This window comes from Scatophagus argus, chromosome 9 (assembly GCF_020382885.2).
Source record: "Scatophagus argus isolate fScaArg1 chromosome 9, fScaArg1.pri, whole genome shotgun sequence".
Lineage (NCBI taxonomy): Eukaryota > Metazoa > Chordata > Actinopteri > Scatophagidae > Scatophagus > Scatophagus argus.
The window spans coordinates 21951834-22235841 of NC_058501.1; the positions used below are offsets into that span (position 1 = coordinate 21951834).

General features: G+C 42.3%; 16 protein-coding genes across 38 annotated transcripts in view; 8 read left to right on the forward strand and 8 right to left on the reverse strand.

Moving 5' to 3' along the window:
• Positions 1 to 388: 388 nt before the first annotated feature.
• paqr6 (progestin and adipoQ receptor family member VI) lies at positions 389 to 23773 on the reverse strand. Of its 2 annotated transcripts, none has more exons than XM_046398314.1 (8): positions 22877 to 23773; positions 12259 to 12530; positions 9421 to 9548; positions 8699 to 8904; positions 7201 to 7327; positions 5729 to 5825; positions 4809 to 4953; positions 389 to 3756 (listed from the first exon to the last, which is right to left on the reverse strand). In XM_046398314.1, the coding sequence occupies exons 1-8, from the start codon at positions 22935 to 22937 to the stop codon at positions 3494 to 3496; spliced, it is 1299 nt and encodes a 432-aa protein (XP_046254270.1). In that variant the 5' UTR covers positions 22938 to 23773; the 3' UTR covers positions 389 to 3493. The 2 variants fall into 2 exon arrangements, with proteins under 2 accessions (XP_046254270.1, XP_046254269.1); XM_046398313.1 differs by lacking the exon at positions 22877 to 23773 and adding an exon at positions 18947 to 19160.
• A 153-nt stretch (positions 23774 to 23926) lies between these two features.
• Positions 23927 to 41297, reverse strand: smg5 (SMG5 nonsense mediated mRNA decay factor). The gene is made up of 22 exons (XM_046398312.1): positions 40847 to 41297; positions 40363 to 40461; positions 38677 to 38800; positions 38184 to 38340; positions 36994 to 37083; positions 36482 to 36571; positions 35599 to 35677; positions 35385 to 35510; positions 34299 to 34367; positions 33641 to 33870; positions 32605 to 32742; positions 31461 to 32375; positions 31111 to 31280; positions 30953 to 31028; positions 29602 to 29777; positions 28248 to 28406; positions 27961 to 28020; positions 27475 to 27634; positions 26737 to 26827; positions 26492 to 26566; positions 26259 to 26397; positions 23927 to 25360 (listed from the first exon to the last, which is right to left on the reverse strand). Exons 1-22 carry the CDS (start codon positions 40909 to 40911, stop codon positions 25277 to 25279), a joined length of 3372 nt encoding a protein of 1123 aa, XP_046254268.1. The 5' UTR covers positions 40912 to 41297; the 3' UTR covers positions 23927 to 25276.
• A 2188-nt stretch (positions 41298 to 43485) lies between these two features.
• On the reverse strand, positions 43486 to 164570 carry syngap1b (synaptic Ras GTPase activating protein 1b). Of its 5 annotated transcripts, XM_046398802.1 has the most exons (25): positions 164181 to 164345; positions 162586 to 162656; positions 140163 to 140378; positions 139642 to 139746; positions 131654 to 132003; positions 117110 to 117215; positions 84663 to 84754; positions 80346 to 80467; positions 76523 to 76676; positions 76149 to 76247; positions 73237 to 73476; positions 71955 to 72290; positions 71697 to 71841; positions 69889 to 70033; positions 69477 to 69713; positions 68646 to 68847; positions 67739 to 67941; positions 67323 to 67524; positions 66359 to 66952; positions 65193 to 65630; positions 64681 to 64854; positions 64082 to 64293; positions 58648 to 58720; positions 54116 to 54177; positions 43486 to 46104 (listed from the first exon to the last, which is right to left on the reverse strand). In XM_046398802.1, the coding sequence occupies exons 4-25, from the start codon at positions 139709 to 139711 to the stop codon at positions 45987 to 45989; spliced, it is 4374 nt and encodes a 1457-aa protein (XP_046254758.1). In that variant the 5' UTR covers positions 139712 to 139746; positions 140163 to 140378; positions 162586 to 162656; positions 164181 to 164345; the 3' UTR covers positions 43486 to 45986. The 5 variants fall into 5 exon arrangements, with proteins under 5 accessions (XP_046254758.1, XP_046254760.1, XP_046254759.1 ...); XM_046398804.1 differs by lacking the exons at positions 139642 to 139746; positions 140163 to 140378 and adding an exon at positions 164557 to 164570 and having other exon boundaries at positions 164181 to 164351; XM_046398803.1 differs by lacking the exons at positions 139642 to 139746; positions 140163 to 140378 and having other exon boundaries at positions 162586 to 162675.
• Positions 164571 to 166287: 1717 nt separating this feature from the next.
• phf1 (PHD finger protein 1) lies at positions 166288 to 184203 on the reverse strand. 4 transcript variants are annotated; one of them, XM_046400156.1, is made up of 16 exons: positions 184001 to 184203; positions 182608 to 182726; positions 181910 to 181988; positions 181699 to 181780; positions 180951 to 181037; positions 179964 to 180058; positions 179295 to 179443; positions 178725 to 178820; positions 177206 to 177274; positions 176741 to 176864; positions 175335 to 175402; positions 174603 to 174740; positions 173036 to 173114; positions 171127 to 171242; positions 170862 to 170948; positions 166288 to 169516 (listed from the first exon to the last, which is right to left on the reverse strand). In XM_046400156.1, the coding sequence occupies exons 3-16, from the start codon at positions 181985 to 181987 to the stop codon at positions 169078 to 169080; spliced, it is 1707 nt and encodes a 568-aa protein (XP_046256112.1). In that variant the 5' UTR covers position 181988; positions 182608 to 182726; positions 184001 to 184203; the 3' UTR covers positions 166288 to 169077. The 4 variants fall into 4 exon arrangements, with proteins under 4 accessions (XP_046256112.1, XP_046256113.1, XP_046256111.1 ...); XM_046400157.1 differs by lacking the exon at positions 182608 to 182726; XM_046400155.1 differs by lacking the exon at positions 184001 to 184203 and having other exon boundaries at positions 182608 to 183807.
• Positions 184204 to 185262: 1059 nt separating this feature from the next.
• On the forward strand, positions 185263 to 211432 carry rgl2 (ral guanine nucleotide dissociation stimulator-like 2). 5 transcript variants are annotated; one of them, XM_046398318.1, is made up of 20 exons: positions 185263 to 185537; positions 187909 to 188075; positions 195458 to 195505; positions 195948 to 196028; positions 196166 to 196311; positions 197628 to 197684; positions 198528 to 198724; positions 199691 to 199815; positions 199939 to 200154; positions 201641 to 201744; positions 202676 to 202760; positions 205192 to 205251; positions 206158 to 206244; positions 206356 to 206388; positions 206822 to 206943; positions 207082 to 207168; positions 207883 to 207976; positions 208173 to 208397; positions 208629 to 208743; positions 209285 to 211432. In XM_046398318.1, exons 2-20 carry the CDS (start codon positions 187917 to 187919, stop codon positions 209464 to 209466), a joined length of 2223 nt encoding a protein of 740 aa, XP_046254274.1. In that variant the 5' UTR covers positions 185263 to 185537; positions 187909 to 187916; the 3' UTR covers positions 209467 to 211432. The 5 variants fall into 5 exon arrangements, with proteins under 5 accessions (XP_046254274.1, XP_046254272.1, XP_046254273.1 ...); XM_046398316.1 differs by having other exon boundaries at positions 185264 to 185537; positions 196145 to 196311; XM_046398317.1 differs by having other exon boundaries at positions 185265 to 185537; positions 196145 to 196311; positions 199706 to 199815.
• Positions 211433 to 211604: 172 nt separating this feature from the next.
• On the reverse strand, positions 211605 to 218953 carry dnase2 (deoxyribonuclease II, lysosomal). The gene is made up of 8 exons (XM_046398323.1): positions 218370 to 218953; positions 218121 to 218274; positions 216792 to 216889; positions 216434 to 216605; positions 215690 to 215792; positions 215067 to 215231; positions 213136 to 213354; positions 211605 to 212954 (listed from the first exon to the last, which is right to left on the reverse strand). Exons 3-8 carry the CDS (start codon positions 216887 to 216889, stop codon positions 212584 to 212586), a joined length of 1128 nt encoding a protein of 375 aa, XP_046254279.1. The 5' UTR covers positions 218121 to 218274; positions 218370 to 218953; the 3' UTR covers positions 211605 to 212583.
• A 972-nt stretch (positions 218954 to 219925) lies between these two features.
• LOC124064156 (G-protein-signaling modulator 2) lies at positions 219926 to 222959 on the reverse strand. Its single transcript, XM_046398324.1, has 5 exons — positions 222745 to 222959; positions 221723 to 222286; positions 221233 to 221398; positions 220732 to 220973; positions 219926 to 220596 (listed from the first exon to the last, which is right to left on the reverse strand). Exons 2-5 carry the CDS (start codon positions 222266 to 222268, stop codon positions 220456 to 220458), a joined length of 1095 nt encoding a protein of 364 aa, XP_046254280.1. The 5' UTR covers positions 222269 to 222286; positions 222745 to 222959; the 3' UTR covers positions 219926 to 220455.
• Positions 222960 to 223742: 783 nt separating this feature from the next.
• Positions 223743 to 230895, forward strand: pbx2 (pre-B-cell leukemia homeobox 2). Its single transcript, XM_046398322.1, has 8 exons — positions 223743 to 224108; positions 224789 to 224862; positions 225998 to 226242; positions 226927 to 227117; positions 227967 to 228102; positions 228528 to 228669; positions 229233 to 229327; positions 230091 to 230895. Exons 1-8 carry the CDS (start codon positions 223867 to 223869, stop codon positions 230169 to 230171), a joined length of 1206 nt encoding a protein of 401 aa, XP_046254278.1. The 5' UTR covers positions 223743 to 223866; the 3' UTR covers positions 230172 to 230895.
• A 2461-nt stretch (positions 230896 to 233356) lies between these two features.
• LOC124065391 (enhancer of split mgamma protein-like) lies at positions 233357 to 235427 on the forward strand. The gene is made up of 4 exons (XM_046400759.1): positions 233357 to 233551; positions 233760 to 233855; positions 234163 to 235050; positions 235188 to 235427. The coding sequence occupies exons 1-3, from the start codon at positions 233507 to 233509 to the stop codon at positions 234706 to 234708; spliced, it is 687 nt and encodes a 228-aa protein (XP_046256715.1). The 5' UTR covers positions 233357 to 233506; the 3' UTR covers positions 234709 to 235050; positions 235188 to 235427.
• Positions 235428 to 240020: 4593 nt separating this feature from the next.
• Positions 240021 to 241344, forward strand: LOC124065417 (transcription factor HES-7.1-like). The gene is made up of 3 exons (XM_046400806.1): positions 240021 to 240172; positions 240336 to 240422; positions 240525 to 241344. Exons 1-3 carry the CDS (start codon positions 240128 to 240130, stop codon positions 241053 to 241055), a joined length of 663 nt encoding a protein of 220 aa, XP_046256762.1. The 5' UTR covers positions 240021 to 240127; the 3' UTR covers positions 241056 to 241344.
• Positions 241345 to 243156: 1812 nt separating this feature from the next.
• notchl (notch receptor, like) lies at positions 243157 to 252567 on the reverse strand. Its single transcript, XM_046400782.1, has 11 exons — positions 252441 to 252567; positions 251474 to 251618; positions 250778 to 251110; positions 249786 to 250003; positions 248285 to 248609; positions 247212 to 247387; positions 246782 to 246843; positions 246168 to 246291; positions 245407 to 245504; positions 244937 to 245268; positions 243157 to 244319 (listed from the first exon to the last, which is right to left on the reverse strand). The coding sequence occupies exons 1-11, from the start codon at positions 252490 to 252492 to the stop codon at positions 243809 to 243811; spliced, it is 2376 nt and encodes a 791-aa protein (XP_046256738.1). The 5' UTR covers positions 252493 to 252567; the 3' UTR covers positions 243157 to 243808.
• Positions 252521 to 257121, reverse strand: LOC124065407. Of its 4 annotated transcripts, XM_046400787.1 has the most exons (6): positions 256813 to 257121; positions 256383 to 256493; positions 255621 to 255746; positions 254807 to 255430; positions 253636 to 254583; positions 252521 to 252652 (listed from the first exon to the last, which is right to left on the reverse strand). In XM_046400787.1, the coding sequence occupies exons 1-5, from the start codon at positions 256856 to 256858 to the stop codon at positions 253664 to 253666; spliced, it is 1827 nt and encodes a 608-aa protein (XP_046256743.1). In that variant the 5' UTR covers positions 256859 to 257121; the 3' UTR covers positions 252521 to 252652; positions 253636 to 253663. The 4 variants fall into 4 exon arrangements, with proteins under 4 accessions (XP_046256743.1, XP_046256745.1, XP_046256744.1 ...); XM_046400788.1 differs by lacking the exons at positions 252521 to 252652; positions 256813 to 257121 and adding an exon at positions 256640 to 256785 and having other exon boundaries at positions 253028 to 254583; XM_046400786.1 differs by lacking the exon at positions 252521 to 252652 and having other exon boundaries at positions 253029 to 254583; positions 256813 to 257119.
• Positions 256468 to 266142, forward strand: tap1 (transporter 1, ATP-binding cassette, sub-family B (MDR/TAP)). 3 transcript variants are annotated; one of them, XM_046400784.1, is made up of 13 exons: positions 256468 to 256705; positions 258951 to 259283; positions 259610 to 259838; positions 260346 to 260460; positions 260769 to 260899; positions 261119 to 261324; positions 261694 to 261891; positions 262299 to 262427; positions 262541 to 262735; positions 262825 to 262998; positions 263581 to 263740; positions 264217 to 264353; positions 264441 to 266142. In XM_046400784.1, the coding sequence occupies exons 2-13, from the start codon at positions 258963 to 258965 to the stop codon at positions 264669 to 264671; spliced, it is 2226 nt and encodes a 741-aa protein (XP_046256740.1). In that variant the 5' UTR covers positions 256468 to 256705; positions 258951 to 258962; the 3' UTR covers positions 264672 to 266142. The 3 variants fall into 3 exon arrangements, with proteins under 3 accessions (XP_046256740.1, XP_046256741.1, XP_046256739.1); XM_046400785.1 differs by having other exon boundaries at positions 256468 to 256672; XM_046400783.1 differs by lacking the exon at positions 256468 to 256705 and adding an exon at positions 258060 to 258440.
• A 551-nt stretch (positions 266143 to 266693) lies between these two features.
• brd2b (bromodomain containing 2b) lies at positions 266694 to 276536 on the forward strand. 4 transcript variants are annotated; one of them, XM_046400778.1, is made up of 12 exons: positions 266694 to 266851; positions 269219 to 269507; positions 269731 to 269868; positions 270808 to 270949; positions 271246 to 271409; positions 271636 to 272142; positions 272421 to 272549; positions 272671 to 272916; positions 273031 to 273284; positions 273442 to 273758; positions 274521 to 274649; positions 274805 to 276536. In XM_046400778.1, exons 1-12 carry the CDS (start codon positions 266820 to 266822, stop codon positions 274933 to 274935), a joined length of 2478 nt encoding a protein of 825 aa, XP_046256734.1. In that variant the 5' UTR covers positions 266694 to 266819; the 3' UTR covers positions 274936 to 276536. The 4 variants fall into 4 exon arrangements, with proteins under 4 accessions (XP_046256734.1, XP_046256735.1, XP_046256736.1 ...); XM_046400779.1 differs by having other exon boundaries at positions 274524 to 274649; XM_046400780.1 differs by having other exon boundaries at positions 272671 to 272904.
• A 340-nt stretch (positions 276537 to 276876) lies between these two features.
• LOC124065409 (H-2 class II histocompatibility antigen, A-U alpha chain-like) lies at positions 276877 to 280280 on the forward strand. The gene is made up of 4 exons (XM_046400794.1): positions 276877 to 277133; positions 277482 to 277745; positions 279105 to 279389; positions 279694 to 280280. Exons 1-4 carry the CDS (start codon positions 277082 to 277084, stop codon positions 279822 to 279824), a joined length of 732 nt encoding a protein of 243 aa, XP_046256750.1. The 5' UTR covers positions 276877 to 277081; the 3' UTR covers positions 279825 to 280280.
• A 677-nt stretch (positions 280281 to 280957) lies between these two features.
• Positions 280958 to 284008, forward strand: part of LOC124065408 (beta-2-microglobulin-like) — a 6752-nt gene continuing 3701 nt past the window's right edge. For 2 of the 3 annotated variants that reach the window (XM_046400791.1, XM_046400793.1), the window contains exons 1-2: positions 280958 to 281173; positions 282832 to 282900. In XM_046400791.1, coding sequence (XP_046256747.1) covers positions 281107 to 281173; positions 282832 to 282900 — 136 coding nt within the window. In that variant the 5' untranslated portion in view covers positions 280958 to 281106. The remainder of the gene's footprint in view (positions 281174 to 282831; positions 282901 to 284008) is intronic. The other variant, XM_046400792.1, reaches the window with a different exon arrangement.

Consider the following 284008-nt stretch of genomic DNA (forward strand, 5'->3'; position numbering starts at 1 on the left):
CACACCGCAGCTGAAAATGAAGGCTCTGCAACTGACTGCCATTTTTGTACGACAGTTTTTGGGAATTCTGCACAGTTGTTGGTGAAAAATATGTGTGTGTTTAATGTCGATGAACAGAAAGTGAGCAAATGCTTTAATAACAGTAACATCAAATAATTATTAAAATAGCTGCTTTAGTCAGAATTTGATGATATTTTTAAAAATGCCATTTGAAAAATGTTACCTTTGGCTGTGAGAATTTAAACAAGAGCTTTGTACTTTTTACAGACAAAATGATCAGCCTATTAATTGAGATAAATAAGCATCCATGTGCTCTGTGTTCACACTCCTTATATACTAATGATTCACACTAGTTTTCAGACACCTGAAATGATTCCAGTGATGATTATTCCATTTATAAAAGGCTTAATTTATTACACAAGTCTAGCAGAACAAAGTAGCAAATTACAAATAATACACAGCAAAGGTCAAAGAAGTGCTTACACATTTTAAGAGTAGCTTGTTGTTGGGACAAATGGAGGTTCAAACGAAAAGAAAAGCTGTATAAAACACTTTTTAAAAAAGGCACCAGAAAACTCACTGAAAAATTCTGGTTATATGAAATCAGCCCACACTCGTTTTCGCTCTCTATTTCACGTTATCAAACATCCTTCAACACGCTGTTTTGTTTTGTTTATTTATTTTTTTCATTTAACAAGAAAATGTTCCCAGTCCTTTGTGATAATTCCAACCTGCATGAGCTTGTTCACTAAGGAGTAAACCAACGCGTAACAGTGATCCGGTCTGAAACTGACAATTTGGCCAAAACAAAAGTAAAAAAAACACAATTCAGAAAGGCGATATCAGCGTCGGCCTATCCGAAGCAAAAGACTTCAAGAAATCTGAGGTTTTTAACTGTGCAACTGCTGAAAACAGTACAGGCACCAAACGGCTGAGAACGAGTGAGATGACAAAACAACAACAACAACAACAACAATAAATGAATTCCAAACCAGTTCAGGTCGATAGCAAAGAACCGCATCAGAAGCCAATAATGATGCAATTCAAAGAATTAACGCGGTCAAACCGAGGAACGTCGTAAGATGATGACTGTAGAGAAAATAAAGAAATCAATCGGCGCTCGGCTCGGACATGAAACAGAGCTGGTGGGAGCCACATTGAGGGCAAACGCCGCTCTGTTTCGTCTGCGACGTTAAGAGCGAGGAGACTTTTATACTCTGCACACTAACCTTGAAAACATCGTAAACAACACGTCTGCTCTAATACCAAAGTGTGTGTTTGTGCGTGTGTGTGTGTGTGTGTGTGTGCACTCTTTGTGATTCTACACATTCTCTCTGCGTCAGACATTTTTCACTCCAGCATCCATCATGGACCTGAAACACACCTCATTCCCATAACATCACATACGTTTTCCCCTCTCATTAAACGCTCTGCCACCACAGCTAAAAGACGCCGGAGCGAGCGGCTTCCAGCTGCTCGTGTCTACCAGCTACTGGTGATACTGGTGGATCTAAGTGTAAATGTGTGCCACACGTGCCGATTAAAACTTGTTTTATACAGAAGAGCCTTCCACGCTTTCGTCAAGTACCCACAGAACGTTAGTGCTACAACAGGGAGGTTTAGTGGCTTCTTTGCCAGCCTCGGAGCTGCAGGCAGTACACAAATGGATACTTTTTAAAGTACTACTATGGCTGCTGTGACAGTATTATTAATAATTAATATTTTCTTAAACCAAGTGAGAAATGGATACATTGAGGGAGGAAAAAAATTTCTCGATTTGTCTAAATTCTCACGTTTTTTTCTGCCAATTTTTTTGTCCTCAATTAATAAACTGGCTAAAAAGTCTCAGTGGGCTGACAACAGCAGCTATGACATTTTTTTGACATTTTATTCAAACAACAGGTCAAAACTGAAGACACTGAAGACAAACTAATGAATAAAAGGCTAACTTAAAGACATTCAGTTTACAATTACATAAAACAGCAAAAATATGCACATTTAAGACGCTGAAACCAGCAAACGAAAAGTGACTCCAATGATTACTTGATTATCAATCAGTTAGAAACCTTTAGAAAAAAAATATGAACATTTTTCACTTGTTTTAAGAAGACAAAGCTCACAGCAGTCTCTTGATAAATGGGCCGTTATTCATCGTCATCTATGGCACTTTAGATCTGCTCCAAAGGAAGAAAAATCTCCATCTTCAGTCCTGTCTATGTGCCTCAAACAAGCAACAAATATAATAAAATTCTGTAAGTGTATGTGAGTTATTATTCCAGCGGTAAATAAACAGTATACGAGAATCTCACGGGACAAACAGATACCTACAGCACATAAAGGGGTGTTACACCAAAACACTGCAACACTACAGGACTCCTAATACAAGCCCAAATTAAGACTAAATAGACTTTTTTCTCTCCATGGCTCCATGTTAATTTGACTAGACTGGAAATATGCAAATACAAAAAAAGTTACATTACAGCAAGTGATTCTCTTTTCTTTTCTTCTCTATTATTGTACATGATAAACGCTGAGAACAGATCCGATGGTACGTGATGGAAGAACAAGAGAAAATGGTGCCATTTGCTCAGAACATTAAAACTGTTCAAGACCTTTAGGGGGCATGAGGCCACTATAGTGTTGCCATGGAAACTTAATGTCATAAAAATGGTACCTGTCTCTTAATCACCCCCGCTGCACCGTGAAACATTTTTTTTTTTTTTTTTGTTCTGTTGAAGCCAGATTGTGGGGTTCATAATAAGGCAGGCAATCAGAAAAAAAAAAAAAAAAACACACCAGCCTGCAAATCAATTCCAGTCTGTGCAGAGTGGAATCAATAGGAGGATATATAAGAGCTGGCAACGCAATCTGCATTATATTATGTAGAGTTAAACGAGGGCTGTCCACGCTGAAGACATGCCCTTATAAACAGAACCACCACACTAGCCGAGTAGTCCAGTTACGAAAAATGTCTTCAGTACCTCCTCAATAAAGTGAAGGAGATTCTGGCCCAGGAAACGTGAACAGAAGCATCACTTATTCAAAATACAATCCCTGCAAACTGCGACATTAAAAGGTTTCCAGTTTGGCAACTAAACTTGTAGTGATGTACTGTAAACACTGTAAATGAAGTGTTGCTCTACAATAAGGCACTTATGTGTGTTGTGTCACAACAGCATGCGTCCTTCAACCCAGAGCCTTTTCTTTTTTCTTTTTTAAATGCATGTCGGGGCACCTTAGAAATAAATTAAACATGCTGAGAAAAGGCTTCAGTAAACGCGACTGGGTCCTCAGCTTCTGTGTAAACACATGAACAAATACTGAACGAGATGTATGAAATCTAAAACTACGGGTGTGAAATAAGCACTACTGCGAACTGTTAATGGTCCTCTCAAACACACGATGCTGAGACAAACAGCCCAAACCTTTCCTTTGGACAGTTAATCAGCTGTTTTGTTGCTGTTTGGAAAAAAAAAACAAAAAAAACACACCCTCACTGCTCCTTGACCTCGCATGTCGGCGCGTTTGGCTGGTTGGAGCTGCAGGGTTTCCACAACAGCGGAGCGCTGAAAATGCCAATGATGCCCAAGTTGAGGAAGAGGCTGAGGACCAGCACCCCGACGGTCCCCAGGAAGGAGGGCATCGCCCCGTGGGCCAGGAGCGCCGCCCTCCGTGACGTCATGTCCGTGATCACGCCCTCCATCTGGAAGTGGGTCCCCACCACGGCGCTGACGTGGAAGAGCTGGTGGCTGTGGCCTGCGTGACAACATTCAAAGTGTGAACCATGAGGATGTGTTGGTTGAGACAAAAAGATATCAGAGGCTGCCTTTTAAATGTTTGGTTTTTTTTTCCCAATCAGTCATTGATTAGCCAATCAACAGGCTATTTTTGTGTTCATTTTTTTGTTTCCATGCAAGAACCCTACCCGTTTTTCAGTTTCTAAAACACGAGGATGCAATGCTTCTTGTAGTCATTAACAAAGTAAACTGAATCTATTTGGGTTTCAGATCGCTGCTGAAATAAAACAAAAGCACCTCGCAAATCACCGTAAACTGTGCAAAGCTCCTCAAGTATGACAAATGATTACGGCTTAAACGACAGCAAAGACAGGGAACAGTGAGATCACCAACGGAAAGAAATTAAATACGCTGGTAGCAGCAACTTTAAGTGAAGGCGAGACGGCTGACTTTTGCATTTTCTTCAGACTAAGTGAATAAAAAATAATGATCAGATTATCAGATTAAGCGCCTCATTTGAGCTAAACATTCCTGTTTTTCAACTAGCGATTTAAAAAAACTGCCGGAGCCGTTTTTAACCTCATTAGGAAACCATCTCCTCTTTCTCCTCTTCTGCACAATCAGCAGCAAACAAAGCAGCTCTTCCTTTGCGCAGTGTGAACCTTTTTTTTCATTTAGACAAAACACACGAGCTGTTTGAAACGTTCCCAGGGTAAACAACCGTCTGCTGAGCGAAGAAACAGACAGCGAAGTCTGTAAAGGTTTACAGGATGTCATATCAAAAGCCTGTTTGATACAGAGCTATTGTTTTGTGTCAATTGTTCAGTAGACGGCAGGAAAAACATTCAAGAACAGGCAAAGATAAAAGACAGCAAATATAAAAGCTAATTTTACTGTTGAAGGATAATTATTAACACCGCGCGGTGCTCAGCATATAACACGGACGCTGTCAGCTTTTTCATTTACATGTATGCTCTCTTTAAAACTGTTCATTCTTCGAGTTACACCCAAACACTTTGATGAGCGTGTGCTGTGCGAAGCCAAACATCCCAGCATCCAAGTAGAACATACCAAAGTAGTCGAAGCGCCCCGGGGCCAGCCTCTCTGGGAGGTGGGCGGTAAACAGGAAACAGGTGAGGAAGGCAAAGAGGAGGTGGTAACAGTGACTGGACAAGGCATCGCTCGAGCTGCAGCTTCCCCCGCAGCAGAGAAGGATCTACACACAGGAAAATCAAACACACGCAGGAAACAGCAGAAGCCAGCAGAGTTATCTCAAGAAAAGATTAGATTCCACTGGAAAAGGTTAGCACGCGCCACCAGACATGAGGACTTCTGTATGTAACGCAGTATCAGGGACTCATTCGAAAACGTCGCTGAGTGTTGGTGGAGCGTTTGGGCTGCAGGAGTTTCCTGCATAACCTCAACACTTGATGTGGATGCAGGAAGCCTGTCTGCAGGAGCTGTTCCTCTCAAAGCCAACAGCTGGTGGTTTGACCAAATAATGAAACTCTCCCACTCGTGTCCTCCCACATGGCTGCACAAACCTGCACTAATCACTGCAACGCCTGATCCCGTCTGAACGAGGCCTTACTGTTATCAACACTGATGGCGACAGCATCGTTAACAGCATTTCTGACCAGGTTAGGTTTAAAACAAACAAACAAAAAACTCTGACAAATGACTTGCGTAATCATCAGTGATTAGGGGAATTAGTTGATGGCAGTGATACATCTGTGTTAGATTAAGAAAGGAAATCAGTTTGTGGGTTAGTGAGCCAAAGTCCAGCTCAGAGCATTAAAGTCTGCCATTAATCAGCTCTGAGCACTTACATAATCACACACTCTGTGGCTTTCGCAAAACACAGCAGTTCACAGTGGAAATTAAGGCTTCAAATTCGGTCACAGAAGAACAGAAGTGTGCATATTAACACATCCAGTTGTGTTTTAGTGTGTGGGTAAAAGGCAGGCCTGAAGCCCAGCACTGACACTCACCCTATAAAACAGAGGAACAGTGTCAAATATAAATGGAAGCACAAACGCTCCTGTCCTCAGAACTTTGCTCCGCTGTGGGAACTGCAGCTCCAGGAACCTGTGAAGACAAGCAGAGGGTAGTAAAAGATGACAGACTCCAGAGAGCACTCAGAGAGTCTTCCGCCATGTGCTAATTTGCAAGCGCAAACTTCACAGTCAGTCTTAAGCGTTTGTTCTCATGAAATTCACGGGTTTACTGCAGAGTATAATCAAGTTGTATGAAGAGAGTGTATTTACGTTTCCAAAGATGTTGCTGTAGTTGTGTGTGTTGTGTGTGTGTGTGTGTGTGTGTGTGTGTGTGTGTGGTTCCATAACGAGCAACTACATGTGTTGGCTCACCCCAGAGGGGAGCTGGTGCCCATGCATGTTTTCTGTTTAGTGACTGCTGATCTTGACTCCCATCTACTGGACTGTGAGGTGTATGGCATCACTCTGCCAAGGCCAAATGCCCTCTCTCACAGCGTTAATGACAGCGACAAATAATCCCAAATCTGAAGGGTTCTTCCTTGGCTTGTGTTTGTCATTAGTTCTTCCACTGCTGCTGACAAGCAAAACAAACAAACAAACAAACCGGCCCTAAAACATAACCTCGCTGGCATACGTAACTACAGCCCAACTTCTTCGGACTCGCGGTTGTAGACCACCAGCCCACAATGGACTCGGCATGAGCACCTTACATCCTCAGTAGCAAAAGCTCCACATTGATAACAGAATAAAATGTGAAGGGAGTTAAAAGCGAGGCTTCCAAGCTATTGGCTGCCTCAAAATGTCTGTATCAGCTGTCCTACACTTCAAGTTAGTTTTCCTGTCTCAGCACATCCCGCAGTAACCACAGCATTAATCAATCATTACATTCATATTGTAAGTGTTTTTACCTTTAAATAAATATTGATTTAACCACAGAACTTTTTTTTCCCTACACATAAATCTGCTATAAAGATGTAGACTGATGCATCAGTTCGCTTCTCATGAGTCGGCTGCATTTAAAGTCAGAAACGCACTCGAGGAAAAGCTGCAGTGGGTCAATGTGTCTTTAAGAGCCGCAGAGCCCGAAGGAATTTCATTATTTGTGTGGGTTTCAGCGGAGAGTTAAAGGTCACATGATGGTGATAATATGGTTTCACAGGAATTTCCATCCTCAAGCCTGAGGAAAACATTCAAACCTTGTGTTTTCCACACATAAAGAAGTCACACTTATGCAAGTCAAGTGCTGTTACAGAGAGATTATCTGCTTTTAAGACAAAAGCAACAAAAGCAGCCGTGACAGATTGTTTACAGTCGTTTAGAGCTACTGGCCTAATGTTTAAATTCCTTCAGAACAGTTTCTTCATTTTACCTTTAAACTCCTGAAAGAAAAATTCCAACAAATCCAACGCTTAAACACCAAAGGTATAGTTTAACATGCAGAGGGGACGAACTCAGCCGGATCTCACCTGGAATAGCAGGACAGACTGGTACAGAACAGTGTGTTTCCGATGGCAATGGGGACAAAATGTTGCTGCAGCCAGCTGTTCACCCAGCTGTCTGGTATGACATAGTATCCATAACTTATAGCACAACCTGAACACAAAGAGGACATTTAGAGAGAGGTTAATATAATACTTGGCGAGTTTTGTCTTTTAGGGGAAAAGCATCATTCTGAATACACACTACATGGAAATTTCTGGGGTGTAAGTAGAGTTTTAGGGGAAAAACACACCTGAAATTTAAACTTGTTCATTTGAGTATTTCAAATTTAAATTTATTTTTCGTTCTGGTTGCAGCGAGACAATCCTCATAAGAAGTTTGCCTGCCTGTCTTTTCTCACACAACCACTGGGGGTCGCCAAACTAGAAACTTTCAACTTCTAAACACTGTGGCCTCTCATTTTCTTTATGTGCAAAATGATGTGAAATTGTTTTTAATTCCAAGCGAGGCCCTGCCCTCTTGAAAGCTTTTCAAAGCGCCGGAACAACCTGAAATCAAAAAGTAGCACAGTGTAAACATCATCTTCCCTCGAGAGCCTCTGCTGAACTTTGTGTTTCAATAGAATCCTGCACCCCCATCAAAGCTCTGACTGAAAAGTTTGTCCTTTATTTTCCCTCCTGCAGCTCTCATCCCTGAAATGAACTTCTGGACATTTTAAACTGTGCAAATCTTGGCGCTAAGAAGCTTTAAGGATCAGCCTGTCGAGAGACCACACCACAGACGATGGGAACTGAAGAGGCCTTGAGTTTATGTTTCTGAATGTCTGACTGATGGTCTGCGGTGGGGATTTTATATACGACACAGGGATCATAAACACACCCACAAAAACAAATACACTATTGTATAACCAAACATATAAACTGAAAACACACACAGTAGGCCCTCCTTAAAATACACCTGTGTGACTGCAAAGTTCAACGGAAGCCTCAATAAAACTGCATGTATGTGCTCGGCAGCAAACAGGCAGACAGTGACACACGACGCTGCAGGTAAACACTTTACAGCTTTGTTATTTGTTCATTCTTTGTAGAAATTCCTGTGCAGACAGACAGCTGAACATAGCAGGTATGGGGTGCAGATAAGACATGAAACAAATTACTTCTCGGGAAGGAGGCAGAGAGGTGAGATATCATTACATGTGGTTAGAGATGATATGGAAATCAGACACGTCCTGATCACATTCACGTGATAAAAGGCAAATTGACGCAACAATGCTTTGACTGTTTGGCTATGTCACTTGCCAGGTAAACATTAAAAACAGATTTGGTCTCTTCAGTTCCCTAAATAAAAAAAAAATGTCCTGTCAGGATTCTTGGACATGTCAAGTCCAAATAACAGGAAGCAAAGAGAAGGATGGGGTGAAAATTATCACCAAAACCAAATAAACACTAATAACTAACTTCAAACACTGTATGAGGAGCCTGATGTGTTTTCAGGACTGATGCACCGTGTGTGAGGTCTTACCCAGGCTGTACAGGCTGAGCGCTCCGTAGTCAAAGAAGTAGCAGATGTGGCGGGACTCTGGAGACATGGTGCTGAAGGTGTGTGCACAGCTGGAGGTGAACGGGTAAATGCAGATGAGCAGCATGTACACCAGCAGGGGCCACGTGTAGCTGTCGGTCAGGAAGTTCTGAGTGGAGCAGAGGACGCAGAATCGCCACAGGAAGTACCTGCAATCCACCGATTATCCTCGTGATCAAACGTGCTTACAACAATCAACTCGGATCAAAACTGTTTCGCTCCGACTTTGCTGTCTCATGCTTTTTGCTGTACTTGGACTTCACTGACATCCTGGACTGGTCTCAGTCTCCTGTTTATTTTGGTTCAGGCTTATTGTATTTTTTGTGGCAACTTTTCCCCTCTTTTCTAAAAATCTTCAAAGCGCATTATATATATGTGTGTTTATGTTTGTTTATTTCTCTAGTATGAAGGAGAATTTTAGACGCTGACAGATCCTCATACTTCTGCTGACCTTTAAAAACTGTCATGTTTGTACAGTTGGAAAGTTAGTTTTGGTCTTGGACTTGGATACAACTAGATTTGTTCTGATCTCAGTCATTACCTCATTTCTGATTTCTAAAATAAACAATACTGTCTCATATTAAATGTTTTGATGCAACACTATAAAAGTGCACCAGGCAGAATAAGACACGTTAAATGACCAATTTCCACCCTGCTGCACACACCACGTTGGCAGGAAGTGGGTCCAGATGTTGATCGTCTCGTTGTTCATCTGGAAGCTGCTGAGGACGCAGTCCAGCGCCGAGCTCCGCGGGTGACGGTATCCAGAGATGATGCCGTCTTCCCTGAACACCTGAGGACCAATAAGACACTCCAGGTGAGCGACTACGCTTTACAAAAGGCTGCAGATCCCCGTGTGGAGAAATGCACTTTTCACCCGCTCCCCTCTGAAGAGGCGGACGGTGTCATGAGAGCATTGAACGTACCTTTAGAGATTCATGACCTCTCTTACTGGATAAGGCAAATTTTCTGTGCTTAAAGTTTGTGCTTTAGCTCTGAAGCAGTCTGAGTCTCTGTGGCGTCTTCAAAAGAAAGAAAAGCAGTGTCTTCTTGGAGCTCCTTGTTACAGGTTGCATATCTGAACTTAAACTTAAACAACTTAAAAGGCCAGAAGTTGCAAAACATCCAAAGAAAAAAAATATCATAGCTTATCTCCTTGGAAGGATCCTGACACTCAGACTAACTGCTTGTGTGGTTTTCAGTCCACATCAGCAGGAGTCAAATGCAGACATTTATTTTCAGGAATTGGAGAAAACCTTGGCCCGAAAACATCTCAGGGCGGATCCAACTGGATTTACTAAGAAGGGGATGATGTGCAGATAAACAAAGACGACAACAATGTAAATATTTTCCCAAGCAGGACGGCTCAGACGTGAACGCGAGGTTTTTCAACACTTTGTGCTTTAAAAGTAACGCGACTTCGACGCACATCAAAATACTAATGAGCCAAATTTCCGCATGTGTGACCCTTTAAGTACCTCTCTAAAATGATTATTCGTATTCCTACTTCATCACCGACTGAGACGTTGAATCTCAAACACCCAAAGTCTACTAAGACAAAGTCAAGGTCACATATTTTAGTACTTGACACTGAAAACTGTCGACTGGAGACTGTTACATAAAACCACTGCAACAATGACCGCTTATCACCCAAGATAAGGTCGCTACAGCAGGAAGGACGCCTGCCAACACAGATGCTTGAACTGCAGGGCTCTGACTCCTGCTGAAGGACCATCAACCCAAACCCAGCCAGCTACCACACGTTCGGACTGGACTGCGACAGGACGCCGTTTGTTTACATCATAGAAATACTGGGAGGTACAGCAGCTGAGGTGTGAGGAAGTTTGTAGAGGTCATAAATATACCACAGGGATGTGCTGCTCGCAAATTTTCTTTCCTTCTTTAATAATTGTGGCAAAAATAATGAAACCTTCCTAAAACACAGCAGTTACAGATCAAAGAGTAAAAGTACTTCAACCCATGTTTGCTTTGGATTTTATCACAGCCAAAAAACTAAACACTAATAAAGGCAGCTTGGTTGTTGAGTTAAAGGAACAGCTCACCCAAAAATGAAGATTCAGACATTATCTACTCACCGATCAATGGATGGATGGATGCTGACGGAAATTCGGGTGAACCATTGTAGGCTCTGGAGACGAGCTGAGTGGTGCCACTTTAGGTATTTTGAGTGTTATGATAGTTTTGGGTGAACTGTTCTTTTAAAGACAGAAGTGCACTGAAAATAACCTTAAATGCATCATAGTGTTTGTGACTCATAGCTGTTACGTTTTACCTTTTCAGTGTGTTTTCACATATGGCTTACTGTTTATAGTTATACTGGGATCTAAGACACCACTAGCAAGGCACGACTTCCACATCATCGCTAACAAATGCCACAAGCACAGCAAATGTTAGTATAGCAAGTCAGGGGTGGAGTAGCTACACCCAAACGGAAAATGGGTGGTCCTGCTTTGGTTGTTATCACTCTATTTATTCTTGTACAATCAAAATAAAGCTGCTAACGAATGCTGTGTTGAGGGTACCTTCTGAGAATAACGATAATTACAGAAACTGTTGAGGCACATCTCCGACACCCACAGTATTTGCCAAAACGGTAGATTTATTAAACAACAACAATGTTACAAGCATGAAAATGTTTTATTACTGGGTTGTACTTTTATAATGTGACTTCACAAGTCTCTTCTAACTAATCGTTTTACCATTTCTTCATCTTTAATTCGCGTTTGATACTGGTTTTGTACCACAAGGCACTAATTTCCCACAATCCTTCAGTCCCCCTGTAGACTCTCTTTAATTTAAGAGTGATCTCGTCATCATGATCATCAAAGGCAGGATAAACGCCTACTGTACGTATAACACAACTCCACACTTTACAGTCTGCGTGTGTTTGCTCTTACTGCATTCATCTTCACAGCAAGCGACTAGCCGCTGAACAGAAACAAGCTTTCGGCAGGTGAAGAGCATCAAATAGTTCTCTGAACTTGGCTGAGACCAAAAATCAAGATTAAAGAACACAACAAATAAACGCTAATGTTGCTCTGGGTCTCCTGGATGTGTTAAATAAGCAAGCAAATTGACCATGGCAACTTTATAAGGAGATTGAAAAGATATAAGATATGAAAGACGTGGTGTTTAAAGCTTGCAATGCTGGCCAAGAGGTGCCAGATAAATCAATAATTTAATAATGCTGGTATAAAAAGTACACAAGGTTATCTAAATATTCCAGCTAGAAGTACCACCAACATCCAGACTAAACTTCAAAAATACAACACATATTAACCTAATAGGGATCTGACAACAAAATAATAAAAAAATAATGACGTCTGTCTTTAACTTTTCACTGCATGAACTCTTTGTCAATGATTCTAATTTTTACCAAATAACTTGATTAATGAAGCTCACAGCAGCAGCATGTGTGACCATCTGTGATTACAGAGGACCTGGTGCAGGACCTTGCAAAGAAGGTCTTCCTCATTCCTTACCTTGGGGACCTGGTGGATGTCAAAGAGCTGCGGAAGCTTGATGCTGAGCATGTCTGTGGGCAGTCTGATGGCACCCCTCCCTCTCTGACAAACCTCAATGAGCCTGGCTCGGCCCCCGCGACAGAGGACTAACCAGACCGGGTAGTCAAATACCGGGATCCGGGCCTTTTGTTCTGGAGTGTCTGCCTCCCATCGCAAGCAGCGTCCCCAGCCCTGGCTCCACCCACCTCCGACGCCACTACGGGACCCGATCCCCCGCCACACTGGAAACACTGCGGAGACACACATCAAACACATGCTTGAGATAAGAAAAGAGCAGCAAAACTTTACTTTATTACACTGAGTCGTCGTCAAATTCAGAATCCGATTCAAGAATCCTACCAAACCCTTTTCATTCAAATGTACTTATATGCTTCCATACATGTGTGTGCGCATCAACGGATTATACACCATCACATTACACTCAGCTGCAGCACAGTGGATTTCTCAACTTTGTGTTTTAGGTTCATCTTTTCACGGGTCCACTGATTTATCAGCATCGAGTGTGACTGCAGCAGACACTGGCAACAATCTCTTATTGTGGCTGCTCTCGAGACAGCCAGACGTGGATTTGAAGAATGCCTGGTATTGTCGCACAGCAGTGGCCTGTGACAGAAAGCATGCATGTAATAAGCCAATGTTTCACAGAACATTCCCTCTCTTTAGACAGAAGCTTGACATCATCTTAACTGTGACTTGTAGACAGAAAAGCTGTACGTCAACAACAATATCAAGCCGCAATAAATAATTATATTTTTTAACTGCTTCAAATACATCTTCAATAAAAAAACAATTTCACGTTTATGCAACTACACCCTCCTTTCCATCGGTTTTAAAGTGCTGGGGCAGCACCTAAGCTGGATAGATGTAAAAAAGTGCTGCTGATTTATTGATTCCTCTAGCTTCTTCAGCTTTTTTGCACACAGATGTGGTGATAATAATCTAAAAGGAGGTGAGACTGCTCAAACCTAGAGAGAAAAAAAAAACTGCTTCCATATTACACAATTGTACACATTCTTCTGCGGACCTGACAGGTTCAAACATTTCCTGGTGCCTCTCTAGCAGTGTGCGAGCAACAAGAGGGGACTGCTGCTGACTGCAACCCAGCTGCAAGCCCCGGCCTGTTCACTGTGACAAAGTGGGCTTTGTGGAGGCTGAAGCCTTGAGAGCAAGGGGCCAAAGGACGACTGTTACACACTGCACTGGATGGAAATGAGGCATCACACACACACACACAGCATTCTGCATTAGAGAACATAGACAAACAGCACTAACATGCATGCACACTGGTACAGATCCTGCATTCATTGTGGCTGGAAAACATTGGAGCAGGACAACAACACACACACATTAACACCACAGGTTGTGTCAATGACAATAGCTACGGAAAGCCACAGGGTTCACTTCAGTGTGAAAACAAAAAAAAGTGCTCATTTGAATTCAGATCATCAGCATCATGTGGATACACTGATGTGAATGGCCAAATTAAGTTTCAATTTTTTCTTCTTCTTCTTCTTCTTCACAAGCTGTGTGAATGATCTTGAATTTCCCTTGAGATCAATAAAGTATCTATCTGTCTATCTATCTAGAATGGCAGCACATCTGCATGAACAATTGATATTAGATTATTAGATTATGACCAGCTCAAAAATGTTTACTATGAAGACTGGGCAGCTGACTCAAGGTCAGTAGATGTCACGGACATCAGGAGAAACTCGAGCACCGGATCTCCTCAGAGCTCGATGACCCATAAAAACAGCAAGTGTAAAAATCATGTGTGTGTGTGTTCAAACACAAAGTACAAGACAGAAACAGCACTAAATCAAGAGTTTCTAGCTCAGGAGCAGAGCCAACACTTCAACACAACTCGCTGGTCCTTCAAAACAAAACAAGAAGAGGCAGAAGAACGGATTAAGGAAAGTGTTGAGCCCTAAATAAAAATCGCACTCTAACACTCAACTCTCTTATCAAATTCAGCTCCCTTGGATTGACGTGAAGCATCAAACGAGCATGTAAGGGCCAAAAGCATACTCCTCTTCCTCAAGCTTTGCGCGGTCATCCTGCTCACTCGATGGAATAACTGCCAGCAAACCCTCTGCTCCACTTTCTCTCCTGAGAGCAGGAGGAAGTTCTCACATGGTTTAAAACGCATGGATTTGTGCTGAGTTAGAAAAGACACACGTTCACGATACAGACCTATGAGATGTGATGTTGAAAATTTGCTTTTGTTTTGCGTCTAAAACTTGGCTTGGACAAAGGCTTTTTGTGTAAGTGGTTTATTAAATTCCACAAGCATCCTCCCCCAAAGAATAACATCCATTATTGGACGTTTACTGTTGTTTCCTGGAGATTTTGAGAAAAAATAAAAAAATATGTGGCTCCTCCGGTCCCAACACTTCTGAGAAAGTTGTGAAACAGGCAGTGCCTTGTCTGAGGTACCGTTGTGTGTGGAGATGATTAAACTGTTTGCTTTAGACGTGTGGATCCCAAGCAACTTGCCACATTGTCCGTCTGCTGAACACGTTCATCCTAACACTTGTTATCACACAGCAAGCTTTGATGCAGTAAAACCGAATCTCGTGCAGTCAGAAAGAAGCACTGAAACCCGTGTGACCTGTTTTTCTTCTTGCTGCCTTCAATTTATTGGGCTTGACAGGAAATAAGGTGAAGCTGCCGACTCTCTGCTTTCATTTCAGGGTGTTTGTGTAGGAACTTGATCTGTTTTGTACCGTCCCACGATTTAAGGGACAGCTGAAGGACAGGAAGATTTCAGACAAGCAGCGTATTTAAAAAAATAAATCAAAAATCAAATCATCACTGCAGATAAAATCTGGTTATCTGATTCTGACGAATTTAAGGAAGTGTCTGAGTAAATGAGAAATATAACAAATACAGATGAGTCCATTCAGGCAGGAGGGGTCACTGAATAGTCCAATGAGTATAAACGGATGTTAATCTTATTCTACGACGCTCTGAACATCTCTACCACCACCAAATGAGGAAATATCTTTTTAGAGACCGGTGCTTGTCCCTTCAGCAGAGTTGAAGAGACTCAAATAGAGTTTTTGTGCAGGTTTGTGGTGGACTAAGATCTTATTAGACAGTTTTTTTTGTCTCATATGCATTAATGCTCCCCAACAACCAATACGTCCTCACCAAAATGTATGAACAAGAGGCCTGCTTACTCCTCTACGTTTGTCCGACGGCTCACTGGATCAACAGTGACCACAAACGACGTCTGCACCTCCCTTTCGCCTCCAGACGGCCGTTATTACCTGCAAGTCCTGTAGCAATTCAGTGCTGACCCAAACACTTCCTTCCTTTTTTTGTTCTTCTCATGACATCCGAACTTCTTTCCCGCACGCTCGTCATGTTGTCACATGACATTTCTCAACAGACGTCCGTCTTGGAAAGAGGCTGACGGTAAGAAGAGCATGCAGAGGGCATGTTGAACTCACCGACGCACCGCATGTGCACTCAGTCTCTACAGAGCACCGCAACAGCAACCGTGTGGCGTGTTGTTCGAGCTCGTCAAAGAGAAACATTCACCAGCTTAATCTGTGATTCACTACAGTATTTTTCCAACATCCACCTGTGCGTCCTCCACACTGAGGAGCAATGCAAAGACAAGAGAGTCATGCAGGTACAAACAGGTATGATCAAAACATTTTATATGTTGGGCAAAGTTTGCGTATAGCTTTGGTCTCCCACTTGAAACTCAGCCAGGTTTTACATTTTGGGTTGTTTAGGCAGACCTTGAAAACCTGACATGTACCCACTATGACGACATTCTACTGTCCAACATCTCAGCCCCAAAAAGGAAGTAAACTGCGCAGTGCTACCTGTGCTCATATCATTTCCCTTAACACACAGAGGAAGTAATACCCCCCCATATTTTCTTGTCTCATTTATAAATAAGAACCCAAAGTGAGTTAAAATAAAAAAATAATTTAATTTTCATGGCATCTGTGCAGCCTTGTTTGTTTATTCACTGTGTCCATGGAAACGATGATGAACGTCACCATAAAAAAATGTCTTCCCTCCACAGAAAGACACCATGGCGTACTTCTTCTCAACATGAAGCCCGCAACGGCCCGCACTCTCTCACATTCACACAAAAACATTCTGTATTTCTTAATGTGCGAGTCGTCTCACTGCACGGCATTAACGTTTTGATTCACCGAGACTGATTTCAGAGGACAAACTGGTATCAGCGCAACAAACTGCTGAACGTCTGTGCTGAGGAGTTAGTGTAGGAAGAAAGGCTCTGATTTCGAGAGACATGAAAACCTGACTTCTGCTGCCACTTCATTAAAATATGTCAATGCACCAGTTATCCAAAACAAAATCACTTATCTACCAACCCTCTGTTCATAAGTTGTACTTTTCCTTTAAATGCATAGAAGTTAAAATGCTCAGTCAATCAAGCATTAATTTTGTTTCCTCAATTCCTGAAAAACAAGTGAAAAATATTATCTGAGATGTTGAAAGCAGAGTTCTTTTGCCATTCTCCCTTAAATAGTATGTTAATAGTTCATTTTGTGTCCACTAGTCATTTCATCTCTACAGAATCTGTTGCTTGACTCTGTTCTAAAAATCCATGAAAACTGAAGACCTTTTAGTTTTGGACAAACAAAATTTTCAAAAGTAAATCAAAAATCACTCATAAGAAGACCAATCTTTGCATCTGCATCTCTCACATCTCATGCGACAGCACGGATGAATGACTTCCCTCCAAACAAGTGCTTCGAGGTTACTGTGGTCTTGGACTCACACAGGAACATACACTATATAGACAAAAATATTGGGATGGGGCTGTTCCTCAGGGTTTGGGCTCAGGCCCCTGAGTTCCAATGAAGGGAAATCTTAATGCTTCAGCACACCAAGACCTTTTGGACAATGCTGTGCTTCCAACTTTGTGGCAACAGTTTGTTGAAGGCCCTTTTCTATTCCAGCATGACTGTGCCCCAGTGCACAAAGCAAAGCTCCATAAAGACATGGTTGGATGAGTTTGGTGTGGAAGAACTTGACTGGCCCACACAGAGCCCTGACCTCAACCCCTTTGGGATGAACTGGAACGGAGATTGTGAGTCAGGCCTTTTGGTCCAACATCAGTGTGTGACCTCACAAATGCTCTGCTGCATGAATGGGCACAAATTCCCACAGAAACACTCCAACATGTTGTGGAAAGCCTTCACAGAAGAGTGGAAGCTGTTAGAGCTGCAAAGCTGTCTGTGTGTGTAGAATGAGACGTCATGAAAGTCCCTGTTGGTGTAATCGTCAGGTGTCCCAATACTTTTGTCTATGCAGTGTATGTCAAACCTGGTCATGAGACATGTTTTACAACTTCCTTGTTTTTGCTTCAGTCTGAAGTCATGCTGGAATGTTTTTTCTAAAGGTGTTCCTCCTTGGTCAACCCCTTCTTGGTCAGCACACATTTCACATTAGAAGAACTGCAGCAGGTTATGTAACACTGCTCCCATGTGTTCCTACAGATCACAACAGACAACTGCAGGAACAACGAGGTAACGGTCACTTCCTGTGCCAGACCAAAACGGTTCATTTGATGAAAATATCTCAATTGTTTTATTGTGGTTTTTTTTTTAACCAAGTACTTTATCTAAAACCTGGATCAGTTTTTTTGAGGCAAAATGCGACACGCCTCAGTGCCAGAATGTCTCTTTGTCTTGCATGTGACTGTTGTTACTCTTAGACAAATAAAAGGAAGACAATGTCAAACAGAAACTCTTTACTAAGCAAGCCTGGTGTGAGGGCGTGCTGTCTCGTGGACTCTTAACCACCTTCCCCACCTCCTCACTTCAGTCCTCTGCTGCAGCACCTACACCTGACGATTAACATACTTTATCCACGCTCGTACACGAGAATTTCCTGTCTTCCCTTTCCCAGTGTAAACGCATGCATGAACAGAATTCAACAGGTTTGGCTTCAAACTGAAACGGGTCTTCAATCCTGAGATGGGATATAATTTTTGTCAACTTGACAGTTCATCTTTAAAATGTCAGAAAATAGAGATAAATATCGACCTTAGTTTACCAAAATCCAAGGTTATATCTTGTATTGTCTTATTTTGTCTGACCAGCATTCCAAAACCCAAGAACATCTGCAGTTAATCCATTATCAAAATGTTTATCAAAAAATGATTCTACTGAGGTGAGAAAACTGTGAGCATTATTCTTGAACAAGAAAATTGGGGATGAGACAAACATAAACATGAGTCAAACAAAGGAAAAGAAAAACAGCAGACTGCAGAAGACCATGTGGCAAACGCTTACAATGTGGAAAAGAAATCTAAAAAGTCCCCAAGTTGGAAAGAAACATCTGAACTCTGAAAGCAGCCGCTTAGGAAAACACGGCCGTCACATGCAGCTAATTCTCAGGGATGGACTCAGTCCTTCAGCCCCATGTGTCTTTTACATTTCCTCTGCGTTTTGCCTCGTACTCATTAAACTCCCAGGAATCCCCTTAAAGATGACTCAAAAACGTCAAGTTTACTGATGCAGCAGCAGCTGAAGGGACAAGAGCTTCTGCTGAAGGGAGTCCAAACTTCACGTCAACAATGCAGCCACGAACCGAGGAGGAAAACATCACTGGCGTTTGTCACAGACATGTTTTCAGCTCGTCGACTTACCGCGACCCTCTGGCATGCGGAGGTTCAGTGTTTCCCTCTCCGTGTGTCTCCGTGGAAGACGCTGCAGCCTTGTGGTGAGACAGCCTGGGCTGGGTCTCGTTTCTATAGTGCCTCGGTTTTGTAATTGTGTCGAGTCTGCTGCTCCTTTTTCTCTTGTCCCGCGCCAGCCAGTAAGAAGCGTCGCTCGGTGCTCACGTGGATCGCCGGAGCAACAACAACACGAGCCATGTGTGTCCAATAGACGGTGACAAGACGAGACGCGTGCGTGGGAAGATGCGATAGCGTTAACGGGACGAAACCGAGGAAAAACACGGCGAATCTGGATTTTGTAGTTTGTAAACATGAGAGTTGGCTTCATACACAAAACTGTCCACAGATATTCATGACAATGTTTGGCTTTTGTACATTTTACGGTATTTTACTGACGTCTTTGCCTGTTCTGATTTGTCCATAGGCTCGTAAAGCTCTCGCTAACATGTTTTAAGAAACATTTACGTGTCTGTGGGGATGTGCAGCAGTGCTGGAATAAGTACCAGATATTTTACTGAAGTTAAAGTAGCAGTAGTACCAGAGTGTAGAAATCACAAACTCAGATCTTTACTTGGATAAAAGAACAAGAGTATTTGAATCAAAATGCCCCTTATGCGCCCAAAGTAAAAGTAAATTATTATTGTTAAGTCAAATTAAATTATGGGTGCATTAATGTCTGTATCACTTTAATATTGCAGGTGGTAAAAGTCTGGCTAATTTGAACTTCTTTAGATGTGGAGTCCTCCAGGTGATTGGTCGTTTTAGATTGCCCACAGGTGTGAACGTCGGCACGAATGGTTGATTGTTTCTATATGTCAGCCCTGAGATGAACTGGCGATCTCTCTGGGGTGGACCCTGCATCTCACCCAATGTCAGCTGGCATAGGCTCTAATCCCCTCCACCACGCGACCCCACAAAGGATCAGCAGTGATAGATTATGGATGGATGGGGACATTTCCTGCGGGATCAATAAAGTTCTTATCTCTTATCTTATGACTGCATGTGCTAAATTTCATGGCTACCAACTGATGAATCGAGCTACCACTATTTCACTGAAAGCCCCAAATGTCAAACCCCGTGGTGGTGCTGGAGGAAAAGAAAGGGGATCACCAAAGTCATAGAAAAATCACGAAAATCCATCAAAAATCAGTTGAGGTATTTCAGTCTGGACCAAAGTGATGGACTGACCAGCATTGCTATTACAGGAGTCACAATGTTAGCCTGACTAACAACATAAGCCTTACTGTAATGACAGTGATGACCTCAGTGACCCAGCCAGTGGGTCATGATGGTTAAATACAGGAAGTAACTCAGTATCACTCAGCAAGCCTCTTGGATGACTAAATGTTGTCAAGGTTACAGGATGTCAAGTCGCCTTTGACTTACTTCTCTGATATCACATGACTTGTTTGAATGAGAGCCTTCATGTGATCCCATGGAGGACACCCTGTTTTAATCTGCACAGGATAAACATCCAGTTTGTGTCAACACAAATTCCTATCCCATCGTATTTCTATTATCTGTCTTGTTTGTTTTCATCCAAATCCATGATATTAAACACAAAAGATAATTTGGTTCTAGAAATTCAGTAAAACCCCTGGCACCTGCACCACCTCACCAAACTGATCTGCTCATCCAGAATTTGTTTGCTTGGTCATCATGAGCTAACTGAGTTAATGTATATCAGAATAAAAGTCATCGATTTTGAAAGACCAGCGTTTGGGACTTTGGGAGGGGTGTTCACAGCACTGCATCATATGCTGCGTCAAAAATGAAATGTGCTTTGCATAAGATGCATTGCACATCGTGAATTCTTACAATAGCAAGCTGTATCCAATAAAAGATCATCCCAGGGGGTTTTGAAGTGATTCATGCCCCCCATTTGGGTGTGGTGGAGTGATTAATGAGAAAAATGCTCCCCCCCTCCATTAGCCGGCTGATGTGCCCTTGAGCAAGGCACTTAACCCCCCCAATATGCTCCCCGGGTGCCTGATGCTGCCCACTGCTCCTGTGTGTGTTTCACTGCATGTAATTTGTCGGGTGTTGCGTGTGTGTGTTCAACTAAGGATGGGTCAAATGCAGAAGACGAATTCAGTGTGTGTATGTAAAAATATATATACTGTCAATAAAGCTGATTCTTCTTCTTCTTCTTAATTTTGTGTGAAGCAAGAAAATCTGTTTCCTGTTCACACGTTGTGAAAACAGTTGGTGTTGTGGTTACAAAGTTACAGTGACAACTTTGGAGCCACGTTTGTCTTCTTATTGTTGTGAGATCAAGATTTCGATTTAACATGTCAGAGAATTTGCTGGTGCAACGCCAAGACTCTTGAATAATTTACCTGAGCAAAACACTGGAGCAAACAAGTTCTTCTTCTTTGAAATCACATTCACTAACCTCACTTTTAAAGCTGCCTGATCAGTTATTTGTTTCACTTTTTTTGCTTTAATTTACTTAGTTTTATCTTATTGTCTTGTAGGCTATATTCGTTTCGCCTGAGGGACTTTATTACTGCGTTTTAAATAAAGATAAATATGAGATGATCTTCTGTTGGGGAAATTTATGGTTAACAGCAGCAGTACAAGAACAGAAGTAATAACGACACAAGCAACTCCTCTCAGGTTCTCATGCTATCCGCTTTGTTAATGGCGACTTGTTTAATGATGATAAATATTTCCTCTAATTTAAACTGAAAATGTGAAATACACAGAGCACACCACTAGTTTGTGCCAGAACCGGTTTGTAAGGATAAATTAGTCCAGCTGTGAATGTTGCAAATACCATGCAAAATGTATTTTAGTAGAAAATGCAGGTTATATTTTGTAATCCAATGGATTACGTCACAACAACAACTTATATTCTGTAACTGGCCACATATCAAAGTAATTATTGATTCTATAACATGCAGGCAGCATTTTAATATGTTAAAGTTAATTAACTCACACACCACTGTGGTAGTTCAATTCATAGCAGCCAGTATGTTTTGTGTTGGATAAGGAGGAATAAAGCAACACAAAATGCTGTGTTGTTAAAAATAAAAGAAGTAGAGAATAAAATATTTAAAATAACTTGACACACACACACATGCAGGCGCAATGAAAGCCCGAGTCTGTTTGCGCCGTTTAAAAACATGCGTGTATGAACTGCGCCATCGCACAGGAAGTCCAGCATCCTATTATGTGTGTTTATTGTTTTTAAATAATAAACCTTCAGTAATGTTTTGGCAGCGAGACGTTCACTTCCTATAAATGGGTGTGACTTACGAGTAAAAACCCGCGGGTCCACTTTAGCAGAGGAGGGGGAGTCATTTTACTGAAACATTAGACGTTTTTCAGCCGGACAGGCGCTCAGCCGACGGCCAGTGCAACTGCGCAGCAATGATGGCAAGACTCCGAGCTCACGGGTTGGAGCAGGACGCACGCAAACTTTTGTCTGACCTTTCAGCTCGATGTGTCCGATGGGATCAGTGTAGGCTTATACGAAAGGATTGCGGATAAGTGAAGAAATCATTTTCTGGGAAAAGGAAAACTCATAATTCCATGATTGTTTCCCAGCCGGGCCGGTTCCTATTGTACCAAACAGCGCAGGCCTGTTCCTCTGCACATTCCTGCACTAAAAACACTGCATCCACTAACGTCGAAATCCCACCCTCCGGGGGCCAGAGGCTTTTTTCCATTGGATGTGGCAAAAGGGGGAAAAAAGACTCGTTTTTCACGATGAGGAGACAATAAAGAGAAGACAAGAGCTCCAGCATCATTAACATAGCAAAACCCGGATGGCATTAATTCGGAACAAAATCCACGGCCATTTCTAAGAGATTTTACTCAAGAAAAAAAGATTAATAAGGTGCGCATGTAAAGAGTAAACATGCCCAAAAAGACAAATAGTGAGAGGTTACTCACACATGAACTCCAGGCAGGCGAGGCATTTCCCCACAGCCAGCACAGACCCCTGCATGGACATTTCTCAGACAGCTCGCAGACACTTTTCATAAAGTTAGAAATCTACCTAATGGAATTTTTGCATGTTTAAAACTCTCATCCTGTCCCAGCAGCCCAGTCCACCCACTCTGAAGCTCCTGCAGCCCCACAGCTTCACGGGCTCACTGAAAGAGGATTGCCTTGGGTCAGTGAGGCTTTCTCCCCCCAACCCCCTTACACAGCAAAAACTGGGCCAGCACCAATGCCAGCCGTCTTCTTTTTGGGTGGCACTGACCCTGCTGCCAGAGGATTGGTTATTCTGTATGCTCGGTCAGGGGTGGGCATGGGGCCCGGGACAGAGGAACACAAGAGATGGAGGGGGAGAAAAAAAGAAAGAATGGTACAGGGAGACCTAGTTTGGAAGAGCAGGCAGAGACAGGGTCCTTGCAAAGACTTCACATGAGGACTTCAGAGGATTCAGGCAATTTCAGTTTCCTGTAAAGATTTGATTTTAGATTCAGACCCAGTATGGAGGTTGCACCTAAATTTCCTGATTAAACGGATATTTTTCACTGGGTTGTTTGCCTGTCAGAAAATAGTTTAAAATGTCCCCTGAGCCTGAGCTAATGTCTCCAAATTGCTTGTTTTGTACATCCAGCACTGTCTTTTATACTGTAATATGTGTATCACTATTTCTATAATGGCCATCCGGGTTGTTGCAAGGTATGTAAGTGGCAGCCATGATTACAGCAGGCCAAACCATCTTAGATGCTAAGAAAAGGCGAGTCCTTCCTCATCTCCTTCAGCATATGGGCCATCCTTGGAGGGTGGAAAGGAGTTAATGGCGTCCCACAATTCCTTGCAGCTTTAGCACAGGTGCAGTGTGATTCTCTTGGTACATGGTTGTCTTTATTGACTAATTCTGGTTCATGTCTTTCACTGACTTTATTCAATCTGCTCTCTGCCAATAAATCACTCAGCGCGAAGGTGGTCATGTGGCGCTGAGGAACGATAAGAAGAAAGAAGTCATCATCTTATACGAGTTTCTTTTATTGTTCAATGCATGGCCACACATATACTGGTTTTCTTTTGCACTGTGCGTGATGGGACAGTCACTATGGAAATGGTGATGTAGACTGGACACATTTTAGGAGTTTACAGGGGTCCAAAAACAACCCACAATCCTCTGGGAAAGTCAGCCGCCCTCCCAGCACCCCCCTCCCCCGAGCCTCCTTGATGACAAGCTACAACATGAGGCTAACCAGCTTCTACCTCCCCCCTCCTTCTAACATGACACACCATTAAATAAATTCTGGATTATAGTTTTTTAAATCTTCACAACTGAAGGACTTGTACAGTGGATCAACGCATGACGACAACCCTTCGCTTTCCCTTAAACATTCTTGCATATTTCATTCAGATTTAGCTTACAAAAAGCAAAATAAACATCATTTGGGTACAAAAATAAAATCCAAATTAAAACTTTTAACAGGGCAACACCTGTCATGTCATTTTTTTTTCCCCTCCTCTCTTGAGAGCACAATACATAAGTCACTGGTCACAAAAGTACACCGCAAATAAAGAAAAACAGAAACCGAATGAGATTTAAAAAAAAACAAAACAAAACAAAAAGCCACAAAGGAAAGAAACTGATCCTTAAGAAGTGTACATTTGTCTTCCTCCTCAACCCTTCCTACATGCCTATGAGCTATGAGACACCTGGTTTTGTTTTGTAAGGCTGGAAGCTTCAGGTGTCAGCTGGACAGAGTGTGTCGCCTCCATCTTAAAGTTGTCGTCGCACACCCTCGACTTTCCAATTCGCAGTCCTACCAGACTCGCACATTCTTAACCCTGTTTCTCAAATACAGGCTCAAGGGAAAAGGACAGGGGGGAACAGAAATCCAAACCACTGCTCTAAATATCTATATGGATTCATCTGAGCATGAGTGTGTTTATGAGTGCGTCTGCGGTTTCTCTCTCAACAGGTATGTACTCGTTTGCTAACATATACAGTGTATTCCTGGTTAGGGTGTGAACCAGGGGCACTTCAAAAGTTGTGTAGCGTTCCCCCACCATTTCCGCACCCCGACCACCAGGGGTCGCTCTTAATGTTTAGGAATGGAAGTGGGAGGTGGGAGATCTGCCGTTTCCTTTAGCGCCGTTTCGCCCGCATTTCTCTTATTTTTTTTTCTCCGCCGTTTTAACTTTTCCACCCCTCTAAGCTTTAACTCTTTCCTTCGATTCGGCTTTCTTTTGAGTTGGTTTTTGCCTTTGGAGACGCAGATACACACAGAGCAAAAGAGTGGGAGAGAGAGAGAGAGGGAGCGAGTGTTGTGATCGATCAGCTGTTCGCAGCGCCGACAGCTGCCCCCGTTTGACCTCTCAGCCAATCTCCTTCCACTGACGGTAGAACTCCACGATGTTCTTCAGCTCCATGCCCGCCGAGGCCGCCGCCTGGATCGCCGCCTGGTCGGGGGGGGGCAGCAAAGGCAGATAAATAAAAAACAAAAAAAATTGACATAAGAAACAAGTCCTCAGTATAAATACACAGTGCTTTCACATAAACCCTTTGGCGATTAGAGCAAATGTTTTTCTGACTTAAAGAAGATGGAAAAATGTCTGTCAAATCGAATGGCCACAATCTGCAATCCAAAAAGGCGTCTGTGAGCTTCAACTGAGGTGCTTGTTTCTGACATCGTAAAGCTTTCTGAGGTCAGAATTGAGGAGGAGGCGCCTGAAAATCTGTATGAATGGAGGTGAGAAAAGCAGCAATTCATGACAGCGATGTGACTGCCTTCAGGGACACATTACCTTCACCTTAGCTTTCCATCACTCTGAGTGTGACCACTCAGAGCAGGTATTCAATTCAATTCAATTCAATTCAGTTTATTTATATAGCGCCAATTCACAACAAAAGTTATCTCATGACACTTTCCAATTTGAGCAGGTCTAGACCAAACTCTTTAATTAAATTGTAAATAGAGAGAGCCCAACATTCCCCCTTGAGCAAGCACTTGGTGACAGTGGCGAGGAAAAACTGCCTTTTAGAAGGCAGAAACCTCGGACCCTGAATGCCTTTAGATGTGTTGAAGACATCAATTAGGTTGTCGAAAGGAAATTAATTGTAAAAAAAATTAATATTTTGTCCAAATGAAATGATTAGAAGACTGTATTAAGGGTGAAATGTAAAGACTAAAAACAGACAGAATTTTAACTTCCTTAATTATGGAGATGTATTTGTAAGAAACAAAGATTTCTTTTAAAGTCCAGCGAGGAGGCACAGCACAGGAGGAAAAAACAGAGCAGAAAATGAAATGAAGCTTTCCTCATCTTGGTGGAAAATGTCACCTTCGGAGCAACTGACCTTCATCGCTGCGGACCGAGTGCAAAGCTCCTCCACTTGATGGCCAATAAGAATGGTCACCATGCCGGCTGTGTCTTCATCTCCGTTGCTCTGGGAGACGGTTAGCTGACGACAGCTGTCCACCATCTTGTATAAATGCCTAGAAATAAAAAAAAAAAAAGGGGAGGAGTCAAAACAGAGCTCACGCTCACCTGAGGAGCATGTTAGAGAACCAGCAGGGGAACGAGGTTTACCAGGCTTCGATGTCCTGACGTTTCAGTTTGTCTCTTTCAAAACTTCGACCCGACTCTTTCTGGCAGCGTATGTACCTACAGAAGGATGCGATGCGGAATATCTCAGAAACTCTCCAAAATGTTTAATTTAGTCTAAGCAAAGTTTGTGTTAACCTAAGAAACAAAACCAAACTTCACATGCCTCTGCGACAAAAACTGCAGCGGGAAGCTCAAACAGTCATCGTAGACGCTTTACGAGCACCCACCTGTTGCCTTTGCGAAATTCGGACTCCAGGAAGCGGATTCCATCCCTCGCACCGGCGTTTTCCTTCTTCAGCCTGTCAAGTCCATCAATCACTACAACACAGAAGTCCAGCAAACAGACGGACACTGATTCGCTGTTTCAATTTGACTCAGAAAGCGACTGTGTAAAAGAAACTAAAACTTTTCTGGTTAAAATATCAAGATTTGATGTCACTGCTTGAGGTCAAACTCACCCATTTAGCCACGTTTACTTTCTGTTCGTGTTAGTTGGTGCTAAGCAGGATGGTACATAATGGCAATCAAGTGTCTTTACACCGGAACAGTCACACCACTGGTGACATGTTTAGTGATTTAAATTATAAATTTAAATTTATATTTTCTATCAATTAATTATTTAGTCATTTAAAAAAATGAAAGTGACAAAATCAGCAAATCGTCACATTTGAGAGGCTGTACTGAACAAATATTTGGCATTTTATTTTGCTTGATTATTCATTTTCAAAAATTAGTCACTGCACTACATAATATGACTTGACATGCAATGTACTTGATGCTAATAAAATCTGAGGCCAAATGTCCTGATTAGTTATCCTTACTTTGCAATAAAATTGTGTATCGTTGTGTTTGTCACAATTTTCAGACAGCATGAAAAGTGTCCCTGTGTGGGGATACGCACAGAGTGCCTGAACGCAACACAACAAGCTGCCCAGGACGGACGGAGGATGAGGCAGTGCACTGACCTGTCCGTGGGATGATGATGATGAAGCAGCCACTGCTGGCCAGCTGTCGGATGAGGCTCAGATGCTGGCAGAGAGCAGCTGCGTCTGGCACCAGGTAGGGAGACATGGATGACTGGGCCTTGGGCTGCTGTAGGCTGCCCTCTAGCTGCGACACCTCCAACTGCAAGGAGCAGACAGAAAGCGAGACCCAACAGCTGATTGTGAGTGACTGACCTATGATGTATGTACTGGTTTTATAGTCACAGAAATATGATGACGTCAGAGTTCCTGGGTTCATCAGACAGTTTTATTGAGTGTTGGTTCAATGGATTCATGTCAATGTAAACTAAACTATATGTCTCCTAACAAACATTATTCTTATGAGAGTAAAAGTTAAACTCAATAAGAAGGTCACGTTATTATTACAGCTGTGCCTATGCTGAATCACTACTGGGGAAACACGGGCAAGGCAAACAGCCAGTGGACAGAATGATAACATTTAAAAACCTGCAGTCGAAGCTGGGCCATATCCCTCATTAAGCGATTTCGACGTGCCTCCTCTTCAGCCTGGAATAAAGATAAAAGAGGAGAGTCAACATCAAAAGGGACAGCTGCTTTAAGAAGCAAAAACCATTCTGACTCCAAGTCATTAATTAAACATTCTTCCTTTGTATTTAGGTCAACAGTTACAAAACTAAACCAGTTTCACTCACTATAAGGCAGACAGAATAATGAGATGTGACTGAATAGCGCCCCCATGTGGCTCTCGTGGCCACCATTCAGATGTCACTCACCATTCGGAACTGGGCCTTGGCCTGCTGCACCAGATTGTCCTGTTCGGACTGACTGATGCTGGTGAAGATGCCGGCCTCCGGGTTGAAGTGCAGTATGTTGCCTTGGAGATGTGTGAGGAAGTGGCCAAAACTGCGAATACAACACACTCGCACCACACACTGGAAAAAAAGACAAAAAAAAAAGGAAAATGTTTTGCATTATTATGCTTGCCTGATTAGAAAATACTGTGTTGGATAAAACAACTTCAACTAAACAACTAAAACATTTTTTGATACATGTGTTAACACCTGTTTAAGAGGAGATGTTAACAGTATATACAATACCGATGGTCACAACTGCTCTATTCAACATTTTTACGAGTCAAATGACTGCAAGTAATGTGAAAAGCATCTTTCAACTCTTGTTTTTACATCTTGCAACTTTACTGTTTTGGTTCAGTCAGTGTGGAGATCAGATGCAGCATTCAGCTGTATTTCTCCCTCTAAAACCCCACTATACACCACCTGCCAGCCCTCAAACAGCAGACAAAGTTAGCAATTAGCGGAATGAAGCCGCTCAAGAGCCAAATATTTCCCTCCAGAGTTTGTCAAGAGTAAAATATTGGAATTACGTTCGTCAGGTGACTCCAAATGAATGAATGCTAATGTTGCTCTGTGTCTCCTGGATGTGTAAACAATCAACTGTTTGCCAACATGTTCGCCACAACAACTTTGTAAGTCAGTGTTGTGATTCAAGTTTGCTGTGTTGTACCTCAGGTGGCCTAAACAAAAATCATAAATGGATTGATGGGCGGTTTCAGAATCATTTTTGTTTTCATTGCAGTCAACAAGAGAACTCCCACACCCCACCCCTTCACACTGGTGGACTGGACGCTGGGAGATGCAGTTTAGTACACATTTTAACACTGCAGATGGTGAAGAACACTGTGCAGGTGCTCGTCAGCAACGGCAGGAACAGACACCATATTTTTTTTTTTCTACTGGCAGAAAAGACTTGATTTGCTTTGGGGTATCAGCGAAGGATTACTTTGTTTATCAGTTTATATGCAGATTTTGTTTGCTCAATTCGTTGGTTGGTCTATGAACCAGATAAAGACCATCTGAATTTCTTAAACCTGAGAGTAATATCAAATTGCTTAAGCGAGTATTGACTGAGTGAAGTAAAATAGGTTTGGGTACAGATTTTCCTGAATTTTCAGTAATTACTGAGACGTTATACAATGAGGATACTGCAACAACAACAACAACAACAAGGATAAGGTGCTAAATCACATGGTGGAGCTGATGCCTTTTGGTGTTTTCCAGTTGTCTAAACCTAAACCCTGCATGCGTGTGTGTGTGTGAGTGTGTATACCTCCTGTAGGGAGTTGAGGGAAGGGCTGCGATGAGTAAAATCAAGGCGGCGGTGAGCTACGCTGAGAGCAGGCAGGTGCCGCAGAGCCAAATCCTCAGGCAGCAGCAGACTCTGGACCAAACCGGGCTGCTCACACTCATTTAACAGCTCTGTCACCTCCGCGTTCAGACCAAGCTCTGCAGTACACACACGGGTAAACAAATAAACGAGCGGCAGACTCAGAGTGCAGTCATTAGTTTGTAAAAAAAAAAAAAAAAAAAAAAAAAAAAAAAAATTCACACAGGATGACAAATATTCAGTGTGAGAGCTGAGTTTTGTCACCGTTTGTTAAGTGAGTGCACACAGCGCAGGGCTGAATTCAGAGCTCCAAGACGAAATTAACTAAACAGATAATAGAAAATTCACATCATTACATTTAAACCACACGGACAAAATTATGTTGCATTAGACAAAACAGTAACCATAACTGGAAACGCATTTGTACTTTTTGGCCAAAACGAAACTCGTCAGTTATATTGTCCTGTGTGACTGTCATGATTAGTACATGAATTCTTAAGTTATGGCCAAATATGCATCTTACGAAGTCACAGCAGCCTGAACCTGAAATTTGAAGAAATTCCCTCAGGTTGTCCTGAGACACTGCTTTCAGATAAAACTGATATCAGATTCTGATAAGGAAACTGGGTGGTTTCTTTGACTGCTCACTGACATAACAGTCACACATTTGGAAGACACAGTCATTGACTTACTTGTAGAGGTTTTGATGAGAAGACTAACACCAGTCATGTGTCTGTGAACTGAATATGAAGCTATAACCAGCACGTGATTATCTTATGTGTCCAGTGTTTGAAGCTATTGACCAGTTGTATGTCTGTAGTTTAATCTGTACAAATCCTGAAATTGATAAAATGATATCTTTTACAGGTTTTTGTGCTGGACCAGTTAACAGCGTGAGCTTGCCAGGAGGTAACTGGCTTAGCCAAGAAACAAGTTTAGTACATAACACAGCATAAAACCACAGATAAGCCACAAATGGTTATTTCTATAGTACTTCCATTGTTGTGTGGATTGAAATAATGGATTGATGTTAATTAATGTCATATAGAGGTGCAATCCAGCTACTTTGCCTGCAATCTCTAGCTTAACATTTTGTCTTTAGAGTGAGGACATGAAAGTGGTATCAATCTTCTCATGTAGTTTGAACAAGCGATTTCTGCTGGGTAATGTCTTAACCCAGCGTCTCAAAGGGCATTTTAGTGTTTTAGTATCCCAGCAGAAACAAAAACCTGATAATGTTGTGCCATTGCTGTGCCTACTGAGCTATACAGGATTATAAATATCAGTAACTCACCAGCCTCGAGCATCTTGCTGCCATCTGGTAGCAGGTTGAGCAGCACAGACAGTCGGTTCCACAGGCTTTGAGAACTCTGCAGAGAGAACCAGTTTGCTGAATGCAGTGCTGAAATGTCACCGTTTCATAGACAAAAGGAGGACAATCTGCTGCCTCACCTGTGCACACATGAGGATAATGTCGGTGTTTGTCCTTAGCCAGTCAATAAAAACCTTCACCACCTGGATCAACCCCTGATTGGCCAGTATCTCCAGCTTCTCCACAAGGGTTTTCTCACTGTGTACTGACTGCGAACTGTGTTGGCTGCCTTCCGAATCAGAATCCAAGTCTAGAAGAGGTGACACAACGACGAACAAAAGGGCAAGTTTGATTTTAACAAAGTCACATCGCGAGTTCTTTGTGAATTGATTAACAAGACATTCCTGTCCTGAACGAGTAACTGTGGGGAAAAAAAAGCACACAAAAAAAGACAAATTAAATCTAGCATCGAGGCAAAAAGCTCATTTACCATTTTCACTGGTTCCGTTGGCGGTACCAGGGTTCACATCGCAGGGAGAATCCCCAGGGGGAGGTGGGGTCTCTTGAGAGGGAGGGGCAGAGGCGTCGGTAGGCGTGGGAATACCCGAGGAAGATGAGGCTTGAGGCCTCAACAACATGTTGCTGAAGGTTGGCGCCAAGCGGAAGCAGCGCTTTGCCTGGAAAAGTTGTGAGGACATGGCCTGGAGGTTACTGCTGATGCTGGAGTCGCTGGGCATGAGAGGCCCGTTAGCGGTTGGAGCCGTGTCTCCGTCCCTGTCACCTCCTTCTTCCTTGGGTTGGTCCTCCTCTTCCTCTTCGTCCTGGTGCTCCCGCGCCTGACCTTCCAAGTTGTCCGAGTTTTCCGTGTCCTCTATGTCTTCCAGGTCTGAACGAGACTCTTGGCTGTTCATGTCCGAGTCGGTCTCTACATCAAACGCCGTTCCTCCTTCCTCCTCCTCTTCCTCCGACCCACTCCCCCAGCTGCCCTCTTCACCCAGCTGGTCTCTTTTCATCTCCTTCCTGACATTTGTAGGATTGGGCAGAGTTCCTGTCGCGGAGCCACCTGTTGTATCAGCGTGACCCCTCCTCTCATCATCGTCATCTTCATCCTCTTCGCTCTCGAAGCCTTCACTCAGGTCGCTTTCATCCTCTCCTCGAGTGTCCTTGCGGGGACAGCGGCGTCGGCGGAATCTAGAGAGACGGGTGTACTTCTTCTTCTGTCTCTGTTTCTCCTCCTCCAATTTGCGCTGCTCTTCAACACTGCCATGCTTGTTGGCACCAGCCCTTTCACAGCCATCTTCATCTTTCTCCTCGTCATCCTCTTGCTCCAGGGAGCCATTCTGCAGAGGCTTCTCGTCAGAGCGATCTGTCGGTGGAGCTGATAAATCCCTCATGTCCAGGTCATCTAAACAGGAGAAGAAAAACTCATTGGCTTTTTGTTGCTCTCATTCGGGTTGGTTTATCCACACTTTAAACTGCTCTCAAACCACGGCACTTTAATTCTAAAGACGTTGCTGATGAGAATACTCGGGGATTTAGGCATTGATTTATGTGGCAGACATCACTAGGTTTGAAGTAACTTGCGCTTGTGTTCCCTTCCTCATCAACATGTGCAGATCGGGATTTCCTCTCACCTGTGGCATCGGCGTGAAGCGGAGGCACCTGGCTCTCAGCTTCCTCCAGTTCAGCCTGCAGCCGGATGTTAACGTGGTTCACCAGATGGGAGAACAGTGCCAGAGTAAAAGCTATAGATGCACTGTACTGCTTTGATCCTAAAGACACAACATATGTCAGCACAAAAAAACGTTAACATTTGAAATATGTACTTCTTGAAGGCAGCTCAAGTGCTCCATCCTGTACACTGGGCTTGTCCTGTGTGTAACTTGGTTTTTACAGCAAAAAACTATTATTGGCTGGGGGCTACACTCCACTGCCAAATGGTTGATGCTCAGAAAATTGCCGAACAAAGCAAAATACTAAGAAAATAAGAGAACAGAGACAGAGAAACAAAAACCACCATACATCTGCAGTGGGTCAAAGGTGATGACTGGAATCACTTCTGTATGAATCAATACTTATTACTTCACTTACCAACTTTAAATTCAGTTTTAAAAAATCCCTGTCAATAATCTTTATGTTATTGGCTCAATTTGTCAGTTAAATTATTGAATCCTCAGATATTAATATTGCTATCAGCTTCAAAATTCCTGTATCTATCAGCTATAACAACAATGGTAACAAGTTTCTGGATGTTATTAAAAACCGCAAACTGTATTCCTTCTAATTTAGAATTGTTATATTTCAAGTTGTTGTCTAAATTTCAGCTTGGGAGTCAATCCATCACAGATCCTCTTATGATGGCTAGAAACTGGAAACTTTAGTGGGTGTGTTGGACAGAGCTATGTGGACATTTTGGCTCCACAAAAATAAAATTAAGCCTGGCTGGTATCTCACTCCTCTTCTACTAATTATTGCAACCCTCATAAGATCTAGATATAGAAGCCGAATGAAGGTGATACTGAAATGGAATTACGGCTTTTAGAAGGACATTTTACAGGAAAAAAGTTACTGTTGGTTCAATGTTACGGTTAGGAAAAATACAGTAAAAATTATTTTGGGACCCCAAAATGGTGAAATACACAAGAGCCTTAACATCACACTGAGACTAACCTCCCCTCTTCAGGCTGTGCACCACCATCAGACAAGTGACCACCATCTTGAAGATGAGGGTGTCAGGCAGCACAGGGCAGGAGGTATCTGCGTGCTGCTGCTGCTCCTCCTCTTCCTCACCGGGGGAGTGGTGAGCGCCGGCGTGCGTCTGTGGCGGCAGGTAAAACAGCACCAGGTTGAAGTCCTCCAGCACCGACTGGCAGAGTGACGTCAGCTCTGTTTCCATTAGACTACATGTAGACAGAGGAGGGGAGGGAACATGGTGATAACTGTGTTAACTGTGAATACTCCTCGGAAACGCTACAGAAGTTCAGTGGGCTAAGCGAGGTCCTTCATAAGCTGGCCGAGTTGCCCTTCCCATTAGTTCATGAACTAAAGTGCATTTTGTTGTCAGTTAAATCAGCTTGTTTGAATATTTTACAGGCAGAGCCTCAAATCACCATGTTGTCTCAGCTGTTAACCTCTGCTCATTCACAAAACCAAATATTTGACTTTGAACTCACTGGTGCAGGTAAGAGGTTAGATGGATACTATAAATAGATTCAAACTGGCAATCTTTAAAGGATACGGTAAAGTAAAAGTATTTCCACTGTGGACTGGCTCAAAAATAGCAGAGAAAGATGTCACACAGCAGATGGGTGATGGTACAACTACTAACCTGTTCTTGGGCTGCAGCAGGCTCTGAAGGTACATGAAGCTCACCAGGAGGCGTTTAATGTCTTTTGATCTGCACAAGGAAGTCAGTGAAAAATTAATTATAGAGAGAGCGTGGCTTATAGATGAAAAGATATGGCACATTTCTCATAAGGAAAAATATTTCCCATGTGTCACTGTTTCTTTGGGTAAACATAGGTACAAAGGTGAATGATACATTGCAAACTGGTGTAAAAGGTTTTCTTATTGAAGAAACCACAAATGAGTTAGGTGTTCATTCATGTAAATGAAACAAAAACAGCATTGTTTTCCATTGAAGTGGCAAAAGAATTTGATAATCTTATTTGCTCCATGCACAATGGTCTCCTAAATAATCCTGATTGCAAATGTACTGTGAGTCTTTATATTGACATTCACATCCACTCTCGTCTGCTTTACCTAAACTCCACGTGTGTTTTTTCTAAATTCTTCATTTGTGTGCATATTTGTATTTTATTCCCACTGATTTCTGTCACTTTTGTTCCTTCAACAATATAATTTCCCCACAGGAATCATCAATTACATAATCCCATCTGCAGAGAGATGCTGCTTTATTCCACCACGGGTTAAGCTGCCTTTGTGAATCAAATGGTGAGCAAGTCAGTTGGCAATTAGGTGATTAAAGATTAGATTAAAAGTACCCTGGGATGTCAGCACAAAGAAGTGAAAATATTCTGTTAATCTCAGAGTGATTTGTACCAGACAAGTCAGAGAAAACCATCAGCACAACAACTTTTGTCCTGAGAGGGCTCGTGATGTAAGGAGATCACAGAGGAATTTGGCTGTGGTTTAAGATTCGCCTGGAAATTAAATCAATATCAGGAAGACTTGTTCTGCACTAGTCTACTGTCAACAAAACACAAGTTATCACTTTTTACATAACAGATAAACTACATGGGGAAAAAACCACGTCAAAGCCGTTTCTCAGCCCCCGTTCAGACAGTGTGTTTCCTCGCACTTCTCGTGCGATTTATTTGTTTTTCCTGCTCTGGACCTTTTATTTGCCAAATGTGTGTAAGGTTTTCAGACCAATCCTGTGACTCCTCCTCACCTTTGACGAGATGGAGACAGCTTCTTCATTTCCTGCTTCTTCACTTGGTGGTACATCTTGGCAGCTTTGTCAAACAGGCGCTTCAGGTTGCCATAGGCGCCCTCAAAAGGGGCGTCTGATTGGATGCTAGCACAGATTAAAAATCTGTTAAGACTCTTGACTTACTGTTTTATGGTTCAGTCGATAAAGTCACGTTAAAGTAAATGCTCCTTACCAGCGTAGGTAGTAGTAGGTTGCTTCAACATTGTAGAACTTGCTCCCTGCCAGTGTGCCCAGCTGGTTAAAAGGCATTCCTGTGGCACACAGGAAAACGTAGACAACTTTACTTTAGCATACATGAGCAGAGTTCAATGTGCTACTTCGATCAAACTAGGAAAGTCAGTTAAGCTTAACTTTAACTTTCTACAACCTGACAACCATTCAGCTGTTAGTGACGGGTTCATTTTAAGAAAATAAGTAAAACAATGTGAAATACTAGAGGTGCTTTCCTTAGACGGAGAAGCTCTGAGTTAGGAGCACATTGGACTGCTTCTCCCAGTCAGCACTGATGAAGCAACGAACTGGGTTCTGGCCTCATCATACTTTCTCCTCCCAGCTAGCAGCAACATGACTTCTGGCTGCAAGCCATCACTGGATACGGCAGCTGGGAGATGGTTTTTAATCTGGTACACCATGGTGGTACTATTACTGCTGCTAAACTTCATAGCAGCCTCACACAATTTCCATTTGACTTTGCTTTTCCATAGGAAACACTCCCACTCTGAGCTTAGTTTAGCACATTTCATTTTATCTCAGGCTGCAAGCTAGCAAAGTTGTTAGCAGAGTGCCCGCGTGTGTGTAAATTAACTTAAGATGCATGACCGATTAAAGACATTCTTAGTGTTTAACCACTGCCATCCCTATACTGAACAGTGGGAGTTATCATATTTGCTATTGTTCTGGCTACTGAGTGTCACATCTGATGAAAACATTTCACCAGGTTTTTAGAAATCAAGTATTCCCCTCAGTCTCCCAGGTGAGACACACTTTTCCAGGCTCTCCCTGATCATGTGAACAACACTTACTGTGTTAAGAAATCTTCTGTTATGGTCACTCACCTACATGCGGCATGACAGACAAGGCCTGATGGTAAAACCTTTCGGCCAGCTGCTCAGCCTCCACGCCAGCAAGTTCATTCTGATAACGGGCTGAAGGGGAAGTAAAAATTTAATTCAACAGGATAAAGGTAACTACAAATGTTGACAAGAAAAAAAAAATGCACCGTGACAAGAATGGTCAATGAGAAAGCACAGAGATAAAACCTTATTTATGTATGACAAGGTTCGGGACATAAACTTTGGCTCAGACGTAAACTGTTCATTTAATGAGTTCAATTTTCCTAAACCTAAAATGGTGATGGTAATTTTCAGTTTAATAAAAAGAAAATTCAATCAAAATGCTGATATCACTGCATCACATTAGTCTAAAGCAACCAAACGGCCTCCTGCCAAGTATACTCTAGAGCAAAGCCAAGATTTCCCACGCTGAATGACACACACATGCTGTCTCACACCTCTACAAGCTGAGCAGAGAAATGAATTCATTGCATATTATATTATCATGTTATTACCTAGATCTCCAAGGTAGACCAGACAGCGATGACAGGCCATCTGTGCCCACTCCATCTCCTTGGGGGTGGCTGACACTGGTTTCTTTCGGCCTGCATGGAACAACAAAAAGGGGCTTTGATTTTATTTTTTTATTATTTTCACATTTCAAGCACTTAGCTGCTGCAATTCTGCCAAAATGACCTTGAGTTACGCATCAAAAGAACAAACTTAAACATAAGAGCGTCTGGGTGTCAAAGAGAGCACCCAGGTATCACTTCCTGGTTTTAGGTGGCCGAAAAGAAACTATGTTACATTGAATTCACAAATAAATTTTCTCTTCTTTCACCACAGCCGAAGGACCGGATTACAGGCTCCTGATGTTTAGGTAGTGTGTTTGCAGTAACGCAAATGTATCGAACCACACAGAAGGAGATAAGCCCATCTGGGGCAAAGGACGACCGCAGGCCGCAAAATACAACAACAGATATATAACCCTGCATCTTCCCGCTTCTCTTTGCTCACAACAGACTAACCTGGCTCGTCTCCAGCTATTTGTCTGCTTTGCACAGTGCAAGGCAACACAGACATTTGATACAAACTGAACTTAGACTCATAAACACTTGGGGTAAATGCAACAGAGCGATCACGTTCATTATCCGAAGAGCAAAAGTGCAATACCTGCTGGAAATGAGGTCAAACTTTCCAATGGACAATTTCAGTTTAAATATTAAATCCACAAGTTTCAAAACACTCATAACATCACATGACCGGGATTTACAATCATTTCACAAGAAAAGCAAAACTGAAAGGTGCAAGGATGGTAAAAGAAAAAGCAATAACGTGTATTTAAACCTAACAACTAACTATGCTGTCATAGTCCTTTACCACATCAAACATTTTAAAGTTGTTATATTCTATTCAATTTCTCATTATCTCTGTACATCTCTCTAATCATGTACAGCACAAGGACACTGGTGAAGCTAAATAGAATTTTACCATCATTAATTTTATCATTCAAATCTGTGCTTTTTCAACGTGTAACTTGGCTTTTACACTTTGAATTGAAACTTCAATAAATGATTTTTAAACATAAACAAGCAACAGCATGTTTATGTGTTATACATCATTCTGATAAACATTTCGTGAGAGATTACACGCTGCTTCAGTGTTGCTCTAAATGTGTGTCTGTGTGTGAATTTGTGTATCTGACCGATCAGCGGGTCTGTGACGTGAGTCCAGTCGATACAGTCCTGTAGCTCCAGCTGGTAATGTGACTGGATGTAGAGCAGCAGGTGCTGGTAGAAACCCACGCCGGCGATCAGGTGTGTACGGTAGGCGCACTCGAGAGCGCTGCGGCTGTGGATGTGCTACGGCAGAGCAAAGAGAAAGAAACATTTGCTGCTTTCAGCTTCTTAAATGCAACGATTTGCTGCTTTTCTGTGTCATTTATAATAACAAATGAAGAGTCAGAGTGCCAAAAGTGACATTTTCAGGGGTTTCATTTCCATTGGCATTACCCATGGATAACAGAGACATTATGAGACACTGGTGCTCCATGAGATACATTACATGCTGGTGACCACAAAGCTGCAGATATCATAGTAGAGTTAACATTTAAATTGCAGCCAGGACATAAAGCCTGCTAAGAATGGAAAAAAACTGGCAGGCAAAGAGGATTTTTGCACAGCTGCAGGACCAGTTACCTTCTTGTTGGTCTTGATAACCTGGATAACCTCATAATAAACCTTCCTCCAGAGCAGCTCCTCAGCCTTACGGCCGTAGTCAACCGGGTGGAGGAACATCAGTTTCACACAAAGCTCCCTCAGCCTGAAAACACAAACACACACAGTAACAGCATGCACAAGTTAAAGCGGCAGGGCGAGTTTCACAGGCAGGCCTATGAGCAACAGAAACACCCAGCAGGTTACAAACTTGAAGGGTGGACATATATGTCTTAATTATCCAGTGTAGACCAGTGTAGATCCAGTTATCTGTAGACCTGCTACATAGACAAAACATCAGTGAAAACTGTTAAGACAAAAAGAAATATTTGTGGCATCACAAATAAGCATGTGTGTATTTGCCTTCTGTGACTCACATGGACTGTGTAAAGTGATTCAGGAGTCAGAAATGTTCAGAATGTTGTAAAACCTCACTCCCCACTTTATGCGTCTGGCCAATGACAAGATTATAGTTGTTACACATGTACGTGAAGTATCATTCACAATTTTCACAAGAGGAGATGCTTAGAGGTTTGTTTCATTCATTCTTCAAGAGGATAATGTAACACTCAACCATAATATGAGCCAGGGGGTTCCTGATAAAGAGAGTTTTCATCTCAATGAAACTCCCCTGAATAAGTAAAGGTGAAAAAATAAAATCACCTCAACATGCGAGCAACGGAGTATAATCACTCAAGCACATTCAGAGGAGGTCAGGGATGCATAGGCCCTACTGTTCTAGAGTAAATGTACACGTAACAAACAATTATTCTCAGTGCTGATTATTCCGATGATCCCTTTTTTGATTAACTGTTTATTATCATTCATTTGGCGTACAAAACACCAGAAAATACTGAAAAATGAACCTTGTAATTTCCTAGAGCCCAAGGCGACATTTTAAAAGTCTTATTTGTCAAAAACAATGCAATGTATCTTCACAAGAACAAGCTACAACTGGCAAAAGTTTGGCACCTTTAACTGAAAAATGACTGACACAATTAGTCAATTAACAAAGCAGATGGCAACTAATTGTTTGATCTGGGGGCTTAATCAGCTAATAGCTCCAGTTTCACAATCAGGTCTTGACTAATAAAAGCCCGTCTAGTCAAACTTTTAGAGCGAATATGGGTTGAGAAAACTCCAAAGGAAGTCACTGAGCTGAATGAGGTACGACCTCTGTCACTACGCCTGTGCAGACACGTGGTCAGGTCTCTTTCTCACATCCTAACTTCCTCTTTTTTGAACTTTTGAACCAGTATAAACTTAACAACAGCAACCCTGTTAATAGCATATAAGACATTGCACAATTTTTCACAGATGTAATCAAATGACTACATATAAACATAAGCAGTCCTCTTAGATATGTTTCTAAAGCTAAGTGTGGACTACATTTGGACAGAATTTGGATACAGAATAGCAGGTCAAAAGAGAATCTTTAAACTCAGTAATGTTATGCTATGTAATCATTCTCAATTCAACACACAGAAATACAGCTATGTAGTCTGCCGAATGAACTGGAGGTGATGAGGTGAAAGTCATGCACAGGAGAATTCATAATTACGGTCACAACAGCTGGCCAGATGATATTCAGAATGCATGTAGCCTATGAGTTTCAAGTTGCACTCCTGCCCCCATTCACGCACACACTGCTGAGACAGCTGGACATACTTGTTGCGAAGGCTGATATTTTCCGGCTTGAAGACCTCTCTGTAGGATGCTTTGCTGCCGATGATAACATCTAGCTTGTGCACAGACTCCACCACAGCCCTGGGTAGCGTTGAGAAATAGAAAGAATTATCAAAAAGACTGGTCGATTAGGGGTGTCAGGAAACAAGTGTCAAGCTACCATGCTAGCCGACCAAAATCCTTACTGATTAATTTTTCAATAACAAGGGCGCTAATGAAAGGTGCAGACAGGCTAACACAAGCCACACTAGCTGAAAGCAGGACTACCCGGTCACATTTAGATGATTTAACACTGACAAGAATGTTTGAATGCTGGGCTACTCATTGTCGTGACAAGTTACAGAATGGAAGAATAAGGTGGACCCTTTCTTTTGGTAGCAAACATTGATTAATTAGCGCCAAGCTAGTCACAACAACGTACAATTAGCACCAAGATTAGCTACGCGAAACGGCCTCGTCAACTTACCTGTAAAGCCGCTTGATGAGAAGGACTTTCGCCTCTGGCTCGCTGTCTTGCCCAGGTCCACTCATATTAGCGAGAAGACAGTTGTTTGATCACACGCTCCAGCGTTTAGTCTCAGTTTCCTTCAACCCTCCCGACGCAGAGTTGTCAGTGCTGCTCGGGTTTGTTCCCCGACTGTGACAACCGTGTTGATAGCCAGCTAGCGCTAGCTATCAAGGTAGTGTTAGCTTTCCTCTCTTTCCCTCCGAGTCTCTTGCGTTTCTTATGTCTTTGGCAAGACCCCCTCTACCCATCCGTTCTGAAAACCGGGTAGGAGGGGGTGCCCAGTAATTTACACTCGTCCCGGTCAGCTAAAACACTCTGCTATGCTTCTTATGTTATTCCCTGTTCCAGCCATTGCTACGAAGGCGGCCATTATTCCTATCAGGCAGTGACCGCCTGAATATCGCGATACTTGAAAACAAACCCACCAGATAAAAGTCACGGGTTGCCAGATAGCGTACAGATCCCTCATTTACGAAAATCTCGATGAAAACATTCCCTGCCCCTGCAAATAAAAACTTAGAAGAAAACAGCCTCGAGAAAACCAACACACACAGAAATAACTTTAATTAAGAACATCTGAGTATTTCAGGTCCCCCTCTTATTTCACTTCATCAAATAACTGTATTTGTAGCATGTTGTTTACCTCTCATCCTTCAACTCGCCATGAATCAGGCCGGGGGGGATTTTACAGGTCACTTTATGACTTTAAAACTTCCACAATCATATCAACATCCATTCACCTATGGACCAACCATGTAAGTGTTGCCTCTGGTTTTGTTCTAATTATATTACGTATTTGTATATGTATACACATATGGACTTATGGTTGCGTCACATATAATTTTTTTCAAGTCACATCCACACCTTCACTGTCTGTTTTTTGCAAAACACATGGTTTTAATGAATACGGCAGAATTTTGTTAAAAAATTCAGTTCACTTAAATCACAATCATTACAAACTCTGATGTTGTAGTTTCTCCTGGTTGCCAACAGAGGTCTATAAAGATCATAGATTATTTTACAGCCATAGAGATGTAGAGTTTAATTTGAGAGATGATTGCTTCTTTTTAATGTATTTTTATGATGTTTTTTCAAGGAATAAAAAAGAATGTGATTTTGATATAAAATGGAAAAAGGGGCCATAGTTTGACATGCAAAATTAATACCTTATTGTTCATTTCATCGTGTTGTGGACAACATTCAGAATTTAACCAGGCAGAATAACTACATGAATGTATTTGTTGCTCACATCTGGAGCAGGTTGAAATAAAACTCTTCAGCTCTCTTTGTCCTGTTTCCACAGCATGAACCATCTATTGCTTCTACATTGTGCTAATTTTTTCCGCTCTGTCCAAACTCAGAAGTTGCCAACCCACTAAGGAACTGCAGGCGATTAAGTGTAGGAGGATGAGGATAATTACAAGCTTGCTATATTCAGTCGAGTCCCCAGTTCCCAGATCCTGCCTGCCATCCACGCTCTCAGCTGAGGAGAGTGTGAGGAAATGATCTGCTCTGCTCACCAAGAGAAGATTCACAGTGCCGAGATGCAGAAAAAATGCAGCTGACCCAGATGAGCAAGCACTTTGATGCTGTCACCAGCTGCAAAAACTTACCTGTGATCTAAACACAGATCCAGACACTAAATAAGAGCGAATGGTCTTTTAAGTTTACAAAATTACTGTCTATTGCAGAATATCATCAAAGCACATCAATAACACGACCTTGTTTTCGGATATAAAGTGTACAAAGTTTGGCAATGTCACTTGGTTGATTAATGGTTTAGTTGATGAACTGAAGGTCAACTGACAATAATTTCTGATTATCAATAAGCTGTCTGAGTAATTATCAAGCAAATGCCAAATATTTGCTGGTGCCCACTTCTGAAAATGTGCTTCTCTCTGGTTTATATTATTATAAATTATTATTATTATTATTTTTGGGGTTAAGGACTATTTATTATATTAAACTAGTTGCTGCCAGTGTTAATGCTCTGGGGACATTTGTGTGACATTTCTTTCTATTTTCTGACATTTTATAAGCTAAACAATTAAACACAATTAATTATAAACAATTAGTCAGTTAATCTAATCATTGGTTGTGGCCCAACAACGAAGTGACCAAACACTTCCCATTACGCTGGCAATATTCTATATTTTGTTGTTGTGAACAAATACTATGAAAGGATCAAAAGAAACAACGTGCTAGTCTGTCTCTCCTTGTCTTCGTCTGTCTGTTGCACTCAGTTCAACGTCCATTTGATCCCACTGAAGACGTAAATCATTAAAAGTGGGTCCCAAATACATTGTAATTCTTTTGTAAATAAAAGACTCACTGATTCCCTGAAACAGCTGGACACATCATTCAAACAGGAGTAAATAGCTACAGACTGTAGTGATGACTTACACTGTGGGACTGAGTCAAAATGAAATACAGTGTTTGTGTTTATGGTGATGAAGGAATAGTTTGGGTGTTCTAAAGATTTGTTGACAATAAGAAAAATATCACCAAACTTAATCTTTATCCCTGAAAGGGATGGATACTTTGGGAAAAGTTAGCACTTTAAGAAACAGAACACACATTTTCACACATGGTTAAGAATTTAATTATTTGTTTATTTATTAATTTATTTACGTATTTCTATCTCCAGATTCACCCACCCGAAAAATATAAATTCCGGTGTATTCCAAAAGAAAAAAAAAAGGAACAATGGCATCTTCATCAACCGCATCAAAGGAATTAATCAACAAAAGTGGCAATAATTATTATCATTATTACAATAATAATTCAATGATCAGAATATCCACATTCATAACAAATCCATATACAACTGCAATACACTCTTCAACACCACTCTTCCATTAATATACACAAAATCCCCAAATGTCTGTCCTGTCAAAACAACAATAGAGGAGTTTTGGGGAGGGGGGCTATGGCTTGTCAAGGGGTATGAAGATGAGTGACCAGCGGAGTTAATGAATCTAAGGTTAGTAAGAGTATAAGGGGGAGGCACACTTATTTAGTAAGGACCTATACAAAAACAAGCAATGTTAAGTGATGACAGTATACTTTTATGGAAGGACTTGCCAGTCTAACTGAATCTTAACAGAAGGTTAGAAGGCTCCATGAGAGGCAGAATTTGGGGAAAAAAATTTCAAGAAATATATAAGGGTTGTCGGAATAAATATATAACTCTGAATGACAACCGTTGCAAACATATACCATAGGAACCTAAAGTGAAAGTCAGATACGCAAGAACTCAAAACAGGTCGAGAACCTTTCAAAGAAATGCAGATGGAGGTTTCTGGAAAAAAAAATTGTCTTAGTCTATATATGTACAAACATTGCTTGGTCACCCAAATCTACTTAGAAAAGCTTTTTAGTTGGTCAGAAAATGAGTGCAAGCTTAAGATTATGTGAGTTACTTCTTGTATGAGAGCTTCAAGAATGCAGCTATAAGTGACAGACCTTGCTGATATTCTAAGTCTGCACAGAAAGTGCCTCCGATAGCTCAGTACATTTTAAAAACCTTTCCATGCCTCAGTATTGGTAACTTGAGAAGACCTAGTCATAGAAAGAGAGAGAAACATTAGAGGAAAAAATAACTGTACACTCTGCATATACAAACAAACTGTATATACACATAGACATACCATATATACACATTTATCCAGTATATACACAAAGATTTAGCCAGTACGCACACTTATATACAAACACATTCACTCGTTTCAGCAGGACCTCTAACATATCTCTCTCTGTTTCAGTCACAAGTGGAAACGGCAGGGATTTCAACTCAGACTGGTGTCAGTGGAGTCCATCCATAGAAACAAATGGGGAGTTTTACCGCAATTTGACTGCAGAAATGTGGCCACACTGAAACCAAGAGTTCATCCTCTGCTCGGTTAAAACTCTACAGACAGATAGTCGAAGTGGAGTACAAAACAAGAGCTGTAAGAATGTCCTCATCCAGAGACTTTCCCATCGTCCCTAAATGGAGAGCTCCATGGCGACCATTGGGCAAGAAACATCCGTCCACTTTTTCCTTTTTTGTTTTGAATGGTTATAACTAAGAGGAAGGAGGGCACAGGTCACAGCAACGTGCAAACTGCTGTAAAGGAGGAGTAGGTATAACACAAGTTTGTCCCTTTCATCACAGTCCTTCAGGGCAACGATCCTCTCCGCAAGATTGTCTTAGTAAGAAAACTTGGTTCATATAAAATGGGTTATTTATGAACTTCCATTAGATAGAGGCATCTATCTATATCAAGAAATAAATATCTGCTCCGGAAGATTTCTGATGAAGAGTTTTTTTTTTTGTTGTTAAATACCATTGTAAGAATAAGCAGTATCATAGAAATATAAATAATAACATTCTGTCCGGTTTTTCAAAGTCTTCAATGAAGCAAGAGTTCTGAAGCGGGTTTCACTTGTTGTATTAGGCTGTGCATATTTAGTTTCCTTTAAAATCAAAGTCTGAAAGTGATTGGAACGGAAAAACTAAAACTATGAACGGTAAGAGAGATTACTTTTGTCTACACTGGAGTAAAAATGAAGTGGTTAAATAATGCTTTCCTAGATAGATAAAGAGTGAGTATATGAATCTAAGGGTAATTTGAAAAGACTACAAGAGAGAGAGATAGAGGGAAATAAATGCTTTGAAAGTAAATCAGCTTTGACTGAAATTTTAAGAGAAGTCAAGCACCTTTGAAATACATCTTACCTACAATACAACTCCCCCCCTCTCTCTCACTTTGAGCATCACACCTTCCTTGGCCTTTGTGTTCCTTCGTTCTGCTGATTGATCAGGCTGCATAGCTGTTCTTTGCATGCTCGGCAGGCTAGCTAACGCCAATATGCGTCCAGCCTAACTTTTAAAAGTAAAATGTAGATCCAAGCAAGAGGCGTCAGACACATTTAAAAAAAAAAAATCCTGTTATCAAATCAGAGAGAGAGGGCCCAGGTCCAGTAAAAAAGAAAAAAGAAAAAAAAGAAAGAAAGAAAAGAAAAAAAACCCAGCATTTCCTTACATGGTCCGCTGGGGCTCTGCACCATCCTTTGAGCAAAGAGAATGGGACCAATGCCCCAAGTTCTCCCTTTGTCAGCCAATCGCGTCACGAGAGAGGGCTCTGGACATTTGGCCATGCCACCCTGCGGCGTGCCGATGGTGCATCAGCCAATTAGGTTCCACATTGTCCTCCATGAAACTTTGAGAGTGGCTAGGGGGAGAAAAAAAGGGAGACACAGAGAGAGAAGAAACGGGGGAGGGTGCTTGATCAGGTGCTATTGAAGCATAGCTAGAAACCGAGTATCTGCATGGTGGCAGTCTTTCCAAAGCTGGACTCATCTCTTTTCTATAGTTTTTGTGTTCAGCTCTGAGGCAACTGCTTGTTTACCTGAGTCACTGAGGTATTTTCACAGCAATGTTAATTTCTCAATCACGTATCATCTCAGATCTCTGAAAAGACACTATTCAAACCTAGGCTGCTTTTAATCCAACATTCTTCACACATATGTAATTTCACAAAAAAAAGTAGCCCTACAAGCTGTCTAAATAGAAGACAATCTCTCCCTGCATAAGACTGCTAGCATTGTTAACATTTGGTGGTTTAAGAGTTAAACATTCACTGAAAATATGAGCTAATCCGCTAGCAATGGCCTCGGAAAGTACTAGCACTGGCCACGCAGACTTTGCAAAGTAAATGATTTGTTCTCTTTGAAGAGAAAAAATGGCTGGCACAAAGCTGAGGTGAAACTCTTCAACTCTTCTTGGTTCAACCCTTAAACAAGCTGAGTTGTTGCAGAGCGACACCAGTGTGTGAGGCTACAAAGACAGAAAACAGATTCACATCCAGACAAACCTTACAACAGAGACTTCATACACAAAATGAAGGAATATGGATACACATTACAAACATTTCAAAGACTTTTACGTGTTTTCAACATTTGATACACGAGAAACCGAAGAGTTCATTTCAAAAGTACATCAAATAGAGTTTCTAAAATTTACCGTGAATTAAACGGCTTACTCTGAACGCCTTTTAATTAGTTTTAATGCTGTTATCAAACAAGATAGATGCCAGTCTTTTCCTACTGAAATCAAACTGTGTATATTCTTATTGTCTTAAGCACAGCTTTATAACTTGCATCTGGTTGATGACTAGCAAGTTTACTGGCCAAAGGATGCTTAATATGTTTATCCCAGGCACTTAATGGCAGACTTAGCAAACTTAAATGATTGAAATGGTCTTTTCACACACATTTGGAAGATGATCTGGAAGATGAAATGTGGTAAAATTGCCTCAGATTGGACAGTTACTAATCTGTGATTAGCATTTGTGTGCACTCATAACATTACTTTGGTGAAAATATTAAGAGAAAAACTGTGAAAATGTTTTTCTAATTATAAAGTACTAATAATGGAACCACTTGTCTTCTGCATATGAACACAATGGACCGACACATTTAATTAAAAAACACAAAACAAAACAAAAGAAACAAAAGACATTTAAAACTGGGAATAAACTCCATTCATCCATTTCATTCAGATTAGTTTCATTCAGTCTTAAAATTTCTAGTGTTTGGTGCAAACTGAAAATAGCACTTTGGGGCTTGGTCTCCACAAATTTTAAATAACCTGTTCAATAGATGAGCCATCAATTCTGAGCTGCTTTTATTAACTGTAAATAAAAGCAGAGATTGGAGGAGGGTGCTTCCAAAACACAGATATGGGAACCTCAACAACCCATAGAGACATAAGAACAACAACAGGATGCACAAAGAACAAAGACAAAGACACATACAAAACATATTGGGGAAGAAAGATCCTGTCAAAGACAAATTGCAGGAGGGAGAGAGAAGAGACAGTGAGTGAATCATGAAAGAGGCAGTGCTATGGCAGACACAGACAAAATGGCACCATTTGTTTCTGTTTAGCACCAGTTTATCACATATCGGTTCTGAGATTGAGAAGAGAAAAATTGCACGAGCTCAGTCCAAAAACAATTAGTCCCTTAGAGTGGAAAAAAAAGAGAAAAGTTCCCAAAGTTTCGTCACTCAAACCTCTACGATGCTTGATCTTGTGTCTTTGAATCTCTCTTCAGCCCACAGATAATTTCTCTGACTAGCAAAGCTAACTTGGATCTCCATCCACCACTTCTGTGTCAGATCTCTATTGGAAAACCCTGTTGAAAAACACTCAAAGGCACTAAGAAAGCCAGACTACATCACCATATCTCTACCTAAACAATTTGCAGCCTGGCGTGTTCAGGATAGGTATATTTAATGCACCACATCCATGGGTGTCAAGGATTACTATAAGCTAACTTACAGCACTTCCTAATGGCTACTATGAAGTCTTTGAGGTGCAAGACATTCTATAGTGCTTGATCCTTACATGTATTTATTTCTCATGAAGCCACAAATAGGCAATGAGTGCACAGAGCAGATGTTCACATATGATTTTGGTGGGTGCGTCAAAAGCTTTGTTTGACTGATTCAGACAGTATGTTATAGGGTATCATTATCTTGTCCTGCAAGACTGATACTAACTGAAGCTCCATGTGAGCATGGAGAGAACAAGTGTCCATTGAAGAGCCCTTTGTGTTGTGTGTTCATGTGTTATGCACTGTACAGTAGCTTTATGACTGCTACTCCTCTCCCGCACACTTTTCTTCTCTCTCTTGCCCGGGGAATAATAATATCTTTTCTTTTCAGAGAATTGTCTTGCTAAAAGGGAAAGACGGGGGGGACAGTGTTTTCACTGGTGGCATCTCTCTCTGATTTGGCTCAGTGTTGTGTTTGACCTACTCCCCCTTCTTCTGGTATGCCTGTAGTTACTGTTGCAGTGGCTCCAGTTGCCTGTGAGGTTGTCATGGGGGAGGATGTTTTCTTGCCACGGAGCTCTCCATTCTGACTAGGATGTTGATGAGGAGTGGGTAGAGAGGGAGGGTCTACAGTTTGGGGGAGGACTCCATTGTGGGGTGAGCTGTCAGAGGAAATGCCCGAGGAAGAGACTCTGAGGCCTTGATCGTTGGTTACCGCTCCTCCTTCTCCTCCTTCTCCTCCTCCTCCTCCTCCTCCGCCTCCGCCTCCACCACCTCCCCCTCCACCTTCAGTATTCACACCGGGGTCTGCAGAACCCAGGGAGGAAAGCTGGTCCTCCTAGCGAGATAGAGAGAGAGGGGAGGGGAAAGAGGAGTGGGAGCGGGGAGACATGGTCGTAGGAGAGAGGCCATTCAATGAACGATGGGAGGGGTGTGAGGAGTTGTAAAGGAGATGTCCAATCAAGGCAGATAAGGTGACATGTAGAAGGATAAATCACATGTTGGAGAGGTGTGGGAGGAAGTAAGAATAGTGAGAGACAGGTGGCAGAAAGAGGACAAGGAGGAAAATCACCAGAGAGCGATGTAATTGAATTGTGTGGAAGTGAAAAACATCAACATTGACAAACAGAAAGAACCAGTTGGAATGAGTACATGTAAAAGTAATGGCAGAAGCAAAGTAAGGAGGAAGCAGAAAATAAAAGACAAGTGAAAAGGGATTGGAAGAACCACACGGAAAGAGAGACAGAGGGAAGAGAGAAAGAGAGCCAAATGAGTCACGAAGTTGATGCATGACGTACGCCAATAGAAATGGCAGCATAGGAAAGGGGAGACAGGGGAAGAGGGGATGAAGGGGAATTAAAATTCTTGAGGTCAAAGGGTCCTGATCCTCTCGGGGTGAGTAGCGAGGGGCGTTTGTCGGGTGACATGTGTCAGGAAAAGTCAGGAAGTCAAATGAGTCATTTTTTGCCAATGAGTACAAATCAATATAGACTACGTTTCTACGCAAATAAAAAAAGACTACAGAAGAACTCTACAATCGTGGCTTCCAGAAATACCTTAACAGCACATAGTGTAGCATCAGCCTGGTACTAAAAACATGCAAAAAACGGTCAAGCCACAAAGAGCTCAGAGCCAAATTTAAAAAGCAAGATAAAGGTGCATCCTATAGCCTGGCAAGAAATCCAAATCTCTGTCAAATTCACCAACCAAAATGCCCCACCCAAACCAACTGATCACACAGCAGTGAGTTCTTGTACATCCTGGGTTGGAGCTTTTGGTTAGCGGTTAAGTCAAAGTTTGGTTTTGCCATCTTTTCTTACTTACATTGGCGCAGAAATAACAGCAATGCAATGCTAGTTTCATAATTAGTATATTTCAAGGTCTGTTTGCAAGCCTTCACTCCCAGTCTTGTTCACTGACATCTGTGTAGGAGCAGTGGGGAGAGAAAACAATGGGGTTATTGTGCCAATAGACAACTATGAGGACTCTATTCATAATGGTGCTTCATGTATCCAAGAGCTACAGCAAGATGATTTGAATATGAAGCATTTTGAAAGCTGAAAATCACAGTTTTACCATCAGACCAGAGTAGAACCTCTTGAAATAATTGCACTTGATTTATCTTGCCTGGCACATTTGCTGTGTGGATGTCTAGACTTAATTACACAGACTCTGTTTCACTGACGAATGAAAAACGAGCGCAGAGCCACCTCAAAGAGCTTGAAAATTCAGGTTTGTTGTTCAAACACTGTAAAATATGTATGACATTAAATATCACTTTAATGCTTAAATACAGGAAGTATGAGATACTGTAATGTGAATGGAATGACGTGCTGTAGAGGGGAAAGACAGGAAAGAGGAGGGACAGTTTGGTTTGCACCCAGTAGAGAAAAGAAATCAAAAGGAGCAAAAGCAAATTATCACTGGATAAGCTGTATCTGATGCGTGTGTCCATTGTGAGTGGAAGGTGTTTCCATTTCACTTAAAAACAAAAAAAAGTGAAAAGAAGAAGAAGAAGAAGAAGAAGAAGAAGAAGAAATTTACCCCAAAATTTGATGTGAATTAGCAGGGCTTTTCTCTTCTCAATCAGAACCAAAATGAAAGAAAACATTTTCAGCTGCTAACTGGTGCTATGAACAGCTACAGTATCTACTGTGGTTACAGACAGGTACAGGATGCCAGTAACATGACTCCACTAACACTTGTGTCATTACTCTCAAACACAACCAACAGTGCAGTTTAATATCCATGTGTAGACCACTACACATGTCTATTAAACTCAGAAATCAGACAGCTGAACAAAGACATGGCAAAATGTTGACTGACATCCTTATTTTTTATTTATTTATTTATTTAACTTACCAAACTTGCTTCACTCTCTGTGGGCTGAAGTGTTTAATTACTGGATGCATTCAATTACAGCTTGATGTGAGAGTGTTTTTTTTTTTTTTATGCTAATGAAAATCGTTGTACTGGAGACAGAAACACAAAACACTTAGCCAAATACTGAACTGTTAGGTGTATGGTAATGGTACAGATAAGAGTATCGTACACACACGTTCTTACCCATCTCCTCCAATCTCCAATCAGTTCGAATCGTGGATGCATAGAGCAAACTGTGAAATCTTTCTCACCTCCAGGTTTGAGATAAAAACCTGCTGTAAGTGCTGGTTTAACCAATTTCTATATGGCAGTTGTTAAATGAAAAGAACCCCCGTATGGCTTGAGAAAGCGTGCCAGGTTAAGAGTACTAATTCTGATGCAAAACAAACAAACAAAAAAGTATGCACGTCACACATCATCAGACACTCCACAACAAGTGGCCCACACGCCACCATTCAACCACATAATGTGCCCAGGCGCCAAACACATACACAAACATGGAAATACCAGAAAAACACAGACTCACTGAAAGACACAGAAAACACACCAAAACAGGAGCACATTAATCAGTGTTCTCCAGGGAAGGACTGGGTCAGATACGGAGATTTCCCATAATTCCCGTTGTTTGTCTGAGGGCATGCTGGGAGGGATGAAAAACTGAATGGAAATGGAAATTCATGTGTGTAGGAAAACACAGCGGTCAAAAATGTGTTTTGTGAGGGGAAAAAAATCTTTAATAAAAGAGAATTAACACAATATTACAGAGACTTTTGGACAGATTTATCAACACGACTGGTTTTCTCTGAATGGGTGTGTTTTCAATGATGTATTTAACCAGTAAACAGGCCCAGTCAAATGCTCATGTCTTCATAAATCCGGACCGAAGTCAGTGGAACCGTAAAACACGTGATTGTGCGTCTTCTCTTTTATTTGATTTTTTTGTGTAGCTGCTTATTTCAACAATGTCCTGTCACTGTGCGCTTGTGCGAAACAGAGGAAATCTGCATCCTGTGTGCAATGAGTGTCACAGTGACACTTTAAATTCTGCATACTAACCCTAACCACAACCCTTTAATGGTCATACCCCTGACTATTGTTTATTAGGATGATACTGAATAATGCATTCACAGTTAATCAAGGGCCAGTCAGATAATGTGGTATTATTATGTATTATGGACTATTATGTTGAGTATTAGCAAATGCCAACATCTGACAATAGCAGAGTTTAAGCATCAGTGACTTTTATTGATTATTTTGTGTTTCTCCGCATTTCAAAGAGTTACAGGAAGGTCTCCGTATATGACATAAAAATCATTTGCGAATATTATTGTTGGCATGTATGTCTGTGGATTGCTGGTTATGACTGAATTGTGAACAAGCAATGACACTTTTGTTTGTAGAGGGCTGCAACAGTCACAAAAAAACATTTGATGTTTAATTTTTTTTTTTTTTTTTGAAACAACCTTATAAAGCCCCAAGCTACTGAAGCACTTCTGTGTATTTTTGCCAAGGCATATAATATACTAGTTGGTCAATCTGAACTGAAAAAGTAGCCTATTTCATGTAAATCTAAATTAAACTGCCTATTCGAAGACTGTCACAGAATATTTTCAGAGTTACCAGCGGACACGAGGAGGCCTGCTACTGTGTTGGGAGGGTGACAACAAAACTGTGTCAGCTTACAGCCTCTTTCTGTCTGGCAAACTAAACAATATGTCGCTTCCTTTGTGTGGTGAAGGAGAAGCTGTGCATAAATTACATTTTCATCATTTTTCAGAGAAAAAGTGACTTTAAACCTGCAATAAGCAAGATGTGCACACGAAATAGCTATAAATACCTTTTTAGCCTAAACCAGGAGCTGAGGCTGTAATAGGCTGTTATAGGGACATCTTAACTTACCATTACATCAGGATTTATTAGCTGTTGTTAGCTAAATAAAATTAGACATATTTCTCATGGCCTCATTCTTTCGTAAGAGATTTTCTAGAGTTCAAGTGATGCTTGCCAACTAACATTAGCTCCATCACAACACATTATTACAAAAAATCTTCAGTTCAGTGCCTGCACTTTGTGAGAAAAACATAAGGAAACATCTAACTTAAGGTGCAGCAGGACTAAACTTAGCTAGTCCGTCAATTTAAACCAAAAGAACATAAGTGGGAGATTACTGTAACCACAAAACCAACAGGCTTTTATTTTCAGGAAAGGCATTTCAAAGTGCCACAGGAAGAAAAACACAGTTGAGAATAATGAAATTAATGATGACTGAACTTCATTTAACCGCTTCAGGTGCAAGGTCCTTGTATCACACTGTCAAGGCTTAGTGGGACACTTGAATGTAACAGAACCACTGTTAATGACATTAGCAACACCTGTGCTTTTCCAGCTATGACAAGTAAAAATATCTGCTGCGGGAGCAAAAGAAACACCTCTGCCACGTTCACCTCATGTTGTAGAGCCAACATTAGCTTGTATTTTGTAAATGAGCAGCCTGAGTTTGTCTTGAGTTAATTAAACAGCCACTCTTATATTTTTTCCAAATGATAATGCCTTTGGTTTTAACAGGGCAGTCCAAACTCCTTTTCACCTACATTAAATCTGCAGCCTCTCTAGTAGGCCTACACCTGGTATCCATGAGTCGCAACTGATCACAGACTGGCCTGGTGCTATGTGTAGTTTACCAGTATTACATTACCTGATTTATGGACACACCAGCTGAGACATATTTCAGATGAATGCTTTTCACCGCCAAATCTAAAATCTTTGACATGTTTAATTGTCACTCTTTCAACAAGGTGTTGTGCCCTTCAGAACCAACAGTAACATCTGTCCCAAATGTTTTGTGACAGGCCTCTTTTTCTGTAAGATAAATGGAAAAGTAGATGGGCCTGTTGTTGTGTTGGCTTGCAGTGAGTTCACAGGGTGCTGCATATGGACAGGGACGCACATAGAGAACAGCAGAAGTGGAAAAGAGGCAGCAGGTTATGGATGGAGAGTGAGAGTTTGCCGGTTCGTTTATTACCTGGGTACTCGGGGTGGGACAGGTGCGAGACGGGGCTGCACTAGGATGGACTGACGCCTCCCCTAAGAGAAATCACCGTATCTCATCAACATAGGAGGAGAGGAGAGGAGAGAAGGGTTGAAAGCAAGAGGCAGGAGGAGGAGGAAGCTGACAGCAAAAGAAGGAGGGAGGGAAGGCTTGTGTGCAGTGGGGAGGATTGACTGAAGGGCAGTGAGGTTGGAGGTAAACAACAGCCACTCAAACGACAAAATGCAGAACAAAAAGTCAACAGAAAACAGCGACACAAACATACATAAAAATGCTGACAAACATTTACATACACATACATAATGGCAACCCAACACACGCAACATTATCAGACAACCCGACAGCCTTAGAGCATTAAAGCAGCGTGCCATGCGATGTAACGTGAGTAGAAAGCATGCTTTGGACAAGAAAGAGTAAGGCGTCAGTCTGAGCACTCCAAACGACATCTGCATCTGAAAGCGGCTGGTTAATCCAGTAGCATTTGGAAAGCTGTTTCTTGGTTCAGAGAGGCAAGAAGAGCATGCTTATCAAACATGCAATCATCAACTCTGAGAAGATAAATACAGACACACTTGGAAAAACCCAGAATTATATTTACACCAATGCATTATATCCATTTCACTGTAACTCACACTGCAACACACACACACACACACACACACACACACACACACTCAAAACTAAGATGTAAGAAGTGTCAACAATTAGTACAGATAAAAGAGTGCAATCAAATCTCATATGAATGAAACACTGATATGATTAACGTAACGTCAAGCTCAGGAGGCAGTTTCTTCATTAAACACGTCTTGCTGATGGCTGCTGAACAAACAAAAAGTTCACCAAGTTTAGCAAAGTCTTAAGGAAGGGCTTACAAATGATCAGTTTAACGTTAAATGGTAAAAAAACAAAAAAAACTGACAACAAGTGTTTCAGTTTCTACAACTGATAATGTGCAGCAACTGCCAGATACTGTAAAAAGTATACTAAAATGTCTTTATAACTCATTGAACTTGTTTAATTTGTATTGATTCCTGAATGAGGGCTGTTCAATGTCACTTCATGATGTATTAACTCAATTCGATAAATTCTTAGTCATTACATTCCACCCCTTTTCAGATGCATAATTTATTACTTTAATTATGAAGTTTAATTTATTGGATTAATATGTAATATTTTGTTGAATATTCTTGCTACATAAATTTACACAGGGTTTCTGCAGTGTTCACCAAATTACTTTTGATGCTTTTAAAGACCTTTTTAATAACACAGAATGCAATTTATTACAGTCATGCCGATGAAGGCTGACAGAGAGGACAATACATTTATTACACTTGTAGCAGTCAGCACTGCACACTTAAGTACACAGTACTGACATGTACTGCACATGAAACTATACTGTATGCTCCACTGCTGAATGACTAATGTAAATGAAAGTCAAGACTTTCTTATAACTCAACTCTTTTGACCTGCAGTTATCCGATTACATTATTTGGCAGTTATTACCTTATCAGTTGCTGAGATGCATTTGTATTTACTTATGCATTAGCTACGAATGCCTTCACGTCCTTCTAGGAGCAGAGAAACCTCAAAAAGTCTGTCAGCTTTTTGCAGTGCGCTTACAGGCATCAGGATGCAGTTGTGGGAAGGATTATGACATGCACCCGTGTTATTACGCAAGCTCTAATTAAGTATGGGGCGTCATTTTGGAAGTTGGTAGCAGTGGCCTGAGGTAACAAAGGCATCATGCCTCTCTCCTCTCACTCACCCACCCGTTTGGCTGCTGAGTGTCATCGTACTGCACTAAACTGTTTATCTCATCTTATCTTATCCTGTAAATAAAAGGAGCATTACAGCACAATGGAATCTTATCTCACCACAATTCTTCCAGCTGGTACTGCTTACACCTGCTTACATGGCAGCCACACAAACACTTGGACCATATAATACAATCCGGTCCAATGACTGTGCCGTACATACTGTGAATGTGACGTGTAAAGTGTTTAATTTTTGTCCAGGCTGAGTTGCAGAGGAGCAGTAGGTTTTTAGCCCCGCGAGGCGTGAAGCAACGTCGGTCAGCTCACGTTGAAATATCTCAACGACTACTGCGACTATGCACTTTCGTGAATGTCTGCACAGACATTCGTGGTTCCCAGATCTTTGCCCAGATGGTTTTGGCTCACATGGCTATTTGTGTTTATTTGCATTCCATTAGACAGGTGTTTACCTTATCACATCCATCTGCTACAAAGAAAAACCTGGAAGATTTGTCAGTCTATCTGTGTTTCAAAATTTGAATGAGGCGTCTCCATTTGAATAAATATAATATACTTATTAAATATTCTTATGAACTAATATGTTAGAGGTGTCTTAAAGGAAGCACATGAGGCATGTGATCTGAGAAAACCTCGAGGTGATTAAGGATGTGACTTCACTTCGCATGGTTTGATCTGTTGGAAAGAAGGACTAGAAACTCCTTCAAACATCACACTGAAAATAACCTGCAGCACAGTTTGAATGTTAAGCAGGTTGCTGCTTGCTGTGTGCTCTTCAGTAATCCAATAAACGCTTTTGTCAAGCCAGTGCTGGAGCTTAAGTTGCCACTGGTAGCTATGAAGCCACATGTTGCCGCTTAACGCTTGCATTAACCCTTTAACGCTTTTCTTGTTGCCTAAATACAAAGCGTTATTTTTTGCAATGCCTGTATGTAATAATTTCATGTAATCTAATGTAATGATTTTTTTCAAGCTGAAGAAAAAGGGGAAAAAGTTAGGAATTTAACTAAAGTAAAGTTGCAGCTAAGTGCGTTTGCATGGAGATGTAATATGATAATAGTTAGTATGAATCTGCTGATTACAAATTCAACCATATGTATTTTTTTTGTGATTAGAGATGTTATTGTCACTTTCATAAAGCAACATGGATGATAAAATCCAAAGGGTCATCACAAAATCGAAATGTATTTTCATAGTGGGATGTTGTGTTGTGTCACAGCCGTGTCACATTACATCTTTTTAAGAAACGGATTAATGATAGTGCTTGAATACACAGAGAACAGGTACAACACCTTTGCTGCTGACAGTGAACTGGACTCAACTGGACTCAACTTGCTGGGTGTCTGAAAGTCCTGAGTCTTTCTTATTTACAGTAAATGAGAGTCTCTTTCAGTTTCCTCTTTTTATTTTTGTTATAATATGCACTAAATCAAAGCCCACACACACTTTTTGTCCTAATTGCCTACACTTTGTGGCTCAGTTCATCATCCTACGCTGTAAACTTTATCCATCTGGCACCCAACGAGGCCTACAGAAAACACGATATTTTCAAATGCCACATAGACCACAGCAGAGCTGAAAGCACAGGTCGATTCACTGATCGGCCAATTGAGAGAAAATCAATGTGCAAGTATTCTGATCATAAATTGTTTTGATCATTTTTTACTGCTACTTAACCACTACAGTTCAATTCAAATGTTGCACTTTTTATTCCACCACATTTATTTGATTTCACTAGTAGTCAAACTATTATGAAGTTAATCAGCAGATTCATACTATCTATTATCATGAATTAACAACTGATCCCTGATTACCAGCAGCAATGCATTGGTGCACCAGTAATTTATATATTATTACCAGATGGGATTTTGCATCATGTTTTGGTGCTAACACTTATAAACTTCTACTAAAAACTAACTAACTAAAAAAACAGAAATTTGAACTCATGGATTTCACCTTCATGGCATTTCTACATGATGGTATTGTTACTTTTATTAAGATCTGAGTATTTCTTCCACCACTGCTGGTGACATCAAGGGTTGTAATTAAAATAAAAGAAACAGATCTGGACAAATATACGAGGTGTTGCTCATCACCTCTTCTACTCTTATAAGTGAGTCAGACATACTGTATATATAAATATGTATGACTCAGAGTCATATGATCAGATATATGCTAATTTGACAGGATAAGAACGGAGGGTGGGTTGAAACCATGAAATGAAAAGCACTAAAGAAGGAAGCCCCTGAAGACACAGCAGCAGCAGCACCACCACCACCACCACCACCACCACCACCACCACGCAGCATCTGTGGCTCAGCTGTTCAATAACCTGTGTGAGTCTGGTTCTACATCAGGTGTGAAAATGAGTTTCAGAAGAGACGTCAGACACAAACAACAGCAGAACTGGCAACATCATCATCGTCATCATCATCATCACAGGCTGAGATAAGCTCACAAACCCAGCTAGAGTCAGACATCTCGGTAGCTTGAGCTGAGAAATGCAAACAGCAACACTTTTTGATCTTCAAAGCTCCCCTGGCAGACAGATGGCAGTCAAACCCAAAGACGGGGACGGGTCAGGGACAGGGCAAGACAATCAGAGGGACCACATACACACAGCATACAAAATAATAACAGCAGCGGGGGGGGGAAAAGAGAGGTAAAGAAGAGGAGAGAAGACAGCACGGGCCATCGTACGGACTCGACGAGAGAACAAGCAGTCTCACAGACCTGATCAGCGAAAATCCTGGCTTTTGGCTCAATCATGGGTCCTCCTCTTAACTCATCCTCCACAGCCATGAGTCTTGGAAGAAGAGAAAAAGAGAAAGAGAGAGAGCGAAAGAGAGAAAGGGGGAAGGGGGAGGTGGGGGGGTTGGCAGAAAGAAAGGGAGTATTATGAATTCAAGATGATACTTGACAAGAAGTTGAGCAGGTACATCTCCAACATCTGCCTCAGCAACACCACAGAGACACCATGTCGGTTACCTGACTCCCAAACCTGACAGGCAGCTCATTCTTTCAAAGCCCATTCAAATGTTGAGCAGCCATAACACAAGCCATGTTTTCTGAGGCACGGCCAAGTTTCATTGGTGGAGCCCTTTTTTCCCTCTTCTCAACCCCATGGGATTCATCAAAGCATTTTTACTCAATTTAAGGTGTTTTCCAAGTGCAATTACAGCCAAACTGAGGACAGTTACTCTTGATTATGTGAAGTGAATGGTTCAGTAACAGATCCCAATCATCCCCAGGGAATTGCCCATCTTACGTAATGCGGATTGACCAAGGCACTGGTGGAAAATCCTTTGACTAATGATTTCAAAGACTCCGCTCACAGATATGAGCGAGCTTACTGCTGCAGTTTTCATGAGCCAACGAACAGCGCAGGGTTCCCAGTTCTCGTGATTATCCAAGTGCCAGGGATTTACTCCAGATGGGGTCATTCAAGGATATTTCTCACACAAGGTTATCTTGCAGTTACGCAGCCAACTGGCTAAACTGTGAATATTGTTATGGTGGTGATAAATGCCAAATAGAAGTTAGTCTGGAATAAAGGGGAAAAAAAGGCCTTTTCACACGTTGGAATTCATTGGATCAATTTTTGAGCCATTTTGCAAGGTTTTACTGCAACAAAATCTTTGCAATTTGTTTAAGTGAAATAAGCTTGCTGGAATTTTATCCCTTCATAGTCGTATATGAAGGAGTAACAAATTTATGTCAATTTGTCCAAGTAGGACGAGCACACAGATTGTGTTATTTGGGCCACTAAAGCCAATCAGATAGCTGACAGGATCTTTTAACTGCCGCCATATTTCAATACAGAACAAATACACCACCAGTCAAGTCATACTGCGTCACTCAAGGCTACTTTCAGCGCATTCATATTGTTTTATTCAGAGCACAGAGAGGCACGTGTTTGACAATAAAGAACGAAAATCCACAGGTGAAGTTTCAAACATAAGTGTTTGGATGTTTTATTCCATAAACAATGTACAAGTGTCGAGAGTTATTTTTTACAAAAGAAGAGAATAGGAAAAGAATCAATCATACTGTAAGCACAGACAGAAATATAAGCACTGTCCCAAAAACAATGGAATGTAACATGGGTATACAGCATTAACATTTTGACATGACTTCAAGAGGCAGACAATGGTTCATGTGGGTGATATGTTACAAAAAAAAAAAAAAGTTAAGCTTTTTTTTATATCCAGTTGTACTTCAAGTAGTGTGCTTTTGAGGTCAAGTCGTACATGTAGTCAAAACAATGTGTTTATCTACCAACATGAGGTCACAATGTCGGAATATTTTGCTACAGAGAAAAAAGGCAAGAGACAAATGTGTCAAATAGGATGTAAAGTTAATGCAAAGTCAACAGAAAGAAAGAAACAACAGACCTGGATCAAACAGCATCTGCAAATACTTCCTCCGGTTTTGTTTTATTTGCCAATGAGTGCAACATGTAGCATGTGTGGTTGACTGAAAACTTACCTCTCAGCCTCTGATTGGTGTTGACACAGCAGACCCACACCCATCTGATTGAAACAAACTAAGAATTATTTGCAACCATTTGACACAGGTCTGTGTGAAAGTGACTATAAACCCTTGGCTGTTGCTACAAGCCATGTCAGTCAGACCAATATTGATCACACACACACACACACACTCACACACATCAAGCCAAAACTCATCACCACTATGAAGTCATTTGCAAGATTTAAACAGAAGTTTTGCCTTAGTACAATCTATACAGCCTATCAATATATTCTTGCTACAAAAGGGAGGCGGATATACTGACACCAGAATATTATCTAGATCTCTGGAGAGGGAAAAAGAAAATAATATGATTGCGCTTTTAATAATAATATTGAAATCATACTGCAGCTGCATAAGTTAAAGGACAGTACTGTCTAGCTTTCTTATAACAACTACTCTGATCACCATGTCACCACCAATGACGGACTGCAAGTCAAAAGTCATACCAAGCATATACAGCAAAATCATACAGATAGAAGAAAAATCTTTTTCGCTCTAATTAATAAATAATATCCAAAGCACTCTTTCATTTAAAATGCAGATAAATTCACAAACACCATACAGGTAAGCCAAAAACAAGTTGAGAACTTAGGAACACACTTTGCAGAACACGCTGTTGTCATGAGAGTCACGTCATTGTTGTCATGTTGTCTCTGTGGCATTTTGCACTTTACAGTATTCCAGGTCTTTATTTTTTTCTGTATGGATACTGTGGATGGCACCTGCTGAAAGATTTTGGCAGAAAGATTCTTTATGTACACAATATGCATACAATATACCTCAGCAGGACCCTGCACGTGCCTTTGCACAGACCGCACACATATTGTATCTATTATTGCGCTTTTCCTGCTAAAAAGTTAGCTATTGCAAGGTTAAAATAATTATAATCTCACTCTCAGTTGAATTCATATATATCTCATATATTACTATTGTTATGGCTCTTGCATCACAGACTTTACTATGCTATGGATTATAATTAAAAATAGATTATTTCTATGACAATCAAGACCATAGATTTTTTTTCCCCTTCTACTGCAAAGCCACTGCATCTCAACATAAATCTGTTGTTCAGATAACAGCAAACAGCTTGGGGAAGATAAATAGTTTATTTATAATCAACAAAATTAATTTAAATATTTTGAGAGAAAAAAATGGAGAGCCTGTAGCCAACTAATGGGACCACTACCCTAAATAAAAATATAGACATAAGTGCTACAGGTAAAGTGGATTCAGTGTTTTCAGTGTATTTAACCTAGCTTGACCTAAAACTCCATATTTGGCTTTGGTTTAAATGAGATTGTTGAGAACAAAAAGTGTACCTGGTCTAATGACAGATATTAGATTCGTTCTGAGCTTAAAGTAAAGTTTATGCACAGAACATTAAGGCTTCCCTGAAAGAAAATCTCTGACACTATAATGCTAACGCTAAGTGCTTAGTTCTGCAGATGAAGAGATTTTTTTCAAGCCTACATGGGAGCCATGAATTCAGGATCACATACGCTCCCTTTTGTAGAACCTGAGCTTGCATTTGCATCGGCATCACGTATCTGAATGTGAAAATTTAACATAAAAGTCAATTTAAGATGAAATATAACGTAAGGCTATGGTCACACTTGTCAGGATTTTAGAGTCCAGTCGATCCAATACGATGGCCTTAGACCGTGTTTCCTGGCATCCACACTTTATGCACTCTTTGCATTGCTCATATAGGCATTAAAATAAAAATGTGTCGAGACGATGCACAAGCCTCGCAGTGCATTCGTTGACATGGTCTGGCTCAGTGAATCGTGAGTAAAACTGACTCGGAAGCATCCAGATCTGCTACTTAATTTATCCTTGTGTGATCAGATGATAAAAGCCACACAAGTTGCAAGTGTAAGCCTCAGAGATATCAGCTTCCTGCACACTTTGCTTCGTGTGTGCAGCAGATTTACTGCATTCGCTTTAAGCTTGTACTCCAGGGGAGAAGTAATCATGTTCGTTCAATCGTGATTTGGCTTCGAGTGCTCTGATAAACTTTTTCTGTTAGGTGGCATATTTCCTTTATGCCTTCATGCTCGAATCTCATCATAGTCTGTGACTCTCTCCCCTCCTCATATCACACCGTATGAACGTAAAAAAGAAAGAGAGGTGTTGGTCCTCATGTTCACTCTGTAGAAAGATAAACCAGCAGTCCTTCAGTGAACACGGTTCACCTCGATTTAAAATGGAAGAGCTAATATTAAGCCATGGTCTTCCATAGTCCTGTGCCTGGAGGTCCAAAACAATGCTTGCTGTAAAAAGTGCAGACATGTTTCTGAAGGTATCAAACTTTCAATCCTCTTGTGCTTTCACAATCTCATAGGAGAGTCAATTGAAAATTAGCCTAAGTGGAATCATCTGAAATGATCCTGGGTTCCAGTTAAAAGTTGTGTTCATATGAAATGGCTGATGTTAAGTGCAACAGCACAAGGACATGGGAGGGCGTTTTAAGGTTGGCTTTATATACAAGGTTAGGACCTTAAAGATGTTTCCCCATAAAAGACGAGCAGGACTGTCTCTGTCTTCATTCCATGTCTTCTTTCCTGGAGTGGATTAGAAGTGGCAATATTCTCTGTCACAGATATCCACCCTTCAGTTGCAGACCACACACTATCTTAAGTTGTAAACAAGAAAATATTGCACTTTTTTCATACAGAGCCTTTTTATCTTGACTCTCTCCACAATAAAAAAAAACCATAGCTAATGTGCAGTCCCATTTAAAATGCTCAAGGAATCCACAGCAAACATTTGGTTTTCGTGCCTGAATACAACGTAATTTGATTGAGATTGCACTCTTTTCCCATCTAATGCTTAATTTTGTGGTCAATCAATGAAAACTAAAGACTGCACTCAAAAACTGCACCGTTACAATTTCACACAAACACCCAGTAAATTAGTACAAAGCTGGAGTTTCTCCACAGTCATCCAAATATGACACCATTAAATAACAAGTAAACTGTGTCATAAGGTTATGATAGCAGTTTTGCTACAACAAGAGCTTAGAGGACAGTCAAAGACTCCTTCGTCCATCGTAACTCAGCTGAAAAGGACCAACCGCCAAGGGAACATGCCCTGCATACTTTAAGAAGATACAGAACTCTCTCTTCCTCATAATAGTCTCACATTTAATTTGTCACTCATTACATGTCTGCAGCTTTGGCTTTCAATATACTGTACAGACCCCTTTCTCCCGGGGCTGTAGCACTTAATGAAACAACCTCCTACCCTCCAATATTCTTTGCAAGATAACAACCCCTGTAAATAGAGTCATATTCCAGTATGCAATATATGTATCTCAGGAAAAACATCAGTGCTTCAAGTTTAAGTCTCTCTCTTGTTAAACAGAATCCAATATGCTAAAGTTGTACTGAGTCAACCAGAGTCTTCTGCTTCCACTTACTCCTCAGAAGTATGATAATGTATTGTAATTAATGCTAGCAAACTTTATCTGAGAGAGCATGTCACTTTTCCCACATATTTTGGAAGAAAATCATATAGTCTATTCACCAAAGGCATCACAATGAACAAAAATGAAGTCAATGGCCTCCCTGTAAAAACCAAATGACGTCTTAGCTGTCTTTTGCCCTCCATCCCAACAACAGCCTCCATTTACCTGCTAATTATTCCTTTAATTTGGGAGTCTTTCTCCATTTGCTGTTGCCGTAGCCTCCTCTCACTGTCATCGAGTCGATTCTGGTACTGTAGGAGTATCTTGTTGGTCTGCTGCTCCTGCGTGAGGAGCCTCCGCTCGTACTCCTCCAGCTTTTTGTGGGACATCAGCAGGCGCTCCTTCAAGGAGTTGATCTCCTCCTCGTACTCACGTACCTGAGGCAGGGACATGAAGGGGATGCTCAATTAGCTTAAACTGGGTTACTGTTCATATGTCTTGATTTCTCAGTGACTGGTGAATTTGAAAGCTCTTTATTCACATTCATGAGTTCTCAAGACATGTTGGAAAGCGGAAAACCACCACGAAATATTCTAAATCAGAGTGTCTGCTGCATGAAGGCTGATGCAGAGCGAATATACCAAGAAGAGTTATGGACACTTGGCTGATGGCGGTTGTTTACCACACTGTTTAAGACCTCTAAGTCCAGATCTGAATGCCATCTGCTCAGCAATGACAGACATGACTCAATGTTCCTCTGCATTTTATGAAGCATGAATCAAAGGCTTTTTATTTAAAGGGCAGTTCTTAAAAGTACTACCTACCCTGTCCATGCGTGACTCATCCATGCTCTTTGAGTACTCCTTCAGTTTGAACTCTTCACGGTCAATCCGCGAACTTTCAATGTCAGCCGACAGATGAGGCATGTTGGAGACCCAAGCCACTGTTCGCTCATTGGCTGGGGTTGGAGGATTGAGGGTAGATGGAGACTGGGAGCCCTAGGAAGAAAAGCCAGCACACTGAATATGAGAACATGAGTTCTTAAGTGGCAGGAAGTCTGTTTCATAAGCATCAGCGATTTTGTGCAGACTTTTATGCAAAGTGCCTCACAGCTGTATAAGTTCAAAGAATTTGAGCATGGCTGGACCCTGGTGGGACTCAAGCCCTTACTCATGTCAATGCTAGTGCAGTGCTATACATAACACAAACACTGCTAAAAGCAATACACACTGACTGACAGGTAACTGATGAACATTGCTGCCATGAGCAAAGGTGCTAAAGGCAAAACTGGGACACTGAAAGAGAATAAAATGAATTCAGAGCTTGCAGATTTTACCTGTTTGGTCATGGTGGGTTTGAGCAGGTGCTGTTGCTGTTGCTTAGACTGTTGCTGTGGTGACTGTTGAGTGCTCGTGGTTCCCTGTGGACTCTGACTTTCCCTGACAGAGCTCTGCTGGTGGGGCAGGCCCGGGGCAGTGTTGTCTTTGACGGAGAGCTGCCGGGACCCGTGCTGCCTGGCGCCATAGCCGGACTCTGGTGACTGGAGGAGATTTCCACTCTGCGGCCGTGTTTTAGCCGGAGCAGCAGGTGCAGCAGCTGCACTGACGGACAGCTGATGGGAGGTCTGGGACTTGACACGGTGAGTGGGAGGCGGCGCAACAGAACTCTGCCGCATGGGTTGGACAGTGGAAGGGGGCGTGGTGGCCAGAGAGGAGTGGGAGGTTCCTGTCTGGGAAGTCAAGCCCATCATTTGTTGTTGCTGTTGGAGGTTATCCTTGGGAGGAAAACAAGTAAATAATGAGTGAGCATTTTTGCTTGTCGGTTCTGCTGTTTTTGAGGCGCTACTTTGAACTTCGTGGGGATTCAGACTGACAAAAAGCCCTATGTTGAAACAATGCAAAAGGCTGCAATGGTTGAGCGTATTGCTTCAGGGACAGGTGAGACAATGAAATATGATCCACGAAGTTCAGTTTGAGTGATGTATCAATGAGTAATTTTCTTCCCATAATTCGTATCACTCTACTGCCAACTAGCTGCCGAATATGGGCTGTAACTGGCCGTTATTTTTCACTATCCATTAATTTCTCAGTTATTTGATGAATCTTTTGGTCCATGAAATGTCAGAGAATGGTGAACTGCCCAAAGCCCAAGTTGACATCTTGCCATTTCTGGTTTTGTCTGACCAACCCAAAGAGATTCAGTTAACTGTCATACAATCACACATAGCTGATTATCAAAATTCAGTTTCTGTTGATCAACTAACTGACTGATTGACTGACTAATGAGTTATATTGCTGCATATTTTGAGCATCTTTGGTTTTGGGCCATTGGTCTGACAATGCAAAGAACTCGAGGATGTCAAGTTGAGAGTCTTGGGAATTTCTGATGGTTACTTCTTACGATGTTTTATGGTAATCTAATTGAAAAAAATCATCAAGCATTACTTAATATGTCATCAGAATAATTCTGGTCATCATGAGAATACGATGAACAGACGTGTACCTGTACTTGCATGGACATCTGCCGACGTCCATATTCCGCCCTGCTGTAGTCGTCACTGTAGCTGTGTGAGTGGATGATGCTGGGTTGGCCCAGGTGACCGTCCCTGGTCCTGAGGGTGGACAGGTCCTCACTGCGAGAGAACCCCCCATGGGCGAACTGTGGGATGTAGGCATGGTGAGAGGGCTCAGGGTCTGGGGCCAGGAGCAGGGGCGCTGGGGGTTGAGCCCGGCTGTACTGGTGATGGAGCTGTTGCTGTTGAGGCCCATCAGCAGTCGCCAGATGAAAGAGAGGATTCTGGAAGGAAAGCGGGTAGCGCATGGCGGCGGCCTGCTGTTGCTGCTGCTGGGATAGCGAGTCGGTGGTGGTGCCCATCTGGCTCAGCTGGCTCAGCCGAAGGCCGCCGGACATGCTGGAGCCGCCAGAGCCAGCTGACAACCTCCCACCGGCCCGCAGCTGGCTGCTCAGGCCCGACCCCAGGCCGCCACCGCCTCCGCTGCTCAGCCCTCCGAAGCTGCCCATGCCGGCGATGGAGGCCTGGGAGGAGTTGAGCATGTCCACCGACTGCAGGTTAGACACGCTGTTCATTCGGGAATCCTGGAGGTCCATCATAGATACGCTTTTATTGACACTGAGCACCTAAGTAATAAGGGATATGAGGGGCTAGTGTGCCCCCTGCAATTATGCATGTTAGGTGGCCACGGATGATATGGGTGAGGGTGGTGCGGGTGTTTTTACCGCGAGGCCTGGGTATCGGAATGCCTCAAAGTATTTCCCAGGAAATACCGCTAGGATGAGTTGCGTGGTGAATCAGTGGAAAAAAAGCAGATGTCATGATATACTACAGCCTCGATCATACGATGGCGGATTCTATTAAGTATGACTAACATGCACGTCATACTAACTTCACTTTGATAAACCTAGTGGATGGGATGATGATTCCCAAAATCAGTGTGATAAAACTCACCTTCGGGTCTGGTTCCGTGATGTCCGAGCTGCTTGTGCAGTAGGCTGGGCTGGACCGGGCCAGGGGAGGGCGTGACACATAAAACATGTCTTTGGAGGACGCTCGATGGGGGTGGTCACGATCCTGGAAACTCATCTGGGAGCGAGATGGCATGACCCCTCCGGTGGAGGTAGGGGAAGGCAAGCGAGTGATATCTATAGAGCTGGAGAGCAGCAGTGACTGAGGTCAACAGCAGCCGAAGATAAAGGCTGAGAAGTAATAGTAAGAGCTGTAATAATTTGTTGATTAATCAATTCAACAATAACCTGTAACAAGTATGATAATTTATCAGTCATTTTTAAATGAAAGTTTGTTGAAGCAAAAAGCAGCAGATGATAAAATCACCAGGTTCATGGAGCTGTTATGACACCTCCTACCTATCAAGATCCCTCATCATGAGGTTTTGGAACTCGGATGAGATTCCCCTGTTGAAGCTCGGCCGTGACAGCAGCCTTTCTGTCTGCCTCTCCTGCACCCTGTCTGTCTGATGGCTGGGCTGCCTCTGGAGGTGTGGGTTACGCAAGGCCATACTGATGTCATTTAGGAGGCGAGGCAAAGGACCCAGTTTGATGATGGCATCCTGTGGTTAAAGGAAAAAGAGTTTTGCTGCACATTTAAAAAGTAATTGTTGAGCTACGTAAAGTAAAGGTTTCGTAAAAATGCCATTTATCCACCTCCACTCGCCTGGTGCTTGTGATTTCATGACAGCCTGATTAATGACTTACAAGCCTCATTTAGCAAAAGGAGAACAGCAGCAAGAGAACAGTGGGATATTATTGGGATCAAATTGTTCAAATTCGGTCCTGAAATGAAATATCTGCTGTGAGTTTAGTTTGGTTTGCATGTATGGTAATAAAACCTGCAGTAATGTACAAGGGATGGATGTAATAACAATCTGTACAGTATAATGCTATTCAATGCAACAACTCTGAAATAAGTATACTTTTTTGCTGTCTACGGAAATTTTGTTTAAGCTATAATTACTTTCTTATTAGTCAGTTTTGTACTGGTCTACATTATGTAATCTTGCCAAACTGGTTCACAAGGTTCAGTGTGGGTGTCCAATTTTGTCTGGCATGATTAAATGGATAATGAAAATTAAATTAAAAAACATATCCTGTGTAAAAGATGTCAAATCCAAAAACAAAATGAAAAGTGTTATAATTTCCCTAATAGCCATTTACATTGCCATTGCCTTGAAATTGTGTGCAAATAACAAGTCTGAATTACAGAGTAAAACTGTGGTCTATAACAGCATGCGTAATGTGACATGTTTGGGTTTACCTTGCTGAGCTGAGCCATGACCTCCCAGAGGAGACTGTGCAGTATGGACAGCTCCCTGCCAAGGTCGATGTATCCCTCAAAGCCACCTGCGTTGCTGACGCTGTCCAGGTTGGAGATCTCATACAGGAACTGCTGCATGGAGCCCCACTCCATCTCTAAAAACTCGTTCATGAAACACATATACTCCTCTTTATTGCCGAACCTTCAGGTGGAAAAAGAAGGGAGGCCAGTGAGGAGATGAGTGGATGGAGGGCATGAAAGAGAAGGGGAAAGTGACAGAGAAAAAGCAGAAAGAACAAGTGAATAACACATGAAGGGGAAATCAAACATCATCTGGAGTGACCACCTATGATATGTTTTAAACTCCTGTTAATGTAAATGAACATAGTAAGTAAGTTTTATTCAGATTGTGAGGAACCGTGTTACTTTTTATAGTTTAAGAATGAGAAGACTAAAATAATGAACGTGTATGGAGGCATACCCCAGGGTTCAGTCCTCGGCCCACTAATATACAGGCATTTTTGTATAATAATTTAATTATAAAATATAGTTTTAAATTCAAGTAAACAGAACTTAAGTCTACAGATTTTATTATAATAAGCATTTTGGGCACTACTGGGGAGGAAAGGTAAAGCGCTAAAGTAAATTTTAGCCTAGAAAAAAAAAAGCCTGTTTTCTTTTAATCCATCAGCAGATTTGTTGTTGTTTTACAATGGGTTTTGACTGAATGCTTGTTGTTTAAACATGTTATACTGTCCAGCATACAGCAGTGTACTGGTTAGTGACTAGATGCAAAGCGAGAAGGCTGCACATAAAAGGAAATGGACTGACTTGGAGAAGTTAGCCAGGTTTTGCACTACTTTCGCGATGAGGGTGAGCGTGCGTGACGTCTGCTCGTCAGGATACTCCTGAGTGAGATTGAAGAGTGACGGGGACATGATGGCAGGACACAGGAAGCGCAGGAAGAGAGAACCACTGATGAGACGGTCGGCGATGTCTTCCCGACCCCTCTCAGCACAGCGCACTCTCCAGGAGGCAAAAACTTCCTTTAGCTCTCGAGGGAAAACACTGTGAAGAGGATGTACTATAGGATCAGTAAACAAACTGTGGAGTTTCTGTGGACGTTTCCTCAATTCCCTGGAGAAGAATCTGAAATCTCATGTATCTTTAAAACAGCGGAAAGAAATGAACACACTCAAAACAGAGGATTTATATCTATTTTTGCTATTTGCTAAGTACTCACCAATGGGAGTTAACGATCTTGCAGAGTGCTAGTTCACAGCACATTCGGAGATTGGCTTGGTGGTCTGGGAGTACAGAGGGTGGTGTTCTCATGGGGTCCACTTCGCAATTTTCCTCTGACTCATACAAGGCCCTTATGAACTCCCCTACAAATGACATTTCATTAGTAACAGCAAAATTGCAGAAACTATTACCAAGATCAGTCCAGTATTGGTAATACATGACACAACAACAAAACAAAAACCAATAGTACAAAAAGAGATCCACTATGGGAGAGTAAGAGAATTTTCCATCAGCAGGTAATTGAACAGATCAAATGCAGTGTTTGTGTAAAAAAGCATGATCACAAAGCCACGATGAAAGCTGGGAAACCTGGCTGGCAGGCTAATAAGCCAGCAAGTGAACTAGAAGTTAGAAGACAAACCTTCAAGCAGCTGTAGGTAACTTTATTCATAAGCCGAAACACTGGCTTGTAAGGAGAAAAATATTTATACTGTGTGTAGAAAGTGTCTTTTCAGTTGAGCAGTGCTGTTAAAGTCAGACCATATCTTGCTTTTCCTGACGCAAACAAATTGATTTGCATGTTGGTCTTTCCTCGTCTGGATTATTGCACTGTTCTTTTAAATGGATTACAGAAGAGTCAGTGAACAGACTTCGGCTTTTCAAAATGCAGCTGCCAGAGATTTAACAAATACAGGTGAAAGAGAGCATATTACACCCATCTTAGCATATCTGCATTGGCTCATCATCACATTTGGAATTGATTTTAAAATTGTGTTATTGTTTACTCTAAACGGTTTAGCACCTCCATATTTTGCCATTTTTCTCTTCTCTAACCACTGCCTATGCTATTGAACAGTACAGCATTAAATGTACCCAGAGTGAAGACAAAGAAGAAGCTGCCTTCTCCTTCTATGGGCCGAAAGTGTGGAACAACCTTTAAATATCTTCAAATACCTGCCATGCAACTTCTGTGAGTTCCCCTGAGAAACATCAACAGAAAGTACTTTGTATCTTTGCTTTTACTGAATCTTTTTTTCCAGTTGTATCCCTATCATTCGACCCTGTTTGATGATTTAATTATATTTTCATAATGTTAATTATATATCATATGTTTGTTTGCCAACTTTTCATTGATGCGTTGAGATGTTTTTAATTCTTTTTAATATATACATTTTGATGTAAGGCAGTTTGACCTGCACTGGCTGAATAAAATGAAAATGTGCTATGAAAATATATTAGCATTCATTTTTTAAAAAAATATTTCATTTATACTTCACAGTGACATTAATTACCTCATCTACTATTAAATGATTAACGCTGCAGCAGTGCCAAACTACCATATAATTGTAAAGATTTTATATGTGCTTTGGAAAACGTTCATTAATGAAGCTACGCGGAGTACGATGTACACTGTATTACAGGGATGTTGTACTTCACTATTTCTGAGAAGAGCAGCTTCCTGATCTCACTGACATCAGGCACTTGAGCTGAACTTGACTTAACACAAAATTCAGTATATCATCAAACTCTGTGCACAGATATAAAAAAAAAAAACACGAGTGTGACTCCGGGTATGGCGGAAAATAATGAAATTCCTTCACAAAACCAAACTATCTCTTCAAGCAAAAACAATTAGGCTGGCTGAGACAAAGTGAGGAAGAGCATCTTGGGGAGGATTTTTCCTTTAATTAAAAGTTTCGTCATTGCGAAACTTCCAAAAGTTCATGTCCTGCATTCAAAATAAATTTCACATTGGAGTGTATGCTGCACACTGACAAGCTCCGTTGCTCCACTGTTCTGGCTCACCTATAGCGTCCTTGAGGTACTTATGTCCGATCAGTTTGAGGTACTCTTCTATGGCTTTGGTGGCCAGAGTGTTCTCTCTGAAGATAAGGTGTTCTCGGTCGATGAATCTGTCTACCTCGCACATCGCCATGTCTGACAGGAAGTCCTGGAGCAAAACAGAAGTAAATTATTTCTTTTTATTACACACACATGTTTACAGCTTAGATTAAAAAAAGGAATGAACATATTTTCACACACTGATAAAAGGGCTGTCCCTACCTTAGCCTTCCCTGTGCTCTGCAGTATATGCACCAACGCACAGGCCACTTCCTCTTTGCTCTTGACACTCAGCACGGGCTCCAGCACGGCACACATGGTGCGGTAGTTATTGGTGACGTACTCTGCAAACTCCTTGTACAGCTCCATGGGCAGGATGTTCATGGTCTGGAAGCGGGATTTGAGGCGTAGGGATGCGTTGATGATCTTTCCCCCTCCGACACCAGCTCCCTTAGTGAGGACGCTGGGCTGGATGACCGGGTACCACTGCTCCACAAACTGACGTCCGGTGATGCTTGAGATGGGGATGCTTACAAGTCCTAAGTATGTGCTCTTTTCCTTAGAGGAAGAAAAAAGCAGATGTCATTTGAGACGAGCACGTGTCAAGGAAGAGTAGCATATAAAAATAATCTCAAAGTCTGAAATGTCAAAGAAAAGAGTTCATTCAAATCTCTAGTGCTGAATAAATAATGAGCAGCAAGACTAACACTGGATCCCTGGAGTATCATTTGAAGCTGGAAATCAGTTATTTTGTTATGTTTTTGTTACTCTTGTGCTAAATTGAGAATAGAAATTAGCGTTATTTGTGACTCACTGTTTAATAAATGTGTCTTCTTATTAAAAGCGACAAAACCTAGAGGCGCAAAATAGCACAAAATGGGTGTAATGTTGTGTATCTGCAGGGGGCTGATAGGGTTTCTGATCCTGGGAAATGACTCATGACTTCATCAGTTATGAGTGTGTCTTTCTTTCGAGCTTGTACTCTGTGCTTTAACTTAACTCACCGCAGTTTGAAGACACTCCCATCTCCCTCCAGCCATAACCCTGACAAGCAGTGTCACCTCAGACAAGAACCCATTTGACTAGTGGCCATTTCATGATAATAACATGTAGGGGTTTCACGTGACATCACCTCACAGCGTGTTATGTCCTCATCTCTCTGGCTTTGTTGAACGGATGCTCCAATAAGGCAAACTGTTCACTTACATTTTTATACAGTTGAAAGGAGAGGAGCAGCTGTGCCAGGATTAATGATGATGTTCGACTAACTTACAACTTCAGATTTCATTTCCAGGAGCATCATCATCTTGTAAATTGATATGGTGAGCTTTTTAACAGTTACTTATTTACTTTTATTTTTGACAGCTAAACAATGAGCTGCAGCTGATGGCAGATTAAGGTGATGATTCTCTGTAGGTCTCCCTTCTTGCATTGTTTTCACATTGTCATTTGAATAATTTTTCATTCTCAGACCTCCACGCTGCCCCTCAGATCTCCTCGTTACCTTGCGTCTCTTCTTGTCTGTCTCCTTATAAAGATGAAGGCGTAGGTTGCGGACAGCTGGCAGGTTGTTGAATTCAAAGTGCTCGCCCCAGAAAACGGTGTCGGTTCGGGGCTTGCTGGTGGTGCGTGCGTACAGCATGTCGTCCAGACAAAGTTCGCAGTAGTAGCGTTTCTTGGCTGGAAGCTCGCGGGCCTCGATGATCCACAGTTTGAGCACATTGTCCACCCTCCGGCTGTTGTCCTATGTGGAGATGAAGTCAGAGGTCAGACACAATAAACCGCTCTGAAGGATAGAGTCACTACAAAGCGTTACAGGAGGATATGACACAATGCAGGGAGAAAACCATGACACACAGCAAAGAAAACAGCGCTCAGAGATGGAAACAGAGGCAGCGTGTGTGAATAAAGTGCGACAGCAGGTCAGCCTGCAGGAGAACAGAGAAATGACAGGAAAGTAATGGCTAGTGACGTGATGTTTGAGCTACTGCGGATCGTAGGCTGTGATAGATAAATTACTCTCAACACTGGACTTGAATACAGAGACAGAAGACAGCATGACACCAACACAGAAAAGAAAGATAACAGAAGACTTGAAGGGTGGGAGGAGGATAACGGTCTGACTGGATGAAAAATCCACAGAAAACATTAAGGACACAAATGACACATGTGCTGCAAAGACGAGGGACAAACAATGGTGGAAATGTTTCTGTAGACAGCTACACTTCCTAATCACGATCACAAAGCCCAAGCTATATTTGACATCCCCCATGGGAGGAGAGAGCGCCGTGTTGATTGCAGAGTGATGTTTCAGCGAACAGGGGCTGAGTCATTTCAATTGGGCTCAAATGCCATTGTTGTTAGCCCCCCGTTTGCTTCAGACCATTAAAGTCCTAAATTAGACAGCTCGATACATGAGCATCAGCTAGATCCACAATGCTTAAGTTCTCCATTTGTATGCTCTTTGATAACCAGCGCCAAACACAAGGCATAATTAATTCCAAACCTCTGAGTTTGAATGTGCTGGGCATCTGGTGGCTCAGTTTGCTAGTGCACATACAGCGCAGCAGCGCCAGCATGGGCTCGACTTCTCCGTCTTGGTGTTGTGTTACATCTTCCCTAGCTTCTGTCATATTTTTACAACCAAAAAACACTAAAGCAACGTGATGTGGCTGGAAAAAGGGAGCAATCAAAGCTCAAAGAGGGAAATAAAAGGCTCCAGAAAGTTAAGAAGCATAATGATAATCTTTGTCTCTGCAGTGAGTCTTATCTCTGTCAACGCATCTGGTCTGAGACGCACGATGCTTGTTGTTTAGGGGTAGGAGGGGGATGATTTTGGATAGAGTCCCTGTGTGGAGTCCTTGGAGCTCCATGACTCAGCCGGGACCCCTGCAGCCAGAGCATCTGGACGAGGCATTCAACTCGGATGATGTTTCATCTCAGTCTGGCTGAATAACTCCTAGTCCCTGGTTGCCTTCAAAGCTGAATATCTCACATGGCTGTTCACTTTCTTTAATAACAGAGATGGCAGATATGGGACAATTTTACAGAAGTACAGAATCTGGGTGAAATTAAGATACTGGTTTTACTCTGAGCCAATAGGAAGGGTTGGGGTTTGTTGATTTTTTTTCCTGACGGGACAGAAATAGAATCACAGCACTGTAAAGCTGCACTGGGAAAGATTTTTGTGTGTGAAAAGACACCATCGTATCTGCTCAAATCACACAGTAGAGTTGCAGAAAAAAAAGGTCCCATCTGCATGAATTAACTATAATCTGGTGTCACATATGGATGCACTGACATTAAGCCTCATGCAAAAACATTTGCATATTCTCATCCTAAAAACATTTCATTTCTATCAGTTCACTTGAGTAGTTGAAATCTGATTTGAACTCTCTTACCTGGAAAAAGCAAAAACACAGAAAAAAAACCAACTGTGCTTCTCTGGTAACAATATGTTACTCTGTACTCTGACACACAAAGACGGGATATTTTAACATGAGGTTAGATGCTAACAATGTCTTATGTCCATGACTGATAGGACAGGTGGTCAAGGGGACGTGACAGTCACGTAGACATTAGAGAGGATATCGTTATAGCCTGCAGCAGGTGATGTTACTCTGTCAGGCGCAGAAGGCGATCACACTGCACAAAAGACCCTGAAAGAATTTTCCAGCTGAAAGGTATAAGCTGCTGTGCCAAACTATAGGCAATAAAAATCCTAAAATATTGAAGTGCTCTCAGTAAATCAGAAAGCCACAACGATGATGATGATGATATGGTGAAAGGAAGATTAAGTTAGCATTAAGTTTGTCCTAGATGCACATTTTATTTTGAGTTAATGTCCGTCTCAGGTTCCAACTCCCGATTCTTTCACATTAAAGCTTTAAGACTTGAATGTCTTTTCTTTTGTAAAGAAATACAGACCAGCTATATGTTGTACGACAGGTCTGGACCACTTGAGATTTTTACATTTAAATTCATACTTGGCACCTAAAAACGAATCAGTTTGTAGAAGCAGTCCTTGCATGAGGCTAACAGTGAGGATCTTTGGTATCGTGTCCCTTCAGTAACCTTTAGCATCAAGTGTCACAGACACGCTGGGCTGGTAAACATGAGCCTGCTGTGTGTAATTTACTGATATCATATCACATGATTTGTGGATATTAGGTGTTTAAATTTAAAAAACAACATTACGTCGTGCCGCTTTAATATTTGCTTGGACTAAATAGCTCAACACAGACACACACAGACACGAGGATGGAGTTCACACAGAGAAATGAAGCGGTGCGCTCTTATTGAAAACAGACAACAACGGGAGACAGGGAGGAGAGAGAGAGACACACAGACAGAGGGATCGTCCTTTTGTTTTTTTGTTTTATTCTTCCTCTACCGCATCCCTTTCTCTCCCCTCACCTTGTTGGGCTTGACAGCTCTCTGCAGGTTCTCGATCCATTTGTCTCTCTCTGCAGCTGAGCGACACGCAAAGCACTTGGTTCCCGACGCCGTAGTCACCTGAGGTTATAGCCAATGGTAAATTCAACAACCACAGCCATTAGTAACTATGGAGACTGCAACTAAGGCGCCAACACAATGTCTTGTATTCACTCTCAACCTCCGTCATGTTCCACTAATGGAAAGACTCCTGAGAAGGGACTAGGGCTCATTTCAGTGTCCTTGTTTCTTTCATTTTTTTTCACATGTAAAAGAAATTAAATTACTGACACTCTGGAACATTACATCTGTGAGCGTGCTGTTGTTTTGTCCACATCGAGCAGCTCAGTTCTCACCTCAAAGCAGTACTCTTGTCCCAGGATGCTCGAGTGGACAGGTTTGATGATGGCGTCCTCGTCCAGGGTGAGGTCCAGCGCCTCTGCAGCGCTGCTGGGAGACAGCAAGGACTCATGGGAGTGGGACTCTTTGAAGCTCTGCATCAAACGGGTCCTGGGAGGAGGGATAGTTGTGGAGAGATGTGGAGAGAGGAGGCTCTTTTTATTAAAGGTGGCATTAAGCTTCAGTTCTGTGTGCAGGAGACTAAAGGAAATTTCTGTTTCTTTTCATTTTTTTTTTCTTTGTGTACTTGCAAACATGTAGAACTGTGCTAATAGATGGCCATTTAACACATTCCCAATATGTACGTTATGGATATCTAGTTCCAGGAAAAAGATGTTGTCAGTACCAGCATATTACACAAATTATTCCATAGACAGCATGGTGAAAACCTCCTTTGTTCATATACCAGTCTGCAAGCGGAAAGGCAGGAATTTTCTCTCCAAATCACACATTTAAGTATCATTTTATACAAATCGAGACACACATTTTACATTTATGTTATTCCTGCTGAGATGTTGCCTCCACTGACCTTATAATATTTCTGAATTTTGAACATTTTAACGGTCTTGGCTGTCGACAGCAAACAATTATCATTTAGTCAAAGTCATTTTTGCTTTCAGTGCTAAGAGGCAAAGCGAGAGGGAAAAAGTTCACCACACTTCAGGCAAAATAATAATAATAATAATAATAGTAATGATAATAATGAAAATCTTCTGAATTATTTAACAGGCGACTATAAAGTGGACCAACTGATGAAGCTTCTATTGCCAGGAGGTTCGTTAGTTTCATTTCCAGGAAAATACAGTAGATGAAATGAACAGCACTCATATAAAGAGTCATTAAAACCTCGTTTAACTTGTTTGTATCAAGTCAGCAATCAAAAAGAAATTCTTTCACAATGTGTCACAGCGTTTTCGTATTTATGTCCTTTCTATCCAGTCTTTTCGCTCTAGGAAAACCATTTTGAACTCCACACGCAATATTTTAAGACGATTCTTAACGACATCAGTCATCCTGACACATGTGCAAAGGGCTCACACTAACAAGTGAACACGGTTTCCGCTAAAGCCCGTCCGTCATGCTCACCTACACACTGACTCCCACACACAGATGTATCCATGTAAAATCACAGACTAGCTCAGCAGACGTATGATGACACAGTGAGTCTGACAGGAAAGCGAAGAGGGACGACCTGTTGTGATGAAGACCCTCAGAGAAGAAAAGGGGCACAGAAAAGAGGAAAAGATAGAAAAGATAGTGGATATCCTCCGTGCTGCGTCCGAACCCTCAGCTGCTCCCCTGCGCTCGCACTGCTTTTGTCTACGTTCAATCATAACGTTCATCAACACAGCACTGATTGCATGTAGGGGACCGTGGGGGAGAAAAACACAGAGAGAGGGGGAGGGTGAGAGAGAGAGAGAGAGAGAGAGAGAGAGCAAAACAGAGAGATAAAAATAGACCCAAAGGAATGAGTCAGATTGTGGGGAATACAGAAGGAGAAGAGAGAAAGAAAGAAAGAAAGAAAGAAAGCGTGGGGGAGGTCATGAGAAGATGTGAGAGAAGGGGAGAGGGGAAGGGGTGAGATCGCGAGAGAAGACGTCTCAGAGGAAATCACGTTGATTATGTAAACACTGGATCCTTTGGAGAGGAAGAAGGCAAGAGCAGGGATTAGAGGGAAGGAGGATGTGAGAGGGTCGGGGGGGGAACGAGGGATCAAGAGCAAAAGTGCTGGAGGTAAAAGAAGGTCTATGGCAGGAAGAGTCAAACATGGAAAGACAAAGTGTGCACACACATACACACACACACACACATACACTTTGCAAATTGTATTGTAACACGTCATGACTAAAGAACCACACATCTGAGGAAAACTACAAACAAGGATTCAGTCAGCAGAACTTTGCGACACTCTGAACACATTTTGTGCCTCGCTGCAGTGCACCAAAACAGAACATTTCTGACAACCGTCACTACGCAAAGACGTTTAACTGGACGATTCAGCTACGAAAGAAGAAAGAGAAAGATAATGCAAGCAATCTATCGCGCATGCAGTTGCTGCCTCTGCTTCCCGCCGCTTTAATCCACTTTGAATTGAACATATTTGATTTTGGGGTTCTTAGTGTTTCAAAGTAAGACATTTGCCTTTCAGAACTTTACACTTCATGGACTAAAAGGTTGGTCTAAAGTAAGCTCTTATAAAGTTTACCTCATGTTACAGTACTCTGAGGTTAACTGAATGCTGAAAAGAATCAAAATAATTGCCAAAAATTTTGATAACTGATGAACATTTACAAGCCTCTTTCACTTCATTTGACAGTGTTTTATAGGCTAAACAATTAATCTGCACTAAAATATACTTTGCGGGTTGGATGCATGGATCTACAGATATAAATGTACAGTACTTAGGAGCTCCATGACAGTTATTGTATGGCAAAGAGACTCTGGGACCCATTAGGCATATGCATGAACAATCAGTTACAAGCGATTATTGGGAAACAAAACTTCTAAAAATATATCTCACTGCAAATTTTAGGGCCTGTTTGGGAGCATGGCAGCACATTTATGGCTGCATGAATCTCAGTGCATGCTGAAAAAAGATCTGTGTGTTCTCAGCAAACCCTTCCTGGATAAATAAAAACAAAAAGAGAGAATAATAATGAACAGAGCTTCAGATGTTCGGCAACACCCCTGACAGAAGACATCCACAGTAAAACAGGAGCTGTGAAAACAACCTAAATTTCACGAGGCTCTTGACTTTTTGTCCGTTCTGCGTCTCCTCCGACCAGCCGGGGATAACAGACATCCACAACCTTCCCAAATGAATAAATCATGTGGAAACGCATCTTGGCAGACACCTGGCTCAGAGGAGGTTTTAGCTCTCTCCTGAGTGTACTTTTGCCCCGTGTTTAGATTATCAGGATGACCTTGTTCACATCTGAAGTTTGAGCCTGTCTTGGCTGTAGCTGCAGAATGGGAGCTTACGGATCAGCTGAAAGAACAAAATTAATTGATTTGTCCATAGAAAATGAACCATTGTGACGATGTGGTTTGAGTCACTTCTCAAAAACTGAATCATTCTTTGGTTGTGATGATTTGTTGTGGTGATGGTTAACTGAACATGTTTGGGTTTTGGACCGTTGGTTGAATAAAACCAGTGCTTTCGCAGGAGCTACGCTGGGAATTCTAGTTGTAAAACTTGTGAATTTTCTGTATTTTATTACATTTTACAGACCCATCAAATGTTTGATTAATTGAGAAAATATTCATCGAGGTGGAGCTGCAGAGAAAGAGAAAATGTTTTGTGCAAGAGGCTTAAACTCAGTGGAAAGAGTTTTTAAAAAAATTAGAAATAATAAGACAAGGCTGATGTCACATGTACAATTTAGTTAATATTACTAATATCACTACTGGGAACTTGAAAGTTTTACTCTCTTTTTCCTCTTATAATGAAAATTCTTCTGTACAAACTTCAGCCAAACCAAAATTCAACACGCTGAGGATAACGTTAGTGGAGCAGCTCCTGTGCTGCTCTGTCTGAAAAATGCCAGTGCTGCTACAATTATGTACATGATACAGAGGAGGTATAATTAAACAAATCTCCCACTGACTCATTATGGTCTGTACAGCTGCCATATGGCTGTCTGTTGGTTGCCATGGAGACAGGATGGAAGCTACTCCATCGGCCCGGCAGAGAGACAGTGATGCTGCTGAGTGTTTTAAATGTAAGTGACACTGTGGTGGGACATGAGGGTGTCAAATAAACAACAATTTGTGACTGACCTGTCTTGGTCGGCACTGCGGAAGCGGGGGAGGATCATGTGGCGGAAACTGCTGGTTCGGTCCAGTTTGGGCTGACTCTTAGCCCTCTTGATCGAGCCCTTCAACCTTCTACTGAGGAAACTCTGGAGCGGGTGATGGAGGAGGAGCGCAACGGGGGAGGGGGGGCAAACAGATGGAGGAGGAGAGGGAGGACGTGCGTGGTGCGAAGTTACAGAGACGGAGAAGAGGAGGTCGATGCGAGGTGGAAAAGATGGTTTGAGTCAGGTGGAGGAGAGTGTGATGGTGGAATGAAGACAGGTGATTCCCATGGAGCGTGGTTTGTGCCAGGTGTATTTCAGTAACACAAAAATTTTGATGGAGACGCACACAAATGAAACATGTGATGCGTGACGGGGGGAGAGCACAAGGTAAATTTATTATCAAGAAGAAATCATACACCCACACGTGTCCACTGGCCTCAGAGGACTGCAGTGTTGTAACAGATCCTGTGGTGGGCAGTGGTGTGCCACACAGTTCAACAACAAGCTGAGCAGTACGAGTCTCACACAGGAGGGCAGTTGGTCCTTACATGATCAAATCACAGTCTGAGACACTGGAACTTATTCACTGATTAGGCAGAACATGACTCATGGTCAGATAAATATTTAACTTAAAATAAACAATGCAACACAATTAAATGTTAAACGTGTTTCTGTCACTTTCTTCAGAATCAACCTGCAGGTCTGACCGCATATGCAGCCGGCTTCTTGTCTTATTCTCATGTATACGAGGAATGAGAGTAATATCAAACACATATGATTTTGGGAACATGCAATAGCATAATGATCGAATGAATGATGAATAATCGTCTTCCACAGGCTGCCTAAATCCTGTTCATTAAGGTGTTAGCCAAGCAGTGTTGTGTTACGGGGACAACCAGCAGCCATGAGATGTCATGTCATTAAACAGTTTTCAGTGTAGTGGTTATGAAATTTATTCATTTTTCTTCTGTTCTGATATGTTTCAAAACGTAACATGAAATGCGCCTAAAGCGTTAGTTTAGGTTTTAGAAGTGGGGCTGTATGAGACACTTATTCATAACTGACGTGGAGGTTCTTCCATAACTGCGACTAATTTTGGACATGAATATTATTGTTCAAGCTTAAAGCGATTGTTTTTGGTCCTAAAATCAACCCATAGGTGCACTGCTGTCAACAGACTGGTGAACTGTGGGACACAGTGACAGACGACAGTGTTAAGTGTTGCGAGAGGCCTTTAGTTTAACCGTGACTGTGACCAGTGTCCTCCATACTGATCCATTCAAAGGACAAATATGTTACAAATATCACAAATTTATATTAAATTCAGTTCTTTGACGGAAAGAACATTGCCTAAAGGAAAGATAATTTCATTTTTTAACTTACTGATATTTTCCTTTGTAATGACCAGTAATTAAAATTTCAAAATAACATCTCCCTTTTTTAAAAATATGTGACATTTCCCACCCAAATCAGCCAGCTAATAGCATATCACTGTTTTACTTGTACAAAATAAATGTCAAATTTCAAAGCTGTTTTCACACTCTAAACCCCGAAGTGTTTGCTGTGAAGTTAACTTAATAAATACATGAAGTAGCATTATTGTCTTTCTTATGTGCTGCCATCCAATAAAAAGGCTTCGCTCATTCAGCTTTCAGGTGCAACCTGAAGTCTGACAGTAATGTCATTTATGAATCTATATATATCTATAGCATAACAGCATTACTCAGTGGGAGAACGACTGGAGGGGAATGACACGTCGTCATCTGGCATGGCTCAAATGGCTTTGAAGCCTGTCTTGAGGATATGACTAAACACTTGGCTCCATCTGCTGGTTCACAGCTAATAGCCTGCATGACTAAATCTGATTTGATTAGCTGCTCTGTCTGACACTTTAAGTCTCAAAAAGTCAAAGTATTCGATAAAAGGAGACAGGGGGAGAGAGATAATAAGATATTCATTTTTAAATCACTTATTATCAAACAATGAATGGGATGAAATGAACTGCTGAGAGGAGAGCTCAGAGTTTACTTTTTTAATTTTTGTTATTAAAAAGTGGATTCGTCTTCAGTCGTTTCTCAACCCGTCTGCAGCAGCGATAAAATTTAGAATATAATATTTAGACCTGCTGACTGGAGGGGAAATGTACTTCACAACTGTACAGAGAGGAGAGGCTACAAAGAAGAGATTTGGGGGGAAATAGCCAGAGTCTCTGGTGAGTTTAGTCAGAGGCTGGACTCAACACAAACACACATTAACACCCTGCTGCTGTGCCTGCCTTTTGCTTCATAGCTTACGGCTGCTCTACAGTAAGGTGTTCTGGCTGTCTGAGGCGAAACACCAACGATCCTGCCGTCAAACTCGTGCAAGTAACGCAAGGAGAAAATTCACTTCGCTTTTTTACACTTTTTAGGGATTACTTTATTATTTCTTAGCCTAGATTTCTGTTTCTTCTTCGAAGTTATTTACAGCAAGCAAAATGTAGGATAATCACAAAGGCTCTCTGGGACTCGGGAAAAGTTTTTTTTAGTTTGGCACTCTCCACGTCCTTCAAGCTTGCTCATCCAATCAGAGAATCTAAAATATTGATATGATAACACTGTGGCTTCACATTTACTTAATGGATTATTTGGCTTCTTTCATTTTCAATTCTGTGGAAGCTGTTTTTCATACTGCAACAGTGAATGGGCAGGACAGCTGCCTGTGAAGAGAGGAAAACAACTCCTGCTATTTCGAGCTGCAGTAACAGTGTGCAAACACCAGCAGAAATAATAGAAAAGAGATGGGCCACATAGACCACTGGGCACAAACTAAATAAGACTCCAGTCTATCCTTTAAGCCCTTTTATGTGCACATTTGATACCTTGTGATTGAGTTTCTGTTGCCATGAATAAAACAATAAACAGATTATTTCTGTCCACAGTCAGAACGTGTTTCGCTGCCAGCTCCTCTCTCCCTCTCTGACTGAAGTTGTGTCTGGTGTAAAAAACAGACACGATGATCCCTGGAGTAACAGTAACAGCATATTTTTTTATATTGCCTCTCTTTTGTTGACATCAAAGAATTGTACCAGGTGTTTTACATGTTTTAATCCATTTACTACAAGCCACACTGGCTTTACATCACAGTTAACCGTTTGATAACCATGCTGCTGTTTCACAAACCTAAACATACTGTATTTTTCCTTCCATTCCAGGCATCCACTGGGTTTCATTTATTTCTGGATGAGATAAAACTGTTAGTAGAAAGTAAAACTTGACTGAACATCATAAACATAAACATAATAAATAATAATTCACTGAATAGCAACTTTTAAAAAGTAGCGCTATTTTGGGTTTGATTATGTTTTGCTTTCTCCCAAATCAACTCCTGCTTGTCTTTGTTTCAACTTGTCCGCTTATACTTGATTGAATTTGAGTTTTTTGTGTTGTACATATTCATGAAGTTCCATTACTTTATGTCATCAGTGATGAGGCTTTAATTCAGCAAGGAAACAAATTAACAGAATCCATCGAGGTATTTCTGAATCAATCTACACTTAAACTGCATTAGCACACAATGATGAAGTAACTTTGATGAACACTGATGCAGATTAGACAACTGAAGCACGTATGAGTCTGCTAATTGATTTTCATACCATCGGGAATAAATTGAGACCGATGGCTGCCTGGAACAAAAAATAAAATACTTTATAGCATGCATGTGAAAACAGCCTGTATTAAAGGAGCTAAAACTTGCAAACACACTGGTATGGTCCTTTAATGTGTGCTGTTGCTACATAATTCTGTGAGACCACAACTGAAAGGACTGAGATGTTTCCATATTTTTCTGCTAAACGTTGCCAACATTTGAACATACATAGAAACATAGCCAGTGTCTCTGCTTCAGCCATGCTTGTGTCACATACCTCAAAAGGGGGCAGTGGTGCAATAAACGTTCCTCCTGCCACTGGACTCGAACCAGCAGCCCTCCAGTCTCCGCCCCAGTTCAAGAAGGGGGAGGAGGAGGAGGAGGCGGCAGGCGAGTGGGGCAGGGTGAAGGACAGGGTTGGGGAGAGGGGCAGCGAGCGGGGCAAGGGGGGCGTGCCGGGCCCTTTCTTGGAGCCCTTATGGTGCTGCTGCTGCTGCTGGTACAAGGCGGGAGAGGGGGAGACAGCCAGGGAGGGGGGGAAAGGGTGAGGCGGGGTACCGCTGGCCCGGCGGCCACAGGTGTGCGGCGGGCCCAGGGCGGGAGGAGGGAGGAGGGACAGCGAGAGGGTCGGAGGCAGCGAGCGAGGCCGGGAACAGGGAGGGTTACTCACGGATTGTCGGAAGGGTTGAAGGGGGGCAGTGGGAGGGACCTCCATGCTGGGCTGCTTCCCAGTGGCTATGCTCTTCCGCCGGGCGCGATGATCTAACGGGCAGAGAACGACAAGAGGTGGACAGGTAAGAGGCCTATACACATCAGCAGAAAGGAAACATCCGAGGTAAAATGAGGACAGGACAAACATTTTGACACGGGTAGAGCGAGAGGATGTGGAGGGAGAAAGACGGGGCGATTGTGGAAATCAGCAGCTACAGGGGAGCTGTTATTGACAGTCTGCCTGAAGGAATGGAAGGAGGGCACGAAAGAATATGAGAGCTAGATAGATGTCAAAGGTGAGAGAAGAAGAAACAAAACCACTCAGGGTCACACCCATCCACCAGCACCGCTGCTGCCTCTACAGCTGCATACACATCAGCTCAAATACACCTTCGTCTGTGGAAGGGAGGAGGTTGATGAAGTGGGCGAGAGACTATTGGAGAGATAGATTATCTGTCTGGACGTCAGATGAGCCTCATGTTAACAGTCTGGATGCTGAGGGGAGGGGAGAGGGGAGGGACCAAGAGCTGCACAGACAGAGAGGAGTGAGCATTAAACAAACAAAGCACTTATTGACTTCCGTCAGCGAGTCGGTGCCGAATTGGTCAGCAAGGGAATAAACTCTTGTCCTGCGCTTGATGGATGAGGAGAGAGTGCAAATGTACAGTTGGAGAACAGAGAAAACAGAACACACGGGGCCTGGTTGACCTGACTGGCCTGTTAATACACAAATTAACACCAGAAACCAGAGTGAATGCATATGTAAATGCCTGCTTTCAGCCTGCACGTCTTCCACTTCCCCATCTCTGATGCGCTTCTACCAAATGCTGGAAAACTCAATGAAACGCTTTATGCCTGTCTGTGTGAGCACCAGTGTCCTCAGGGAAAGTTCCTGTACAGGCACTAGATGATGAAAGATTTAAGTCAGTCACAAACGGTCCTGATGTATCACAGAATTACAGATTTCACCGTGTGTCTACTCTGACCACCTTTAGAGGCTTTCAACCCAAGTTATTCTGCCCTGCCTTGAGAAGCTGGTGTTTTTTTATTATTATTTTGATTTTGTTTTTGTTTTTTACACATTCTAATCAATAACACTGTTATCAAATGAACGATAGTCCATTGCAACACAATGATGATGGACACACAGAAACACAAAACTGCAAAGAAATCTCATTCAACATCGTGTTTAATTTCTCAGCAATTCTTCAACTTAACAGCTGTGCACAGTTGAATGGGAACAGGAAGGGTTTGATAAGGTTTAATGGTTTAATGGTAAATACTGTTTCCCAGGAAAAAAATTTCAGCTGATGGTAACGTCACCAGCTGAGCACTGCTGCTGTGATATTTCACACAATTTTTAAAGCCACAAACCTCCTGGTGGCGCTAGAGGAAAACTGAGTAGGTCAGCATTCATCATCCCGGAACTGTGGCCATCTGTACAAAATTTCATGCCAATCCATCTGGGAGATTTCACTGATTAAGTGAAAAGTTGGACCTGCTGGTTGAGCTAAATGAAAAGCAAAAGAGGAAAACCAAACCCATTACGATTCATCCTCTGGGGACCATGAACGACCACACAAAATTTCATGGCAACCTACGCATGCCTTGAAAAGTACTTCAAGCACAATTGCCCAGCGTAGCTTTTGAGCAGACATCCTCGCTCACAGAGAATATGTAAAGTTATGAGAAGTCAACAACATGTCGCTCATTTCCACCACATGCTGACAACACAAACCCTTGTCTAATAAATTCAGGGTGACCACCTGTGCAGAAACCACAGCAGCATGACATCTAAGCGTCTTCCTCTTCTCGCTGCAGGGCCCCATTAAAGAAAAATCTACAGCATCATAAGCCTCGTGCGAAATATAAATTGGTTCCATTTGTTCTTATCCTCGCAGCATTGCAGCCCACCTCACCCTGACTCCTCATGTTCATCGTGCTGTCTGTCTCTGCTCTTTCCTTTGCCTTCCTCCTCTCTCAGCCTCCTCTGTCACACAGTCACACTAATACTAAGACACACACACACACACACTCACACACCACTTCTCTCCCACGCAGCTATTTTACATAATTCAAATAGTGCATTTATCCGTCTACCTCTCTCCAGCCCCTGATCCCTCTCCTCTTTCGTTTTCTTTCTCCTCCTTGCACCCTCTTCTTGTTTTCCTACCGTCCACGGCTTCCCTCCCCTTCAGATATGTGTGGCATCTAGAACCCTCCATTTTCTCCATATTACCTTTATCTGTATTCCTCTTTCACCCTCATCGCCCCTGTTCTTTCACTTTCATCCAAATGGCAATCTTTTCACAGCAAACCTGCCTCTTTCTGTCTGCAATCCTAACATTTTCTCCAACCCACACAATCAGGGAAAAAGATGGCCACAAAGACCTGTGTTTCTCACCCAGCCATGCTCAAATCCACAGATTCAAAACGACCAAATAAAACTCTGCAGTCTGGGTGACTGACTGGTGGAGGAGTCATTGAGATTAAATCTGAGGGAGCAGGGATGTTACATGAAAAGGTTACTGATAAATCACGAGAGAGACGGAAATCTCAACAACTAGCTCCATTAAAAGGGCTCCATGTTTGGTCGCTGTAAGATTTTCAAGAATTTTCAAGTTATTGTTTGGCTAAATTATTCCAGGTGAACTGATTTTCTTTAATTTTGAGGTATTGTATGAGCTTCTGTTCATGAATTTGTTGTGCTCACAGTTTATTAGGTGTTTGTTAAGCTGCAAGTGTTAATTAACAGCAGTTTCCATGGGTGATGTTCTGTATGACAGGAGTTTATGTCATCATTACGTATGCCATCGCCTCACAACAGTGAACTAATTCGTTTCTCCAGGAGGAGCAGATTGTTCCAAGAGAGAGAACGGTGATACGAGACTCAACAAAAACCAGAGTCTGGGGCGTTTCTTTTGGTTCAGCATCAGACAGTGAGATCAGAAACACACGCAGTCTGAGTTGCTGTACTATATAACCCTTAGGCTGATAAGAAAAAAAAACAATCTTTTTGGTGTCAATCTGGAGTCATAAGACTCAGAGAGAGCACATGTTTTATTAAATCCTCCAGTGAACAATTTCATGAGGGCGGGAGTCTTTAATTTCTGGTGGAAATCAACCAAGTCAAGTCTTTGTCTGCTTTTAGGTAGACACAACTGTTGTTTTCCTTATACAAAGTATGTACTATGAAAATATATACTTTCTTAAATTTGAAACTGAATGTGTTGGAATAAGACCTCAGCTGGTGGGAAGTCATATCAGAGCTTGACTGGCCCACACAGAGTCCTGACCTCAAACCCATCCAACACCTTTGGATTGAACTGGAACGGAGATTGTGAGCCAGGCCTTTTGGTCCAACATCAGTGTGTGACCTCACAAATGCTCTGCTGCATGAATGGGCACAAATTCCCACAGAAACACTCCAACATGTTGTGGAAAGCCTTCACAGAAGAGTGGAAGCTGTTAGAGCTGCTAAGCTGTCTGTGTGTGTAGAGTGAGACATCATTAAAGTCCCTGTTGGTGTGATGGTCAGGTGTCCCAGTACTTTTATCTATACAGTGTATTAGTGCTCTATTAATTCTGACTTGGGTAAAGCTCCACTAACCACAGAATTCTTGTAAGTGAGCAAATTAAAAGATTGTCTAAATGAATCATGGGGCCATACAGAGGATATACAGGTGGTCATGCGGTGACCGCCAAACAGATGGGTAAATTAATATGATGGTTTTATGGAAAAATCACATCATGTTGTTCAATTTTCAAGCAATCTGCAAAGCGCAAAACAAAGTTCTATGGTGTTTAGAGTTCATAAGTACTAAACTGTCTTAATAAGCATCACGTTTAGCCACTCGCAGCAGTTTGTGTTCACTTTATACTTCATCCTGAAAATGCTGAGCAAGGATCCCCTGCGCCATGTAAGCATTTACTTTCTTAATCTCCAGGGAGAGTCTCAAACAGTGTTGGGATTTAAATGCAGGTTGACCTCTAAAAAGGAATTCTAGAACAAAGTGTCTGCTTTTATTCAGATTCCTCTGTGTTTATCCATAGAGATCTGAATCGGGCACAATAATCGTTTACTTTGTAATTTCTACGATAGGCCACAGGGGGCAGATTACTGTTGACTTACAGTATGCAGTATATAAATCATGACTATAATTTAAAAGACACAAAGGTCTGCAGCACAGAGCCTCACTGAGAGCGCAAGATGCTCTTCTGTACTGTGCACAGCTGCAGTGGTAACCAGTGAAAACCACTAAAACAGCTGGTATTTATGTGCAATGCAGTGCAGCAGAAACATACATCAACATACAAACATCACACACAGCAGCACTGATTCCATCTGTAATCGAGCTTCACTGCCTTCAAAGCAATCATTTGCATCGGCCTACATGTGTGGTCCAGGTCATGTCTCTTCCCTTAGTGTTTTTAGAGCCTTTCCTCTTTACTATACTGATAATGGTTTAAATTTGTGATGGTTCCCCCCTGCATTTTGTCCCAAACAAACATCCTGCTTTAAAACATCTAATTGAAGGTAAGATTAAACTAAGATAATACAAAGCTTTAGGGAAGCATAATGCTCACAAAATACTGTTTCATTGCCATATCAAGTTAGCAGTTAGTAGCAACCAGACCCCCCAATCCATCCGCAGCTGGAATCAGAATGCACCTTTACACAATAAATGGAAATTGTCAGCTGCCTTCACAGTGGATCTTATCTCCAATTTATCATTTGCTCCTGCCTTGAAAACATTCACATATTAAATAGACCAAGTGCCGTCTGAGAAAAGGCATTTTATCTGTATCTGTATGTGCTGCGACCATCGACCTTTTTCATGTGGAGTCACCCCTGATGGTTACACCCCGCTGACATTTTCTCTCATTCAACTGCAAGCTACTTCAGAAAGAATATTACTTCAATTACAACGACATCATTAGGGGTTTGGTTACCTGCAGCACAGTCGATGTGTCTGTGATTTAGTTACCTCTTGCTTTAAAGAAACGTGTTTGGGAGTGAACAACACAGTGACTTGCTAAAAGCCCTGAATGCACACAGGTTTGGATCGGCTGCTGTATTTTCAACACGCACCTGGATTTAATCCACATGGTGCATTATCTATTATTTGTAAGAGGAGGTGCAGAGAGCAGATTTCTCATTTTGGAAAATGGTGCTCTTCAACTTGAATACAGACCAAATTTCACTTCTGAAACATAATACACACTACCCGCTCCTTTTCACACTTAACATGCACAGCGTGGAGAAATGTGGGCGGCTTCCATTCAGAATCAGTGTATAAATCATCTGATCCACAGCCTTTATGGAGGGACGTGAGATGGGTGGAGTTAGCGGGGATGTTGAGCAGGGACAAATTAAAACCAAATGAGGTGGCACGATCATTGAATTCTTTTAAAAATGCCTGAATTCCCACTTGAATGGTAATTCACTTTAATAAAGTGTTAACAAAAGAATCGGACTGAAGCGAAAATGAAAAAAAGAAGGACTGGATACATCCATTTAAATCTATTTTCGCTCACTCTTTCCGATCCCAAAGCAGGCTCTGTGTTTCGTTGCCACAGCAACATGTTTTGGTTTTTTTTTTTTTTTTTTTTTATCTGAAGCGCCTTGCATTTTAGTTTCAAACATACTATAGAACAAAGCTCTGAATAGAGAAGGAGCTCAGGTATGTGTGCACACATTGAGCTTTTGTACTGTATGGGCTCTAGCCATGCATCTGTGCACACACACACACACACACACACACACACACACACACACACACATGCACCGAGCAAAGGAATGTGTTGAGCAGCCACAAAGACATGACCGATCACAGTAAACCGTTTAAAAGCTTCATTAGACTCGAGATCACTGCTGAGTGATGACTGACACCATGTGCTAATGGAAAGTGTGAAAACGTTTGTTTTGATTCATTTGCTCTATCTACTTTAAAATGCAATTATGTAACTATTGTTTCGAGATGATGCAAAGGCTGGAAAAGCAGCCGTGAGAAGTGCAGCTTGGCTGAAGCCTCCTCTTGTCACGGGAGGTTGTGATTCAGCCCGGCTGGGGTCATGCAGCACGTAGATGTGCTTGTCTCTTTAATTTAGCTCCTTAATAAATCATCCATGTGCTGAAATAACATCGTTTGAGTTGCTCATTTTTACTGCTAGTCTTGAAATATTACTCTGGCTTTTGGAAAGATGGCCAGGTGCATGTCAATTAAGAATTTAATCCATGTTGAAAAAGAACAAAAAAGCATCACGTGAACCACACTGGACATATCGTTGTCATCACAAGAGAGGATCAATTCCACCTGGTACTGACAGGTGATGTGTCCCATTTTATAGATTCAACGTTACAGATTAGTCAGCGTTTCTTGTCACATTTGTATTTAAGCTTGGTATCATTTTTAAATGGACTATCAGCAGGATGGTTCTCCCCTGCAAGCCCGGTCCTGCTCAAGGTTTCTTCCTGTTAAAAGGGAGTTTTTCCTTGCCACTGTCTGCTTGCTCAGGGCTTCGGGCTCTGGGTCTCTGTAAAGCATCTAGAAACAATTTTGATTGTATAAGGTGCAATATAAATAAATAAATTGAAATTGAATTGAAATTGATTAGGAGATCTTGTCATGTTCATTCTGGAGCTGGTAAACAAACTGTCTGTAGTGTATTGTGGGGCTTGATGCTTGAGATGGCTCAAAGAGGTACAGTCAGGTGACCTTTCAACTTGTTGGGTGGTTTACACTCTCTGAAAGTCTTGTTTCTGTCTTCAGGAGGTTTAACTCGTCAGTGTGCGAAGTGCAGTTAAAGGTGCAGGAAAGCTCCTCTAACCATAGCCAGCTGAAAGGAGTGCAGAACTGCTGAGGAACGGCTTGTGCTCAAAATCATCCACAACATGTGCCTTTGTGTGCTCTAAATGTGTTTACAGGTATTTCTGAACTTCAGTTTCCAGTGTCGTGCTAAGCTAAGCTAATGGTCGCCTCGCTGCAGCTCAGTAATTACTGTGCTGACATGAGAGTGGTGTTCATCTTCTCTTCAAACTCTCTGCAAGAAAGCCAATAATGTACAGTAATGTTCACCAGAATTATTCCATCAATACCAACCAGAGATCCGTATTTTCACTATCAGTTAATCTCTGATAGTAATTTTTTTAAAATTTATGTTATGCAAAATGTTAGAAAATAAATGCAGAATACACTTCTTTTCAGAGTCTAAGGTAACGTCCTTAAGTTGCTTCATTTGTTGAACCAAAATTCCAAAAATATTCCATTTGCAGTCATACAATACACAGAGAAGCAGCTGATCCTCACAACTGAGATGCTGGAACTGGCATATGCTTTTAATTTTTTATTAGACAAATAATTAACTGAGCTTCAAAACTAGCAGTTACTTTTCTGTCTACCAAATACTTGGTTTACTGACTAATAATTCCAGCATTAGATCAGCATGTACAAACAGAAAACCAAAATTTACATCTCACATACAGTACAGTGCAGCACAGTGCAGTACAGTGCAGTACAGTGCAGTACAGTGCAGTACAGTGCAGTACAGTGCAGTACAGGCACATGTGTTCACATGTGCAAACAAGCAGCTCAGCTCATGTGTTCACATATTTGTGTGTGTAGCCATGTGATGGAGCAACATGTGAAATGCTGCGCTTGCTCATTGTGAATGTAAATCTGATGTCAAGCTGAAAGCTGAAGAGGGAATGTGTGGGTGGCAAACGCTTCCAGCTTAGACCCTCTGAGAGAAACCGAGAGAGAGAGAGACAGAGTTAAAAGAGTGGGAGGGAGGGATGTAGACACACATGAGTAAGAGGTTGGTTAAAAAAACAGAAAAGGAACACAGTGTGTGTGTGTGTGTGTGTGTTGGTGGGGAGGTGGGTAAGTGCTCGCGTAGGAGGAGGAGGGACAAGAGCAAGACTATATGGACTGAAGACAGGACGACAGAGACAGAGAGCTACATGGAGGAGGGGGGGGGTGGAGGAAATGCATCTGGGGGAGCAGTAACAAGAGAGGGAGGGAGCACAAGAGCCAGGGATGGAGGCTGGAGGCTGGAGAGGGAGTGGGTGTCTTAATAGCGCTGAAACGCTCAGGGCTTTTTGTATGTTTGCCTTTGTTATGATATAACGTTGGTTAGCTCCCTGTTTGCTTTTGATCCATGGACTGTGTCTGCAACTGTAAGGCAGTCTCTCCCGTGTTCACAGTGTAATGCAGAGGCTACATCAGGGACTCTCATTACATAATTTAATGTATAAATTGTCATCAAGAGCCCAGCGGCTAAAACGCGGCGCAAACGCCGCAGGGGGTTTGAGGTTTCGTTCCTCCAAAGTAGCTACATGCTGACACGATTTCCAGGGGCAAAATGTTTTGGAGACGTTTATCTGGACGAGTCTGTCTCACTCCCTGAACTGATAAAGCTCTGCAGTGGCTGCTCAAAGCACTCAGAGCTGAATGTGTGGGGAAGTCATGAGGTTTCAATCTGTCATACAGCAGCAGCTGCATTTATCTGCACACCCTGACCTCTCTGTCAAAGTCCATTCTGCTTTCTTAACAAATTACTCATGAACAATGTGCAAACAGCTACACCATGTTTCCATGAATGATGCATGATTTGAGTCAACAAGTTAACCGTGTCAGGTTCCATTTGCTGAGCGGCCACATCACTTAATGTGAAAAGACCTGATGGTGATAGCAAACATACATGCTGCTTATCATTTTGTTTAACTTGTGTCTTGTTTTGCTTGTTTTATTTGACCAACACACCAAAACCAATTTACAATCAACACAGAAAGCACAAAATCCTCCCTGATATTTGAGAAGCAGGAAACAACAAATATTTGGTGTTTTCTGCTGTTGTGTGATGTCTCTGTGGCTTCTGATCTTTCTAAAGTTTGAAAAAATAATCTCAGTGTCACCTTGAGACAAGGAGAACCTGAGTTACAAACTGGAAGTGTGGAGATCAGAAGGAGTGACTGTTTGTCAGTCTGTCTAATGAAAGAGAGCATCAAGTTGCATTATGGGAAATGTAGGCGCCAGGGCTTTTTGACTCACGCTGTATCCTACCAGTATGTGTACGAATCCAACATGACTTGGTGTCAGAAGTGGACCTACTTTAGGAGAAGTTTTATCAGTGCAAGAGGCAGGCGTTTGTAAAGCTCCACTAAGACATTACATCATTGCGTTGTGTGACGAGCTAACCTGGAAACTGTACTAGGAGTTTAATGTAAGGATATCTCTACCTCTGCTGTTTTAAATGTTACCGTTCTTAATTAAAATCATTCTTTTCCCAGCTTAATGAGAGTGCAATACTAAATAGGAGTATCCCTTTAAATGAGCAACCAAGTGTTGTTGATAATTGACTATCTGTCGATCAACTGCTCATTTCAACACTGTGTGCAACTACACAAACTGCAAAAAAAGAGTGGCTTAAAATACGAATAAACTCATTGTTACATCAATAACTCAAATCATCTCTACTGTGAAAGTTTTTCACAAAACAGCTGGAAGTACCAAATATACCACAATAATACTCAAGCGTACTAAATGATGTAGCCTTTGTGCATCAGTTAACAGTAAATGAAAAACAAAATCATCATGATACAGTTTGACTGCAGATCACAAGTTTCTCAACTCGACATGACCATTTGGAGCCAAGTGGGCAGAAAAACAAAATTCTGGACAATCCTTTGTATTCTCATAGCAGATTTGACTGGACTGTTTTCTTTTTTCTTCTTATTTCAGAATCCACAAGCTGCAAGGGGGAAACAAGCTATTTTATTCAGCCATTGCCGTTCTTTGCACGATGCTGTCACGGGTAGTATTTTATAAGTTGATATTTTTGTTTGAATCCGGCAAAAGTAATTCTCATGCCGGGTTAAGAGGAATGAGTAAGATAATGTCAGAATCTCAGTCATGTTGACAGTGCCATTTCACTGCTATTTGCTGTCACCGTTAATGTTGTGTCTTGGGCATCCTTGGTAAGCTAAGGAGAGCTTCATTCTGAGCTGTCAATCAACTGTCTGCCGATTGTTTTTGCCTGAGTGGGAAGAGATGGGAGGCGAGACCGAGCGAGTGTCTTTCTGCTCCTCTGCAAACGCACCTACTGCAGCTTTAACGCAAAGAAACGAAAGGTCTAATTTTGGATGGAGCTTCTGTTTCACATTATTATATATTCCAGATTTTTTTTTTTTTTAAAGCAAAGAGAAGAGAGTACACCCTGGTCTGATTTACTGGGCTGATGCTTGTCACAGTACATTATTATATACTGTGCATGAAGTCTTTTAGTCTTTTATTGAGCTTTTAGCTTTGGGAAAGATTGTTCAACACTGAGACTGACTGAACTGTCCAACATTAAATGAGAAACATAAATGCTTCATTACTCAGAGTTTTCGCTTGAATATTCCACTGAGTTTGATTTTAGGAAGCGGCAGATGGGAAGTGGTGGACTGTTTGTCCTCTTGAGCTCGACAACAAACCCACAGAAACACACAGAGAAAAGTGATGTCATTGAGAAACAAATGGGTGCAGATGAGGTGAGGATTTGCAGCATATTTACCACTCACATGTACTTTGACATTGCTTTTTGTGTAGTATTTAAAATAATTTAAAGAATGTATCCCCAAAATTAGACGTCAAATTGGTCAAATCGGTCAAACTGATATGCCCACTCACACAAGGCACAGTCACTGTTAATCATTGTCAGTTTGGTGTTATTATCAATTTTATAATTACAAAACTGCAGTTCTAAAAGTACAATCTGTACAGTGTGCATTTTTTTTGACAGATTCTTTTGTTTTTTTAATAAAATGTGTGCCTGTGGCAGAAGGAGCTGGACTTACATGTAAGTAGATTTTAGGGGAACAAAAGTCAAACAAGAAGACGAACATGTCCTACCTAAATCAGGTGGGGTTTCTTGTGCTTTGTGTCCAGACTTCTCTGGCTCTCCAGTCTATGTGACCCCACAGTAAGCTGATGCCGGCTAAGACTGGAGATGCATTCACTGACTCCAGCCTGTATTCCACTGAGTCTCGTTGTCTGTTTGAAACTGCAGCAGCTCCGCAGTTTGCGTTACATTCCGCCGAGCATCGACGCTTGTTCCGAATCGATACTCCAAAAGCACACAGTGATATTAACGTCTAGAAATAACTGGGCGTGTTGGTGTATCTGCAAACGGCACCTGCCAACAAGTGTCATGACACACATGTGTCTGTCTGACTGTATGATCAGCAGGTGACCATCCTCTGGAGGGTTTATAAGGCCAGGTTCAAGTTCGGGACACAGAAGTATTGCTCAGATAGTCTGCGCTCAAATTAGCCTAGAAAACAAAAGGAATCAAGAGGACTCTAAACTAAAGCAAAGCCAGCAGAGTCGCTTCCATTACAAAAGCCCAATACAGCAAAACACTTCCATGTTGCAAATGGATGAATGCAGGCCCTAAAATCAATCCTTTACCTTTAAATATTTCATAGACAAATAGATATATGAATAAATGATAAATCGCCAGCCTCCACTACCAAGGCACCTGGAAACAGGGCCCCTTCAGGATATCTGGATATATCCTGGAGTAAGTGAATTCTCTAGGTATAATAGAAAAGAACTACAGTGGTCTTATAGCAAATTTAAAATATGGTATACAAATATCACAGAAAACTATAAATTTATACATAATATTCCAAGGAGATATTATAGCCCACTAATATTTAAGACATAAAAAATACCATCAAGTGCAATATGGTGACCATAAACTCACTACCGAGCACCACAGACACACTAAATCCCTACATAAAGATTACAGGAATATTATTAGGATTTTTCACTTGGATAAATCTGACTTATCAACTACAAACACCTTAAGCTATTGAGGAAAAATGTAACCATTCCACAAAGTTAAACTGATGCAAGTGGCCTGTTAAGTGGCAGGATGTCCTTCCAAAGGGTACTGCACAGGCAAATTCGCAACTGCAGGCCTTTACTTCTCCAAAGTGCTGAATTTACCTTTAAGGTGGCCCAAAAGTGCCACGTTGATAAGAGTACAGGGTGACAGTTATTAAGTAGGCCACTGTTCGTTATCTCGCATCTTCAGACTAATTAGTGAGAGGTAAACCGAGAGAAAAACAAACACTCCCAAAGCCAGCTGAGTGTTATAATTTCACACTGAGGCACCGTTCATCCTCCCCCCGCCTCCCCCCGGCAGCAGCAGCCTGCTTCTTGAGCACCGGCAGCAGCGGCTCCTCCGCGGCGGGCAGTCCGGCTGAGAGCTCCTCCTCCCCGGCCTCTCCTTGTCCTCTCTCCCCGGTGCCCTCCGCCCCGACCCTGCACTCGCAATTCCGGTGACCGACGGAAGATCCGCTGAGGCCAATTTCTCTCATCTTTTAGACAGGAATGTTTCTGCGATGGTTTCCTTAGTGCGTGTCCGCCTTGTGCATGTCAAAAACGAACTTGCCAAGGAATGTATGGGTGAAAGGTGAACGCGTCCCGGCTTTGGACTCAGGGGTAAACTGGTGTTTGGTTGCAATCAAAAACTATGTAATGCAGAGGGAAAAGAGCTGCATGTCTGGGTGTGCACGTGCATGCGTGCGTGCGTGCGTATCCGTGCCCATGTGTGCGTGAAGGAGCGGTGCGGTGCGCAATAGGTCCGCCTTCTCTGTATGCGCGCCAATGTGCAGGCCGGGAAGACGCGCTCCGCTCCCCTCCGCTGCTGCGCCTTTTGGTTTTTTTTATCCTGATCGGACCCCTCCGACGGGGCAGCCAGCGAGCAAGCAGTAGCAATTAAAACGGAAGCCTGAATTTCCAATGCGGGCAGAAAAATGTGGACGAGCACCAAAAACCACAGAGCGTTGTGGGAAGGGAGAGAGAGAGAGAGAAAACGACGTGAGCCGGTGGAGTTGCCAAGAAACAAGCAAACGATACTGAATAAAGTAGAGTAAAAACTGCAATGGATACAAAACTGAACGTGTGCCAGTAGCTGACAGGCGGGGGGAAAAATGTCGAGGCGCTAACGGTAACTTAGTCCCTCGTCTTCATTCCCTCCGAACGGCGGTTCATTCTCAGGCAGTCCGGGCAAGCGATGGATGTTGTTAGTTGTCTCCTGTGTCCGCTGCCTGGACGGAGATAATCCTGCACAGGTGGACAGCAGTACATTTTAGGCAGGGAGCAGCAGTACACTGATGCCCTGCGCTTCAGACTCTCTCCTCTCCCTCTCTCTGTCTCTCTCTCTCCATTTCCAGTAGAGAGAGGAAGAAAGAGATGTTTATACGGGGTGGGGCTACAGCTGTATCCCTTCTGGGACCTGGAGTGATGCTAAGCCCTTCATCACTTTTTATCCTCTCTTTCTTCCTCTCCTCCTCCTCCTTCCCCCCCTTTGCCTCTTTCTCCTTCCCCTTCACCTTCTCCTGACACGCACACAAAGCGCAGTGTGAAGTTCAGAGCCAGGGGCAAATGTGTGGGAAGCATGCGAGCATGTTATTACTCACACAACACACACACAGACAGAACTCAGCGTGTACCACCTGCCCGTGCATCCCGTCACACACCCACGAGCAAATCATGACCGATCAAAATTAAAAACTGGTATGCTAATTCCTATACCCCAAGTCTTGCGTGGCACCTGATAATTTCCCACGAGTTGACATACTTCCCCATAGACATGTATAAATACTGCTCAGCAACCAGCCAGCCAATACATCAGAGTATGTAAATGAGGGAGGCGCTCTCAGTATGGGCTGTATCTGACTTAAATGATGCAAGAGACATCAAGCACTTTTTAATTTCAGTCTTTTCAGACATCACCATTGATTGGGCTTTCAGCAGTGATAAGCAATCAGCACTTCCAGAGGGGTAAAGGGTATCTTAGATCTGTTTCCATGACAACCGTGGGTTTGAAGCAACTTTTTTAAACCGTCATTGGATTGTGACACTGGACTGCTGCTGTACTCCCGTACCGCCGGTGAGATATAAAGGTGGACGGGAAACAACGTGAGCGCCTCAGCCTCCGTGTGGTTTCTGAACAGATGCTGAACTCTGTTCCGCGGCGACTCTGTGTAAGACGGTGGGTAAGAACTGACTTCACGTAGGCTTAACTTCCACCACATTTCTGCTCATGTCATCCTCAAATAGTTCCTAATCATCGCGGGCTACAGGAACTCAGTGTAGGCATTCAACAAACATTTCAGCTACTTTACCCCCCATGGCTTTCTTCTCTCTCTTTCTCTCTCTCATCCTCCTCTCTGGTTGTCTTTTCCTCTGCCTCCCTCCTTCTCTCTCACTCCCTCTCTAACACAGCCTGTCTGTCTGCTCTATAATTATTTCCATGGTTACCATTAAGGATGTGAAGCTAAGCCTGATGCACTATGGTAGTAATCTTTTCCTCTCCTCTGCCTGTTCCCTCTGTCCTCTCCTTTCATCTGTCGCTTCTTCATCTTTTTACAATGTGTTGCTATACGCGAGTCTCTGCAGCCTCCTCTCACACACTCCTTTCTAGCACTTTTCTGTTTGCTACACGTGCAGTCTGCTTAAAACCAACATTTAATTTGGAAGCTTACACAGCACCAGTACTTGCACAAATTCGTACACATGTAATCCATATGTAAGCAAGTCAGGCAGTCAGCCTGTCCCAGGGGCATTAAAATGATCGTGTTGTACTGCTGTACTTCTAAGTGTGCACAGTGAGAAACTGCAAGAGGCTTGTAGATCAGCAGCCAAAGGTGTGTGACAAACTCCCACCCTGCAGAAATGTTCTTGTGCGAGACAGAGAGTAGCGAAGTTGAAGAAATTATGACAGGCAACTGGGATCTCTTAATTTTTGCAGACAATGCGAGGTGACTGGCAGAGCACTTCTCAGGCTTAGATGCATGAATCATAGGTATAAATGATGAGCAACTGTGCTAGAAAATATCTGGTTCTTAGATAAAAAGTCAAAGGCACAACACTGTATGCATAAAAACTTTGTGGGAAATGTGGTTATTTGTTTTCTTGAAAAGAGTTAGGTGAGAAAATTGATGTTACGGCACAGTAAATCTGAAGCTACAGCCAGCACCATAAACATAACAGAAACACCCAAGGAAACCGGCAAACAAGCTAACCTGACTATGTCCAAAGGTAACAAAATCTGCTTTCCAGCATCTCCACCTCAGCTCACTTTTCAATACATCACACTGTGTTTGTTTCTAACTGTCCAACACTGTTTCCCAGTCCTTATGTAAAGCTAAGCTCACTGCCCTTTGGCTGCAGCATCATTTAAAAATGGTAGCACTCCTCTTGTCTGACTCTCAGCAAGAACGTGAACAAACATTTTGCCCAAAATGTTCACGGGTTCCTTTAAAGGCAGAAGTCAGCACACTCCCACAGATAGACAGATACTTTCGGTATGAAATATCCGACCGGCTGAGCTCAGAGCTTCGGTGGGTTCCATGTTTTGTTCCCAACTGCAATGATGCAACACAGCCCTTAGCAATGATGGTTGAGGCTGATGAGTATCACAGAGTTTAGCGACTTTTTAAACAAACTCCTTCTTTGAAACTACTTTCTATGGACCTACTCCAGTGGAAACAAAATACTTGTGGAAATGGTGGCTTCCCCTTCTTTGCAACTACACCGAAACCATATGCACTCACAACTAAAATCAGTTAAGTATGGCATTATGATTACTTTCAAAGGTTTAGTATCTCGTTAACACGATCATTTGAGTCCATTCACCCCTTGTAGAATCAGAGCTGTGGTGTGCTTGGTCTTCTCCATGAGAAATTTTACACTATTTAGACCAGTGGAAATCATTTGAATTCCTGCTGTGGAAATTGCTAAACTATTGCTGAGACTGATGTTTTGTATGTCATGCTTACTGACTCCCTAGTGCAGTGTTAATACACGAATCAGTGACTGCCATGATGCCAAAGGCTGATTTCTGTTTTCCCCTGATTTGCTCATTTGGTTACAAGAAATATACACCTACAAATACTTCAGCAAGAAAAACCATTTATCATAATTACATCGTAATTTGTTTCAGACAAATTCACTCAAATCCCATTAGCCCTCTACTAACCATCTAGAGCGCTCAACTCCCAAGAAGCCAGTGCATCCATCACAGGCCATACTGCCATGTCTACAGGACCGCCCACACCGCCAGTCAGTCAATCCAAACTTGACCAAGTCCCATCAGCCTCCAACTTTAGTGGAACCACGGCAGAGCAGACACCATCTTGTGTCTCCATGTTCTGGACGAATAGATAACAGCAGGTTCGGGCTGACAGCAGAGGAAGGAACCAGAAGAGTTGTAACAGGAAACACACTGTGACAGTCAGACCCCCGAAGAGCTGGAGGAGAAAATGGAAAGATGGGAGGAGGCCGGCTGTTGCACTGTAGGGAGTGCCACAGAGAAAGTCTTGTATTTTGTGACGGGATGATGGATGGCTGAACAAGGAGGACAGAACCAGACATGAGCCCACTGCTGCCTGGCTGGGCCTAATGCCAAGGCAGGATGACAATCAGGTGCAGAGGATGCCAGTGTGGGATGGGTATACAGCAAACATGGGAATATAGTTCTTTCTTTCTAACCTTTATCAGGCCAGCAGGGACGCTATGATCCATCAGGCCGAAATCACTGCTGGACCATATTTATTATAAATGTCTTGGTTTTAAAAATGAGCTGATTAAAACAAAATATCACAAAACAGCTTAGGGCAAATAAACAAATGTCATTCAGACAAAGTTTTCACAGTGCAATACATCATGGCTGCACAAACTTCAACACAATGGCGTCAAAGGCACTTCTCGTTGCTTTTCTAGAAGAGTACAAAACGGAGTCGCTGGCTGAGATGTTGTCGTGCAGGTGATATTGACAGGATTCTAAAGTCATAAAAATGTTGGGAAATGTGCAACAGCAGACATCCAAGGATGGAGATGTTGGTCTGTCAGCTGGTTGGTTCACCATTTAGGTGGGGACTGACATAATATCTTGAATGCTATTGCATATGTAGCCATGCAATCTGGTAAAGACATAAACTGCTATTCTTCTAGCACCTTTTATCCTGTGAAATATCTCAACATCTATTGGATGCATTGGCACAAAAGCTGAATTCCTGGACGTTGGATTCTTAGCCTTGTTTTGACATAAAAACAGGCTTTTTACTGACAGAAAGGCCATCTTTTTGTTTCAGCTTCTCTTTTGCAGCCACAAAAACAACAGACTAAGGTGGGATTCAAGCATCCACTGTGTTAGTGTTGTGAGGCAAACACGTCCAGTCGTGTCAACAGCAACCACAATCTCATTTCCTGCTCTTCAGTTAAATGTTAAATATATGTTAAAGAAATGTTTAGAAAGAAAGAAAGGGACGGAAAGGGACAGAAAGGGACAGGGGGACGGAAACTCTTCCAGAATATTGATGAAGCAAATTTCTGACTTTAGAGGGGAAAATGGAATGAACTGCTGTTTCCAGGTAATGGCCTGTTACTTCTGAGATTAGTAATTAGTGTAAAGAAAGTGATTAAGACAAAATGAGGTGAAGTGGTGGCTTTTTTACCTGAGATGATTGTGTAAAAAAAAAAAAAGCGAAAGCAAGAACTCACTGGTGATGAGCATCACATCTGTTGATTTAATGAGAATAAACTAGTGACCTGATTGATCGAGCCTCGTGCAAACACGCTGCTTCAAATGTCAGCTGTTCTGGACCAGTTTTAGCTGTCTTCAGGATCACCTCAATAATAGTCACTGTTTTTCATTATTTAGCCCTGAATTTCATATTTTTCCTCTGCCATTTTGCAGATTCAAATCAGAGCATTTCCAAATAAAAGCCCACAGTTTTAACCTTTAAAATACTGCCACCTGCAAAATGGTGCACCGACCACCCACTCGATCACATCTCTGCAGCTCTTGTTTTCAGCTACTCCGTTATTGCAAAGTCATTTGTGAATCATCAGCGCCTTGCCAACTACTGCTGTGCCGAGGGATGTGGAAGGATTTGAGGAGGTGATTATCAAGTCCAACAATGCCAAGTCGATCGTCAGGTACGTCCTTGTGTGAAGCAATCTTCAGTTGTCATGGAGAGAACAATCTCCTCGAGGAAGGGAGGTTCTTCTACACTCTGACAAGTACGTTTGGGTAAAAATCACCAGTTGAGACACACAGCTGTGCGGTTTGGATGTTATATTTTGCTTTCATAATAAACCTGAAAACAAGTCATTCTTGAGGCATCCTTGGCTTGACTGCTATCCATCTCTCTTTTTCCTGGAATTACACTGCGAAGGCACAAGGATTTTCAGAAAAACCTGGTCCCGAGTGCAGCCAAACTCTTACTTCTGGCCACCGAGCCAAGCTGAGAAGAAGACCACAGACTAATCGTTTCATCAGTCAAACTTCCAAATTTTAAGTCTGCTGTTCTGTAGGCAAACAGATGGCAAAATCAGGACCTGTGCGTCTTAACTGATCACATGACATCAACCACAAAGTCGATTTCAAAGTGTAAGGACATGAAGTTTGTTCTCTCCAAGCTGCAAAGAACGTTTGTCACGAGGTGTGAAGCGCAAACAAAACATTCTTGGATTTGATGCTTTCAGAAGAGACACAAACGCACAACCTCACACACATGCGCGCGCACACACACACATACACACACACACACAGCTTCTGAGCACTGACATATGTTAAACCTACACGACAACATGAACATATTGGTGCTTTGTCACATCCGCCTACATACGTATACGTATTGGAAAAGAACCACTTGTAGGAATAGTGTCCTGCACGCAGCGTTCAAGACTAGACTGAGACGTACTGGGCTTCACTGACGCCGCAGAAAATGAACATGTGAGCGAGTGATCCATGTGGAAATATTTCATATCAGGCAGGTGTACACACACACACACACACACACACACACACACACACCATGTCTTACTTTGGGGTGAAGACGACTGTGTGCATCAGCACAGAACAACACAGAGGATTAAGGTGGCAGCGAGACACAGAGCTGGTGTTGGCTGACAGCACCAGCCTCCTCTCCTCCCTCTCTTACTTTCAGACTCCACTATTGTCACTCTTCTTCTTTCTCTCTCGCTTTTAATTTCTCCTTTTTCTCCTGCCTCTAGCTCCTTCATCCCTCCCTCCCTCCCGCCCGTCTCTCTCTCCTCCCAAGCTGCATTACACTGCTGTGTGCAGATATTCAATTAAAAGGCTGTTGAGTATAATCTGGAAAGCGTAATGGCACCACACATACACACACTTACACACAGATCACCAGGGAAGAGAGTGAAAGAAAGATGCAGACTAATATCACACACCAGTAGGTGCAAAGGAATGGGGAGATTGTGAGATGTTCGTCAAAGAGCTACAATTGCAGATTCTATCAAGCTCATTCCAGATAGTTTTCTTTTTATTTTTTTACTCTTGGTGGCAAACACAAAGACATGCAAAAGGACTCACAGCTGAAATGTATGTGACGTTATATATTTTCAACCGATCAAAGATCGAGCGGCGTTGATGTAGTGCTGAAACTTTGTTATGACGTGATTTGAGGATGAATTCAAGGAACATCCGTCGTTGATAATCCGAATGCAAGCAGGAGCTCAACATTTATCCCTCGTTAATTTATCGTAATCTTACAAAGCCAACTAACATTCACGTCTTTTAGGATGCATGACTTTGTTTTCCCCCCAACAAGTTTAAGAAACTAAGGATTCAAGGATTCAAGGAACTTTATTGTCATACCAGCTTGCATTCACATGTTTGTGGTATGAAATTAGGACTCAGGTCCTGGGAGCAGTAAGCAGACTATAAAAATATAAAAATAGAAAAGTACGAGGTAAAAGTTGAATAAAATAGAAATATAAGCTAAATAGAATATAAAAAGAATATAAAACTAGACATTTAAATAAGCTAAATGTTTAAATAAAGAAGCCGGTTTTAGCATAACCTCTGCATCAATGTGACGAAGACCAAAGAGATGGTGGTGGACTACAGAAAGGACAGGCGCCCCACCCCTCCCCTGCACATCGGAGGAGTAGCTGTGGAAGTGGTCTCCAGCTACAGGTACCTGGGTGTGCACCTAAGCACCTAAGAAGGAGCAGAACATCTCCTGCGGAGCCTGCTCCTCTTAACAAGCTTGCAGAGGCAATCTCAGCATAAACGTCCATAAGCACCTTTAGCACAAACAACCTCCCTTAACTACTGGAGTGGAGATGCATCTCTCTGCTCTGGAATTAGCAGTTGACTCATTTCTCAGGCAGACTGCCCTGATGTTGACCCACAGAAAGTCCATTATGCAGAGTCAGTCAACCTTCTGTAGGATGGCAAAAAGCCAGGTGTTACCTCGCAGCTATTTCCCTTTTTAACTAAATTAATAAATACAACGAATAACCTTTTTGTGAACCCTGAATAATTAACATGCAGGAATTTGATAATCTAACTGATCAATACATTGTGAATTCAATGTGCACACCAGCATAAAAATATATATTTTTTGAAAACTGTTCTCTCTTGTTTGAGTTGTATTTTGTGTATTTTTCAAAAATCTTTCTGGCTACATTGTTCAGTATGGGAGAAAATCAAATGGGAGCAACTGCAACACATTTGTATTACAGTCACCAGAATAACACAAATTCTCTTTATGTATGTGTAGTCACACATGCCTAATTATCGGGAAAAAACTCTTATAAACTTTGTGTTCCTATGTCCAGCTGTTCATCTCCGTCTCTGCAGGCGGCAAACATCTGTTTTGATACAGAATAATTGATTTGAGAAGTGAGATTCGCCTGCGAGCAACATAAAAAATTCTAGCTGAGCTAATACATGATACAGCTTTCTTAATTTCCCTCCTTCGCTTTTTTTTCATTCATAAATTATCACTTCCAAATTTACTACCACCGTAGGGCATGATTTGTGATGTGACTGATTAGTGTCTTATAATATGCGCCAATGTAAAACTGGTATGAAGAATTTAGAGCTGATCAAACAACAAAAGCCAGAGAGAGAAGAAATAAATACTAACACCAATCGTTGTTAGTGAGCAGTGAGTGCAGAATTTGTCTTCCAGTCACTCTGGCAAGTACAGACTCAAACTATCATTTCACTGCAAACAACAAAGATGATTCAGAGTTCATGTGAACCAACTTCACACTGCAAACATCATGCAGGAATTTAGCAGAATCAACTGATACTTTGTCCTTAATGTAAATATGCAAGTCTTATTCATTTTTTAAATAATTTGACATTTGTCTCTCTTTTTTTATTTTTCAGACCACTTCAACACTTAGAAACATGAAATATTCTGATTTAAAGTCTCTTGACTTGAAAGGATGACTCGAATGAATGTGTTGCTGAGAGTCTACTCAGTTTATTAAATTAAGTTTGTCATTTTTCAAGGATTAACAGTCTTTATCGACTCCTCTTTCTGTCATGTTGTCTTTGTAGTGAGGGATGGAAACCACAGCTTTAAGGCCACTGTGTCCAGTGAAGAACTGACACTTAAACTTAGAATTTGTAAACGGAAAACAAATGTAATACACGACAGTTTGGCAGAACAGTTGCTGATAAAGCGTCAGACCTGAAGTTTACTGATCCTGTTCAATAAACTTAACTAAGTTGGTGTCAAAGTTTTAAAACTCATGAGGCAACTTTGAACTAAATAACCCATTTAGGTTCTGCTAACTCCTGTTGTTAAGCCAAAGGGGAAACTTAACTTTTTAAGTTGAACCAGCTTGAAATTAAAATACAGCACATCTGCAGATAGGTTGTGTGTGTGTGAGTATGTGTGAGCGCCTTTACTTTGAATTTCAGTAACCTCCCCCATCATTGTCTGTCTTTCGAACAACAGCTTACTAAATTTAAAACGCTCCCTCATCAGAATCCCTCAGCGAAGCTTTGAGCCATGTAATTATTTCATCTACATCACTTTATTGCATTGTAATTAAAACAACAAAGTTTTCTTTGGTGACGGACTGATGACAATTTTCCATATCAACAAAAAATAAATTCATAAACAAAGTCAGAGCTGCTTTTCAGCATACGGAAATGTTGGAGATTTTGTACTCTATGTATTAGATATGTTGGATTACATACATTAGTATGTATAATCTACTTCTGAGATGTCTGAAATGAACCGTTTAGGTAACTAATAGGAAAAAGACACGACTATTTAGGACAAGACCCGGTCTTAAACCTGACAGACGAGTGTCCCACTTTCACTTTATCCCCAAACATCCGAGTTGCTGGGCTGTAAAAACAGTATCTTTCTGGCACTGGCGTCAACATTCGTGAAGTGGTACTGTAACTGCAGTCGTCATGCCGACCATCTTGTCTTGGACCTTTTTCCGTTGCTTTCTGAAGTCTGTTTTTACTCTTTTGTCAAGGCGGATGCATTGGCAACTTGTCAGCAGCTCGGTCAAGGTTGCTGCGCTGTGGTTTTCTTGTGCATCTCTACATCTACTTCACTGTGCCAGCACAGGGCCAATACTGCTGCTGTTAACAACATATTCATGATTCACACCTGGGTGGCTGATGCATAGCTGAGAGCTGGCAGAAAGCCAGAGGTTAGAAAAGCACTTTAGGCTTCTATATGTTTGACGAATGATTGTCATAACTCATTATATCACTGATCTTTCTGTTAAGTTGATGACAATTGGCTAATACTTAGCTGCCTCTTAATTATTAACATCTTTGAACCTAAATACCTGCTAAATGGAAAATCATGATGACACAAAATGTTTTGTAATTTGTGGCAGGTTTAACAAATATTTGTTTCCTTGGGTAATTTTAGTGCATGATACACTAATTTAAGATCTTATTTTCATTTGGCCCACACATTTTATAATTGTTGTAAACAAACCCATTTATATCATGCTAAAAAAATACGTGACATGTAAGATATTGTTCATTTAGGTGTAGTAGTCACAGTGTATTACTGTACGACTGAGAATGTTGATATGCAGACGTGCCAACGTGACCAACGTGCCTGCATGTGCACATTGCAGACCTATTCACATACTTTTTATGCAGTGCACTTAGATCTCTTCCCAATAATAAACACTTACTCTGTTGCTTTAAATGTGTGGAAAGGCTAGAAACCTTTGAAATGGATGGTGAATGAGACACACTCCCACCTGCAGCTACTGTTGAGATGAGCCTGAATATAACACTTCACCCCAAAACTCTGTCTGAAGAGCTGTGAAGTGCCCAATAGTAAAAGACTGGCTGTTCTGGGACTCTGCCAGGTGTGAATGTGTGTAACTCAGTGCGAGGCATGGCGTCACTGAGCACATGCACTCACATAAAACTGAAAAAAAAAAAAAAAGTAGAAAACTGCAGTGAGAAAATGACTGCCATCTTGTCTGGAAGAGATACAGGTTTGATGCTCCCTAGTTTGAGCTGTGGGGGAGTTTGAAGGTATCAAACAGCTGCATGAAGCCGTTTATTTCCCAGTGGGATAGATGCTGATGTACCAGATCTCCATAATGCCACCTCAGGGGAAATTGTCAGATGAGTTGATGTGGTTTGATGTGGCACACGTGACCGTCTGTCTGTCTCTTTGATTTGATGTACGTCTACATCAATGTGACTGCAAGTGTCATGCAGATGATATTTCACAACTTCCATGCAAATTGGAAAATATCAGCTGACCAAATGCTGAAAATGAAAATGAGAATACAATGTTTGTTTTGTCCACGACATCTGATTTTTAAGGCTAACTCTGTTTATTATGACTTGGATCTTGTTTTATCAGTTTTGGCCATCATTTCTAACAGTTATGACAAAACTGTACAAACTCTCATCAACAACATCTCTGAAATGAAGTGACAACATGATAAGAAACACAAGCATTCAAACCATTAGACAGCTTGTCAACAAACAACTTGCCAGCTGAGTACAACATTATTATTACCAATAGGAATGAAGCAAGAAACAGGCCAATTTCTTGTCAACTTTTAGAGAGGAGCGACAGAAACCGTCCTGATTGAAAAGATTATGAGCTGGCATGGGCCGTGGGCAGCCTGGAACAGGATGGTGATTAAAACCGTCCAGAACATCATTGGTATCCATCTACGGAGCATCAATGATATCAGTAAAGTGCCTGCCCAGAGTCCAAAGGATACTAAAAGACAACACCCACGACAGCCACAGCCTGTTCACCCTGCTGTCATCCGGCAAGCGATACAGAAGTATCTGCTGCCATACTGCCAGACTACAGAGCAACTTCTTCCTTCAGGCTGTGAAGCTCCCCAACTCATCCTCTGCACTCCACCATAATTTTGTAGCATAAAAGGATTACAGCTTGCATTTCGTTGTGCCACCCTGGGCTGCAGAATGACAAATAAACGAACCTTGAAATAAGATAAAAGTTGTAAAAACTGAACTTAAAATCTTGTTTCATTTGGCCTCTAAAGGCTTGTTGCAGTTATTTGTGAGTGTCCTCCAGGGTGTGTCAGTCCACCATGGTGTAATTATGGGAGAGAGCAATGAAACACTGCTTTTCAATCTGGTGTTAAGTTACTCTTGAAAACTTCAACAGTCTTCAAACTGTCTTAGGATATTAATTTTATTTATTAACTGTTTCATAATTTGGCTAATCTGTCTTGTCAGGACTGCATGGTTTGATCAGGTTTGACTGACAGTGTTAAGGTGTTACAGCTGACTTGGGCAGATTGTGGGGTGCATCCTCTGCAGTCAGCCAATCGTGGCTAGTAGTTTATTGACTGTTGAGGTGGAAAATATATTTAAGATCTGCCTAACACCAATTTGTAAACCTATTTGTGTTTTCCTGCTTAACACAATTATGTGGGCAGATACAGGTTTTCTGAGCCACACTCAGTTTTTCCTGGCACTTCTTGGCAACATTACCCCCTGGATTAAAGTACCCCCGGTGGAGAATTGCTGGTGTAGATCATCGCTGCTTCATTGTGATTGTGATTGATTGTGACGATCAATGAGTCTTGCAATGAAAGTGTCTGCATCTCTGAGTGCTAAAGTCATCAAGACACATTCCTGGAGCATTTATAGAAAACGAATGAATGTACCGTATATAATACTACATACTGTACATATATGGTGTGCAGTCTAAACATATCAAACACTTGGGGAAGACAAGTTGTCTGAAATCATCTGCTTCAACACCTTGAAGAGGTGTAGCGTTTGGTGAGTGAACCTTTCGCAGAGGTTTTAAATCCTCTCATCGTTGCATGGCAGATAGAAGCAGTCTCTGTGGACGAGAGAGCAGTGTGTGTGTGTGTGTGTGTGTGTGTGTGTGCAAGCTGACGACTACCACACCTGAAGCTGACTAAGAACCGCAGTGTTGGAGCTCTGAAGACCCTCGTGTGAGCTGAGCTGGTGGCCGGCTGTCACTCAAACTGAGGCCGGGCTTGCTCGCTTTCTCTCGTTATTTTTCCACTTTATGCATGTTGTTAAGGTATGATAATATAGCTGTCCGTTATATCACACCAGCCCACGGGGTATATCACTCAGAAAGACATTTCATGTTATATAATCATCCCATTTACATATCGTTTTGCATAAAAGTCTTCATGCATGGTGTGGTTAAGACTGCCCTGCCATATTATCTCAAAATGCCAGCTGTGAGCAAACACCTTGGAGAACGAAGTGAAGGAGATCTGATTGTCAGCCAGGTGGTGAGACAGTTCAGTCTGAAATATCAGTCTTCTTCTTTAGCTGTTTTCTAATAATGTCAGATAAACTTGATATCGCTCCATCCCACTGTAAACACCCACCCAAACACCAGTGGAGAACTGATATCTCTGGTCCGCCTGACTCTCTCGTTTCAACTCAGAAAGACCTTGAAAGTTTGAATGTAAAGCTCTGCCTCGCAAGCTTGTTTTCGGCTTTGATACTCAGGTGAAGAATACTGTTCAGTAATATTTTCCACAAGTGAGAAATCTATCTACCATAGAGCATTTTTCATCCCCCGCAGGCCTGAAAAATATTATCTATAATGCTAACATTTACTAATGATGGTGAGGAAATTTTGATAAGATAAGATAAGATAAGATGAACTTTATTGATCCCGCAGTGGGGAAATTCACCTGTTGTGGCAGCTCACAAGAACACAATGATGATTGAAGGTGCAACAGGAAAAGACAGAAGATCACCAAAGCTTTTTCTGAGGTTCAGTACGGACATCTGAACCAGGAGCTGTTCAGCAATTTGAACCTCATGGTGGTGCTAGAGGTAAAGTTTGGGGATCATGAAAGTCATTAGGATTCCTCCTCTGTAGATCATAAACATCTGCAGAAAATTTCATGGTAATCCATTCAACTTGTTGGATATTTCAGTCTGGACCAAAGTGGTAGGCAGATCAGCATACAGACCAACACTGTCATCCACCAAAGCAATACATTTTCATACTGATCAGTGTGGTCTCAATAGTTTAATTAGCAAGCTATTGGCATCCCTCAAACGTCGAAGCAAGGCAGCACCACATTTGTGTTAGGGTAAGGTGTCTGGCTAATCGGGTGGTTAACAGAACACTGTACCAAAATAAAACTACATGCAGTTTCTAAATCTTTTGAAATTTTTGCACTCAGTTCTAAATTCCAGGAACTTCTAAAAATGAACTATTCATGATTTCCAGCATGGTAAGAATCATTATTTGCTTACCCTAAAATATGCAACCCAGGGAAATATTCAAAACATATAAAGCAGTTTAGCAAAGCGCAGCATCACTCAGACAGTTCACTGATCCAACCCAGTGGACATGCAGCTTCCTAAAGTGCTGCACTCATTTTCGGAAGGCCTTCGTGTCCATGTCCATCAAAAGCCGAACGCAACGCTTTCGCAAATCATTTGTATTCATTCACAGTTCCAAAAGCAAGACAGCCAGATGATTCAGCAAAACTCTCTCTAAACACAAGCCCGGGCTTCTCAGGGGCAGACTTTCACTTTCCACAGAGACTGAATCACAAGGTTTATGAACTGTCAGCCTGCACAAGTAACGCTGCCACTCCAGCTCACATTGACGCAAAAGGCTTCCATTGTCACAACACTCTAAATGAACTCCGAACACTGCCATTTTTTGGAATTTTCTTCATAATACAGTTTAATAATCAAAAGGCACATTTAAGTGGTACAATATCTTGCAAAATGTCCCTTTGTGACCTTTCCTGGAATCCTGGATTGTTTGAAAAATGAGTTAAAATGTTAGAATGACACTCACACCCTGACAGCTCGCCAGCCTACACTAAGGCCCTTAAAATCCACAGCAGGAGGTTCAGTTCAGATGGAACAAGACAAGAATTGTGCAGGTTGTTGGTTGGGTAATTTAACAGCACAATGGGGTCATTTAACGGTCAGCTGCAGCAAAGAACAGTTATTAGATAGCTAATATACATGTCTGTAAGAGTCACCAAGGTTGTCATTCTGGTTTTCATACCACAAAATAAGCAAAACATATAAAGATGAGGGTCATGTTCCTTCCAAATAAACGCAAGTGCACCAACAAACACATGCATCTCTGTAAATATGCCACCAATCCTCAAAAGTATCAAACATCCACCCTTTGTGGGCTTGTAAGTTTGTAAATTTTGTCGTTTCCTCTTATAATGGATTGCAAGACGGGTGCAAAGAGGAAAATTACACATCAAAACATTCATAGATCCAACTGTGCAAAATTCTCAAAGCAACACAGTCAATTTAGCTGCTGGTCACGCATCCTTGGCTTAAATGCGTTCAACATATGACTAAATAACACTATTTGTGTGTTGTGGCACTTGTGTGTTTCAGGCCAGATGTAGGAAGCAAGTGATGAAGTTTTATCTGCCGTCTCTGCATGCAATATCTTACCAAGTTCAACTGCGAGAAAAGAAAAACTAAAATATGTGTTGTGGATGTTAATGTGCAAAAGAGTAAAGAATAATGAAAGACCTGTGCCACTCACAAGGTTGTCACTGCTGTGCGTATTCAAATCATACAGGTGATCCCATACATCCACTGACCATCACTACCAGATTCTACAGCTATGTAGACCACGGTCATCGAGTCGAACAATCATCCTCTGGACAGGCAGAGCAGGAAAGTTTGCAAACTTATTCATGTGCCCCTGCTGTTTACTGTTTATTGAGATCGGTTGTCTGTCTGTTGACAGATGTTGGTTAGCATTAGCTACCCAGCAGGTGGGGACAGACTGTACAGAGAAGATCTCTCCTTACCAGAGACGACACCTCCTCAACAAGCCAAAGAGCTCATTTTGTCTTTGTAGTCTTTATTCTGTCTGTCTCTTCTGAGAATGGGACAGAGAGGCCTTGTTCAGACCTACAGCCCAAATCCATTTTTTGGCATCCAGATTTATCCAGATTTTAGAAAGTCTGGATAGCAAAAAAGACACATGACATGCAATTATTGCAAATCTGATCCAAGCCACATTTGGAAATGGTTTGAGATGCAATTCCAATTGGATTTCTACTGACTCGTCTCAGTCTGGACATCCTGGCTGCTCAAATTGGTTTTTCAAAGTGTCTTTTGCTTCACTCGTAACACGACACCAACAGCAACATCAAATTGTAATCTATGCTGCTATTAAACGAGCGGCCTAGTGCAACTGAAAATACTATCTGTTTACAAGTACAGTATGGTAACTTTTTACTTGGTGAAGATCTCACAGTGGTTGAATTGCAGATGTTTATTTCAAACATTTGCCATCAAACACGGAAACTAAAATAGTGCAGAGAAATCATCTGTACCCTTTTGTTTTAGTCTTCCTGAGATGACAGATTGGAATGACTCATGATGTTTGTCTCAACAGTCTAACATCTTTTTTTTTCTTATGTGATTTGTCTTTTCTGTCTTTAATTTATTGTCTCAGTGTGTTCTATTTTCCTCTTTTTGAAAGAAAACATGTAGCCTGTGGGTTGAGTGGGTGAGAGGAGTGGGAGGGTGTCAAAGAGGGAACAGGGTAAAGGCCGTGTGATGAGACAGAACAGAAGCTCCAGGATGGGGAGAACAACAGGAGGTTAAATCTAGTACCCATGCTGCTTCTGTATTATTTATATCTAAGCCTATGAAAAAAATGACCAGACATTGTGTGCCCAGAATGCAGCACTGAGGCGGAAATACAGTTAAAATATTGCACGAAGGTCACAAATTGTAAAGGGTACTGCAATAATTTCTCACCCGAGCCTGCTTTATCATTATTGTCTGCTAATTTGAGATGGCCAAAGGAACAAGTGAGATCTACAAGGACAAACAGAGGAGAAGTCACCGTGTGTTGCTGAAAAACCATTCAGCCGAAGCTAACAACCAATCGGCTTTGGAGCGTTACCGTTTTTTGTTTTTTTTTCCTCCCTGCGGCTAAGTCATTCAGATAATAAGGCTACTCTCAATAAGAGAGAAGACTTAGACGAAGTCAATTCACAATTTGAACACAAAACATTAAAAGGCCAAATTCATTAATGAGGATTATCACATCACATTCTGGAGAGGTTAATAAAGAAGAGAGAGAGAGGATGTGATGTTTCTTTTTTGTATACAGCATGTATGAAAGGTATGGAGAACAGTTTATCTCATAATAATAACATGAAAATTAGCTGGAAAGTGTCCTCAACCCATGATCCTTACATTACAATACTGCTGGCCATGTTGTCAATCAAAGGAGAAAGTTTTACTTTCACCTCTTTGAGAAGCAAACCTGAGGGATCTTTGACAAAAGTCTTGTTTGTGTTATCTGTTTATGCTAAAAAGCTGTGCAAGTGTCCTTTGGGCTCTAATGTTAATGATATGAAACTGAAGTGCTCTAAAAGTCTCACAGATCTAATTTTGATTAGTTGTAAGAACAGTGATCCTGTGTAGTAAGTATTAATGCAGTCCTTCAAGAACAGAGCAAGGTGTTTGCAACCGAACATAAAGAATTTTTTTTTGTTTAGTTAGGACGATGTCATTTCCCCACTGTCACAGTCATGAAATGTTAATGAATAAAATGAAATGCATAAAATGCTTATGCTGCACTGTAATTATCCTGCAAAATTAATGTCTTCATTATGAGTTAATTACCTCCTCAACTTTAAAATGTTTTTCTGGAACACTGAAGGTACACACAAGTGGATGAAAAAGGAAAACGATCTGCATCGCTTGATGTGTTGTGACAGTGACAGAGGAGTGAAAAAACCTATTGAGGCATTATGTGTTTGTGACTAATCGCAGATCGACTGTAAAGCCCCAAAATCTTCCATCTGAGTGTGTCGCTACATCAGGCATCCAGCTGGGATTGTTGTCAAATGTCTCCATTCATCAATATCTTGTGAAAAATGCAGGCTTTTACCCCTCTGATGAATAATGAATTAAGGCTGATGTATTAGCGTTGTCACAAACACATGGACGGGTGCTTGGCAGCAGCAGCAGCTGCATCTGCAGTTTAATCTCCTCAGCACACTGAAATATTCTGAACTGTCACGTTTGAATGTGCTGATGATAGTGAGGTCATAGCTTTTAATGTTGTGTACGACGCAACTCAGTCATCTTTCTGAAAAGAAATGTTGAAATGTCATTAATGTTTGCAAAACGTGCTCATTGTAATAATTAACTTGCACAGATATTGATACCTTTGAACTGAGTTGGGACACCTGACCATTATACACCAACAGGGACTTTCATGACATCTCATTCTACACACACAGACAGCTTTGCAGCTCTAACAGCTTCCACTCTTCTGTGAAGGCTTTCCACAACATGTTGGAGTGTTTCTGTGGGACTTTGTGCCCATTCATGCAGTAGAGCATTTGTGAGGTCACACACTGATGTTGGACCAAAAGGTCTGGCTCACAATCTTGTTCCAGTTCATCCCAAAGGTGTTGGATGGGGTTGAGGTCAGGGCTCTGTGTGGGCCAGTCAAGTTCTTCCACACCAAACTCATCCAACCATGTCTTTATGGAGCTTTGCTTTGTGCACTGGGGCACAGTCATGCTGGAATAGAAAAGGGCCTTCAACAAACTGTTGCCACAAAGTTGGAAGCATAGCATTGTCCAAAATGTCTTGGTATGCTGAAGCATTAAGATTTCCCTTCACTAGAAATGAGAGGCTGAATCCAACCCCTGAGAAACAGCCCCGTACCATGCCTGAATTCAATAATGAAGAGGTGTGTCCCAATACTTTTATCCATATAGTGCATTTGCCAAAATGTTGAAAAGTTCCTTTAAATTTATTTTATTTACTTGACAGATTCTAAAATTCAAAACGAGAAGCTGGAATCATTCCAGTTCAAAATAAATAGATGACATGGTATATTTTCATGCAGCGGTTCATTAAACAATCTTGGTGAACACCAAACACCTCATTGAATTAGCCTCATCCCTGAACTTCCATCAGCTCAGTGTTATATGTCAGGGGATTTAGACGGTAGACTTCACTCTCACTGTGGCCTTATGACAACTTCGATTTGCTGTTTTGGTGATGAAGAGATTAATTGCCTGCAGCCCATTAATCTCTGCTGGCTTTGGACGCAGTCTCCACAGATGGTCCATAATGGTGTCAGCGGCATACTAACATATGCAAACATGTTTACTATACCATTACACATGGACAATGTGAAATGGCATTGCTATGTCAGCATATGTCAAAGCGTGGCAGGACCGTGTCAACTGATGTGTCAGTGCTTGACCGCCTCGAGGTCAGAGAGGCACTCGTGAAAACGGAGGGAAATATTTATTCGGATGAATCAGCACAACTGTTGAGCAACGGCAGAATCGCGAACGGAGGACGTCGCGGGGGAGGACCTTAAAATAGCTGAGTGAGACGGAGAGGTGGAGGGTGAAGGAAGAGGAACTGAGCGGGACATTTGTAGAGGACCCAGAGAGACTGAGTCAGGCAGAACAAACAGAGGAAGACAGCTATCAGAGGGCCAGTTTCACTGAAGAAAGTTTACAAGCTTAGAGAAACAAGAAAAAGCAAAGATGACTGCGAAAATAAAACTTCTACATAGACAGAGGAAGACATAAATAGACAGAAGTCCTGAAAGATAAACATGACTGTTAAGGTATCATTAAATGAAATTCATTTCGAAGCGAGATAACCGATGAATCACACGTGACAAAAGAGCAGCCCGGCAAAATCCGGGAGAAAGAAAACGGCTGCCTCAAGCTCTGATCAGATGGGATGCTTTTATCTCAGATGCAGAGTGCTGCTGTGAGAGCTGCTAGTAACAGACAGTAATGGCTCCAAGGGTGCACAGGGCTTGTCACTGATAGTCGGCTATGCTGTTATGATAAGCAAGCTAACCTGAAGCAAAGCAGGATGTTTTTGAAAATCAGACTGGGCAGGGAAGTTGAATAAAGTTGAGACACATGCAAGGCGTCACCCAAAAATCACTCCATGAAATCAGGTACATGCATGGGTGTGTAATTTGTTTTGATACGATTTGATTTCACATTTATGTCTTGTGTCGTGATTAGAATAGCTTAAAAGCTGCTTTAAGGTCTGTGCACTCACCCATTTCGGGATGGTGCCGTCCCTCAACAGGAACGCTGACTGTCCGCCGCAGTAGCTTGTTCCTGTGAGACTCTGAGCGCCTCTCGCGCATCAGCAAAGGATGTACCTGCATGGAGAAAGCACAAGGTCAGTACATACACAAACACAGAGTGAAGCACTGCATCCTGATGTTCTGCACAGAATATGAAGTGCAACTGCACACTCTGTGTTCTTCTCCTTGAACCACTGTGTTCACATTGTGTTTTATAAATAAAGCTGTCACGCTAATAGCAGTAGAAAACAGCTCAGTTTATCTAACTTGTTTTTTCAGAATAGACTGAAAAAAGTGATTAAAATGGCTAAAAACAAACGATGCAAAAGAGATGTGTAACAGCTACCAGCGAGGTTCACGAAATCATGAGTGAACCGAAGGAACAACAACCAAGCGGTTCAAATTCATCCCAGACGTTTATTTAATGTTACTGCGAGGTCAGATGCAACCCACAGTCTACCAGTTACATCATATTCTTTCAAGTCTGAACACACATGATTCAACAAAACTAAAAAGCAAGACTGGCTTATCTGGTAAGAAACAAAGCTGGAATTCCAAAAAATTCACCTCTGTCACAACACATCAAGACACCATCCTCGACAGCACTCCGCGGGATCTCGATAAACACATTTATTTTGGTATCAGAAGTGTCCTGGTTTCCATTTGTAATCTGGTTGTGGGTCAAGTAGTGTTGACCAATCACGTTTGAGCGGGCTTTGGTTGCACGCAGGTCTGTGTTGGTTGTTGGAAATGAAATATTGGAACCTATCAGCTCTGATGATGATCGACCTTTTGTTAGCTTTTTGTTTTTTATTAAATTCACATGCAGATATCTGTTTTAAGAGATTTGTCATCTCTCAACTCCGACTGCAGTCTCACATCTCAAGTTGCTCTAAATGATGACCAGCACATGAAAGTGGAAATCCTGGGCCCGAAACACTGTCCCCAGAGGCTCAGTCATCAAAAGAGCCAAAGGGCTGTGAGATTGTTCCTTGAATGATACATTATGTCTGATGTGGTGGAACTGAAATCTGAAAACAAAAAGAAGAGGAAAAAGATGTATATAGAAAAAAATAAACCACATTTCACTGCTCCGGCACAGTTGGCCCCACAGTCCCTGAATTCATAAAAGTGAGACTTGAGGGAAAATAAATGGCAGAATGTGCCACACTAATCAGAGGCACTGGTCCTTCTGAAACATCACAGCTACGCTCAGAAAATACAGCATATACTGTAAAGTGCAGAACTGTAAATCTCCGCTGAACACCAGAGCTAATACTTTGTTGGCACTGGGCCCCAGAACACTGAGAAACACAAAAAGATATAAAAAGTGACTGTGGAAATTCATGATGAGTTTTACTTTTAAAATAACACACTGTGACGCATTGAGGGGCGAGCGTTGGGCTGCTGTATTACACCGCATTAGTTTTGGCTACTGTACTCGTACCTAATAAACTGGTAGGCAGGTACAGTCAGGTGAGCTAATCGCAGCCACTGTCCTCTACGTATCCTCACCGACACGAAGTCAGGGAGTCTGCGGGAATGACAGCAGCCTTGTCTGTGTTGTGCTATGGGACTGCCTTTGAGTGCGTCCTATTGAGACTAGGGTGTAACAGAAATCGGGACATAAAGAGGAGCTGGTATGTGCACAGAGAGCCGGTGTCAGAAGGCGGGACTATAGCTGCACAGCGGTGCAGCACAGTGCAGCCTGGGGGGCTTTGGGACAAAGCCAACAATGCTGAAGGACACTGGCAGGTCACACTGAGCCATATGTCCCACGAGACAGCCGAGCGCCACTCACTCTGAAGGAGCCCTGTTAAGACGAACTGAAGCCAAAGTGGGTGGGTGTGTTTTGTGTGGGAGTGTTGCCTGCATCTGACTACTATCTTGCATGTACAGATGTGTGTCCATCAAAGCGAAGGGACATCAAACTTTAATGCAGGCACTGGGTCCACTTCAGGCTTCTAATACTCTCCACTAACACGCTATGGCTGAATCACATCAGACACATGAACACACACACACACACACACACACACACATATGCACATGCACGTAAGTGCATATCTCTACTGCAATAATTTAGTTAGACAAGCCAAGCAGAAGACGCTTCACATCACAGCATCAGGATCCTGTTTATTTGAGTCTCTAAATCCAACTTAATCAGGGACAAGCGTCATAAATCAACTGCCGATATGATTTCGCTCTGCGATGCTGCTTGTACAACTTACGAGCACCACACTGCATTGCAATGCAGTGCTTTCTGGGAAAATATTGCTTGTTGTAATGAAGTTAGAGTACAACCTCCTGATGAAAAATATATTCCATTCTTTATGAGTCCAGTGTGAGAATGCACAGAGCCTATGTGTTAATTTACTGAGTTTCCCTTCTGAGGGGCAATTACAAATTATATTTGGTTTTTTTTTAATCACTGCGTCTGTTCGTCCTCTGCTTTGACAATCAAATATCTACTCTTGGATGTATCGCCACATAATTCAATTTTTGCTGATCCTCTAACTTTTGCATTGGGCCAATACTTTTATTCAAATTCAAGTTTTAGATTCTTGTTATTGCCTGTGAAAAATTGCTGCCTTTTTTCCCTCATAAGTGCCATCAATCCTCTATCTATGCACTCTTATATTGCACTAGCAGGTTTTTATCTTGTCATCTGTGTGCACGTTTAAGTGTGCATCTCACTGCATCTAACTCTAATATTTCTGCATATTGTTCTATATATGGTGAGAAACTTGCCTCTGTCTGCAATAATGCTCCACAAATGAACTTCATAAATTATTCCATGTGTTGTGAGACTGTGCGTTTTCGGGAAGTCTATTCAGAATTCGTTTATGGATAAAACAACAGGAATGTCTCTTCCAGAGGCCAAATAAAAAACAATTGTCGCCATGGGACAGTCCAACCAATAGCTGTCAAGGTATTAACTGCATAACAGATTAACATGATCCTGCTTCAGGTTAAATCCAAGTCTTTTAATTCTCTCAACCAGATTAATGTAAGGAACAGCAGTGGAGAGTGGCCGAGCACACTGTCTGACTAATTGAATATGCTTCAGTGCCGATGAGCAACAGTAAACCTGAATTAACCTCACAGCTCTTCACTGATCAGGCTAATAAAGGCACAGTTGCATGTATGTAGCTTTGCTGTCGACTCATGTTTCTTTACAGCGTTTCTAAATATACATAATAAACGAAACGGTTTCATAATGCCTGACTGAGCACTGTGCCAGCTCTGACTCCATGAAGAAGGAGTGTGGAGGAGTAGCAAACCTAGACCCCAGGTAATCTCACTGAACAGTTCTGTGGTTATTGAAGGAATAGTAGTGATTTTCAGCAGGGTTAAAGTGATGCTTCTCTCCGTCCAGATTTTCAGCTGTTGCCATGGAATCCAGAGGAGACAAATGGGCTGCATTTACTTTTATCTACAGTATGAGTTGTGAGCTGGTTACAAAACACACTTTTGGTAAGGTTAGTGTCTTTTCCATACAGATCAGCTGTTTATGTATTGGATGCAAATTAAGAGAGCGCAAACATGTATTTCCTAACACGAGCTGCACACAAATAAAGATCTGAAATTCACGAGTCTTAAAAAGTTAAATCCTTGACAAGCCATCCAGATGTCAACACTATCCAATTAAAGGAGCTAAATATGGTAATTTTACTTAATCACATCTACTTGAACAAGAACAAGCCCACTCACTCTCTCCCCTACTGCTGCCCTGCCCAGTGCAATTCATCACTGACAACTTGACTCATGGAAAAGATCCAGAATACCCTTCTACCCCACCCCGACACATCAGCCCACCAATAAGCACCAGTGCTTCAAGGAGGGATGGACAGACGACACCTGGAGGCTATTTTTACCCTGCGTGTGGCAGGATTTGATTGGTCAGATGTCGCAGGGTCTGCAGCTGGAGACATAACATCAGCTCCGAGGTTGCCATGAGTGGGCACGGGGGAGCTGGCAGGCCTGCACTCAGCATCCACAGAGAGGCGGCATTAGGCTAACACACTGACTTTTAACCACTTCAGATGGTGCACTTAAACCTCACACACATTTTTTTTATTAAGAATTTAATTTAGAACACACTGTGCTAGAACTAAAATAAAAGGCCTGGTATGGTGCCAACCAGAAGCAGCAGAGTCCATTATACCCTCGAGAGGACAAACCACATATTCTAAATTCTGAAGGCGAGGCTTGAAAAAAGCCTTCCCAGACGGAGAAGAGTGGTTTGGTACGATTGGGGTAATGGCACACGCTTTTGGACACAATCTCCTCAATGACATTCATGGTGTTTCACTCACTTGTACTCAGGAAAGGGGATGGAAGAGAGCTTAAGAGACAGGTTCAAATCCTACATACTTTCTCACATCCGCACACCTGGTCAGTTGCTGTGTAATGTGCGTGATGTCTCCCGTGTAACACAGCTGACCCTGTTGGATTATCCGTTTCGCAAAGGTAGACAATTTGCCAGTTACAGGCCGATCCAATTCTGATTTTGGAAAGGTGTCTCGGGGGATGTTTTCAGATGCTGTTCAGTGATCCAACAAGCACTTAATCTGAAACATACTGAAGCATGTAGAGCCTTACCAGAGGTGGGGCTAACAGAGTAAAGTTTATTTTGAGAGTGCTATTGGAGAAAAAGATCCCATGGTCACTAGAATCAAAACGTCTCCCTGTTAAAGCATAAATCTAATGAGCAAATTCAGTGGCAATCTGCCCAATAGATTTGGATATTTCTTGTGCCTGAGGGTGGTGACTGTATAATCCACTCTGTAATCTACATTTCTAACTGAATCTCAGAACCAACAACACATTTATGGCAGTTTTAAGGTAGAACTTGAGCTTGTGGTGTCTAATACTGGGTCAAAATAACCATACCTTAGTTTGGGTAAATCTTTTCTTTTAACCTTTTAAATTTTAGATTTAGATTTAGATTTCTTTTAAATCTTTTAACCTTTCTACAAGAAAGGTTAAAAAATCATCAAAACAAGTTTGTGGGGAATGAATGAATATCTTTCAAAAATTTCATGAAGAGGAAATAAAGCCTTCGCGATTCCTTAGAATGAATGAATTAATTTCTCAAGGTTACTTTAGGGAAAAAGGTCAAGGTGCAACCAAATCAGAAACCCTTGTTTGGGAACCATAAATATCCTTACCAAGAATGGCCAGTATTTGAGAGGATATCTTGTCCTGGATGACATGCTGGACAAAGAGACAGATGGAGCAGACTCTTAGCAAGGAGGAAAAAGCTGTTACTGTCTTTAACGATGTTGGTCCTAATCATCCATCCATGGAGCTCCACTCACATTTCACTAAATTCCGCCATCATCACCAGATGTTGCAACTCGACTGACGGTGCAGCTGACATGATGTCGCACGTGTTATGTTTGCAGCTCTTTCTTTTTCTCTGTGATCAGCATTTTCTAGATTCTTTAACTGAAGATGAGGGATTACATGTGAAAAATAAATTAAAAAAAAAAGGTTGTGCTAATGTTTGGGCTCTGCTGGCATTAGTGGTGCAGCAGTCAGCTTCATCCAGGTAGAATTGTAAATAGTTTGCCTAATGGATTTGAGTCCATGATGACTGTTGTAATGGGCAGGGCTGAATTTGGATCACTTCTGATTCGAATATGAACAATAAGGAAATTAAATGTGAACATGATTGTCACATTTCAGTCAGAAGCAAACAACCAGGCCACACTGCATGAGATGGAAGCTAATGCCGGCATGCAGAGTAAAGAGTAGACAGTGGGACGGTGGCCTTAGACGTGGGAGTTAAGGAGGAAGAGACGGTAGCAGAGGAGGGAGGGGAGACGGAGGGAAGGCAGAGGGAGAGAACTGAGTGCCACTGATGTGAAGAGGGAGGAGGTTGTTTTTGTTCAGCTTGGCAGGTTGAGTTGAGCGATGCTGCAGGCTGGCATGCCCATATGCCACTACTGCTTCCTCAGGCCCAGCTGTGAGGAGCAGGGGAACAAGAAGGGACGCCTGCATGGGAGTGTGTATGTGTGTGTGTGTGTATGTGTTTGTGTGTGTGTGTGTGTGTGAGAGAGAGAGAGATACATGACTGTGTGAAAAAGAAAGAGAAGTGAGGGGAGTGTGTATATGTCTCAGACTGCAAGAAATAGTGTGCAATGTGTGAAAACTGTGCAATCTATTTCTTAATGGGGCAGTAGTCAAACACTGCTGGCTGTCCAACCCAAACACTGAAACACAACAACACACGCACGCGCACACACACACATAAATGCAGGTGAGAACAGAACTCTGGTCATGCACCTGCACAAATACAGAAATAAATTCCACCTCACCTTGGGCCCACACACACACACACACACACACACACACACACACTGAGTCCCGCGCATCATCAGAGACGACAGAGCTGCCCAAAAGCACGATTCGTCCTTCAGACCAACAGTAACGTTTTTGTCACGGACAGATGTTCCTCCTCCTCCTGACCTCAGGCCCTGGCCATGAAACACACAACGATCCTACTCACAGAATAACACACACGCAGTGACACAAACAAACACACACACACACACACACACACACACACTGAACAGGCCAATACTGCTGACATCTTGACACTTTTGGCCTTTCACATACCAGCGATGAGCGATGACGACCTATTATCATTTCTGAAAACATCTTTGGGGATCACAATTTTCAGTGTATATTGTGATGTATAGTAGAACGCTGTACGCTCAAAATGTTTCATAAACCCAAAATCCCATATCATTTACTCAACACAGGTAGATGTAACATGAGAATATCTTAACATGATTTAAATAAGAAACTAAACTGAAACTGTGACCACTATGCATTTTACCTGTGAGGAAGATTAAGCGTCTCTTTGTTACAGCTTGAAAAATGCTGAATAATGCGGACAGAAAGAAATATTTTATTACCTGCATGCAAAGTATATGAGCTTTTGCTATTCTTGTACAAAACCATAAGCCGTGGCAAATAAGCCCATCAAATAAATAATTAGAGCATAAATGTCGAGTTGGTTTATTACGTGCAGTAAGTGCATTAAAAAAACAGTTCAAACCACCCGTAAGTGTCCACGTCCCACAGAGACAGACCTGGCCAAGTACAATTCTTCTTAATAAAACTGATAAATGGCAGAGGACTGCTTTTAAGGTCATCGAGATCTGGCAGTTGCTGCTGGTAAGCTGGCGGGAGACAAATTAGGCCTAGTTTTCCTCTTTCTCTGGGTGCCTCGAAGGTATTGAAGAAGAAAAACTGTACACTACCCACAGGGATAGGCATATTAATCAAAACGCTGAGATAAAAACCATTTAAACTCTTGTATGTACAGGATGACCTTCTGAAAAATGTTTTATTTCGGACTGAGTGACAATTTTTTATTTAAATGGCATGTAATGGTTACTCAAATACCAAGAGTTTTTTTGTTAACATCGCCACACAGGTTCAGGTCAGCCATCTTACTAAAACAATCAACCCTTGTCTTCTCTTCTTAGAGTCACTGCCCACCTACATTTATTACATAATTAATCCCCCTGACGCCCACACGACAGCCACCTGAATGTGTTCTCCAGGGTCATAAGCAAACACACTACCCACCTCTTCATTCACTGTGACAACAGCAGCTACAGGCTAAAGCCACTGAGGTGCTGCAGCTTGTTTGCAGACTGGCTCACGCTCTAATGCTTTATGGGACCACCGACATGCAAAAGCAAAAAATAAAAGGGGGAGAAAAATGTATTCAACACTTTAATTTATTTTAAATTGCTACAGCACTACATTTACTTCTCAGTGTGCTGTAGTGCTGATATTTCCCAGCTCTTGAAGGCTTGTGCCCCCTGTCAGTTTTTCTTGCGTAACACTGGCACAGTTGAGGGGGGGCAGCCAGGGCACATGACTTGGGGGACAGGGCACTGGTGCATGGCGGCGGTATATGAAACTCTGTCACCTCAGATTAATGTGAGATGAGAGGAGGAGGAGGAGGAGAAGGAGGAGGAGGAGGAGAGGATGGCAGGCAGCCATCACTGCCAGCCCTCTCACTCCCCCTGCAGGACAGAAAGAGGCAGAGCAGCCTGCACAGATTCAGCAGTGAGGAAAAATTAATACCTGCAGATCAAAATCTCACAGATGGTCAATAAAGTAAAAGAAATGGCAGCTTCAGAAAAATTATTACTTAATCCCATCACTGTCTGCATTGATTTTTCCCAATCCAGGTTTTCCCAACTGATCCAGATAGGGAAAAGCTCTACAACCAACCACAAACTTAAGCCAATGTCTTCAAATGTGTTAGATGTCAAAATGAGTGAAATATGTTCCAATTATAACATAAGAGGTCCAAAGTGAAACTACTATCCCTTATCGATCAGTCTGTGAATTAGTTTTAAATCCCCATGATGAGTGCAGTGGTGAACTGCTGCTCACACACATCTATCTATCTTTTGGCCGCTCTGTGATATTTATCCTAGAGTTTATTCCTTGGTTTGTTTCCTTGTGCCTCTTACTAACCCTTGTCTGCTGTGCCTAGGATCATCAGTGCCAGCTCAACCATTCATCCATCTGCCCACAACTCACCAAGCCTGCAGTCATCAGCCTCTGCCAGCCACTGCCTTCCTCCTGCCTCGTTCGCCTGTCGGCCCTCTGCTTTCATCAGCCTCAACATACACAACCTTCATTATAATAAACACACCTTTATCATCCTGTTGCTGTGTCACAGAACAATCTGGCCCCACGGACCCAGCGGACACAGACTCCTTCCACCAAGCATTAGCCACCCAAGGCGTTTTAATGGGCCATCAGGAGGAAGTCCTCTGTGAAGTGGGGGGAACCTTGCAGGGGACTTACCACCAGATGACGGGCCAGGTCTTCTCCCTTGTCTTTGTCTCTTCTCCTGCAAATGCCACACTTCCCCAGCCAAATCCAGCACCCTCTTCCCACCTGGAGATTTGAGGGCTCCTGGGCATTTTCTTCCTCACTGTACCCTTGTGTTTGTGCAGCAATCAGCTACATACACTATAAACCATGCATATCCTTTATTATGAGATTACTTACTGCTAAAGCTTCTAGGTGGGCTTCAGCTTTATGGGAAAGAGAGCCACCTGTCTGTAGTTTCTTGTCATGTTTTGTTTCTGAAATGAGAAAAGATTTCGATCATCCTGTTCAGGGCAAAGAGGCTCCTGTTCATCTGTATCTCACTATGCTATACACCATGCTGAGTTCAGGATTCTTGCAGCTGAGAGTGGGCATGATCAAGTCTCATTGCAGTGAGTTTTTATCCATGGCTTGAGTGAAAATATTAAGTATGAGCTTGCAGCTAGGGATGAGACAGACAGCCTTGACTCTCATTTCTCTCTCCATTCACCCTGATAATAACCTTAGAGAGAAGTTAGTCCATTCGAAAGCCACCAGTTCACGCTCTTTGCCTCGGCTACCCTTCCGAGTAAGCACAGAGGACCCAGGCTCTAGCAGCCCAAAGCTCGGTACCATCTCTCCTCTGTTAACTGAAGAGCCTATGCAGGTGGGATGAACCCGCCTCTCATCATCAGGGCACCAATGTGTATGAAGGCAGGGCTGTACATCTACTGTGGTTAGGCCACTTACTTCTGTCCCCTTTAACCAAAAGAGGAGGCTCATCAGTAACTAGAGGGATCCCGATGAGCAATACGTCCTCCTTTTCCCCATCCCCAGGTACCCGCATCCTGCTCAATGCTTCTCTTCTCTGGCACCGGGGGGACCATATCTCTCCTCAGCTTGGTGGATTCGTTTCCTCACAGAGGGACGTTAACACTCTGGATGGTAAGCTACTGGCTCTCATAACTCACCGCACTGTGGCCATAACCCTCAATGTGTCTGATAACAAACGTCACTCTGTCTGATAACCACCAACACTCAGCTCTTTGCCACCTCCTCCTCCTCTCCTCACATCGTCTCTCCTCAGACCTCTGTTGTGTCATCTCCCCTGGATGGATAAAACTCCATAATCTCCACATTTTTGGATATTCACACTGCCTTCAGTCAGTCTCGATCAGAGCTGCTTCACCAGGCCGCCGTTTTTCTCTCAGTGTCGCAGTGTCTACCTCTTCATCCAGATCTGGGAGGGGGGCGACTGGTAAACTGCCTTCAACATCCCTCTCAGTCACTTTGAGTACCTAGTCATGCCTTTCAGCCTTACCAGGGCCCCTGCTGTGTTCCAAGCCCTGGTTAATGACATCCTCTGAGAGGCACTCAGTCTTTGTATCTGGACGACATCTCCTGAAACATGGAGAAACTCGTTCGACATGTCAGGCTGGTGCTTTGTTGACTGTTAGAAAACAAATTATTTGTCAAAGCAGAGAAATATGACTTCCATGCAACTGCAGAGTTTTCATTCAATCACCAGTGCCAGCTCAGTCATTCATCTATGTGAGCTTTCGAGGGTATTTTGCCCTGGATGCCCAGTGTCAAAACATGGCACTCAGACAACATATCTTATCAGCACGTCTATTATTCTTGGCAACTTAAATGAGCCAGGGGTGTTGAGATGTCAGTGAAGGTGTAATCCCATTCTAGCGCCACAAAGTGCCTCCACTTCACCACAGTTCAATGAACCCAACACCCCAGGAGTCAAGAGCTACACGGGTGCACAATTAACACCAATTTCCATAGTGACAAATTTCGGAAACAACAGAGAGTCTTATTCCCGGAAGCGACACCTCAGCTCTCCAGGAGGACGTCTCTCCTGCGTCTGTCTGATGGCCATCATTCATAAAACAAACAAACAAAAAAATAAATAAATAAACAGAGCAAATGGAGCTGTGAGGACAGAGACAGGTGGCCTGTGGGAGAGCCAGAGACTCCTGCCAATCACCTGCCAATGAGGTGAAAGGGTGAGGGCAGAACAGAGTGAGAAACTGTGATGGAGAGAGAGAGGGGAGGGAAGACGGAGAGGAAGTGTGGTAGTGATGAATATGGAGGCAGGAGGATGAAGAGAGAGAGAGAGAGAGAGAGACAGGGAAGAGAGATGAAACAACATACAGATTAGATAAACAGAGGAGAGGGACAGGAGGCAACAGAGAGAGAGAGAGAGAGAACAGGAGATGTCAAACATATAAGCCAACGGAAAATCAAAGAGGTGAGAGGTGTGTATTACAGTGTATTACAGATCAGCTGACATAAAAAGAATGTGCAGAAAGCAGCGACAAAGTGAGGAAAAAGAACGAGGTCCTCCACTGATCCTCCATGTCTCCACTGTGGACACATACAGTATGACTGCTTCTTTGCAGAACCACTGAAGCCATCTAAAACAAATGCAAAAACATTGAAGCATAAGAGTGCATGTGTGTGTGTGTGTGCAAAAAAAAAAAAAAAAAAAAAAGAAGGGAGAGACGACCGCTCTGCATGAGGTGAGTGGCAAGCATGAATATTTAACGCCTCTCGCTGTCGCCGAGATGACGGCTATCAGTGCGTCAGTTCTGCCTCCGATCCATTCACAGCTGCTGCCTTATTGGCACAATTAGACAGGGATAGGGCTTTGATTAATTGAACTGGGCTCTTCATTCAATCCCTCCAGAGCAGTGCAGCTCTCTTATCGGGATTACAGCGCGCTCTACTCCTCTGAGTGATGGCAAGTTGAAATACTATTGGCAGCCGTCCATACACACACAGTACAGTAAAGTCACCACTGGCACACTTAGACCGGCCACGTAAAGATACATCACTTTATTGACCTGCCAACACAGAACACAGGAATTTTCCACAGGGCTTAAATCAAACCGGATGCACAAATACATCCCGTGTAAGACACAGAGCACATAAAATAGATCAAAGCACGAGGCATATAACAATAAAATACAACAGAAGTAAAGTAAAACATCGTAAGGAAAAGCCAGAATGACTGTTTTCACACGCCCAGACTCACAGCTACCTTTTTGTACTTCTAGAAAGTGCTGATGAGTCAGAGTTTAGGGCAAATTAAGGAAAAAGTATATCAGCATACAAATGGCTTAAGAACAGACAAGATACGTTTGGGGAGGTGACTTATGGATTTTACATTTCTGTTGGTGTTATAAGTGGTGTTATGAATCAGGACTCCGGGCTTAAACTGCATAATTTCTATGTGCAGAGGCAGCCTTGTTGCAAAGCAGAGGTGGAAAAGCTGAAGAACAGTACCCTCTCCTGGCTCACAGAGCAAGATGACATTTTGTTCACAGCATGTTCAGTGGTGCACTCTCTGTGCCTCAACACACATCAACACAAAACCTAGGAGCAAAAATAGTCAAGTTAATCAGCGCTAACATACCACTATGCCAATTGTAAGCAACCTAAACATAAAAAAAACACAAAACAAAAAATGAAACTAGCTGAGAAAGAGCGGCAACTATATTCTACAGCAGAGGATCAGTTTCACTGTGAATGTGTGTGTGAATGTCTGAATGTCAGTGTAACTCCTCTCAATCATCACTTATGACTGAAGCTGCAACGATCTGTCGATTAATTGATTAGTCGATCACCTGGTGTGTTTACAGACAACAAACTTTACCTTTACTGTTCCATCAAATATGTTAGCAAATGAGCAGTAAGAAAACTATCAATAAAAAGTCAACCCACTTGAAACCCGCCGCCTGTAATGTTTATGTTGCTGTTTTTTATTTCATAGCTAGTTAACAAATCCATCCACACAGTGAAGTGCTGTAAAAGACAAAAACAACGTATTTACCCCGATTGGAGATGTTCTGTGGTTGACAGCAGTGCCAATAAAGCCTGTTCAAAAGTAAGCCACTGGAAATTAAACTGTTCTGGATATAAAACGTTATATTGATGTTGATTCTATATTTTTGTCACTGGCAACATTTTACACCATTTTATCATCTTCACTAGCCCACTGGGTCATACAGAAAATACTCACAATATGAAATATTAAAATAATATATAAAAATATATATAAAATTCTGATTTTCATCACCTTCATGTAAAAGTTAAAAACTTAATGCAAGTTAATACACAAAACAAAAACCCTCAACATTGCAGACAGGCCAAAGTCTGCAGTTCCTGGTTTCATGGTCATGATTCAGTTAGAAGGTGTGGAGGATTACCAGAAGTTTCCAACCACAGATGATTTGCCACAAAATTAACAACTGCCCTTGAAACTGAACCCCCCAAAAGCGAGCCTGAGGCAACAGCAAACCAGGGAAGCTGGATACATTTTCTCTCTGACCTCCTTTTAAACAGATATTAGCTGAAAAGTAGCACAAAGTCTGTGTGAAACAATCTTAGAATAAGCCAAGCTGAGGACACAATCAACCTATGTTTTACCCAAAAATACACAAGGAAGTATTTTGTGAAATATATCTGTGCTCATATTATTTTCAAGTTTGGATAAGATAATATTAGAATAGAATAGAATCAAACCTGCTTGTCAAATTTGAATCTAAATTACCACTCTGTCACAGACTGAGAGGAACGTGGTTGATTTATAGATGAGCCACTGTCCTCTGGCTCTGAGCAGGAGTCCGGCTCTGGTGGCTCAAACACGCATGGCTGTACATGTTCAATAACGCTTTTAGAGGGAGCACGCATGTCGTGTTTGACGGCTCAGAGAGGCGGGAACTTTCTGCGAGTGGGCGTGGTTTCGGCGGCTTTAGGGGACACACCCCCCAGTGTTTTACAGCAGACTTGGTTGAGAATAAGTCATTTTCCTGTGGTGTGGAAAACTCAAATCGATGAATCTGGGTTTGTTACAAACGTGAAACTGGATCCAAATTGAAATCAGCTATGAGAACCCATCAATAGTTCTTATAACCATAATCATGTGTTAAATGGCAGCTTTCATAAATGAAATGCAGCTTTTACTTAAAGCTTTTACTTAATCCTTCTCTAATGTGTGATCATCTGTTCAGCCAACTATATCATCTGTATCGGGTATCAATATTCAGATGAGCAGGCCTTGAAGCAGAATTGCGCAGGACTAAGCAGCAGTTGTTAATTTAAAAGTTATACTGATGTTGTTGTATTTAAAATCTAATATTTACAGGCTCAGAATTGAGATCAGATCAATGTTTTTTTAAGAATTTGGATGAATAAACTTAAGGCAGCTACCCAATGAGGTACTGACATATTTTACTCGGATTATATTCATACTCGTAAAAAGTACATTCTCTGTTCTGGATACGCGTTTCTGTATCTAGTATCTATACTGCATCATGGGAGAGGAAAATATTTTGCTGTGCATTGTATGTATATTTCATATTCCCTTTGTCATATAATAAATATCATTTAGCTTTTATTTTTTCAGCTTAACTCAAACAGAGGACTTTATCATCTACTCATGCCAATGTCAGTGTGTTGTGTTTACAGTTTATTGTGCTGCCTGCAGGTTAAAAAAAAAAAAAAATATCACTCCATGCATAAAAATGAGAAGTTTTATGATTGTCTAATACTAATGCCAACAGTACTGGCAGAATAGTGTGGTGTCCTGTCAGTGTAAAACCAGTGTCAGCATCACTGTATTCCTGGTGTGCGCAGTACAATACCTCCTCCTGGTCCAACATGTAGAGCTGATTTCCAGAGCTCACACGGAGACTGGGGTTCCAGCGGTCGGGGTGAGGACGGTCGTGTGAGGGGCGATCGTAGATGGGGCGCTCGTGCGAAGGGCGGGTGTAGTATGGACGGTCGAAGGAGGGACGGTCGTAGATGGGACGGTCGAAGGAGGGACGGTCGAAGGAAGGACGGTCGAAGGAAGGACGGTCGTAGGAAGGACGGTCGTAGGAGGGACGGTCGTAGGAGGGACGTTCGTGAGCGTAGGAGGGAGCGTGGAAGGAGTGGGCGTGGGTGCGATGATGGTGATGGTGATGATAGGAGGGGGGGACAGCACACCTTGCATCTGGACAGGAGAAAAGGAAGAGAGACAGGAGAGGGAAGGAAGGGAGAAGAAGAGAAAGGGGGGAGGAAACAGAAGGTCAGTTTGGATAATCGGTGGCGGGGCTGTGATGCTGTGACACACGTCTGTCCTCATAACATCACTGTCCCTGGTACTCTGAAAGCATTCGACAGGTCTGCTTGGCAAAGGTCATTAGCTGTAATGCACCTATGCAGGACAATGCTCGAAAAAAATACCTGATTTTAGGGTGTTAAATATATATAATACAATTCATCTTATTTGTAAAGCACTTTCTGAGAAAGATGCACAATGTTTTTCAAAGACAAGGAGATAAAAAAAACAATGACAGGACAAAAGAAGCCTTAAAAACTACAGCATTAAATGAAGCAGCAAGCTGATAGAACATAGAAATTTATCTAGTTCAAAGGAATAGTTTAACATTTTGAGAAATGTTGAGATATTCAAGTCTTTTTGTCTTTTTACCAGTAGCTGGAAGAGATAATCAATGCCACTCTCATATCTGTCTCTTAAATATGAAGCTGCTGGCAGGAAATGGTTAGCTTAACTTAGCCTGGAAACAGCTAGCCTGGCTCACAACTCGGTGCTCTTGCAGTTTGGATTTTGTTTGTAGTTAACAAACAAAATATGCTATAAGTTTTCCAGACACAGCAATTGTACAAATGAGAATAGCTTAATGCTCACAAAACATTAAATGTAAAAACAGACGATTATGGATGACTCAAAGACTCAGCAAGACCTGGTGAATCAGTTGGAGCAATCTGAGTCCTGAACAAGAGTTGGACCTTCAGGTCTAGTCACCCACACCTACAAGGCTTAAAACAATTCAAACTAGTTCATTTTTGTATCATTTTTAAATAATTCTCTGGCTCAGAGAAAATGTTCTTGCTTTTCCTTTGCCCTTATTTTCCTTGCTTCAGTCCCAGTTGCACAAACAGCACTAAAACAAAAGAGCAGACAGTTCTTGTCATCAAAAACTTGGGTCCTGAGACAAATGTGAGGCACCAGCAGGCCGAGAAACACAACAAAATGAAAGAAAAGCAGGTACATCTCCCTTCACACAAATTCATCACTCTCTGAGCTTCATTTTTAAGACGTTGGCACTTGACGGTGACTCTGCAAACACACCCTTCGGATTTGAAATCAAGCCTCTATCTCTGTTATTTTTATAGTTACAGCTAAAAATGATAATTGTCTAATTGAAGAAGTCCTAGATCCAGCTCACCGCCAAAATCTAATCATCTGTTCCTCGGCCTGAGGCTGTCCTGTCCACCAAATTTAACAGAAATCTGTTCCGAGGTTGTCGAGATATCCTGCTGACAGACAGACAGAGAAACTAAACTATTATCTCCTCGGCGGGGGTACGAATTATCTGTGACGTTATCCCTGATTCCAAGCATCATTTTAAGAAGATGTGGGGAATAAAATGAAAATTATATCTGAGGGCTCTGTGCCTGGGATAATTTAAGAAATTGATCACACAGTATTGAATCCATTAATATGGATTTTTCCCAGGTAGCTGCTTTACTTCCTCCTCAGTGAAAAATGTGGCTAAAGACCTCCGGTAAATGAGGCACTTTGTCTTTTCTTCCTTTGCTGCTGTCGAAGTTTTCTAACCTCCTCTGCACTGTTTTAACTTTTGTTTTATCCTGAGGAAAACCACAGTGGGTCCATGCAATGTCAGCATAATCTGTGCAAATCTTTTCTACAAAATCCAATTCATGCTAACAACTTCTCTACACGGTGCAATTCTATATAGAATAAAAATGTATTATTACATTTTTTTCCATTTTAATACTTCTTTTTCTCTGTGATTTTTCAGATCTGGTTATTTTTCATCCCTGTTTAAGCTTTAGACATTTTTATTGCTTTTCCATGAAGCAAAAAGGCATCTGCAGCATCTCTCGCATGCTGCAGATTACACCATGGAGCATTTTATAGTTTTTTGCTTACAAATACAAAAGCAAACATCTTGAGGCAGTTCTCACACTTTATTCTGCCTGACTCCGAAATTCAAAGATTCACCGCTCTTTTAGAAACAGTCCAGTGGAAGATGGCTGGGAACAAGTAAACTACAATCCACTGACTACAAACATTCACTGCCAACAGGCTTGTACTTGTTTTAAACTTCGCTTGACTTTGCTTAAACTTTTGTAAAAATAAAAAGTTGACATCATCTCCCTGTGAGGTAAACAGGGAGATTCATGAACAGAGAACAAGTGATTTTACCTTGTTGGCTTATTTTAAGTTAGGATAAATGTGATAAAAGAAAGAAAGAAAGAAAATAAGAAAGTCCTGTGGTAAACAAGTCTCATTCCCCCAGTGGCTCACATCTCCTGCATCGATGAAAAGCCAAATTCACATGTACAACATCTGCAGGCTGTACTACGAGGCCGAAACACACACACTCACACACGTTTTCACACTGTCACACATGTTCACGGGCAAGGAGTGAGAAAACTGATATTTATTTGACCCACTGCAAGCGTCCTCCACACAAGGTGACTGACTGAGGTCCCACACTCCCTCCTCCTGAAAGTGAGCCACATCACCTGTCACCCACAGTGAAGCGCCACAGCATGTCATAATCGATTATTTTACCGCTTCGTCACTTCTCAGATTCTTCTCCTCTCTTGACGGGAGAGAAGTTGATGGCTACAGTGTTTTTCTGTCCCCAGCCACAGTGGAAAAGCACAAGAGGCACGCGTCTAATTGTGGCGAAATAACAACTCAGTTGATCTTTCGAGTTCCTGTTTGAATTATGAATTGAGCTGCTGAAATATAGATGAGCTCCTAAACAAGCGCAGCTAATTAATATGAACGATTCAAGGAACAGGAAGGAGAGAAGCATGGAGAGCGGGTTCATCATGAAGAAACATTTTAATTCTTTCTTAGATGGACTCATGTGTGGTGGTTTTCATCTCACTGAGGCGGGGGCAGGTTTGGTAAGGGCCCGTCAATCAGACAAACGGATGACGTCGTGGACTAAAATCTGCAATTTTTCTGATGAGTCTAAACGCTCAGCTACCACTGCCTGCAGTTACAAAACGCAGCATGTATGATACAAAATGAATCATCTGGGTAGACAGAAAGTCAAGGGCCACGAATATGAGCTGCTGTGATGGGGCAGCATCGAAGGGTCACAATAGCCTCTGCTGAGCCTTTGGCTCTGCATAGTTTTTAAAAATGCAGTGAGGGGACCACATAAAGTGAGACGAACATCCGAGTGGCTAAGTTTGAAGCATGTGGGATTGAAAAACTCTGTAAGCCACCAAGAGTACATAATTCATTTAGGGAATCTTTGACAGCTGGCTAACTGATTTTATCTCACTTGATTTTTTCCTTGTTGAGCCGTTTAATCCTTTCTAGGCCTGCAGCTAACAGTTATTTTCATCGCTGATTAATCTGCACTTAATCTGTTTATATTCTCAATTAATTGATTGTTTGGGTCCACATATGAACATCACAATATCCTTAAGCACAAGCTGATATCATCAAACGCCTTGTTTTGTTCAATGAAAGCCTAAAAATATTCAGTTTATTAACATGTATCACCACAAAAACTGGAATCATCCAGCGTTTGGCACTTTTGCTTCAGTATTTTATATATTTTAATTGTCATTAAACAAATAAGAAGGTTCTTTATCTTTTTTGCCTAATGCAAAAAACCCAAGTGATGTTAATGGAAGCTACGACTTGGGTAGATTTTTATCTTACTTGATGACTACAATAACTCTGCAATGGAGTCGAGAGCAGAACTGAAGAAAAAAGCTTAATGGCTTATTTCAGTTGCGGTTCTCTATAGTTGGTCACATCAAGCTGGTGCAAGTAAGCGAGAATGCACAGATAAAATTCAGGAAGTAGATCTTGTGTGATATAATGTTGAGATTATGGCTGTTTTTTCATGATCGTGAATTTACAGGTGAAAAAACACTTTGAGGAACAAGGTTTTACGCTCTATTAATATGCTCTGAGCTGTTATGTTGCACAGCAGGCTGTTTGGTAATTTTATCTTCAAAGGCTGCATGGCAAAATATTGGTGTTGCTCAGGGAAATTGTAAAAGCGTTATAGCTTGCATCAAGTAACATTCTATCATTTTCTGGCTGTTAGCATCTCCGTATATTTTATGATCAAGAGGGGACGGGCAATTACTGTGATCTATCGCTGTTGACTTATTCTCCTTTTTTTGTTCATTGTTCTTCATTCTGGATGGGTGTGTCGACTTGAGGCTGTAAAGCTGTAAAAGTGGGCGTGATAGATGCTGAGTAAGTGCACTGTGACTCGTTGGTCATGATCACGGAGCATCACGGAGCATCACGGAGATGGAGCGCTTTTTTTATTTATTTATTTAGTTTTTTTTAACTAAAAGCACCTTAAGCCCTTGAATCTAAACTTTGCGACTGTGCAGAGCAAAGTCATGATGCTGAGATATTCACTGGAGGATAGCAGTGTGAGTCATCCACAGCCCAATCTGCACTACTCTACTGTAGGCCTACCTCTCCACCCCCGAGGCTGCCTATTAAGGGCCTGTGAAGCGCGGTGGACAGAATTTCAATGAGCAGACTCATTCTTCTGTCTGTCCATTCGTACGTACAGGGTGCACATATACTGTAACGATTCGGCACAGGCAGAAACGCTGAGATGCCTCTTTTCCCTCTGCTCATCTTCCTCTACCTCATCTGTCTTTCATTCACTCTCCGCGGCCTGCTCTTTGTGTTTCCCTTGCTCTGCCTTTGTTCCTCTCTCTCCTTCACTCTCTGTGGGCTCTTTTTCCTTTTTCTGCCATCCTTAGCAGTTTACAAAGAAGAGTGCCATGCACCAATCGGATGACTGGTCAGCCTCAGTCAACGTTGTCGTTACTGGAACCCGACAGGCCTAATGTTGATTTATACACATCGCTGAGCTCCAAAACAGCGCTAAAAATAAAGCTTGCAATATCCCCGGGCCGCCCGGGGCAGATAATGTACTACTGCAAGCATGGCGAACCACAGCATCTTACTTTCTAGGCAAGAAAACGCCACACAGTGCACACGTCATTACAGTGACTTCAGCTGCACTAGTATCACATATTACTTCCTTCAAACGAATCACTGGAAAACATACCGCCGAAATACAGATGCTACTTCGCAGAGAATAAATACATACTGTATACTGTTCATGGCAGCGGGAAAAGACGCAGTGCTGTGCTTTGACAAGCTGTGAGTCAGAGTGGTGTATGTGCAGTACAGCGGGCTGCTGTCAGCGCTGAATCAAGGGGGATGTCAAGTGTCAGCAGCAAGGTCACAAGAGGCCCACAAGTATAAGGCTTCTCGCTGAACAAGCACATTGGTCTTACCCTCAACTTTGGCTATATGCTGCGAAGGAGAAACTGCAGTTCATTTCACTTTCATTAGTTTTGGCCGTAATCTGGGACTGGCATGAGCATGCAGCGCAATAAATAATAATAATAATAACGATAATGATAATAATGCTTCATTAAAAGGTAATCAGGGTAAGTTTTCTGCTCACTAGCACGAAATCTAAATATATCTGTGGGGGGTTGATAGGTTTTGTTGATCAATAGCAATTACTCAATGATTAATTCACAGGGTGGCGAGACCTCTGGCTTTCAAAACTCAATAATCAGCCTGTGCGATTTAAAGCACTCGCAAACTGGCCACCTCCCGCCACAGCCACTCCCCCAAACAGCTCAAAGATGGAAGTGCTGCACGGCGTTACGAGCAATCAACCAACGACCAACTGTTCAGCTAAGAAAATGACAGCAACTGTGCTATTACAGCACACTGCATCATGAGACTACTGCTCCACCGGACATTTCTGTCGGATCTCGGCTTTAATTAGGGATCTCTTTTGTGAAAATGTGACTTTATTTTGTGCCAATTACAGGCTAGCGTCACTCAGGGGTACTGGTGGAGTCGGAGGCGGTGTCAGACTTGAATAGGTGACAAGTTTTATCTGTGTTGCTGCAGTTAGAGCTGATTACTTAATGTCATTTTAATGATCACATTATAAAGGCTAGTTTGTTTTTTCTGTATTTTTGTTCATTTGTTCATCATTCATTTGAACATTGTTGCTTGTTGCTGTTTGGCAAACCAGGATCTACTGTAAAATGAACTAATAATGAGACACTAAAACACAGTTTGAGTTGTGGGACAAACATGTGGTAAAGGACATCTATCTGCTGTGGCCCACAGTCAATCAGCAGTATCATTTTTAGGTTTTAGGTGTATGCGGTGTAGGTGGTATTTTAAGCGGTTAATCTGGCTCGTGGATGCAGCTTACAGATTCTACATGAAATAAACAGCAGAACACGACTCTCTCAACTATAAAGTGGCATTAGAGTGGGACGATCCAAAGCAGAAACAGAATGACACAGCCATCCTTTATCCTACCCAGGCCTGAGGGCAGATATGTCTTCGCATTTTTTCAACTGTGCTGTAAGAAGGAACAAACTGAGACAGTCTGACCACTGACACTAAACAGGCTGGTGTCCCACTGGCTGTGGACTGTGATGTCGTGGCAATGAAATTTAGCTCCCATGACTACCGAGTGCCAACATTTATGGAGCTGTGCTAAAATGTCCATGACTTTATGTGCCTGTATGTGCACATTTGTCAGAAGTTGTGGAGTCGAAGGTGTTCCAAAGTAGGCAAGTTAAATCTACCTTTTAATTTAGCCATTTTCTTAATATCTCTACATGAACAGTGGGTCAAAATGTGCCATATGAGAGCAGTCACTCATAGAGACAAAGCAATAAAAAATTATCACTTGACTTGATTTGCAGCTCTGCTAGTTTTCTTTAGTGCAAATGTGTCAACTTTGTCTCTCCTGAGGTTGATTTTGATTCCTCTGCTCGGGTTAACTGCTGATACAGAGTCCCAAGGCCACACCAGTGCTCCTTATCTCTAAAGTGCTACACCGCATAAAACTAATTGAAATCATTCTTATATAAGGTGACATGAGGCCAGATAATGCTATATTAACAAACCACCAAGACTGAATGAAGGTAAGTGACAAACTGCATATAATGCGGATCTTTCACGTCACGGCTGATACCTGATCAACTTAATAAGGTCAGTAATGGAGCCAACACTGATCCAATGGCCTCGTTGTTTTGGTGTTACAGACTGTAAATTCTGCTCTCATTAACCTAATTTCCAGCAAAAGAAAACAAAAAAGCTAACATAAACCAACAGTAAACTACCCACTCAGCACCAAATGGCAGACAAAAAAGTTAGCATTGAGTTAATGAACATAAAGGAGTATTTCGTAACTAGAAAGGAGTTGGTGGCAAACAAAAGGAAGCTAAAATAAGAGTGAACACTGAACTTAAATTCACCAGTTTGTCAGAGACACAACACCAAACAAATGCTACTGCTGCTCTGTGTCTGCTGTTTAAGCTGGCAATTTTTTGCTAACACATTAGCCATAAGGATATTATAAGGTGAGAGTACATTCTGGTTAAACTTTTTCAGGTTGTTATGGAGTTCTTTTGACCCCAAGTGGCAAAAACAATTGATTAATGCACATCCAAAGTATACCCTCAGATCACACTTACTACTGCTTGAATATATTGTACATCACATATGCATGTATGTGTACACCTTTGATACCCTCCATACCCTTCATTAGCACTTTAGCCTCCTCTGCGGCACTATCCACACCTTCCCTGAGTACTATACTGAACGCCATCTTCAGGGCTGCTGCTGAGCTGAAACATCAGGCTTCTGGAGTTAAAAATATAAACATAATTAAAAAAAAAAAAAAATCAGGTTCCATACAGGACTTTCCCCTCCCTATCTACCACCGCAAAGCAAAAACAGGTAAGGAAAATATGTAAGGAAATGTCTCTTTCTACATGTGTCTACAAATGTGGTTTGTAAGCAAATAAAAACGGCTTCTTCCCAAACAATAAAACTACTGCATGAACCCGGGCAAAAGCTCTGATACCTTTTTGGTTTTTTTACATTTTCTTTTTAATTTCACCTACTACAATGAGTCCACTTCAACCGTGAAGGAGAGATGTTCGATGAGAAGACTGGAGGATGGGGGTAAAGGTGTGTGTGTGTGTGTGTGTGTGTGTGTGTGTGTGTGACAGTGAAAGAGAGGGAGAGTGGGAAAGATGGAGAGAGAGTATTCTCACCTATCAGATCATTCACCCAGCCCTCACACGGCGCGTCCCGGGTTCCCCATTGATCACCCAAAGCGTCCACACGGCGTCACTGTTGCTGCGCTGCTAGCGCCTTGAATCCGCCCCCAACTCCACCACACAGGAAACAAGGTTACTGCCCAAGAGATGTCACTTCCGAAACACCCACTCCCGCTCGCTTGCTCGCGCTCGCTCCCTCACGCCCCCAGCCTATTGCCATGACAACCGAGAAAAGAATAGAATATAAGTGAGTGTTAAAGAGACAGAGGGATCAGAGAGACAGGGAAAAAGAGAGACGTGGAGAGAGAGAGAGTGGGAGGGAGAGAGAGAGGGGAGGACAGAGGGACAGGGAGGAAATCTGGGGAAGAGTGAAGAAGAGGAGAGGGAGTGAACGGACAGAGAGAGAGGTGAATGAGTGGGCGGGGAAAGGATGGATGACAGAGGATGACAGAGACTGAGAGAGAGAGGGAGAGAGAGAGGAGGCATGTAGTGGGATGTGATCGGGGGGAAAGGGAAGAGGAGAGAGAGGCTGTGGATGCCGTGAAGTAGAAGAGAGAGAAATGAAGCGATGAGAGACACAGAGAGGGAAAGAAGGGAAGGAAGGGAGGAAGGAAGGAGGACACTTTTTTGGGAATAGGGAGCCCACATCTTGTTCCCATAGCAACACAGCCATCCATGAAATACTGACTTGTACCTCCCTCTCACTCTCTTACTCTCTCTGTTTCTGTCTCTCCATACCTCCCCCTCTCCTTTTCTCTCTCCATTTCTAACTATATATACACACACACACACACCGTGAGCCTAAGTTGGCACTGAGTATGTATGCAGTAATCCAAGCAATGCAACACTGTCAAACACATCAAAAGGTACCAAATATACCATCAATGTATTGCACCACGGGAATTAATCTGTGTTTTTATACTCACAGTAGCCGTTATCTTGGACTGGTTCAGATGATTTCAACTCTCTCCTAACACAATACTCACATGCCATGTGTACGTTAGGAGAATACTTGGTCGCTGTAATCACTCCGTCCTCCTCTCCATATTGGCTGTGAAGTGATCCATTTCTAAAATAACTACGCTGTTAATACTGCTGGAACAAAGTAGTTCATACAACGTGTCATTCAAAGCTGTGTACAGGCACAAAAAGTGGGCAAAGAGCTCTTTGTTAATCACACACACGGTAAACGTACAAAAGCGCACAAGAGTGCACATTTTAGTGGAGTCTGTCCTCAAAGAAATTCATGGCGTCAAACTTGGTTGCTCGCACAAAAAGTAATAGATGAGTGAAAAATGAGAAAAGAGAGCTTCAGTGAAGCTGAACTTCAGTTCCAACAGACTTTCTCACCTCTGCACAACTGGCCAATTGCTGCATAAAACTTGGGAAAGTGACAAGACACTCCTTGCACTCCTACCAGAGCTTTCAAAGAAGCATATTGACTCCTTAAAGGAGGAACTCTCTCTCTGATTTTACATGTCTTATGGCTCCAGAGGGAGCTGTGAGACATCTGATAACTTTCATCAAGTGACGTAACTTGAGTCAGTGACGGCTGGAGCTGAAGGCGACAATTTTGAAAGTGAAAGAAATATCTGGGAATGTGGAGTCTGAAAGAAGTGAGCACACCAGACTTCCAGACTCCTCATCTGCTGCTAGAAGCATAACGCACCCGTGACTGCCTGGTTGGTTTGTGAGAGAAGCAGGAAGTGCATTGCTGATTATCACCTGTGCCTGTAGCTTCTCAGCTCTGTAAGCTGGTGGATTCAGGTAGGTTCCCTCTGTTTTCCTGGGCATATGGTTTGTTGGTTGGTTTTTATTTTCTTCTTTGTCCACACTTCACTGCGCACTCTTTCAAACATGCAAAACACTGCCCGATGTTGCTGATCTACATCATTTATATTGCTCATGTTTCATTTAAAAGTCATGTGTTGTCTTCTCCTATTTGAGTCGAGCCATGACAAAGGGGGGGTGGGGGGCGGGACGCGACTTGTAGACGTAAAGCAGATGCGACAACTAGGACAGAATCCCACGTCCCTCCGCCATCGCTCGGCGAGGAAACACTGCTTGGGCAAACACAAAGAGGGAACGAGGCAGCTCTTCCCTTTGGTAGATACCAACTCAATCTAACTTGGACCGCTGTATCCTCATTTTAGCTTCAGGTGAACTTGAGGGCACGTTTAGATCGCTTCACAGCCAGCAACAAGTCAAATACAGTATGATATGTCTTCTGATGACTTCTGAACTCATCCTTCAAGAGCAAAGAGAAACTCGGGATGTGCAGACATATTGTAGATGTCAGCTCCACACATGAGCTGACCTCGAGATAGAAAAAAAATGCAATATGTCTGAGGATGGGGGGTCGATGTGGCTATCATGCTGCCATGAATCTCAATGAAGTCCAACTTTCGCCTCTAACTCCTGGCAGCCTCTTCTTGAAACCCCCTCCTCCCTTTCTCATCTATCCCTCCTATCCTCCTCCTGCCCATCTGTTTCTCAGCACCCCCACCCCCCCAACCCATCGCTCTCTGGCTCACTCGCTGGCTTTTTCTTCCTGCATGTCGTCTTCTCTTTTAAACCCCCCCTGAAAACTCTTCATCTCTCGCTCTTTCTTTGCCTACCCCTCCTCCCTTTTGTGTTTCTGCTGTCACTCTTTACCCTTTTATCCTCAATAAAACTCTACATGGGATTAAAAAACAAAATTATCTGTCCTAGAATCACATTCTTACCATTCACCTCTTTCCCGTACCCTCTCACTCCTCCATCCTCTCTCACACTCAGTTCTTCTATTTTTATTTCTAGATCTCTGTGATGTTTTCTCTGCCTCTTCACATCTAAATTCAAATGCATCTACCTGACTTACAGATTGATCTCACCTTTTCTTATATGTGGCCTTTCCCTTGTTTCTCTAAACACACGTCTTGATCAAATTTAAATTTCTGCTAAAATATTAAACTAACACTGGCAAAGACAAACACACAGGCACACATGTTGGGAACTGCTAATAATAACCACGCAATAAATGGACAATAAATACAAATGGCTCCATCTGCTCAACTTTTTGTGTCTAGTACTTTGGTGTTCATCCATGTTCATGGACCAGGAGTAGCACGAACAGCCTAGAGATGTCCTTGTCGCACATTTGCATTTACTTGCCTCCATCTGAATGCAACTCATTTAAAACCTTCGAGGAAATGCTGACCTTACTGCGCACATCAAGAATATGCCACATTCCTAAAATTAGAACGCAGAGAGAAAACAAGGAACATTCAAATGTTTGATTCGCTGTTAAAACACATGAAGTTTTAAAAGGTGAATGCATAAGAAACCATTTCTCTTCTAAATTCAAATGAGGTGAGGACCCCCTCCTCCCCCCCCAAGATTCTGAATGGGATTGACTCAAGTAAATATGGATGAATGACAGGAACAGCTTGAGACCATTCAGGCTTTGGCTGATGGCAAAGTTGGGTTTGCCTGTTATAGCTGTGCAGCAGCCTTCGCTCACAGTCAGCCTCTCCACTGCTCTCTCGCTCGCTCTCAGTCTCCCACTCGCTTACACTCACTCCCACAACTCTCTCTGCTTCTTTTGCTTGCACTATCTCCCTCATTCGTCGTTCGCTTCTCTCCTTCACTTACCTAATGTCTTTTAACTGCGACCGTGACGCTCACATTCTTGCAGTGTTTCCAAATGTCAAACAAATCTTTTCTTGCAAACTTTTAAAATGTCACAGATATGAAATGTGTTCGTATTCCCAGCATCTTTATAATGCTGACGAACATCCTGTATTTCCTGCCTATCAATGAACAGGAGGAAAACATATTCGTTTTAAGAACATATGTGCCTCGGCCAATCTTTTCCATAACCAAAAATAACAGGTACATGACTAACAATACAATGATGCGAGAGCTAATGTTCATAAAAACAAAATAAGTGCCACCATTAATGAGAGAAGCATCAGATATTTCTGTAGGGTCACAGTGAGCAGGTATGCAAAGACTTCAGAGTATCCAGGCTGCCTTTGTGCTGTCGTACGCCCACACTGAACAACACATTGTAGATTGTTCATGCCAAGTCTGTGTTGTAATCAAGTCATCATTCACATTACTTTTTTATCTTTAAAAGAAGTAGATTGTGTAGGATTTTTCTATAAAAAAAACAATGTACAGAATCAAAATACAAAAATGATCCCTCTCAGTCATAACTCATGATCCAATACAAGTGTGTGGCAGTGTTTGTATCTGCAGACTCTGTCCTGTGCCTGTTTACTTGCTGTGATCAGGATGCTTCCGAGCATCAATGTTTGGCCGGTGGGCACGTAGCCCTCAGCCAATATCAGCGTGTAGGGTGTGAGGGCAGGATTCTATGAAAATGTAGTGACCAGGTGACAAGCATGCATCTAAGAGAAAACCACACAAATGGCAATGGCAATGAGGCTGGGCAAACTGAACCCCATTCATTCTGACTTAACCTCTTAGAAATAAAAATTAGGTTTCTTCTTCTTCTCTTGAACTTTGTGGCAGTTGGCATCCACGAGCGTCACATTATCCCCACCTGGTGGACTGTCCCTTTCCCCATCTATTTCAACTTTGCCACTGCAAGTCTGAAAAGACAGAAATGTTCTCGAATGCAGCTGCATGTGTGAACAGGGGTGCCTGAAAGGCTGTTCCAGTAATTTACCGGGAACTATGTGTAAAAGAGGCTTAATACACTCTGCCCTCTTCCACCCAGTGATTTTTGCCCTTACACTCCCTCACTCTCATATTCTCTTCCATATCTCCCAGGCCCTCCATCTTTTTATCTCTCTTTGTCTTCAGATCTCTCCTGCATTTTGCTCTTAACAGTCCAACAGGCTACACAGCATACTCTCTAGGTCGCTCTGTAAGCCCCTTTTCACTCAGGGTGTGAATAAATAAACACTGTGGGGGGAAATGAGACGCCAGACATCTCTCTCTCTCTCCCTCTTCTGCTGCTTCATTCAGAGACGCAATCCTGCCTCTCCACCTGGCTGTGAAGGTGATATTCAATGTGCTGAGAGGAGAAAATAAAGATGAATGTGGAGCAAGGACTCACATGGACTTTAAAGATTAAACGGAGCAAAGTTTTAAATTCTTTTGAACCTGTTTTTATGTTCAATGGTTCTCCGTGATGTAAGAGAGTATACGCAGTGCAAATAATATAACACTACCTCCAGTTGGCACACCAAAGTAACTCAATCATGGGTTTTGGTAATGTCAACATTTCTCAGAGGCAGAACTGCGCTGGAGGCCACAACACTCAGCACAGCCAACGAACAACAAATTGGCCAAGACCGAGGCCCTCTAAAAAGCCAAAGCACAAAAGAGGAAGAAACTATAATCAAGAAGGCTGAGGAAATTACTACAGAGAAAGACAAAACTATAATCTATAGATGTTATACTTGATTCTTGTGACTTTTTTCCTGGCCCATGTCCATTAGGGTTTAATATACTGAAATGAGATCCCGTTATTTCACAGAATTTTTCGACCAATTCTGCATTAATTTCCCTGGAAAAACACATGCAGGAACCTGTGATTTTTAGAGCAGAATCCTGTTTACTGAAACAAAGACACCTTATCAAACCTCATTAACACCAACACATCAACTGTAGCAGATATACTCCGATGTCCCTCAAGCAAGACAGAATGACTAGTTTTTGTTGATGCAGGTGCCATGAAGCACAGAGTGGAGACTGAGAAAGCAGAACTATTGATGTCAGGTAGAGGTTTATAGATGCGCCTGTGCTCCAGTTAAACTGCCGTTGGTTCTGTTTGGCGTCTCACCTAATATCATTGAGCCATTACTTACACTGGACTTGCCTTGGACAAGAGCAACTTGTCCTACAGTAAGCCAATATATTATCTCCTCCCATGGTAATTGGATTTATGGTGCCAGATATTCTAAACCTTCTATCATTAAAAAGTCAGAGTGCTGCGGTGCACTGAGCCCCAACCACAACTGCTGATAACTTAAGAATTTTAATCCCACTGTTTCACTGAGTGCAGCACGAATATAGCACCATAAAATCACCACAGAGGCCATGCCACATGTGCCTGCACGCTGATTCGCTCAACAACACACTGTGTGCCACTGACTCATGAGAGCAGACCACGCTAACTTTGCAGTGAGGTGCTCAAATTCACTCATGATGTAGCTGAACTTTCACATTCAAATAGCCACTGAATATGGTAACTGCAGAGGAAAGGTAGACAGCTTGTTGACTCCAGATCGGAGGGACTGCCTCACATCTGTCTTACCCCTTCCAGTACACAGTATATCACAGCAGATGTTGAATCTCTGTTATTCTTTTCTGTTACACTATATTTTCTTTGGTAAAACACATCAAAGCTGGACATTAAGCTAAGCTGAGCTGAACCACAGTTTTGTTAGCCTAACGACCCTTGCAGGTCATGCTCCCCGTGCCCTGACCCCTGTGTGTTTTTGTTTCTCTTTGGTGTCACCATGCTGAATGAAAGCGGGTCGAGCCAAGCTGTCCCTATGAGATAAAGAACAATTATAGTCATCTGTCCTCAATCCAGAGATAGACTAGGAACTGTGTCATTGTCTTATTACCCAAAGGGCTGTCACTGAAACTTCTCACTCACCTCCACTCATGTTGCCTCAGCAGTGTCTCACAAACAGCTGACAGACAGACAGAAACTGGGGGGCAAACCAAATAAAGTAAAACAAACAGTTTATAAATCTTGGTATGAAAGGTGCTAAGTGGAATATTCATAAAATCCTGATGGTTAGGTGGAGGACTACGTAGTTGATTATTTTGGATTTTTTTGACTGGGTTAACTGTCACATTTTGGCAGAGTTAAAGGTCACTTGTGATATGATGCTTAGTCGTGAGTCCTAACTGTAGTATGAAGAACCATGTGTCATATATGTTTTTGTTAGGCTCTTTCCTTATTGTCAAGTACGGACATTTTGCTGATTTAAAGCTAAAGCTATTACCTACATTTTTATCTGGCTTACTTCACACATAAGCTAGTTCAGGTGCTAGTTATTCATACGCTGCTAGAATTAACTCTAGTCGCAGCATGGGGGTCAAGTAGCTAACTGAAAAATGAACAAGCTAATCTTCATTTCAATCACATTTATCTTAATATATAAACAGACTAAATTAGTCTGCTGCTACTTGTGAATTCTAGCAGCCAACTAATCACTAGTAGCACAACTAGCTGAAGTGTAATGCTAAGTAATGTAACCTGACAATAACAAGAGATTATAACGAACATAAATAAAATGTGAGATTTCTGATCGAGCATCATCCAGCCATCACATCAGATTTTCGTCCTCGACTCGTCGAGTTTGATGTCATATATGCAGAAACATGCTGGATGAAATTAAATGTTTGCTTGTTTGTCATTTGTAATATGTTAGGTTAAAAAAGTTATTTATTAGCATAGGCAACCGAAAAGGTCTGCGAAGGTCTACTTATTTAAGTTACCTTACAATCTGTTCACACATTGGCAATGCAAAGCAATTAATACATGTAAATTGCTTTACATCCTTACATATAATACCTTTAACAACAGAAGTATATTCGTTACTGTATTAGAAGTTAGTATAAGTAGTGTGAAAAGAAAAAGTGCCAGTAATTATACCACCATTTCTCATAATTCAGTGGCCATTTAACAACAGCAAAAGTCCATTTCACATGTATTCCCTTCCTAGTACTCATCCTTTTTGCATATATTCTGACTACCAGCCATCAACGCCGCCTTCCTACAGCTACTAAAAGAAAACTGTGTTTTTTAAATTTTATTTATTCATTTAATTGACCTTTATTTTGACTCTTGACCATTAATCTTAACTGGATGGGAGATTTTTCTTTTTTTTTTCTTTTATGTCACACAATGTTGTCGCAGAACTGAAAAGATTAGGTCAGCCATTATGCCTTAAGGAGGCACAAACCTACAAAGAAAGAATTCCATTAGTCTGGGTTCAGTGGAGTTTCAGTAACCCAAAGTCTAAATACGGCTTTTGTGCATGACAAGAATACAGAATTGCAAATAACAGTGAGGACCAGATTCACTAAATCGTTTGTGCCTCCTTGAAAACACATTCTGCCACAAGAAAGGTGTTATTTATGGTTTTTTGTCTTTCTTTTTTTTAAAATTTTATTTACAGATGCACCAGCCTGGGAGCAAAGATATCAACCTGTACAAATTTTCAGTGACACAGAGAGTGTTTCTGAGGTTGCTCTGAATTAGTTCAAAAACAAAAAATAACATGAGAAACAAAAAGTGGACAGTCGCGATCAAACAAATGGACACAAGCTCTGATCTGACCATTGCAGGAAACCGAACAGTGCAGACAGCTGTGGTTATGCACTGGTTGATTGAGATTGCAGTTTTTTGTGACGCTGACATTGCATTTTTTTCCCATTCAATAACAGCATGTCCCTCAAAGTATGTTTAATGACTTCATTACTTTTAGAAAACTTAAAAAAAAAAAAAGATTAATCAGGCGTAATCCGAGTCTCGGCCCGCCTTACTGATTAGTATTTCCACTGCAATATAACTATATTTTGATTCTATTCTGAGCTTGCAGATGTCTGAACTGCGCCTCTTACGCTCTCCTTCACTCAAAGAGTCTGCCTGGAAGTCAACCTGATTCTCTGATTGCATAATTAGCTGCTGTCTTAGTACATCAGACTTAAACTCAACACACGGTTGAGCCAAAAAATGAATTAAAGACAAATCTCGCCCGGGGGAGCTTGTGACTGCTTTTGGCATGAAAAAACAAATGTTAACATAGTGTCTATTGGTACAAACTATCACCTGATTTGCAGCCTCCATCTAAAAATATGCGTACATCTTTCAGAAACACATATCTATCAGACCGTCATTTGTTTGGCAGCAGTGAGATGAAGACCATAAGACCGACATGGTTTGTTCCACCTGGCCCATGTCTCAGCTGAATGAGCAGCCAGCATCTCTTCACTGGCAGAATGCTTCAGATAAGAGCTGCACACTGTGTTCAGCATGCTCTTCACAGACAGACACTGCACATTTCAATAATTCCACTAACATTTTGATCCCATCAGCTGAAACATCGATGGACTTGATTAAATTTATCTGTTGGGAGCGTTCTGAATAAAGTGTGCTGGGACTTATTACGTGTGGACTGCCTTGCTGTATTGAGTGCTTGCTGATTATTGTAAAATGTTTTTTTTTTTTTTGTTTTATTAAACAATTTCACCAGATTTGCACAGTTAAAATAATAATAATGTCAATTTATGCAGCTGCCATTCCTTATTGACACTTTCTGGTGCTGGCTTTTGGGGTTTTGGTACAGCTGAAGCCTTCAAAGCTATGTATTGACAGCAGATTTTTGTCCCTCAGTGTACCCTGAGGCCTCCCTTCTACAGTTACACTGGAAATGAATATATTTTCAGATGATTTGCTTTGATGGTAAAAACAAACAAACAAACAAACAAACTGATGATTGCTTGTTTAACTGTGAGCAAAGTTTTTAACCTCCGTATTAGGGTAGGACTGTGAAGTTCTAACCAGAAAGCAGCCGCAGCCACAGCCGCTGATGCTGCATGGTGTATGTCCGTGAACCGAGTGGCGCGAGCTACAAATAACTAAAGTTGAGGTTGGGCATCAGTAACAAGTAGAGTCAGACTATTATCTTACTCGGTTATGATAAAACCAGAGCTGGTGATTGTTGGGACGCAGAAAAGACAAGCCAAGATAGTTTTGTTGAGTCTTATTTTGTTTCTGTTAAGTTTGAATGAAGCAGATTTTAAGATGAATTAACAAGGCAGTTAAGACGATCTTGGTTCGGTAAAAGAGAGAAACTTGAATTCAGAAAGTTAGACTAAGCTGAGGAGGGGGGTGAACCAAACTATCTCCACTACACCAAGTGGTAGATCTATCACTGCATAGGCCAGGCCTGGGCTACCTGGTTAGCACGCTAACTTCCTTAGCTATCGCTTTAACACAATATATAGACATCTAGACATCGAGACAGTCGGTTTGTACAGCTACACAAGTGTGCACATTAACCACAAACTGGACTGGTTGGACAACACTAGTGTCCTTTACAAGAAGGGACAAAGTCAAGCAGTCAGAGTCTTCAACAGCAGTGTATCCTACAACTGCTGCTGTGATTCTACAGGACTACCTACATCCTCAGGACAACATCCTGGAAGTCGCTATTTATTTACTCTTCATGTTTGCACTACTTGTACAAAACAGACATTTTATTTTTTCCACCTTTTCCACCTGTGCAATGATCAAACACACCGTGATATTCAACTTAGTCAATATCATCCGACTACTATGGTAATTTTGTAGGCTATAAAGGGATCATCCAACATCCAAATGGAGCCAGTGGCGTTTGTGCTGGGTAATCTGACCCCATGGAGGTGCATCGAAGGCCACAGGAAGCTGCAGCTGAGGTTGGATGTATTACTGACAACATCCACAACAACTAGGATCCATGTCTACTATGACCAGGAGAACTTAAATGTCCTCTGAAACATTAACCAGGGTGTTTTGACAGCTTCCACTCCACAGTTCTTAGATATTCATGACTACATGGCACACCATCACTGTACTGTCACTTCATCAGTGCACATGCTTGTAAACTCCATTAACTATGGGGCTGTCAGAGCTTTGGTGTACGAGACAAAAATATGCTTTCTCGCATACATCTTCCAACAGGGCTAACACATTCTCTCATTTTTCACAGCTCACTTTTGAGCAAGCAAGTGCATGATGCATGAACCACACACACACACACACACACACACACACACACACACACACATTGAGAGCGTGATGAGAATATTTGGAACACCTGCCTGACACAGAGCTCCAACCTCTCTAACCCGTGTCCTCCGTTTCATCCACCTTCACACTTTGTCGTGGTTGAGGTAAATTTGCTGTAGCAGATGGAATTAACAAGGGGTCCCATGGTCCATCTGGTCTACTGTATAGAAAAAGCAGGTGTTCCTGTTTTGTGTGTGTATGTGTTTGTCCAGTTGATGCCAGGTTCCCTGATAGGAATGGTATCAAGCAAAATTTGACATCTAAGCCTTAACCTTCAATAAAAGTATTAAAAACTTGCTTGGTATTATCAACGTTATTTTGTAAACACAGTATGACAATGTCTTTATCACTAGCTGCAATAACTAAGGTAGCATTCGTTTGGAGTTGTGACCTGAATCTGAATCCAATATTCACTGTCGTCACAGCTCTGTGTATCAGACTCTGTAGCTGCCACATGGTCCTCTACGGTCACCAGCTAGTTCCTAAAAGTGTCAGAGAGGACACAAAGGTGACAGCAAAACAAAACAAAATAAAGTACAGGGCTGGACGGCTAAACGACAAGCTGAAACATGTTACAAACCTCTGTAAGGCCAAGTTGAGATTCAGATTAGAAGCAATTCCTGATTTTCTTTTCTAAAAATATCCATAATAGCCAGTAAAATAAGTTCAATGTGTGTGTTTTTGCTTTTCTTTATGTGTGTGTGTGTGTGTGTGTGTGTGTGTGTGTGTGTGTGTGTGTGTGAGTGCTTAAGGATGCAGGCCAGCGTGCACGTATGTAAAACATCAGCTGCTCCTTCAGTATTAGTGTGTTTATGGGAACCGTCACCGTGTGCTCATTCACTCATCTCCATTACTGTTACTGATGATGTCAGACACTACAAAGTGATGTCACTTCCAGCTCCCTGAGAGCTCACCTCAGGCCCCCAGCTGCTCTGTTCTGCCTCTAACACGAATGGACGTACATCTCAAATGGAAGCACATCCGCCTTCACTACAAACAAGACATAAGCAGTGGGTCTCCAGTGTGCAGCAGCCATTCCTGCCAGACACCATTACTTCACATCTTCACTACAAATTCATGGCAAGTTAAGTGAATGCATAACACTCTCCCCTCCCTGGAGGGTCTGAGAGGTGCGCATGTGACTGAAAGTTCTGCCGGTTCAAATCTGTCAGCCTGCCAGGAAAATTCTCAGCAGGGATCGTCGGTGACAGACGTTCTCCTGTCCCTCAACAACAATCAGCAACTGGGCGAGGCAGCTGAACCCCAGCTGGTCCAGCAGGGCTGCAAAGCAATCACCTGAGGAACGCTGCAGCTGCATGAGGCATCTCTAAAGTGCCTGAATATGTAACTACATGAATGAGGAGAAGTGGAGGGGGCGGGAGGTGGAGGTGTGCAGACAGAGCATGTTTAGCAAAACCTTCCCTGGATAAATAAATGTTTTAAAATAACTCACTTTTAAATCCTGTGATATAAACTATAAAGTGAAGGAGACTCAGGAACTTCATAAATGCATTTACTGGTTCACGTTGTTTTGTGATTTCCTGCCTCCTTTTGCATTACAACAGAAATAAAGTCCAAGAATGAGCATGTACAGGAAGATTACTGGGTTTGTACGAAGTGCACGCTCTGTCTTTGGGGGACAGCTTGGCATTCATTTTATGCAAGTCAGCTCTTCCTGTTCCCCTACAGTTTATTAGCTCCACATCTCTTCTCCACTCGCTTGTTCAACGGTTGGGGATGTGATGACATCAGACACAAACCCTTTTCACCGATTAAACCAGTCAGATAAGAGTCCTGTTATCATGTCAGATGTTTTCTCTACTGATTCTGCAAGCTAAAGATACCGTGTCCTGCTGGCACCACCGATGAAAACATGATGACAGCCGAATGAGAGCTGCACACAAACTGACATCCCAGGACTGCCCGAGATGCAAACCAAACCTCTGTTTCCTTTCTTTAAGATGTCAGATCCTGAATCTAAAATACACACTCACCACCACAGTTCATGCTGCAGTTGGTTTTGCTCAAATTCCTACTAGGTCACTACATTCACAATTTAACATATTTTAAATCTAGCTTAGTGCTAGATCTCTCAGAGACCTTGAAGTAAAGGAATAATTAATAAACGCTCACACAAACCTGAGTACAACCATATTACATCCCCTGAGTGAAAACAACCCAACATACAGCAGTTCTGTCACATGTTCATTTTCCGCTACATTACGTGTGTTACATAAAGCCAGGCTCCAGTACCTGGAGGTCATAACGTGGTGGCAAACCACTTGGATTGTAGCATCTGCAGGGCAAACTTCCACCCATAAATAATGTCAGCATGTGCCAGAGCTCAGAGCAGTTAGGAAATGTTAACAATGTGGCTTGCACACAGCTGTGGACACCGCAAGGACTCATGACCAGAGAAGCTCAGTAGTTGTGACTTCATCTAAACATTCTCCTCCACAATACAACAAATACTGCAATGCTAAAAATGGCTTCTTCCGTGCAGCGATCTTTGAATAGGAGCATGTGTTTCCTTATGGTCTTAAATGACACTAGTAAATATTAGCTGCTCTTGAGTGGGGCTTGCATTTTACAAGTTTAAACGTGAGAGTGAAGTGAGAACCCAAAATTAAAAGTGTGGATTTGGCATCCTCGAAGCCCTTCTCATCACCATCTATTTCTACCTGTTTGACAGTGCCATTTATCAGAACTAACAGCCTTGTTGTTCTGTTCCACTGAGTCCCATTCAGAAAAAAGCATATCACTACTATGGACTGCCATGCTCGATCAAACATAAGACTTATACATAAAATTGAAGTTCTTTTTCACAATCCTCTCTAATTCTGATCATTAATACTGTCGAATAAATGCTCATCTCTTCAGTGCAGTAACATGCCTGGATGTGTTCTGATACAGTAGAGAAATACTCAAATCGTGTGTGGGACTGTGTGAAAAGGAGGCTAAATTTACCATCAGCTGTTGAGTGAGCCTGCTAACCTTTATGAGGTCCTTTGAGTGCAGGTAAAACATCACCACACATGTATTACACACAATGACACGAATACAGAGGCACAAAAAAACCACAGGCACACACAAATATGGTGCACATAATCGTTTTTGTGAAACTCTCAGGTAACAAATTGTTCTAATCCACGTCTAAAATCGAGGCAGAACCAACATAATCTATTAAAAAAACACAAAAAATATCATATCGACCTGAAAAAACCTTTCAAATGGTAATGAAGGACTTTGAAGTGTTGAGATGTGTTCACATCAGCATAAAAAGAGTTTCATTTGAAACAGTGATTAATCAAATTTTACTTCACAAACTTAGCTTGAGAGAGCAGCAAGCATGTACAATATTCAATGAATTAGAGAACCAGGGAAAAGTACAGTGAAGATCACAATACTGCTGTTCATATTTGTTATTCAGTTGAATTGTATTTAAAATTCAAAGAAATCCACTAGGAAAAAGAACTTCTCTTTTTTTTTAAAAAAGAAAAAAAATTCAATAAATGCAAGTCAGTGTGTAAATAACCATGAAAAATAACCATGATCTCAATATTTACCAAAACAATCATGAGTATGATTTTTCCCACAAGCCAGACATCAACCATCTAAAAAAGATGACTAACGTATGCTTCGTTATAAACATAATGCTTATGTTGAATTGTGATCTGTGGATGAGGATTTTGCTGTTGTTGATTCTCACATGCTGTGTAAAGACGTGTCAGTGGTCTCCTGTCCCGACAGAGGCCGAGTCACATTCAGATATCTTCTGAAATATTTACACAAATATGGATTTACAAGTCGAAAATCAACAAAACAACCATGTCACTTGGCCACCTCTCAATGATTGCACTAGATGGCAAACAACTTAATCAGTGCAGAGTACAGCTGGTACTGCTCATACTGCCTGCGTCTTATCAAAGTTTCCAACCCAACACTTCACCTCACTTTCTTATTTTAATAAGCTATGCACATTAAAATGGAATCCAACCCAGCGCCGAGGCAGCTGAGGCCTTCCATAAAGCCACCGCCGATAACGAAGAAGCAGCTGCTGTGCTCTGCTTGCCGTGCCGCTCTAAACTTGATTGTCACAGCTTAGATTATTTCTGAATGCCTAACATAACACATTGGCAGAAAATAGTTTATGGCTGCGAGTAACAGTTAATATCACTATTGATTAATGTTTTGATTACTCACCCGATTAACCTCTTTAACAGTCGAAAGCCCAAAGAAAATTCAGTATTTACTATCACATAAACCAAAGACAAGCAACAGGTTCTCTCATTTGAAAGACTGGAACTGGGAAATGTTTGGCAGTTTTGCCAGAAAAATGTAATAAAACTAAGCTGACTGTTTCTGCCCTACAAATGGTGTCTGGAAAGTTTATTGCATAAACCCACATGCTGTTAATGTTTCACATATTCTATTTCTTTATTTGATCATTTCAAATGTGGGGGGGGAAGATGCATCCGGTTAATCATTTATTCATTCAATCTCTCTGCCCACTTAATCCTTTTCTGGCACACCTGGGGCCACAGCCTATCCCAGCATGCACTGGGTGGATGGCAGGACATTGGGCAGGTCGCCAGTTCATCACAGGTTGAGCGCAGATAGGCAGACATCCGCTCACGCTCACATTCATACCTACAGGCAATTTAGAGTCTCCACTCTGCCTGACTTGCACATCTTTGAATGTGGGAGGAAACCAGAGAAAACCCACACAAAACGTGCAAACTCGGCACAGGCAGAGCCAAAGATCAAACCTGGGTCTTCGTGCTGTGAGGCGAGAGTGTAAAACCTTAAACTACTAAACCTGTGGTGGTTACTTTCATGAACACATCAAGTGCAGTGGAACACTGCTCTGGACATGAGTGGGATCTTATAGTGACCAGTTAAACGTATGTAGGCTCAGGACGGAGCCTGCCGCTATCCACATTAAATAAAACTCATTTTGCGTGGTGAACACAAGTGCAAGTAACATTTCCAAAGCTGATTAATGTGGCAGTTATTTTATCAATCAATCAATCAATTGCTTGGACCATATAATGTCAGAAAATAGTGAAAAAGCTTTAATTTCCCAGATCCCAAGAAATCCATTTACAATTAGAAAGAACAGAGAAAGGCAGCAAATCCTCACATTTGACAAGTCGAAAGTCACCAGTTATGTTTGCAAATGCCCTTATGGATTATCAAAATACACCACTGAGACAAACGTGACACCTGACCATTACACCATTACACCGACTTCAATGACACGACTTTCTAAATACACACTTTGCAGTTACAACAGAGCAAAGCAAATCCAGATTGCAAGCTACAAAATAACATTTCCCCCCATGAACCGTACAGGACCTGCTTTCAATCACATTTCCTTTTTTGGAATTTTTTTTTGATTCTCACTTATTTTTGACAGTTTTGTCACAGTTTTGTCACACCCTGTGTGATTATTATTTAGCAAAAATAAAATATTTGTTGATATTCTACCAGTCACACCAGAATCTTTGCATGTTGCCACATCTTTAGACCAAAAATAGCTTCTTTACTGCTCTAAAATCTGTTGTGCTTTCAGGTCAGAACTATTCATGTGTATGTATGTTTACAAGAGTTGGGGTAACACAGAACTAAAAACAATACAATATAAACTTGCACGAATATGGCCAACTATAACAAACAAAATGTTCCTCATATGAGGCAGAAAATGTACTGTATCCTGAACATTCCCAGTGTTATATTTCACACTTCTTCCGGATTTTAATGGACTCTTGGTTCATCGCAGCTGGTACTGCACAATAAATTTGATAACCTCATGTGACCACTTCTGTCTGGCTCAGACACACAACCAAACAGTGCACAAATGAAAAATGAGTATAAGCAAACACACAAAGAGAGGTAAAAATAGAAAGAAATGTCTGAAAAGACTCTACAGGTGCCTGACTAAACACCCCAGCAGTGCAGTACAGGCTTGTTCAGTGTGGTGTAGCATGAGAGCAATGTATTCCTCATTCAGAAATTGATAGCCTGACATTGATATTTAATCCAGCTTCAAGCTTCAGCACACAGACATGTTATTTTTTCCTATTAATTTCAGAGGCCATTATTACCACAGATTACAGCCTGTGGCAGCAGCCCTTATTTAAATGGCCCCTAAGCTACTTCAGGGACTTGAAATGTACCACGTCAAAGGAGAAGATAAAAATTTCCCCCCAGTGTAATGTATATATTTTTAATTATGCACAACATTACTTCACACAGAGTGGCACGGTGGTCCAGTGGTTAGCTTTCACAGTCTCACAGCAAGAGGGTTTTGGGTTCGAGTCTCGGTCTGAGCCCTTCTGTGTGGCGTTTGTATGTTCTCCCTGTTTTCTCCAGGTACTCCGGTTTCCTCCATCAGTCCCAAAAACATACACATTTGTTTAATTATTTACTTCGCATTGCCCCTTGATGTGAGATTGTTGATCTTTATGTGCCCTGTGAGTGACTGGCGTACCTGTTGTCAGGTGGGATAGGCTCCAACCCCCACCCCCCACCTCCTTGTGACCCTGGCAGATAAAGCGGGTATAGAAAATGATTGTATTATTTAAACAAAGGCCTTTTCAGCCTGCAGAAATTATGTGAAACAATTTGGATTTCACGCTATGTTTAATAAGAAAAGTCACGTAATTTGTGACACTTCATGCATCACACACAGTTTGACAACTTTTACTTCTATGCAAGCTATCGGGGTCACATTTTTAAATGGCAAATTTAAAACAACAACAACAACAAAAGTTCAGTATCATACAATTAAACAAACTGTCCCCTGTAAGTGTTATGGAGAGTAAACCTCAATGCATACATTTGAATGAGTAATATCCCTTCATGCCATGAGTTCTTAAAAAAAAAAAGTCCATCCATTGATCACCCCATGACTCATTAGTGACATAGGTGCAGTAACTTCTCACACTGCCTAGGGTATTTGGCTAAAACCTCATAGTTCTGAATCACGGGCATCCATGGCATTCGATGACATCATGCCTGCAAACCTTATGAGCCAACCACATCCAGTGGGAGATCATTATCCCGGATTGGCAGCCCACTGATTGGCTCAGGAGAGAGGAGGCAGCTCATCCTGACCTTTTTGCTGTGAGTGAATCCTGACAAGATCAATCAAGGCATTTTCTCTCTCTGTCTTCCTCTCTCTCTCTCTCCACACAAACCCATTGAGTCATTCCACTCAGGCTTTGCAGCAGAATTGAATTACCCACCCACCCAAAGTGTAGCTGAAGCTAAAAGCCACTCCTCCCAGCAACTCCAGCAGCCCGCATGTAGATTCCCCACAGTGTCGCTAAAGCACGTCAAGGTTCTTAGAGGATAAGGGTCTGGGCATTCTTTACTGAAGCTACTTTAGTGTTGCAGGACAGATAGGGGGAAAAGAGAAACGAGGATCAGCTGAAGACTGAATTCAATATATTGATACTGAGCAAAAAGACAGTATTAATTAATTGCTTGCCCAAAATAAACCATTTGCAGAAAGTCCACAAAGTAAGAATTCCTTGTCTGTGCAGGGTTACAACAGCAGTATACCTTTACACTGTATGCAGATGACAGACTGTACTACTGGGGCCAGACATGATAGAAAATGCATCTGCAGTAAAATGTCACTTCATGTTCTTGCCTGGGGCATCAGTATTTCCACTTGTTAGATTATAAACTGGTCTACATGGCCATAGTCCTTAAATATTTTCTGCTCCTGAGGTCAGCTATTGATTGATCTCCAGGGTATCAAAGACATTCGAGTGTCTGCCAGGTACTCCAGGTTTAAAGCGAGCTTAGCAAGCGACTGCCACGCGCCGCCCTGAGCGCTTACTCATCGGGTCCTTTCACACGCTGATAAATAAGTAAAATTTGTATGCAAAATGTGTTGTGCAAGTGCATTCAAATGAAGGCCTGTTGAACGCTGATTGACTTACTGTCCGCGAGCCACAATAATGACACGAGTTGACATGATACTTCCTCAGTATCGTTACATCATTGCACGTCTTTGGCCAGAAAGCTTTGGGGACACTTGAAACAGCTGAAGGCACAGTCTGGTTTGACATTTAGAAGTGCTGACTTCCCACATCTAGAGGGGATTCAGTCAGAAAACTTGAAACGTCCCTGAACTTGGACAGGGGGGCTCTTTGATTCGCGAAACATCACATCACTAAAGCTCTGTCAACACCAGCCGAGAAGCTCTCCCCGGCTGGACAATTCAGCCCTACATGTGTGATTAAAAGCAAATCACTCCTCCCGAATGCTCATCGGCAGTCGTCTCTGCCGCTAATTCGACACAACACTTGAAAAAGCCGCCGCGAACGCAACTCCAGCACACTCAGTGCCCCATCAGAGAATGAATGGGCTCTCTCTTTTTGACAGATCATCTAGTGCACCAGGGCTAGATGGATCTCTCGCATGCAGTACAGTAATAGCCGAACAGATGATGGTTCTTGGCACAGCCTGAGTAGTGGAGGGGTGTAAGACAGTCCCTTATGTCACATGGGAGAAAGAGAGGGAAGGAGAAGGAGGGAGAAGAGGAGTGCTGCAGTGCATTGGCGGTGGCCATGCTTGACAGGAGCTGCTGTATCAAACTACTGTAAAATCGACAAGGCCAGGGATAGCTCAGTGGCTGGCTGCTTGCTTCCACAGTGTCCATCTGCACTCATGGATGCAGCCATTGTGGAGATGGGAAAAGATGGAGAGAGAGAGAGAGAGAGAGAGAGAGAGAGAGAGAGAGAGAGAGAGAGAGAGGGAGAAGAAACAGTGAGGGGGTAGGAGAGCATGTGTGTGTGTGTGTGTGTGTGTGGGTGGTTCAGCACGAGGGGGGGTCGACCACAGCGGAGGTGAGAGAGAGGAAAAGAAGGAGAAAGAGATAGACTGAAAGGAGGTGTGAGTTTAAGAGAGCAAATGAGCGAGGGAAAAAACAAAAAAAAAGAAGATTTAGCCAAGATAGGAAGGCCCATCTCTGCTGCCGCTGCTGCTGCCTGCCTCCCACTAACTGCCTGTTCATGTGAGCCCGTACTTGGCATGACTGCAAATGGCTTGCCTGGTACATTGGCCTAACACGCTCGTCAATGTGGGCTCAAATACATCTGCAAGAATGTTGGAGGCTTTCGTCCGTCTCCCCCCTCTCCCCTGCTCTCCACCGTTATGTGGATCTATATCTCATGTCACACTAATATCAGCAATCTTAGCACATATTTTATCTGTAGATGTTGAGTCACTGTGTGGCAGTAAATATCACACAGTGTTACATAATCGCTTTGAGTAACCATGGAGCTTCTAATGTATAGGTAGACAGGGAGAGATGGATGGAGTATCTGTCTAGATATCCAGCTGCTTGGACAAAATGCATCCTATTATACTTATTTTCTCGCCTTATTATGGATGTTATAAGATGTTCAAATAACATTGATGTAAATGTGAGAAAACAGGCACAATTTAGATGCTGGAACCAGCAGGTCCACTTATTTCCAAGGATCATTTCTGACAAAAAAAAATCTGTTGATTCACTTTCTGTGAATAGTTTTGGCATGGATTCCCAACTAAAATTTTTAGCATATACATACATGTAAGGGGACACATATGGAGATATGGCAGTATAAACCATACACAGCACAGGTTTACAGGTGTTTTAAATACCACTGCTGCAACCATGAAGTTAAAAGTGTAAACCGCAGACTGTTGAGTCTCCATATTGGTATGATTTACAGTCCAGCTTACGGCTAAACCCTCAGCAGTTGTACCAAATTGGATAAGACTAAACACTGCTTAGCTCCGAAAAACAATGTCTAAAATGAAACACCACTGTGCGATCACAGAGGAAGAGCACTCAGTGCCATCGCTGGCAGGTTTTGAAGGTGCAGCACTGTGCTCACAATTTCCTGGCAATGACTCTCAGAGTGGGCCTGCATGCACGCACACACACACACACACACACACACACAGCAGCAGCAGCATAGCATCTCATGAACATTATGCAACCAACTTGTATGGCTGCACTTGCACAAGGGGGCATTTTGGCCATTATCTGCTCTGCTCTGAGGGAATAAAAAGCAGAGTGAAAAGGAGCCAAGCGTGCAGCCTCAGTTAAATCTGGTCTCTCTTTTCATGATGACTCCAGGGTCACGGCGAAGTCCAGGAGCTGAGAGTTTGTGTTTTTCAGGTCGAGATAAGTCTCCATTTTGGAGGCAACCCGTGCTGTTCGACGAGGGGTTACGGGTCCGCGAGTGTGTGCTTGTAACCACACATAAAACATCACTCTCTCTCTCACCCTAACAGTCACATGCAGCACACCTCCACTCTCTCCTGAACCCACACACCGACTACACTGCCGCTCTCTTTCTCTCTCTCTATCACACACACACACACACACACACACATCCTCCCCACAGTTTCCAGCATCTACCCTCCTTGATGAGAGGTACTCACACAAACCACGACACCCCCAATCCTTCACGGTTCTTCCAAACTTTGCGCTGGGCGTTCCACCTCACTCCGGTTTGACTCTGGCTATCATGTTTGCCTTTTTCAAATTTTTTAAAATGCACTTATTTATTTATTTATTGATTTTGGTAAAATGAGCCCCTCTAGTAACACACACACTGCAAACTGAACATTTCGACTGGGTAGGTTTGAGGCAGCTCACTGCAGCACGCCTGCTCACATATAGCATTAGTCACAGTTGCAGTGCAATGATACCAAGGGAGAATCTGCCTTTACACTGAAGCGCCTTTCACCCACTCACGCCCGAGTATGGGGGGACTTAAAGAACACCAAGAATGAAGTAGCCTCTCGTTCTGGTCATCTACATATTTTAGTTGGCCAAAGTTTTTGCACTCGGGAGGCAGGATAAATTTCATAAGATGCTACACTACAGGAAAGTCCCCACAGGAATATTTCATAGGAGATAAAATATAATAAGCACACTCTAAACTCTTTATATTGCATGGAGGCTGCCTTTAAGGTTATGATTGGAATTTGACATCAGAAACCATTAAGTACAATGAGGGCAGTATAAACTTACACACTACGTGATCAGTCAGGTAGCATGTTCTCCATAAACTCCTTATGAGTACCATATGATGTATACTACAACACCACAGGATTATTATGGGAATATTTTAGGATCATTACGGCATTTTTCCCCCCACATCAACCCTGTGCGGATGCTCTCAGACGGCGGGATGCACTTGCAGGAGTGGACCGTGACACGAGTACACACGCATACCTTATTACAATACTATAATTGCCGCATGCACTTGTTCTATACGGACACACGCTGCGCTGGATCTGTGCGTGTGTGTATGTGTGTGTGTGTGTGTGAGCGTGCGTGTGTGGGCATCCATCTAGAAGGCACTCTAGGCTATTTCTATGCACCTGTCGGCTATGGTGCTTTTAGATATGCCTATTGCATATGATAGTGCCAGAGGGACAGATGGAGAAGAGAGGGACACAGAGAGAGAGAGAGAGAGGGAGAGAGGGAGAGGGAGAGAGAGAGAGAGTGGATGGTGAGGAACGGGGGAGGAGGACAGAAAAGAAAGATGCAGTGGAGGACAAAAAATATATAAAATATCTGTTCTGTCTTACCTTGAAAGGGAACATAGGACATGTTCCAACGGCATTGAACGTGGGCTTTGCGTCTCGGCAGTCTCTCGGTGCTCAGAAGTAACGGGGAACCAAATTAGAAATAAATCAGAAAAATAAAAATTAAAAAAAACAAATCACGCGATATAATGCTATTCACAGTTGGAGCCGAAGGTGAGGCCAATATTCCGCTGTTATAAAAACTGGCATCATAAATCCACGACCGCTTATAAAGCGCCCGGCTCCCGGTGCATAAAAAATACAGGATGCAGAAATGTGTGTATGTGTGTATATGTGTGTGTGTGCGTGTATGTATGTGTGTGAGAGTGTGTGTGTGAGTGTGTGTGTTTATTTGCACGCTGCTGCTGAGGTGTGAGGGTGAAACACGAGTGTGTGTGAGTGAGTGAGTGAGAGAGAGAGAGAGAGAGAGAGAAGGGGGTGGAGGACCGAGCACGCGCGCGCACGTGTGCGTGATTGTGTGTGTGTGTGTGTGTGTGTGTGTGGTGAGGGGGGGTGCGCACGTTTCACAATATCTATAACCTATCCTTATCCTGTGTGCACTTAGCGCTCGCTTATTGGAAAAGAAAAAAATATATATATAATAAAAAGGAAGTAATCATGAATAATGCTGCAGTGAGTGCAGCTTCACTGTACCGCTTCGGGCTACAGTGTGGGAGCTACAGCTAGTAGTTTAGCGTTGTGAGCTTGTATGTAGCTTGTATATAATACGGTTTTTGCATTGGCTCTCATGTCAGCGGGCCCATTAATAATTACACAGTGACACAGTGACACACACTAAGTCTCTGTATCAAAACTACGGGCTGGTTTCATTATCAGGGGTGATTAGCTTGCATTTATGTAGGCTATTAAATCTGTAAAAACATTTTGCTTGGCTCTTATAACTCTCAGCCTTTACATACCTGTTGAAAACAAGCTAACTGCTAGCTTCCGTGACACTCAGGGGCCCGACAATAAATTTACAATGAACATTAAAGTCGGATTCCACTTGACTACAACTACCGCTTGTCCCCAGCACATTTCAAAAAGGGAAAAAAAATCATACGATGCTGGATTGCACCTGACCAAACACAGGAACTGCATCAAGGAGAGAAGCTGTGGAGCCAAAATGGCGCCCTGAGGTGGACTATGCTGCCTTTGCGTGGCGTGGGAGAAATTACGAGTTAAGCTAATTCCTATGAAATATTCACAACGGGGTTCAAGTGTTAATGCTCACGTATGCAAGACGTTCAGGTTGTCGAGTTGTGATTAAAAATGAAAACATATCTACAAGTTCTGTAACGTTTGCAGTTATTTTAGCCTGTGTTTGATCTAACTGTCACAAGTACCAAACCTGAACTGGTTGCAGCTCTAAACGCTCAGTTAATTAAAAAAGGGACAGAAACAAGTTCAGGCACGCTGTGACTAATATAGCGACAGAGTCTGACACCCATGTTGTCGTCCTACTGTTCCTGATTCAAACAAAGGGCACATGTGTTCAGGTCGAAAAAAAATAATAATATACATAGCCAAAATGTCACTTTCTTGCCTTTTGTTTTTAACCAAAAACACTTCAATATGTACAGGTTCTCATAACTTACTTCACAGTTTCAGATGGACAGTTGAAGGCAGCACAGTGCAGTGTTGGTCTTTGGAGTAAACGCTGAGGTGTGGCTGCCACCTTGTGGTCAAAATCAGTAACTGCAGGCGTCGCTGGGGCCAAGAGTCCAACAACCAATCCAGAATCTTTTTGCCCTCCAAGATAAAACAGCGTATTTAACAGGGCAGGGCAGAGGAACCAAGGTGCTGGAATATGCCCTGTCCACTCCATTTTCCAGTCATTTCTGATTGAGGCTAAGATCAGGATGACACAGATTCTCATGGGAAGATAATTTTTAATTAATAATTTAAAATATAATATTTCTACTCATCCACTTCACCTTCTCAGTTTCAGTTAGATTCTCAATGCAACACACCTCCTCAGTACTGAGCCTTTTTCACTGCAGACCCTTGTCATAGTAGGAAAAGCACAGGTGTCAGTAATTAACAATGGCTCTGCATCATTAGAGCGCCCAGGTACGACAGTGAGCCAACACGCACAAGTTCAGTGGAACATTCAGTTAACATTTGTGTTATTCCACTGTGACATCTCAAAATGTCTTTTGTGAAAAAGACTTTTTGACATGCCTTCAGACAACAACCACAGGACCAAAGACGTGACTTCCCACAGACACCCAGAAAATAACCGCCATGCAAGTGTTTCTTTGCTTAGCTAGTTCAGTTCTGACTCAGCTGCTACAAAGTAGGCTAATACCTGTCACATTAAAACATAAATGATAAAAGACAATTAGATTTCAACTGTTTTTGCTTTGGGAAATAAAACATCACGTCACAGGACTTAGACAGAGATGTGGTATTAGTCTTTGGAGTCATTATTTAGGATTTACATTCATCTTGAAAAGTCATTGTAACCGGTACAAACACAAAGTAAACATCCGTCTTTCATGTTGGCAGCAGTAGTAAATCTTCTGCCAAAGGAGAAGCAGTTAATCTTTCCTACAGGACACAGTTGGCTGTGATGCAATTTATCCTCCCCATCACACTAATTTACAGGGATTCTCACCAACATCGTTTGATTAGTCTACCACCTACAGTGGAAGCGATCAATGACTGAAGAAAAAAAAACCCAAACCATAAGTCTGCATTTGCCTTAAAAATAAAAAGTGCCCCCACTGTTCAGAGCTGATGGACTATTTATAAATAGACTATGTACATTAGCTGATAAAAATAGCATCTGAGACATGTTTTGGAGCTGTTCACAGATCAGGCAGCTCTCCTAAGAGTTAATAACAATCTGGGCAATCATTTTTCTGACTTGAGTATAAGAATTTGCCCTTTTAAATTAAAAACAGTAGTTTGTTAATTTGTCTTATTTCATTCAGTGAGTGTGTGTGCTCTGACACACTTTCTGACCACTGACCCTGCCTTCATGTGATCGCATTCAGATGACAAACATCCTCAGTTCCTGTTCACAGAGCTGCTTTGTGCTCGGCTCAGCACCCAACAACACATCCACAACATTCTGACAGCAAGGCACCGTCTTGTTAAGATAAATTATAACATACACTATATAGACAAAAGTATCCTCTTTATGGGGCTGTTTTCTTAATGCTTCAGCACACCAAGACCTTTTGGACAATGCTATGCTTCCAACTTTGTGGCAACTGTTTGTTGAAGGCCCTTTTCTATTCCAGCATGACTGTGCCCCAGTGCACAAAGCAAAGCTCCATAAAGACATGGTTGGATGAGTTTGGTGTGGAAGAACTTGACTGGCCCACACAGAGCCCTGACCTCAACCCCATCCAACACCTTTGGGATGAACTGGAACGGAGATTGTGAGCCAGGCCTTTTGGTCCAACATCAGTGTGTGACCTCACAAATGCTCTACTGCATGAATGGGCACAAATTCCCACAGAAACACTCCAACATGTTGTGGAAAGCCTTCACAGAAGAGTGGAAGCTGTTAGAGCTGCTGAGCTGTCTGTGTGTTTAGAATGAGACGTCATTAAAGTCCCTGTTGGTGTGAAGGAAAGGTGCCCCAATACTTTTGTCTATACAGCGTATTTTAAATTGTGAAATAGACCAGACAGATGCTGAAAAAAAGAAGTCAACTACTGAATGAACTGCACTGATAGATAAAGAAACACATTTTAAGAGGTGAACTTTTTTATTAGTCATGTTACATATTAAGTGTCAACGCAGAGTATACATGTACAAACAAAATTTCTCCAAAAATACATCAAACTGAACTTGGACTTGACTACTAATCAGAAAAAGAAGACTACCTCTCCCAAAATAAACAATGTTCCTCAATGGTGATGTCATTATTTCCTCCTATTTTGTTTTAAACTAATCTGTGGTGAGTTCCAACTAGAGTACAACCTATAACAAGCACTTGACGGGTATAGACATACCATAGAAAACACACAAATACATTCATCACCATCGCCTAAAAAGGTTCAACACACCCCTTCCTAATCAACTACAGTCAAATAGTCACTGAGGAGGATGATAATTGCAATGCAACATCATTTCACCGGCCTGAAATGTACGCAAAGGTGCAGGAGATAATTCAACAGAGAGGTTCCTACTTAAAGAAAATCTGAGAGTTTTGCATTGGTTTGATTATAACAGTACAAATGCAGTATTTGTCTTTTGCGTTTTTCAACTAAACTTGTAATGCAGTCTTTCCTCGAAGACAAAACTGATAAATGTAATACGTTGTGTAAGTTTTATCGCGACGGATTGCTGAAATAAACCTCTGTATAAAATATAAACTCTGAAACTTGCACCACAGTATGCTAGTTTGTGTAACCTGTTTGCACAAAGACAAAATCCAACTGCGGCACCTCACTTGAGTCTACCAACACATCCGAGGAGAAGGGACACCATCAGCCGGGTCTTGACTTGTGAATTCTTAATGCCGTGTTGTACCTTTTCGACCCTGGCAGACGTTAGGGGTTCGAGTTAGGAGTCTGGCCTTTCAGTGTCTTCTTTAGCCGGACTGTTACTCAAGGACTGAACCCCCTACGACGTGGAACTGAATAAGAGCAGTGGGGTAGCTGGACCGTCAGCTGGTCTTTATCACATTTAACACTCATCATAAACAAAAAAAGAAACAGGTTCTTTCAAAATAATTTCCATTCCGGTGACCTCAAACAGACAACTCGGCAACATATATATTTTTCTTCTTTGTCGTTTGTTTGGAATGTACAGTAACATCACAGTTGGTTCTGTTTGGGAAAAAAAACAAAACAAAACAAAAAAACCTCTACCCCGCATTACACCGGGTCCTGGTTTATCCATGCATTGGAATCTGTGAGTTTGATAAAGAGCCATCCTTTTATTTACTAGCAATTTAGCCTCGCGCGTCTATCTTGTCGTCTGATTGGTCAAGTCAGGTCAGCAGACCAATAGGCAGGTACACAACCCATATAGGCACTATGCAACCACGTCAAAAAAATAAAATAAAGTTATTTGTTCATAGCAATATATTGTGAATATATAATTCTATCTATAAAACAAAAGCCCTCTTGTGGCTCCTATTTCTAATACATACAGTAGTCTAGATGTAAATTATGAGGAAATCTAACATGACAATAAGTAACTCCATAGTAACATGTGTACAATCTCTTATTAACATACTGCAGTGAGAAAAAAACACAGAAACCTCCAGAGAATTTGTTGTTTAGGAAGCCAAAGTCAGACAAGCTGCCATCTGAGCAGATAAAAGGGACCTGGGAGACTCGAGGTGCCATCTTTCAACCACTACTGTCAAAATGCCTTTAAGCAAGGCATTAAACCAACGTCAGGGCTGCCAACAAAACCACATAAAACTAGCTGTGCTGCTCCGTCTCTTCCTTGCCAATAAAAGGTTACTGCTCTTTCAAGAGCAGCCAGTAGCCACCACCCAGCTGTCTTCATGCCTCTTGCTGATGATGGACCATTCATCACTGTTCATTTCTGGGCTAATTTTCTCACTGAACTCTGTGTGAACATTAACCATCAGTTGATGAATGAGTAATTATAAAAGTGAAGGCTGACGGAAGTGTGCTGTTGGCTACTGGCTGTTTAGCCCCTTGGATATCCATATCAAGTGACACTGAAGGTCACTTTTTCAAAATATGTTATTTTATTATCTTTAAAAGGAGGTCTTCGCTATGATCGGGGTGAATTTAGTGAACAGTTTCTGTCATCAGTCGGTGAGCTTTGGAGATGCTGGAAGGCAAATTTATTTTTATCTTTGGGCGGAGCCAGGTGTTCCCCCCTGCTTCCCGTCTTTAAGCTCTTGGCTCCATCTTCACATTTACTATACAGACATGAGTGAGTTATCAATCTTCTAATCTACCTCTCAGTAAGAAAGCAAATCAGACTATTCTTTTAAATTAACAGCATGTTGTCTAGAAGAAAAGCAGTGGAACTTCAATGTCTCATAAAATCATACAGCCAAATAATATTTAGGTTAAATAATGCTTTAAATATTTATTCACTTATTTTTTCACTTGTTTTTTCTCAAGGAGTGAAAATGCAGACACAATTTACTGTTGCCTATCGACATAACTGCATACCCAGATATGAGCACATTTAAAGACATATTCTTCTCAGTGTGGTCTAAAGATTCACAAATCACCTGGAGGTTTGCATATCTTCCCTCGTCACTGCAAAACATGATCAATGCAAAGGCATATTCCAAAGTTAACAGTACAAATATCAGAGAAACACTAGCAAAGAGGGACATTTACAGTAGTAACGAGTAGTGAGCTATAATGATGTAGAGGTGATACTATGAGAGCAACCTGGATTTGCAACGTGTGGGGATGTTTTTTTGTTTTCCTTTCTGTTTTGTTTGTTCTTTAAACACTGCCACATATCACACAAACGGTATTCCTGTGGCAACTGAAAAACAGTCATCGTGTCACGTGTTTACTCTCTTTTCCGTCAGTACAAACTCACGTTTTCCCACTCCACCAGGTACTGCACCTTCCCGTCCGGCGTGACGCGTCTCGCCAAGATCCTCACTGCCTCCCCTCCTCCCCAGCTCCTGGCCACTGTCCCGTCGCCCCCTCCGACTACCACCCCCCCGCCTCCTCCTCCACCGCCACCTCCTCCTCCTCCTCCTCCTCCACCGCCGCCCCCACCTCCTCCTCCTCCCCCTCCTCCTGAGCCACCCCCTCCGCCCATGCCGGCCTGATAAGGGAGCAGATCACGAAGGATGAGGGGCTCCAGCTGCTTCTGCCCCGGCTGGTGCTGGTGGTTGTGTTGGTGGTTATGTTGGTGGCTGTGATGGTGCTGGTGGATGTGGTGGTGGTGATGGCTTCCATTGGAGTTGAGGGGGTATGGGAAGAAAGGTGGTGGTAACCTGCACGTTTCCTCCATGCTAGGAAAACAAACCGAGACAAGCAGAGAGGTCAGGAACGGAGACTGACTCACGTAGACATCAGCTGATTTCACAGCTAATTCAGAAAGATGTATTTATGAAGAAACACACTGCAATACTTCTGTTTTTGTTTTTAACTTTTGAACATTTGTTACAAATAAACTGCTGTAAATAATTAATCTTGAAACATGCATAAACTTCGATATTTTGACACAAACAAACAACGGTTCATGTGACTACGTGTCTAGGAGAAAGTCAAGACCGTACAAACCATTTTAGCATCTGTTTGGTCATTGTTTTGGTTTTACGGCCTCGACTTCACTGGTTTAGTTCACGCTCACTGCTATCATCACTCTCGTTTTCCTACAGTTTTCAGCGAAAAGCTCTAAAAACCCACCATACAGTACCTGCCCAGCAGCAAACAGCAGACGGTTTAAATTATCGCTAGCTGGTGAACACAGTAGAACATTTGGCAGCTACAGAGTCAAAACATTTCCCTCAAGAGCTGGACGAAGACAGAGCTACATGGAGAGCGAGTATTGGACTTGTGTTTTGAAGGTTGCCGGGAACATGACTCCAAATGAATGTCAATGTTGCTCCACGTCTGCTGGCCATGTAAATAAGCAACAGTTTGCTAACACGTTCTACATATAAACTCGATACGTTGATGTTGTGTTCACGTTGCCCCAAAGCGGCCAAAAAAAAAAAAATCAATTAATGCATTTTTAAATTGATGTTATCAATCCCAGTTATAAGAACTACTCCAAAGGTGAGTTGTATTCCTGAATACCAATTAGCATTTGACAGCTGATCAGCATATCAATATATGACTTCTGCAGATATCATGAGGCAACTCAAAAAAATGACACATGATCTAGAACCCACAAAGCTTTTGCTTCATACTGAAATGTGCTCAACACCACTCCACAAAAGACCAACCAAGGATGCTTTAGCCAATGAAGAAAGAAAAGAAGAAAACAAAACAAAGTAAACGAGCTGTTTGTCTGCCTGAATGGTTTTTGTACTAATAAGTCTGTGTATGGTGATGTAATGGTCCTCAAGGACTGAGGCTCAAAGGCAGCAACAACAGCGAGGCAAAGCATATGTTTCTAACCCTAACCAAATGTTTTTCATGGCTACACCCAACCAACATCAACATCAACATCAAATTGAAAGCTAGAACGTGAAGAAACGTAAACACATCAAACGCAAACTTTTCCCTGGTGTGCAGAAACAAACAGCGCAATCATCTATTCTATTCTGGCCAATGGGTTGAGCTTCCACACGTCCCTGTATAAATGTCCAGCAGGAGTCATAAGAAATGAGGATGACAGATGAGGTAAACCTGCTGTAGTGATGGAGACTCCTGGAGAGCGCAGTATTTCCGTTGTACGTGGTGTGGTACAGGGCATACATCCGCTTGGGAGGAGAGCTGTGGGCGGGGAGCACGGAGGTTGAGGACAATGACTGCTTTACAATTTTAGAATAAAATTATTAAAGACTCATTTAAAGGTTAAGTTCCCCCAAATATAAAAACAACATCCCGTTTTCCAACTTACAATAATATACATCAAATCAAAACAGGAACCTAATAGCAAAACACCCCTTACCTCAAACTAAGCTCCTCCTCTGACTTCCTGGAGTTGTAAAGACTGGCCCCTCCCATGTAGCCATGGCAACATGGCAGCAGCTCAATGGGGTTGGCAGCAACCGGGGGCGGGCAAGCCTGGGCACAAGAGACGCACACAGATCAGCTTGTCTGATCTAAGCAGTCAATCGAGCTCTGATCCCTCTGTGCCAGTACCAACACCAGTACCAGTTTAAAGTGGTAACGATACCAGCAGAGTATTGAGAGTAGAGCGCTTGATGAGGTGCTTTACTATGTAATTCCTATTCTCAGGTTTTCCTGAAATAATCCTTCTGCATTTCAGGCATTTATTTGTATTAGAGGGCATTAGACAAGTTTGGTGGCAACGCGACATGTTGAACTGCCGGCTCTGTTGAATACAGCACGGTTGATTTGACCCCACTACAGACTGTATGGGCTGGGAAGCTTCCGGGGTAGCACGCCAATCACATGTCACACTAAATCAAAGAGCATGTGCAGAGAACTAAATGCAGGCATCGTCTGACTTAAGTTTCGATACGACGAGTTCCGATACCCTGCTCTACTGCTCAGGCATGCATGAAGTGGATTCTGCACGAGGGCTGTTCACTTTTGTGATAAATACATCTGGATAAATGTCTGCATTTTAACATTTTAAAACTGAGTTTATTTTATAGCTTGGCATTCCTAAAGAAAACACATGACGGCTGGAATTCCATGTTCCTGCGTTGCTTGAGGGAAGATACGTCTATAAATCCACACTACTATCATCATCAAGGCTCATCAGACACAGCCAGTAAGATGTCCTGCTTAGATGTATCACCTCCATAGTGCAACTCATGGAGCTGACAGTTTAGTGAGGCAGCTCTCCTGACACACCGACTCAGGAGCCGTGAAAAGTAAAAACATCAGAGCATCATCCGAGCAATCACTCACTGGAAATGTCAAGTGGGGGGACGCCTCCTAAAGGTTTTTGCATTTCTCATCGCTGGACTGTGACATATGGCGCCACACTTGGCCCATTATCATTCCCCTGTGTAGCACTGCTATCACGATGGGAGATTATTATTCAGTAGCTTTTGTCAACGTCTGTGCCTTTAAATGGATGTGCTCTGTCAATGCTGCACTGTCAAGGTTCCAGCGCCACCTGGCCAAACTGTAATCGACTGCAAAGTGCACTTGGAAGCGATCCCAGGCTGTGCATATCAGCATTCTTTCCCATCTCACTTTCCCTACTACAACAAACCTGCTCCTCCAAGATGGACGGAGATTAGCATCAATCAGAAGGGCACAATGGGGCCTGGATGTGCCGGAGTGAAACGAGTGCTCTGTGGGCCATATTGTTCCAGGATTACAGCATGCACACATACACAGATCAGAGTATTGTGTAGGAGGACACAGCTCTATGAGCATTCTCGGTTAAAGAATGGAGCGTAAAAATAGTAACTGCCACATGTGATGCTGCCTGTTTCAGGGTGATCCACTGGGAATTGGGTTTGATGATCATGATAAATGCGGTGCTGAACTGCAGATGTTGATGAAATACATGAGCGGGTTTTTGTGCAGCCAAGTTTGCACTTGAATTATACATTTTAACTGAGGCAGACACACGACACATCATCTCTCACACGCTACCTTTAGCCTAACCATAGACTCTGAAGCATCGGCGGCAAAAAGCAGAAGAAAAATACTGAGGCACTGAGCTGCACCAGGTGTTAAAAGACACGCAGACTGATCTAGACTGCGAAATGAACCTTCATCACAGAGTCTGACTGACAGGTTATTTGGATCGCACAGAGCTGTTTACCTGGCCGCATAAAATCAGAAAAAAAAAGGAAAAAAAAAAAATAATCAGAGAGGTTTTGCAGCCCACACCTCCCTCCTCGCCATGAGTTGGAGACAGAAGCACTGACCTGTGTCTCCATGATGCGACGCTTTGATTTACGCGACTCTGCTCCCCCTGCTCTCCTCTGGCAGGGAAGTGACAACGGGCTGAAGTGAACAAAAACACACATAAATTAATACACAAGCATCCAAATGTGCCATGTTTAGTTTATTAGTTTGTCTCCATTAAAGCCTACAGAGAGACGTAAAATAGAAGACGACGAGAGCAGTGAGATGACATACTGAATGCTTTTGATGTATTATATTAATAACAAATCTGACATATATATGAGCCCAAACATCATCAGCAGGCAGGTGGAAAAATGTGAAAAGGAAAACAAAGAGAGAAAAAAAACTCAGCTCTCCCTAAATTTCCTTCATTCACTATCTTCTTGTTCTGCTTGAAGCTGAACTTGTCTCCTGCATCTTGTGTCTGTCCAGGTAGAAAGAATTTAAGAGCATATTTTGTCCTGGGGAGAATGCTAACAAAAAGCCCACCGAGTCATTAAGATCAACAGGATTGGTTCTTCTAGTAGAATAAATGTGTTAAGCAAACTGCAGGGCATTATGAGATACCTATCTATCAAATCTGACATTTTGGCCTGAACGTTTAACATGGAAAGGGTTTATCTTCAAGAGGGCAATGATGAATTCTCAGTCAATTCAAAGATGGTCATTTGACCCAGGGTGGCGCTACCGGAAAGCTCATGGAGCGTCCAAAATATACAGAAAATACTTGACAGATGACTGTTGTTTCTGGAGTTCCAGAAATATTGACGACCAACAACATCACCACCTGGAGCATCAGCTGCTAACCGCACACAATCCTTTTTTTTTTTTTTGCTTTATTTACCACACTGAGAGCAAACTGTGGGTGCCAGGCTATAGGATCTGTGTCAGCAGTAGTCAGAATTTTTGTATTCTTTACAACTTGGTGCCAGTTTAACTGAGAAAGTGTAAATTTAGGTCTCTGGAAAGTGATGAAGCAACATATCTTGTCTCTGATGTGGCCATCTCAACACTGTCCATCTGGGAAGAAGCAGACTGACTTCACTCTCCTCAATCTGAACATCCTACAGCCTAAAGAGATTCCAGCTGATGAGATCAGTGTTTCTTGCTTTTCACTTGCAGCTTGCAGACACTTAGAGCAAAATTCACTAGAATATATGTTTACTGTTTCATGAAAACATTCATACTTGTGTTTCAGTGACTCAAATAACATGAAAGACAAAAAACGAAACCAGCACGTCCACTCACACCTTCTTTTTAGACAGCTCCACTGCAAATTATTTCATTGCAATTCAGTCTGAATAAGTACCAGCTAAATGCTAAAAATTATTTAAAATGAAAAGCGTGTCTGTGAAATCTGCAGACTACAGGACACGTGCGCACACACACAGTTACGGATGTACAGACGTTAGCACACAGGGGGGTTTATACTCTTTTAGGAGATTATTTAGACACTGACACTTTTGCTGGCGTACCAAAACTGCAGTCCTTTGATTCTTAAAGTTAATTGTTCATGCAGAATGACTACATGCCCTGTAGGGGTCCCACAATTCTTATAAGAGCTGAAAGGAGAGATGCTGTCCTTACTCTGACCTTCTCCGGTGTGTGATGTTGGTAGGTGGGTCGGTGATGAGGGGCGACGAATCAGACGTCAGCGGAGGTGGGGCTCGGACCTGAAGCCCAAAAAGACACTTCTTCTTTTTGATCTCCTTCCCAGAGACAAACCTGGGTTGACATCAACACAACAGTTTGTGCAGTCTAGTGTTGCTTTTCAAATCACCTCACGTGTGTGTGTGTGTGTGTGTTCTTTTATTTGTCCTCCTCCTCTTTGATGCTAACAATGAATTTAACATTGTGAAACAACATGTACTTATTCTCCTGATGAAATAGTGGACTTTCAAAAGGTAGTGACTGTAATTAAGTATACATAATTAGAGCAGAAATTGCTGGGAGAAATTTGCAGTTTTGTGACTGCAGGTTTTTCTTTTTGAAAATTAAAAAAAGAAAGAAAAAAAAACAACAGTAAAGGTAATTAGACTTCTAGACTGGTTATTGTGATTTAATAACAACTTCTGTCCTCTTCTAGCAAGACAAAAAAAAAGCTCCATAAAGTGCTAAATCTCATCTGGTCTAATTGACAGTTCAATTTTTCTACCTCTTTATTCAAAGTCACACATTTCGACTCGCTCATTTCAGCCTGGATGTCCAACATTACAAACTATGAAGCACTAAGAAGACCCCTCTATTCATGGAGTGCTACTCATCAGTCCAGTCATGTGTGGTCGGTGTTTATTCTTCTCATCATATGCGATGACTTACCTGTCCTTGTGGGAGTTCAGAGCGTTGAGGAGATTGTGACAGCGGTCTTGCCTTGGCGTGTCAGAGAGCTAGAGGACAGACAGGAATGAAAAATCAAAGCTGTGTTTACACAGTGGACGGCCATCAGACAGAAAACCTTTAATGCATACAATAATTTTCTTTTACAGCCACTGACAGAAATAGCGTTAATATGGAAAACCATTTGCAGCTACATGGCTGCTGTCACGGAGCAACGGGGAAACAATACATTTCTAAATGTGTTTTAAAAACAGCTTAAACGAGAACCCAAAACCTCAGCCAGATGTACAGGAAATGCTCAGAAAATCTTCCCCTGGTCTCTCTCAGTCACCTGTACTTTTATCTTCCTGTTTATTCTCTGTGGAATAACTTCAGAGTATAAAACAGGTGGTAACACAACTTTTTTTTCTTAGAACTCTAGTTTGCGAATATATCAAAATTCGTTAATGTTTAGAAATGCTGATCAGGGTGACCTAGGTCAACTATTTCTGTCCCAGCAAAGCTACTTGTCACCTAGACAGTACCTCTGCAATTGAGGGGGTTCATGCGAAGATTTGGGGCGAAGCACAGCTGATTTAAATATATCTACAGAGTTGGTGTGGAAAAACAACCACACAGGATTAGAAATTGCTGTGATGCAGATGTTTTCTACGTTAATTCTCATAATGTCCAGTAGGCCTAAGCTTCTAGGTATGATAGTGGACTACACAGTACACACTTCCCATTGACTTTGATGTTCACTGAGAGATTCTTAAACCTAGCTAGCTATTTAGCAAGCAAGCAAGAAAAGATGAGATACTTTCCAGCTTAATGGATAAACAGCTGAAACAGTTAACACTAAAATAAGTTCATAACCGGGTGAAAACCACATCTAAGTAAAATAATCAGGTAAAAGCAACATCAACAGCTTAAATAGTTAGCTGAAAGTAACGGCTAAACAGGCCTACAGTAGCTAAAAACAATGGATAAACTGTTAAAATAGGTACTTTGGACAAAAAGTTGAAATAATTAGCTAAAAATATTGGAAAAACAACTGAAACAGTGAGCCAGAGGTAAACAGTGGGAATAATTACCTTAACATTTTGGATAAACAGTTGAACAAGTAATCGGTAAATGGCTGTCACAGTTAGCTTAAACCAGTTAAAAAAACAGAGGTACATCAGCCTAAAAATGTTGGGCACCACAGTCCTTTTAATTAAAACATGCAATATCATGTGCAATTCTTTAACTTAGTGGAGCTCCCCGTTAAGTTTATGTCGAGGTCATACTTTCTGTAGCGTTAAATTTTACTTTAATGTTGGTTAATAGGCTTTAAGTCTCAAATGCAAAAAGGCTGGCAGCATTTCACATCATTTCATCATGGTGCTTAAACAAGGAAATATCAATACCTCGCCTAGGAGCAATGACTCCCAATTCTCATTGGTGAAGGACAGGATTTCATGGTCAAAATCAAAGTACTTCCTCTTGCAGCACAGCGAGAGATGGTACAGCACTAAATGAGCCAGATCCACCCTGCATTTTCAATTAAAAAATGTCACAATTAGATCATAAGAAAAAGGCAAAATAGAATAAAAACAGAAAGAAATTAAAAATGGAAAACAATTTTCAGAATATACTTTAAATGGACTATTTCGGAATACTTTGGAACATTTGTAAGTTTTTTTACAGCACTATATTGTACTGTGTTGTAGTGTGAAGTAGGCCTAGCATCAACTAACACATTTTAATATTTTCTCTCACCTGGAATGTCAGACAAATATACATCTTTAAAATGTAAATAAAGAAGATAAACAACAAATCAGCTTTGACTCCTGATGTAAACATGCCAGTGAAGGTTTTACTGTAAACATCACCAGGTCATAGGCAGTCTTTGGATGGTCTCTGGTCCTTTTGTGCATACTGAACACTGGAACTCATAAAACCTAAAAAAAGACATGCAGAAAAAAAAATGTGACTTTGTAAAATATGGTTTAGCCTAAAAAAGTCTATCATCTCCTCCTTGATGGCTTCGTTTGTCATTTAGTTTCAACTAACAACTGTCATCTTAAATTTTGTCATCACATCCTCACTTCGACAATCTATGTATCACTGTCATCTTTTAAAGCATATTTCACTCTGAGAAAACTATTTTTGTCCAAAAGATGTATTTTCCACCTTGCAGACTTCTTATCATTTAGTCCAAATTAATCATATACACTGTGATACCCCCCGTGCCCCCCACTTTATGTTCCTTACAGTCTCTCTTCTCTGCGATTTTATCATATAAATCAACCTGTACGGGAAATAAATGGACAGGTGTATTTGTTTCCCTACAACATTCTGTTCTGGGTGACCCTGAAACTCATAGCACAACAACATTACGTGCATCTGTCCTTCTATATGCATGTGTTCTCTGAAGGTCACTGGGAAAGATGAAGAGCAGACACAGTATGACGGCAGCACATGCTTACTATTCCAACTGTGAACCCAGTTTTCACTCTTCCTCCATCACCTGCTCAGCAGATGTTGTACCAATCCGGCCTGACTCTACCCAACTGTCAATCTGGATCTAATCCTTCCTTTTTTTTTCTCCTTACCTCAGACAGGTTCGGCAATAACGCGGTGTCAGGGTGGGTGTAGAACTCAGACGGCTAACACAGATGGTTAATGGCAATAATAACTTAATGGATGGGTACATTTTATTACACGCATGAGATGCGGCCTATCAAACTGCAGTGCAATCAGCAGCTTGCATATCCTCCCAACATCATATCCCAACTACAACCAGAGAGGTGATCTGTCTGCTCTGCTGTCTGTCACTTTCCCTTTGCTCTGAGCGTGAGGAGCTCTTGTCCTTGTAATGCAAGTCAGTGACTACATTAACATGCGCACTAATGATTTAGTCTTAAGCTAATTAAGGTAATTCTCTGACAAATGAAGCTGTCGCGTAGACGTCTTCATCTGATTATTTAATCAGACTGAAATCTACTGCTGAGCTGGTTTATCTATTAGGAAAGTAGTAAAAATATATGTTTTTCAGCTTTCAGACTGAATTCTTATTTAGGGGTATTATTTACAGTGATTTAATGTTCAAACTGTTTACATTATACATGTTTATTTACAGTACTGTTACAGTAATTTTTTTTTGCTTTGGTTTACTGCACTATTCAACTTTTTATGTTACAACTCAACTAGCTGCTCTCAGACAATACCATCCTCAGAAGGTTTTTCTCTACAATCTGAGATACTGATATTACATTCAAAAATAGTCAGCTCTATCAAATGTTGCCTTAAAACTCACAGATAAACTGAGCTAAACCAAACATATTCTTTTAAACTTACTGTAATGATAACTGTGTGATTAGAAAGCATGCAGAGCCTTTTGTAACGCACCTGTCTCCATACAGTAACGGCTTGGTTAGACACTGTGTGCAGGCCTCGTGGAACCACTGACCACAGCTTCCACACTGCAGCATCTTCAGGTTCCACCTGCAGACCGACATGAAAACAGAGAGAGATTTTAATGAATGAGTGAAGTGCAGTTTGCATTTTCTAAGTTGAAATGTGTCCTCAGGTGTAAAGTCCTGCCACCCATAAAAATACGGCATTTGGGTGTATGTTTTATACTGCCTCGTGTGCCAGGTGGCCGGGCTTTTTCCCCTTATAAGCTAAACAGCGCAACACAAGCAAAGCAGCAATGAAAAACACAGAAAGTTCTTTAAGGAGATAGGTGGTGTACCATTTTTTGACCGAAAACTTGCTTGACAATAACTGAATTAATGAGGTCGACATCAAACAAACTCAAACTGCTAAAAGAGTTTGACTCACGTCTCACATGCTGCATGCAATTTGCAAATAATCCACAACATGACTTGGATTTAGATGGAGTCACGCTTTCAGAGAAACGGTCTTATACATGAACTGTACATTCAAACTCAAACTGGCCTCTGCAGTGTCACTCACTCTCCAGGTCCGGCACAGTAGCAATAACACTGTTGCTGGTTGGTCAGATGCTGCGGGTCCCAGTCTAAAGACGACAGCTGGTAGGGGAGCCGGAGTTTCATAAATTGCATGAGCCGGGCGAAGCGTCCTCGTTTGAGTGCCCCGCCTCTCTGAAAACACAATTTCAGGACAGGACTGATTGGCCGGTGACCCCTCAAATCACTGTCATGTCAGAACAGCAAGGGGAGACGGATCACATTCGCTGGGAAGAAAGCAATTCGTCTCATTTTATTGTAGGTCAGCTGTGAGAGATAGTGGCCGAAGCAGCGGAAGTCTGGACAATGAGATATGGACATTGACCGATTGACAATTAACCGAGTGCTTTCTCATCTCACATCTACAGAACTGGAGCACATGTGATTGATTGACTTTAAATGTACTTCTCTAAACTTCATCCTAATTTTTCAGCTTCATGACTATTGATTTTTCATGATTTTTCGGACACAATGTAGAACATCTAATATTGAGCTCACTACCGGGTGGAATTAGTATGATTTTACCTCAAATAAACCCATTTTCTGCTGTCCTTGACAGTACAGTGGCAACAAAGCTTCATATATTTGACTGGATTTCTCCCATATTATACTGTGAATGGTTTTTCCCCCCACACAGAGAGATTAGCAGCCTGACCTTGGTTGAGACTGCAAAGACACATTGCCGACATATCCAGGAATCGCTGTCAGCTTCCGGTTCGATGGTCGGAGTGTGGCACTCTGGATGATAACCTGTAATGGGAGGAGGAGGCAGAGCGTTTAATTCGTGTTTACAAGACAGACAGCAGAAGTGACAATAATGACAGTGCAGCTCCATATTCATGGCTCTGCCGGTTTGTTTCAGCAGCATGCAAGACATTTTACTATACAGTTTGTATCTAAAGAGCAGGAAGTATGTTTGTCTGCCTTTTTCCTCTAAACAAACTGTCAGCAACTCAGCAAGGGAGACATGACGGTAAAATCTGCTGCTCTTTCCTGCCTGTGCATCCTAGAGCAGAAGTTTTTGTATAAACTTCTTCCCGCTTGCACTTCGGTATGTTTAATTTCATCACAATACTTTTAAAGTTTAATGTTGTATGTGCAGACGTCGACACCGGAAGGCTGTTCTCACGTCCATCTGCTGAACGTGGAAATGTTCCGCTGTGTTCACACTAAATCTGAGTTTGAAATGGCGCACAACAGAGTATGACAAAAACGTTTGCAAGCAAGTGCACAAACACATCTTGTATCAAGTAAATGAACTAATATTTGCATTTTCTTAGATTCTAAATATGTTGGTGGGCGGGCGGGGGGTGACAAGGCAAAATGAAACTTTTTCTGTGGAAAAACCAAATGAGACACAAATTATTATTCAATGGAGGGGTGATCTTTAAAGTAGCCCAAGTAAAGACATCTTGTGGCATTTAAGAGCACGAGCAAATATCTCTGGGTATCTCATTTTCATTCTTGTCAGGATGCAGTCGCAACAACTCATATCTATCATTTATGATATATGGTTTTCTGTGCTGCGTTTTTTTTAAGAGCGACACTGTTATTTACCATACTGTGTCAAATCTTCAAGGTCAGCGCGAGAACTGGTGGATAACCGCTGCTTGACAGCGTGTGATCAGGCACGCTTCCTTACCGTGGCGGCATTTAAGACAATTTATGAGGGGTTCTTTAAGAGGTGGAGCGTCACAAATACAGCAAACTTCTTCCACTCCGGCAGCGACTGAGGCAAACAGAGAAAGACAGAGAGGGGAAGGGGAGGGGAGGAAGTAAATGTGAAAGAGGAAGACAGAGAGGGAGAGAGCAGTCAACAGCATTAATTTATGTATATTGATTCACATCCTTGCCACCTCATTGATTTCAGTGTCTCCTGCACCCTTTTAGATTTCACTTCATTTGACGGGCGGATGTTCAGCCTGGCCCTAACAAGCGTCCGACTTCCCCTTTCGCTTGTTGTCAGGCGAAGTGGGGGCACAATTTCCCTGAGGAGTCATTAGTCTAATAAATTCATAAATAGACTAATATATCAATTACACCTCAGCGTGCCACCACCAGAAAACTCGGAGCACTCAGCGTCAAAACACTGACCAGGACAGTAATTTCAGCTCCTTGGACAGAGAAAAGGTTCATGAAAGGTACAAAAATAAGAAAAGTTTTAAGCTCACAAGGGAAAATATTCAGAAGATTGTTCTTTGAACTCCTCAGGCAAAGTTTCTTCGTGTAAACACCTTTTAGTCGGAGTTGAGCCGAGCATCTGTGCATTCAAAACCTCAAACCAGGAGGATTTTTTAACCTAAGACATACAAAATGATCCCAAAAGGAAGCCATTTACTCTTCTATCTGAGGGAAGAGGAAGAGAGACAGAGAAAAAGAGTTCCTCTTACACGAGTGGATGTCCTTTCTGAGTACCCAGAACTCTGAGTTGTCCTCAAATCTCACCAGACAACATTGCTTGACTCCATCTACCTGAGAGGGAGATAGCAGGTGAGCGGAATGATTGACAAAACTAAATGGAGGTCTTTTCAAATCCAAGAGAACACACTCACTGACACACACATACACACCTCACACACACACACACACACGTGCACTTACTCTTTTCACATTGCCAAGGTACAGTAGTCCATCACTCCATCGAGCCAACACATCATCTCCTTCACTTACTCCCCCCATCCTGACGAGAGAGAGACAGAGAGGGGAGAGAGCAGGGCTCATGTGAAATGGAAATCCGATTTATTCGCTGAATACTTTGCTGCCATTGCTGACAGAGGGGTTTATGGCCCCTGCGTTTCGGTTGGCTCTCAGACAGGCGGGCTTCAGTGCAAAGGGGTTAACCCCTCCCCAACCCCACACCACCACCACCACCCTGCTTCTCCTTTCAGACCAGAGCATAGCGACAGCCTGTATCCACCACAGTGAAAGATGAGAGTGAGTAGACAACCAGAGAGCAAGACAAATGATTACTGCACACATGAAACACACACACACACACAAACACACAACACTGCATGATGACTGCTGCAATACAGTTTGATTGAATGAGCAAAGATCACTGTGCAGCTACTTGAAGCATCTGCCAGGCACTTCGCTGTTTTCTTCTCCTTTTGCCAACATCTTAAAAACTTGAATAGAAGCATGAAATGACTGTGCGGGCATTATCTCTGCACGTTGAGCATTTGTTCTAGTGCATGCACTCAAGTCAAAGCAGACGCAGGATACATAACACGTAGCCTTTTGTGAATCAAAAGGAAATCAGGCAAAATTGTACAGTGAAGCTGGCCGGTGAAGGGTACCTGTCAAGTCGAACTCCTTTCCGTCGGGGTCACAGTGAATCCTGGGCAAGCTGGGCATGAAATGCCCTCATCTGCTGTGGATCTCCGCTGCCCAATTACTGCCCGCTCGGATGCGCAGCCTGCGTGTTTGCAAAAAGTGGATGATGTGCATGTATGTCCCTGTCTGAGCCGAGCGCCTGTGTGTGTGTCAGTCAAGCCGTCAGCGAGGAGGGCGAAGGCGACTGACTGTCCGTCCGTCTCTCTGCCTAGTTTGTCCGTCCTCCGCTGTGCCGTTTCGTCATGTCCCCGTCGCTTTGCTCTCCTATCCCTCCCCCCCCGCCGCGTCTCCGCCACCACCTATTGATGCTATTAAGGCGGGTTTGTCAGAGCAGCACCGGAATCAAGCCGCCAGAGACGCCATCATCCCTGCCTCTCGCTCTCGACCGACTTGTTGTGACGCAGACATAAAACACCCAGATAGAGTGGGAGGGAGATACTGATAGAGGGGGATCCAGAAGTGGCGGGGGGGTCCACGGCGAGAGCACCTTCCCGTCTGAGGGACTGACCCTAAATCGTTGTGACAAGGTGGGATTGTGCTGTCTGGCAGCAGGAGGGAGGGAGGCCGGGAGGGATGGACGGCGGTGCGCTAAAAGCCAGCGGATGTAAGCGCGCGCGGCTACAGGGGCCAATTAAGTGGCCAATTAATGAGCTTAGCCGCCTCATTAATTGGTCTCAAACAAGAGGGACCGGCCAAGTTTAGCAAACCCGTGGAGAAAAGTTTGCAAACTGAGACTCTCGAGCGAGCAGCTCCCAACACTTAAACTTGTCTTTGTCAATTAATGTTGATTGTCTCAGTGAAGTGAGCGGAATTCAGCTGGTTTGTTTGATTTCTTTACTGCAAGAAGAATGTGGTGCTCTCACATCACGTCTCTTCTAACAAATCAATCACCTTTTGAATGACAAATCACTGCTGACTTACAGGTGATGATCAGGTCATTAATGAGCACCACGTGGAAGATAATTGCATTCTTTATAAAAGTTCCTAATGGCTTTCAGCCTTTTATACAACTTGAAAATTTGAAATGAGAACCTCTCTGCTGAGTAGCCTCCTCTTTTCTTAAAATACAGTAAGCCAGCTCAAAGTGGACATACACCGCATCTGCAGGACAGATGTGACATCCGGAGGGTCATCTCCTCTCACAAGACATCCGGAATGTAATTTAATGTGCGATGGAAAATATTGTTCACGCGAAAAATATTCGCCACAAATAATGAAGACTTTAAAAAAAATCCATTTAAGATACAGTCATAAGCCAAAAAAAATACACGATTAAATATACATCAAATTCCTGAAAATATTTACTGCTTTAAACCTGCTCCACAGACATAAAATTACACAGTAGATTATACTCACAGTTAAGTCGATTTGGGAGAACAGGCTTAACGCGTCTTGTCTACAGGCACATGTATCCAGTTCAAGGTGTTATTTGTTTATTTTCCATGTTTGTGTCCTTCCTTGTTTATGTCTTACACATTACTCACAGCAGTCAACCGTGCGGTAACACCGCCGCGCGGTTCAAAATGGCCCCTGGCAGATTAAAAAGTGATAAAGTGCCAATTTCCAACTGTTACCACTAGGTGGAGAGCAAATACAAGGACTGCAACCGCACTGCGATCAGCCGGTCATTCTGAGAGATGTTCAGGGTCATTAAGTTGAGTCTGAAGTGAAGGCCACTCGTTGTCTTCTCACCGAGGTATTTCATGATGTGATTTTCAAGATGAAACTTCTGAGATCTTCTTCTTATTCTTGAAATGTTGGAGATGACAGGACACACAGCATCACCTTTTGGCTGAACGGCTCACAGCTCAGGCGGCGCGATGAGACGTCATGTGGCTTGGCTTTAAGGGGTCAGAACAGGATGAGAACCACACGAAGCGTGAAATGATGTGATATGATTTGTGTATTATGTGTATGTCACCGTGTATTGTGTCTTCGAGTTGTTTCCTTCTGGTCATTTTCCACTTGTGTATTTCAGCTTCCTGTACACAATAGGCGTACACATCACCATCTCATGGTGTCTGTGGTAATCAGACTGTCAAATAAATAGTTATGAGGGACTATAAAGTAGCATAAAATGGAAATACTCTGTAAACTTGGGAGCGGGATTATCTGAGTATTTGCTCTTGAGTTTGGGGTTAGAATTACTGTTTGACTGCGTAATAATGGGGATTTGTTTGCTGATTCATGTTTGGTTTTCTAATCAGGATTTGCGCGGATCTTGACTGAATTATGGTTTGCTGTGCAACCAACATGAACAAATGAATCAAAGTAAAGTTAACCCACTGGCCTTTTGGATGTGGGGTTATGGTTGGGGTCGGGATTAGGTTACATGAGGTGAAGGCAGGTTGTCAGAAAAGCTCGTGCGTGTGTACGTGCGCGCGTGCGAGGCGGCCGTGCGGAAGTGCGCGCCGCGTCCCCCTCCCCGGCGGTGCGTCGATGCCGGTGTGATGTACAGTATCCTCACACTGTGAGCCTCACGGTGCCACCGAGCTGTTGCCAAAGCGCCGAGTGCACTCAACATACAGGAACTGCGACGACAGAGCGAGACAGAGAGGAAGGGAGGGAGGGAGGGAGGGAGGGGAAGAGAGGAGAGGGAGGGAGTTTGCAGCTTGACCAAAGTGCGCTATCAGCTGCTGAAGTCTGGACAGTCGAGCGGTGTGTGGACACTGATAGAGAAGGAGGGGTGAGAGAGAGAGAGAGAGAGAGAGAGAGAGGGTGGAGGAGGCTGAGGTGGAGGACGGCGCTGCCTCGTCGTTGTCGTCGGTGACGGTGGTGGTACAGATGGGTGCGACTCTCCTCAGCTGAGCCGGCCAGCGGTCACCCGGTGCTGCCTGAATCCGGCTGAGCACAGTTGGAAAGCCCACATCCTGCGAATGACACTTGGCTATCAGTAAGTTGAATTACAGCCTCCCCCATTTCTCTTCCACTTTTTCGTGCATTTTGTAAATATATTTTGAAATTTCCATCGGCTCCATGTCATCGAGCGACTCACAGTAGGAAGCAAATGTCATCGTCTGTCACACTTGTGTGTTGTAATAAGAGTGTCAGTACGCACAAACTTTTACAGCCCTCATACCGACAGACTTTATTGTCATCATCCAGCCTACAGTGTGACAGGAGCTGCCATTAGGACTGAACACAACTGCAGCACCACCCTATGGCTGCGGTTATTGTGCAGAAAAAGGAGCATTATGGGGTGTGACTTATCTGTAACCTAGTTACAGCTCTATATGAGTGTGTACAGCTCGGTCATATGTGGTCAGAGCCAGTGAATAGCAGGCATTCAGACGTCTGCTCAGCCGTTGGTCAGTGCATAAACTGCACTGTTTATCACTGGCTTTCCCTGCAGGCCTGCTTCATGTGGCTGACTGTAAAGTAGTTTCCTAAGCAAGATTAAAATGAACAAGATTACAAACCTGCAGCGATGATAAGTCGTTATGTAAGAGAAAGTACCTTTGCAGTTAGCAGCTACTGAGCAGCAGGAGTCGGAGCTAAAAGCACAGTGGAAAGTTAGCAGTGCTGGGACATTTTTATTATCACATTAAAGGCTTTTTATCCATAGCTGTGAGGGTCAGCGGGGTGGGGGTGGTCGTTGGGTGGGGGTCAGTAGGGGATTGATTCTGTGGCTTTTCAGCTACAGCAGCCACATGACTGCCAGTCTGCACGCTTTGCTCACAAACAAAGTCATAAGTAACTGCAAAGAACGCATCAGCATCACCATGTAAAGCCTGCTCAATTGGATGACCAAAAAGTGGTTTTACTCTAAGGGTAAAGACTTGCATCAGCGCATAAGAGTTCACTTTTCCATAGCACTTACACCGTATCAAGCTGTGCATCAGCCTCCCCCCTACACCTCTCTTCCTGAAACACTGTTTACTAGATGTCTATCTTCATGGCAATCCAAATACCAAAGAGGGGAAAGGGAAATGGAAGGAGGGGTTGCTATGCAAATCCTGACCTGCTGCAGGGCACAGGGAATGTGTCAAACTAATTGTGTACAGAATGCTGAGCTTACTGTAGTCTGATTCCATCATCTAAAATGTCGTGAATCTGCACTCAGAGGTTGCTGAACTGCTGTCATAATAAACAACCTGGGCCTGATAAACCGTCCCGTGTTGATCTTCGGTACTCCGACTTTCGCCCACAATCCCAAAAACATGCACATTAGGTTAATTGGCTACTCTACATTGCCCCGAGGTGTGAGTGTGTGGTTGTCTGTCTTTGTGTGTCGGCCCTGCGATTGACTGGCGACCAGTCCAGGGTGAACCCCGCCTCTCGCCCGTAGTCAGCTGGGATAGGCTCCAGCTCCCCCGCGACCCTGACGGATAAGCAGCTGGATGGATGGATGGATGGATGTTTATTGGTGCAATTTTGTTGTAATTAGATTCTAATGTGATCACAAGTTTATTCATCTGTTTCCAGGCCCTGTGATTTTTTTTGTTAGTTTGCCAAAATGTGGATGCATTTTAGAAAAATAACGGTTTTCTCGACCATTATAAGCACCTAAGCCGGATGAACAGGATTAAAAAAACTAAACTGCTTTGTTCTGGTGTCACTCACAGTACGCTGCCTCTGCACACACACACACACACACACATACACACACACACACACACTAATCAACTAATCATTGCAGTCCTAATTTTTGACTTACATTTAAAGATCGTTAATGCGCAGAATGAACAGCAGGAATGTTTACTTAACCAAAACCTGTTTGAGTATTCATGCAGGCACCTGTCCCATAAGACGAGGTTTAACAGAAACACAATGTGTTAATAAAGGACATGGGCAGCACTTAAGAGGAGTAAGATGTGAATGGATAGTCTCAAGTTAATTGAATTGAAAAAGGAAGTGACTAGCAGACAGGCTTAAGCCTCAGATTTAAAGAACTGAAAGTTGTTTCAAAAACACGACCTCCTTTGTGTTCAGTTACGATTCTGAGGCAGACCCGTCCCAGACAATCTGAAAAGCGAATCAGAAATGTATTTTGACCCTAAACCAATCAGTCAGTTTAAAAAAAACAAACTAATAACTAAATATACTAAAGTAAACTAAAACCAATGTCCATTTTTTCCTGATCTTGTAAGGAATACGCTCTCTTCTAGTGTGATTTACAAGGACAATTAAAGTATAATGAGCTGCTAATGTGAGCACTAATGAACGTTTATTTAATCCCAACAAACTCTCAAGATGTTTCCCCAAATGGCTGCCTAGGAGACCATGAAACATTTCTTTTCTTATGTTCTTTCTGTCTGTGGCAGCTGGCACCATGCTGCCCCGTAGCATGCGAACAGCTGGTTATGACCTGCCGGGGGTGGAGTCAAACAGCGTGCCTCTCATTGGCTACCGGCCCTTACCGTCTGACAGTGGCACCCCGAGCAGCCAATCAGGGAGGGTGAGCGGCAGCAATGAATTGGAAACTTCACAGGTGGGTGTTTTTTCGTTTTTGCCTCATTGAAATGCATCCATCAGTTTGTCACCTGAGCGCGTTATTGAGAGTGATATGAAGCTGCAATATTTCTCACAGCCTTCGTTTTGTTGTTGTTGAGTAGTGACATTCTCCCACTGACTGCTCAAGTTTTTCATCTGTTCGCGCACATAAGTGATGAGGCTGAGCTGAGCGGGGATTAGGAAAACCTTTTATTTGGCGTGGCTCCTCTGGCCGACACAGCTGACAGCGTTCAGAGTAGTCCTCTGTGAAACTGTACAAGCTGCATTCAAGCACCAGCCTTTTGAATCAACAACAGACGTGGTTAGCTGGTTCTCAGGAAAGCCGTCGTCATTGAAGATGGCGTGTGTGCCTGTGCTTGCTTATTTTCCAGAAACTGGATAAATTCAGCCTGTTATATCGACTGATGAAATTGAAAATTAAATTTGTTTTTAGTTCAGATTTTCACTACAGAGAGTGAGCCCTGACTTTCCCTCTGTAGTGCCACCATGAGGTTGAGATTTTCAGTTTTTCCCAAGGCAACCTGATTCCAAGAAGCTGTGACACTGCACAAAACATAAATATAACAGAGTGTAATAATAAGATAATCTTTTTTGACATATATTCACTTGAAAACAGTTCACAGATAATATATTTAATGTTTTTACCTCATCAACTCAAAACAAGTTGGCACAGGGGCAGCAAAAGACTGGGAAAGGTCTTGAAATCTCATAAAACAGCACTAATTTGTCCAGTACTTTGGTTCATGTCCAAATACCTCGACTCGACTTTGTCTTTATTGCTAATTAGCAAATCTTAGCATTCTAACACACTGAGCTAAGACGCTGGACATGGCAAACATTGCACCTGTTTGCATTCTCATTGTGAGCACGGTGATGTTACTGTTGTGAGCCTCACAGAGCTGCTGTGGCTGTGGGATTTGTTTCTTGTTCGAATGTTAACGTACTTCTAATCAACACGTTTCTCCTGAGTTTGTTCTATTGGGTAAAACTCTCCACTTCCATGCAGTTTGTCCTTAAAGTGCAGGCTAGCATCTGTAATATGGACCCAAGTTGAGCTAAGATTAAGGAAGTTAAAGGGTTCGTGGCACAGTTGAAATTCCCACAACCTTTCACCTCTGTTAATGTTTACTGACTCGATTGTGAGGTTCGTTTAAAACTTATCAGAAGCTTTTCAGATGGTTGCTGTCTGAACTTCACACACACTTCGATTGTTATTTTGAGGCCTTTTAGAATATCGTGAGACTTTTTGTTGCATTTGCAAGCATTGTTGTCTTTTGATCTACAACTGAGGACTTCTTCTCTCTTTCAGCTTTAATCAAAACAGCTTTATTTGTAACAAAGCATTTTGCCTGAGTCATGATGATCTACCTACAACAACTTTCTTACCCCCACCACACACGACCTGCAAACGGCTTTGTGGTTTTACTTCACGCCGGGCCTTGAGAAACTCGTTGCAGCTAAAAAAAGAAGTCGCACTGACCCTCTTTCCGAATGAGCAGACTTCCTCCGTGCACATGTCACACAACGGCTGCTGGGCCTCGCAGTAAATAGTGCATGTGGTGGTTTGGCCGGTCGATGTGGTGTACACCTGCTCTCCCACATAAACAGTATCTGGTATCACAGGCCGTCTCCAAGGATGGTCTGTCGAGTGGAATCCAATACAGCCACTTGTTCATTCTTTCATGAGGGAAACTTGAATGTGTAGGTCAGAATGCATGGCCCACTGGTGGCCTCAAGCGAACAGAGAAGCTTACAGGTGAAAGAAGCAAAAACGTGAAAAACAGTCCATTCGAGTGGACTTACATTTCATGAATAGAGTCCATCTGAATGATTCACTGGTGTCATATTCACATCAGTGTTTTGATACATTAAAGGTGTCCAATACCAATGACGTTACTTCTTTTCAATGCAGTGGTTAAAATACATATTGCCCAATCTTGATGCGGGCTCAAAATGACCCCAAATTCAAAACTTGGCTCCATTTTCGCTAAATGATGTAGATATGAAGGTTGGATTGCCAGTTCTTGGAATTAAGCAACCACATTTGCGTATAATGTTCAGGTGTCCACATAATTTTGACCATATATTTTACCACATGTTACAGTATATACCCGTGAACCCACTTTTGACTGACAGGAACAAGTAAATAATTTTCAGGGCAGTCGCTCACTAATGTAGAAACAGAGGAGCTGGTTTAAAGCAAAGTTTGCACACCAAAAAGTCAGCTATTCCCTACAAACTAAGTTGCAGAACATCACAGACTGATGATATCTACTGAAACAGAGTAATCCTAACCACGTAAGGATTTTTTTTTCCTTTAAGGGGAATAGAACAGCTTTGACTCTATAATGCCAAAGAGTTTTACTTGAAAGAGTGTAGATAACGGGCACCAAGGGATTCATAGATGAAAGCGTGAGAAGAGGAGCAGAAAGAAAGATAGGAAGGAAGGGGTCGGGGTTGTGGACCACTCAAAAAACAATGGTTATCTTTAAATAAAGCCTCAGAAGATGTATTTATGACCCCCTGTTTGGTGGAAAGACTTGAGCAGGGTTGTAAATAAGGGCGTCAGGTCAGCTGTGTGTGTATTTGTTCAAAGTCAAAGCTTTTTGGCACAACGGAAGTCCAACTACATGGATTTGTTTAAGGAAAAAGTTGTTGGAACTGATTGTTTTTTGAAACCGGGGAGTGAAAATGGAGAGTTGGCTTCCTGCTCGCCAATTTTCTGGTGCCGTCCAATAGCTGACGTAGTTGTTCAGGAGGAGAGGTCGACACAGCCTGGACTTGTGATGGAAGGAGAAGGGAAGAAAAACAGCGTCGCAACACGACAGCACGTCCTGCTTCCTGTGTTTGTCTCCACTTATTATGCACTTCCTGCATGCAGCTGGGGGTGGGGGAGCTTTAAGAAAAAGTAGAGCTCAGGGCCCTAAGAGAAGATCCCATCTTTCAAAAGAATATAAACAAAGTGTTATATGCAGGGGCGTAGCACAAAATTCTGGACTCTGTGCATGGTCATTCTCAATGGGCCCCTCGCCAAATCCGTATACCCACTGTCCCCTTTTTGATGGTGTATGACAGAATGACATACACCATTTTACATGCAACTTTTAGTCGAGATTCCGAAATAACAGCTGCAAAGTCCTTGTGTATGAACGAGAACCAAAATCAAGCCACCCACCACAGCGGCCTATAATCATGATGCTTATCTAACAGCCTTTGAGGGAGCTGAACTCCAAATTACAAACACGTATTATTCTTTGAAAATATTCTCCACAGAAAAGGCTGGGTTTTTTTTTTCCTCTGACCAAGATTCAGCCTGGTGTCAGAGTACAAAGCCAATTGGTGCTCTACTGAATGTGTTTTTATCTTAAGTATCTCAATATAACATCTCTGTGTGGAATAAGGGCTAGTTTTCTTTGTTTATGACAAAGGCCCAGAGGGTCGCTGAGCTGAAGTGCTAAAGACCAGACAAATGACCAGCAACAGAGCTTCAAATCACTTTCACTCTTGTATAAGTAAGCAGTAGGCCTGTGACTTAGAGGGAAACAATTATCTTACACAAGCTAAGACCGTTTCAATGCTAAATATGAGTTCCAGTTGTGTTGGAATCTTGTTGGAAACGTTGGGAATAATGTGGAGGCTTTAATGCAGTAATGTCACATGTTACATCTTTAATATATGTTGTATAATAACAAACCTACTTTCCTTTAAGAAAATTGCAATTTAGTCCATTATATCGTGAATCCTCAGCAAGTTTTAATATGTACTCTTCTAAACCCAAAATAAATAAAGCCATTACAAGTTAGCAGGACCTAATGGTAGGTGATGTCATGTTTTTGGTCAGAGTAAATACTGTTTACTCTGCGTGAAGTCTGGTTTTTAAGATGACTAATGCTCATTAGCAGACTTATGACAACATTAACTGCTCCTGAAATAGTTTGAAAAACATTTCACATTAACATTTTTTTGCACATTATTAGTTTTTTCTCTTTATTTTACAGTTTCATAAAGCATCTACTCTATTTCTTACTTTTCTCTTCTCTTCATTTTGGTTTAACAGCCCACAGACTGACTGATTCAGTTGTAGCACCATCAGTGTAAGTAGCCAGCAGAAACATAACCTCTGCACACATCTGTGAAAGTCTGCACCTAGTTAGCATGGCTTCACTCTGCAGTGTCATTAGCCCCTTGAATAAACACAGTTTGCTTCCTGGTTTAGGAGCTGTCTGAACATTTATTACCTCTCGTTACAAAACTATAGAACTCTTATTGCTCAAACAGCATGTCAGGCCTGTAAAATAAAAACACAGTACGAGGGCGGTCCAGCTTCATGTAAACTAAGTGTTGTATTAAACAGGATATACAGTTAAACAGGTTTAGCCGCATGGGAAGGTCATCTGCAAAGACAAAGAGAGCATGAGGGGAGAAAAAGAGAGGGAGCATTGTTCTGGAAATAGCTTCAGGGCTTTGTCTCTCAATGTGTGTGTGTGTGTGTGTGTGTGTGTGTGTGCAGGCAGTGCCCATGCATGTGTCTATTGATGAGGGTCTGTATTTGTGTGAGCACTGTGTGTCCATGGGTGACTGTGTAAAAAGTGACTCACTGGAAATGAGTGTTGTGCTATCACAACATATCTCTCTCTCTCTTTCTGTGTGTGTGTGAACAACGGGTGTGGCCCGGTGATGTAGGCTCGTGGGGGCTGGACTTAGCTCCTCCTTCAGGTGTGTGTTTGTGATACAGAGCCACTAGACGTAGAGGGGCAAACAGTAAAGACTCATACTAGGATCTGGGTCAGCTGACGGTGAATTAAGCCTCGGTCAAGTATAGAGAGCGAGATAAAAAGAAGGGAGCAACAGATGAGAGAACATGGAGAAGACAGAAGTGCTGTTCGTACCTTTATCTTGAAGATTTCCAGGAAGCTTAGGGATTGCTACCTGTCTGGACTTGTCGAGGGAAAGGTAACTTGTGTGACCATTTTTTTTTTCTCTGTGTTTGTTTGCGTGTGTGTGTGTCTGTGCTTGGACTGGTTTCATGGGAAAGATAGAACCGCAGGCATATTTAAAGTAGAAGCAAGCAGAGAGCGGGTAGAAGAATAACAGGTTGGATACACAGACCGTATGACTCTGTGCAGTTGGATCCCTTTTTGAATGCAAGGAGCACTCGTTTGCAGTGTTGACCTTCGACCTTCAGATAAGGTAATTTTGCAGAGGCTAATAGAGACTAACAAGGGTTTATTACAAATATTTACACCATGGGTTGAGCAGGGAGAACACGTCTAATAGCTCACATGTGATCTTTGAATTTGCATATAAGAAATCTCACACATCAGCTCATGCAAAATGAATGAAATTGTAGGACGGTCATTCGCTTTTTACTTTTTCCAGGCCAAAGTGGTTTGTCTGAGTTTGCATTTTTGGTGTATTTGTTTTGAGTATGTTTCCAAGGTGTTGCTCTTTGTGTTTCGAAGGCTGTTGACTGGAATCTAGAAATTACGCCAGACAACCCAGATGACATCATGCAGTGTTTTACTCATGCATTTTTTATCATGGAAAGTCACAGTTGCAAAACTATCAGTGTAGCAGGAGTCGTGTAATGTGTGATCAATCAAAGTATAACTTAAATACACACTCTGCAGTCTACATAAGATAGGTCTTTATTAGTCCCGCAGTGGGGAAATGTACAATGCAACCTTACTTCAAGAAGCAACAACTAGATCTTAATTATTAATGTTTTTAAAACTGGTTAAGATTAATTTGCATCAGTAAAGAAACAGCAAAGGCTGATTTTCCATTTTTAAGTCAAACTCTGCAGGTGTGATTGTAAGATCTGTGACAACCTTATGTGGAGCTTTAGCGATATTGGAAAGGGACTCGGATCCTTATCTTTTTATAAGCACTCATGTGTCAGAATGATTGCATTTAATCTGCTTTAATCTTTGGTCAAATGTTGTATTTTGTAAGCTTATTATATGTTTACTGTTATGTAAAATAACAGTAATATGTGCGGTAAGCAGTAGCTGTCGCTGTCATATAAATGCATTGTGATTAAAAGTACAATATTAGAAGTACAGTGTCTGGCTAGCTCAGTGGTTAAAACACAAGGCTCTTGATCTCAGGGCTGTGGGTTTGAGCGTGTTGGGCAAAGGAGCTTTTGTATGTTATGGGGACAGAGGAGTCCATGTGAGTCAAATGTAATCTGTGCTTCAGTGTACCCCAAAAAACAACCTGCAGTGTGGTGTTGCTTCAAGTCCTTCTCAGCAGCTGAAGTCTGGTCAGATATACCCAACAGAAATGAATCCCAATACAACTGCTCTACCTGATTTACCTTAATTAGTGATTTAGTTATCAATCTGTTTGCTACTGAAATGTAGTGAAGTAAAACTCTAAAATTATCCCGCATGGGATTATTCAAGTAAAGTACCTCAAAACTATACTTTTACCACAGCACTTTACTAAATTAGTTATTTTCCACCACCTGTGTTTTAAGACTTATTAAAAATGTGTGTCTTCTAAACAAGACTTGTTATCGTGCTATGCATGGGCCATGAGACATCAATATGTAGTTGATGATAACTCGATTCAACTTGGTGTGGGCACTTTTAAAGGAGTTTTTAAGGAAGGAAAAAGACTTCATTTTAAACTGCTACTACTTTTAAACTTTTAAATTTCCTCTTGCTTTTGTAATCTGTGGTGAAAATGAGACCTGAAAATGTGGGGGCTGCATGATATTTATTAAACTATTTACCTAAAATTCAGAAGTTTTGTTGCATCTTGTGCATACGAAGCTCCCAAACTCCAAAAAGACACACAAAAAATACACACAGAAAATGTCTAAACCAATATTCAGATATTTTAAATTAAAATTGCACAAAACAATAAAATGGCTCTTTAAAGTAGAACAAAATATAAAAAAGAAGCACTTCAGGAAGAAATAAATAAAGAAAACTGAATTAGACTTACAGGGAAGATACTGAGTTTTACATCTGTGTGTGCATGTACAGTATGTGTGCAAGTAATAAGCAATATGTTAAACATACCTTAAGTAGCAGTGGGAATGCAAAGGTGATGCTACTGTATGGCCATGAGCATAAAAAGACAAACATGCATGTGTTTAATACTGTATGCATCACACTGTGTGACTCATCAGAAGAAACAGGAAAATCCTTCTCTGGCTGGAGTGCACATGCAGTCTGTGATGGCAGGTCAGGATCAGTTTGCACCTTCTGCCTCAGACTTCACACTTAAAGACTGCATGGTGTGCTGGCTCACTGCCGCTTCACTCGTTCGGGATGTTGCCTCGTTCCAGTAAGAAAATAAGCACTAAGTACTTTTGACTTAAAGCCTTTTTTTGTTTGTCGTCCTCAGGCAGAGCCCTCACCAATGAAGACTACCTGGTACTGTCCTCTGGATTTGGTAAGGCTGGTTTGTGTTGCACATTGTAACTTGCAGGGGATAATGTGCCAGTGAGTCAGTACTAGTACAAAATAGGGTCACTGTGTGAGGGACTTTCCTCCAGGCTAAAACAGGATCATTCCAGCGCCATGTAGGATGTGAGAAATGAGTTCAAAGCTGCTGGATTTTATGCCTGTTTTTATTCATACTTCTATGCTGGGTGTCTCTTGTAGAACAGATGATATCTCAGCCATTAATTTAATGAGAGTATCTAATGGTGTAAGCCTGTTTTGTTCAGTAAAAGGACAAGTTTAAATTTAGTACAATTTTCTTTACCACACTGAGCCAAACGGGTTATTTATGTCAAGTATGGCTTAAACAAGCCAAAGTTCATGCTGATTTTCATGGATTCTTTGCGGAACATGAATGCTTCCTGTGTTAACCTGCATCCTCTGCTCTACAGTCTACCGTGGTGGAGGAAGAGGAGGATGGAGTGATCTACACAGTGGTGGTCAAACAGCAGCATGTCCCCAGCAGTCCAATGGTAAGCCAAGTCATGTGTGACCAACCCGACACGCCATTTGAGATGAGAAAAGACCTCAACTTCCTCTCTTGTTCTCTGTCGGCCTCTTATTCCTTCCTGCCCTGTCCTTCCTCCAGTCATCTGTGTCTCGCTCACAGTGTGTGAAAGCAGGGACCGAAGAGAAGCTGGTGCTCCACCTCCTCCACTCGTTTGCTATGGGAGACTCCTCCTTCGTCACCATCTTCCTCTCTACTTATCGTTCCTTCACCTCCACGAAGAGAGTGCTGGACATCCTCACTGACAGGTAGGACAGGTTTACCTCTAATCTGCACACGTATGTTCTGTTATGTCTGGTGAGATAATCTGGTTTTCAGGAAGGGTTTAGAAAAGAAAAGAAAAAAGTTGAAGGTGAAGCAACGGAAATGATAGCAGCTCCAGGTGCAATGGTGCAGAGCAACCACAGCAGCTGTCAGTATCCTGTCTGGCTGGGTTTGTGCTGTGTGAAGCGATGAAATCTCAGGCTGAAGCTGTCCTGTGGGAGTTTGGGTGGAGGAAGACAAAAAGTGAATGGAGAATTTCTATAAGACTATAAGGAGCTATTGTGTAACAAAACTGAGAGTCTACAGCCATGGGACAATTCATTGATAACATGCTGATGTTTAGCAGGTGAAATGTTTTCCATATGTTCCATTTTAGTTTAGCCTGTTAGCATGCTAGCAAATTAGCACTAAACAGAAACTACAGCTGGGGATGTTATGGGTTTTGCAGATGTTGTGTGATTTTGTTTAATCTTACTCTTGGTCCTGTGTCAAATGTCCCTGTTAGTCAGTCTCATCCTTGACACAACCTTGTCTTGACAATTTTGTCTTATCATCGTCAAATGAAACCATAACTATTTTAGTATTTTTTTTAGTCAATCTTCTATCAATCATGAGATTATAATGAACATTTCAGTCAGTCTAGTTTAGACAAAACCACAGTTTATTTTTGTCATTTTAGGCAAACTTGTTTTGTCAATATCTGATGAAAAACACTTCATAAACCACAGTTAAAAAGATATCATGAATCAAAGTGATGAGACATTTCACGTAAAACCACAAATGTCAAACTCATGGTAACGGCAGAGGAAAGTCAAGGAATCACCAAAGTCAGTAGGATTCATCCTCTTTGAACCACGAATGGAAACTTTGCGTAGCTCGTGTACTCAACACTTAAGTGCAGTTAAATGGGTACACTGGACTTGGCAAAGCTGTGTGATCAGTTTACCATTCGCTTACTTTCCATTTTCACAAGTTAAATCTGTGTTAGTTTAGCTTTGCAGTTTGTCTTCTAATGTGAACAGCAGTTTCAGCAGTACAGACAGAAGAAAGACACAATGGAGGTATTTGTATCCTCCAAAGGAGCAGCACAAAAGTGAGTCAACACTCCTGGGTAACATGCTCTGTTTACCTGTAAACATTGGGTCGACCAACAGCTTCTTGAGAAAAACACGTCATAAAAAAATATTAGCACAAAACATAAGTATTATTTATGACACAACAGATGCACACATTTGAATGTGAATGACGCTGATGTTTCTGTTTTTGTCCGCTCCACTAACTTTTGCGTTTTGGTTAACAGATTGGAGAACCCGCCTGGGGATAGTGAGAGGAGCCAGACGAGACAATCTTTCAACAAGTGAGTTTTGGAAAATGCTACCCGACATCTTTGTGGAACACTTACTGTGTGTTTGTGCGTGTGTGTAGGCTACTTAAATATACAGTATGTGTAGAGCTGTGGGCCATAATGTTATAAAACAGAACACCAGAACAAAAGATACCAACTGGAAGGCATCTCAACAAGCTGTTTCTTCTATGACATCGTTTGCTGGTATTTTGAGATGGCAAACTAATAGAAAAGATGCTGTACTACACTGACCTTAACTGCCGTATAGATTTTTAATGCAGGCCAAGAAGAGCAGCAGTTAACGTGTTCTTGCCTATTTACACCAGCATGTGTATCCATGTAGCGACATTAGAATTCCAAGGGCTAACATTCAAACTCTGTTAAAAGAAAATCTTGATCCTTTGCTTCCGCTAAATCATCGACTCATCTCTAAGCTTCTTTTCTTGGCTAAACCCCCCGAGAACGTGATTTCTCAGCAACGTTATAGACATCTTGGAAAATATCAATATACTCAATCAATTCCAATCTGCAGCAGCTTGTTTATCTGCTTCCGGCAACCGGGAGCAGCTCAGGGTTTAGACCAGAAACAGATGCAAGTCCAACGATCACACCTCCCTTCAGTGGCTCCCGGCCAAATCTGATGATTGATTTGAAAATTATTCTTTCAATTTACAAGACACAAGTTGGTTCCTGATGACCTGATGTATCGATACGGCACAATAAGGAACCTTTTATTCTCACAACAAAAGAAAGATTATCCGGTTTTTGATGTTGTGACCCATAAAGTTTCTAGTAACATCCCCCAAAGCCCTGGAAATACTGAATCCTTCAACATTTCCCTCCCACTTTCTGCAGAGCCGTGTGCACGGTGTTCAGCACATGGCTCTCTGAGTATCCTGAAGACTTCAAGAGTTTGGGGGAGCCGTCTCGCCTGCTGCGCTTGGCCCCCCTCCTCCCACAGAACTCCTCATCTGCAGTCGACCTCCGTGCTCGCCTCCTCAGGATAGCTGAAGAGCTCAGTGAGAAAGCCCTGCTCCCCAACACCCACGAAGGTCTGTATTTCAACTGGGATCAAAATGACACATTTAAGACCTTGATAGATGGTGTTTTCTTGTAGAATTACTGCTTGTGATTTCCTTGATGAGAGAAATGAAGCCAAGCTGCTTTAGATTGTATTTTTCAGGCCAGTTTTCTAGTGTTTTTCTGAACTCAGGAGCATCCAGAAGGGTGTTTAAAACCTAGAGGATTGGACCGTGCTGAAATATTCTGAACAGCACAGCTACACTGCAATGAAAGCTATGTGTTTGAAACGATTTTAGGTTGTAAGTTCGTCAGCCCGATGGTGCACCACTGTGGTACAGAATTCAACAGCTATTAAATTTTGCGCAGTCATTTAAGTTCCCTTTGGGGATAAGTTGTAATAAGTTTGGTGGTCCTCTGACTTTTTCATCGAGCGCTGTCATCAGCTCATTGGAGAGCTATGATAATCCCATGAGCCTGAGCTTTTTGTTTGTGTTAATTAGTAAATGTGAACCTGCTAAACTAAGAAGGTGAAAACGGAAAACATTGCACCTGCTAAACAGCAGCCTGTTAGTGCTGGCAGTGGTTGAGCTTGTTGCCATGCTAATGTTAGCATTTAGCTTAAAGCATTGCTGTGTCTTAATACAGCTTCAGAGCTACGAGCGTTGACTCTCAATCACGTTCTTTAATCTCTAATCTCGAGGTCAGGAGTGGAATACCCTGTTATCATGAGATAAAAAAAAGTTATTTTCTCATTAAAATGGGAAATTTGGTTTCCTCTGATTTTCCTAAGATAACTGGATAACTAAGGTCTTATCTTAAAAAAATACGCCACTATTCCCTGGAACAAAACAACCTCATCATTTCCCTGGACACGGTGAAGGATCAGAGCAACAGCTCCGAGAAGAGTTGTTTCCTGAAACTGAAGGATCGTAAAGATATAAATGGTCTATAAACAAAGGTGTGTGTAATATTCTGAATGCAGTTTTCTTTAACAGCTTCACCCTTTGCAGATCAAACCGGTTTCACCAGCCCTCCTCCTGACACTTCCAAGTTCGAACCCACCAGCATCCTGGGATTCCCTGCAGCGCTCATCGCCGAGCAGCTCACTAAGATAGAGACAGTGAGTTTTAAACCTGACCATGCGTTTGATTTTGGCAAAATAGTGACCAATGATACTCAACTTTCAGCATGACTGACTTTGATTGAATTTGATTAGTGATTTGTGGATCTATGTGCTTATCAGGAGCTGTTTGTCCGTCTGGTCCCATACCACTGCCTCGGTTCACTGTGGTCCCAGAGGGATAAGAAAGGGAGGGAAGGCGTTTGTTGGTCCGTCCGGGCTACCGTCCGTCAGTTCAACAAGTTGGCCAATGCTGTATTAGCATCCTGCCTTTGGCCTACGACACTGCGGAGCCAGCAGAGAGCCCGACTGCTGGAGAAATGGATCAGTGTGGCAGAGGTCAGTATGCAAAAATCAGAGGTCACAGCTCTAAAAATGCAGGACTTTATGCCATTTTTACAGGCTTTTTACAAGGGAACTGGGGTTTCGAGTCTTCCAAAACCAAAACTCAACTGTGCATTTTCCTACAATAAATCCCTGTTAATCCCCAAAACATAATCCTATTCTGAGAACTGACTTTGTACATACCATCACAAATTCATAGTCTGCTCGGTTTCTGATATGACTGTACGGGTATATTTTACTTTAATCACTCACTGAACAGCAATAAGGTCTAGATTTGTGGTTATTCTCTCGACAGAGCAGCAGCAAATAACGAAATGATGGTCCTTCTATTTGAGTGAATTTCTTACTTCTTTGAAGAGATTGTTAAAAATCAGCGTATATTTACACGCTAAGTAGACTTACAGTCCCATTGCACCTTTAGAAAATGGAATCGTCTACATGAACAGTACATGCCAGGAATGTGCTGAGTAAGAAAATGTGATGTACAACCTCAAGGCAAACAGTATCGCTCTGAATCAGCTTTAAAATGTCAGTATTATAGATTGACTGAGCTACAGTATCTAACAATTAAGGGGGCACTAATACTGAAACTCATACTCATAAAATTACTCAGATATAACCTGATGCACAGCTTAACGTCAGTGTGACACGAGCTGAGCAGGTAGGCTGTGGGGGGAACAACGTCAGCAGTTTGGAAACATTTTAGCATAAGTGATGATGACGAAAGTAGACTGCAGACTCCGTTCTGCAGACTCCAGCAAAATGTCCCACATGCTACCGTCACGCTTCGCAGAAGTGAATGTTTGAAGTGGCTCTGGTAATATTTGGGTCTGAATATGAGTATATGAATATATCCTGACAGTCTCAACACTCGCCAGTGAACTGGTTTTGATGAAGTTAAGCGAGTGACATAGTTCAGAGTATTCATATCTCTATTAGGGATCCCAAATATAAGTACTTGTACTATGATGTATCCCTAGTAGCAGTGTTACGGTTATTATGCTCAACAGTCAGTTTCTTTGAAAATATTGAAGAGCTCACAGCAGCGACAGGATCTGCTCAGAATCACACACATAAACATATCCTGTCCTTGGATGTTAATGTCACATTAGCAGTTTTATGATTTTCCAAACCTCTTTATCTGTGAATAAAACACAGCTTCCTTCTAGTATTCCTGTGCAAAGCTTCATTTGTCACCACACACACACACACACACACACTCACACACACTAATATCCTCCCTGGCACAGTGAGGTATCACGGGCTTGCTGCCAGACTGCCGCCCTAAGCTCAACCCAGGTTTCTTCTGGGACAGATCTCTTTAGCACTATACATTATTCAGCACCTCAGGACAGCACTGTAACTTAACACCAGACAGATCCACCCCCACAGGTGTTCTCAGTTACCGTGACTCTGTGTGTGTGTGTGTGTGTGTTTGTGCATGCAAACGAGTGTGTCCATCTGTGTTTGCTTTCAACAGGAATGCCGAGCCAGGAAGAACTTCTCCTCGCTGTATGCCATCGTGTCTGCCCTGCAGAGTAACCCCATCCACCGGCTGAGGAGGACGTGGCAGGACACTGACAGGTCTGCAGCTGAACGACTCTCACCAAAAAGGAAATAAGATTCAAAAACAAAATAAGAGCTTTGTCATGTCCAGCATGAATTTGTACAGTGCACTGAGATGTGCAGTGCAAGAGGTACTGAAGTGTTAAGTAAGAGAAGAATTTTATTGACCTCTGCTGGTGAGCAAAGCATTGCAGCTGTGGGTCTTCAGGTGTCCAGCACAAACTATAGTCTCATTTTCAAAATAAGAGCTCTTTTCCACAGCTATGTTGCAGAGCTGAAATGATCAGTCAATCAATCACCCAATCACCCAACTGACAGAAAAATGTTAGAATAATAATAATAACAATAGAATTTTTTTCCACTTTTTTATGTCATTTCAATTAATCAGTTTATCATATCTTATCACATCACTTTATAGAAAATATTTTAATTTGTTCCCCACAAAAAAAGTTAATTTTCAGATGCATAGAACTTATTTGTTTTAAAATATTTGAATTGAACACTTGAACACTTGAAGAATTACTGAGTTAATGTGTGAGTTAATGTGTGGTTAGTGGGAGGATCACAGCGTCTTCATGGCTTCCAACAGCATTACAGGAAACTGGTGTTAACCTACATACACTTTATTTATTACGCACCAAGGCAACCTTGTTAACCTCACGAAGAAGCAGAAGTAAAATGTCTTTCCTTAAAACTAGAAACAGCCACTTCAGCACAGTTGTCCCCTCACTAAGCCTCTCTGACTCAGTATTATCCCGTTTGTATTGTTCTCAGTTTTTCCATCAGTGTCTCAGACCTCAGTGTCCAAAAACAATTTGTGCTTTTGAAACCCAGCTTCAATTCAAAATGTCTTCTTTGCGTTTGATTAGCCTTGTAATTGAAATAAATGTATGAATTTATATGAAAAATGAGTGACCGTAAACCATCTTGCTGTTTTTGGTCTTGACAGGGAGGCAGTGAGGAGATACGAGGAGCTGTCAGAAATATTCTCAGACAAGGACAACTACTCACACAGCAGAGAGCTCCTGAAGGAGGTACGTTTCCAAGACAAAAAGCAGAATGATTATGTAAATGTAATGTGTTTTCAAAACTGTCTGGACTGAAAAGAAGAATTTAGGCTCTGAATTAATTAATCTACATTTACCATGTGAATGGAGCAGATTCAATGAGAAATTTCATCTTTAAGACACACAGAGACCGGCCTCTGCATGGGTCATGACCTGGCATTAAACTGGTTTTGTTTGGTTTAAAGTGAAAAGTTTGAGTCTGAATGACGTGTTTTCCTGATATCTTGTCATTTGATCGCTTGTGTGTTGGTCTGTGATAAATCTGGCTGGTTGTTCAGCGGTTGGTGGATCAGTTTCTTGTGCTGGAAAGCTGCCAGTTTCTGAAACACAGGGTTTCTAGTGCAGTTCTGTTCTGGAGTGAGATTTCAACAGCTCTTTCCCGACGTTTTCAACTTGTTTCAGGCCTATTTTTACTCAAATCTGTGTTGATCCTGGCTGCTGTTGGATGCTTTTACCGGCTTGCTAAAAAAAGATACTTTATTCTTACTTTAACTTTTTACCCGTCAGCATGAGTGTCACAGTCACAAAGAAAGATTGTGCTGGTCTTAGTTTTGAGCTTAACTATCTCTGCTTCCTCTGTGTTTCGGACCTGATTTTAGAAATATAATCCATGTGGGAAACAAAGACTCAAATGCTCTCCCAAACATTACGAGAATTAAACAGGAAGCTGTTAAACAAAACCATCAGTCTACAGACATGCTAGCAGCTCTGTGAGGCATTGAGCTAAATGCTAACATGCTAACACACTGATGTTTAGTGGGTATAATGTATGCTCTGCTAACAATCATAGTTTAGTGTGTTAGCATGCTGTTTTTGCTAATTAGCATAAAGCATAGCAACTGGCACCCAAAATATTAGACAAACTGAAATTTTGGCCACACAGTAACACTCAGCAAAGAGTTAAAGGACCATCCAAGGTTTTACTATTCAACCTGAGGGAAAAATGTTTTTACCAAATTTCATGATAGTTCATACAAAACAATAAATGTGATGGTGCCAGAGGAAAAGTCAGGTGATCACCATCTGAATACATCTTCTGCAAACCACCAATGTCTGTACAAAATTTCCTCTGAATCCATTCAACAGTTGTCAAGATGTTTCAGTCTGTGCCCGAGTGGTGCAATAAGCCACACAGCTAGCATGACTAATAGCAACTACATGCTGACTGCGAGCATACGGTGATGTTTGTGAAGCCTTTAAACGCAGCTCTGAGAAATCATGTGACTGTTCTGCACTTTCACTGATATCTCACATGCCGACGAGCATCACATAATCGGAAGCGCAGTAAGTCTGTCAAGTGCCACCACTGGTCCACATTTGTTAAATTACACAGACTGAACTCGAGTCTTATCCTCACGCTGCTGCAAACAACATTCAGTGGTAGAGATTTATGACTGCTTTAAAGACCAGAAACCAGTCAAATCTGGTTGAGCAGAACTGCCCTTATTCTGTCAGCACTTTGACTTCAGTGTGAGACGTTCATCTGAAGACGTACATTATATTTAGTTTGCTGTGTCAGGGAGTTGGGGGAGTTGGCAGGATTAGCTGTGTTTTGTTTTGCTGTTATGGTTCAGTGCGGGCATCAATACCTTTGCATTGGCTACGATTTTACCCATGATATCCTCAAAGGAATTCATCCAAACATGGGCTTTCATTTTGAAGGCTTCACTTCAAGCTTTGATTTCAGAAAAATACGTCGCTTTCTGTTGCCCTTTGATTTTTTTTTCAGCACAGATACTTCCTTCTCTTTGTCTCTCAGCTTGTCTAATAATGACTAGCACAAAGAGTGTGCAATAAATGACTCTGATATATAAAAGAAAGTTTAGTTCACAACACTGTCACTGCAGCACATAAGAGCATAACAACAGTTTATTATATGGCATGATTATGTCGGCGAAATATCATCCTTCATTTCCCAGTTGTTATGACAACACACAGTGTGGAGCTGAAACGATTAGTCGATTAAATGAATGGTCTGTTTTGACGTTAGATGAAACATTTGCCGGCTCCAGCTTCTCAATCGTGAGAGTTTTCTGCTTCTCTCTCTTTTATACAGTTTTTAGACAATATATCAGGTGATAACAGCCGATCACAAATATATCAATATCAGAAAGAGTTTGCAATAAATGACTATGACATATAAAAGAAAGTTTAGAAAAAAATATTCACAACTCTGTCACTGCAGCACATAAGAGCATAACAACAGTTTATTATATGGCATGATTATGTCTCCTTGGCTAATGTTAAGTCCAGACCAGTTTAGACCAGAGGCCCACTTATGCTTGTTCAAATTTTAAAAGAACCACATTGCCTTGAAAGCTTCAGAACAGGTTCTACATGGACACAACAGGTCAAGAATGAATCTGAACCTGAGAATCTTCTTGCTTTTGTCTTGCAGGAGGGCACGTCAAAGTTCGCCAACCTGGACAACAGGCTCAACAACAAACATCTTAGTAGGGTGAGTTTTTCGGGAGGCAGCCTTGTTTTTGCGGATGGTCCATGGGTTGAATGCTAAGTTAAATAAAATGAACTCCCTCATGAAATAAAAACCAAGGAATGTTATACAGTACAGTACAGCATTTACATTTTTAAAATTCTCACTGGGGTGTCAAATCATTTGGGATCACAGAGATATTTCAGATAGTTTCAGTCACAGCAGTATCTTAAAATGAACGTTCATTGCTGAGTGATCTTCACGCACAAAAAAAGAACAATTTTAACTAACTTTACAGCCCACTTCTGGTGTGCATATTAATCATTTTAGCCTGAGGAGGTGTACACCCCCACAGGCCTTTATGGAAGACCTTGGAAATTTTAGGAATGATGTAAGACCCTGCAAAAGTGTCATTATTATTGTAAAAGTTTGAGGACAAAATGTAGTATGATTTCTTCAGAAAAATTATTTGTGCTTAAACTTGGATTCAGGTGGATTTTTAGGGCGCCTGAATCTTATCTAATCAAATGGTTTTGTTTTGGTTTTTTTCTGTTGAAGTCACTCATCGGTTATAATTAATAAACTCCGAGGTCTTGAGAGTTTGATAACGGATTTCAAACTGAAAGTACTTGAAAACTCTGTTTTCCTGACACTGATGTGGCTTTCGCTAAGCAGGGGGTGTTTCAGTGGTTTGATGGATTGTTGTAAGGGGGATCGACCAGCATGCAGCAGCACAGTGGAACAGAAGGGCTGTCGTGTGTGTGTGAGTGTGTGTGTGTGTGTGTGTGATGTGCTGGATCCTGAGCCATCGTTTGAAAAATAGCTGCAGGCGGCTGCTCTGAAATCCCTCCCTGTGTGGGCTCTTTATGATCTGAACAGAAACCTCTGGGGAGTGGATGAAACAGTTTTATTTATTTTTTTGTCCCACAGTCCAATGCCCAGGGCACAGTGCCCTACCTGGGTATCTTCCTCACAGACCTCACCATGCTGGACACGGCCGTCAAAGACAGGCTGGATGTAAGTTACTCTCATCTCTATCAAGGGGAAAGCTGGTCACAACCGCTGGAAGTTGCTCTCTGTTTTACAATAATCAGACTGACATAACACATCCTGTCACTCCCTTTGCAGAACGGCTACATCAACTTTGACAAAAGGAGAAGGGTGAGTATCGCAATGCGCATCAGAGATGATGAAATGTGAAAAGTTCAATACGTTGTCTATCTTAATGCTTAAAATAAACGACGCCGCATGTAGCCGACGCTCTGAGCTCTTTTGTTTCTCGACACACCGAGCAAATAGAAAGGCGTGCATGAGTGAGACTCGCAGCGACATCCTGGGAGAGTGAAGAACCGAACGCAGTAAGAGCTATAGAAAGAGGAGCCATACGCGGGATAATTTCAGGGATAAGAGCGTATTAGTGCGAGCAGAGGTAACGTAATACCTGAGGGAGGAAATGATTAAGCGGAGGGCGCAGTCAGGTGCAAGATGAGAAGAAAAAAAACACTGACACAGTAATACTAGATCAGCCAACGTGGGCGTTTTTTTTTTTTTTATTATTATGAAACTTGGTGGTGATATGCCTCTTTGTTAACAGGAATTTGAGGTTTTAGCTCAAATCCGGCTCCTGCAGTCTTCCTGCAAAAACTGTGTTTTCTCCAGTGACGAGGCCTTCACACAGTGGTATCAGAGTGTGCCCACGCTGACGGAGGAGGAAAGGTAAAGCAGTTTGGTTCACTTACTCATTAAACTATGCAGTAACCAACATATTCACAGTTCTCGTTAAGAAAAACGTCATTTGTCGAATTTACCGTAAATTTGCATTTGCTGGATGATGATTGTTGATGTCTGTTTCAGTTACAGACTGTCCAATGAAATTGAGGCGCCTTGTGACCCGAGCCCTCGTGGCCTTACGCCCACAGTGATCATCACACAGTGCCCAGAGTGAGCTATGCTGAATGCTCTCAGACATACAGACACAGTGAAATGACCACAATATCACATTCACACAGCTCACAGTCTGTTAAGTGGGATTTAGGTTGGTGGTCTCACTTGCTTCTGTGGCTCTGAAGCTGCTGTGTGACATGTGAAATGTACCTGTGATGCTTGAGTCTGTGTGACAGAGCAGGTGGCAGATGTGGACATTTACTAGGCGGGAAGAGTCTTGTGAAAAAAGCTACTGAGTTAACTTTTGGTAAATTGGTCATTTTGAGCTAGATATAAATTAAGTGAACTTGACTTGAATTGTGGAAGTTTTGGTTTTCTGCTGCTTCAACTTTTACCTTTCTTTCTTTTTTTTTAATGTTCCCGACAAATCCCCCAGTTTTATGGATATGTACAGGCCACACTAAATCATATTACCAAAATGAGTTAGTGATTAGTCCATTAACCACTCGTCAATAAAAAGAAAATTAGTAAGAGGTCAAGTAACTGAACGTTATGGAGTTTTATACTGTTGGTCAGAAAAAGAGAAAGCAATTTGAAGGTATCACTTTGGCTTCTGGGAAATTTGTTGGCCAATTTTCATAAACTAATTATTATTATATTTTATTGTCTATATGGTTATTAATTGATGAAAAAAATGAGTTTCAACCTCTGACTTTATATATGTCACTGATTTCGACCCTAGTTTGATTGTGTTGCTTCATGTGTTGGCAGCCTGAGTATCTCCCGGACCAGCCTGGCTGGCGACAGCGACAGCCTCTTTGACTTCCCCACCCCTGTCAATAATTTACTGTCCAAACTCACAAAGGTAATATGTTATTACTTATACTTTTAGGCCAGCTTTGCACCTATGTTAGCACAAGTCACAGGCACTGCATGCAGGAGGGGGACTCTCATTTTGCTTTTGCCTGCTAAACAGCCCTGGCATGAACTTGGATGTTGTACCAGAGAAACACTCACGTCCTCGATTGTCATCAGGGCCATTGTCTTTATTTCTAATGCAGCATATGAGATCTCCATCTGTGTCCTGTCTGGATGTTGACACGTCTCCTCCAACCAACGACTCCAACCCTGCCACGTTGACTCCATCCACCCCCACAAAATCACATCGCCGATCGGCCTCCTGCGGCAACAACCCCCCCGGTAACATCCAGGGCTCCGGGCCCGACATGCGAATCATCAGGATACGGATGGACCTGCAGGATGGAAACCTGTACCGAAGCATACTGGTACCAATTCAAGCCATTTGAATCTTAAGTTACAGCAGCAGTGAGATTGTAGAAAATGCTCTGTCCCGAAATTATCTGCGACATGCTGCACTTACAGCCTTTCCTCTTATGTGCAAGGATCCCATAATGATAGTCATCAGAATCAGACCCTGGGGATACAATGGACCCAGGATATCATTAGCGCAAATCAAGCTGTCCTTGTGTCATTGTTACTCTCCTCTCTCTCCCCAGGTTACGAGCAATGACAAGACCCCCACTGTGATCAGCTCTGCCTTAGAAAAGCACAATCAGGACCCCAAACCGGCATCCAGATATGAGCTGATCCAGCTTCTGCCTGAAGGAAAAGGTAAAGACGTGTTTGCAGGGCAGAAAAAGGAAAATGAATCCGCTCCGGCCACCACACATAACGGAAAAGTACATTGCTGGATCGGTTTTGTCATTACGTGGCGTATTTATGTTATCCAAATGGAGGTCATCATCATCATCATGACTTTGAACAAAACAATCATTACCATTTTGTTTTTTAACTGAAATTTTGGTTTAATGGAAAGCCAAACTCAGATGAGTTAATGGTTATTTTTTGTGCAGATTCATGGATTTTATTATTATTTACTGATATTACACAATAGGGTAATATGCTCTACTCATTTATATATGTGAATGAAAAAATTCTGGCACATATATGCATGACTTTGTGTGTGCTGTATGTATTTTGGAGCAGATTCAGATCCATTTGCAAATTTATAAATTTCTAAACATTATGACTAAAACAACACATGGAGCCCCATGTAGCTTCAGAGTCCTGACGTCATCAGTCCAGCATCTTTGGAGAAACTTTTTAGCATTTGATGTGCTTATTTGTCTCTCTTCTTCACTACACAACACAGAACTGGTCATCCCCGCTACGGGAAACGTCTTCTACGCCATGACGTCATCTAGCGTTGACTTCCTGCTGAGAAGGAAAGGCGGGAACACTCCGCTGGGCTCACAGCCAATCAGCACAGAGACGAGCGCAACTTTTCCAAGAATCAAGGCCAAGGGGAGGAGACTTGTCAGGACTCTGTTCTGACACCAGGTTTCCCTCAGTTCATCTTTGTCCACAGTGACAGATTTTTCTCGTAGTCCAGATGTGAATTCAAGACGAGCTCCCACAAACAGTGAATGTGGCCTTCTCTGTGCTAAAGGTCTACACATGCCTTTCCCCCCTACTCCTACAAAGCTTTTTCTACCAAAACACCAAGACCAAGTCCACTTTATGTTTTATTCCGTGGCTCCATAGCAGGTTTTGTCAAACATCTGAGACCTCCAGCTGCCCTGCTGTGTTCATCAGAGCTGTCTGCTGCTGAAGACATTTTCCTCTTTTCCAAACAGTATGCTTTACTAATTTGCACCTAGAGGAAGCGCAATGGAAGCCTTTAACTGACTGCTTTTGGTGCTGGCTCTCAAGTCCCCGTCTGGTAGCACTTGATGCATTTTTTTCATTCCAACCAATGAACAGGATCTGTTTTAATTGCCTATAGCCACCAGGAAATCGCTTGTTTGTGTGTGCCTCAGACATAAGAGATATTTTAAAATATAAAAAGAATATTTAATTGGTCAGAACTTCTGTGATGACCTGAGATGCGAGGATGAAGGATTTAGGACTTAGGAGTTTTTCTGGGAAGAAGCAGAAATCTAAATCTAAATTTACAGATCTTGTCGGATCTGGTTCTGGTAAACAGCACACGTGCATCACTGTAGCAAAACACTGGAGACATATATGTTTTGTATATATTTATATATTTTATATGTCTGTATGATGTCAACATTGTGTTTACACTGGCAAGGAGCTGTAGGTCCATGTGTCCAAACTGTCCAGTAACTAATTCATCGAGAGAAAATGCAGCAAATACCTGCAAGATTTCTATTTTGAACAGGCCACCACGTGTACGTTGAGAGTAATTATTTCAGTAAATGATTCAAACAAATATGTCAACATAAAATTAAAGCTGCATTAATTGACATTTCTAAATTAACCGTGAATTAAATTACGATTCATATTGTGAATGGAGCTGCTTGTAGTGGCTAAGCTGAAAATAATGATCACCTGCAGCTCTATTGAGTTCTTTGGCCTTATTTTAGCTGATTTGTTTTCCAGGCCCCAGAAACTAGTTAGTGAATCAAACATCTAGCTGCTAAAGAGCCACATATTTTTCTCAGGAGTTGCTAGAGACCAAACAAGATCTAAAAGAAGAGGAATATGCACTTACTTCATCAAATGGACAGAAATACAACTCCAGATAAATATTTCCTCTTGAGCTGGATGTTTACATAGGCAGCTGTTTGCTAACATGTTAGCACTAACAACTTCATGGTCTGGTACAATGTCATACAGTTCGCTTTGGAGTTCTTCTGACCCCTAGTGGCTGAAATTGATTATTGCAGCTTAAAAAAAAACACCTTGTAGCACTTCCAAAGATTGTGGCTTTGCTTCAGTTTTTTATGAGCACCATGAGGAAGGCATTAAGGAAAACCACAACAATACTTAATTAGGTTAAAGGATTTCCAGGTGTGATCTACTCAACAAACCACAAGCTAAATTTATGAAACGTTCTACAAACCTCTACAGGACACATTTTCACATACAAGTCTCAGCTCCAGTTTTATCTTATGAATTAACATTTTAACTTCAGTGAAGGTTTAAAACACAGAACCTCTTTTAAAAAAGAAGAGTCTGGGCTTGGACGAACTCCTGTGACCTCTGGTTGCACCTGCTCAGTGCTGGTGACGCCTCCTGATTGGCCGAGGCACGAGCACAGCGGGACCAGGAAGAGGATTCCTCAGGCGACGCATGCCAGCGTGATGCTGTGTGACTGATTGTTTTAGTGCCTTTTTCCACAGGATGCTCATCTTTCCCATGTTTGCATTAGAATGTATACAATATACACAGGGGCAATGCAGTCACCTCCAGTACTGTGTAGTCTCACTTCAAAGCTGTTTATGCACTACATCCAGGATGTCTTATTTTTGTGGTAATAAATTTACTTTTATATGAATTTCATTGCTCTGGATTGATATGCTGCAAGCACAAGACATTCCAAGCTCAACACAGAGATATTAAAATAAAAAGTATTAAAGCCATCTCTAAATGTCAAATACTGACATTTCTATTTTTCTAATGGATAAGGTAAAAAAAAAAAAAAAACAGCAAAAATACATCAGACAAAATTGCAGCTCTGTTTTTGTCTTTTTATTCAGATTCAAGATAGCCAGCCTCTTTATCTTCCACCAAAACCAAGGTCAGGATGAATGTATGTTTGTACAAACGTGATACAGCTATAACATCAAAGGCAAATAACAAAAAAAAGAGTTCTGGAGATGTCAGAAAAGCAGATTTTAATTCACAGAAAATCATACAAAGCCAGTTAATAGCCCAAACATCCAGGAAGCACAGAGTATTAACGCATTCCTCACGCCTGCATGTTGTCAGTGTCTTTAGTTTAATATTGTTAGTGAAATGGGTGCATGTGCTGTTGCACGCTGCAAATAATCAATTAATGTCTCGGCTAACGTTACAGCAAATCCATTTCCATACATTTTCAACCAGCAGCTTCTGACGCGCTCCCTCAGAACAAACCCACAAACCGGTTAATGTTGATTTAAACAGAAACAGATCAAGTTAGTTTCCAACACGGTCCCCTCAGAACAGTTAAAACATTACCCAGTGGTTACAAAGACACTTGAGCAAATGCTTTCATTTACAGAGGAGGCTTTTGTGTTTTTTAAAATGAACACCATATTTCCCAAAAAGCCCTCAGCTTCCTTTCAGAGTTGACTACTTCCACTCGTCCAGCCTTGTTCTGCATGCATTAAGTCTGGAGAGGAGGATGTAACAGCCCTCGATAACAGTCGATAATCATTCTGCACAAGTGAAATGCTGCCTCAGAGGCCTCAAAAATATATTTTCTCAGTCAGTTTCTTACTGTGAGTGATGGGGTCCTACATTTAAGCACCATTTTCTGCCATATAAGTTGGACAACTGGAGCAAAGATGAACTTTAATTGCTAAACATAAGTCACTTCAGTTTGATTTCAACACATTAAAAGAAAGATAAACGTTGTACCGAATATGTTCAAACACTTGCCAACGTGCCAGATCACCCCTATCAACCCTATCTTTGATTCAGCCATGTGGCTCCTGCATGGTGTCAACACTGGATTGTTCCTCCTCCACAAGCCTCACACTTTAGTGCCGCCGTCCTGTAAGCTTTCCACACCGCCGGGTCACGCAGACACACCGTGCCGCCGCCACGCTTCTCCTCTGCCTCGTTCCGGTTTATGTCTCCCACACAGACCCAGCCTCCTCCGGGCCCCGACGTGGCCGACCGGGGGCTGACAGCCCACTTGGAGTGGTCCTGGCTGGCCTTGAAAGTGAACGTCTGCCCCGGGTTGATGAGCGTGATGTCCAGGACCTTCCAGCCCAGCGAACAGTCGGAGGGCAGAATGCCTGTGGAGCGAACCCAGAACTGGACCAGGAGGTCTGACTTGAGCGTGGGAGCCACCCAGGAGTGGTACAGGTCTGGTGAGACAGAGAGGAAGGATGGATGGGAACATGTTTTTATCATTTTTACTGCCAGTCAACTTCAGCCTGCATTCTGTCAAATAACATGACCTTAGGTCAAATATAAAGAGGGTAAATTAATACCACAAATTAGAACTTGTCATCTTCATTTATATTTTTTACACCTGCAAAGTCGTACCGTTGTCAAAAGAAGCTCCTTTGGCAAAGCTGATGAAGTCGGTGCCGTCCTTTGAGGTCAGAGTCACACTGCGGTTGGACGCAGTTTTGACATGTGGAAAGATTTGACCAGGCGGATGTTTTTTCTCACAGACAGCAGCCAACGCCGGCACCAGGGACGCCAAGGACTCTGGGACGTCGCAGTCGTACACATTAGGCTGATTGATCTGAAGCTGCTCTCCTGTGGCGCAAAACAAATTAGATTTAAGACAAACGCCGCTAACAGCACTCTGGAATCGCTCTATTCGTTAAGTACAGTAAATGAATAGCACTGTCTCTGTGACATTGGTGCAGAGGCACTGCAGCGCCTGTGCACAGCAACAGATGTCAGAGGGATGATACAACCGTACACACAGTGTAAGGACTTTACTGTTTACAGAGTGCATATAAATATAAACGAAGGGGTATTTCTGGCACTTCTGCGATAGATTTCTAACTGTGATTCTTTGTGCAAACAGCAGTGCTGGCAGGAGTGTGTTTATGTATATAGTCTGGTGAAAGATGATGCCAGTGACACTACTGTGAATTACAACATGTGAGTCATTCTTTATTTGACCAAAAAAATAAAAATAAACTAGTGCACAAGTTGTTGTTTTCAGTAACTTTCCACAAGCATTTTATTATCGATTTGCGAAGCCATTTTTTTCAGCTCAGCAAACTCATCCAACCATGTCTTTATGGAGCTTTGCTTTGTGCACTGGGGCACAGTCATGCTGGAATAGAAAAGGGCCTTCAACAAACTGCTGCCACAAAGTTGGAAGCACAGCATTGTCCAAAATGTCTTGGTGTGCTGAAGCATTAAGATTTCACTTCACTGGAAGTCAGGGGCCGAGGCCAAACCCTGAAAAACAGTCCCATCCCAATACTTTTGTCCATATAGTGTAGGTATCTGACAACATGCTAGTGATCACGTATCAGACAGACAGTAAATGAACACTGCATTTCTCAGTCTCCCTTCATTAATGTGTAAATCCACGCTGCCAATGAAACGTGACAAGGCTGCGATCAGCTCCGGCCGTCTGACAAAACATTTCTGTGCCGCGTGTCCACGTCACCCCGGACACTGTCGCACTCTCAGCATCACAGCTTGACAGGCAACAATCTGATGGAGCGAATGCATGCCACAGTGTGAGGGCTGAAATCTCTATGGTAACACACCTCCATCTAATTACATTACCCCCAGGCACTGCCATAGCAACTGTGCCAACTGTTGGGTCTGCCAGGCAACGGCACAGGCAGCGCGACGGCGCGGCGATGACACCTGTTTACGCCGATTCTCGTGGATCAGGACTGTAGCTGTCGTGTCAACACCCGACTGGATTATTAAGTACTGGGTGACGACAAGACAGCAACAACTGAAGAGATTCTCTACAAGACGAGACAGGTTCTATGAGAATTAATTTCCCATCTACACTAACCACACAAGTTGCGATTCAGTATGCCAGGTAAAAGCAAAGGCAGGTATGAGAAGTATTTTTACATGCTTACACTGAACAAAATCTGTGTTTTCAATTCCATGACAAAAAATGAAAATATTTAGTAATATTTAGTCCTAGAAATATCATTCACATCTTCCATAAAAACCAAGGCTTGTTTTTAAATCTCACATCATGCCAGCTGAGAGAGTAATACACCAATCAACAGCATGAAACTTAGATATATTATATCTCTACCTCTGTCTCTAAGCTTTAACAGACTGCTCACTGAAGACGTTCCATTATATTGGCAGGGGATTACATGATTGGCTGATAGGATTATTTGTATGAAACCTCATTAGCTCCCGGCCCAAGTACCGTTCTAGTAATACAGTGCTATTATCCTTTCTAACATCACTTCAGAGTGTTAGCTGCAGGTTTATGCCGACTCGAACACGAGACGGGACTCCAGCCTTACCGATGGTCTGGAAGCGCTCGAGCGGGTAGGTAACGCAGATGAAGTTTTGTCCGTTGGTCACACCGCTGCTGGGGTAATAATACTGCCCAGCCTGTCGCACCGGAGGGAAGTGAGGGGTGCTGTGGACCAGCCAGAAGCCCTGATTCTTATCCAGCAAGACAACACCTGAGAGAAAGATGTCCCAAACAAAAACAAACCTACCTTCAGATGCTTAGAGTTGACAAGCAAATGAAAAATAAATAAAATCACATTCATTCATTTAAATACAATGATTTTTTATTTACATCAGCCCTGATCCTTTGTTTCTTTAAACTGCGATGACTGGTTAACCAGTTATAACAGGACAGATGAAACCAGTTGTGAACGTACCTTTTATGTTAATTTGGGCAACCGGTTAGCTAAAAGTTACTTATTTGCACGTCGTGCTGCTACAGAGCAACATCATCAGTCATTTGGAGTCATATCACTGTCCACCTGTCCATTCTGTCTATGTTCTAGTTGTTTTTAGACATAAATTATATCTTAAATATTCACTCGTCCATATTTGTTCATTATAGTTCAGTGTCAGATCTCCTGCAGCCTGTCTGAGCTTATGCAGGTACTGGAGCTGGACGCCGGCTCACCTTTTGTGTGCCCGCTTCTGCTTCCACTGTTGTCAACCCATCTGTCCCCAAAGTCCACAGGAGGACGCTGGTCATTGTAAAGGATGTACGCCAGCTCTGTGCTCTGTGAACAGTGAAGACTTCTTGATTGAAATGAAAAACCAAGACACTTCGGTGGCACAAATACGCATCATCGGAAAAGCAAAATGAAAGAGCACAACACTAATACGTTGAGGTATACAAACACACACGAAGGCAGCGCTAAGACTCATATTTTATCTTTCCCAAAGCTGTTTGGAGAAGCAGACCAACTGCATATAAATGAAGAAGTAAATTTCAGTTCTCATTCTCAGTTTCTTATTCCAATCTAATGATGTCAAGAGGTTACAGCAGAGAGAAAAGCTTAGCGCTGCATTGGTAAGACATGAAGTCTGCAGCGAGAAAGCAGAAGCAGGCAAAAATAAACAACATCTGCTGACGTTTCGGAGAACCTACAAGTCTGCACTTCTGACAAAATATTGTTTTGTGCCACTGTAGATGAAAGAAAAGAGTATGCAAAGAATCTAATCCAATATGAACAGTTCAGGAGGATTTACAACCACTATGGCAACGATAAAGTGGATTCAATCATATAAATCAGGATTAATACCAATATGTTTTGCATGAATGGAAAAACCCTGTCCCTTTGAAAGAAACAAAACTGAATTCACAGTATCTATACTCAGTATTTGCTCTCTTTCTGTTACAGATGAAAAGGAAGCAGACCTTTCCTTGTGAGTACAGCTGTCCAACTGTCCTGCCCAGAGCTCCAGTGGTGTCATTCACTGTCCCACTGCCATTAGTCCAGCCTTCACTCCCCTTTTCCAGCAGTAAATACATTTCACCCCGATAGGGGGATGTTCTGCCGTGTTCTTTAGGCAGCTTGTACATATAGAACCTAAAAATGAGAGAACGAGTCCATCTTAGAGACAGAAAGACATTTGTAAAGGTGTAACAGCTTGACTCAGAACTGATCTGTAGATAATTCTTTCAGTTTACGGCACATCATTCTTCTGACATCTAATGCCATAAAGTGCATTTTAAGAAGCCTGTTTTGTGCAGAACTGTTCAGTCAGTGAATTACCAGTCAACTGCATCTCCTTTGTCGTTGTAGCAGCTGATTGGTGAAGTGTCGCCCCCTAGTGGCACTAGGAGGATCAGCAGGAACAGGAGCTGAGGCATCTGAGGAAAAGGGACAGACTTAAATCATAGTAGTGAATTATTTGCTCTGTTTCAGTTCACTTCTCATCTCATTTATTTTGAAACCAACTTTTAACAACTTTAACAACACGAGATCAATGCTGAACTGAGCTCTTCTTCGCCTTACTTTGTTCTATACAGTAAGTCTGTTGCTTCCAGGAACCTAACTGCAAAGGGTTAGGCCAGTAACTGGAGAAAAAAACTCATCACAACAATACAGATATGTATTTTTAATTATAAGGGTACGGATAAATTAAAAGACACAACAATACTGACGTGGGTACATTCAAAGGGTGGCTGTACTTCCTCCTCTTCACACTGGCTGTGGGAAAATTCCTTCATTTATCTACCGTAATCTAAAATAAGTAACTGAGGTCCTTGCTTCGTGTAAAAGTGCATCCAAAATGCATCCGCCAGTGTTGACAAAAAGGAACAACTACAGAAATCAGCAATGAGGATTGTTTAAAATAGACCTGAAAAGTGTGACCTCGTCCTTCAAACCCCACATAGGGAACTGAGACTTAGAGAGACTTATAATCTACAGAGAAGTTGAAGGTGACATTTTCACTACTCCAGACTGTACTGCTAAACCTGGACTGGTCTGGTCTGGATTAATAAAAATTAGACTTTTATCTGCTCATTCACTCTTAAAGCAAGAAGCTCCAAACCAGAAAATGTTCTACATCAGTTTTATTCAACTTTTAATTCCCATTCATCCTAATTAGAGCTCATCCCACTACCCAACTCTTCACATCCTAACATCCTGCTCCTGCAGCTGCATTTTAGCGTCAGCTTTTCAACATCTTAGTAAGAGTGCGACCTCTTTTTCTATTTCCCTCTGAAATGTAGTGAAGTAAAAGTACACAAAGGAGCAGAAGATGGAAATCACAAGAGCCTCAAAACTGTACTTAAGTAACGTTACGGCACTTGAGTAAGTATCTTAGGACACTGGTGGAAAATAAATGAAACAAAACACTGTGTATTAAAGTAAAATGTACAGCTTCGGACTAAAGAAGTTCTGACAAGACAAAAGAAAGATCTGACATATCTGACAACTGACGCAAACTTACTTTCAGAAAGCTGAAACTGAACTTCAGGTGACTGAATGACAGCAGATGCATTAGAAGCTGCAGCCCGCGTTGCTAACTGTTATTAGCTGTTATTACATTAAACTAAAAGCAGGTTAGGTTGAATTTCTAACATCTGTACCCACCTCTGGTGAACGCGTCTCTCCTCATTCATGTCATCAATAGATTCCTATCTTGCTGTCAGCAGGATTATGTACTGTAGTTCCCCGTCCTGGACAAGCTGGTTTCATCTTCCTCCACATCCCTGTTTAGGTCTGGGACGACCACAGCAGGATGAGTCTGTGACGGTATGCAACGACAGGAACATAAGAGCAATCACAAAGACACCGCAAACACAAGCTAAGCAGCTTTCACTATAACAGAATAAAACTTACAAGACAACAACTTGCAGAAAATACGGTTAAACTCAGTTTTAAATCTTCAGTAACTTCCTGCCTCTCGTCTCATCCTTCTCTAAAAGACCTAGTTTTTGGTCACGTGCTTGGTGACATCATCCGGTGGGAGGGGCTTCAAATAAATAAATAGAACTAAACCGTGTTTAATCCATATGTAAGATCTTGGCAGAGTGGAAAGGCTTCTGAAGCTCCAGCGTGAAGGTTTAACTGAGAGACCTTACAGACTTTGACACTGCAAAATAATAAAAAATAATAATAATAATGTCAAACACCTGTTGACCAGATCAATATCTGACCTCTAAGAAGGCTGAGAGAAGTTATACATACACTAACCCAACCCTGCATTGCACATTTCCATCTTAAAAGTGGAACTTGAATCTGTTTACTTGGCCTGCTGTTGTTTCTTCCTGTTTGACTCTTTCACAATGCTGGTGCAAAGTGCAGTTTCTGTTTGTTACATGCTTTTCTCCTCCTCCTCTTCCTCTCTTCCTCTTCTTTTTGTTCTATCAGTTGATGATTCGGGTAAAAAGCTGACAGGAGCAGGTCAGATGACAGAATAAGGGCCATCTCATCACCAAATTTTGAAACTTTTTTAAAAATTAATTGATCTCCTTGTTTTTCAGTTATTCAACAAAATGCAGTTCCTTTAGACAGCAACATTTCTTCTCCTACAGTCGACTCACAATATGTTTTCTCCGTCATCTCAACCATCACTGTAAGTCAAAGGGGTTGTGATCGCATGTCACATAGCTGAGCTCCGTTTCAGGAAGTAACACAGCATCCTCTCGTCAGCTCTGGCCTCGCTTGTGCAGACCGACCAGAACTTCCTCAGAAACTTTAGCCCTGAACTGAGTGGACAAAACACCAGAGGTCGTGGGTTTCCAGGAAGTCCTTTCTGGCTGGTAACAAGTGTGGCCACGGGTCTTTACATGCAGCGTTTTTGCACGTACACTAAGACTTCAGAAACAAGAAACTGAATCAATAATAGGATGCGTCCACACTTTGATAGCAGCATGTTCGTGTTATTTTAGCTGTCAAAATCTTTTTTTAAAAATTCACACATTAAAAGCGAATCATCTTTTTAGCGCAATGCGTTGTTCAATAAAAATGACTCATTAAGGGAAATCAAAATTCAGGAACTTTGAGATAACACCCTTTCTTCAGTCCAGTCATTCTGTGAAAAATGAACGCCTTCAGCTTCGCCTCATTTGTTCCCTCAATGGGACATCGCTGATACCTCGCCTCTTGCTGTGTGAATGGTTTGATTTGTGCGCAGTGGGTTGTTGTAAAAGGATCAGACATTATCACAGGCTTGTGGGAAAGTAAACAAGCAAGGTAAGATAACAGAGCAGGTTTTCCACCTCCTGGTTAGCGACACTCCTCAAGAAAAACATTTTTCAAGCTACTTTGTCTGACATACAAAAACAAATTAATGGAAATGAAGTGACAGAACAACCGTTCAAATGATATCCTAATCAGAGCGTTTGTTAAATCTCTTTTTCTTTTCACAACATCTCACACAAATGGAATAAATCTCTGAATCCAGTTTTGTTTATTTGCCCATATACAGTCAAGCACTGTGTGGCCCTCGGAGCTTTTATCTCCTCACCACCATCCCTGGAGTGTCTGAAAGTCTACTGTACAAATAAAGAGAGAAAAAAATACAGAGAACCACAGACTGCCTCCTCCACATTAAGAAAGGGAGCACACACACACACACACACAAAATCATTCAACCACTACAATCCAACACTTGGCGAGATAAGAAAGCAAATCTATTGGTCTTGTTTACCAGGACAGAGAAAAAGTTATCTAACTAGCAGTAAACTTCAAAATCTCATCAGGAACGTCCCTCAAGTCACATTAAAAGCTCTGTTGCTCAAACATTAGCGTTTTTGTTGCAACCTCAACAACTTCAACACTGACCGACACTGACAAGAGGGACAGCAATGCCTTTAAACGAAGCAACAACAAAAATAAACCCTGTTATAACAGGACATCGGTCTGGAAAAGGCTACAGTACTGGGTGGCTCCCAGTGTAGTCCTACAGGTTTATTTTCCTATCTCAGGTTTGTAGCATGCGGGGTAGTTCAGTCCGCTGCTCGTCCATACGTCCCCCTTGGACCCTCAGGAGCAGGGAAAAGAAGTCTTCATCATCCATAGGACCGGGAGCCCTGCTGCGCTGGTCCTCCAGTCGGCCCTGGGCCTGAGGGTGGGGAAGATAAGCCGTAAAATGAGTGCCAGAAAACTGTATCAAGTTAATTAATTCAGATGTTTCCACGCTACACTGCATGACGTCTGGTCTCACGCTAAAAGCATCTAGTCAAATCGTCCTACTCACTTGTGTTGTGAGAATCATATTATACAGATCCTCTTTGGGTACAGGAACTGGCACAGGAGCCGGTGCAGGCTTTTTCACGAGAGAAAGTTGCTTTATGCTGCCTCTGAAACTTCTGGCCTTTGGTTTTGCTGGTGGATACATTTCGAGCCGTGCCCTCTGGTCATCCAGCCGGCGAGCTTGAGCAGTGGCCACAAACTCAAAAAACTCCTCTCTCTGCAGTGAAGTCATGGAGGAAAAGATGACTGTGGAGAAATGAGAGAAAAGAGCTTTGATGGTCAGATGGCAGGAGACTTAAAGTGGCCAGCGGTCGAGGAAAGATCTGGAAACATGTCAAGTCAAAACCATTCTTGAGTCAAGGAGGGGGTATGGGAAGTTTCATCTGGTTTCAGCTTGATGAACTTGAGTCAGCATCACGACATGGAAACAAATGCAACAGCTGCATCGATTTCATCACGTAAACGCTGTAAAAACACAGAGCATGGCTTCTCAAAGCGTTCCCACCTCTGTTGGCTGGCTTGCTGGTGTTGGGCTCAGAGTGACACCTCCTCCTCCTGACCCCACTCTCCAGCCTGAAGGAGCAGCGCTGGTCATTGAGTCGCCTCCCCTCCTGAAGGGTGCAGAGCAGATCGTACAGCGCCTCCGGGAAGTCAGGAGTTAACCGGTGAGCCTGAGAACAGGCGGGTAGGTGGCAGAAAGAGAATGGTGGGGAGGGGGGAGAAGAGAAAAGGTTTCTCGGTGAGTGACAAAGACTGTTTGTTGGCACAGCAAAAGAATTCACTCGACTCCTACGCACTCCCACATGCGCTGTAACAAAATGATACCTGCTGTTTTTCCATCCTGAAATTGTTTTTTCTTGTTAGAGTACATGGAGGCTGTTTGGTTAAGTGAAGAACATGACAAACACTTTGCTCACTCTGTGACCTACTAACTGAGCTACTACAGAGCTAATCTCAGAGAATATACCGAAGCAAAATAAGAACAGTCCACCAACCCTTTTTGGATCCTCCTCCTCATTTTTCGTCCCTTCGGCTTGTTGTTGTTCAGAAGAATTTAGCCTCTTTATGTCCACTTCAGGGTCACTTTGTACAACCTTTTCATCCTCTGTGACACCGGCTTCCTCAGGTTTTTCATTAATCCTTGTCACCTCGTGTGTCTTCCCTTCGCTCTCGCTATCACGTGTGTTTTGTCCATTATTCATGTTCTCTGTCTCCTCTGGTTTATAATCTTCTTGTTTGTCCTCTTTGTTAACAACAGCCTCTCCCGTCTGGTCGTCCTGTGTGCTGCTTTGACGTTTTTCCAGGCTCAGATCTTCTAAACACGCTTTAGTCACTGTGTCTTCTTCATTCTTTTCCTCTCCTGTATGTTCCTCTTCCTTTTTCGGAGCCAGATCTCCGCTGCAGCTCTGTGCAGTGACAACTGAACCGCTTGCAGCTTTCCTTTCAGTGACACCATCGGTTTCGTCTCCCTCTTCGGTGATGACAAGAGGCTCCAGCAGCTCCCCTTCAGCCATTTCAACTTTGATCTCTGTGCAGTCCATTAATCTCACTGCCAAAGCCTGACGAGACAGTGCAGAGGAACAGGGGTTAGGTCAAAGATCTTGGGTCAAAAACCACAGAGACCCCACTGATGATACGTAATAGAAAAACACTCAATAAACACGACTCATATCAACCCTGAGGGTACCTGAAGTAAGCATGAAGACGGCCACAGAGGAGCTGTGTCTTTCTCTGGCACAGAAATGCATGAGAAACCTGTTTGGCAAGTTCTAACACGTTACCTACACATGTTTGAGCTGAAAATCCAAGTCTAAATCATACATTCCTGTCAGCTACATGACAACAAAGGTGTGTGACGGCATAATCATCTGAGACGTCACCGTCTTGTTGCTGACTGACAGTTTCGGTTGTGTATTTTTACAAGTTTCACCGTAGTCCTTGCTGACAAATACATCCTCTAGCTTTGCCCACTTTGTCCACCACATGTCAAATACAAATTAAATTTTTTCATTCTTACCTTTACGTTTTGAACTTTGTCTCTTCAAAGCATCACCTCTTCTAGTCACCACAGAGGGAGACTAGCATTTTCAGCTTGTCACTTGTCTTGTCAATATCTTTATGAAGAAGGAATAAAAAAAAAAAGCTAAGAAGTGTTTCACATTCCGACACGAAAAGCTTTTGCCTTTGCTGTCTGCTTTGCTATCTTCTCTCTCTCTCTGTCTCTCTCTCCACCTCTCTTCCTGTTCCTCTTACCACAGCCCACCCCTATTTATTTGGCCCACATCTGACAAGATGTGTTATGAAATATTGCTGTCAGAAGCAAAAAAAAAAAAAAAAAAAAAAAAAAAACCTGCCCTGCATATGATTAGTCTAGGTCCCACACAAACGTTTTCATTACATGAGATTAAAGTTAAAAGTTGTCAAAGCAAGTAGAGCAGCTGCTGCTTTAAAACTGCTGCTCATTTGATTATGACAGACTCAGCTGCAACATGTTGAAACAGGCGCACAGCTCTTCTGACTCTGCTGTGGTTTTGGCACACATCCTGTTGACTTGCTGCTAAAACGAGAAGTAGAGTGAAATGACTGCGAAAAAACTGTCAAAGTGAGATTATCACGTTAAACCAGACGGATTTAAAAACAGCTTCTTTTAATCTGAAAGTCTCTGTCGAGGCTTGTGACTTGGCTATGACAATAGAGCACGTAATCTCCATTTTATTTAGTTAGATCTAATTTCTTTGTGAGTCCCTCACACACACACACACACACACACACACACACACACACACACACACACACACACACACACACACACACACACACACACACACACACACACTTCTGCTCTGAAAATACAGGAGGTGCAGATGTTTTGTTGTTGTGGTTATTTTTAACCCAGCAGCGTTAGTCCTCAGCTGCCACTGAAAAAGACTGTCTGTGCTATATCGCATGTTGTAGCGTGTGTGTGTGCGTGTGTGTGTGTGTGTGTGTGTGTGTGTGTGTGTGTTTATGTTTACATGGCTTGTACCTTTTCCTGACAATCGCTAGGGGACCCTGCTTTGTGCGATGCCTCTGATCGGGCTGTGCTGTGCGTCTGTGAGCACAGTTGGGCAGCAGTCGTCGCCACTGTGCGTCGCTGGAGATGTTGCAGCAGCAGCCTCTGACGGGCAACGGGCCTTCCAACGGCCGGGGACTCGGCATGAGTGGCCACACCGGGATGCATGCGCTTAACTCGGTTCATCAACCTTCCCAGCATCGGTCCGACGGCGGGGACTCGGGCCTCGAGGGTACAGAAAACGGACATGAAACCCGCAGAGACATTGGTGACATACTGCAGCAGATAATGACCATCACCGACCAAAGTTTGGACGAGGCACAAGCAAAGTTAGTGATAACTTTGATATTTTTATTCCCGGCGTTATTGACGCTTCGGCTGCCTTTTTGTTTTGCCGCTTTGTCGGGTCCGACTCGCAGTGGCAAAGTTTCCTGAACTTAAACCTATTGTTTAGAATATGTAGCGAGTAGCTAATGAAATAGTTAATGGGTGCTAACGAAACCCGGTTACATTTTGGTATAACCCGTTCAAATGCTGTAATGTTAGCCGATGCTTGTGTTTTCTTTGCTGTCATGTACAAAAACATGTTTCTCTTAGCAGCGATGGTATAAAACGTAACGTTAGCCATTGTTAGCCTGCTAGGCTGCGTCAACAAGGCTAACTAGGTAAGGCTACAATACGTAGCTAACAGGTAACGTTACCGCTCATGTAAACGTTTAAACCGGCATTTTCAGCACATAATATCATAAACAAATTAAAATATGGGTTAAAAACGAACTCAAAGCTGACACCTACTTGCTGCCGTTCACAGACAGCTTAACCCTGAACAGTTGCCTCCTTAGCTCTTAGCTAGTCAGGAGCTAACGTTTGCTAAATTAGCCAAGCTAAAGGTAGTTGGTCAGTCACTTTTGTGTTATTGTTTTGGTCACTTTGCATGTCGTCACTCAACCTGTGTTTACAGCTAGTCTGCTGGCTAGCTACAAGTCACTGTTTTCTTCTTTTTGCACAGGAAACATGCACTCAACTGTCACCGAATGAAGCCTGCATTATTCAGCGTCCTGTGTGAGATTAAGGAAAAAACTGGTAACGCTATTTATTAATATATATTTGAGTGTTGTTGCCTGTTGCTCGTGTTGGCCATAATGCAGTTCATTTTCAACCCGCCTTGCTGGGTTTTTGACGTGCAGTGGGGGCTCTTGGCTTATTGTAGCGACTGTGTTGACATTGTGTCATCGGATGCCAATAAAATCAAAACAAGTGTACACACACACTTAAAAGCAATTTGATTCCGGCCAGTAACTCAGTATGTTTACTTGTAATACCCAAAGCAAGCCTACGGGGAGAAAAACATAATTGGTCACCTATTATGTAAAATGCTGTTTGGTGTAAAAATAGAGGCAACAGCTGGACAAACAGACATACAGTGCCTACTGCAATCCATGTTACATGTGGCCGGTTCGTTTGAGAACCACACAGTCAGAGTTAAACATAATCCAACTCCTCGCAGTTGATGTTACAGAAAAATAAGAGGATGGTTAGTAATGCTGTATTTTTTATTTATTATATAAAACATAATTAGGTTTAATATTGGCTTGTACACAGCAAGCTGCTCTTTAAGACCATAGATTTAAAAAGAGATTCCCTCAATACATGCTGTTAAAAGGGTGGCACGATGGTACAGTGGTTAGCACTGCCGCCTCACAGCAAGAGAGTTCCAGGTTCGAATCCCGGTCTGTGGGGCTTGCATGTTCTGTGCTTGTGTGGGTTTTCTCCGGGTACTCCGACTTCCTCAAAGACATGTACATTAGGTTAATTGGCTACTTTACATTGCCCCAGATGTGAGTGTGTGTGTGTGGTTGTTGTTTGTCTTTGTGTGTTTGTGATAGACTGGCGACCAGTCCAGGGTGAACCTCGCCCGTCAGACGTCAAAAAGTTATTAAAAACTGTAAACAGTAGATGACAGTGATGGACAAAGTGATTTAATCATTTCAAGTCAAAGTGCATCAGTGTTTCTCTTGGCTGACCCTGTGAATTTACAGGACAAAGTTGATAATTAAAACCGCTCTTACCCACAAGTTGTACCAAAATAGGAATTGCATGAATGATTGGGGGATGCAGAACGGAAAGAAAATGTGACATAAAACATTTACAGCCTTCTGTTCATTCATACACACACACACACAAAACAACTGGATGGTGACATTTATCTTACTGACAGGCCTGTCAATGAGGAACACCCAAGAGGACGAGCCTCAGGATCCTCAGCTGGTGCGACTGGACAACATGCTGCTGGCGGAGGGTGTGGCGGGGCCAGAGAAGGGAGGCGGGGCTGCTGCTGCCGTGTCTGCTGCTACCAGCTCAGGAGGGATGTCGCCCGACAGCTCGCTCGAGCACTCCGACTACAAAAGCAAGTTGAGCCAGATTCGCAGTATCTACCACACTGAGCTGGAGAAATATGAGCAGGTACCGTGTCGCAACAGGAGACGAGCACTGAAGTTGCCCATACATGCTTGCTCATATTAAAACTGCTTGCCAGAAGTGTAATCCATTGGTATGTTCGCTCTGGAATTCAGTCATATCTTCTCTGTGCCGGGGAATACACTTCTGTCCTTGTGTTGCTGATCAGAACACACCACGTATAAGCTCCATAGTAAGCTCTGTATCTTTGTATGAGAAGAGGTATTTTACGGTTACTGGAACAACACAAATTTAAATCTACACTGAATTCCGTATTCAAAACAAAGCTGTTGTGAAATCCATTCGAATGTACTGATACTCATTTTTCCTGCAACATTAAAACTACTGCTTGCTGCATGTGTGGTACCTAAAGCAGCCCTTGACAAAAAGGTTGTATGAGCAAAACTGCTTTGTTTAGTATTCAGATGTTGAATTTACCATGGAGACATACCAGTTATGCAGAGAACCTTAGTAATAAATGCTTATACATGGTTACTAACAAGAGCTGTTAATATCAAGCTGCTAGTTTCAGTGTTTTTTCTTACACATACATACAGAAAAATCGTGTTGTAAATTTCAGAAAAAGCTTTGCTAAATCATCGCAGACCCACATGTAATAATACACCTAGCCTCATTGCTTTGCCCATTTCTGTCCTTCACTGTCTGCCATCTTGTGTTTCTGTCACGCAGGCATGCACTGAGTTCACCACCCATGTGATGAACCTGCTGAGGGAGCAGTCGCGTACGCGGCCCGTGACTCCGCGGGAGATTGAGCGCATGGTGGCCATCATACATCGTAAGTTCAGCTCGATCCAGACCCAGCTGAAGCAGAGCACCTGTGAGGCGGTCATGATCCTGAGGTCCCGCTTCCTTGATGCCAGGTAGACGTGTGGGGTTGTTTTTGATTTGCTGAACTGAGAGTGAAAATCATTGCTCCTGGCTAATAGCAGTAACCTGCAGCTATACTGATGTGCTTTGCTGAGGTTTTTCAGAATTCACATTTTCATGTCAAGTTGCACCTTTTTGTACACATATCTAGGTGTGATGTATATTGACTTTTGAGGTACACACTCTACATTCTATTTGCACTCGTAAGTTGTAACGCCGGACTTGGAGTGACATCACATCTGGTAAAACCCGAGTTGAGTTGCGTTCTATTTGCCACAACGCAATACAGCTCATTTGTAACGTTATTCAGCGATTGTTGTTATAGCATCAACCAGTTACAAGCAGCAGTAGTTGATAAACAACACATTATGTGGTATTTCACGCCTAACAAGACCATAGCTACACGCCTATAGGCAGCAGTAAGACAGTGTTGTGTATACGGCTTACTAAATTGGACACGAATAAGACAAAAGCACTTAAAACATGCAAAACCACAGCTTTTATTTACAGTCAGTGCCCAGGGCAGCCATCTTGGTTTGCGAACTATATGTCCTCTGAGGTCGACCGAGTTGCTGAATTCCGACGTCGGGTGGTGTTCAATTTGTCCGGCCTCGGAAGTAGGAAAACGGCTCGGAAAACAACTTACGAGTACAAATCAAATGCAGCAAGGTTCTTCTGGCAACATATTGAACAGTAGCCATTTGGATCTGTATGTGTGTGTGTTGAAAGGGTCATAATTTATACTTGTGACAAAAATGTAATTAGAAAGGAGAGGTAAAAAATCACATTTGTTTTCGTTTTCAATTCTGATCCCCTCTTGTCACCTGTTTGTGTCTCATCAGGCGCAAAAGGCGCAACTTCAGCAAACAGGCCACAGAGGTCCTGAATGAGTATTTCTACTCCCACCTGTCCAACCCTTACCCCAGTGAAGAAGCCAAAGAGGAACTTGCCAAACAGTGTGGAATCACCGTCTCTCAGGTAAACCACTGACTGCACTTCTGGAGACAAGCAGCAGCGGGAACAGTCAGGCTCTTGTGGCGTTCCCACAGTGTCCAGGATGGACATTCAGTGTTTTTAAAGCTGTATGTAACTTGAGTCTTAGAGTCAGTGAACACAGCATTTAATTTGTCAGTTTGTAAACACTTGTGTATGTTTGGATCTGCTGCTCAGGTTTCATCAGTTACTCTGTTAACTGTTAATTTTAACAAAAGTGTATACACTTCTTTTTTCTTTATTCTTTTTGAATGCACATCCTTCCCTTATCCTTGCATGCTTTGCACCCTCTATATCCTGTTTGCTGCTGTAACACTGTAATTTCCCAGTTATGGGACTGATAAAGGATTATCTTATCTTATCTCTTACACTGAGCCTTGTATTGTTTTGTTTGTTTTTTTTTTAACCAGGTCTCCAACTGGTTTGGCAACAAGAGAATCCGCTACAAGAAAAACATTGGCAAGTTCCAAGAGGAGGCCAACCTTTATGCCATGAAGACAGCCTTGGGGGCCAGACAGGGTGACGATTCCCCGCACACTCCCAACTCCACAGGTGCCTAAACACAATGAAAGACACAGTATGAAACCACTTGTCTGCAGGGTAATGCAGTGTTATTTCTGCCCTGTGTTGCCTCAGTTCGTTCCTGCCCCAGAACTTGTCAATCATTTTCTGAACATAACCTGAAACTGAACATGTTTGGTGTTGTCAGGCATTAAGTAAGCAAGATAACACTTTGCAGTCAGTCATGCCAATTTTGGTTTGTGTTTTTCTGATTTGCTCTTCTGCACAGTTAGCTTATTTTTATGTAATTTTCCTGCTGTGTGGGTGCTACTTTCACTTCTGGCCTCAGCATCATTTGCTACTGACTTGGATGAGCCGGGAAGCTAATGTATGAATCCTAATATGACAGCTGGGACAGTCAGATGGAGTACACGGGTTGCAGATTGATGCTTGACGTGTGTAGAATATTTTATCTCCCAGTCTTGGAGGTTTTTGTTCCCTTTTGAAAGACAGTATAATCCACATTAACAACACTCCACCCTAACCTGCAACAAAAACCACACGGGTTTCTTACTAAGAAGTGCTGAGGGTTTCCTCCTCTCGTTGTCTTTCAGGGTCTGGGTCCTTCTCTCTGTCTGGGTCAGCTGACCTGTTTCTCGGGGTCCCATCTGTAAATGGCGAGCAGTCGGCTTACCAAATGGGCGTCCAGGTACTTCATACCACTTATGACATATTCACACACACACACACATTTAAATGACAAGGTATAAAGGACTGTGTGGGTTTTTTTTTTCTGTCAAATTTATTTTTCCCTGTATGACTTTTCTAGTCATAGAAACTGCCTTTCACGGTTTTCTGGAGCTCAAGCTGATGTCATCAGATGGCTCTTTTTGTCTGGCCAACACTCCAAAATCCAAAGATAATCAGTTTGCTACAATGTAAGAGAAGGAACAGCATCAAATCCTTCTGTGGACTGAATAATCAATTGTTTGCCAAGTCGTTGTAGCTCTACGACCAACTTTTTTTAAAAGCACAGTTTAAGTTTTATAGTCGGATGTCCTTTCAGACAGGCTTTGGATTCCATTTATTTCAGTCTGCTATTAAATCTATCTTGCAGACAGTTGAAGCCACTTCCAATAGGTCAGAGCTAACATTGAGGGCTGAACGGGTGGCCACTGAGCAACTGATCTGTCAGTCTAAAAACCAGATTTAGTCAGATGTCAGCATTTCCCGTAAGCACCTGAACGCCCCAAACAGGATGATTTTCTGTCAACTGCTTTAACTCAAGTTAGACTAAACCACACCACACAAGGTGTATCTCTCTCAAACTAGTTTCAGGCTTTTTGAAATTTGTTGCCACACTTGAAGTGTGACGATCACGTGGTCCAGTGGCTAAAACCACAAGTGATGTGCTGAAAAATGTGTTGCTCTCTTGACACATTGTTTGTTTCTTTCACTTTCAAAATTCTCAGGCGAACGGGAACTGGCACGGTCGAAACTCCCCCCCATCTGGCGCCTCGCCCCGCAGCGAGCACTCGGAAAACTCTGACTGATGGCCCTGTCCACCAGAAACAGAACGACAGCAACGGAAAGTTTGACGACGGAAAGAAGACAGAAAGAATGATTTCACACTTCCCACCTGGCTGCAGTTGTTTTGTATGTCGTTTGTTTGGTTTGACTGTTTTAAATGTACACTGTTTTGTTTTGTTTTGTTTTGTTTTGTTTCCTTTTCTTACCGCTCAGCATTGGTCGTTATTATGTTTGTATGATTAGCCGAGTGCATGGATGGCAGAGTGAAAGTGTGCGTGTGAGTGTTGTGTGCATGCTGGTGTGGTTTTATTATCGGGGTTGTAGGGTTTGTTTTCCACTACTTTTGACATGTTACTGAGGTGTGTGTTTGTGGTTGGGAATGGGAGGGTGGGGGGGGGCATTATCATGTTTTTAGCACACTATATCATTATTAATATTATTGCTGTTTTATTATTAGTGCTACAACTATTTTCATTTTAACAACTCAGAAAGAGAGAATGCATTTAGTGAATGAGAGGGCAATAGAGAAAAATCCAAAGATTTTGTGTGTTTGTTTCTCTGTTTTTTGTTCATTTATTTTTTCTTTTCTACTGGGCTTAGGTGTCCCTGTAAAATGAATGAGGTGCGACTGAGTCCACATTAACGGTTTGAATGAGTATATCAACAGTGCTGTCTTTTTTCTGTACAGTGAAACACCTGTATTCTCTCTACCTCTTTTACAATAAAGACTCTCTGTATTCACAACCAGATGGTGATTGGTCCACATTTACTGCACGCAGAGTGAAGAGGTCATAGTACAAAAGCCTGAGGTATGGAGGCAGTATTACAAGGTCATTTCACTCAAATTACAACAGACTCACACTATATAGAGAAAAGTATTGGGACACCTGACAATCACACACAGCGGTAATGACTCACATTCTAAATACACAGGTGGAAGTTGGAAGCATGGCATTATGCAAAATGTCTTGCTTTGCTGACGCATTAAGATTTCTCTTCACTGGAAGTCAGGGGCCGAGCCCAAACCCAGAAAAACAGCCCCATGCCCTGGTGAAAGATGACGCCTGTGACACTGTTGTGAATTGTGTGAGAATGTGAGTCATTCCTTTTTTGGCCAAAAAAATAATAAACTAGTGCACGAGTTGTTTTCAGTAACTTTCCACAAGCATTTTACTATCGATTGGCGAAGCCATTTTTTTCAGCTTAAATAATTCATTGTTTAGCCTACAAATATACCTTGACAAATAGAAGCTGACCTTAACAATTTCCCTGACCAACATAGGAAATCTATAAATTGCTTGTTCTGTCCAAAACTCAAACACATTCAATTTACAATAATGTAAAACAAACAATAATAAGAAGTCATGTTAGCCAAGATAACTGCATGGCTTCAGTGAAGGCAATGTCGGTCTGTCAACTGGTCCACCACTTTGGTACTGACTGAAACACAGAAGACCATCACACCAACAGGGACTTTAATGACGTCTCATTCTAAACACACAGACAGCTCAGCAGCTCTAACAGCTTCCACTCTTCTGTGAAGGCTTTCCACAACATGTTGGAGTGTTTCTGTGGGAATTTGTGCCCATTCATGCAGTAGAGCATTTGTGAGGTCACACACTGATGTTGGACCAAAAGGCCTGGCTCACAATCTCCGTTCCAGTTCATCCCAAAGGTGTTGGATGGGGTTGAGGTCAGGGCTCTGTGTGGGCCAGTCAAGTTCTTCCACACCAAACTCATCCAACCATGTCTTTATGGAGCTTTGCTTTGTGCACTGGGGCACAGTCATGCTGGAATAGAAAAGGGCCTTCAACAAACTGTTGCCACAAAGTTGGAAGCATAGCATTGTCCAAAATGTCTTGGTTTGCTGAAGCATTAAGATTTCACTTCACTGGAAGTCAGGGGCCGAGCCCAAACCCTGAAAAACAGCCCCATGCCACACCTGAATGAAAAAGGAGAGGTGTGTCCGAATACTTTGGTGTATACAGGGTATTTCTAATCCAGCCATGCAGGTTTTGTCATGTTGTGCTTTCTTTCCTCCAGTTCAATGGGATTTTTATGGTGCTCACCTCATTAGGTATTTTGTTAGGTAATTGGGCTTATACCGGGACCGGGGAAACTAATTTCATTCCACCTCATGTTTCTACATGTGTGAAATGACAGTAAAGCTCCTTGAATCCTTGAATCCTTGAATTGAATTGAATTGAAAATAAATTAAGAAGCACTGAAGTGTGTCTTTCTAGTAATAATAGTCCACTTCTAGTCCAGTAATATCCACAGGTGTGGATTCGGGACTCACTCTTTTCGATGTTAAAGAAAAAAAAACAAACAATAAGTTATCACGTCCTTTCAGCTTTCCCGCAGTCATCTGGAAACATAAAAGCGTTTCCCCGAACAAATGTCGAGCAAGTGTGGTGCTAAACGGCGTGGCAGCACGAGACGGCTGCCCAAATGGCACGCGTGGTCTATTGAGACACGTAGGTGTGAATGCAAAGTGCTAACCAGTGGGTGCCCGTTCGCCCTGCAGACTGACTAACAAATGCAGAGGCGCCAGGTGTGAATGGTGAAGTGTCAGCACTCGCCATGAGTCAGCGCATACTGATTGGTGGGGGGTGGAGGTGGGGGTTATCGAGAAGTTTAATCGTGGACTGATTGTGTCACAGGTTTTGGCAGCACACGTGAATAAACCTCCAGAACAGACTGAAAGATGTGCCAGCTCACATGTTAGATGCCACACAAATACACAAATGGTTTCTGCGCTCTCAGTTGCGCAGCTGTAGCTAATGAATTGAGTGCATCCTTATGTGTAAAAAAAAATGCACCCCCTACTGGAATATCACAGGGGATAAAAACACAACAAATTTGCAAAAACATGACCATGTACTTCCAGTTTAGAGTAACCGGAAATACTCTTTGAAAGGTAAACATGATTGCACAAGTTTTTCATTCGTCCTAAATTTCTGTCTGTGTTAACGTTTGGGTTATTTTACGTTGGGGTCACCAGTTTCACCTCTGGTTTCTTACAAGCAAGAACAAGTCTTGACTTCAAGATTCTCTATTTCGATGCAAATATTAAAATTGTGTAGCGTTATCCTGCAGTTTTACGCGTAGATCTTTACGCAACGGTTTGCGCACAGTATGGAACATTTGACACTAGACCGTCTTCAGGTGGGTGGGTGGGCGGTTTCTGCGGGAGGTGGGAGGAGTCTGCGGGACTGCAAGGAGGGGTGGGGGGACGTGGTAAAAGAGGGGTCCTGAGTCAAGAGGCTTATTACCTGATCAGCTGCAGACTTGGAAGGAGCCTCTCTGACCAGTTCCCACTGGATAAAAGACAAACCGCGTCGGACCAGTAGCTACAATGAAACTGCTACAGGAAAACGAGGATGCAACAAAGGACAGAAAGGTAAAATAAATCTTACTATAATATTGTTTTACGCAGACTGCAGGCAGCGACCACAATTTTTACGGTTACATTCAGTTACGACAGAGGTTTAGTTATGGTGCTGGCGTACAGAAATGTGCCAGCGAACACTGAAATTAAAACCGCAAATAGATGAAATTAAATCGCACACTATTGTACACTTGGCTCATTTTTCCCCCTTCTGTTTCAGTTCATAAAATCTCAGGTGGAGAAACGTCGGAGGGAGAGGATGAATCGCAGTCTGGAGAGTTTGAGGACCATGTTGCTTCAGGAGCCACAACAACTGGTAAAAAACAAACGAAGAGAAAAGATTTGAGTGCGTGTTATAACATAAATATGGTAGAAAGAAGTGAATTTAAATCATTACAGTTGGTCTGATCTGTAACATATCTACTTCCCCTGTTAAAAGGGTTTTAAAAAGTCTTAAATTAAGTTTCTCTGTACGAATACAGAATCAAAGAAATTGGAGCATTTGAATATAATATAATATAATATAATGCTGTTTTAGAGAAAAAGTTAAAATGTTTGTCACTTTGAAGCTGCAGTCATCATGTAACCTTCAGCTATGAACTGACCGTGATGTTTCCACACAGGGTGGGACTCAGCGCCGAGTGGAGAAAGCTGAGATCCTGGAGCACACAGTCCTCTTCCTACAGAACACTGCCAAAGGAGACAAGACGGGGGCTGAGGGTGGTGGTGGTGGAGGCCAGAAACACTCTTTCCAAGATGGCATCTCCATCTGCCTGCAGAGAGCTGCTCAGTTCCTGGGACCCGAAGGGAAGGGCCTACAGCTTGGAGCAGCACTTGATGCGTCTTTTGCTGCTCGCTTTTCCCACTCAAACTCTGATTCTGCAGGCGTCCAAAGGAGAACCGAAGCTTCCTGCTCTCTGCCGCACACAAAGTCCATTCTCCGGATGCTGAGGCAAAAGTCCAAACACAGACTGCATGCACAAGCCTTCAGCGCCAACAGCTTTGCTCGTTCAAGCCGAATTCCAGTCCAGCAGAACTGGACAAGCACAACTCCCCAGCAGGCTCGGAGACAAAATCATCTCGAGACCAGAGTGGAAAGACGAGCGAGCAAACAGAGCCCCTCCCAGAGCTGCCCGGTCAGCCAGACTCTGTGGAGGCCCTGGCCCTGATCGCCAGGCGGTCACCTCTGAAATGCGTACTTTTAATGACTCTGACAGCTGATTAACATCCATTGGGGTCACCTGTACTGTTCCTGAAAGAACATCTGCATTGTAGTCTCGCAGACAACAGCCTATGATCTACTGTAAATAATGTAAAAATCTCATTTGTACATGTGCTGTGTATGTGGTGGAGTTGACTCACTACTCTTGTTTAATGGTTTTGAATGAGCGCAGTCAGTGGGGCAGCCGTCTGTTCTGCTGACAGGCACAGGGACACTCCCACACCGGGGACGGCTGTGGAGCCGGATCATGTGGCCGAGGCCCGAGCCTTGGACTGCTGCGAGTTTAGAGGTGAGTATCACGTGGTCTGAAGACTCTCTGTCCTCCTTCACATGCTGCTGAAAACCCTCTGCGTTGTCTGCTGTCATGATTCAAGAGCGTGATGCTGAAGTGGATAATGATTGAGTGTCCATCCATCACATTTCCAGGTGTGGGTCCTCAGGGTTCGAGGCTGGGAGAGCCCCAAGCAGCCCCTCACATTCACCTGTGTGCCATGATGTCGGCTGGCTTTGATTGACGACATCTGTGGCTGTGTGTACAATGTAACTTGTATTCTCTTTAAATATATATCTTGTCTAATTTGCACACTAATTTATTCTGGATGTCTCCCTATGGTGAGCGGTATTCTTTTTTTAATAAAAAAACCAACATTTCTTAAAATGAAAAAAGCGTGTCAGGTGTGTTTTGTTTCGTTTTCCTTTTTTTTTTCTTTTTTAAATTGCACACAAGCAGACCTTTCGACTGCACTGACGGCTCTTTTTAAGTTTTTGAGTCAGCGGTGTGAAGCATGGCGTCCTGCGGAGCTACAAGGCTCAGGTGTGAAGTCTGGCCATGACGTGAAACACTTCAGTAGCAGTTCTCACTTCAAAGACACATCAAAGTTAACGCTGCTCATTCACTCAGTCGCAGTGCCTTTCGGGATTAAAGCAAGCACGGGGGGTGGATGATATAACCTTTAACAGTCTTTGCAAAAGCCTTAAAACAAAAGTGTTACATATGAGCAAATGGAATTATATTGTATTGTAGATTTAGGTGCAGCAAACAGCCCTGACTCTGACTAATGTCACTGCAGAGCATCTGTCAAACGGGTCCAGAATGCTGCAGCAGTAAGTTTCCACAGGTGTTTTGGATCCAGAATACTCTGTTAGGTACACAAAAAATACCTTTTAACCCGACAGGACGGAGCTGGGCCTCTCAGCTCATGTCCACGTTTGTTTTCATTGTGATAAGCATTTGATGTTGTCGCCTGTGTGGCCCCCAGCTGCTCACAGGCCGTTTTGTCTTCTGCGCGTGTCCGGCGTCACCTCACAGGAAGCGAAACGTGTCTTCACACCTCCGGAAGGGCTTTGAAGTGCACGCACGCCCAGAGGACGTTTGTCCCTCACCTGTCATGGCTGTCAGATCATTTCGCTTTCCCCTGAATATTAGATGTTTGCATCATTTGACATAAATCTCATTTTATTAAGCCAGAAAGGAATTTGGTGACAGACCTCTGCTGTATGTTAGATGGTGCGCCCGCCTTTCATTAGGCCTCTGTGGTTGAACAAATCGATTCTGAAAAATCAAGAACGCTGATACTTTTATTTCTGGATGAGTTTGTCTACTTGTTTGGGCTGACATTAAATGTTGACATTAATCCAAACACGTTGTGAATTCCATCGGCTCTCGTAGCAAAATATCTCCTTGTTTCACAGAAGACAACGCAAGTTATTTTGATTTTATTTCAACTTTTTTGGCCATCAGCTGCAGCCGTTAGAGTGTTTTAACGGGGGGGAGTTGATGGGAGACGCTTTTCTGGCTCTTTCTCATGGGAATAAAAGAGAGAGACAACAAGCGCCCATTTGCACCTTTATTATCTGTTAGAATTAGAACATCGTTGGAAAAAGTGTGTGGAGGACTGCGAGCTTTCGGGTTCCCACACACTCACTCACACACACACACACACACACTCACTCACACAGCGGTCAATCAGATGCAAATTACGCACGAGGCTTCACACGTATTAGTTGAGTTCACGGATTTATAATTCCCAGAAGAGAAATGCGTCGTGGTTTCTTGCTGTTCATCCATAAAGTTAATTGGAGTTTATTGAATTGACGCCCAGGTGTTCGCTGTTGTTGTTGAGTAAATATTCAGAATGAAACCTATTGGTTAACTATATTATCTTTGTGATTGATCTCAGTATTCTGGAGTCGTGGGTGCGTGCCAGCTAAGCATTAATCAGAATCAGAATTCTGTTATCACGGCCCACAGGCTCTCCGATAATAAATTAACGAGATACAAACTCAGCCAAATATTTTCCCGCACAGCCCACCTGACGACGGACTGACGAGCACGAGTTCCTTTAGTATATAAAAAGCGCTGTTTGGGGAGTTTTCTTTGTGAATTCAGTCAGTTGTGGTCAAACGGTTTCCGGCTGGGCGCGAGCGTCTGGATGAGGTGTGAAATGGTCGCGTGCCGCCGGCTGCTGCACGTGCCTATCAGTCTCAGGGGGTCAAATAACAAAGAGACGCGCTTTGTTCCCCCACTCAGCGTGGAGGACAAGTCTGAGATGATCAGCGAGTGACGCTCTCCCGTCATTCACAAGCCCAGATAGTGTTTGAATACGTATTCATACCATTGCCTATTTATCTAAGTAAAAGTACTTTACCACGCTGTAAAAATACTCTGTTACAAGTAGCACAACCACTTAGCTATAATATTAACCTGTAACTAAAGCTGCCAGTTAAATGTAGTACAAAGTACAGTATTTCCCTCTGAAAAGTATAGTAGAAAGAGGAATGAAAAGAAAACACTCAAATAAAGATAGAATAGAACAGAATACAACATTTTAATTGCGACGTAAAATGGTTAAAAGCAGAGGAGGAAGGCAGTGTAGAAATACTCTGTTACAAGTAAAATTCATAAATTAAAATTAGCATTAAGTATTAGCATTAAAATATACTCAAAGTACCGAAGGCAAAAGTATCCATGATGCAGTATGGTATATTTCATAATAATCTCATATTATTGATGGCTGCATTAATGTGTTCATCACTGTAATGAAGCTGGCAAAGGCGGTTTGTGGTTCTCATCAGGTGTGGCTTGTGCATTTCCCCTTGTGGATCAAAAGAGTTTTATCCCAATCCGTAATATGACATCATAATTCATTTGTTGATTATGTTTTGTATTTTTAAGCTAAATCCGAATGTGTCTGATCAGCAGTGGAGTAAAAAGTGTGACGTTTGCCTCTAAACTGTAGTGGACTATAAGAATAAAATAGCCGAAAATTAAACACTTAAATAACATACAAGTACCTCAAAATTGTGCTTAAGTACAGAACTTGAGTGAATGTACTTCGTTACTTTCCATCACTGCTGCTGACACATTAAAACTCCAATAACGTCTGAGGAAAGTGTGTCAGTCGCACGAGACGTTTTTGCTGGTGTACTTCTGTACATTTACTTCAGTAGGATTTTGGACGCAACACTTTCATCTGTAATACAGTATTTTCACAGCGATGTCTTTAATGTAAAGGATCCGAGCACGTCTCCCACCACTACAAAACGCACAGGTTACGTAAGCCGTCCGTGGAGACACCTGAGGCAAATGGTCACGTGTCCGGGGAAGCTGACGGTCAGCACAATACATAACTAAAACACTTTTGGTCTTTGCGCATTTGGCGTCTGACACCACAGCACGCAGACAAATGCTGAATGCGTGTGACAGTGGGAGAACGTCCTCCGGCTCCTTCTCATCCTGGGGACGCGGAGCGGGAGGCTTCGTCCTCACTTTATTACCTGCTAAAAGCGGTACCTCATCTATGACGTGTGCTTGGAGGCGCGGTGGCTCTCGGGTTCCCACACACACGCGTGGAGCCACAAATAATATTACAAGGTTGTGACAAGAGTCAAAAGATGTTTTCTCGTCTTGTTTCAGTACTGTGACTACACTAACTCACCGGAAGAGCCGCGCGTAAAAGGAGAAACTTAACGCGTAAAGTCAAAGGAAACACGTTCTGGCCTCTGCGCGTTACAAACTACAGTTTAATAACTTGTAATGTGCTTCTTGAAGATCGATACAAAGTGCGAGTTCTCGTAGAGGAGCCTACAGCACTCACTCACTCGATTCAGTTTTGTTTACTGAGCAGCAGAGACTTAAACCTTTATGACTTATTATGATTATAAGTTATTATTATTTATGAGTTGGCTGATTCAGCCGTCTATGGGACTCCTCGACTTTCTCGTGGGAAAATTGCGCTGAAAGCTCTGTTTACACTTTATTACCTGTCAGAATCGTTACATCATTATGAAGAGTGTTTGGGGAAGAAGTGCCTTTCGGGTTCCCACGCGCTGCTTCTCAGAAAGTCCTCGTGAAACGTGCCGCCATTTGTTTTCTATCTCGTTATTTCACACGTGTTTGTAAATTTACGCGCGACACACTGATGCTATTTTCAGCAAACTTTGTGACGGGCTGTATATTAGGACACATCATTTGAACCAACTAAGATATAGTAAACATTAAACTGTACTTTTACTCTGGTTTGGTTTTACGTCCAAGACACAACACAGAACTTTACGCACGACTTAACTGTTTCCTTTGTTACAGATTTTAAACCATTTAAACGGACATAAATCATCTGCGAGTCACTGAATGGACGGTCATTGAAAATATTGTGAATTTCATGTGGTTTTCTCGGCTCCACACTCATTAATTAATGTCTGGCAGTGATGGCCTGAGGACATGTCTCGTTGCGCCGTCCATAATAAAGGCGTGAGAAGTCACCCACATTCATTTGTCTGAGCTTCACGCTGCTTTGGCGGATGTTTCTTTCTCTCCCTTTAATGTGTAAAGGGCGTCACACGAGCCGACGACACCTCTGACAGGCGCGTGCCGCCAACACGCGGCTGGGCAGCTGCACGTGCCCGCAGGTTAGTGACGCATTCAGTCTGCGCTCATCTTCTTGTCAAAATGTGTTAAAGACAAGTAATTAAGAAAGGCTTAATGGAAAAATAACTAATATATGTGTGTATTTTAAAGTCCTAACTTTATTTTGATGTTAATATTAACAAGCAAAACCTTTTCTACTGATAAGGCCTCTCTTTAGTTTTAAACTGGAGGAGAGTTAATCTGCAGTAAAAAAAAAATATTACATTAAAGTTGTAGTGATTAATATTTTACAGATATTTACAACTGGAGCAAATTGAATTTTCAGCAGTTTCAGCATGCAGTAAAAACGCGAGAGAAATCAAGTCTGTGGTGGGTGGAGCCTAAAGTTACGCCCACGTACGCCTTAAAGGCCCTGAGTGGAGGCTGAGGAGTCACATTCAGCTTGGACTGAAGGACCGACAAGCCGCAGTCACCACCGTGTTGTTCTTGGAACACAATCATGAAGTTGCTTCAGGATTCAGAGGACGCAAAGGCCAAAAGGAAGGTACTTGTAACATTTATGCTTTCATGGAATATCACAGATTATTTTGAAGCACATCACCTTCTGTGTTTGGTCTCTCCTGAGATGCACATAGTCCGTAAGTGACAATTTCCTCCGTGAGTTTCGTTTCATTTATTCATTTTATTTTCCCTTTTCTCCCTCACAGACTCTCAAACCTCAGGTGGAGAGGCGTCGAAGAGAGAGAATAAACCGCAGCCTGGAGAGCCTGAAGACCCTTTTGCTGCAGCGACAGGTAAAGGCCACATAGCTCAGGTGGTCGGTTCTTCCTCCAAGACTAAAGGCCTGACGGTGGGGGGCAGAGAACCTGTTTGTTAACTCTTTGTTTCTGCTCTAGGAAGCGACTCAGCGCCGAGTGGAGAAGGCTGAGATACTCGAGCACACGGTCCTCTTCCTACAAAACACTGCGACGGGAGACAAGACGGGGGCTGAAGGTGGTGGTGGAGAGCAGAAACACTCCTTCCAAGACGGATTCAGCACCTGCCTGCAGAGAGCTGCTCAGTTCCTGGGACCGGAGGGGAAGGGCCTGTGGCTTGGAGCGGCACTGGACGCATCTTGTGCCGCTCGCTTTTCCCGTCTAAACTGCGATTCTGCAGGCGTCTGGAGGAGAACTGAAGCTCCTTCCTCCTCCAGCTCTCTGCTTCTCAGAAAGTCCTCCAGGTCCATTCTCCAGTTGTTGATAGAGAGGTCCAGACACAGACTGTGCACGCCTTCCCCCCCTGTTGTCACTTGTGCTCAGAACCATGGAGAGTCACATCGTTGTCCCACAAGTCGCCAGCAGCCGCACAAAGAGGCGAGTCGGGGGAGCAAACGGAGTCCGTCTGAGAGCCAGCCGGTCAGCCAGTCTCTGTGGAGACCCTGGCCCTGATCTCCAGAAACCGACTGAACTTCTAATGACTCTAACATGCTGGTTATTATTTATACAGCAGCATGTGCTCATCTGACTTTCTACAAGGACGTTTTCAGTGCAATGTTTTGATCACGGGCCTCCTGCTTGCTGTCCAGTCTGATATTTTTCAGATATTGTACATTTTCTACGATCTGCTGCTACAGCCTTTACGGGCCAACGCGTGTTAATTGTATCATTTATGATGTATTTTTGCACCTTAATTTATTTTTTCATTTGTAAATAAACTAAAGGGGAAAAAAATCACAAATGTGTGTGTGTGTGTCCACTTATTGTTTGCTGGCACGTGTCTTGAGGAGTTAAAGTGTGGACACGTGAGGGTGAAAGGCACCACGCGGTGACGTTTCACACGCTGGAGGCTTAATCCTCAAGTGGAAAAACTGTAACATGCACATACACATTCAGGAAAACATACTTACATGTATACGCATTTAGCCCTTTAACTGAATTTCTCCCGTGCGGGACTACTAAAGGCCTATCTCATCTTACCAAGCGTTGTCCAGTCTCAACTTTATATTCTCAGTATATTTGAATTTAAGTATTGTACTTAAGTTTGAGCTGCGTAATAGGTGTCTGAGCGACTAAATGCTTTTGTCGTTTGAACTGAGTTTTAACGGAGAGTAAAAGTCACCGTTACAGGAATAGTTACACGTTACTCCTCACAGAACGAGTGTTTTCGGGCGTAAAACGGCTCATTGCACCAGTTGAAAGAGCTGTTTGCCACGAAGCGCTCCTTCCAGTCTGAAAGTCATTTGCATCTCAAACGTCGGTGAATTCGCGTGGGAACGTGGGGAGGGTCTCGTCTGCGTGCCACCCTTTCAGATGATGTATCAGTTTTAACAGGTAGTAAAGCTGTATATGCGGCGCCATTTCCTCTTTTCCCACGGGAAAGAGTCTGAAGCCCTCCGGCCTCTCTGAGCAGATACGGTGCGTGTGCAATTTAAAGGCAAACACAAACGTAGACTGGACGGCACCAAAATGCGTAAAGATGGCGGGAAATGTTTTTTTTTCTTAGTAGTTTGGTCACTTTTAATTCATCTCAAACGGTTCTGGAAGATAACACGTGGGAATCCTCACGGCTCCTGTGATGAGATCCCGGTAGCTTCTGGAGATCTAAAAGGAGACCGTCTCGTCACGCCCACGGGGGGAGGTTGTTATAGTAGATCAGTCCAGAAGACTTTTGGGATCCAGTGTGACGCGTGCTGGTGACTTTAGGCACGCGCCAGCTCCACACTTGTAGCCCCGACTGATTGATGTGAACTACAGATCGGGGAAGTAACGTTTAGGTCCTCATGACATCGTCAGGATTTTTTAAACTACTGTACTAAAGCGTTCAAACAAAGGGAGATTTAATTAAAATCATTGTGTGTGTGTGTTTTGAAAGTGTGTGCCATATGCAATTACTATTATTATTATTATTATTTTAACCTTCATTAAAATCATGTGGTTGCATTTTGAAAACTCTGGGACGTTTTAAAACTGGATTATTTTCCAATACTTTGTCCACAGTAAAGCAGCCTGCATGACCGGAAAAGGTCAGTTCTGTTTGGAAACAAAATGTCCGCATGCAGCGTCTGTTTTGTACCCATCACCTGTTGGAATATGACACAGAAGACAGTGGGTCAGTCTGTACCTGCTGGTCTGGGACTTTACCGTCACAGACAGGGCGTTAAAGTGAGCTGCCACGAGCCCGTGTGTGGTACAGATTACAGCCACCGACCACAAAGTGATTCCAAACCTCCAGACTGCAGCCTGTTAGACTTTGCTAATGGCTCTCTTTTACTGGCCTGGGGCTGATGACATCTCACCTTCTCCATCAGTCAGCCTGTGCTACAGAAACCATCATGGAAGATCCATGAGCGGGAAGGCAAGAAATTCCACATAAACTAAGAAAGCATAAATTAAAATCTCCCTAAAACACATGAAAACCGGACTTCCATGAGTCTGTAACATTATTTATGTATTTAAGTATTCTTTACGACTTGTGAGGTATTTATTGTATGTGTTTTTGAAAAAAAACAAAACAAAACAAATTTCAAAATACAATTAAAAATCCATATGATTTGCATAAAAAGTCACTTTATTACAGCTATCTGACATTTCCATGTAACCATGCATGTGGTTTTAACATTTTCTCCTCGATTGTTTCTGCAATAATCAGAATACAACCAGTTAGATGTCAAGTCTGTGTGAATATTTGACAGTATTTGGAAACAAGATTCCCAAGATGTCAAGAGTCAAATTCATCATGTTTGACTGGCACTCATCCCAGGCATGTTTACCTATTTGACTGTGCCACATAAGAGAAAATTTGAAAGGAACAATTTTCTTCTCCAAAATGTAAAATGCAATAATAATAATAATAATAATAATAATGATGATATTACTACTAATAATAATAACTTAGGCAAAGCTGAGTGAAAACTGGGGAAACAACTTAGGAAGGAACATCTCCAAGTGCTGCTGTGTATGAATTTGACAGATATTTAACAAATAATAAATTTAAGAGGCAAATCTGTCAGGCCACACCTGACACTGGATCATAATTAAGGTCATAATATTACAGTAAATCAGCACTGGACTCCAGCATTGCACTGACCTCAACAACAAAATACACCAAATCCCAAACTAAAAGTCAGTGCTTCTGTCTTATTCATGTGTTCTTGCAGGCTGGATGGAAAGGCAGCTGAAGTGTTGTTGCCTCTTGCTGTTCTCTACAGGGCTGTTTGCGTCGAGTCGGTGGTGTTGTTGGGCCTCTCACCTCTGGATTTCTGCTCTGAACTCGTTGAACTCACTGCTGCTTGTTCTGCTCTAATGGGATTTGTGCCATTTACAGCAGGCTGGCGGTCCGGTTGGGCAGCAGCGTCTGTGGGAGGCGAAACAACCACTCTTTCTACGGGTTCGCTGGCTGTTCTGTCTGTCACAATAACATAATTGGGCTCTGGCTGGTGGGCACTGGAGCGACGCTGCAATGCATGCTGGGTGCAGGAAAAGGAACGCTGCCGAGGGGCAGGCTGCGGCGACAGGAAGTGAGGTGTTGCAGCTCTGGGGATTTCCTGGTTCCTGTCACGATCCTCGTCTTCTGAGGTCACCTCCTGTAAGGTGCTGATTGGTCGAGGCGAGCGGCCCATGATTCTTGGAGGGACCAGCGCTGTTGCTGATTGGTTGAGCTGTGGTCGCCAGTTCTGAGGGGAGGGGTACTGTACTCGGCTCATTGACCAATCACTGAAAGGACATGAAAATCATCACAATATTAAAGATTTTTGATATTAACAGAGAGGCTTTCAGAAAACTTTTCATATTTGTCCATAAAATACAGTTTCAACATTCATTGTAACAAGTGTTTTCAGGACTGTGACTGCCTTAGCACAAGATACCAACACACACACCCTTCACCTCTGATAATGAAAACAACACAAAAAATTCATTTTGCATTATGATGGATTACGATCTCAGGTAATTTACAAGTTGCTGCAAGTTGATGTTTATGCTTCTTGGTTTTGTGTTCGTGTTTTCAGTGTGTGACCTCATAAATGCTCTACTGCATGAATGGGCACAAATTCCCACAGAAACACTCCAACATGTTGTGGAAAGCCTTCACACAAGAGTGGAAGCTGTTAGAGCTGCAAAGCCGTGTGCATTTAGAACGAGATGTTTAAAGTCCCTGTTGGTGTGATGGAAAGGTGTCCCAATAATTTTGTCTAAATAGGATTTCTATTGATGGAACCTACGATCAATCAACTTATCATTTCCGCTCTAACTGTAAAATTCGCACTGGTGGCCTTCTGGTGGCATCACCAGAGGGCAAATTAAAAGGCATACTGCTGTCTGTGCACGCTTACTTTTGTGGAGGTGGGGTCATGTCTCGATGCCCTATGATCCCAGAGAAGGAGGCACTTCTCCCAGGCAGGCCTTGCGATCCGACCCACTGCGAGTACATCAGAGCGCGCTCCTCCCACAGCATGTCATTGGCCGAGTCGACGGGAGCAGGCCCTCTCTGGAACTGGTGAGCCAAGAGGAGCTCCAGGACCTGGTGATGCATGCCCTCTCTGGCCATGTCCATCGGGCGACGTCCTCTCCGATCGTGCAACTCAGGGTTGGCACCGTGCAGGAGGAGGAGTCTGGCTGTATCATAGCAACCATAGAGGGCAGAGAGGAAGAGCGCTGTCTCGCCCTACCGGAGGAACAATCAGAAATACAACATACTTTTGTGATACTCACAAGAAACAGGCAGAGTGAGCTGAACATGGATAATCACATAATACATAATATAATATTAATAACCACCGCTAAAGAAACACTCAGAACTTACCTTGTTGTCTTGCAGGTCCACAGCAGCCCCATAACGAATGAGGGTCCTTGTTAGGGAGAGGTGGTTTACTGAGCATGCCCAGTGCAGGGCTGATCTCCCTGAGAGAGACAGTGTGAGTGAAGGGGAGGTGAGGGGGAAGAAGGGAGGGAGTAAGTCAGCCAGTGAACAACCATTACAAACCAGAGTCGAGCCCAGATGGTGAGGAGAGGCAGAAAGGAGGGATGGCACGTGGAGATGAATCGCTTCAGCCGCATGACAGAGACAGGACAGAAAGACAGAGGTAGACAGAAGGACAGTGAGACAGACAGCAAAAGCGAGGAGAAAGATGAGCAACAAAGTTGATATGTCCGTCAACCCGCACGTTAACTTTGCTCTGAGTCAGAGGAAGGCAGCAGGGGAGCTGGAGGAGGAGCAGGATGGAGGAGACGGAAGCCATGGAGAGATGAGCAAAGGTCGGGAGAGGAGGGACACAAAAGGAGGACGTGAGTGAGACGCGGGTTAAGTTACACCAGTTACTCAGCCCCTCAGTGTATGGGTGTCAGAAAATAATGGCTTGCTGAAGAGCTTTAGAGAGATAAATGATTTATTTAATTGCAAAGTGAGTGTAAGTTTAAATGAAATTAGCTACAGTCCCTGACGTTCATGTTGATCTTATTTGAGAAAATTAAAACCGGATACATAAAGAATTACATGCAAATACTGTCCGAGTGAGACTTTGAGGTACTGCGTGAATATTAGTGACTGGGACACAGATGCGTTACCAGTATGATCTGTGTTGTTGACAGGCACTCCTGCTCTCAGCAGCTCCAAGACCACTCGGTCCAGTCCACTTCGCACCGCTCGGATCAGAACTACAGACCCATCTGGGCCACACCACTCTGCTGACTGCCAACACAACCGACCAATTAATGTGTATAGTGTACAGACATGCACATAATAAGTATGCTATATAGACGAAAGTATTGGGACACCTGACCATTACACCAACAGGGACATGAATGACATCTCATTCTAAACACACAGACAGCTCAGTAGCTATAACACATTTTCCACAACATTTTGCTGTGTTTCTGTGGGAATCTTTGCCCATTCATGCAGTAGAGCATTTGTGAGGTCACACACTGATGTTGGACCAAAAGGCCTGGCTCACAATCTCCGTTCCAGTTCATCCCAAAGGTGTTGGATGGAGTTGAGGTCTGTGACTGGATACTTTTGTCTATATATTGTATCTCACACATACCGACAATTCAACAGTTTAAACTGAACTAATGGCAAATCATTCAATTTAAACACTAAAAAAAAAACAGAAACAAAAATATGAAACCAAAGAGACCAAATGGAACAGCACAGTGATCCACAAAAATGAAGGACAGACCTGCTGTGGAGGACTGAGCAGAGGAGGAGGCATGGCATTTCTCTCCCATCCTCTAGGGGGAGCTGAAGGAGAACAAGACTCATTTAAGGTTGATTTTCAACTGAAAAGTGGAAAGATTTTGATACATAATAAAATACTACAGGGCTAAATACAGCGTATAGTTCACAGTTAATATCTTTCATGTGTCAGACTGTAACTTTGTACTGCACAGTACGTCAGCCTTCCACCCCGTGTGAGTACAGCATCTTCAGTTAACCTCCTCTACATTTACTGAGGCTGTTGAGTGAAGTAATTCTGATTTTGACAGCTAATATGGACCGAATTTCAGGACTGTACGTGTTGACAACATGGTACGGTTTAACGTAGATGTGTTTTGTTTTGTCCAAGCAACAGCGAGCAAATAAATGAATGAACAAACCCTAAGCCTTACGCTGTATAGATCTGTGGGGCTGCGAGTTTCCAGCCCGGTAGTGTTTCTGCTCCGGGCTCCTGTGGTCACAGATGGAGGCGTCCTCCTGTCGCCTGGAGCATCTCACGCTGATGTCTTCCATTGAACTCTGGGTAAAGTCTGTGTCACTTCCTATCTCCTGGTCCCTTTTGAGGGGTCTGAAAACCAAAAGCACAGCACATTGAGAAACTGATTGTGGTTTTTGGGTGTCCACGCTGTGTCCTAATTCCTGGAACATGACAGGAATTAGAGAGAGTTATTATTTCACTGCCTTGAGTGAGCTGTTGCCAGAGGACCCAAAAATGTTTTCTCTTTCACAGAGTGTGACAGCACAGAGAGACAGGAAAGAAGGTTCCTGTTTGCAACTAAACCGGGAACAGCATCACATGAATTAAGTCCTCATGCACTTGACCACCAGTACATTTCTAACACAGCCCCTGCACTCACAAAGCATGTTAGTTAGGGCTGCAACTATCAGTTATCTTCATTATGGACAAATCTTTTTTAATATATATTTTAAAATGTTTTAAATACATTTATTTTTTTAGATTTTTCGATTATCACAATCCCAAGCTTCTGAAACTGGTTTATGCAAAAGAGACAAATAACAAAAATGTTAAATGATAAATGAGCATCTTAAATGATTAATTGACTATCAACACTGTTTTCAATTTATCGACTAATAGATTAGCCAACTTATTGTTTCAGCACCAACATTCATCGTGCAAATTATCAATAAATCATTGCAGTAACGAACTAAAGGTGAGGGACGTTTAAGGTTCTAATCACTGGGACTGAAATGTTTATGAGTAGTTTTCCTCACCCCCTCTTTAGTAACTACTGTTGAATTGTTGTGAATGTTATGTACACAATTCTGTATGTGAGGCAAAGTGTTTAAAATAGCTATAGGATAAAGGTGATATCAACCTGATTAATCAACTAACTGTACAGTATGAACTCTCACTTGTTTTACAATAGGCTGCGTTTGTCGACATGACATCATTCCTCCAGCAGTCAAAACATCCTCTCATGTCTTTCAAAGCAGCGCCTCTCACCGCATTCGAATGGCGTCCTCCCCCAGCGGTTCCCTCCTTCTCTTTTTCTCTGCTTCCTTTGCCTTCTTCTTTTTCCTCAAGCTGATCTTGTCTTTCTCTCTGCTGGATCGGACCCTCTGCTCCTGGTGGGCTGCGTGCTGTGTCAGAGCCTTGGATTTGGGGTCACCGTCAGTCACAGTGAACCGGTGTCTCACTCTGTCGCCACCTTCCCTCTCCGCCCGCTGCTGCCTCACCCTCCTCACCACCAACAGGACCACCAGGACCAGCACCAGCAGCAGGCCAATCGCTATGGCAATCACGGCCCACAGCCATGCAGGAGTCGGCTCTTTGAGACGGAGGATAGAAAATCAATTTCACTACTGCTGCCACAAGGAAGAACAATTTTTGTTAGGGCTGCACGATACAGCAAAAAACATCCGAGCTACTTATCACAGCAATACCTGAATATTGATATGTGGTCCTATTTAATGGAACACTCACTTTCATCAAGCAGATGTGATGTTCCTTAAAAGATTATTATGTTTTAGTTGATATAAATACTCACCTTTGCAAAGAAAGTCATAAATTGTATTCACATTTATTTAGGTTTATTTTGTGACAGATTTGGGTGAGATTAATTTTCTTTAATTTTGCAGGTGACTGAATCCAGCTTTAATTAGGCAAGAAAGGCGACGTGGGAGAAGTAAATCAAGTTATAATATATACAGCGTTCATATCTAACAGCATGGGGCATCGGAGTTTTTCACTTTCCTTTCAGCTCTGTTTTGGTCTCCACCAACTCCTGAAGGAAATATCGAGCTAAAAATGTCCCGTAGCTGACTGTGAATGTCACGTACAGCTGACTTGTTGACTAATATCGCATTGTGAAAATGAGATTCAGACAGTCTTCTTCAGGGTTACATGAACAAAAGGCCCAGGGAATCACCTAGGAGCTGTTCGATGTGATGAAGCTTACTTTAGTCTGCTAGAGGTTAGTGCAAACCAAATTTAGAAAAGTGACAAATGACGCGCCTGGCTCGACTTGACCAAAAAATAAATTTATATAAACATCATTTTAATGTATACTATACATTAAAACTACGTTAAAACTACGTTATTTATTATTTTTTCATTATGCTACAAGGGCCACATGTAAAAATGTGCCTCATACCTGAGTCGTGGGTAATCGAGCTTTTATTTTCAGAAAACAAGAAGTTTAGGAGTAAACATACAATTTAAAAATGTGGCTTTTTAATTTCAGATTAAAGAAGGTTGGGTTTAGGGTAAAGGTTCAGGGAAGAACTTTTGTCTCTGCCCATTTCTACACTAAGACTGTGCTTACATTTGAATTCAAATGTTTGAACAACGAAAACTGAGAGCAGCAGCACTGATCATCAGCACATGTACACAGTGGAAATGGAAAGGTGCTTTATAGTGTTTTGTTTGGATGAAACTCAAAGCTGGATGTGAGTGCGTGCGTGTGTGTTTGTGTGAGAGAGAGAAACAGGAGATGTGAGCTTACCTTTGACTTCCTTTATCCCAACATCCTCTCTGCTTCCTATTTCCTCTCGGACACCTCTAATACCAATGATGACCGTCAGCTCCGGGAGGATGGGGAACGAGGAAGGCTTCAGCGACATCACGGCACGCAGGAAACTGGCTGCCTCGGTGGCATAGGGAAAACAGGTAGAGGGCAGACGGGAGCATGGCCTGTTGTCCACTTGGAGGAAAAGGAGGGAGCTAGGAAAGAGACAGACAGAAGGAAAGATTAGGAAAGAACATACAGGTCATTACTGAAGCCTGTTCCAATGCGTAGATTAGTCACAATAAGTTAAGAAGATCTTGAACATTCTCTCAATAATTTGCAAAACAAAATCAAAACATTTAACTTTGAGATGTAAATATTTTACATACATAGCTATTAATATTCATATCTATATCCCTGCTTGATCAGCTCCGTTCAGGCTGCTTTACAGTACTTAAGGGAGTTCCCCAAGGTTCTGTGCTTGGTCCATTTTTTTTTTCTCCCAGATGCCCCTCATACATTTCAGTTCTACACTTCTCAGTCTTGTATTATTATTTTCTTCCTGGTCTTGTACTGTTTTTTGTGTAACTTTTATGCTGCCATCTTGGCCAGGTCTCCCTTGGACTTTTCCAACCTCTATGGGAAGTAAAGGGGCCTACTTATGAAATGTGGCCAGTGTTTGATTATAGCTCCAAAAACAAAAAGGGCAGCATATCAGCTGCTACTCATCATCTTGTTAAGTTATCTTTGGCTGTAACTATCACTACAATTAGCAAGTGACCCTATAGCTGACTGGACTATGTATGGACTACAACCATGGAGGAATCGCCACAGTCTCCCAGGAAAACATCTTTGACATAACACCAACACTTTTTTCCCCTTTTTGTTGATAATTTTATTCATTTTTTAAAAGTTTTAAACTAAAATTCTGACCATATTTCAGCTAGAACATAACACTCACCTTTTCTGACATTTCACTCATCACCTACCCATTTGAGTCAGCTGGTGATGCCTGAGTCAGCAGGTTGGTGAGCTGCTGAGGGTCAAAGTCAAACAAGTTCCTGTCAGTGGCGAGAGGGGCGGAGCCTCTCAGTTTGAGTGACGACTGGAGAAGAACACTGAGTGCCCAGAGCAGGGAGCTGTTGGAGAAGGCCCCACGTTGTTGTGGGATTTTGGCGTGAAGGATCAGGGTGCCTTTAGCCCACAGGGAAGTCTGGCGTGTGAAGCAATCGCTGCCGTCCCACCCACAGGGGGCGTTGTCGCATCCCTGCTCGCAGTGGGAGTTGGCGTAGTGATCACGGCAGTACTGGATATGGCCCGGACTGAGATCCAAGATGGGCAGGGATGAAGACATATAAAGAAAAATACAAAATATGACATCTGACTAAATAATCTCAATCCGAGATCTTCTTACTAGCCATTAAGTCGCTTTATGAACAGTTCACTACCATTCTTCAATTGTCTATTATTTGAGTTTCTTGCCTGAGTGTCAAATATTAACACAAATAAGGAGAGAGTGATAAAAATGAATAGACCGCTTGGTAACAACACATAAGCATACAACGATCCACTGAGACAAATTAACCAATTAAAACATGGAATGTTCCAATTCACAACATTCACTATTAAGATAGAAATGTTGTTCTGTTTCTGTGACGGTGAAAATGACTACAAACGTGCTTTACTTGCAGTGGCCCCTGTCCTTCTGGCAGTCGAAACCGTCTCTGAGACACTCGGGCTCCATACACTCTCTGTCGCATGAGCCGTCTCCAAACTTGTCCTTACACTTTCTGTTGACTGGACACTGGCCCCATGGATCGACAGACGCAGCTGTGAACACAAACAGAGATTACTGCAAAGAAAGTGGCACAATGGGCACCGAAGCACTCAACAGTTTTCCAGGTTGAAATGTAATAATAGTGTATATGTATATCGTGTCCTGTTGACTGCAGGCGGACTGACCAGAGCGAGTCAAAGGCAAACAACATCTCATCCGCATTATGTTTTCCAGACTTTGAAAATAAATGCATTTTCTTTTATTCTGAATGTGAATTATTTCATCAGGCTCTTGCCTTGCAGTTTTCTCCAAGCAAACTGTTGTCGCCAAGTGTTTCAGCGGAGGACCAACTCACCCACCTATTCAAACCACTCATTGTTTCAGAGCATTTGCAGCTATTCATAACAATGCAGGTCAAGCCATGGACGATGGGCCCCGATACGGACCGTTAAAGGGAACAGGAAATGGGCTCGACATAAACAGGAAGTTTCCAGGAGAAGCGAATAGCAACAGGAAATGGAGCGGGCCAGGCCTTGATAAGGGTCAAAGGTCGTCACCGTGGCAATGAGGAATGTGATGGAGTTGGACAATGGGCTTGGCAGGTGTGTGCGGGACCATAAAATCATGGCAGAAAAAAAGTGTGAACAATGGAGCTGAAATTAGACGTGCTGTTAAACACTTTTGTTTCACTTGATCAGCAAAGAGAGCCTTAACAAAAGTTATGTTATAGCAAAAAATACATTTGCTTTGTTCTTGACAAAATATTATCAAAAGTTAAATCTATAACTAAAAAGCAAAATAAACAACAGAACTAATAAAACAGCAATATATCTCAATTCCCAAATATTTCAAAACAATGGCTGTGGCTAACCCACCTTTACATGTCCAGCTCAGTCCAAGCAGAACAACTGTCCTCAGAGCCAACATCTTCAGGCTGTTCGGGTCACCAGCTGTGGGCCTTCTCGGCTCAGAGGGATCAGCAGTCCGGTCCAGCTGTTTGGAAAACCTGCCTCTGATCTCCACAAGCTCAGCTGTCACCCACAGCGTTTACACTGTTGTAAAGCTCTGTGGTGTCGCTTTAGTCCTGCTGTTCGCAAGGAACCGTTAACTCTGAGTGAAGTCGCCAAACTTCATCACAGCCGCCACCACCAACGCCTTCCAAAACCACCTCCCAGCCCACTTTGTTCACTCGCCGTTTCTTTTTTTTTTTTTTCTTTTTTTTTGTCAGAGGCCCTGCGGATATCTGGACAACTTCCTGCCACTGTGTGGAGAAGAATAGGGGGGGTGATGACTGTGTGTGTGTGTGGTGTGTGTGTGTGTGTGTGTGTCTGCATCTCCACTTGTAATTTAAAAAAAACAAAAAAAATTCAACAGTGTGGCATAAGTGAGCTGTGAGAAGAGCTGTTATTAAGGGTGTGAGCAGATGGTGGGGTTTGAATTTGACCTTTACAAATAAGTGTAGAAGCACGGACACACACACACACACACACCTCTTTTGTCCAGCTGCTCAGTACAAAACATCAAACAAAAACTTGACTTTTAATGTTCTGCCTCACAGCTCTGTAAACTGCTTCAATAATTTGTTCCTGTCTAATTCACAAAAGAACACAGAATATTTGGGGCCCAAATGACTTTGACCTTTCACACTACACAAACAGCAGGTTCACAGTATGTGTAAACAATATGTTTTAGTGTTATTTGTACATATAATTATATGCACTATAATACATACACGTATGTACAATTATTTATACTTATTGACACATTTTTGTTTCAGTTCTTGAACTGACGACGGTCGACAGAAGACTTTACAAAAGACTTTACATCTTAAGCATAGCTTTCTGTATAACAAAAACAAAACAAATATAGTGCTTAAACAATTCTACTGAAGTAAAACAACTGAGCATCTGCATGGAGATCAATGGACTGCTTCAGACAGTGAGTGTGGAACATGATTAACGGGATTCAGTGAAACATGGGACCGTTAAGGAGTCATTTTGGCCAAAACGTAGTATTAAACTTCCTGCGATGTGCATATGATCATATTGTAAGAAACACAGTAATACACACCTTGTCCTTTTTCGTCATTAATCCCTTTCTACTGGTTACCCACTTTCGCTGGTTGTGGCCCTGGAGCTCCTCTCTCCATGCAGTATTCCTCCCAAAGCTCGTTAAACAAATTTCCAGAAGCACCAAAAGAGCAAGGCTGATCCTTTTTGGAGTCACACAATCCCAAGTCCATCTTTTTAAACACAGCGCAGAAAACCTGCCGAGAGAGCGGCGCTGTCGTCTTCTCTAAGCAGTGGTTGCAGTAGTGCCTGTACACCTCGGACATGTTGGAGAAGACCGGCTCCAGATAAAGCTTGGAGATGGATGTCCCGCAGCAGTATGAGGGCACTTTGGGTAAACTCTCGAGGAACTCCTTCAGGACGATATGCTCTGAAGCTTTGCGAGACTTCCTCTGCGTTCGCTTCTTGGATTTTTCCCCTGAATTGTCCTGCTTGGACGCATTTTGTGCCCAGTTGAGCACTGACCACTCTCCAATCCCCAAAGTGGAGAGGAACATCTTTTTGCAAACTTGTTTTCTGTCACCGTCGGCAATCAAGTGATAGCGCATCGAGACTGTTCTCCTGGACTGAGTCCATGGCGCTCGGGTTCTTTCCACTGGGTCGCAGTCCACTAATTCGGCCACATAGATCTTTCTCTGAGGCCAGTTCATACACTGCCAGAAACTCGTAAACAGCTTGTTCCTCGCGTCTTCGCTGAAATCGGCACAGAAGCGGTTTGACGCCTTTTTGCAAGCGCTGGAGGTGCATCTCGGTCCGACTGCCCTCTGAGCTTTAGTGATGGTCATGCCGTCTTTCTTTCGTTTGCTGATGTACGGTTTGCCCTCCATCCGAAGTTGCTTCTGTCGATTTTGTTTCCATGTAAGCGGCCTGGCAACTCGGGATTTCTTTCTGGCTGGCCCCTCTGGTTCGGGTAGCCTGGTTTTGTCCATGTCAGCAGCATTCACTTGTTCTGCAAACACAGAAAATCTCACTGATGTACGAATAATATCTGTGATGCGCTTCAGTGTTATGGCAAAAACAAGCACTAAAATTACTTTTCCTCTTTAGCTCAGAGGACACAACACTAATGTCCTATTTACTGTATGTCTCACATAGCGTCCCAAGCTTTTGGGAAACACGTTTGTAGTAAGTAGATGAAAAAGAGCAAAGACAAAACCAAAATAAGCACTCACCCTGGGTAATCTGCACAACATTACTGACTGGATTCTGTTGTGAGCACTGAGGGGCAACTTGGCTCTTGTCGAAGTTATTGTCATTTGATTCATTCTTCTTTGTTGCTCCTTTCTGTGCCCAGTTGAGCACAGACCACTCTCCTATCCCCAGAGTGGACAGGAACATGTTTTTACACACTTGTTTCCGTTTGCCATCAACCATTAAATGATACCGAAGCGAAACTGATCTTCTCGACTGTGATCCCACTGCCCGAGATCTTTCCACGGGGTCGCAGTCAACCTGTCCTGCTATGTACTGTTTTCTCTGAGCCCAGTTCATGCGCTGCCAGAATTCATCAAACACTTTGTTCCTGGCCTCTTCGTTGATTTCGCCACAAAGTCGGTTTGACGCCTTTTTGCAGGCAATCGAGGTGCATCTTGGACCCACTGCTCTCGGCTGCTTTGTCACAATCTCGCCATCTTTTTTGCGTTTGCTTACGTACGCTTTACCCTCCATCCTCAGCTGTTTCTGCTTGTTTTGCTTCCACTTTGATGGATCTGCGACTTTGGTTTTGGGGATTTTTCTGCCAGCACCTGCCACATCCAGATTAGTGTTCCCATTTTTAGCAGCTGTCTTAAAAAATGCTGAAAAAACAAACAAACAAAACTGGGTTCATTACTGGAAGCACTGCACCGATATACAAAGACTTGAAATATAAAACACAAAATTCTGAAATGTTACAAGAATGACACCCATTTTACCTGAGGTCTGACACACCTGAATGTAACTGTACAGAGCAGTTGTACACAACTCTTAACACACACTCTTACTTACTGGTGTCGGCCCCCAGAGGAGAATCATTCTCAACTGTCAACTGTGGCTGTGCTGTCGTTACAGAGTGGGACCTTTTTTTGGACGGACCATCACATTTCCTGCTTGCATCAGTGACATGTACATGGTCTGGATAAAACAACACACACACACATATATATAAGTATACACTACATAGACCAAAGTATTGGGACGCATGACCAACAGGGACTTTCATGACGTCTCATTCTACACACACAGACAGCTTTGCAGCTCTAACAGCTTCCACTCTTCTGTGAAGGCTTTCCACAACATGTTGGAGTGTTTCTGTGGGAATTTGCGCCCATTCATGCAGTAGAGCATTTGTGAGGTCACACACTGATGTTGGACCAAAAGGCCTGGCTCACAATCTCCGTTCCAGTTCATCCCAAAGGTGTTGGATGGGGTTGAGGTCAGGGCTCTGTGTGGGCCAGTCAAGCTCTTCCACACCAAACTCATCCAACCATGTCTTTATGGAGCTTTGCTTTGTGCACTGGGGCACAGTCATGCTGGAATAGAAAAGGGCCTTCAACAAACTCTTGCCACAAAGCTGGAAGCATAGCATTGTCCAAAATGTCTTGGTGTGCTGAAGCATTAAGATTTCCCTTCACTGAGTCAGGGGCCGAGCCCAAACCCTGAAAAACAGCCCCATAAAGAGTCGTGTCTGGATACTTTTGTCTATATAGTATACATCTTGTATTGACGTGTCAGTTACTACTGTGTGTGTCTGTCTGAGCTCAAACACACCTGGTGGGATGTGGTGCAGTCCGAACGTGTCAGTGACTGTGGGTCTGTGAACGGGGGGGCCATAACCGGTGGGTTTGGGAAGGAGACCAACATCCTCCATAGCTGCAATGGCTAAAACACAGGAAACAGGTTATCCTCGCATCAAGCAAACGATGGCACGCATTTTAAAATTTACAGATTTAGTAATTAGCAGTTAGCCCGGGAGTCCGTTCAAACCCTTAAACCACCATTAAAACACCGTAAACACAGCCACGTGCCTAAATCCAGACGATTCTGCAGCTTACGCACAGGTAGGCGTTACAGGCCTGACATTCCTCCAAAAGGTAAGCGGAAACGGCTTGCTTAACTTTATGTGGAGCTAATTCCCAGCGGTTACTCTTGCAGGCTGAACAAAACCCTTAGAAATGACCCGTATTTCAGGCGTGCTTACACAGTGTTATACATTTGAAAACGTCTCGTAGACCCGTCGGTTCCATCCAGATCAGATCACAAGTTTCCCCGCTTCCCCTGCTGCTTACTCCATCGTGGCTGCGACGATGAAACACAACAGCTGTCAGTTAGCTCAGATGGCTCAGGTTTTATTTGGCTAAATGTCTTTAACCGTCGGATCTGAGGGGTGGCTGGCAGCTGCCATGTCTGAGCATGCGCACTGGGTTTCGTGGTGGAAAACAGCATGTTTTTGTGATCTCTCGTTCAGTGTGGATAAAAACATAAAAATGGGAGAGAAATGACTGGTCTATAGTGGGGGTCAGATCCTGTACTTACGTGAAAGGGACAATTCTGGGAAAATACTACAAGTAAAAGTCCTTCATTCAAAACCTGACTTAGTTTAAGTAAAATTGTGTATTATCAAAACTGTACAAGTAGTCATGCAGAAACAAAATAATACAAGTCAGTGCTTTTTGTGATTCAGTGAGTCAGTGATTTATAGGTGCTTGCAAACAGGCTTCTTAAAATGGGAAGAACATTTATAACTTTACTCACCACGTCCTTCTAACATGAAAGTAGAGGAAAGGAAGGAAGCTATCAGGGAGTTCAAAGTTTCTGTTGGAGGTTTCATTCTCTCAGTGGACTTAATGGGTTTCAACACAAGGCAAGGCCAACAAGACAGAGCGGGAAGTATCCTGGGGACACACACCTGTATCTATCTTGGGACCCTCTGCTGGAGGTCCGACCCCCATATTGAACTCACTGGATTATAATCTTAACTACAGATAAAGTAGTTAAATCTAGTTCCACCTCAACCAGCTAAAATACATAGTAAAATGCTGCAATATGGATGCATCAACAAAAGACTTGAGTTCATTGCCTGTCAGTTGCCTTTTTATTATTATAATTATTATTATTATTTTACAATAGTAAAAAGGCAATATTAGCAGATGATATGCTCCTGTCTTGTAAAGAAACACACATTAGCTCTATGATAAAGCCAGGTGTTTTAGGGACACAAAAAGCTGGATGACCTGAATTTTTTCCAACTAAGCTTGGAAAAGGTTTTTGAAGTTATTGAAGCTACTCTCCAAGGCATTACCTTGGCCTCCTTTTGATTACGTCCTTTAATTCCTGCAGAAAACGAATTTCAAAGGTTACCTTCTTTGTCCTGTGTAACTTTGAAGTCATAAAGCAGTTCCAGCTTATCGCCACTTGGTGTCGCTGCTGGACTTTTTGGTGGTGACTCATCGGGTTTTTCAGCTAAGGCTGCCTGCCATGCAACATGCATGATCGTTATCTCTTTTATTTACTTATATACAAAAGTGTAAGAAGGCAGGATTTCAAATAAATGAGATACCAATCTGAACGTTGTATTCCTCGCTGGTCTTCGTTCGCCATTGTGGCTTATGCAAAGCTAGAAGGGACTTTCCTTGGCAAAAGATTTGAAAAAGTTATTTTCGGTTTCGGTTTGACAGTTAAACAGGTCGGTCGACGTCTGAACGGGCAGCCGCTTGTGGATTGTCAAACCGGCAGTCTTTTGCTGTGTTAATTTAAATATCGTTGTCGTTTTGCGGTCTCAGGCGAACACTAAACAACCAAGTCAAACCTGGCTCGTCTGAAGTAAACGTAAGTCGGATTTTAATGCAACTGCAGCGAAGCTAAACGTGGCTAGCTTACTGTACTACTACTGCTACTACTGTACTTTACCTGTAGCATGGATTCTGCCTTAGCAACACCCAGAGTAAATTTATTGTATTTTGGGCTAATTCGTTTTCATATTTGTGTGGGTGTGTTTATCTACAGTCGGCGTTTCAAAGAAATCACCGGTGCAGCTGAAAACGAAAGTAAAAAGTATCAGTAGCAGATTGAAAGTAAACCTTTTACCTTTGTGATAAAGTATGTGAGTGCAAATAACTGTCCTGGGTTATATAATTACATTAGGTACAAATGGGCTCAGCACTCAGCTTTGTTTTCTGCTTATTTTAAATGCTGCAGCTGTATTTTCACTGTGTGGTATTTGTACTTTTACTTGATTATGGCGCCTTATGCCTCTCATGTTTTCTGTGTTTGGATGCTCCTGTTAGTCCCTCTCAGAGACACTCGGCCACTGACTGTCCCTGTCATTTGTGTTCGCAGAACCTGTACGTTATGCAGAAAATGAACTACTTCTTCCCTCTGCTCTTCGTGTGCCTGGATGTGTGCCTGGTGCACACCATCCGCTTGGCCCACCTCTCACCTCTCCTCATCCCCCATCCGTTCATCACCCTGTGGGGAGGAGGGTTGTCCAGGGCTTTCCTTCTTTCCCTGCTTGTCCTCACCTACCCTGGAAGCCCACCGTGGATGAGCAGCTTCAAGGGGCTGCAGCGTTTAGGGGTCCTCTGCTTCCACTTCCCGGTGTACACCACTCTTCTGTCGGCGCTGGGGAAGTCTACTGTGGAGGAACTGTGGGGGTGGCACTCCTGGGAAAGGGTGGGTGAATGTGTTTATTATTTTCACCACTGGTTGTTTGCTCAGTGTCTCAGAATCTAATGTAACATCTTCAGACATCTTACTGTCGTAAATGTCTGATACAAGCAATTTTGTAGCCAGATTAAAGTACTTGGTTGTTATTTTTATTTATTTTATTTTACCGCAATGAAGCTGTTTGAGCCTGGACCAGTAAAAGGACTGAAACCAAAACCAAATGGGGCCGAAGAGAATGAGAAATCCACCATTTTAGAAATGTTTTTAGTTTCATCTTACCGCTGAGTGGCACTGAGTGATTAACTTCATGTAATATTTTCGTTGTGTTGCAGGTGCTACAGGGTTATGTCGTGACAGCTCTGGCGTGGCTCTACTGGAACCGATATGTCTCGTCTCTTTTGCTCTCCTTGGGGCAATACATCTCATCTCTGTGGACGAGGACGCCGTCTGAGAAGTCCAAAGGGGACACCGGTGCCTCGCTGAAGAGACTCATTACGTACATGCAGCCTTATCGCTGGCGCTTTGTTGCTGTGCTGTGCCTTGTGGTTTTGTCTTCTTATGGTAAGTGAGACGACACTTCCTCAGACTTAGCTACAAAGTTCTGGAGAATGTTTCCCGCTGTTCCTGCTGTGTTGTTCGCACCTTGACTTAGTTAGTGTTAAAGAAAGGTAAGATAAGATAAGATTTCCTTTATTGTTCCACAATGGGGAAGTTCACATTGTTACAGCAGCAAAGTGGATAGTGAAAAACAGATAATAAACAATTTGCATAAATGTAGGAAAAAAAGAAGAGCTAGCAATTTATATATAGTATAAGTAGAGAAGAAATGAGTTTAGAATTAAGTACAGGTTAGTTAACGCACCCTGTTTGTTGTAGGCCTGTGAAGCTCTATTAGATATGATTTTAGATGAAGACTGAATCGTTGTTTCAGTCACAGGCACATTCAACAGTCAGTCATGTCTCTACTCCACTGACTCTGCTGCTTCTTTAGACTGATCCAAGAGCTGTTAGAGACAGTTTTGTCTTCAGAAAGATCAACATTGTAATAATGTGAGCTTCTGACCTCAGGTGAGATGGCTGTTCCTCAGTACACTGGACGTGTGGCTGATTGGATCATGAATGAAGAAGCACCTGATGCATTCACACAGGCCATCACAGTCATGACTCTAATGACTGTGGCCAGGTAATATAACCAAAGTAGTAAAATGTTTCAGGCTGAAAAGCAAATATGTGATCTCTCAAAACTTTATTGTGTTGAAGGCTTTAAAGAGAGTCAGATTTAATTCAACTTAAATAGAAAATTATCGCACCCTAACTCTTGGTGGTACACTTTGAATTAATCATTATTATTTTTTAATGTTTGTATACAGATGAAATTAACTTACGAAAAAAAATGTTCTTGCTATTTGACAAATTAAGATAGATTAATAATATAGTGATATTTTTGGCAACTCTACATGACTGCCATGTGTCCTCTGTTGTGTGTTTCAGTGCTGTGCTCGAGTTTGTGTGTGACCTCATGTACAACATCACCATGAGCCTCATACACACCTCAGTGCAGGGGGCTGTCTTTGAGGCTGTGCTCAAACAGGAGATTGCTTTCTTTGACAAAAATTTGGCAGGTAAATCGACAGGATGTCGCATACACCATGCAGCTGGCCACCCTGAATAAACCCTAAAACACTCCTTGCACTTTTGGTATGAATGTCCTCGTAGAAATACTTGACAGAACTTGTCTGGCCTGGTGAACATCCAGAATATACTGGATTCTAACAACATGTTGAGTGCATATCTAACACTGTAATTCCTTTGACAAGGCTAATGGAAAACTCTTTTCTCAGGTGAACTGGTGTCCCGCATTACCACAGATACCAACACTGTGAGCGAAGCACTGAGCGAGAAACTAAGCCTCGTGATGTGGTACACGGCACGTTTTGCCTTTCTCTCGTTCTTTATGATGAGCCAGTCGTGGAAGATGTTCCTGCTCACTTGCATGGGACTGCCCATCATCTGGGTCATACCTGAGCTCACTGGACACTTCCACCAGGTAAACAGGTGCAAGTTCAACTCATTGTTTTGGTTTTTACAGCCCACAGAATGCCGTTAATTATTGGACTTTATTATTAACCGGACAGAGAGGAATATGACTGATTATTGAATGCTAATGCTGTGCCGACTTTATAAAGTGATAGCATGTCAATGTTTTGCTTACAATGTGTTATGATGTCCTCAGTTCTGCTGTTTAAGGAATAATCTGCCCACAGGCCACAGATGCTGTTTAAAGAAACAGCTGTTGTACCAGACAATATGACATCATGTCAAAATATTTTCAGCGCATCTGTGATTGTGCCCAGCTGTCATGTTTGTAACTTCTAAAACTGTCACTAACTCAATCCATTTTTTATCCATATTTCAGACTATTGCAAAGAATGTTCAGGAGTCACTGGCTAAAGCCAACCAGGTGGCCACAGAGACCTTCTCTCACATAAAGACAGTGAGGAGTTTTGCCAACGAGGATGGTGAGACAGAGCGGTACAAACGGCGGCTGGATGATACTTACGCCCTTAATAAAAAGGAAGCAATGGCCTATGCAGCCTCTACCATGACTAACAGCGTGAGTTCCACATTTATATAAAGCGTGCAGTGATTTCATAGCGAATGTGTGTCTGTGAGCATGAGATGAGTCGAGGGGTTAATCTAGAGAATACAGAAAAATATGTTTATCCTGTGCAGTGTGACCTGGCAGGACTGATGTGTTCATCATCCTCTGCCATTTCAGTTGTCAGTTATCTACAGATAGAAAGTGTAATAGAATATGTGCAGAAAATAAACAGCCAGAAATGTAACATTTTTAAATCTGGCCAGGAACACGAACTATCCTCAAGTCACCCTGCCTGAGCCCAGCGTGACTCCAAATTGAGCGTATCAGGAGAACCAAACCTGCATGTTCACTGATGTGCTGGGAATAGATTTTTATTATTGTTTCACACATTGTATAAACTGTTGTTTATGTTCTCCCAGATGTCCACTTTGGCCCTGAAGGTGTGTATTCTGTACTATGGAGGGACTCTCGTGACCAGGGGAGGCGTTAGCAGTGGAGACCTGGTGTCATTCGTCCTCTATGAACTGCAGTTTGCTTCTGCTGTTGAGGTGTGCCCTTGCACTTGTTTCCCCTGTTGCTGAATTAAACATGGCTGATTGTTTTGTTCAAAAGAAATTTTACTCAAGTTGAAAAGTGCCTCATTCTACAACCTCTTTTCCAGGCTGTCATGCATTATTACCCAGAGGTGAGGAAGGCAATTGGTGCATCCGAGAAGATCTTTGAATATCTGGATCGCGAGCCTGACGTACCCCCAAAGGGCTCTTTGGCCCCTCAGAGTCTTGAGGGACACATCCAATTCAAAAACGTTACATTTTCCTATTCTGGAAGGACAGACAACGATAACTTTGCTCTCCAGGTATGTATGTTCATCTCCTGTGCATTTCGTATATTTACAATTCAAATCATTTTTATCTCATACGACTCTTCACCTATTCACACTAACAGGACGTTTCACTGGAACTCAAGCCGGGCCAAATCACTGCCCTGGTGGGGAATAACAGCTCAGGGAAGACCACATGTGTCAAGTTGCTGGAGAGGTTTTACCAGCCTCAAGCGGGTGAGATCCTACTGGACGGGAAACCACTGCAGAGCTACGAAGACCAGTACCTGCATGACAAGGTGGGTTGTCACAAGACATTTCTTCCATTGTGAATTTGAATCTTTGAAGCTGATAGTTGACAATGTTATCTAATTATATGACTTGCAGTGAATTTAATTTAAATCCATATGACACTAAATAACCACAAAAAGACTTCAGGGAGCTTTTTTCAGTTGGGTTGCTGAAGGTGGTTTGTACTCCTCTATCCACACACTTTCCTTTGGTTGAACATAAAGGTTATAAAAAAGACAATAAACCACAACCTATGTGGGTGAGGTACTGACATCCTGTGGGGATTATTAAATCATGGTCCAACAAAAACTGACTGAAATTCAAAATGGCAAATCCATAAATGAATTCTGCAGCTGTGACCATAAAACTGAAATGAAAACAAATACTGAGCTGTACTACGATGTATAAGCTCACTGAAAGTTTCCAGATTCTTCCAAAAGTCTCTTAAGTTCACTCCTTTGCTCCTGTTTTATCTTTAGCCTAACAGTTCTTCTGTGTTATCACACAGCGGCCACAGGAGTATTTTGAGGACAAATCATTCTCGGAGTTCGCTGTCACTCATGTTTCTTCTTCTTTGGGTTTTCATATAGATCGCTGTGGTGAGCCAAGATTGCGTGCTGTTTGCTCGCTCAGTGCGGGAGAACATCAAGTATGGCTACGAGGATGCATCTGATGAGGCCATGCACAATGCTGCCAACATGGCTAGTGCCCACGAGTTCATCATGAAACTGTCCAATAGATACGAGACAGGTTCGACCCAAAAAACACTCAGCATCTCTTAGAGTGAATCCTTTCACAGATGTGTTATTTTTTATTTTAATTTGAATCCTTAGATGATAGAATAAATGCTTGTAATTTGTTAGAAGTGGGAAAACTGTTTTTCTCCCTCATGCTGTCTGCCCAGGATTTCCGCAGGTCTTGAAAAGTATAGAATTTTGTTTTCTCAGAAAAACAAAACAAAACGTATCAAATATTTCTGCTAGCAGTTTAATCTTGAAAGCTTACTGTCTCAAAGACTTAAAGGCAGTTAATCATTTTCAGTGGTTTAAGCCATCAAACCATTGTCTGTCACTTTAATGGGTGCAGGTTGCTTTAATTGATTATATCATTAGGAATTACAAAAAGCCAAAGCACAAAAATGTAAATAATTCTGTCTCATGCAAAACATGCATGCTATTTTCCAAAGATGTTTATACACAATAACCATATGTCCTTCTGTTGGACAGATGCTGGAGAGAAGGGAGGCCAGTTGTCTGGAGGCCAGAGGCAGCGCATTGCCATTGCCAGAGCTTTAATCAGAAATCCCAAAATCCTGATACTGGACAGCGCCACCAGTGAGCTGGACACAGAAAATGAATACCAGGTCAGACATTCTTGAGTTTCTAAAATTTTGTTCAATGTTTGTTGGTGTTTTCTATGTGTAACACCAAGTCACGATTGTTCTCAACAGGTCAACCAGGCTTTGCTAAAGCAAACCAACAACTGCACCGTGTTGTTGATATCCAGAAATATGAGCCTTGTGGAGAAGGCTGATCATATCATTTACCTCAGCAATGGGATGGTAAAGGAGGAGGGCACTCACGATGAGCTGCTGAGGAGAGGTGGCCTCTACGCTCAACTGGTCAAAAATGAGAATAGGAGCTTTCACCGTCAACAAAAGGAAAGGAGTGATACCCATTGATTCATGCTGACTGTGATTGTCCTCAAGACAGAGGAGGACAGAGGACAGAGGAGCAGACGAGTTACTGAAAGGTTGCTGATTAAATGTCCGGGTTTAAAGGGGCACTTCACCCCAAAGTCAAACATACAGACTTTTCTTCTTGTCTGTAACTCACCAACAAATCAGTCTGGCCATATATATATATATCTATCTATAGAGAGAGAGAGAGAGAGAGAGAGAGAGAGAGAGGTATATATACCTCTAATATGGGCTGTAGACACCACAGCCCATATTAGAGGTGTTGCTGGAGTTTATGTCCCTCAACAATATTTCCCTTCTCCGTACACAATGGAAGTAGGAATTAGTACTTCATCACAATAATGCATGTCACTATCAGAATTACAATTCATACAAATTTAAATTCGAATTTCAGTCAGGCAGTGGTATCTGATCCTCGTCCTCAGTGTTGGGCTGTGGCAGCGCTACAAATATTGGCCTTACTAGTTTAACTACGTTTCTGAGTAACGTGGAGGTCACTGTTTTTCCAATGCAAAAAGCCTTTCAGTAACTTAGCTCTTTTATTGATCGAGACTGTAGTGTGGTAGCGTCCACTCAGGCTGCTCCAGCTTTTTCCAAGCACTTCTAAAGTTGGTTTCCAGTATGGTCTGAAGTAAAAGTGCTAAGGATCAGTGAGTGCCACCATCGCCACACACAGACGTGTGACGGTGGTGACATCACTCGCCGTTCATTACAGACGTGTGAACATGGCTTTTCGTTCCTCTGCCACTGTGGTTTGAGCTGTAGTCTAATTTTCAGTAAACTTCAGAGTTTTTCCTTTAAGTCAAAGACAAATTATCTTTATTGTCAATACCATATGTACCAGACGTAAGACAAGTCTAAGTGCACATCCACACACACAAACACACATACACATTAAAAACAAGCCTTATTGTTATGTTATTAAAAGTTGTTATGTGTGTTATTATGTTGTTTATTTTGCCAAATTGGTTTTAGAGAAGTCAGAGATGTCAGAGAGCACAGGATATTATTTAAAAAAATCATCATAACATTTTTTTTTGTCTGTCTGTTGACAGTTTTATTGATCAATGAAATAGCGATGTCTTGGAATGATGTTAGTTCAGTTTTAAAGGATTAAACTATTTTTGTTGTCGCTTTTGTTTACTACATTTAATTTATAATGAAGCGTAAATGCAGCTTCCAACACTGCAGGTTCCTACCGAGCAGCTCCCATATGATAATATGTGTGAACGAGAATCATGTCAAAGAGAGTTAATGATGATTACATAATGAATTGATTCATACACTTGAGAAGTGTTCAGTGCTGCACTTTTTTAATGTTGAAATTTCTAACTTTCTGCTTGTATATATTTTTCACATTTTTCTGTTTTATTTTTATTTTTAACACAGCTGAACACTGTTTCCCTCCCTATAGTTTCCACAATAAATCTAATGAATTCTTTTCTTTTCTTAAGTTTTGGACTTCTGACTTAAACAAGCAAAGGTTTTAGTCAGGGATGCTTTGATATCTGTTGGGTAACTTGTCTGTTGGTTTAAATATATAATCCCGTCATCTCAGAACCTGAAACCAGATCAGTCTCAATAATTCCAGGTTTATAAAGTTCATGTAGCTATCAGCACATTGCATAATAGCATTTCAGTCAACTGAACGCCCACACATAATCTCAAAGTCAGATTTTTCATAACATCCATAAAATTATTAAACGATACCGCGTAGATAATCCGACAGGGTTTCATAAAGCAGAGACGATCTTCGTCAGGTAACATCATCGCATCTTAACACAATTCCTTACAGAAATTTGAATAATTAAAAACCCATAAATGTGAATAATTAATATCTAAAAACTGAGTCAATTGTACCAAAACATGACACAGAACAAGATGTACCGACCAGAGAGTGCTGGGCGTGTGTTCTGCTTGACAGACGTCTCATTACAGCCAATAAGATCGCAGAATTAGCCCGTCCATGACAGGAAATACGCGTTACTGCCACGCGGTGGGTTTATATAGGATGAAGCGGAAGCGTTTAGGCGCCATTTCATTGCGGAGTTACTCGGTGGTGTTTTAGTGAAAGTGCAGCGTCAACAGCGGTGGAAAATTGGATTGTAATAACACTCCGCCTTCAGCCCGATGGAAGCGGCCGTCAACCCGCCTCACGACAGGTAAAGTCCGCAGTAATTTTGATTGATGCCTGCTTGCACGTAGGAGGTTTTGTCGGCATTGAAGAGCCAGTGAAGATGGACATTAACGTTAAATGTCATAGTCAAACGTTAGCTACGTTACTGTTACCGTTAGCCTCCCAATAACAGCGCTAGCTTGTCAGCGAACTGTTGCCTTAAGAGAGGATGATTCATCTCCCTTTTGCTTCAGATTTTTATATTATAACTTGCTTAACGTCTAATAAATTAGAGCGAAATTGCACTCGGAGACTAGCTCTTTCTTTTAGCTTCACTACCAGTGATCTGGTGCAAAGAAGGCAGACAGACTGCATCCCCACCGGCTGCTCCCCCGCCGGCTTTCTCTCAGTTGGTTCATTCATTGCACACTGCTAGCTCTAATCTTGTAGTTTGCATGACTTTCATGTGAGATAGCTGGCAATGCATACAGTTTCCTACATACTTCTAACACAGCCCATTTACTAATAAAGAAATAATAGCAGCCCTGACTGAACCATTAGATTTGTTGGTGGGTGTCCAGTAACGCTAGCTTGCACTCTGTTAGCTCATCGTTAGCTTCCAGCTCATAGCTTCTGTGCAGGTGAACAAACGTCTGTAAATTGTAGTTTGGTAAAATGACCGGCGACATAAGACATGTTAACGCTTTTGTTGCGCGTCGTTATGTAAAGTGTTTGTTTTCTCTTTTTTAAAAGAAAATATCTGTCCGTCATTCGTTCCTGTCATTGTGAGACAGTGTTTACAAACAGCGAGGGCGGGGCGTCCAAACCACGCGTTCACCAGCTGTTCGGTCGTAAATCCAAGACTCTCACTTTTCATTGTTTTGATATAATAAAGACGCTCTGAAAGCTGCATTTTGTGAATAGTAGCGTTAATGGCGGTTGGCTGAATGCAGGGTGAAACAGTTGTGTTGTATTTGACTGTATTTTTTTTTCCAATGCAAAGCATGTATTTTGTGTTTTTTAATCTGTCTTTTCTTAATCACCGTGTGGACACTTTTTGGTTGTGCATAAGCCTCATTAGTGAGCTCAGTGGCTTAAATATGTGTGAGTGGAAGTTTATATTGTAAAGTATTCAGTACGCAGTGGCTCATGTTTTTCTCAACATTAACGCGGTTCAGCCGTTCTTAGTGTTGCTGGGACTCTGATGTAGGAAATCAGCTCGCAGGCTTTGCCGCAGTTTGTGTCAGTGGGGCAGATGTGAGTCCTGAACTCTGGGGTGAGATTTAACTTCTTCTAAATCTGGTTCATGTGCTTTGCTTAGAGGGAGGTAAAGCAGGGATGATGGTGTTGACTTGGTGGCCTCATCTGATCAGGACATGGTGTGCTGAGCCACAGCAGAGGCTGGAGATGCCTGTGAGTGGTAGGGCATTCAGAGATCTGCAAGGCCTTCATTTCTTTTTCTTAATTCTATTAATTCATATTGGGGACTTTGTCCATTCTTCATTGTAACTGTACGAGTGGTGGGCAGCTGCAGTGCTCAGGAACCAGCTCAAATACTGAGAACACAGTGCCTCAGTCAAGGGGTTTGGCAGGAGTGTTTGTGACAGTCGTTTCTTTGTAAATGGGATGAAACCAGAGCCCACAAATTTCATACAGAAAAGACCAGTGTGCGCATTTGAACCAATATGCTTATTATGGCCTATTTTTTTTAAAAGAAAGACTAACATATAAAAGTATTTATCTTTTGTATCATAGGATTGTGTCTTTGTTTTTGTGGTTTTGCTTTACAATAAATATCAAAGCATTTCAAAGCAAAAACTGTCAAGATGTGGTGCAGCAGTTTTATGCAACCTTACAATGTGGGGAAAAAAGGTTATTTTTCAGAAATGTGCCTGTAAACTAAATGTATAGAATATAACTATCTCATTGGGAATGGTGAGTGTCAAGAAGTAAAAATGATGTAAGCTTACTCGCGTTATTTTAAATATCATGGCAGTGCTATTTTTCCCATGATTCAAGATGTTTCTTACATTTCTGCGGATCTTGGTAAGTGTGATTAATAAATCACATAGATTTGGGGGTCTATAAGTGAATGTTTGTTTTTTTTTAGTTGTGAGGGTTCGTGCAATGGCAGTTGCTATGACTGTGCTAAAAGTAGCAGTGTACCGATAGAGGCCTAGTTCCTTTGATAATGGTATGCTGACCCCCAACTGGTCATGGGATACATGAATGAAGCATGTATAGGCTGCGCTTTTTGACTTCAGCAGATTTTCCATTAGCGTATGTGCTCATGGGAGCGGATAGCTAATCGATGAATCAGTGGTTGCATCAGTAAGGGTGGCGAATGTCATTCAGCACATTCAGCTTAGATGTGTAGGTTCCTTCACTAACAGGTTCTCCCCCCCCTCCCCAGTTCTCTGGTCGGGTTGTCCGGCGGTGGGATGGACCAGCACACCAGCTCGGGCAAACGTATTCGCAAGCCCTCCTTGCTGTATGAGGACTTTGAGAGTCCATCCCTGCCACACACGATGCCCCAGGGACCTCCTGTCCCACCACAGCCCCCAGTGAAGGACCCCAGCCGACCAGGTCGTATGACCAACCAGCTGCAGTTTCTCCAGAGGACTCTAATGAAGTCTCTGTGGAGGCATCACTTTGCCTGGCCTTTCCACGAGCCTGTGGACGCCTACAGGCTTAACCTACCGGTGAGCTTCGACAAAGAGACTTTAACTTAAATTTCGACTTTTCTTTATTTTTCTGCAGCTCATGTTGGTGCCTAGGCTCAGATGTTGAAGTACAAATCCCTTACTAGAAGCTCCTTCTGTTAAATTTTGTTAATTTGCAATGTTCAGCATATTCCCCAAGTTGTAGTTTTATTTTTCATAGAATCTTCATGCATGTCCCACTCTTCTGTTCTGTCCTTTTCAGGATTATCATAAAATAATCAAACAGCCCATGGACATGGGGACCATCAAAAAGCGTCTGGAAAACAACTTCTACCGGAGTGCAAGTGAGTGCATACAGGACTTCAACACAATGTTCACCAACTGCTACATCTACAACAAGGTAGGTTAAAAGGTAAAAGAATCATCTTGATCCATCGTGTTTTTGTCCTTTCTGATCTCTCTGTTACTCTTTCCTCGATAAGATGGCTCCACTGATTATTATGTTGTGATAATATTAGCTGGAGCTTTTGCACTCTTTGTTGTTTAAACCGACCTAACAAAGTCATTAATTTTAGTGGAGATTCAGGCCCAGCTGCAGATCAAAGATAGTTTTAACATTGTGAAAAAGGTCAAATTTAAACCTTTTCTTCATTTCTCAAGAGAAAAGATTCAACAAAAGCTTTGCAAACAGGTCTGGGATACACTACTATGCTTTCCAGCTGAGCATGCGCTGCTGTGCATATGCTGTACTTGTGCTAGAGCAAATCCTCTCAGAGGGAAAATGAAAATATCAGGTGGACAACTTAAACAAATGACATCAGCATCCAAGTCTTGAGAAACACGGTGCTGCCTTTAGAACATTTAGATCCATTACCAGATTATTTTTAAAAATCAGATTTCAGCTCTGGAGAAGTAAACTGCACGGTGTCATTGTCTCGTCTGTCTTCATCAGGCTTTGTGTGTCTAAGTCAAGCGTCTTGGCAAAGGATGCCTAAATTGTTGAGAATCCCCAAAACATTCTGGCTTAACATCGACAAAACAAAAGCTCTCTGATGTTTAGTTTCACCCTTTTATCACTGTTATTTACTTTTGATAACATTTCATCCATTTAAAAAACAAAGACAAATCTTAGAATAATTTGCAAGCATTTGTGAAGTTGTGTCGAGCAAGTATCTTTGGCATATTAAGTATTGATGTTTTCATTGCTTGGCATGCCGATTGATCAGCTAATCATTAAAGCGCAAATAAAATTGTTAGGTTTTAATTGAAGTCTATCTCAATAACGGCATTTATTTTTATTTTAGCGTGGTAATATGTACATTTTTTTTTGTTTCACTAGCCAACAGATGACATCGTGCTGATGGCCCAGTCCTTGGAGAAGATCTTCCTCCAAAAGGTGGCCCAGATGCCGCAAGAGGAAGTTGAGCTGCCTCCTCCAGCTCCCCGAAGCAAAAACAGCAGGGGAAGAGGTCGCAAATCCGGTGAGTTTGTGACAGAATGTTTTGGAATTTGAATGAAATTGTTTGCTTGGTTGTTTTTGTTTTTTTTTAACTTTACCAGAACCCCCACTAGAAACTACACAAATTGGACACATTCTTAGTCTAATGTACAGTACATCTGGTGTCAGCATTCTCTTTGCAAATTAATTACGGTGCAGCAGTTGTCTTAAAAAGCCACACATCTGGAGTGATAGTAGGCTTCCTCCAAGCTTTTCAAACTTTAGTCGCCTGTCGTTCTGGAGTCCTTTAACTGATGTTGAATATACTGCATCTCTCAGCCTCAAGGGCTCAGCAGGTGCCAGCAGTGTCCCAGTCAGCATACTCTCCATCTTCCTCGGACACTGGGGAGTCCATGCTGGCCAACTCTCCCCAGACTGTGCTGACCAAAAGCCTGCCTCCGGCCAACATCATGGGCCTGCCTCCTACCCAGCCCACAACCAAGGTATATACAAAAACATAATACTGATATGTCAATTGGCATTAAATGCCTGTGGAAAGCTGGATGTGAGAAAATTGTTTTCTTTTGCCCAGAGGCTAAACATTAGCCTTTCCAACAAGAGCTGCTGTGCAGTCATATTCCTTTGAAATCCAGTCTTGAACTGCAGTGTCATGAAGATTACAGTAAAGCCATAATGTTCTGATCATAGTTCCAACCTCTCTATTTCTAGAAAAAAGGTGTGAAACGTAAGGCAGACACCACCACCCCCTCCACCATGGGCTTGACTGTGGGCATGTCAGGAGCAACGCATATGGTGGGCTTGGGGAAAGGAGGCCATGGCGGCCATGGAGGCCAAGTCCATGACACCTCCATGCACACCATCTCCTCCATGGGGGGCATGAGCATGGAGACCCCGCCTGGGATGGGGCTAGTCAGGAGCCCTGGAGGCCCTGTGCTGCTTCAGCCCATGATGGCAGGCACTGGACGCAGAGTGGGCAGCGGACGCCCCATCAAACCTCCCAAGAAGGACTTGCCTGATTCTGTCCAGCCTCAACCCTCGAGGAAGAGCAAGCTAAGTCCTCAGCTGAGGTACTGTAGTGGACTGCTGAAGGAAATGCTGTCCAAGAAACATGCTGCGTACGCCTGGCCTTTCTACACACCTGTGGACGCAGCTGCACTGGGACTTCATGACTATCACGATATCATTAAGTGTCCCATGGACCTCAGCACTATCAAGGTGACTTGTAATATGATTTTGTAGTAAAGTAGTATAGTGTAGTAAAGTATGTTAAGTTTCAGATCTTTTAATGTTAGAATGTTCTTTTTTTAATGTACTACACTGTGATGATTAACAGAGAAACACTCAAACACACAAATGTATTATTATATAAATTGAAAATACTCAGTTATTAAAGTATATTAGAAATAAAAAAAAGGAAACATTTGAAAAATTTGAAAATAAACTTCCAAAAATTTCAGTTGAAGCACTAAATTTGTCTTTGCCTAACTCGACAGAGGAAGATTGACTGTCGTGAATACAGAGATGCTCAACAGTTTGCCAGCGATGTCAGACTCATGTTCTCCAACTGCTACAAGTACAACCCGCCCGACCACGATGTTGTGAGCATGGCACGGAAGCTGCAGGTGAGCCCGGCCGCAGAGTTGTAGTTCAGATAATCAGACTGAAGTTGAAAGTGCAGCATCCTGCGAGGAAACTCTTTGTACTTGTTGATTTGGTGTTTTGTGCTTTTTGTTTGTACCTCAGGATGTGTTTGAGTTCCGTTTTGCCAAGATGCCAGATGAACCCCATATAGATCACACAGCCATGTCAATGAGTGGGCATCCGACATCCTCGTCCTCCTCTTCTTCCTCTTCCTCGTCCTCATCTTCCTCCACGTCTGAGAGCGAGCCCAGCAGTGAGAGCGAAGAGAGCGAGAGCAGCCCCAACTCGGACAGCGAGGAAGAGCGAGCACATCGCTTGGCTGAGTTGCAGGACCAGGTGTGCACACAAGTAAGCCCAATTGCTTATCCAGCTGTCTCTTCTTGATTACGACAAATTTCAAGCAGAATCAATTTTCACAATGACTTTTTTTTTTCTTTAATTCAAATGTAACTCTTTAAATAGCTCCGAGCAATGCATGAGCAGCTGGCTGCCCTCTCCCAAGGTCCCATCGTGAAGCCCAAGAAAAAGAAGGAGAAGAAAGACAAAAAGGAGAAGAAGAAAAAGAAGAAGCTGGAGAAACGAAGTCGGGGTGGCAGAAGTAGAGCTGGCTCTGAGGAATGGAAAATGCCTGGCAAGGTGCTGAAAACCAAGTCCGCCAGAGCAGGTGGCTCCCAGGCCAAGAAAGGCCAGGGAAAGAAGAGTAACAAGAACAGCAAGTTAGTAAAATAATTACCTAATCTCTCCTCTTCACATCTGTGTGGCGTTTTTAAAGCTTCACAATATACAGTATACATCATTTTGTATCTTTAAATACCTTTTTTGAATATCAAGCATCTGATGATAAGACTGTACCTCTTCCTCTTGATTCTGCAGGACCACAAAGAAGCCCTTCTATCCCCCAGTGGCCACTTCCATGCTTCCTCACTATGACTCGGAGGAAGAGGAGGAGATTGTGCCCATGTCGTATGACGAGAAGCGTCAGCTGAGCCTTGACATCAACAAGTTGCCGGGGGAGAAGCTGGGTCGTGTGGTCCACATCATTCAGTCCCGGGAACCTTCGCTGAGGGACACCAACCCCGAGGAGATCGAGATTGACTTTGAAACGCTCAAGCCGTCAACACTGAAAGAGCTGGAGCGCTACGTCATGACCTGTTTGAGGAAGAAGCCCCGTAAGCCATACGGTGAACAAGGTGAATGAAACCTCCATCAAGCAAATACCAGCAGATCTTGGTGAAATAAGCTGTTGTATGTTGAATCAGAAATACTTTATTGATCCCTGGGGGACATTTACAAGAGCAGTTAATGGTTAGCATGTGAAGCAGCTGTCTGTAAGGTCAATTTTGGGGACGGCACATAACTTGGGTGAAGACTTTTGCACCTACAATGAATTTCACTGTGATTGGTTAGCTCCATCATTTCAACACCACTTAAAAACCGACTTTCCCACCATCAAGTCGTGCAACTCAAAGCACTTCTGTAAAGCACAGCAGCTGGCCAGTTTGTAATTTTGCTTTTTAAATTTTAAAAGGGTAACACGCATAGGATTAAATGTGCAATGGAGACAACTATACAAAACAAAAAACATGTTAAACACATTATCATGGCAGACGGTTGAGACATGACACAACACTGTAACAGCTCCCCCAGAGGTGAAGTCTAAGCATCTCTATCGCCCCCCTGGTGGTTTACTGCGGCCACGTCTTACTCTCAGTGTTAGCAGATGGGACATGTGCCTAAAACTAATAATAATTAGTAATAAGAATAATTTTTTCCCCAAAGATGGTGTCTTTTTCGACTGAGTCATGTGGGTGTATGGGCACCCAGACTTCGTGTGAGAAAGCCCTCATGTTCCACAACCGCAGAGTGCAGCTCATATCCACTGAAACACAGGTCACTGGAATACTGTGTGCACTTCAGGCCTGTAACAGCTGTTCTCATCTGTTCGTGTACAGCAGCAAAGAAAGGCAGCATTGGCAAGTCTAAAGAGGAGCTGACTCTGGAGAAGAGGAGGGAGCTGGAGAGGAGGCTGCAAGATGTCAGTGGGCAGCTCAATTCTGTCAAGAAACCCACGAAACCTAAAGGTGAGCTCATGCATCCCCATTTTGCACCTCATGTTGCTTATGAGATTTAGATAAACCATTTCTTCTATATATACAATATAATACTATACTGATTTTCTTTCACAAAATATTTTCCAGAGTCGGTCTTACGTATTTACTTACTGTTCCCTCCACAGTGGAGAAGCCCAGCGCTGTAGAGACTCACACCCAGCCCTCACGCCTCAGCGGCAGCAGCTCCAGCTCTGACTCATCATCGTCGTCCTCCTCCTCCTCCTCTTCAGACACCAGTGATTCAGACTCTGGTTGAGATCCTTAGCGCTGGCTGAGAGAGAAAACACTAATAACTCAGGGACTTGGGCTGGCCCAGGACACCTTACACCCTGAAACAGTAGTGGGCTGAGATATGAAGAGACCATGGCAAAAGAAAAAACAAAAAAACCCACCCTCCAAGTGGATTCCTAAAATGTTTTGAATGTGGGACTGAGAGATGTGAATCAACGTCTCTGTGAATTGTCATAGAACCCAAACACTAAATGCCTTGGTTTCCCCCTTCCTCCACTTTGTAAATACTTGTACAAATTTATGTTTCTTTTATAAAGAAGAATTTTATGATGATCCCACCCCCCACCCAAAGAGGGAAGCGGAGTAATAAAAAAAGATGTGCAAAGATGAGCCTTACTCCAGATCTGCTTTGGCTGGCCTTACGCTGTGTCCTCTGTGGTGAGGAAATGGAAAAGTGTTTATTTATTTGTTTTCCTTTACTCAGATGTCCTTGAAAACATTACTGGAATTTGAGCGAGCAACTGTTGGTCACAAGCCTTGCTTTTCTCTAACATCAGGCCTTCTGCCACACTTCGTTTTAGACCAACCCCGAGACTCAGCCTTAATCATCCAGATTGTAAATATTGGAACAATCCCATATTTTTAAGGAGCTCCAAGATCCCTGCTCTGGTTCACAGGTCCGAGAGCTGTTGAGCAGGAAATGATAACAAGCCTGTAGTGTCTGCCGTTTTCAGGTCAAAATTTGAAGTTGGTTTGACTTTCACTTCTGCATCATTTATGTTTACAGACATTGTTCTTGCAGCTTAAATCTCAGTCTGTTTTACAGCCTATAGTTTTTGTTTTTTTGAAAACAAAGTACCAGGTAGGTTTAGACGGTAGGGACGGCATAGAAATGACATTACATTACATACAAAGTCTGAAATTGGGTTCTCGTTCAGTTGGTATCGGCCGCACTGTTGGAGACGCACTAGTCTTGTAACACTAGCTGTAGTAACGTGTTTAGTATTTTGAGATCAGTCCTCACTGTGGAGCGTTGTTCTCGACATTCCTCGTCATTACCTCAAACTGTAACTGAAGTGTGCATCTGTTAGCTTAAGAGCTGAACGCAGGCTGCTGAACGTCATGTGACGCAGTGCAGGTTTCTGATTTCCACATAAATCTTCTTAACGCGTGAGGTATTGCACTTGAAAACGCCGTGAAGGTTTTTTTTTTTTTTTTTTAAAGAAATCTTTTGGCTGCTCGGCACTTAGTAGAACAATTGGTGTTGGACTGAATTATAAATAAAGCTAATCTTAAAATACAAAGAGACCAGAAAATCCTCATAGTCCATGCATAGCTAAAGCTGTTGTTGAATGTTCAGTGGAAGAATATATGCTTGTATATGCTCAAACTGTATTTGCTGTTGCACAAACTATTGAATCTCTGCTGTTCAGTCTTTTATTTGTTCAGTTGTCCCCTTTCCTGTTTTTTACCTGCTGTTGTTTCTCATTCCACTTAACTGTCTTAGTTGTTTCTGAAGAGCGTTCATGTGAGCATTGCTGCCTCTGGTCGAGCAGGTTGTTGCTTCTCAGAAGCGTACCTTTCCTTTGGCGAGTGTGTTTATTAAAATATTCTCTTCTGTAGAAAGAGGTTTGAGTTTTGTCTCGGATGACATTTGTCAAGCAAAAATATTCTGTGGGTCCAGTTTTTAAAATAACTTAATTTCCAATCAGAACATTTGGAGTTGGTTTTGATTTGAATTGACCGTTTGCCACTAGAACTGTCAAATCAAATCTAATCAGCAGATTAATCAAGATCAAAATAACCATTGTCTTCAAACTGACAGTAAGGAGCACAAATTACCTGTTGTTTTTTTTGTACTCGATTGCTATATAAATTAATATTGAATTGCAATATGTTGTGTAGGTGTAATGGGGCAACCCATAGCTTTGTACACTTAAAAAAGGAACAGGTGTGCCCATTGTCCACATGGCTGTCTGCCACTAGATGGCAGCAATTACTCGGTTAAAATCTGAGTTACATCTCCAGTGTTTTTAAAAGTGGAAACGTTGTTGTCACTGACTTACCGGCAATGATTGGTTTGTGTTATAAGGAAGTTATCAAGGAACAAACTGCAGGCTGTGAAACCAGCTCAGTTTGGTGTTGGGCTGGACCTGAAGTGCAGCACGGTGATGAATCTGTTCCAAGTTCTACTGGTTATTTGTCTTGTAAAATGCAGTCTTGGTAAGTTTTGGTAAAAGTACATTATCGGTGATAGTTGGGAGGCATTGGGAGTTTGTGTTTTTCTCACATGCAAAATCTTGATCAAAACAAAGAAAGTGGTGAAAAGTAATTTCAGTGTGCAGTATGTTAAGAAAGGCATGATAAATATTTTGGCCATTCAAGACGTACCATCAGATTGTGATCATAAATATGTACAATAACTTGTTTAGGAAAAATTCTGCACTATAAAAAGTGTTCCAGTTAACAGCTGTAGAAAAGAAATCATTATGGCTTGTTACAGGTTTTAAAAACTGTCCAAAGTGAGTAGAAGCTTTGACGACATGTAATACGTCTGCAATCTTTTCAAAGAAACTGCAGGGAAACACTTGCTTCGCTTTTTGACCTTCTGTCAAAGAGACGTGCTGGGCGACGGCCAGTATGATATTGAATATGACGGCGATCAGCTCCTCTACGTTGACCCCGTCACCTATCAGGTAGTCGAGCGTCTGCCGGAGTTTGCACAGCAGTGGACGCCTGATCCTGGACTGGCTCGGGACACGTACTTGTCCGTGGGTACCTGCCACTACAACATCCCACGGTACACAAAGGCAGAAAGTGATCCTCCAGTGCTAGGTGAGGCAGCTGAAGCACTCAGCTTTTACTGGTAATACGAGTACTTATAAACATGTCTCTGAATCACTGAATTCTATAAAATTATCATGTTTTTTTTTGTAATGTAAAATCTACAAAATCACCATCACCTACATAGTAGACTGAAATAAACAAAAGTTCCCTTTGAAATGTAGTGGAGCAGCAGAAAAAAGTTGAGTAAAACTTGAGTAAATGTACTTACTACTTTCCATCAGTCTGATGCCAGGATTGAATGGTCGATCAGAAGATCCAAGTCTGATGCTCTGAAGCTGCAAGTACAAACTGTTAAAGGACAGGAGTCGCACCGCTGGGTTCAGCTTTCCAGAACTCAAACCAGATTCCAGTGGAGAACAAAAAGTCAAAATGAAACAATAGTGTTAAACACGAATTAATGAGGCGTGATCTGTTGTGTGTTCTTGAGAGAAGAACAGGTGCCAGCAAAGTCAGGTGCAATCAACCTCTCTATGTGTAGGCCACACTAAAGCACGTGTTGTCAGTGCAGGTTAAAGCATCTGTCACTGTTTATCGTTTAACTCTGCCGCTGGAGAGCTTCCACTGATTAGCATGAGACCTGGTGTGTTCCTCATGCCAGGTGGCAGATGCCTGAAGCCAAAGCACATAACTTGGCAAGTGACCCACCAACAAGGTTGCATGTAGAGAACCTTCCTGAGCCACTTTCAGTGACAGCTTTTGATGTGGAAACAAAGCGACGGCGTGAGATGCGCCACTCGTAGTGATTACACCCAGAGAGAAGTATCACCACAATCTGCAGCTTTACTCTCTCTGCTCTCTTAGCAACTAACTGGTGGAGCATTCGGCAGCTAAAAAGCTTCGTAACTGCTTTATTTGTAAATAAGAAACTGTTGGCTAACAAGTTTCCTGTAACAACTTAAAAATCACAACTTGTGACAACTTGCAAATGTGCCAGCGAACGTGATGTTTTTCTCACTGCTGCATGTTCCTTTTAGAAATTTCCAAACATATTCAACTAACTGCTCTGGGTGAATATGCTGGTTTTTAAAAAACAGACAAAAGTATCCAGACACACCTCTGTATGGGGCCTCTTCAGGGGTTGGGCTCGAACCCTGACCTCCAGTGAAGTGAAATCTGAATGCTTCAGCATACCAAGACATTTTGGACAATGCTATGCTATGCTTGCAACTTAGTGGCAACAGTTTGTTGAAGGTCATTTCCAATTAGAGCAGGTCTAGACCAAACTCTTTAATTAAATTGTAATATAGAGAACCCAACATTCCCCCCTTGAGCAAGAACTTGGCAACATGGCCTTACTTAAAACTTACTTTAGCTTTCTCTGTCAAACATCAATCCATCCGTGTGCAGCCAGTCCCACCTCGATGATCTACCCCAAGCAGGAGGTAGAACTTGCCGTCCCCAACACCCTCATCTGCTTTGTCAACAACTTCCATCCGCCTGACATCCAAATCACCTGGACCAAGAACGGGCAGCTGGTGGAGGAGACGGAGGTCAGTCAGACTCAGTACTACTCCAACAGCGACTTCAGCTTCCGCATCTCGTCCTACCTGGACTTCACTCCGCAGCAGGGCGACATCTACTCCTGCAGCGTGGACCACATCAGCCTGAGGATGCCGCTCAACAAGTTCTGGGGTATGTCAGTCAGCCATCCTGCAGCGCCACCAGGAGGTTGACATTTATTATTATTATTATTATTTTTTAGCTACATTTTTTAATTAACAAGTGAAGTTAAATGCATCTGTAGTATGAAGTGGAGCTTTAGACATTCAGGCTAGAGATTGTAAAGTAGGATTTTTGTTAAATATTAAACATCAGTCAGCGATAGCCTATTTGGCAGGACATTATTGGCCCAGTAAAGGTTGATATCAACTTTTAAAAGCTCACGTCAGCAAAACTCTCATGCATCTGTCTGAATGTGTGTGTGTTTTTCCCACAGAAGTTGAAGCGCACCCAGATGGGCAGGTTGTGGAGACGGCAGTGTGTGTTTGTGGTGTGATCGTGGGGCTGATCGGACTCGTCACAGGACTCTGGTTGATCAGGAAAGCCAACAAGCTATGTCAGACGTAGCAAACATCACGACAAACACCTGAATTTCGATGTCAGACGTGTGATTGTTGTCATCTTTTTTCCTTTGTGATTTGTGAGATGATGTGAGATTTCTTTCTCTCCCCATCACAGTTTTATTGTTTTCACACCTGCAGTGTTTTCTGTGGCCTGTGCCTGTTTTTCCCCCATCTGTGCAACAGAACTGAACCTAAACCTGAGCTATAAATAATACCAGTAAAAACAATAGTTTGGCTTAGCATAAAGAGCAGAAACTGGAGAGAGCGAGAGCTGAGATTATCAACTGATGACGCAGATAGCCATCATTCGTTTTACACTAGCATGTATTTATTTTTCTATTAATATATATAAAAGAATGCAGAGGCTTTACTCACGTTTTGCAGTAGCACACCTACAGATTTTTAACTTATTGTGTTTGTCACATACAAATAAAGCAAATAAAGGGAAGCTGAAAGTGTCTGTTCCTTGAAGTTGTGCTGCATGGAAGTAGCCTATGTGCAAAACAGTGAAATTAAGAAGAACATTTCCATGACGCTGATGCGTGTGCGTCCGTTAAACCTTCATCACGACAGCCTGTGCGATCACTGGCAGATACATGGAGTCACCATCGATTATCGCAGCACAGACTCAGCCTTTGGGCAGCCTGCGGGTCCGCAGTCACTGCCTGACACAAACTATCAGTAAATAATATTTGTCATGGCAGCTTGCTCGTGTTTTAATACTGGCACAGAATGGCAAAGCTTCAAATTGCTTCTGTTCTGTGGTGTGTTTATTTGGCTCGGGCCTGAATCTAATTATTCTCACAGTGACTGATAAGATAGCTGCCACATTTTAATATGGAAGCGTGTGGAGCCTGTGATGGATGAATATGAGATCCCAGAAGCTGAAATTGTGCAGCTGTGATTCGACATTTTTCACTGGCGAGCACAAACAAATCACACCTGGGAAGTAAGTGAGGTTAAGACTGCTGTTGGGTTGAAATCACAAAGCAGAAAGAACAAATACAGAAATACCGATGCTGAGTATCCCATTAATAACCATTTACACTTGACTGTGGTGTAGAAAATTAATTCCTCTTAAAAACTTTTGAGTGCGACAGCGAAACCTGAGCCACGGCAAAACCTGACAGACCTGTTCAGTTCAGCACTGCCCTCGCATCTGCATCTGCGTCATTTATTTTACGAGAAAACAGGATGCAGTTTAGTTTTTGAACTTGATTAACTGTGTTTGCATGCAGCAAGTGGTAAACTTTAAACTGTAGTTTGTTTGTTTTACTGTTGAAGAGATGACGGGACTTCATTTTCTGTACAAACTCACAATCACTGCTGTTTTACTCTGCACTACACCATCAGGTAGGTTGACTTCTGCATTCCCGTGTTACTTTGTCTTTCATTAACATACACTATCTATAATTGTTTAAACATCTGACAATGCATCACAAAAATTCTGCTGTAAAATGGATTTAATGGTGCTTATACTTGCGTGCTTATACTCACATTATTTTGATGTATTTGTGATCATCAGAAACTCAAATAAGAAAAGCTTACGCGTTAGTCAGTTGTTTAAACTTAATATGACTCACTCGTGTGGCCTCCTCTATAGTCATGATTTCTGGTAGTTGCATCATTGTGGAGACGGCAGTGTGTGTTTGTGGTGTGATCGTGGGGCTGATCGGACTCGTCACAGGACTCTGGTTGATCAGGAAAGCCAACAAGCTATGTCAGACGTAGCAAACATCACGACAAACACCTGAATTTCGATGTCAGACGTGTGATTGTTGTCATCTTTTTTCCTTTGTGATTTGTGAGATGATGTGAGATTTCTTTCTCTCCCCATCACAGTTTTATTGTTTTCACACCTGCAGTGTTTTCTGTGGCCTGTGCCTGTTTTTCCCCCATCTGTGCAACAGAACTGAACCTAAACCTGAGCTATAAATAATACCAGTAAAAACAATAGTTTGGCTTAGCATAAAGAGCAGAAACTGGAGAGAGCGAGAGCTGAGATTATCAACTGATGACGCAGATAGCCATCATTCGTTTTACACTAGCATGTATTTATTTTTCTATTAATATATATAAAAGAATGCAGAGGCTTTACTCACGTTTTGCAGTAGCACACCTACAGATTTTTAACTTATTGTGTTTGTCACATACAAATAAAGCAAATAAAGGGAAGCTGAAAGTGTCTGTTCCTTGAAGTTGTGCTGCATGGAAGTAGCCTATGTGCAAAACAGTGAAATTAAGAAGAACATTTCCATGACGCTGATGCGTGTGCGTCCGTTAAACCTTCATCACGACAGCCTGTGCGATCACTGGCAGATACATGGAGTCACCATCGATTATCGCAGCACAGACTCAGCCTTTGGGCAGCCTGCGGGTCCGCAGTCACTGCCTGACACAAACTATCAGTAAATAATATTTGTCATGGCAGCTTGCTCGTGTTTTAATACTGGCACAGAATGGCAAAGCTTCAAATTGCTTCTGTTCTGTGGTGTGTTTATTTGGCTCGGGCCTGAATCTAATTATTCTCACAGTGACTGATAAGATAGCTGCCACATTTTAATATGGAAGCGTGTGGAGCCTGTGATGGATGAATATGAGATCCCAGAAGCTGAAATTGTGCAGCTGTGATTCGACATTTTTCACTGGCGAGCACAAACAAATCACACCTGGGAAGTAAGTGAGGTTAAGACTGCTGTTGGGTTGAAATCACAAAGCAGAAAGAACAAATACAGAAATACCGATGCTGAGTATCCCATTAATAACCATTTACACTTGACTGTGGTGTAGAAAATTAATTCCTCTTAAAAACTTTTGAGTGCGACAGCGAAACCTGAGCCACGGCAAAACCTGACAGACCTGTTCAGTTCAGCACTGCCCTCGCATCTGCATCTGCGTCATTTATTTTACGAGAAAACAGGATGCAGTTTAGTTTTTGAACTTGATTAACTGTGTTTGCATGCAGCAAGTGGTAAACTTTAAACTGTAGTTTGTTTGTTTTACTGTTGAAGAGATGACGGGACTTCATTTTCTGTACAAACTCACAATCACTGCTGTTTTACTCTGCACTACACCATCAGGTAGGTTGACTTCTGCATTCCCGTGTTACTTTGTCTTTCATTAACATACACTATCTATAATTGTTTAAACATCTGACAATGCATCACAAAAATTCTGCTGTAAAATGGATTTAATGGTGCTTATACTTGCGTGCTTATACTCACATTATTTTGATGTATTTGTGATCATCAGAAACTCAAATAAGAAAAGCTTACGCGTTAGTCAGTTGTTTAAACTTAATATGACTCACTCGTGTGGCCTCCTCTATAGTCATGATTTCTGGTAGTTGCACAAAGAAATGTGATACGAGGAAAATCTTTAAAAAATGTGCCAAGACATGACAGGCAAAACCAATATAGGAAATCTGATAAGAAGAAAACTTCTCCTTTCACAAAGTTAGCTTAGCTTACAGCATCACACCTCAAAATTCATATGACCTGAGTTAACGGTGAAATATGGTACTTTCACTGCCACTTTATTGTACTGGAGTACCAAAATCTGAGACCAGACTCAGTGCGGGTGTCGTTTACTCAGTGAAGATGGCCAAACAGGAAGGAAGCATCAAAGCAGTGATGACTAAACTCAGATCATATTACAGTATGGATCAGATATTAGTCAAGATTCTGTTACTGCACAGCCAAGTCTTTAACCTTAAATGTCTTCAGAAAATTTACGAAAGGGGTGAGCTGTTTAGCTATGAGAAAGTTTCTTACCAGGTTGCCATGTTGTCAATGGACATCAACCAGGAGGACGCCGTCCAAAACAGAGAAGATCAAACTACAACACACACACAAACACACACACACACACCAAGTATGACGTCAATTCTTTGTCCAGGACATCATCACTCAACTTTATCTTTACATAGCAAATAGCTGTTTGCCATTATGGTCTCACCAAGCATGAAACGCAAGCTTCATCAGTAATTACAACAGTTGTTACGACATTTCACCAAAAACCACAAATCTGAACCTCGTGGTGGCCTCAGAAGAAAAGTGAGAAGATCACTTGGACTTCATCCACCACGAAAATTTGCACCAGATTTCATCCATCCAGTAGATGCTGAGATATTTCAACCTGGAGCCAAGCGGTGAGCCGACCGACAGACTGACATGAAGACAGCGAGGC

Excerpts from the sequence above, each read along its gene's own strand:
- tap1 (XM_046400784.1), top strand. The coding sequence starts at position 258,963 with ATGCAGAAAATGAACTACTTCTTCCCTCTGCTCTTCGTGTGCCTGGAT. Across the intron at positions 262,736-262,824 it reads ACGATAACTTTGCTCTCCAG|GACGTTTCACTGGAACTCAA; the intron begins GTATGTATGTTC and ends TCACACTAACAG. Across the intron at positions 263,741-264,216 it reads GTCCAATAGATACGAGACAG|ATGCTGGAGAGAAGGGAGGC; the intron begins GTTCGACCCAAA and ends TCTGTTGGACAG.
- pbx2 (XM_046398322.1), top strand. The coding sequence starts at position 223,867 with ATGTTGCAGCAGCAGCCTCTGACGGGCAACGGGCCTTCCAACGGCCGG. Across the intron at positions 227,118-227,966 it reads TCCCGCTTCCTTGATGCCAG|GCGCAAAAGGCGCAACTTCA; the intron begins GTAGACGTGTGG and ends GTGTCTCATCAG. Across the intron at positions 229,328-230,090 it reads CTTACCAAATGGGCGTCCAG|GCGAACGGGAACTGGCACGG; the intron begins GTACTTCATACC and ends CAAAATTCTCAG.
- LOC124065407 (XM_046400787.1), bottom strand. The coding sequence starts at position 256,858 with ATGGAACCGACGGGTCTACGAGACGTTTTCAAATGTATAACACTGT. Across the intron at positions 256,494-256,812 it reads TTTCAAATGTATAACACTGT|CCATTGCAGCTATGGAGGAT; the intron begins GTAAGCACGCCT and ends CCTGTGTTTTAG. Across the intron at positions 255,747-256,382 it reads ACTGCACCACATCCCACCAG|ACCATGTACATGTCACTGAT; the intron begins GTGTGTTTGAGC and ends TGTTTTATCCAG.
- dnase2 (XM_046398323.1), bottom strand. The coding sequence starts at position 216,889 with ATGCCTCAGCTCCTGTTCCTGCTGATCCTCCTAGTGCCACTAGGGGGC. Across the intron at positions 215,232-215,689 it reads CAGAAGCGGGCACACAAAAG|GTGTTGTCTTGCTGGATAAG; the intron begins GTGAGCCGGCGT and ends TCTTTCTCTCAG. Across the intron at positions 212,955-213,135 it reads AGGAGCTTCTTTTGACAACG|ACCTGTACCACTCCTGGGTG; the intron begins GTACGACTTTGC and ends CTGTCTCACCAG.
- LOC124065391 (XM_046400759.1), top strand. The coding sequence starts at position 233,507 with ATGAAACTGCTACAGGAAAACGAGGATGCAACAAAGGACAGAAAG. Across the intron at positions 233,552-233,759 it reads ATGCAACAAAGGACAGAAAG|TTCATAAAATCTCAGGTGGA; the intron begins GTAAAATAAATC and ends CTTCTGTTTCAG. Across the intron at positions 233,856-234,162 it reads TTCAGGAGCCACAACAACTG|GGTGGGACTCAGCGCCGAGT; the intron begins GTAAAAAACAAA and ends GTTTCCACACAG.
- notchl (XM_046400782.1), bottom strand. The coding sequence starts at position 252,492 with ATGTTGGCTCTGAGGACAGTTGTTCTGCTTGGACTGAGCTGGACATGT. Across the intron at positions 250,004-250,777 it reads TCACCAGCTGACTCAAATGG|CTCCCTCCTTTTCCTCCAAG; the intron begins GTAGGTGATGAG and ends TCTCTTTCCTAG. Across the intron at positions 246,292-246,781 it reads TGCTCAGTCCTCCACAGCAG|TCAGCAGAGTGGTGTGGCCC; the intron begins GTCTGTCCTTCA and ends TTGTGTTGGCAG.
- rgl2 (XM_046398316.1), top strand. The coding sequence starts at position 187,917 with ATGCTGCCCCGTAGCATGCGAACAGCTGGTTATGACCTGCCGGGGGTG. Across the intron at positions 199,816-199,938 it reads AGCTCACTAAGATAGAGACA|GAGCTGTTTGTCCGTCTGGT; the intron begins GTGAGTTTTAAA and ends TGTGCTTATCAG. Across the intron at positions 207,169-207,882 it reads ATCATCACACAGTGCCCAGA|CCTGAGTATCTCCCGGACCA; the intron begins GTGAGCTATGCT and ends ATGTGTTGGCAG.
- LOC124065417 (XM_046400806.1), top strand. The coding sequence starts at position 240,128 with ATGAAGTTGCTTCAGGATTCAGAGGACGCAAAGGCCAAAAGGAAG. Across the intron at positions 240,173-240,335 it reads ACGCAAAGGCCAAAAGGAAG|ACTCTCAAACCTCAGGTGGA; the intron begins GTACTTGTAACA and ends TCTCCCTCACAG. Across the intron at positions 240,423-240,524 it reads CCCTTTTGCTGCAGCGACAG|GAAGCGACTCAGCGCCGAGT; the intron begins GTAAAGGCCACA and ends TTTCTGCTCTAG.
- LOC124065409 (XM_046400794.1), top strand. The coding sequence starts at position 277,082 with ATGAATCTGTTCCAAGTTCTACTGGTTATTTGTCTTGTAAAATGCAGT. Across the intron at positions 277,134-277,481 it reads TCTTGTAAAATGCAGTCTTG|AAACTGCAGGGAAACACTTG; the intron begins GTAAGTTTTGGT and ends ATCTTTTCAAAG. Across the intron at positions 277,746-279,104 it reads AAGTGATCCTCCAGTGCTAG|CCAGTCCCACCTCGATGATC; the intron begins GTGAGGCAGCTG and ends ATCCGTGTGCAG.
- paqr6 (XM_046398314.1), bottom strand. The coding sequence starts at position 22,937 with ATGTCCATGCAGGGGTCTGTGCTGGCTGTGGGGAAATGCCTCGCCTGC. Across the intron at positions 4,954-5,728 it reads CTGTTCCTCTGTTTTATAGG|ATCCTTCTCTGCTGCGGGGG; the intron begins GTGAGTGTCAGT and ends TCCTGTGTGTAG. Across the intron at positions 3,757-4,808 it reads GGGGCGCTTCGACTACTTTG|GCCACAGCCACCAGCTCTTC; the intron begins GTATGTTCTACT and ends GTTGTCACGCAG.
- phf1 (XM_046400157.1), bottom strand. The coding sequence starts at position 181,987 with ATGGGGGGAGTAAGTGAAGGAGATGATGTGTTGGCTCGATGGAGTGAT. Across the intron at positions 181,781-181,909 it reads ACCTTGGCAATGTGAAAAGA|GTAGATGGAGTCAAGCAATG; the intron begins GTAAGTGCACGT and ends TCTCCCTCTCAG. Across the intron at positions 171,243-173,035 it reads GTCGCATCATGGAGACACAG|GCTTGCCCGCCCCCGGTTGC; the intron begins GTCAGTGCTTCT and ends TCTTGTGCCCAG.
- syngap1b (XM_046398802.1), bottom strand. The coding sequence starts at position 139,711 with ATGGCGTTCAGTATAGTACTCAGGGAAGGTGTGGATAGTGCCGCAGAG. Across the intron at positions 84,755-117,109 it reads ACGGCACCATCCCGAAATGG|ATCATCGCGCCCGGCGGAAG; the intron begins GTGAGTGCACAG and ends TCTGCCCGTTAG. Across the intron at positions 64,294-64,680 it reads ATGAGTCACGCATGGACAGG|GTACGTGAGTACGAGGAGGA; the intron begins GTAGGTAGTACT and ends TCCCTGCCTCAG.
- smg5 (XM_046398312.1), bottom strand. The coding sequence starts at position 40,911 with ATGAGTGGACCTGGGCAAGACAGCGAGCCAGAGGCGAAAGTCCTTCTC. Across the intron at positions 27,635-27,960 it reads TGGCCCAGCTTCGACTGCAG|TTGGAGGTGTCGCAGCTAGA; the intron begins GTTTTTAAATGT and ends TGCTCCTTGCAG. Across the intron at positions 25,361-26,258 it reads CTCGGTCCGCAGCGATGAAG|GCGGCGATCCAGGCGGCGGC; the intron begins GTCAGTTGCTCC and ends CCCCCCGACCAG.
- LOC124064156 (XM_046398324.1), bottom strand. The coding sequence starts at position 222,268 with ATGGACTGCACAGAGATCAAAGTTGAAATGGCTGAAGGGGAGCTGCTG. Across the intron at positions 221,399-221,722 it reads AGGAGGAGGATCCAAAAAGG|GCTCACCGGTTAACTCCTGA; the intron begins GTTGGTGGACTG and ends GCCTGTTCTCAG. Across the intron at positions 220,597-220,731 it reads ATATGATTCTCACAACACAA|GCCCAGGGCCGACTGGAGGA; the intron begins GTGAGTAGGACG and ends CCCCACCCTCAG.
- brd2b (XM_046400778.1), top strand. The coding sequence starts at position 266,820 with ATGGAAGCGGCCGTCAACCCGCCTCACGACAG. Across the intron at positions 269,869-270,807 it reads ACTGCTACATCTACAACAAG|CCAACAGATGACATCGTGCT; the intron begins GTAGGTTAAAAG and ends TTGTTTCACTAG. Across the intron at positions 272,917-273,030 it reads AGGACCAGGTGTGCACACAA|CTCCGAGCAATGCATGAGCA; the intron begins GTAAGCCCAATT and ends CTCTTTAAATAG.